This window comes from Talpa occidentalis, unplaced genomic scaffold (assembly GCF_014898055.3).
Source record: "Talpa occidentalis isolate TD23 unplaced genomic scaffold, MPIMG_talOcc4v2.1 talOcc4.3, whole genome shotgun sequence".
In the NCBI taxonomy this organism is placed as follows: Eukaryota; Metazoa; Chordata; class Mammalia; order Eulipotyphla; family Talpidae; genus Talpa; species Talpa occidentalis.
Genome location: NW_023603184.1, coordinates 136,475,486 through 136,721,975, shown reverse-complemented (window position 1 = coordinate 136,721,975; position 246,490 = coordinate 136,475,486). Strand labels below are relative to the sequence as shown.

The 246,490-nt window shown below is 52.8% G+C and overlaps 1 protein-coding gene and 1 long non-coding RNA gene across 8 annotated transcripts; one reads left to right on the top strand and one right to left on the bottom strand.

The window, feature by feature from the left end:
- Positions 1–17,909: 17,909 nt before the first annotated feature.
- Positions 17,910–217,210, top strand: TNS1 (tensin 1). Of its 7 annotated transcripts, none has more exons than XM_037524017.2 (33): positions 17,910–18,075; positions 36,908–37,022; positions 48,593–48,630; positions 107,181–107,222; positions 118,335–118,376; positions 119,199–119,249; positions 125,207–125,250; positions 127,628–127,799; positions 129,973–130,023; positions 131,384–131,506; positions 131,910–131,974; positions 133,485–133,568; positions 136,953–137,065; positions 137,649–137,709; positions 137,928–138,003; positions 139,189–139,318; positions 140,753–140,818; positions 141,945–142,061; positions 170,374–171,942; positions 182,855–183,048; positions 184,010–184,085; positions 187,488–187,580; positions 195,934–196,132; positions 200,609–201,750; positions 204,483–204,569; positions 205,292–205,423; positions 205,831–205,923; positions 206,640–206,717; positions 207,941–208,012; positions 208,656–208,824; positions 209,612–209,680; positions 210,066–210,098; positions 212,201–217,210. In XM_037524017.2, the coding sequence occupies exons 1-33, from the start codon at positions 17,980–17,982 to the stop codon at positions 212,343–212,345; spliced, it is 5,637 nt and encodes a 1,878-aa protein (XP_037379914.1). In that variant the 5' UTR covers positions 17,910–17,979; the 3' UTR covers positions 212,346–217,210. The 7 variants fall into 7 exon arrangements, with proteins under 7 accessions (XP_037379914.1, XP_054556048.1, XP_054556052.1 ...); XM_054700072.1 differs by lacking the exon at positions 17,910–18,075 and adding an exon at positions 25,105–25,263; XM_054700073.1 differs by lacking the exon at positions 187,488–187,580.
- On the bottom strand, positions 46,824–48,667 carry LOC129146658 (uncharacterized). The gene is made up of 3 exons (XR_008553650.1): positions 48,552–48,667; positions 47,412–47,584; positions 46,824–47,101 (listed from the first exon to the last, which is right to left on the bottom strand). It is a non-coding gene; the product is annotated as an uncharacterized LOC129146658 (long non-coding RNA).
- Positions 217,211–246,490: the final 29,280 nt, after the last annotated feature.

Here is a 246,490-nt window from a genome sequence, read left to right as displayed (position 1 = left end):
GAATAGGACAGGGTGGTGGCTTGAAGGCAGGGTGAGAAGGAGCAGAAGGGAGAGGTGGGAGAGGCCGGGCGTCTCAGAACAGTGGCAGCTGCAGGCTTCACCAGGTGCTCCTCTATTTCTACTTAGTGAAGTTTTTCCTGAACAGAAAAGGCACGAAGTTTTCACAAACTGACCACACCCGTGCGCCTTGTACCCGAGCACTCAGTCAAGAAAGAGAGCATTGCTCGTGTCCAGAAGTTTCCCTCCTTGTCCCCTCTGGGGTTAGTCACTACCCCACCTTCGGACAGTGTGGCCTTGGCAGTTTGAGAATGTGTAAATGTGGCACATCCCGTGTGTTTCTTTTGTGCTGATTTCTTTTGCTCACTGTTATGGTGGTGAATTTTATCCGCATTCCTGTGTGTGGTTGTAGACCGTTCCTTCTCGTTGCTGGGTAGTGTTCTGCTGCACGGAGACACACACTTTATTTATCAGTCCTGCTATTGATAGGTGTTTGGGCGCTTTCGTGTTTGGGGCTATGGTGAGGAGCGTTGCTATAAACACTTCTGTGCGGGCCTTTTGCTGATCTGTATGCTCATGTCTGTTGGGTAGATTCTTCCTCTTTTTTGATGGGTGTCTCTGGGAGATCCAGGCATCTCAAGACTTGGACACATCATTCAATAGAAGGGAGACTTTGGGCGGCTTGACAAGGGGACAGAGATCTCCTGGAGAAGGTGAGATCTTGAGTCCCCAAAATGCCCCTTGGCAATGACTCTCCTCATCTTGCCCCTTCCCTGCTACCCACGTGGGGTTCAGCTGCAGGAGAGAAAGGAGCTCTAGCTCCCGGGGTGGGAAAAGGGGTTGGTGAGGTCAACTGACCACCTCTGAGTTGGCCTGGATCCTTGGTGGGTAGGAGAATGTGAGGCTGAGGTTGGGGGAACGCCCTCTAACCATGCCTCTTTCCTGAAGGGCATGAAGCCAGCCACTGCCTCCTTGTTTGATGTATGAACTTGCCAAGGGCCCCTGGCACCAGGACAAAGCCTGGTGCCAAGGGCAGGCAAGCTAAGGCAGCCCCTGGAGGGGCAGCAGCCCGCAAGTGGGAAACAGAGCCTGCTATCTGCAGAGAGGCCACATGGTGGGGAGCATGGGGACCAGGCTATGCTGGAGGTCCTGGTCTCCTTGCTCGCTTTCCCAGCTCTGATACCTGAGCTGACTCCCTCCCACCAAGGACCCCAGCCTGGTGCTTATAGCCAGCCCCTCTCTTTCCCAGACTAGGGTCTCCAAACCCACCCCCAGAATTGGGGATGCAGGGGTCTCCACTTTCATGTTCCTTTCTGACCAAGAATATGAGAGCATTGGGGTGCGTTTGGTGAAAACTTTCATGAGTTTGTCTCCCCCGCGAAAAATGTGAGATGATGTTTTCAGGCCAGAGTCACGTTTCATGAACTTGGTATCCCAAGAGCTGAGCAAAGGCCATGTGGTATGTAGGTGTGCCATAGGGCTGCTGGTAGAGGGGTGAATGGTGAGGTAGGGGCAGCTAGAGAGCCCAGTCAATGAAGAGAGAACCCTGGTGCAGTCCAGCACAGGGGGTGGTGATGGCAGGTGTGGCCTGCTGCCCCAGTGGAGCTATTCTGCCTGGGAAGCCATGATCCTCTTTCCATCTTGGGGCCCTGCCTGGGGGTACCCAGTGGGTGGGTACAGGTATGGGGATGGGAGCCAGTGGAGGCCATCTGGGTCAAGCACAGCTATGACAGGCCATTTCGAGGTTAGAAGAGAGTGAATGTGAAGGGAGTTAAGCCCCTGTGATCGCCAGCACCGTCAGTGGCCGGCAGTCTCAAGAAAGCCTGAGGAAGTTGTCTTCTGGCCTTAGTGAAAGTTTCTGCTCCTGCCCACCTCCTCTGGGCTTTCTTGCTGGCACCCCTTTCTCAGGAACTTCAGGGGATCCTCATGAGACCCCATTTCACCCCACTCTTCCTGCAACAGTTGAAACTATAGGAGTCAAGAATGGCCTGGGAGATCTTAGACCCAATCTACAGAGCCTTTTGGTCAATGCCCCATGGGCCGTGCTGTCATGGGGTGCACACCAGGGTCACACCGGTGGAACTTTCTCAGTTCTCACATGGCTGCTCACCCCTCAGCCCATCTGCCTTTCCACCCATCTATCTCTTCATCTGTCCACCATCTTCTTTCCCTCATCCACCCTTCATCCCTGAATCCATCTTCTTCTCTCCTCCACTCACCCTTTGCCAAGCACCATGTCCACGTGCTTGGTCCTCCTGAGCAAATCTTCGAGAGGGAGACCGACTTTCCAGCATGTTATCCTGAGACCAGGCACTGAGTGCTGCTGGAAGGTCTGGATAGCAGTTACCTGACTCCAGAGCAGGGAGTGGACTACTCTGCCCGTAGTGATCTGGAAAGCTCTCCCAGAAAGAGGAGGTGACATTTTGAAGTGGGTCTTACAAGGTGAGCTCATTGACACCAAGGGGAGGAGAGAACAAGGCCATTTTAATCTGACCCCAGATGTGAAAGGGTGTGGTGTCCCCAGGAACTAGGGTTTAGAGTGGGATGGGAGAGGATCAGAAGCTGGATCAGAAACTGGAAAAGAGGTGGGTCAGCATGGAAAAGGGCCTTGAATACCAAGCTAAAAAATCTGGACTTTAGATTTGTCATGGGGGCCATAGAGAGCCTCTGGAAGGCCCAATTTGCATGGGACTCTGCATTTTAAACTACCTCTGGCACAGGGTGACAGGTGGGTGTGGGGTCTTTCTCATATGGCTGGGCCAAATTAGGGGTGTGTGTGTGTGTATATAAGGTCTGCCATAACAAAGCTGTTTTCCCTTCTTTGTCCTTGACTTCACCTCCACCATCCCCTAACCACTACCCTGCCATCCCTTAATCAACAGCCCCAGGACTTGGGTCTGGCAGGCCAGGGGTTAAGTGGCGAGCTCACCTGGAGGAGGTGTGGCTGGCTCTCTGCCATGTCCTTTGGCTTAGCTTCACCTGCTGCCTGGCCCAGACGTCACTCCCTATGGAGGTTGGGCAGGGGACAGGCCTGGCTTTGTTGGGACCCTGAAACACAGGCCATGCCCATTGGCCCTGCTGCCAAGGGTGTCAGAGTGAGGAATGGAGGGGGTGGGTTAGGGATGGAGATTCCTGGGACCTGGTACAGTGAGGAGCCAGGCTGCCGAGTTCTTAGCTGGCATCTCTGGCACACCTTAGTCACATGCCTGGGGGGTGGCTGGCCAGGATGGCAGGGAGTGGGTGGGATTGGAAAGTGCTCTAGGGTCACATTTCCTTCCTCTTCTGCTTCCTTTGGTCCAATAGTGAAGCCCATCCCTGCCCTGGGGAGGTGAGCGCCTGCGTGTAGGGTCAGGACTCTGGGGGCTAGAGCTGGCTCCTGATCTCTGTGTCTCATTTCCGCCTTCTCTCTCTCTTTATGTTTCTCATGCTCTGTTTTTTTCTGTGCCATCCTGCCCATTCCTCAGGAGTTTCAAGTCCCCTTTCTACTCTCTTTCCATCCCCCCAAAGGCATGAGGCAGGGCTGGATGGCCTTTCTCTCATAAGGAGGTGTAGTGGTGACACAGACGGCCTTTGGGATGAAGCTTCATTACCCTGGTGCTTTGCCACTGCAGGGCTGTGCACCCCTGAGCTTATCAACTAACCTCTCTGAGTCTCCGTTACCTCTGAAGCCCTTAAAAGCATTTAGAACAGTGTGGGGCTTATCGATGACTTTTAATTAAGGGTAGCAGTTATTGCTGTTGTTATGGTTATTGAGTGGTTGTGTTCGTGGAAACAAGATGGAATTAAATGTGTAAAGATTTTATTAGAGGAAATGCCTGAGTGGAAGGCAGGGAAGGCTGGGAGAGTCTTCACAGGGCAAAGTGAGTCTGACACACTTTGGGAGAGCAGCCTGTGTCCTAGCCTTTCCTGCACTGGGAGGAGAGCTCAGCGGTGCTGACAGAGGATGGAGGCACCACAGTTGGCCTGCCAAGAAGTCCTGTGCCTTAGAATCGCCGGGTCACTCAGTGGTATCAATAGAGGGGGCGGCCAGTGGGAGGCGTGGCCTCAGCAAGCAACTGGGATGGGTCTCACAGAGGGCTGCTGGGAACATTTTGGTCCTGGTCCCTGTAGCAGGATTGGCAGGTGTGTTCTTGTGGCCACTGCATAGCCTTGAGACTGGAGGGGGACAGGGGCCTTCGGTCCTGGGGGTCTGAGGTAGGTTGGGAGGGGCTGGAGCAGGGTGACCCAAGGACTTGAAGGAGGCCACAGCCTGGGTGTCAGGTTGTCTCGCTCCCTTCCAGACCTGGGCCTGCTTGGCCTGGCTGCGGGCCTCCTCCCTCCGCTGGCCTTCGCTCTAGGTCCTGGCTATTGTGTTATTATCTTTTGCCCAAGTCTGGTTAAAGGGTACAATCTTGCTCTGGGTAAAGGACTGACTCCATCCAGCCTCTGACATCCCTCGCTGTCCCCCTCTCTACGTTTCCTTTCTTCATGGGTGCTTCATTGTTGAGGGGGAGACAGAGATAGGTGTGCCTGGGTCAGTGAGGGTCCTCGGTAGGGGCATCAGGAATCTGTACTGTACTGAGCTCCTCTTCCCCGCTGAACAGAGCTGCCTGCTTCAAAGTTCATCCCGGGAAAGGATGGGCAGCCTGACACTATCCCTGACGCTAACCTTGGGTGTCCTCTGGGGCTGGCAGGAATGCGGGGCAGGGGTGTGGACAGCAGTTGCCAAACTGCGACACCATTAGGGGAATGAAGTTGGAGCAGGAGCAATTGTTTCTGGGCACCGAGCTGAGGGCATTGGTTTGAGGTCTCACTAGACCCTGTCTGGCCAAACTGTCCCCCGCCTCCACTGCCCCTAGCTCCCCCCGCCCCCGCCCCCACTGCAGCCAGCAGACTGCATTGAGCACCCAGGCGGCCTCCTGAGCCCCAGTCACTCAATATGCTAAGCAGGGCTAATTTATTCTTGTGCTTCTTAATGGAATTGCAGCAAGGCAAGAGGGGGCTCTGGAGAGGGTTTCTCTGTGGCTCTCCAGCTTCCTACTGCAAGACCCCTTGGCTCCCTCTGTCATTCAGGACTGTCCCTCCTAAGGCTTCATTTCAGAGACCAAGTCCAGCAGTGCAGGGAGCAGGGGCTGGAGGACAATGCAGCTGATGAGTCCTTGCTTAGGGCTTTCTAGCTGCGTGCCCTGGGTCAAGCTGCCTAGTATCTCTGAGCCTCAGCATCCTAACCTGCAAAATGGGGAGAGTAGACAGAGTTCACCTCACCAGGCTGCTGTGTATGTGCCGTGGTCTGGGGTCCAGACCTGGGAGGCAGCACTGTTCTAGTCGCCTACACCCTATTCTTGTTCATCCCTGGGTGTGGGGCATGCAGTGTGGCGGTAGGAGGTTGTTCTGGGAGCTCTGCTCTGAGGTTCAGGGATGTGGAGGTGAGGAATGCGGACAAATGAGGTTACAGGACCTTGGCAACAAAATGAGGGAGGGATTGTGGTGGAAAAGCACCTCTATGAGCCTTAGTTTTCTCATCTGGGAAATGGGTTTCTCATTGGCAAATGTTTGTGTAGCTCCTATACATACATGTAGACATGTGCTTCCTTCTCCCCCGGAAGGAGACTTTGAGGTCCTCTGATTGACCCCTTGCTTTGCTGGCCTGGCCAGGAGACTCACCTCTGGGCCCCTCTCAGAAGGTGGGGTGAGGAATGGGGGAGAGCCTTGCACTTGGGGCCTCTGACTTGGCGAGTGGGTCTGAGGTCACCTGGCAATAATAATAATGGATGCTCATAAAGAGAGCTTCATCTGAAGCTCACAGCAGCTCAGAGAAGTGAGGGGAGCTGGCATTGTTAGCCTGTTTCACAGATGGGGAGACTGAGGCTTAGGGAGGTGATTTGTTCACAGACTCACCACCATTTGTGCAGAGTTGAGATGTGGGCCAGGTCTTGGGCCTCTGGGCTCACTGCCCTTGGCTGCTCTCCCATCTCACTCATTGTTTTTCAGCTGAGTGGAGCCGATCCCTGCTCTGGGGGTGCACTGTGCTGACAAACGGCTCCGCTTGCTCCCAACCTTGTGTTACTGGATCAATCAGTCCACCTCTTCCCCTCCCCCAGGCAGTGTGGCAAATGGGTGTGTGTGTGTGCAGGTGTCTGAGGTGGCACCTTCTTTAGAGAGAGGGTGGGATTAGGCTTGGCGCCCCCTCATGCAGGCTAGGCCAAGGAAAGCAGCCTCCGTCCCCTCAGCCTCCTCCAGGAAGCTACTCTGGCCGCAGCTTTGTCCGTTCTGCCCTGAGCACACGATCCCTGTCCGAATCCCTGTTCTCCCTGAGCTCTCGGGAGCCTCTGTGGCTGTGAGAACAGCCCCCATCTTGCTTCCCAGACCCACTGACCAGACATTTCCAGCTCTGGGGTCCTCTCCCCCTCCTTTCTTCCCCCTGTTTATCTCCCCCCTCTGGGAGCCAGAGGTCCTTTGTGAAGCTCTTTGTGTAGAATTGAGCTCCCAAGGCCTGGCATGGGGACAAAAGGACACCCCTCTCCCCTCTCTATTGTCCCCTCTCTTCCCAGGAGGCCGTGTGTGTGTGTGTGTGTGTGTGTGTGTGTGTGTGTGTGTGTGTGTGTGTCCCAGTTGGTATCTTTTATCTGTCAGTTGGGGGGCAGGGAGGAGTCTTGAAAGGATTCAGGGATGCAGAACAGTCTTGGGGACCATGTCTGAGAGGTCCCAGTGTGGGGAAGGAGACACGGTGTTTTTAAGGGGAGGCCTTGGGGCCTGGAAGTAGCTGGGCTGGAGCCAGCTCATTGACTCTGGCCGCACGGGTGGATGCTGTCACCTCTCAGCCCCTTTCCTTTGCTTTCTGATTCTTGCTGTCATTGTCTCTCTTCTCCCTCCCCTGCCCTTGCTCTGCTCCTCCCAGCTCACTCTCTACTGCCTACCCCTGCTTTCCTTGCCACTAAGCCCCTCACTGAGAGATACCCCTCCCTGCCCCCTCCTGTACCAGTTCCAGGGTGCCCCTGCCACCCACTGCTGTCCAAACATTCTAGACTTTTCTTGATCTGTTCCCAATTGGTCCCTCTCTGCTTTGGGTGCACTATCTGTTGGGGGGGGCGTCTTTCTGGGGATGCTATTTCCTCAGCCTCAGCTCTGGTTCCCCTTTACCTTGGCCACCCGATGACCCCACAGTTTAGAATAACACCGGGGGGGGGCTGGCTACCTGCTGGAACCTGGTTAAAAATAGACCCATGCTTGGTGTACTTCAGGGCAGTCTGGGGCAGAGGCAGATCCACCCCCTAGGGCCCTCGTGGTCTCTTTGGGGGACATATTCTGGTGTTCCCCACCACCCTGTTGCCATCAGAAGCCTGGTTGGAGGGCTGTGGGCCCCTGTGACACCTGGGAGGGACTGTGGTGGGTGCCTGTGGTGGGTGACTCACAGGCAGAGAGAACAGAGGGGCTAGGATCTAACAGGGAGTCCCAGCTGGTAAGTGTCAATGGCCAGGACTTGACCCTATGTTCAGCCTCAGCTGGTTTGGTTGGGTACAGGTTGAGTTACGAGACAGAATTCTTATTCCCACTATGCTCTTTTCTTGCTTTGACTCATACTCTGTGAGTGGCAGCTTTCCTGACTGCAAGTTGGTGGGGCTTCCCCTCTCTGGGGGCTACTACCTGGCACATCTCCTCTGAAACAGTGGTTGACAGGGTTCCCTGGGGGACCCTCCACTAGCTCACCTCTCTTCATCCCGAACCCCTGGACCTTGGGTCTCTCCCTGGCCCTTTGGAACCCTCCGCATGTCTGGGTCTCCATCTCCTCTCTGGTCTCGGGGTCACCCCCTCCCCCCATCAGGGGCCCGAAAGGGTCTCAGAGAGGAGATCCTGCCAATGACACACATCCCTAATTTGGTCCAGCCACCCAAGAAAGACACATTTCCGACTCTGGCCCTCACCCATGCGTCACACTATGTGTCAAGCATAGTGTGAAATGCAAGGCTTCCTGCCTGAAGGAACCCTGGCTGGGTGCCTATGGGGTCTTCAACCTGGGCTCTGGGTTTTAAAAATTCCCAGGAGTTTTTTTCTTTATATTTGGTTGCCTCCTGTTCTTGTTGCATTGACCTAACTTGTTCTCTTATCTCTCTGAGAATATGAGTAACTGTTTATCTCAACTTTCTCTCCTCCCTGCATTTGCCCTGCTTCCTCCAGGTTGCTTTGTGTCTCTAATTGCTTCTCTGACATGCTTTCCTCAGATGTGGGAGCCTGGGCTTTGACTGGTTTCCAGTGGGACACTAAAAGGCAGGTGTTTGTGCTGGGGGCTGAGGATGGGCGTGGACTCACATGGAGCTTCTCTTGGGTTCCTGACTGGGCAGCCACACTGGGGAAACTGCTGTCAGTATCTTTGAGTCTCTCCTCCTGGACTTGTCAGATCCCCAGGAAAGTTCCACCTTTCTGCCTGGGAAGAGATACAGATCTGGCTTCTCATACTCAGTAAACACTCACTTAAGCCCCCTCTCTCCTGTTGAGACTCACACCCTCAGCTGGGCCTCAGTGGCCCCCAGGCCAGGACCCCTGTTTAACCTTTACACTTCCTGTCTCCTGCTGGGTGTCAGGGAGGGGATCTGGAAATCTCACTGTTTCTTCAATATCTAACCAACCCAGCTGGCTCACACCCACCCCATCCCCAAAGATATCTGACTTCATCCATCCAAGCCTTGGGGGCTCTGTGCTGAAGAGTCAGCTTCTGCCTGGCTTTCTTGCAGCCAGCTGACTGCCACATCCTCAGGCTCAGGGTTACCACTCATCCCTGCATTCTCCAGTTCCCAGAATTTTGATGCTGTTGTCAGGGGTGATGATGAAAATATTTAACAAGAGACCCTGGAGAGTGAACTGGGATGCTGCAGCAGGTCCTGAGGTCCAGGGGAGGAGCTCGAGCTTTACAGTGATAGGGTGGGGGTGATGGGTGTGGGGTGGGGGGGTGTTTACTCCCTGGAGACATTGGCAGCCAGTTGTGATGCAGAGCACCACTCTCTTCCCCTGGCTTTCATACTCCTGGCTCTGTATTTAATTAAAACAAAACCCCTTTGACTGTTGTTTTAGAGGAGTTTCAAGAGCAAGCCAAAGTGAATGCGTGTGTTCAATTGGCCACCTTCACCGGAAGTCACCACTTCACTTCTCTGCTTCCATCCTTTCTCACCTGCAGAGGAGCAGGATTGTCAGGAAGGTTAGGACTGGTGAGGAGGTCTGGAAGATGCAGCCTTTTTGGTTTCCATGCAAAATCTCCTCCACTATTTTCTTCTTAAGTCTGTCTTGTGTATGGCCTGGAGGGAAGGTGTGAAGCCAGTTTGAAACTGAATTGGAAGGGTAAGAGGCCAGGCATCATTAGGAAGTACTCCCCAGCATGTGGGCGGGGAAGCTAGAGATGGAGAGGGTCTGGAGAGGCTGTGGGGTTCCCTTCCAAAAGAACTGTAAGGCTAGGTGAGCCCTGGTTGACCTCGGCTGGGGTGATCTCAGTGGGCCTGGTTGCCTGACCTGCCCCTGTGGCTATACAATAATTGAGCTCCCTTTGGCCACTAACTTTCCTCTTTTCATCAAGTGAAAGTTCCTCTCTGTGGTAGGCAGGGCCCCCGCCTGTGGGGTTAAGAGAAAAAAGCCCCTAGGGGAAAGAGGAAGTCAGGAGTGGGACAGGCAGAGATATGAGTTTTGGGGTTTTGGAAAGAGACCCAAGGATGAGAAGAGTCTCTCTGGGGCCCAAGGCTGGAGGGAGAAAGTGGCTTCCTCCAGGGAGATTGGAGCGGGTGGGGGATGCTGGGGTGCTTGAGGAGGAGGAGAATGACGGAGGTGGTTCTAATCTCCAGGGCAACCCCACTCTAACATCTACTTCTAGTCAAGTAGGACATGGACAAATTTAGGCCACCTTCTTTGTACATGCGTTTGCATCAAGTTTGCGTGCCATTTGGGGTCCAAAATGGCCATTTTTCTGCTTCTGGGGAGCACTTAGCTCTGCCTTCCATTCTACCCTGTCTTGGTAGAAGGGGGTCTACAAGACCCCAGCCCTGGACCTGATCCCTTAGCACCCCTGCCTCGTCCTCTGGGGCATGGTGTCATGTATGTGTGTATTGCATGTCATTCCTATGTACAGGCCTGTCTGGCTCCTTCCTTTGGCTCCTTTGGCTCTTTAGGTTCCAAATGTGCCTGCTTTATTTTATTATTTATTTTTTTTTTTTACCAAGTCTCAGCCCTTTCTTACAAACTTGAGCAACAGTAATGGGTTCCATTAGCCCTTCTCTGTGAAGGCTCTGCCCTGTCCCCCAAGTAACTTCACAACTCCCACCACCCCACTTCCACCCACATCCACCCTGTGCACCCTGCTCCCAGGCTCCCAGGGGTCAGGGACTGGATGCTGAATGGAACCAGTCTGAGTGGCCCAGACAAGGCCTGGTTGAGGGAGGGGTTTCTGAGGGAGCAGCAGTTGATGTTGGGATGGGGAGTGACCTAGCCCAGGCATCTAAGGTGGCCATGGGTGGTACCAATGGGTTTGTTTTCTGCAAAAACATTCATACAGAGGGTACTGGACTGACTGAAGCTAGAGATTTGGGGACTGAGATCCGCCTGTTTTCCTGCCTATGTGAGCATGGATTTCTAATACTGACATCTTATGCTGAATCATGGAAAGTTGAAGACTCAACCTCATTTGGGGCTTAGAAGGGAGGAGTAGTATTGAGAAAAAGGGCCTCTCTGGCAGTGTGGGGCCTCACTGGAAGTTATGCCTGTTGTCTGACTTAAGTATTACCTGCTTTGGTCCAGATCCATCTCCTTATCTTGCTTTAGTAGGGGTTGTCGGTCAGGAATTTGCTCCTACGCTTCCTCTTCTATTCTCCACCTTTCTCCAACTTTCAACTCTTTTCTTGAGTTCCAGCCTCTTCTGGGCTCATGTGCTCCCAATCTACCTCTCTACTGGCCTGCTTCCAACATCTCCCTAACCATGCTATTTTGGCTTCTTCCTGCTGGGACTCCTGGCTCCTCTTCCTGGGGTGTCCATTCCTCAGAAGGTGGTATGGACTGTGTGTTCCAGACAGGGTGCTCTTGCTTGGGGTTCTGGTGGTGATTTTCTGTCCATTGGGGGTGGAGGAGGCAGTGTGCAGCCAGCAGACCCAGGAAGGGTTTCTGAGCAGGTGAGCTTGCTTTCATAGTCACTCCAGGGCACCCCTCCAAGTCATAAGTTCTGAGATGTTTGCCCAATAACTCCCAGGATGTCTTGATGAGTCAGTCCCAGTACCTGGCATTTTCACATTTAATTTAATCCTGCCAGTGACCCCTTGAGGTTAGAGGATCCTTGCCTCCCAACCTTCCTCCTAACAGGCTCAGCACAGGGAGATAATCTCTTATAGGTCACAGTGCCTGTAGGTATTAGGATGGGGATTTGGACCCTGTTCTCACTGACTTTGTACCTGGATCCTTCTCTTTGGGAGTGACAACGAGGACGATGGAGGTGACACTTCCTATACATTTTCTCCTGCTATGCTTTCAACTGCACTGGTAGGTAAGAAAAGCAAATGCAGCAGTACTCACTCCCCAGATGAGGACCCCTGCGCGCCCAGAGAGCCTGTGCCCCTAGCCTAGTCTGGGGTGTTGCTGCCTGTCTTTGGGTAGGACTCTTTGTTCCTCAGGGCCTCATGATTGTGTTCATTCTAGATTGGGGCTGGGGTCCCAAGGAAGGCCACATCTGTCACCTCCTTCTCTCCGATATGCCTGGGACTGGGCCTGTCCTACTCTGCCCTGAATCTATCAGACAGAGTGCAAATAGAACATCCCAGAAGCCAGGTCTGGGAGCCTTTGGGGTTGGTGGGGGAAAGTAGAAGCCACATTGTATCATTCATGTCAGGGAGAAGATAGAGGTCTATAGCCCCCCAGGAGAGCTTCCAAACTTGATGATTTGAGGGGATGCAGGGATTTTACCCACATCATGTCATCATGTGGGGTCCAGCCAGGGAGAGCACTGAGGCACCATCTATCCTGGTTTCTGTGGAATGGTGGACACATATCTGGGGTTGAGGTTCCCCAGGAACTTGTTCTGGGTGAGCTGTGTCCTTTTCCTAGGAATCGAATGCCCTGGGAGCCCTCCCCCGGGGAGGCTCTGGGGGGTCTATAGGAGTAGATAGCTTGGCCACTGAGGGTCTTGCTTCTCACTCTCCTCTGGGGCCCTTCAGGGCTCTAAGACTGTGGTGATGGGAGTCCCTGAGAGCCCTGGGTCCTGATTGCTTCTAGAGCCTGGGCGTGAGGCCATGTTACCTGGTTTCCTGACTTGGTCTTCCTACCTGTCTATCTCTTTCATTTATTCCTTGCCTCTCCTCCCTGCATCCAGATGTTGGCTGCTGGCCTTTTACTGTCATCTTTTCCAGTCTCCACCTTTCTCTGTCTCCTGTCTTCCTCCCCCACAACGCAGTGGCCTCCTGCCTTCTCTTCTCCCCTCCTTGTAGCCACAGTCTTTGACAGTTTCAGTCCCGCTGCCTTTCCCATCTTTGATGGTCTCCCTTGGAGGCTCTTTCTTCCCTCCTGTTCTCATCTCATCACGGGCTCTGACTCAGTGGCCTGGCTCTCCTGGTCCTCCTTCCTCCTTATAGTTCTCTGGCTGTCTCAGGGCACAGGCTGAGGGCCCTGCCTCCCCACCCAACCCACTCCACTCCCCAGGAGTTGATAGTGGTGCAGGAGAGGAGCCCAGTGAGGTGGCCTGACTGGAGAGGGATGAGGGGTGGGGAGGACACTGTCAGATGGAGAACAGGCGGAGATGGGCATCTGATTATCTGTCTGTATCTGCCTCCATTTTGCCTCTGTCTCCGATGTCTCTAGCTGTCTGCCAGTCACTGTCACGATCCTTGCCTTTCTGTTTCATCTTGGTTCTTACTTTATCCCAGCTCCCCTCCTCTGTGGCTCCTACACCCAACCACCCTGTCTGTCCAGTTTAGGGGGCAGACTAGTGGGCAGGCTGGCTTCCCAGGAAGGGGGGGGGCTGCATTGGAGGGTGGAGGGGTGGGGGAGATGGTAATTGTACTGGCTAGTTCTGATGCACTTGGGCTGCCAGGCTGGGCCCTCCCCTGTCGCCCCCTCCCCTCCACCTCTTTCCTCCCTCTCCCCCTGCACTCTCCATTCATCTCAGTCCTCTCCCAGTTCCATCAGAATCAATTAGACAGCCCTGCTTTAATCTCATTGCCTGAGCCTGGGCTCAGACCCAGTAGCCCAGCTCCTAGGTCTGCAGTCTCCAGCCTGGGCCCTGCCACGAAAACCCCAGGGGCAGAGGGATGACCAAGATGACCTCAGACCTTTCTCTTACCTCTCCACCCCCTGCCTGCCTAAGGGGGAAGTCCAGACCCAGGCTTGTGGATCAATACCCACCCTTACTCCAGGGCTGTCCCCACCCCTCCCCCACCCACCGTTTATCATGTCAGCTGCTGGGTGGTGATGGAAGTCATTTGGAAAGGGGCCCAGAGGACCCAGGATTCTCAGCCTGCAGAATAGAGGGGGTGGGGGCGGGGAAGGGTGGGGGTTTGAATAATGAGCTGCCAGTGTCTGAAGGCATTTATTGTGCAGAAGAGACAGCCAAGTTCTCCTTCCCAGGCCAGGCAGTCTGAAAGGAAATGGTGTGGAATTTGAGAGGTGTATGGAGGTTAGGTAACAGGAGGAACTTCCTGCCTGTCTGAGGCGGGTGGTTGGAGACCCTGGAGTAATGCTGAAGGGGAGAAAGATCTTGTGGGCTTTCCTCCCTGGGATAACCATAGAAGAAACATTTCTTGTCCTTCCTCTCTGCCTCCCTCTCTTTTTATCCTCATTGCCTCCTCTGTGGTGCTGTGCTATGGAAAAGCCATGAGCCAGGACTGGGAGGGGTGTGTGAGGGGTGTCCATGTGTCCTGGTACTGCTTGCTGCTCTCAAGCTGTGTGACCCCTGGCAAGGCACATTACTGCTCTGGGTCTTGGTGTTCTCATCTGGAAATTGCGTGTGTATTGGGGTGGAGTTCTCTTTCAAGTTTAAGTGGGATCCGTCCTGGATGCGGTGGTCAGAGGAGGTGGCACTGGAGCCCATATGACAGGGGATCCCAGCTCTGCAGGGACCTCTAGTCTGTTGCATGGAGAGAGAACTGGGGCTTGTGTGCCTGTTCGGTGACTTGTATGTGGTGGGCCAGTTTAACCAGGAGTGTCACTGGTGAAGTCAGTCCCTGGAGCCCCCCACTCCGAGGTAAGTCCTGAGTGAGAGCCCCCTGGAGGCCACAGAAGGAACCACAGTGGCTGGCAGGGTGATGAGAAAGCAGGGCCAGCTGAGCAGTCCCCATCTGGTGGAGAAAGGCTTGGGCGGTCCTCAGGGAGCTGCCTCTGCGCATCTCTCTCTGGGTGTGAAAGCGAGACCTCAGCCTCCGATCAGATGCCCAAGTGATTCTCCTCTAACAGGAGCAGCCTTTGTGCCCCCTCAGACAAAAACGCTGGGGGCACTGTGGCCCTGGGGCCAGAGACAGAGGAGGCTCTGTGTCTACCCTGAGCCTGGTGGGCCCCCCTCCCACGGTCTGTCCCCAGGGGGTGGTGGGGCATGAGCTGCCTTCTCCTTTTCCCAACACCTTTGCTGGCAACCTCTGGGAAGTTTCCTGTTTTCCTCCTGCTTCTCTGGGGGAAAGAGATCCTTCCTGGCCCTGACCCAGGGAAAACTTGGGGAGAAAGGCCGAGAGTAGGCCCCTCTACCCTAACGGCTTCTGGATTCTAGAATCTCCTCCCTAGTCTGCATTCAGAATCCAGGTCCTGTTTGCTGGTCTGGACCAGCTGAGGAGAGAGGGAAGAAGAGTGGGGTGTGTTCTTTTTTGGAGGGGTAGAGGAAGAACAGTGCTGGAAGACAGATCTGGGGTCTTTGGAGCCTGGAGAGGCCACTTTACTGGGCAGGAGGATGAGGGGTCCCCAGTGGATCGGTTAGCTCTTTGAGGATGGTGGCCAGGTTTTCACTGGGAGTGAGAGGGGAGGAAGGAGTTGGGGGAGTTGTCAGGCGCCCATGTGGGGGACTTTATTTTTTTATTTTTTATTTTTAAAGATTTATTTATTTATGCATACAAGAACCAGGGTACAGGCCAGAGGTGTGGAGGGGGAGGGAGTGAGAGGATTCACCAGAGACAGAGTGGGGAACAGAACAGGCAGACTGACTGAAATACACTGCTGAGGGGAGCAGCAGGCGAGACAGGAGAGGTCTGCTGCGCCATGTGGGTAGCTCGCTGGCCAGCCTGGGATTGAACTTGTGCTGCAGAGGCTGCTGATAGCATCACAGTGCTGTGCTTAACCCCTTGCGCCACCAGGGAGGCCCATGTGGGGGACTTTAGATAGGCTAGGGTCTGACATGAGGCCCCTTTCTTGGAGCAGGCCCTGCACAAGTTTCTCCAGCTCCCTTGCTCTTTCCATGCCTTAAGCCCTGTGCTGAGCATCAGAATCTGGCCCATTCCACAGAGCCTAGCGTCTCTGTCCTAAGGTGGGGGCCTGGAAGGAGCACTTGGAGGGAGGGTAGGTTGACAAGGCATGGATGAGGTACCAGATGCAGTATCTGGGGAGCTGAGTACTTGGAGACTGAGAGGAAGCTTGGGGTTGTCTCCCTCCTCACTACCACAGAAAGTGCAGGAATTTTGGCAAAAGAAACAGCTAAGGGGGTCTTTACTAAAACATTCCAGGAGGTTCTGGGGGTCCTGCAGTTGCTGTCTTCAGGATTTTGAACTCCTGGGGATGAAAACAGAACAGAGCACTTGTGATTTCCCATGAGGTGCCAATCCCCAGAAGACACATTTCTGCGCCCTGCAGGGTCGTGCACATGGGGCATGGGTCCAGTCCCCGCAGGACATCTCATGTCCTGAGATGATATCCACGGAAGCCCAGACCTCCAGGAGTTGAGACACTTGGCGTGAGGCTCCGTGTGGGGAGGTGGGGTCAGTGACAGGCCTGCCTTCATTGTCCCTGTCAGGACAGACCCTTCCCTTTCTCTCCAGAGGGTCACCAGCTTGAGGACACCTCTTGCTGCACAGTGGATGAAATGATGAGCTCCCCACTCTCCTGAGCCCTTCTCCTCTGCATCTCCCCTTTGGATTGGTGGATTCTAGCCATTGCTTCTTTCTCTTTCCTCCTGCCCTGCCCGCTCTCTCTTCCTCCCTCTGGGTTTGAGGAGTGTCTGCTTCCAAGAAGCCTTAAGAATCCTCTCAAGAAAAAGTTACTTTGTCCTTTCTGGGTGGGTCCACACCTCAACCCATCCTCTCTGAAGAACTTCCTCCTGTTTTAAAAAATTCAACAAGTGATTCCTTTCCATTAAACTTTGGTCCACTGGCTATGGATTAACCCCAATTCCTCATGTCTCTTGTCTTACCCATTTACTCTGGTGTGAGGATGGGGAGGCTGTAGTGATTGTTTGGGGCAGGGAGGCTCTCCCAAAGAGAAAGAAGGCCTCCCTGCAGGCCTGGAGCAGACTTCAGTGATGCCAGGCACTTTGCTGGGGATCACCAGCATGAACAGGGCAGGGCCTGCTGGGAATGGACTCACTTTGCCAGCATCACACCACCTCTCCACCTGCTTCCCATTCCTCCTCCAGCTTCCATCCAAAGCCATGGAGGTGGGGAGGTGGTGATGGCAGTCCCTTTGCACCTGTGTCTCTGTATTCTCACCCTCCCTGGAGGAAGGGGACAGGGAGACAGCCTGACTAGGAAAAATATCCTGAGATGGTACCCACAGAAGCCCAGGCCTGGGAAAGCGCGCAGTGGGGGTCGTGGGGGAGGGGCTCCTGGATGGAGCTCCTGGGGCCTGTTGCTGCAGAGGAGGCCCTGGCCGGGTCCTGCGGGATCACAGAGCTCCCCTCCCCTTTTCTTTCTGGGCTTGTCTGGCTGGCTGCCCTCCCAGTTTCTCTGCAGCAACAGAACCAGGGGCAAAGCTCATGGCTGCCTCTCCATGTCTGCATGGTCTGGCTTGTGGTCTCACTGCCTTTGTCTCTGCATCTCTATTTCTCTCTCCCTCTCTAGAGTCCAGCACCCCCCAGCCTCCCAGCTCCAGGGTCACAGTCTGGTGTCCCTATACAATATTAGGGAGCAAACCCCGGCCTCTTCACATCATCTGAGCACTGCTCAGTCAGAAAAGGGTCCCTAGCCTCCAGTGGCCCAAGATGGGAGGTGGCACATGGGGAGCCCTGAGCGGGAGCTTCAGCCCTACCCCAAGTCTGCCTCTCCCACTCTTGGCAATCTGAGCTGGTCTCGAGTCTGAGGCAGGGTCCCTTCCAACCTGCGAGGGTGGCTGCTCCCTCACAGCCCCCCACCCGCCCGGAATTAGCTGTAGAAAGGTCTAAGCTGGGGAGTCGGGGGGTGTGGCCAGGGTCAGAGGTTGGCGTTGAGTTGGGACAGAAGGCTCGGCTGTGTGGTGTCCCCAGGGCCTGCCCCCACAAACGGATGTTTCTGCATCAGGCCTGGAAGCCGGTGGCCGCTGTTTAAGTTAATCACTTGGTGCTCTGGGGAGCAATCTGGGACTCGGAGCGAGGGCTGGAGGGGATCCACACGCGCGCACACGCGCCCGCACACTCACTGCAGCCGGAGCACAATGCGGCCGCGCCCCTGCGGCCTCGCAGGTGGACGCCCGCGCCTGGCACCGACTCCGCCCGGTCCGGACCCGCCTCTCCAGCGCGGCCTGCCGAGCCCCCCGAAGTTGCCGGGGTGCCGCGCTCGCCCCCCAGCCCGCCCGGGACGCCGGCCGGCGGCTGTCACGCCGAGGGGAGGAGGGAAGGCGCCCCAGGACGTCCCCGAGGGGGGGCGCGCCCGGCCGCCGCCCGCAGGGACTTCCGGGGAGATGGAGCCACGTCGGGGCCGCGCCGCGGGGACCCCGCCGCGCTCCTCCCGCTAGAGGGTGGGGCTCTCGGGCTGCTCCTGCGGGCGGAGGACCCCGGGCACCCCGGGGCGGGACTCGCGCCCTCCTGCCTAACTCCTCCAACTCGGCGCCCAGAGCGGCCGGTTCTTCTCCCGCCTCGCCGGGGGCGCCCACCCGCGGGTCGACATGACGCGGCTGAGCTGGTGCTTCTCCTGCGTGATCCGGTGGGGCAAGTACCTCTTCTCCTGCCTCTTGCCCCTGCGCTTCTGCCTCCGCAGCCAGGTAAATAGCCATGTGCTCACCTGGCACCTGCCCCACCCCTCCCCGACTGGCGTCCCCTGGCCTCAGCCTTCGGGGTGTGCGTAATAGGACCCTCTCGCCCCCTCCCCGGGGGCCACGCTGCAAGCCACGGTCTGCCTGGCTGCCCTTAGGGTTTGTGGTCTCTGGGAAGCCCCATTCCTGTGGCACCGATCCACGAAGGGGGAGTGGCTGGCCCTCCCCCAGCACACACCTCGGCGCCGTGGATTTCGGTCACAGGTCATGGATAACCCAGGAGGCCGTGGAGATTTGGGCGCCGAGCAACGTTTCTGGGGTGTTCTGCATCCCTCCCAAGTTTCTGTGCGAAAGGTCTCCCCCTCCCTTCCATGGGCTCAGAGGACCCTGAGTTAAGACTGCCGAGTGGAATGGAGACAGGGCATGGAACAGCTGGTGGACTTCAGGAGGCATTTTCTCCACTCAGAAGGAGGGAGGGACCAGGGAAGTGGACAGGGAGAGGAGGGCCGGGACACTGGGATGGGGGCCCGGAGCTGGCTTATTGGAGGCGTGAGGGGTCTGGTGGGATATGTAGTGTGTGTGTGTGGGGGTGGGGGAGGCCAAGAGGAGGTTGTGATCTGGTTGAATATCTTTCTCCCTGGGATTTTTCCAGAGAGGCTCTTTGGTTGTGCCTTCAGGGAAGGGAGGAAGACAGAAGGGGGTGCTTTAGCTGGGCAGTAGATTAGGAAACTGCAAAAACTGCATGGAATCCCCGCCATAGAGGGGCAGAAAGAACCCGAAGAGCATCATCACCTGCGGAAGTCTCCAGTGAAAGGGATCGTTCCAGGAACTGGGGGTCCTGCAGTGCGGGGCTGGCCTTCTGATCCATTCCCCATTTCTTTGGAGAACCCCAAGAGGGACCCCTGCCACATGGGACGAGGGGGGCTCAGTACACCATAGTGGTTGAGAGTGCCAGCCATAGAACTAGTCTGCCTGGCTTTGAATTCTGGCTCTACTGTTACTAGCTGTGGATCTTGAGCACGTTACTTAATCTGCCTGTACCTCAGTTTTCCCATGTATAAAATGGGGATAATAAAATAGCTGTATCATTGGGTTATGGCGAGGATTGAATGAGATAATGCATTTAAAGTGTTTACCCAAGTGCCTACTCCATAGAAGGTGTCCAGTAAAAATAAGGGTTATTATCTGTAGTAGTATTATGCCTTTCCAGCGGGGACCTCTTCCTTGTTGACCTTCAGGCAGGCAAGACCCAGGGTGAGGGGATGGAGGGACTTTTCCCAGTATCCGAGTGGATGGGAAGAATCCGTCCACTCCATAAGGAGCTTGAATATTCAGTTCCTCATACGAGGTGCTGCCTCTCAGCCTCAGTTTCCCTCTCTGACACTCCGCAGTGGGGAAAGGTGCCAGCAGGCTCCCGCCCCAGGCACCCAAGGTGTGCTTTGAAATCATCTAGCGAAGTTCATTGTCTCTGGGGATTGGTTGGGACGTAGGCACTGCAGCTGTGGACCTCAGGCCGAGCCCCATCCGCATCCCAGTGGGTTCTGAGTTTGGATGCTGCAGAAACTGGGTTCTTGGATTTGGGAAAAGGCACCCTGCAGTGGGGAATGGCCAACCAGGACCAGGTCAGTCAGACCCCAGGCCGCTTGGCAATCAATCCCCCTCCTCACTTGCAGAGTAGAGGATCATCTAACATCCTGGGCCAGGACTTGAGCTGGGGTGGGGGTGAGGGCTGGATGAGCAGCTGTAGCTGCCTCCCTCCAGCCCCTGAGTCAGGCAGGAAATTAGAGCTGGGGAAGAGATCAAGATCACGACTTGAGCTCTGGGAAGGATTTTATTAAAAATTGTTGGAAGTGGGCCCAGAAATGTCCCCACCCAGGGTGCTGGTGGAGGGGAGGTAAGGGAAGTGAATGTGAATGATTCTCTTTCCTGGGTCAACTGGAGAAACTGAGGCTCAAACTGGATCTGATTGGAATCTCATCTTCCTACTCTAGATTTCTGGAGTACAAGGGGGAGTCCTCAATCTCATACTAGAGGGATGGTGGACTTGGCAGTAGGAGAGTTAAGGGGCAGGACCATAGGGTTCATGGGTGGGCTTTGCGGTGAGAGCCTCATGCTCCAGGCTGATGGGTCTCATGCCAGGGCTTGTGAGTGGCGCATGGATGGGACTTTGGCCTCCACTCTCCCTTGGCTGCAGCCTGTGCAGTGAGCATCCTGCACAATGATGCATGGGGTTTCTGTTTGGACTCTGAGCTTTTCAGAATGAAAGGCTGAGTGTGTATGGGGTGGGGGCAGAATGAGGTAGCATGGCTTAACTGAAAAGAGGACCTGTGGGCAACAGTGGCCAGACCTTGTCCTCACCTAGATCCCAGATCCTGGGCTTGCTAAGACTGAGGTTTTCTCTTGGCTCTTTTAGAGCAACGAGGGAGCCAGTCGGTCTTATCCTGCCCCATGTGGCAACACTGTCCTTGGCTTCTCTGCATATGCCTACCCCCTTATCCTCTACTGCACCCAAACCAGGGCTGGGGCAGCTGACCCTCTTCCTGGAAGTGTGGTGCAGTCCTTGGATAAGGCATGGGGAGACAGCTAATACATCACTGCAATGTGGGACTACCACCTCTTGTCCCTGGGTGACTGTATTGCTATAGGGGCAACAGGAAAATTCTCAATCCCTGAGAGCTGTGAAACCAAATACCATAGACAGCGTTCTCACACAGACTTGCTGTGTGACTCTGAGCAAGTTGCTTAACTTCTCTGTTCCTGAATTTATAAATTGAGAGCTTGCAGGAGGCTTAAATGCGATTCCACATTTAAGTACCTGGCTAGTTAATATTGATCTTTCCTGGGGCGGGGGATGGAATGACAGAGTTTGAGGGAGCCAGAAGGTAAAGATACTGTTGCTTTGGTGTCAGATTCCAGTGTCTATGTCTTACGTTTTGGGGATCTGCAGTGGGGTGATGGGGAGGACTCAATGCTAGCTCTGTACCCACCTATGTGATGTGAAATCCCCGGGACCCGCTGGGAGGAAGACCATGGTGTATGCAGCCCTGGTGGGTAAGGCGATGGACTGCAGGGTTGGGAGCAAGAAGCTGTGAGGATGATTATGGTCTTACAGTGACTGGACGGCAGGGTGCGTAGGAAAAAGTCTGGAACCTGGGAGCTCCTCCGGACTGCTCTGTGAGCTCAGGTAGGTCACACCTTGCCCCCTCTGCTGCTGTATTGTCATCTGTTAGACAAGGGGGCTAGATTAGGTGAGAGGTGCCCAGCAGGCCAGATCTTCTCGGTAGACACATTTACTCTGGCAGCTAGAATGACTAAAAAAAGGTCAACATTTCAAAATTTGCCTTGTTTTTAATATTTTATATAAAAGATTCTATATAGTAATATAAGTTTGGGGCTTCTCTCGACAGATCAAAGGATGTGATAGTGTGGGCTTTTGCCGCTGGTGAAAGTGTCTGGGGCCGAGGATGGGATATTCCCTTATTTTGGCTGCCCTCACCAGGTCTGCCCAGCCCCTTGCCTCCTCCTCTAACTGAACTGCTGTCAGGCCCAAAGGCTGTAACAGACCCCCAGACAGGCTGAGCTGCAAGGTCTTTGGATTCTGTGGCCAACATGACCCAGGGAAGGCTCTGAGCCCTGAGTAGAGAAGGCTAGGCAAGGGGAAGAACGTTCTGATGGCCGCATGTCAAAGGGCAGGAGGAGTGGGTTTGAGGGAGCTGGGGCCTTCCTGGAAAGTTTGTGGCAGACAGAAGGGGGAGCAGGAAGATACCTTGGAGAACATTTCGTAGGTGGGGAAACTGAGGCCCAGAGAGGGCAATGTTAACTCAGGCTTGCAAGGTCCATTTACTTCATTCCTGCCCTCACTTTTTCCCGCTGCTCAGCTCATCCTGCCTTGGGGCCCCGCAAACCCCACTGTTTTTTCAGTTGGCTGCTGCACCAGCGGGTGGTGAGCTGAAAGGGCCCTGCACGCAGAGGGGAGAGCACAGTTAATCACCAACCTGCTCCAGGAAGAGTGTGGGGGTGGGGGCCAGGCAGGGGCCTGGGCCTGGGGTGGCTGAGCACAGTGCCAATTAGGTTCTGAGTCTGCTGGGATCCCAGGGCAGAAACTCAGCCAACCCGCTGACGTGTCTGCTGTGTATGAGACTCTGGTCCAGGCCCTGGGCACAGATCCCAGGATGACCAAAACCAATCTGGCCTCAGGAGTCTGCAGCTTGAGAGAGGTCAGGGGTCAGAGTAACAGGAAGAGAGATGGGTTGCTAAGGGCAGGTGGGCATTATGGGCACATGCAAAGGTGTGCAAGAAAGATGTGCCCGCTGACCCTCTCATGGGGGCCAGAGCAGGAGAGAGGAAGTTTTGGGAAGTCGATAGTAGATGCTAAGAGAATAGGTTAGGATCCATTGATTGGCAGACTGGTTCATTCATTCTGCGTGTGTGACACCTGCTGCTTGCTAATCTCTGGGGATCCAAAAACCCAGGACAGGGCATCATCCAAGGAACTCTGCCTGCTTGTATGGGCAGTGGAGGGGACATCGGGCTGTGGAGGATGACGAGCGGGTAATAAGCCTGCAGTGGAGTCACTGCAAAGGTTAGCCAGCTCGGGTAGCAGAACTTAACATTCAACAGGGAAGATAGTGGCTGGTAGCAGGAAGCACTTCCCAAAAATGAGACGTTAAGCTATAGGCGAGACCTCCCACGGGCTTGGAAAGAGGCACCGGGCACTCTGGAGGGAGACCCCGGTGCAAGGGCCTTCTGCACCCATTTTTTAGACCCAGCTGAGGACACTGGGGAGGGAGATGACTTAGGGGCCATAGGGCCCCCTTGAGCTGTGTGGGAGCCCCGACAAGTGTCGCTGTGACTTGGTCTTCGGTCTTGTGTCCTGGCATTTCTGGGAAGCTACAAGGTGATTTCTCAGAACTCCCAAGATAGCTGCTGGGAGGCACATCTTCCAGTGACGTTGGCAGCAAGGGGCTGCTGGCGCAGCAGCGGGAGAGGGGGAGAGTGGGCACTGGTGTGTCAGGGCTTAGCTGACGGGCTGGCTGAGCCTTTGAAGTTGTGGGGAGGCTGGTAGGGCTCGTGATGGTGGCTAGAGGTGGGCTTGGGGCTCACAGAGAGGCCCCCGGCCCTGTGCTCCCGCCAGCCCAGCGGAGAGGGGTATGCGGGGCGGCCTCCATCTGTGCAGATTCCCAGCGGTGGCTGCAGGGCCACGGGGAACACGGGTTCATTTCAGTTTTGCTTCAGTTGTTGGTTGAGGCCCAGCAAGCTTGGGAGGGGTCATGGTGAGTCTGGCAGGGGATGCATGATAGGGCAGACCCTTCCCAGCCCCAGAGCTCTGCAGAAGGACTTGGAGAGCTGTGGAGAAGGGGCCCTGACCCCTTCCCGGTCTTATTCACCAGAACAGGCTCTTAACTCAGGCACCTGCTCCAGAAAGGATAGACTTAGACAGCTCTGTGTCCACCCCGACTGCCCAGAATCACCTGACAGTGGTGTTTGTCCCTTGTGCAGCGTGCAGTCTGCACGTCCTTGTGCGGCAGTCTGTCCCTAGATGACGGGTGGGTGTTTCCCGCTCATCCTGGGGTTCCTTAGGTCTTGACTGGACTGTGCACTGGGAGCTGGGCACCTGACTGGGCAGGGCCACCTGTGAGGAGAGGCTGAACGCTGGGACTGCATGGTGTGTGGTGCCCACAGAGAGCGGCAAAGGCGTGCTTTTGGGTGCGTGGTGGGAAATGCATACCCCTTTGTATGTGCGGCCCCGGGGCACGTACAGCACCTTTTCGTGTGTGTAGAATTGCAGGGAGAGGACTTTCTTGCCAAATTACTCAGTCTGAGAAAATGGTCTTGAGTGTCTACCCTGGGTGGGGCCCTGTCCTGGGTATTTGTGTGTTTATGTGAGTTGGACTGTGTGTCCTGGTGTGTGCGGCTACAGAAGGGGGTGGGGCTGAGCCTTCTTTTCCTCCCCTGGAAGGCTCCAAAAAAGCAGAGATGGTGATTCACCAGCCCCACCCACCCTCACTGGGTCCAGCCACAGCCAGAGCTGAAAGAGGAAAGTTTTTTTGGGGGGGATGAGGAGGTGGGGGGAGAATTGAGACCATGAGGGCTTGGCAAGGACTTTGCTAGAACCCCCTGCAGTGTGCCCTGGAAATCTGCTTGGATTTGGTAGCCCTCTTCTTCCCACCATCTAGACTCCAGATTCTTGTCCCTGGGCAAAGCTGGGGGAGAGAGAAGGGGGGGCCTGATCGGGCTGGGGGGTCATGGGGGGGAAGGGAACAGGGTGGAAAGATGGGAGGTGAAAACTGGGCCCAGGGAGGGGGCAGGGGAGGCGGAGGAGGAAGTGGGGAAATGCAAACCAAATGTTGGCCCAGGGTACAGTCAAGAAAAACAGACTCTCGCGGGAGCCTGGAGCGGGGCTCCCTTTAGGAAGGGCAGGAAGGGCTGGGACAGATGTTTGGAGAAAAGAAAGAAAGAAAAAAAAATAGGAAAAAATTGGAACAAAGTCTCTAGCCTGGGGGCAGGGCCATTCTCCCCAAGTCTCAGGCCTGGTTCCTCTTGTGTTTGGACCTGCCGATTGGTGTGTGCGCATGAGTGTGTTCCAGGGGGCATGTGTTGGGGAGGGGGGGTCGGAGGGTGTGTGGGTACTTGGAGATGGAAGGAGGGGCTGCAAACCCCCAGTAGGCAGACTATGCTGCCGTGTGTCTGTCTGTCCACCGGTGGTGGTGGTCTGGGGGTAGGAAGCCTGCTGGGAGGCGCTCAGACTCCAGGGTGGCCAGTGCTAGACTAGGAGGCAGGGGGAGCCTTGGTGGCTCTTGGAATCTGTGTCTGGGGTAGGGTGCAGGGTGGGGGGAGGTAAGTGACTTTTGGTGGGGGGGGGGCTCCTGTCTCTAGTAGTTGTTCTTTGTCCTGTCTCCTTCACGCACCCTGCAAAGCAGGGCTTTTGACCCCCAAAGCCACTAGCGAAGTCTGAGAGGGAGGAGACTGGAGGCAGGGACTGGGGAGTTGGGGGGAGGAGGAGAAGGAGGGAGGGTGAGCTGGAGGCAGGCAGGGCCAGATGCTGGCTGAGCTGAAGCAGCAGCAGACTCAGAACTCCCTTCTGCCCACTCTGTGGAGACGGTGAGCTCAGGGGGGCCCGTTTGCTCGCCCCGGGCGTGGCCCCAGGAACGGGACCCACCGAAGATGACGTGGATCTGTCTGTCCTGCATGCTCTGGGTAGGTCTGGCGGCTTGAACCAGGGGCTTGCCCTCCTGTCCCCTTCCACCTTATCTCAGCTGAGAGCCTGTGGAGGGAGTCTTGGACTTGAAGGGTGGCGGTGAGTGTGGGGGGGGTGTCTTTGGTCTTTTGCCTCTGATGGACAGGACAGGCCTACTTGAACAAGCTTCAGCCCGAGTGTCTCCCCCTCCGTGGGCCCAGGCCCCGTCTCCTGGTCAGTGCATCCCCCTCTGCACCAATCTTGCCCTCAGGAGCTGTAAGTAGGACACCGAGAGGATGTCTACCCCCACCCCCGCCTCGACACTGGGGTGAAGATTCTTCACCCTTCAGTTGCTCACCCAGAGAGAGTGAGGAGGGGACTGGGGGCCGGGCCAGGGATGGGATATTGACCTAGAAAATGGAATCTGGAAGAGCCTAGCTGGGGGGTTCTGCACCGATTCCATCATTTTGTCCTTTCTAGATGCAATTTCAGCTCCCACCCACTGGCGTCCCTCCCTCCACAGCCCTCCCATCCTTACTGAGACCTCCTCGCTGCCCGCCACCCCTGCCCACCTGGGGGAACAGAGCCATGGTCTCCCCTTTCTCTAGTCCTGGCTCCTGCTCAGGGAAGTGTGTTTTGGGGGTAGACGGGGTGCGGCCACATGGGAAGGGTTAAAAGTCTTGCAGTCCGGGCCAGAAGCTCCTGGGAAAGAAGGGACCTGGGGGAGGGCTGGCTGCTGCAGGAGGGTGGTGGGCAGGGGCGGGAGCCCCCTTCCTCGGAGGGCTCTGAGGCTATTTGGGCTGGGGGAAGGCATGCGCGGGGTCAGGAGGGCGAGGAAGTCATCCCTGGCCGAGGTTAATGTCGGTCTTCCAGAGAGTGATGGCTGTTTTGGGGGAGGGGGCTTCAGACTCGGGATCCAGATGTGGCCTTTCCTGCCCCCTTCACAGTGCCGGCCAGTCCTCTTGGGAGGGCCCTCTCGGCCCAGCAAGCCCAACTGAGGGCAGTTGCGGGAGATCAGACTCTGATCAAGTGTACTTTGGGCAAAAGGGGGTGCGTGGGGGAGGGGCTGGAATGAGGGGCTTCGGGTGGAGCGCTGGGCTGGGGCGCTGGAGTGGGTGTGAGTAATTAACTGTGGGTGCCTGCAGCGCCCCACACAGAGGATTCACTGCTGGTTCCCTGGGCCACTGTTAACATCCATCCAGTGGGAGCTTTGGCCATTTTATTTCTCCAGGTTTCCTCCAACAGGAAGTCCTGCTGAGGATAGAGGTGGGCACCGAGGGAGCCTGCAGAGGGAGGGAAGGCATTAGACTTCCAGGGATGATGTGCTGCTCTGGGTGAAGACAGGACGGTGGAAGCTGACAGTTCGTGAAATGTGCTTTGCCTCAGCCTCAGTTTCCCTTTGCATGAAATGCGGATAATGAAAGGGGGTTGCAGAAATGTGGGCCCAAGTGACTGGTACTGTAACTGACCCCCCTCCACCCCCAGGGTTGGGAGAGGGCACTTAGAACAAGGTTGGTTTGGATATGGTCCCTCTAAGCCCCACTCCTTCTTCCTTTTCCTGTCCTCTCTCCTAATGTGCCAGCCCCGTCCTTGTTCCTCCCCTGTCTTCTCCCCTAATGTGCCAGCCCCAAGCTCTGTGTTCCTCCCCAAGCTCTGTGGGACGGCCAAGCACTTTTCATGGGGATGGGAAGAGGTCAGTGGGAATGGACTGGGCAAAGGGCCGCTCTCTCTCCATCCAGCCCAGGCCTAGATGTCTAGCTCCAGAAGAGGCTGGATTCTGGGAGAGTGTGGACTGCGCCAAAGGCACGGTCCCCTCCACATCAGGGTTATTGTCCTCATCCCCCAGCTGCCCGAGGCAGTTGACTCAGTCCATGCCTCCCTCTGCGTGCGCCTCAGTGGAGCAGGGGTGCAGTTTGTGGCCCAGAGTGAGGGGACAATGCCACTGTTTATGGGAAGTGTGCACTCTTCAGGGAAAGGGCTTGGGGACCTTGCCAAGGGGACTGATCCTACCTTGAGGGACACTTGGTGGTGGAAAGTGTGTGGACTTGGAGAGCAGACAGGGCTAGACTCAAATCCTAGTTTCCATCATTTACTGGGTGGGCAGCTTAGTTCAAACAGTTCCTTTCTTTGGCCTCAGTTTCCTGTTCTGTAAAGTGGGGAGAATAATACTTTGCACCCCTGGGGTCAGGACAGGGATCATGTATGTCAAAAGACCAGGTACCAAGCACAGTAGGCACTCAGTAAATGCTGTTCCCTCCCCTACTCTGCAGCCTCGCCCTTGGCTCATTTAACCACCTGTATCCCAGATCTGAAGTGGGGGGCAGAATTTCGTAGGATGGGTGTGGCTGGACAGAACCTCCTCCCCACATCTGAAGCACTCCACTGCTCCGGGACTCTGGACAGCTATTCTGGTCTAAGCACTGGCTGGGCTTTTGGCCACAGAGAGGTAAACTGAGGCACAGGTCTGTGAGCACGTGCTTCCAGATTGTTGTCATATATCTGTAGTACATAGTTTTAATAAGCTCTAGGAGCAAAACTTTATTAGCCAAGGAGCACAGTTGTCTATTATGCATAACTTGATTTTCTCATCAGATGCTCCTGTTTGCTATTACATGTTCAAGTATGGTTTATTTAGAACATAATCACATGCCTAGGAATTGAGGCTTCTTGGTGTTGTACTTATGGAGTGAAAACTGCAGCTCTTGCTTCCTGAGGGGCACCCTCTATTCTCAGGCACTGGGAAGGGGCTTCTTAGGGTATGGCTCTAAAGAGCCACAGGCGGGGCTGGGGGCCAAGTGCAGCCCTGGCTCTGCCCTGAGTATGTCATGTGGCTTCAGGCTGGTTGCTGGACTTTTCTGGACCTCACAGAAGTTTGGATATTATTCTTTGAGGCCACTTCCAGCTGTAGGCAATGAAGTGTTCTCTTTCCTGGAGCCACTGCCCCTCCCAGGGCTAAGTACACACATTTTTGTCTGAAGGGTCCTTGTGAGCCCCCAGATTACTGGGTGTAGTTCCAGCCATGCAGGCCCTGTGTCTGACCCCATGGCCCAGAACTTGCTCTCCCTGGAGTTTTGTTCACCTGGAAGGGTTGGCCACCTAGGGCCTCCTGACCATGGGTTTGAAAGTTAGACTGGGATGCATGAGACTGTCCAGGATCTGAAAGATTCCATTTGCAAACTTTTTCAAAATAATGCTTGAGGTGTAAAATCAGGGAGAAATACTGCACCTTTTTTACACACTGTTCAGAGGAGGATGGTGTAGGCGGAGTGCAGCGCCTGAGTATGAGCCTAGCCTTGCCGTTTTGGTGGCTGTATGATCTTCAGCAGGTAGCTTCACAACTCTGTGCCTCAGTCTCCCTCCCTACCTACAGAATTGTTCAGTTTTACATGAACTAACACATGTATGCATTTAGAATAGCATCTCTCCCATAGTAGGAGCTCAAGAAATTGTAGCTCTTCTTATGTGATGGGACATTGTCAGGGCCTCGAGTGAATTGGAGTTGGATGTGCTGTGACAGTGGCATGCAGGCCCTGGGCATGCAGGCAGGTGGCACCACAGTGGTCAGACCTGGACCTCTGAGTCCACCTGCCCGTTACCATCTGGCTCTGCTGAGTGGTGGGTGAGATACTGAGCCTCACTGTCGTTCCCTGCATGTTTTTGTCCAACAACTTTATTTGAACCTCACTATGACTATGGCAGAGGGCACAGAAGGTGAAGAAGACTCATGGGGGTAAGAGGCAGGCTGATGGAGAGAGAGCCACCAGCTCAGAATGGGGCAGGCTGAGGGCTGCCAGAGATGGCCCAGGGCTTTGCAGGATCCCTGGAAACTGGAGAGGAGCTCAGTAAAACTGCTCTCTTCTTCTTCCCTCTTGGGGAGACCCAGGGCTCCCCATAGTCAAGGAGCTTTCTGTTCAGCTAGGTGATGTAACACCTGCATCTGAGGGTCCTGAATGGGGTGACCAGGTTCTCTTTCCCGAGGGTTGGTCAGTGGGAGTGGGCAGAGGGAACTGAGGCCAGGCAGCAGCTCCATTCACTTTGCTCCCTCAGATTTGCTTTGGTGAGATGCTGTGCTGGGACATACACAGGGAGGGAGGGGATATGTGTAGACCCAGGCCTCCTGGGGGGCTGGTCCAGTACACTAAAAGGAACCACAGCATGAATCACAGCCCACGTCTAGTGAGCACTTGCTCCGTGCCAGGTGCTGGTATGGTGCTGTACAGGCTTTGTCCCGGCTGATCCGCGCAACCACAGGTGGGAGTTACTGTTACTAGCCCATTTAATAGGTTAGTCAAGTGAGGCAGACAGAGGCCACTGAGCTAAAATGTGGTGGAGCAGTGACCAAACATAAGGCAGAATGCCATGAGGGGCACAGGACACTTGGGGTGCTCAGTTGAATCTAATCGTGAGGAAATGAATAAACAAATCCGGATGAAGGGATATTCTGCAAAACAATTGGCCCAGATTCTTAAAAAAACCTTAAGGCCATGAAAGAGAAACAAAAGGTGGGATGAAGTATCTGGATTAAAGATGAATGAGAGCCAGCAGTTAAATGTAATGCAGCATCTTGATTGGATCCTGAATCCAAAATAAAAACAAAGACCCAGCAGAATGCATGTTACTGAGGCCAGAAGGAAATAGTAGATGATCTTGTACTGATGTCGCGTTTCCCCAGTGTGGTGATGATATCGTGGTCATGTCGGGGCCACGGCAGAGAAAGAGCAAAGGTGGCAAAATGTTAGCAACTGGTGAGGGGCATGTGCATGTTCAGTTTTTTCTGGAGCTTTTAAACTTTTCTCTTTTTTTTGTTTAATTTTTAAAAAAGATTTATTTATTTATACAAGAATGGAGGTACAGGCCAGATGTGCGGGAGGGTGAGAGGATTCACCAGAGACAGAGCGGGGAACAGAACAGGCAGACTGACGAAACACACTGCTGAGGGGAGCAGCGGGCGAGACAGGAGAGGTCTGCCTTGCTATGTGGGATTCTTGCCTGCCCAGCCGGGATAGAACTGCCTGCGCCACCAGGGAGGCCCGCTTTTAAACTTTTCAAAAAAAAAAAAAAGTGTTGGGGACAGGGTGAGGGGGTTGGTATCTGGAAGGTCTCCAGAGAGAGTAAGGCTTGAATGAGCCTGTCAGGGATACCTAGACTTGACAAGCTGGGGAGCCTGAGGGAGGAAGACATTCTGGGGAGAAGGGAGGGCAGGGTAGAAGCTCAGAGGCTCGGAGGTGCCTGCAGGGCAGGTTCTGGAGTGGGGATGAGGTGGCAGGGGGTCTGGGCATGCACCTAGCCTACTTCCCATTGGCCGAGCCTACTTCCCATTGGCTGGAGGGAGTACGGGTTCTGTTGTGGTTGCCTGGAATGGAATGAGAGCATTTTGGGTTGAGTGGGGGTGACAGTGACCCCGGAGAACTGCACTCCCTAGTGGCTGTGGTGGGGAGGGGGCCCCAGAAGACTGTTGGAATAACCCTAGGCAGCTATGCCAAGGCCTCCAACATGGCAAAGGCGGCAGGTTAAAAAGCCAAGGAAGGCCACTCGTGTTCAGAGCAGAATTTAGAGTCTGGTAACTGGTTGGATCGGAGGGTGGAGGGCAGGGAGGAGTTGAGTGACTCAGAGTTTTCCAACTGGGGCGACCAAGAACGTGGTCAGGCCATAAACTGGCCGGGGGATTGGGGAGGGTATGCTTTGGTCTGATTGTGAAGGTGAGGTGGGGAAACTGCATTTATTTGAGGTGTCCAAGGGACTCCCACAGCCAGCCTGCAGCTCTGTGGGAGTAGGAATAAGCTCTGATGCCAACCAGAGCCTGGCCCCACAGCTTCCATGCGAGGAGACTTGGAGGGGTACAAGGTGAGGAGGCAGGGGGAGCCGACTGGCCTCTAGCTCTGTTCTGGGCCTGCAACTTGGAGACTTGCTGTCCCAAGACTTACTGGCTGGTGGGCTTCCGCCCTCTGGAAGCATCATCTAGGGCTCTGGGGAAGTTTCTTGGGGAGGGGACAGGCGTTTAGGAACAGGAGGACCCCTAGGGTTATCATCCCTTTTCATCATCTCCCCCATCCCACTCTGACCCCACAGGGCAGGGAGGAACCAACAAACAGACTTTCCCATCCCAGAGCCAAGGATTCGACCGAGGCTGTCCAAGTCAGATGCGCCACACCCCTCTGGCCGGGACAAGTAGCTGGCAGGCTGGCTTGGCTCAATGAAGGGTGGGAGGGAGAGGATGTCCCTGAGGGCCAGGAAAGCCCTCTAATGCTGGACGGGCTGGTCGCTGGACTGGAGCTCTGGGCTTGCAGGATGGGGAAGAATGACCCCTTCGCTTTTCTCTGACTCCGGTTCTCGAGGGAGGTGGGTGTTGGAGAGAGCAGGCAGCTCCTCCTGCGGCTGTGCCCCCTCTGAGCTCCCAGCCCCTTGGCCCATTAGGAACTGATCCAGGCAGGGAGAGCTGGGTGTGCTTTGCAAGGCTGTCTGCCATTCAAGGCTGTCTGCCACTTGTCAGGAAAATGACAATCCTTGTCATAACAAGCCGTTGCCCTTGACCAACACTGGGCTTCGCCATCCCCTCTGCCTGCGCCTGCAGAGCCACTTGTTTTTTTTTTTTAAAGATTTATTTATTTATTTATTTATTTATTTATTTATTTATACAAGCACTGGGTACAGTCAGAAGCACGGGAGGGTGAGAGAATTCACCAGAGCCAGAGGGGGGAACAGAACAGGCAGACTGACGAAGTACACTGCTGAGAGGAGCAGCAGGCAAGACAGGAGAGGAATGTCGTGCCATGTGGGACCCTCGCTGGCAGGCTGGGATCAACCAGCGCTGCAGAGGCTGCAGGCGGCTTCGCAGCTGGTGCTCAACCACTGCGCCCCCAGGGGAGGCCCCTTTGTAGGGTTTTAACATCTGATTGTTGATTGTTGAGAAGTTGTTGCTCCCTGTCAAGTCTGGCTGTGCTTCCTTGCAGCTTCTGCCTGCTGGATTTTGCTTTGCATACAGACTCGTTGCAGATGGCATGGGGCCTCACTTTCAGTGATGAGCTCCTTCAGGTCTTGAAGATAGACTTGACCTCCCCCACCCGAGACTTTCTCCACCATTGCCTGAGGAGACATTCAGGCCTGTGTGGGTGACCTGACAAGTGCACCAGTTACCCTGATGTAGAGTAGGGGAGGCCAGTGCAGCAGAGTTGATGTCACAGCTGGGGCCACTTGCCTGGGGGCTGACCAGACTGGTGTCCTCACTCCCATAGGGGTCCCCCAGCCTCCCATGGAGAGGTGATGTACATTAGACATCCTGCTCTCTGTAGCCACTCTCAAGTCTACTCCCCACGCCCTCAGACCCTTCATCTCAAAGTGTTCCATTGTCTCCCTATTCTTTCTACACCCAGACTGTCTGGTCCAAACCCCATTTTCATTTGGGGACTGCAAAACCAGAGAAGGCCATTGATGTTTTCAAAGCCAACAGTTGAGGGAGTAGAGCCTAACTCCCACTCCTCAGAGAGCCAGGGCAGGGTGGTAGAGGGGGCCAGGGGTCATGCTGGGGTGCTTGCTGGGCGCTGCTTAGAGAGATGGGGAGAGGCCAGAGAGCAGTCTGCCACCCTACCCCTGCTCCCCAAGACCATGGGGGAAGAGGTTCTGTAAACACAGATTTTATGAGGCTAGGCATTGAGGGCTGGCAAACCAGGGCTTAGGGGAGAAGCCTGGGCATCCACTTGTCAGTCTGGAAGTTTCTGCCTGCTCCCCATCTGTTCACTGAGCAGCCAGAACTTTATTTTTTTGTTCTGGTGACTCTGTTACAGGGCAGGGAGAGATACACCCCAGACCCCCCAAAACCTGCCTTCTCTAAATGGGTTTTGCCATCCATTGCATCAACACAAAACATGAGACTTTAATGGGAAGGAACTTTAATACAATTAGGGAACAATACAGAAAGGCAAAGAATCTAGTTTCTAAATCAAGCACCCAAAGTTACCCGTCCCCTCGTGGTTAAAAGTCCATCGAAGCAGGATTGGCCCAGAACAAGGCCTTGAAGCCTGCCACAGTTCTAAAGCACCTTCCAGTGGGGACCCACTGAAAAGGGTCAGAAACAATCAGACAAGCCCAGAAGGAAAAGAGCAAAATCAAAATTAAGATAAAAGCTGCCATTGTCACCTCCCCAAGGGTCTCACCCACATCTTTGTCACCCAGTCCACGACCAAAAGACAAGTGCAGTTTCTTCACATCTCTAGGCTCCATGTGCCTCCTCCAGGTCTCCTTCTGGCTCCATCCTGCTTCCTTCCTTCCTCAGTCTCCTCTGCAGCTGCTTCTCTCTCTGCTCAGCTCCACCCTCCATTTGGGTAGGTCAGGGAATCTCGAACCTCCCCCTTTCCTGGGGACCACCCTGTCACAACTCCACTGCCCCAAGTATGCTTAGGAAGGAGGTTTCCTTCCCTGGGCATTGGGTGAAGGTTGGATTTGGGGGAAGGTTAGGCTGGATTTGGGGCAGTGAAGAAGTCTGGGGGATAAGCTGGAATGGAGAGTTTGGGTTAACATAGTGGGTAGGAAAGGCAGGCTCGGGGGGTGCAGAGACTGAGGACCTGCTGTCCACTTCCTTAGGCAGCTCTGAAATTGAGCCCCAAGTTCTCTTCCTGTTCTTCCTTCCTCCCTGAGTCTGCTGTTGACATTGGGCTGGGTCCCTCCCCAGAATATCTGTGACAGAGATCACCACAAGGCTGCCAGCCAGGGGCTGAGATGGGACAAAGGGCGATGAGGCCTAGGGACGAAGGGCACCCACATAACCTTCCCTGTGGGGTGGAGGACCCGAGTGAAGGATAGAGCTGATCAGTGCCTGCGCCTACCCCCAGCTGGAACTGGAAGCACAGCTTCTGGAACCTGGCTCTCTGGAATGTCAGACCCGGGGCCCTGCTGCCCGGCCTAGCCACCAGGGGCCACTGCTGGGCTCCGGGCACCTCTACCACCTCCTGGGCCCTTGGCTCGCTGCACCTCTGCCCTGCTTCCTCGTAGCCCCTCCGGTCACCCCATCTTCTCCTTCTCTGCCTTTTGAATTTGAGACTATCTAAAGCTTCAGAAAAGTTGCACATACAGTGCAAAAATGTTTTCCCCTGAACTCTTTGAGAGTAAAGCCCCACTCTCCACCCCAAATATTTTTCACCCCAAATATGTTCTCCCATTTCATCCAACGCACGATCAACATGGGAAACTGACGCCGACACATGACTGGCTCCCCATTCCCGGACCCCAGTTGGTCGTCATATCCCTTTAGCCTCCTGTCAGGACGTCTTGGTCTTTCCTTGACCTTCCTGACTGGTCTCTTGTGAAGACGACGCGCCATTTATCCGCAGACTGCGCTTCAATGTGGGTTGGCCTGAAGTATGTCGTGATTAGAGTCCACTGCGCCTCTCTGGCTGGCAGGAATCCGCAGGAACGGTGTTCTGTTCTCAGCGCATCCCCTCCGCAGCCCAGCATTTCCATTTATCGCATTACTGGTGGTGCTGATGGGAGCCCTTGATTAAAGCAGAGTCTGCCAGGAGAAGTTACTTTTCCCCCTTTGTCATTTAAAAATACGATATGGAGGCGCTTTGAGACTGGTAAATATTCTGTTCCTTCTCGAACTTTCAATTTATTCCCTTATTTCACATGTCAGTGTGGGCTCATTAAGCCGGTACTATCATGATGTATTTTGAAGTACGGATCTTCCAAGATTTAGCCTTTGGGGGCCTTTTTAAGCTGGCGCCTGTGTCCTTTTGTCTGTCTGTCCCTCTTTGATTCTCCGGTTCCCTTTTTTAGTCTCTGTGAGTTTCTATCTAATCTCTCATTCTCTGTGTGTGCTTGTTGGTCTCGGTCTTTCTTTGTCTCTGTTTTTATCTTGCTTCTCTTTTTTTCCTCTGTCTGACTCTCAGTTGCTTTTTTCTGTATCTCTCCCCCCTCCTTGCTTCTTTGTCCCTCTGACTTTCTCTCATTTTGTCTGTTTTCTTCTCTGTGGCTCAGTCTTTTTTTCCCAGGACTCATCATGGCATGTCTTTGGTTAAGAGTCTCAGGCACACTGGGTTTGTGGGACACTGCCCTCCCTCCCTCCTCTATACACACAAGTTGCCCTTGCGCTACCCCCTATTCCAGAGCTGGGAGGCCCCCTGAAGCAGGGGCCAAGGTGGGGAACTCGGAAGGGCACAACCGTCTCCCCAGAACGGCATGGTCTGTGCTGTGTCTCTGTGGCCACGTGTGTGCGGAGAGGTGTCAGAAGACTCTGTGCTTGGAGGGGCGGGGGGAACAGCAGCGGCCTTCACCTGGGCCTTGCTGGCTCCTACTACTGCTGGAGCCTGCAAGTAAATCAGGTTAAAGCCCAGGGTGGGGACCTTGGCGAGGAATGGTGCCTGCGGGGAGGGGATAACTTCCTTGGGGAGTCCACTGAACCAGGAACTCGCAGCCTGTACACCTGGCCTACAGGTGGGAGGGTGGTCCTAAGCATTGTGGGTGCAGAACTTTGTGGCTTGGAGTGTGTCCCCCACGTGGGAAGGCTGTCAGAATATGACAGAGCCCAAGGTTGGGTGTGGTACCCAAACTTGAGCTATCAGGAGGGGGAAACTGAGGCACGAGGTACTAGTTGCTTGGTGACTCATGGTGGGGCTCATGGCAGATCAGATACCAGCAAGGCTTGGACTACCAGCCTATCTCTCATTTTGTGGATGCTGTGCTTGCAAAAAAACAATACAATCATGCATCTGTTAAGGATGGAATATGTTCTGAGAACTGCCTCCTTAGACAGCTTGGCTATATGAACATTTAAAGAGTAATTACACAAACCTACACGGTGTAGGTACTACACACCTAGGCTAGATGGGATAGCATAGTGGGTCACCATCGAGCATATAGTCCATCATTGACCGAAGTGTCATTAAGCAACCCTTGACTATATTTAACATATCAGTATTTTTCATAATGCAAAGGATAGCATATAAAAATAAAGATGGGGGGAATCTTTTGGGGTGAAGCAGGGGGTGCTAGTGAGGGTGAGAGAATTGAGGGACATGACATCCTGGGGATATGGGTAAAAACAGCAAGAACTATCAATAGCAGATAGATAAGAGAATTTGCTGCATTCAAATGATGGAATACTATGCAGTGATTAAAAGGAAGAAGCTACAGATCCATGCCAGCTTGTGAATAAATCTCACAAATTAGTGAGGCATGAAAGAGGCCAGACACAGAGCATGTCTGATTTGTCTTGAGGGTAGTGTATCCTCTATGATTCCATTTATATAAAGTGAAGAAATCTGACACAAGAAATCTTTGGTGACAGAAGTAACAGTGATATTTACCTCGGGGGATATTGCCTGGGACAGCCACTAGGAAGTTCTTCTGGAGAACTGTGCTGTGTGCCTTTCTAATAAGGTAAATAGAAAAAAAATGATTAAGCAACTAAGGGAAGGACTGTGATCTCCAGATGCTGGGGTCTCCAGTTGTCAGGGCTCCGTGTGCTCACCCCACCTAAGTCTAGGATTCTGGGTGGCAGCCACGGCTTTCTCTCCCTGGGCACCTTCTTCCAGAAGTGGGTGCAGGTCCTTCACATTGCAAGGGGCTCTCCCCTCTCCTTTCCCTGGCCATTACCTCCATCCCCCGCAGACCTCAACTCCTGATCCCCCAGCCTTCTGCCCAGGACTGATTACTGTGCCTCCCCTCCCATAGCCAGAAGACCTGGAGGCCCCCAAGACTCACCATTTCAAGGTGAAGACCTTCAAGAAGGTGAAGCCCTGTGGTATCTGCCGGCAGGTCATCACGCGGGAGGGCTGCACCTGCAAAGGTGAGACGGTGGTGGGGCCCTGGGGAGTGGGGTGTGTCTGCACAGTACTGAGATGGCCCAAGGCCTGGGTAAGCTGGGGCTTAGCTTTACGAACGTCCTTGGAGTCCTGACCTGGTGCCTGGTTCTCATCTGGGAGGGGATGCTGAACACACCGAATAGCAAGCATATGGGGTGTAGGGGTAGCACGTGGTCGGTGAGGGAAATGGCAGGTGGCTTGTATGTGGATGGTGTGACAAGGTTATGTGACTGGATGCAGATGGCATGTGAACGGCACATGGAATGTGTATGGATAATTCGTGGGGACATGTGGCTGGTGTGTGGCTGGCATGTGGAGGGCATGTGGATGGTGTGCAGATGTGTGGGTTGCGTGTAGATGGCATGTGAGTGGGTGTGACTGGCATGTGGAGGTGGTGTGCCTGGCACGTGGAAGTTATGTGAGTGGCGTGTGTCTGGCCCTGGCACTACTGCCAAGGCGCCAAGCCACAGGCCTCCCCTTGTGGCTGCTTAGAACTGAGGTTAAGAGGACTCAGGGCAGATGCAGGCTGCTGGCTGTGGGGCTTTTACTATCTGTTCTCACTTGGTCTCCAACAACCTGGGCTTTGGCTATCACCATTAGGGTGACTGACATCATCATCCACCCAACTGCTCTGCCAGGGGCTTCCCTCTCCTCACCTCCATCTGCCATTGATCACCGGGGTGCCCCCCCACAGATTAAATTGCTGAACCCTTTTGTAGTCCACTCAGCCTCTTGATATCTTCCACCTGGGTGGACTTCAGTCCCAGTCACCTCTCATTTCCTGCCCTGCCCTCTCCTACCACCCTCTGCACCAGCTTCCAGCCAGCCTCCGTGGAGAGCTGGTTGTGTTGGTTCCCGGGGAAAAGCTCAGCAGCCCTCACTACCCTCTAAACAATGACAGACCCCTTCCTGTGGCTGCAGAGCCTGGCGGGATCCATCTCTTGCCAGCTCTACCTCATCTCCCCCCAGCACCCCAAGTTCATACTCAGACCAGCTGCACCTCACAGACTTCCCAACTATGCCAAGTATGTCAGATATGCCACATGGGCTGGGCTTTTGCTTGCCCTGGAGCCTTTGCTCACGTGGTTCCACCTGGACTCTCCCCTTTTCAGTTTCAGCTGGGCGTTGCAGGTTAGAGAAGGATGGTGCGTGCCCGCGTGTGCGTGTGCATGTGTGTGTGTGTGTTGTTCCTGGTAAGGCCTTTTATGGGCAAAGGGTGGAGGAGTGTGGTCCTTAACTGAAGGCTGGGACACCCAGCCAGCTTTTAGGGAGCCAGTAGCAGCTTTCGCCATTCCCAAACCAGCCACACGGTGTCGCGCTCCTCCCAAGAATACTGGCTGGAACCGGTGGTGCTTTAGGGCTGGAAAGTCAGGAGGAGTTGCCAAGGGGGGCTTTTGCATTTTGTGTGAATCATCCCACCCTCACCCCACTAGCTGTGCTCCGTTGGTCCTGGATCTCACCCCAGTTCCTTTCACGTGTGGCTTCCCTTCACCCCGGTGACACCCTGGGCCCCTCTAAGTGTGGGCAGCAAGGGGATGGGGGTGGAAGGAAGTCCGGGACACGTGCTGTGTGACCATGGGCACATCTCTGGCCGAATAGTCGGTGATGCCCTAAATTCACCGGTCAGCATGGCTTGAGGGCCGGGGCTCAGGAGGGGATTTGACCCATGTGAATGGAAGTTTCCCAAGGTCAGCTGAGATGACCCTGGCTTCTCCCAGTTTGTTTCAGAACCTGGCCCTGCCAGTAGGAACCTGTGTGGGGGGCAGGTGGCCAGTGGGTGGCCAGGCTGGTTTGGTGGCTCTAGCTGAGTTGGTGAGAAGAGGGAAGACCTGGGTCACCCTCTGGAGGCACCACCAGGTGTCAGGACTGGGCCACGGAAGGCCTAAGGGCTAGGCCCAACAGGGAGGACACAGAAGACTCCTGGCTCTACAGGAAGCGTGGGCATCCTCTGTGAGAGGGTTAGGGTCACTAACCCTGCAGGCAGTGTTTGGGTCATGGGCTCATTGGTGGAAGATGCAGGAGTGGACCGACTCACTGTGCTTTGGAGCCAGGAAGTTGTGGTGACATGAGGTGGACAGACTGCCCTACCCACCCACCCATCAGCCATCTCTCCCTCCCTCTCTCCCTCCCTCCATCCACCCATCCTCCCTCTGCCCATTCACCCATACATCTAACCTCCACCCACTCATCCAGCATCCACTCACCCATCACCACCAGGTATGGCTGTACAGGTTGTTCCTTGCTGAGGGCCAGCTGTGGACTTCATTCTCCAAGCTCAACCCAAAAGGTTTGCTCTCCGCTTCTCCTCCAGTCTTCAGTCTTGGGCCACAACATGACCCTCTGGATTCACGCTGGAGATGATAGGTGGGGTGGGTGTAGGAAATGTCAAGGCTCTGAATTCACAGTCTCCACAGGCCTCAAGGCCACATCTGCTGGAGGCAGGAGCAGTGAGGATGCTTCCTAGATCGATCTTGATGGACGGGCACTTGTCCCTGTTGTCTCCCTGGGGCTGCTCTGCCCTATGGCTTGGATGGCCCGTCCGTCCACCCCTACTCTCCTGCATCCCACTGTTTAATATAACCAGGTAGAAGGGGATGGAGTGGGGAAGGGAGTCAAGGAACATGGGTCTAGTCCTGGTTTCAGGAAATTCAAAGACAAACAAAAGTGATGGGGGGTAACAGACAGCCAGGCAAGAGGCTGCCGGCCAGTCTTCTGCTCTGCCGAGCCTGCCTCCTCCTGTACACCGTGGGGTAACAATGCACCCTCTTCTGAATCTCTCCGAGGTTATGGTGAGGATCACTGAGGTTCTGTGTATGGCTGTGACTAAGTGTGTCAGTGTCAGGGACTAAGCTCCCTGTGAGGGGGACAGAGATGGATGAGACATGGGTGAAGAAGCCAGGGGGACCTGGGATCTTTCTAGTCCTGCCGTTCACAGGCTGTATGACCTCAGATAAGGCACTTCACTGTTCAGGCCTCTGTTTCCTCATCAATAGGTAAAGGGTTGGATGGAGAATGCTCACTGAGGCCCAGACAGTGGGAAGACCCAGAAAATTCCCTTGTTGGAGTCTGTAAAGGCTGATAGCCATCTCAGTGAAGGCTACTGCTTCACCTCCTTCATGCACCCATGCAGCCATCTGACAATCAAGGGCAGAACCCTTCTCTGGTGGAGGTGTGCCAGGTACCAGTGCCAAGACCTGGCCTCTGACCCGGGAAGGCAGATATGCCATCACCTAGCACATGGCAACAAAGCTGACGCAGAGGCGTGTGCGAAAGGCTGTCTCTGACTCAGCAGAAATGTTCCTTTCAGGCTGTAGCAGGGAAGGCATATGCAGGCTGGGTCTTGAGGGATATGTAGGAGTTCCTCAGTTTAAACAGCAGGTTTTCTTGTCCAAGGACCCTAGCATCCTGTAGGATGAAACCCACAGGGAGATAGAGGCTGCTCTTTGGCCTGGATCGGGAGCCAGGCTTAGACCACATCCCTCCAAAGCACCTCGATTGGACTGGGAGGTAGGTCATCTGCAGATTCCCTAGAGTGGGGTGCAGCCAGGTACCACAATTCAGCTCACATTGAGACAAGCCCATCCAGAAGCCTTTGCTGCTTAGATTTTGGGAAAACTTGTTTCAGGAGAGCTCTTCCTCCTCTGTTGTTTCACTGGGAACCCCAGCTTCTGCCGTGTCTGTAGACCTCCTTGGGGTCTTTAGAAGCAGCCTCTTAGAGTGTGAAGAGCTGAGTTTCTAGTCCTGACTTGCCACTGACTGACACTGTAGTCTTGGGTAAGACACTTCTCTTGACCTGCTTTCTCCTCTCAATGAGGGGTTGGACTAGATCAGAGGTTCTAAACTGTTCCAAGGGAGCTGTACATTACTTTTTGAAGTGCTTTAGGGCTCTAAGAGGGCAACTAAGGGGAGGCATAAGGGACTGGGGCTCTGGAACACTTCTAGTCAAAACAGCTCTAGTTTTAGGGGTTAAAAATATCAGAAAGCTGGAGGGGGTGGGGTTTGTATTTGGGTCAGTCATCCTGGGTTCAAATCCTAGGTCTCCCTCTTTCCTAGTGAGACCATAGGCAGATTACTTCCCTCTCTGTGCCTCAGTCACCTCATCTTTAAGATGGGATTCCCAGCTCACCCCCTTCCTGGGGTTTCTGCAGAGATTAAAGAAAATCCATAACTGCTCAGAGCTTGGCTTAGTGAGCACTCAAGAAATGTTCACCAGTGTCACTGAAACTCCACACAAGAGCCCATCAGATGAGGACTTTGCAAAAATCAAAGTTTGAAAACCATGAGAGCATCTAGGTTTCTTCTTGTTCAGAAGGTTTCAGAGCCACTTTGTAACTGTTCTCCTCTCCCTCCCCACCAGCCATTCTTGAGATGCCTCATCTTAGTCAGGGTTCTCCAGAGAAATAGAACTAACAGGATGGGGGTGAACGAACAGGGTGGGGGTGAACGAACAGGGTCGGGGGATGGATGGAAGAGTAGATGGATAGTTTATTTTAAGGAACTGGCTGCTGTGATTGTGGAGGCTTAGCAAGTTCAAAATCTACAGGTTAAGCCACAAAATGAAGAACGAGGGAAGAATTACAGGTCAAGTTCAACACTGATTTGTTGGCAGATTTCCTTCTTGCTTGGGGAAGTCAGTCTGTGTCCTATGGAGGACTTGAACTAACTGGATCAGGCCCGCTCACATTAGGGAAGGTAACGTGCTTCACTCAAAGTCTGCTGATTTCATGTTTATCTCATCCACTGAGCCCCCTCACAAAAACATCCAGAACAATGTCGAACAAGTATCTAGTACCATGGCCTACCCAGGTTGACACATAATACAAACCATCACACACCTCCAGGCCAAGCCATGGAGATGAGCGGGGCGGGGCGGGGCTGCGTGGCCTGGTGGGGCACCGGCTGGTCTCGGCCAGCAGGGGACGTTGAAGCCAGCCAGTCCTGCGGGTAGTTACCGCTGGGGTCAGGTGCACACCGAGACTATGTGCTCATTTTCCGACCCGAGGCCAGGAGGAAAAGGCCATTTAGATCCCAACAATGTCGGCTTCCTGTGTTCCCGAGAGGCAGGAAGCCACCCCAGGACAGAGTTCGGGCAGCCCAGGGAGGCGGGAGCTGGCCCCCGGCTGGGATTGGGGGTGCAGTTCTCCACCCCAGCAGGTGACCTATGGAATACGCTTCACTCCCAGGCTCTTTTGCTCCCTCTGGGGCCACAGGCCACACCGCTATGTGGGGGCAGTGTTGCCACCCTGGGAAGATGGGGCCCCTGGGCCCTCCATGGCGCTTTGCGTAGACTAGGTCACTCCCCTGGGGACTTCAGCTCGCAGGGTCACTGGCTTTAAGAGGTGATTGCTGGTGGGTCTGTGATTTCCAGCCTCTTGTGGGGACAAGTCACGGCCAGCTCAGGGCTGATACTGGGATGTGTGCTGGAGAACTCGGGCTCCTGACCGATCTCCAGGAGTAGGATGTGGGGTTTTCATGCCCTTATTCCCCCTCAGATGACAAATAGCACCTTGTGGATGATGCCCTGTCAGCTCCAGGCCAGGGATTTCCTCAGCAGTGTCTGGGGCATATTCAGGATTGGAACCTGGGTTACCCACTTTCTGGGTTAGAGGGGGGCGCGGGAGGTGATGGAGGAAATGGAGAATGGGCTGGGGTCAGGCTCTCAAAGCTGGAAGGTGGCCTGCAGACCATCTGTTCCAGCTGTTGGACATGCCAGGGCATTCAGGGTGAGGCAGACAAGTGAGTGTGAGATGGCAGGTGTGATAGGGACCCCAGTGAGCTGGGGAGACCTGCTTTCCCCAAAGGCATTTCAGCTAGGAAAAGAAGTCTGTGCATTTTAGACGGTGAAGCAGCTGAAGAGTTGAGGGCACAGCTCCTTCTCCCCTGGAGTCTGCTAGCTGACTGCCTCAGTTTCCAAGCAGGAGTCTGAGACCCAGAGACGGGGAGTGACTTGGTCACAGAGCGCGATGACAGCAGAGAGGACTGGAGCCCAGGCTCTCCTGACAAGGAAACGGGAGTTCTGTATAAAAACCACCGTGACAAATGGGGTGAAGATGCTGCTGAAAGCAGCTAACCCTTGCATGGAGCATGCTCTGTGCCAAGCCCAGAGAGACACTCATTTAATGCTCACAACAATCTTGCGAGGTCAATGCTGTTATTACTCCTGTTTTACAGATGAGGAGATGAAGGCTCAGAGTGGGTAAGTAACTTGCTCTAGATCACACAGCTATTGTGTGACCTGCATCTGCACTTTCAGCCAGTCTCCATGCAGCCGGGTGGGTAAGTAGGTAAACAGAGCAGAACTTGCAGGAAGGATCCTTATGCTCCCTTTCCCCGCCTCTCCCGCTCCCCACCTCTGCCCTCCCTTCCTAGGTTGCTCACTGATGGAGTTTGCCCTGAGGTAGCAGGGGGTCAGGACCTGCTCCCAGACTCTCTCCCTGCAGGGGCTAAAGAGTAGGGTCTGGGCCTCCCTGGTGGCGCAGCGGTTGAGCGCTGGGTTGCGAAGCTGCCCGCGGCCTCTGCGGTGCCGGTTCGATCCCCGGCTGCTCCCCGACCACCAGAGGAGGGTCCCACATGGCGCGCAGACCTCTCCTGCCACCTGCTGCTCCCCTCAGCAGTGTACTTCGGTCCTTCTGCCTGCTCTGCTCCCCGCTCTGGCTCTGGTGAACTCTCTCACCCTCCCGTGCTTCTGACTGTACCCAGTGCTTGTATAAACAAACAAACAAACAAACAAATAAATAAATAATACATGCCTCTTAAAAAAAAAAGAAAAAAAAGAAAATGCCACATACTTTAAAAAAAAAAAAAAGAGTAGGGTCTGCTTACCTGCTCTTGTGTCTGTTCCCTGGCCCCCCAACACTGGCTCCCACCCCAGGGGTTTGGCTGTAGACAATCCTTCCAGTTTGAAATTTACCCCATATTTATTGAGCCCCCTCCAGATGGCAGGTCCTGTGCTAGGGGAAGGGGCTGGGTGCAAAGCTGCCAATTTGAACAGATCCCTGCCCCCCACCTTTGCCTTAGCGAAGAGGTTGGATGTGGGGAGAGCAAATCACAAGGGATATCCAAGGTGATAAGTTTTTCCAAGGGGTGTGAGGATCCTGGGGGCACAGAGGAGGAAGGATCCATATTTCCAAGCCTGATAATCCAGGGAAGGACATTTTGAACTGGGCCTTGAAGAATGTATGAGTTCACCACTCTGGCCCAGCTTCTTACAGGCTCAAAGACCCTTCGGGGAGCTGATGGGATAGCAGCAGATCCCTTTGGGGGCAGCAGCTGGAAGTGGAGGCAAGACCAGGTCTTGCAGGAGGCTCCTAAGATGTGCTGAGGAGCTGGCCAGAACCTTCTCAGCAGGGTGTGCTGTGACCAGTCTGCACCTGGGAATAGCACATGACCTGGTGGACAGGAGCGGTTCAGGCTGGTGGGGGAGATTAGGGCCAGGAAGGATAATTGGTCTGAACTGGTGCAGTGAGGGGGAGAGGTGCTAGCAAAGGTTGGCATGGACGGCCTTTTTGGAGTTACTTCCTATGACATGATGACCAGTTGCCTGGCAGGGTAAGGATAGGGATGAAGGGGGTACAGAGAGAGGCATGCAGGGAGCGGGAGGGACCCAGCAGGAGGTCTGTGGTCTTAGCTCCTAGGATTAGCTTTGGCCTTGTGCTTTGTGAGGACCCTGTGCTCTGGACTTTGGTTATCTCTACCTGCATAACCGGCTACCCCCAAACTGAGCACTTTAAAACAAATACAACATTATTATCTCTCCTGGTCTTTGTGGGTCAGAGATTCACAAGTGACTGTGCTGGGATCTGGACTCCGGGGCACTCATGATGTTTTGCAGGGAAGCTGTCAGCTGCGGCTGCTACATCTGCAGCTTGACGGAGGTAGGGGGAGAAGGATCCACTTCCAAGGTGTCCCACTCATGTGCCAGCCAAGTTGGCTCTGGCTGGTGACAAGAGGCCTCAGCTGCTCACCACGTGGCTCCTCCATAGCGCTGAGTGACCTCATGCTGCGGAACTAGTGATCCAAGGGGCGCAAGCTGATGCCACCGGGCCTCAGAAGCCACACACCATCACTTCCATCATATCCCTCCAGGTGCACATGCCAGCCCTAGGTGTGGTGGGATGGTATTACAAGGATAAGCACTCCCAGGAGGTGAGAGGCACAGGGACCCCCCCCCCCCCGCCACCCCCCAATCCCACCCCCCTGTGGTGGCTGGCAGCGATAATTTGCCTTCCTGTAACATTTGAATGTGCCATTGACCCGGGAAGGAGAAGCCAGCAGAGTGGCAGGCCCAAGTTTCATATGACAGCAAGAGGGATGCAAGTGAGTGAGCAGGTAACACTACCCCATGGGAGAAGACCCGAGAAAGGCGACTAAGAAGTTCTAGTGTCCTTCCCTGACGAGAACTCCTAGGGCCTCGTAGGGCCTCCTTACACCTGAAGGTGCAAGACTCCACCAGCAGGGCCTTGGCCCTACCTACAAGGCTTAAACTCTGCCACTTGAGTTCAGTTTGCTGAGCTTTTGTCTTCTGGGTTGGAGGCTGGGGAGGTCTTCCTTTGCTCCCCTCTGTAGAGCTTTCAAGGACAAGCTCTCTGCATTCCTGCACGCAGGGAGCTCTGGACACGGCACAACGTACTGCAATCGCCCAGAGATTTCTCCATCTGCCCTCCAGTCAAGGGCATTTGTTGAGTGTCTGCCCACTGTGTGACAAGCCAAGTTGCCCTGTATGGTCATGCAGGCTGTTCACTGCCAAGGGTGCCCGCCTGAGAGAGAACTGGAATCAGCTCATGCTTTATGCACCAAGCTATGTACCCAGGTGCTGGGCTGCATCCTGGAGGAAGGGCACCTTCCCGCAGAGACACTATGCTAAGCTGTGTGCCCATGAGCTGGTTTGCCCAGAGGGTGGGAGTTTTTTTAGTTAGCACAAAGATTCTGTAATGGACCGTGGGCCTGGAACTGACACTTGTTGTAGCTGCTGGGGCTATGGTGTAATGTGTACAGGCATGCCCTCTGTCCTGGTGAGTCCAGTGTGGAGAGATATGCTATATGTAAACCAGCAGGAATTACCCCAGATGACTTCAGATTGTGAGCTGTGCTAAGGGAATTATGAGGGTGCTGCTGAGAAAAAATAATGGGGGAGCCTGTTCTCATTTGGGTGATTAGGGAAGGCCTCTCCGAGGAGATAGCTTTGAGTGGATTCAGAAATAGAACAATTAGGCTTGGTGAAAAATGAAGAGCTGGGGGTGAAGGTGAGCCATTTAGACAGCTGAAATAGCAAGAGCAAAGGCCCTGAGGTAGGAAAGAGAGCCATGAATTGTGGGAACTGTTAGAAGTATGGAACAGGGTACTGGAGGAAGACAGAATCCTGGCCCCCATTACACTTCTGGTGCCTGGGCTGGGCTGGGAAAACCAGAGTGGGCACTTAGAGATGCCTTTTTGGTTGAATATAAGATTTGGGGCGGGGAGGGTTATGGTTTAGAGTGGGGATGGTTAAATGGGGTGCACATAAACTCGAGGGTAGACCTTTAGTTAGGTTCAAACCAACCAACATTTGTTACTATGTACCAAGCATTTTAGAGAGAGAGAGAGAGAGAGAGACAGAAAGACAGAGAGAGGTTTCCTCCTTTGTGGGATCCTATAGCTATAGGAACTGAGGTCATGTTGGGAAGTGTGCTCCATGGAGATACCTGCAAGGAGGCAGGGGACAGTGAGAGCCTACAGAGGTGGATGGTGGGGCAGGACTTCTTCAAGGGCTGGTGTAGTGGCAGGATGGGCACGGAGCAGGTTTTCTATGATCCGGCTGATGGGTGGAGGAATTCTGGAGCCTCGGTGGCTTTCTCAGGCTTTTACTGAGCTTTTACATATAGTGCAGCAACCAGGCACAGGGCAGGCTGGGCTACATGGTGGGGTAGAGGGGGCAGGAGACTGCAGGCTTCCAAGCTCCTGGCAAGTCTTCACTCTGGGCTTCTCTGGCGTTCTCTCCCTCCTCTCCTGTTATTTCTCCTGCCTCTGCTGCTCCTGGCGAGTATCTCAACACTGCAGTCATGGCCCACAGAAGGAAACACCACAACTAGAACAATGTAACAATATGCAGGTGCCCCATCAGGCAGGGCAATCCCAGTGGCAGGAGGGCAGAAAATCCTGAAAATCATTTGGGATTTCATTAGCAGAGGAAGGATAAGTTAGTCTGGAGCCCCTGGTCTGGAGGGAGTGGCCTGGTAGGGAGTCCTCCTGGTTGGGGGGACCTTTCAGTCTCAGGCCTGAGACTCTCTCAATTATACATGCCTTGGGGGAGAAAAGAAGGTGGGTATGGCTAGGAGCAATGGTCAAGGTCAAATCCCAGACTCCACCCTGCCCTTCCCCCACCCTCACGGACAAACCAGAAGACTGAGTGTGGTGAGGTCCTGGGACTCTCCTAGCCTTCATGTGTGCCTCGGTCTCCTCTTCTGAGTTCTGCTGAGAATGAGGAGGCCTCATGCTGGACAGGGGGAATTCAAGATCCAGGAGATGGGGGAGCTGGCTGTGGCAGTCCAGTATTTGGGGTCAGGTGGCTCTGAGCAGCCAACAAGGCCAAGTCAGTGCAGAAGATGCACTTCCAAGACTCCTCATCCCATAGGGGGAAACTGGGGGAGAGACCACCAAGCCCCTGGGTGGAGTCTGAAGACCAAGGGCCTGCACCTGAGGTCCCTGGGGGTGGGGCCAGCATGGCTGGGACATTCCAGGCTCAGGAACTCCATAGGAAATTTGATTCCAGCTTCTGGTAGTGGGAGGGCCCAGCAAGTAAGTCGTGTGTGTGTGTGTGTGTGTGTGTGTGTGTGTGTGTGTGTGTGTGTGTGTGTGTAATCATGCACATAAAGTTTGTGAGTGTGTATTTGTAGTCGTGTGTGTGTGTTAAATCATGCATATAAAGTTTGTGTATTTGCCTACCTGTGTCCATACATGTCAGGCTGTACTCTGAGGGTCTCTCATGAAATTGTAGGAGTTTGGGTGCCCCCGAGTCAGCAGTTTCTCCTTGGGCGTCATTGTGCATGTGTGTGAGGCTGTGTGTGTGCAGGTATGGCTGCAAGTGGATATGGTGTGTGTGTGTGTGTGTGTGTGTGTCTGTGTGTGTGTGAGTGTGCGCGCGCGCTTGGGTCCTCTCCTGGATCATGAATTGGGTCTGTGTGGCGAGAGTGTGATCGTGGTTCGGGGCGCTGGCTGGCTGCCGGGTGTGTGTGTAAGGGGAGACGGCCCCCCCTCCCCTCCCCTGCGCCCGCCCCTGCTCCTCGGCGCGGCTGGCGTGGGGCCTGGGTCCGGCCACCTCTGCCCCTGGCGGGGATCCAGGGGGGAGGCGGTCCCCTCCCCTCCCCTGCGCCTCCCGCCTCCCCGCGCGCGCCCGGAGGGGCTCCAGCCTCCCGCGTTCCCGCCCGCGGGCCTCGGGGAGCAGCCCCCCCCCTCCCTCGGTCCCTCCTCCTTCCCCCTCCCGAGCACGGATTTCGGGCGGGGTGGGAGGAGATTTCTCCGGAGTTTCCATTTCATACCTCGCGGCTAAACTTTCTTTCTGTGTCTCGCCTCCTTGCAGTCTGCAGCTTCTCCTGTCATCGGAAATGCCAGGCCAAGGTAAGCGGCCGGGGGCGGCTGGCCCCGCGGGGGCCGAGGGCCGGGGCGGGCTTGGGGTCCCCAGACGGACTGGGGGCGCCGGCGGGCGGGGGCGGTGCCCGGGTCACTCCCTCCGCCTCTCTTTGTTTATGCAAAGCTGGGGGCCGGGAGCGGGCGCAGGTCAAGGTGAAGGCGAGGGCGGGGTGGGGCGCGAGGGGATCAGGTGGGGGCGCAGCCAGGCCCGGCGGCGCTGGGGGTGACCTGCGGGGCTGAGCTCCGAGAGGGGGGCCTGGGAAGGCATTTCCCTTAGTTCTCAGGGGGCGCGGTGGGGGCGGGGTTGGACCGTGAGGCCGAGGAGAGGGGTACAGTTCAGTCATCCTCGGAGGCGCGCAGCCCTCTTTAGCGGACTTTGGTCCACCTTGGGGAGCTCGGGATGGGGCCGCAGCCACGGGGTGGCCAGCGGGGAAGGGGCATGGGTTGGACGTGGGGTGAGGTGGAATAGGCGGTGGAGGTCAGGATCAGGCCGTGCCTGGAACTTTTGCGCCACCCTCACACTCCCTATTGGCCAGGTCCCTCTTGGGGCCTCAGTTTCCCCACCAGTGTTTCCTGGCTGGTCTTGGTGGAGAAGCAGACTGAGTTCAGAGGACCACAGGGAGGACTGAGTCCCAGGTGGCCAGGCTGGCTGGTCCCCTGCTGCATTTCACATGCCCGGACAGAGGAGTGATGGGTCAACTGGTAGGGGCTTCTCGGAGTCATGAGGGGGAGGGTGGGTGACACCAGGGTGGGTTATGATGGGTTTTGGGGGAAGGAAATTGTCCTCCGGGATGGGGTCAGCTCTCTGGGGGTGGAAATGCCCTGTCTTGCCTTTCATAGGCAGCCACCCTCTGCACCTTTCCCCATTATTGCTTAAGTCCTCACTCATCCGTCACCCGGACCTTAGCTGTTCGTGCTTGATCTTTCTGGATGGAGTTTAGTGAATGGAAGGAGGAGGGAGGAGACTTTAAAAAGGAGCAGTGAGCAATTGAGGTGGTATCTGGTGCATCTCTGCTCTGTTTATTAGCTGGATGACCTTGGGTAAGTCTTGTGACATCTCTGAGCCTCCATTTCACCTCGGGGGCATGAGCATTGGAAAGTGTTACTATGAGGATGAGATGGGGTCATGTGTGCTGGGCACGCTGCCTGACACATGGTGGTGGCCTAAAAACCCTTGACTATTGCAGGGGTTAGAGGGAGTGACCCCAGCACAATGGAAACCCCGAGTATTTGGGTTTTGAGAGTATTTTGACTCTCCCAAAACTTAACTGCTAATAGTCTGCTGTTGACCAGAAACCTTATGGATAACACCGTTGATTAACACATAGGTTGTGTGTTACATGTAATGGATTCCTACAATAAGGTTAGAGAAAAGCAAATGTTATTAAGAATACCATAAGGAAACTACAATGACAGTATTGTGCTCCATTTAGTGATATAAGTTTATGTAATCTGTTTACAAGAAAATCTGAGTATAACTGGATCCCGACAGTTCAAACTTGTGTTGCTCAAGGGTCAGCTGTAATTGATTGTTATCAATTTGTGGTTCCCTGGGCCAAGTGTTACTTTCTGAGGAGAGGGCCAAGTGCCTGCTGATGGAGCAGGCAGTTTTTTGGGGGGAATCCATTTCCTTCTGGGTGACCTTGCATGAACAAAGTACACAGCCTTGTTGGGGTCATCTCCCTGATTTGAGGTTGGAGCTGTCTCCCAGCAGAGGTGTGAAGGGCCTGCCTTGCAGTAGTCCTAATTATCCATCCGTTCCCTTCCATTGTCTTCTGCTTTTCCTGGCTCCCTCGATCTTTCCTTCTCTAGGTTGGGAGTGAGTTTCTTCTCTCTCCTTGCTCTCTTTACCCAGAACAGAGTTTTAGTTTTAGTTCCAGATTTCTTATACCTCCCTAGTCTATCCCCTTCCTGCACCTGTTACTCTTAATAACAATGAGCATTTGTACAGTGCTTTAGCCCTTAGAAAACCCTTCAATGCTTTATCTGATTTTGTTCTTTTTATTCCATCAGAGCATAAAACAGGCCGAAAGATTCTATTGTTTCACAGATAAGGAAACGAGGCACCGAAAGGTTGAATGATTTGGCCTGGGTTTCCCAGTGTCATTTCCTAGTGTCCTCTGTTCCGGAGCCTTTGTACTTCCCTCTGATTGATCCTTCTTTTCTACCTGCAGGCATTCCTTTATCCTCACCTGCCTGTCCCCTTTCCCTTCCGTGACTTGCAGCATCAGCTATGTTAGAGAGGATGCTGGTAAGGACAATGATGGATCCGGCTAGGGTGACCGGCAGGCCCGGAGAAGCTGAGATGTGTGACAGCAGATGACCCCTTGTTTTACAGCCCTTCCCTGTGTGGAGACAGAGGGATGCCAAAGACGAATTCTAGGGTGAGGTGGGGTCGCATACCCTGCCTGGCAATTTCCGCCTAGGCTGGGGAGCTCAGTGCACACAGGCTGCAGCAATATTCTTGCCTAACCAAGGAGGCCCCCTCTCAAAGGAGAAGGTTGACTGGCAGGGCAGTGGCCAGACAGACAGATTTTTTTTTTTAAAATAGGATTTTCCTCTATAGAAAATGGGACCCACTGGTAGTGTGAACTCCACCCAGCTGGCAGTTTCTCCCCAAAACCACAGCTCTTGCTACCGCCCTGCCTTTTCCTCTTACGTGGAAGGACAGGGAAAGCCCAGAGCACACAGTTGAGCTCTGTGGTCTGGATTTTATAACCCTAACAACTTGGAGGTCCTGTCCTCCATCCCCCTATCTCTAGACAGGATTCATTAAACAAATGTTTACTGGTTCTTCCCATGTGCCAGCCACTGGGAGACATACAATAAATAGGTTAATACTGCTTGAAAGGAGTAAGCTGGAGTAGTGGGTAGTGAATAGTAAGGCCAGAGTAGTGTAGGAACACTTCTCAAAGGAAGTATTTCCTGAGGTGAGACCCGGATGATGTTGCATGATAATCTGAGAGATGGAAAGAACCAGTGAAGTGAGATGAGCTTGTCACCCTTGAAAGAAGGCCACTGACTAGAGAGTAGTAGGTAGGTGAGCTTTTGAGCACTAAGACCTGGTCTGATGTCTACTTTGAGGACACTCTAAACTTTAGCAGGTACTGGGGCAGGAGCAGGGCCAAGAGGCTGCTGATGTTGCCCAGGTGAGAGAGGTGTGACATAGATCATTCTCTGGTAGGGAAGCGGATGAGCAGGGACCAGGTCTGGGATGCGTTCTGGGCTAGAGCCCAGAGCCTGGCTGGTGGATTGGATGTTGGGTGTGAGACAGAGAATGGATTCAAGGATGACTCCCAGGTTTTTGGCCAGAATAACTGGGTGCACGTGGTTCCATTTACAGAGATAAATGAAGTGTGTGAGAAACTAGGGAAGAAGTTTCTAGTGAAGATGGTGCCAGGATTTCTTCTTTGCTTCATCTCTTATTTCACAGTTCTTCTCCCACACATTGGAAATTTCTTGCTGATGTTGATGTCCTCCTGTACTCTCAAATTTAGCCCACTCTGGCCATCTTTCTAGCAAGAAGCTGCTTCTAGATGCCTGAACATGCCACTTCTAGACTTTCTGCAGCATGTACCCAGGGCTGAGAAGGGTTTTATTTATCCACAGCAATATGATGTAACACATTACTGCCAAATTTAGTAGCTTAAAGCAGCAACAGATCTCATATAGTTTCTGTGGGAGTGGCTTAGCCGGCTGGTTCTGACCTATGGTCTCCCATGGGGGCTGTGGGCACCTGAAGGCTGACTGGGTGTAGAGGAGCAGCTTCCAAGGTGGTTCATTTGTGTGGCTATCACGTGGGGGCTGACTGTCAGCAGGAAGTGTCAGTTTCTTTCCACACAGACTGGCTTCTGCAGAGGGCTGCTTGAGTATCTTCACAACATGGCGGCCGGCTTCCTCAGTGAGGGTGGTTCAAGAAAAGAGCCAGTGGAAGCCATAGGGTCTTTCACAGCCTTGTGTTGGAAGGCAAACACTGTTATTTCTACAGTATCCTCTTGGTTAAATGGGTTATCCCCATTCTGTGTGGGAGGGTCTATGTAAAGGCAAGAATTCCAAGAGGCAAGAATATATGGGAGCCATCTTAGATGCTAACTACCACAGATGTCTACAGAGAAGCTTACAGAGCATGCAGAGCTGACTGGTTCCTTGGAGGTCATGGAAATAGTAGGAAGGGCAGAGACAGGAATGAGACATACCTGGGTTTGAACTCTGGGTTGGAGAGAATTAAATGCACGCTGGCATCTGGTAGGCACTTTTCTCTTTTTCCTGGAACCATAGGCACACTGGAAAGGGCCCCAGATATTCTGTGCTCAGTTATTTTCCCCTTGGACCTGCTTGAGAGAAATGTTCAGTGCTGGTAGAGGAAGGGCCTCTGTGCCCATCTCATAGTAGATGTCTAATACATGTTTATTGCACAAAGGAGGGTTGAGAGACCTGGGCTTTCTGCTTCTAGAATAGTAGTTGGCTCACAGTAGGGGTTCCAGTGTAGGGGTAACAGTAGAATAAAGGAATGTTGAGATAAAAGAGGTTCTTATCTAGGGAAGATGGTGGAGGGGGCAGGGGAAGATGAGAGCAGGAATTAAGGATCAGCAAAGTCACCTTTTAATTGCTCTCTAAAAAGGTCTCCTACCTCTTGAAACAGATAATACTCCAAATAATAGTTCTAGTCATTTCCATTCCTAGCTGGGGCAAGAAAATGTATGCCATCAGGCACACCGATTACCCAGGTGGTATATACTCTATTGTGTCAGGATTTAGAACATTTTCAGCACCCTCAGAAGCATCCCTTATACTCTTCTTCAAGTCATTATCTCCTGAAGATAATGACTGTTCTTTCTTGTACCTTCCCAGAATAGTTTTGCTTGTTTTTGAACTTCATATAAATTGAACGGTATAGAATGTTTGCTTTTGCACCTTACTTATTTCACTCAGCATTAGGTCTGGGAGGCTCATCTGTGTTCTTGTGGGTTGCAGTGGTTCATTCTTTTTTATTGCTATGTTATATTCCAGTGTAAGTATCAGCCTTTTTTTTTTTTTAAAGATTTATTTATTTATTTATACAAGCACTGGGCACAGTCAGAAGTGCGGGAGGGTGAGAGAATTCACCGGCGCCAGAGCGGGGAGCAGAGCAGGCAGAAGGACCGAAGTACACTGCTGAGGGGAGCAGCGGGCAGCAGGAGAGGTCTGTGCGCCATGCGGGACCCTCCTCTGGTGGCCGGGGAGCATCTGGGGATCGAACCGGTGCTGCAGAGGCTGTGGGCACCTTCGCAACCCAGTGCTCAAACGCTGCACCACCGTGGAGGCCCAGTCAGCCAGTTTGTTTATACGTTCCACTGTTGATTTGGGCTGTGTCCAGGCATCCTGTGCCCAGATCTTTGCCCCTGGGACCTGCTTGAGAGAAAATGCTCAGAGCTGGTAGAAGAGGGGCTGAGGGCTGTGCATAATTCATTCATAGACCTGCTAAGAATGTTTAATCACCTGTATTCACAGAGAACTTGATAATTTACAAAGTGTTTTCACTTATCTGAGGGGGGGTATGACTCTTGGGAGCACCATGTTATAGATCTTAAATTGAGGCCCAGGGAGGGTAACCAGCTTGGCTAAGGGCATCTTGGCACAGTTCTGGGAGAAATGTGTGGAGAGAATGTTGGGGGGGTGGGGGAGATAGAGAGACAGACAGAACACGCTGGATCTGAGTGCTGGAAACTCACCATAGGTCTGGAAATCCCACTCTCCAGCCCTCCCCCTAAATCTCTTGAAGGAAGCAAATTCTAAGCCTCCCTTAGTCCCCACCCTTACCTGTCCTTATCTGTCTTCAATTGTTTCTCTCCTGTTGAGGATTTAAAATGAAGGGGCCAGGATTTGTCGAGTTTATTTTCGCACTTGTGTACACAGGCACATTTTCTTGTTTGGCTTTTCTCCTTTATTCTCTGGTAGGTGATTCCACCACCTCCATGCACATTTTATTTCTGCATGTTTCTATTTATTATTTTTAAGGAAACAACTTCAGACTAGTGGGTTAATGGAAAAGATAATATGGAGTTCCTGTGTAGCCCACTCTTTCCCCTAATCCCCAGATACATTTTTGAGAAATCCTTTCCTCACTCCTGATTTGCCTCTTGTTTTGAAATAGCAGTCCCAGCTGACAAGAGCGGCTCCCTCCAGCTAAATGAGAGGACCTGGCAGCTGCTGGGTGGGCAGATTGCCCACCGCCCCGTCTCTGGGCAGCCCCTTCTCATCTCCTATCCTCTCCAAGTCTCTCCTACCCTCTTGCCTTGGCACCCTCTCTCCAGCACCAGCTGGATAGAGGGAGGAGGAGGCTACAGCAATGATTTGGTCTCCTCCCCTGTATGAAAGGGGTTTAAATCCCATCCTTAAAGTTTGAAAGGAAAGGAAATCCCATAATTAACCCCCACCTTTCAGCCAGAGTACACATCACCTTTGCTGCTGTCGCATAAACACACCTGCAGCTTGTCTTCATTGTTTGGTGCGGCCATGTTGTGTTGGTAGCTTGTTGCTACCATGAGTTAACTGGGTTGGAGGACGCTGATGGCCCCAGGAAACACTGCACTGTGTCCAGTGGGGGTTTTTAAGCTTTTTGGCTTAAGTGAGTGTACATCCTGATGGGATTAATAATTTGCTATGTGACCTCAGGCAAGTTGCCTCTCTGAGCCCCACTTTACATCATCTGTAGCATGACAGAGTAGGACCCACCTTGTCTTGTGATAGCTGAGGAGGGTCACCCAACTCAGATGCCATGCTGAAAATTAAGTGGTCAAAAGTTGCTAATTACTGTTTTTTTATTTCCTCTGCCTTCTAACTCAAAAATGTGGAGAGAATCCAAGAACAAAGTTTGTTGAGGGTGTGGAGACGAGCCACTTAAATGTGTTATGCTTCTCTCTCTGCTAATGAAGAGGGAGGAAATGTTGCTGGGCATATAATGTATCTTTTACTTACTTTGTTGTTCTGGATACCTGAGGTAATTAGCAGAGATTGGAGACTTCCTGTACCTTGTCTGTGGTTTAAAAATGCTGGCTAATTTGTTTAGGGCATGACCTGGGCATTCGGATTTTTAGAAAGTGGTAACTAGCTGTGGGAGTGTAAAATGGTACAACCACTTCAGAAAACAGTTTGAAGGTTAAATATATATTTGCCATATGACCCAGCAATTCCACCCTCAAGATGTTTACCCAAGACAAATGAAAACTTGTCCACAAAACACTTAAATATTGGTAGCAGTGCTACTCACAGCTAACACCAAATGAAAACTCCCAAACACTCAGTAACAGGTGAGTGGATACACAAGTTGCTTTCCATGCATCTAGTGGGATACTAAGTAGTATGGGCACAGCCCTGTGGGTGAATCTCACAAAACATTGTGCTGAGTAGAGGAACCCAGATATGAGAGTACTTACTGGATGATTCCATTTTTATGAAATTCTAAAACAGGCAAAGCTCTTGTGACAAAAAGCAGATTAGTAGTTTTGGAAACTGGGAGTGGTGGGAAGATGATGGCAAAGGGCTGTGAATAAACTATTTTGGGGTAATAGGGATGTCCTATATGTTGGTTGTGGTGGTGGTCATTGTCGGGGCAGGAAGGCACTGTGCAGGTTCTTCATGATCCGAGCAGACAGGTGGGTAAAGGAGAAGTCCTGGAGCCCTCGGTGGCTTTCACAGGCTTTTATTGAGCTTTACATGTAGTGTGGCAAACAGGTACACAGCAGGTAGGGATGCCTGGGGGCCAGGAGGCCAATAGGCCTCCAAGCCCCTGGCAAGTCTTCACACTGGGCTTCTTTCTCTCTCCTGGCTTTCTTTCTCCCCTTCTGTCTCCGGCCTCTCTTCTGCTTCAGCTTCTCTTGGCGTCTATGTCAATACTCCTCCCATGGCCCACAGAAGTAAACAAGACAGCTTACAACAGTGTAACAACTGCAGGTGCCCCATCAGGCAGGGCAATCCAAATGGTGGGAGGGCAGAAAAGCCTGAAAACCGTTTACCCTGCAGTCATCCATATATACACATTTGTCAAAATCATTGGACTATATTCTTTAAAGGGATGCAATTTTTTGGTATGTAAATTATATCTCAATAAAGTTCATTTATTTTTAAAATATTCTTTTATTTATGCATATAAGGACTGGGGCACAGGCCAGAGGTACGGAGGGTGAGAGGATTCACCAGAGACAGAGTGGGGAATAGAACAGGTGAACTGAGAACTGACTGAAATACACTGCTGAGGGGAGCAGCTGGCGAGACAGGAGAAGGTCTGCTGCGCCATGTGGGTCATCTCCTTGGCTGGGGATCGAAGTTGTGCTGCAGTGGCTGTGGATAGCTTCACACTGCTGCATCTTAAACCCTGGTGGCAGAAGGGAGTCCCCTCAATAAAGTTGATGGAAATAAAAGCTTCCCAGGAGGCTCCTTTGCAACCACATTTGAGAGGTACTGGACTGTGGCCTCTGAAGTCCCATCTCTGTCCTCTGTCTTGCTCAGCTTCAGGTATAGTACTGTGTGCTTAGTAGTGCTTTCTGGGCGTCTCTTAACATTTTTTAAAAAAAGAAACCACTTTATTTTTTTAAAGATTTATTTATTTATGCATACAAGAACTGGGGTACAGGCCAGAGGTATGGGGAGTGAGAGGATTCACCAGAGACAGAGTGGGGAACAGAACAGGCAGATCTGAAATATACTGCTGAGGGGAGCAGCAGGCGAGACAGGAGAGGTCTGCTGCGCCATGTGGGTAGCTCCCTGGCCAGAGATTGAACTCGTGTTCAGTGCCTGCGGATAGCTTCATAGGTTGCATCTTAACCCCTTGCGCCACCAGGGAGGCCCTAAAATAACCGCTTTAATGAGACAATTCATATACTGTGATATGATATATGATAATTCATATACTGTGCTGTTCATTTAAAGTGTACAGTTAGTGAGTTTTTCTTTATTTGGTGTTGTGTGACTATCACGATAGTCGCTATTAAAACATTTTTACATTTTTATCACTTCAAAAAGAAATTCCATACATGTTGGTGATCACTCTTTTTAAACCCTCTGTCCCCTCTCCAAGCCCAGACTCAACCCTCAGCAATTACTCATCTACTTTCTGTCTCTACTGTTTTCCCTATTTGGGGCATGGGGATTTCATATGCACAGGCTAGTAGAATGGATAGTTTTTAGATTTGCTTTTTCCCATAGCATAATTTTTCAAGGCAGATCCCTTCGAGGGCCACCTGCTGTTCCATTGTCTGAGTATATCGTATTTTGTTTATCCATTGATTCATCAGTTGTTGGACACTTGGTTTGTTCCCACCTTTTGGTTATATTATGAATCATGCTGCCGTGAAATTTAGGTACAAGTTTTGTGTGGACGTGTTTTCACTGCTCTTGGGTACACAGCCTGGAGTGGATTTGCAGGATCATGTCGTAACTCAAGGTTAACTTCTTGAGGAATTGCTAAATTGTTTTGTAGTGTAATTTATATTAGTTTTCTTCATCTACCCTAACGACATACCACAAGTTCGATAACTTAAAATAACAGAAATTTGTCTTGTAGTTCTGGATGCTAGAAGTTCAAAATCAAGGTGTTGGGAGGACCATTCTCTGAAAACTGTAGGGAAATTCTTCCTTGCCTTTTCCTAGCTTCTGTGGTTTGCTGGCAACCTTTGGGTATTTTTTGACATACAGATGTATCACTTTATTCCCCAGTCTTCATGTGACATTTTCCCTGTTTATATATCAGCTTGCCTAGGTGTCTGACTCTGTGTTCAAATGTTTGTAAGGACACTAGTCATACTGATTAAGAGACCCACTGCTCAGGGTCTTTTTCATTTGATTATCTCTGTAGAGACTCTGGTTCCAATGAGGTCACATTCTGAGGTACTGTGAATTGGGACTTAAACACATGTTTTGGGGGGACACAATTTGACCCATAACAGAGCTTCACCATTTTACATTCTCACCAGCAATGTATGAAGGTTCTGATTTCTCCATTTCCTCCTCATTATCTAACTTTGTGATTATAGCCATGTGGGTGGATATGAAATGGTATCTCATTTCAGTTAGATTTCCTTGACGACTGATGATGTTGAATTATTTTTCATGTTTTTATTGGTCATTGTATATCTTCTTTGGAGAAATGTCTTTCTAGATTTTTTTTTTAAAGATTTATTTATTTATGCATACAAAGAGCTGGGATGTAGGCCAGAGGTGTAGGGGGGGTGAGAATATTCACCAGACTGGGAGCATAACAGGTGGATCCACTGAAATACACTGCTGAGGGGAGCAGTGGGCGAGACGGGAGCGGTCTGCCGCGCCATGTGGGTATTTCCCTGGCTGGGGATCCAACTCATGTCCCAGTGGCTGGAGATAGGTCGATAGCACTGAGTCTTTAACCCCTGCACCTCCAGGGAGGTCCTCTTTGATGCTATTTTGAATGGAATTGTTTTCTTAATTTGATTTTTAGATTCTTTTTTTTTTTTAAAGATTTATTTATTTATACAAGCACTGGGTACAGTCAGAAGCGCGGGAGGGTGAGAGAATTCACCAGAGCCAGAGCGGGGAGCAGAGCAGGCAGAAGGGCCGAGGTACACTGCTGAGGGGAGCAGCGGGCGGCAGGAGAGGTCTGCGCGCCATGTGGGACCCTCGCTGGCGGTCGGGGATCGAACCGGTGCTGCAGAGGCTGCGGGCAGCATCGCAGCCCAGCGCTCAACTGCTGCGCCACCGGGGAGGCCCTGATTTTTAGATTCTTAATTGACAGTTTATAGGAATACAGTGTTACTGGTCTTACGTGTCAATGGTTTATCCTGCAGCTTTGATGAACTCATTTATTGGTTCTGATAGTAGGTTTTTAAAATGGATTCCTTGCAGTTTCTGTATACAGGATCATGTCATTGTTAATAGAGACCATTCTCCTTCTTTCCAACCTGGATACCTTTTCTTTCTTTCCTTTTTGTTCCCTTCCTTTCCCCTCCCCCTCCCTGTTATTTCATTTTTGCCTAATTGTCCTGGCTAGAATCACCAGCTGACAGTTCAACTGCCAGTTGACTAAAAGTGGCAAGAGCAGAAGTCCTTATCTTGTTCTTGATCTTCGGGCAAAGCATGTAGTCTTTCACCAATAAGTGGTTTTTTCATAGATGCCTTTTGTCAGGTTTAGGACCTTTCCTTCCATTTCTGGTTTGAGTGTTTGTTAAATCATGAAATGATGCTAGATCTTGCCATTTGTTTTTCTGCATCTATTGAGATGATACTGTGTGTGTGTGTGTGTGTGTGTATGTGTGGTCTGTTTTTATTCAGTTGATATGGTATATTATATTGGTTGATTTTCAAATCTTAACCTGCATCCTGGGATAGAACCCATTTGGTCATGGTGTTATTCTTATTATATATTACTGGTTCTGTTTCTAGTATTTCTGTTGAGAGTTTTTTCATTTCTAGTCATAAGAAAGATTGGTCTTTTCTTTTTCTTCTTAGGACTCTGATTTTGCTACCAAGGTAACATTGGTCTCATTCAATGAGTTGGGAAGTGTCCACTGCTCTCCACTGTTTGGAAGAATTTTTGAAGAATTGATAATTGATTCTTTTTTAAATGTTTGATAGAATTTACACATAGCCACCTGGGCCTGGGATTTTCTTTGTGGGTAGTTTTTTGAGTGCTAGTTCAATCTCTCTGTGACAGGTCTACTCAGATTTTCTATTTCTTTTTGAATCAGTTTTGCCAAGTTGTCTTTTTCTAGGAATTTGTCTATTTCATCTTAGCGATGTAATTTATTGGCATATAATTATTCATAATTTCCTTCATAATACTTTTTATTTCTTTAAGGTTGGTAGTAATGTTCCTTCTTTAATTTCTGATTTCAGTTATTTGAGGTCTGCTCTTTTTTTTCTTGGTCAGGCTAGCTAAAAGTTTGTCACCTTTGCTGACCTTTTCAAAGAATCTGCTTTCTTTTTCTCTTACAGGAGTTTTTCATTGTAATTGCCTTTGTTTATAGTTACTGTTTTGAGTGACCTCTGCAGGGTGGCGACGTGACGCTCATCTCATTGAATCCTTGAAAAACCACACATAAAGCAAATGTAATTGGCCACGTTGACAGATGAGACAGTGGAGGTGGGACACTGTGCACTTGATGTGCTGCTCTCAAGGCAATGAACTTGGGGTTTTAGCTCCAGTTTGAGTGCCTGACTCCAAAGCCTGATGGCTTTTCATTATAGCAGGGAATGTCTCCTGATCATTTCCAGCCACTGGTCTCTTTGACTGAGGCTCATTTTCTGATTTCTAAGGGGAAGAGCCATGGGTGGTGGTTCCTTCCCACCTCCGGTTGGTGGGCCTCAGCCTGACCTGGTACACCTGCTCAGCCTATTTCCGCCACCCTCAACTTTGGTGCATCTCAGAGATCTGCATTATTAGCTAGCAACCTCAGTGATTGTGATCCTGGGGTCTCCTGACAAGCACCCCAGTAACCTCGTTTGCCCCTGAAAACTTCTTTCAGCTCCAAGTGACTGGTCCCTCTGGCCTGTGTTCTGCTTCCTCTGGGGTGGTTGTCAAGGATGAGAAAGGTCTTCTCTTCTGTGTTTTACGTAAATTTGGCTCTGAACCTCCCCCCTCCCAATACCTTCTTAATGTTCTCTCTGTGGTAATAAAGTGTAGGACCTTCGGGGTTAATGAGGAGCCTTGGCGTATGTAATAAGCAGTATGTTAGTGTGTGTGTGCGCGCACACACACAAACACACGCGCGCACATGCAGTCTCTCTCTCCCCATTGGCAGGGAGGGGGTGAGGCCAGGGGAGAAAGTGACACTGAGCTGTGACTGGTTTCTCATTTTCCTGGAATGTAGCTCCCAAAAGGTCTCATATTTTTCAGCATTTCTGACTCTGGGACTGTGTAAACATCACATGGGGGTTGCTGCATTTGAGAGAACTGAGGAGTTAGCAGGGGGGAGGGTGGGAACCCAGAGCAGAGAGAGATGGCAAGTGAGGGATGAAGAATGGGAACGAGTGAGGGAGAAAGGAGAGGGGGCCTGGGTCCCCTTGAGCCAGAGCACATGGTCGAATGTGCAGGAAGGAACAAAGGCCAGAGGCTTTCCACTAAGTACGAGGGATCTGGTGAGGGCTGGGGTCCAGCTAGCAAGGCAGAGGGGCCCTTGGTGATTAGGAGCCCCGCCAGTAGCTTGGAGGGGAGGGGTGACTCCTAGAAACCTGGCCCAAGTCAGCTTCCTGGGCTGCTTCTGGCTTTGAGCTTGGTGTGTGTGCAGTGCCCGCTGGGGCTGGCTCAGTGGGGCAGCTTGGGGGAGGGGACTTCCCTCTCCTGGGTGAGGCTGGTCTGGCGGTTGAGGCCACAGCCCTTGCCTCCTGGGGCTCCGAGATCCAGTCTTTACCTCTTGGCTCTCCCTGGGGGCTAAGGCCCAGCCTTAACCTTGTGAGCTGTGCAGGTCAGTGACCTAAAATTGTTGGCTGTCCTGAAGGGGGTGTGGTGGAGTTGGGGTCCCTCCAGCCTTTGGCTCTGGGGCTTTTAACTCTGTCATTTATGTGACCTGCATTTTATCAGACAAGCCACTCAGCCTCTGAAATCTGGGTTCCTTGCTGGTATGAATAGGATGACATTGATAGCAGCCGACCTTGCAAGGTTGGTGTGAGGATTAGGAAAAAATGTAGGTAAAATCCTGCTCGGCACAAGATAGGCTCTTTCTCAATAGATGAAAACTCTTATTCTGTTATTCTAAGATCCAGTGATAACAAACAGCTGATTGTCCCAGAAATCCACTAGTCAGGGCCTGGCCACCTCCACAGGCGTGACCATACCTCCCCCATTCCCCGCCCCATTGATTCCCCCACCTTTGGTCACCTTCCAGCCCCATGCCCTCCTCCCTGCCCTTGACCGCTCTGAGAATCCTGGCCTCTGACTGATGAATGACTTGGCCAGTTGCCCCCCATGGCTGGCAGGCAGTGGGGGGCCATCAAAAGAAGGGTATGTGTGTATCTTGGGGTAGGTACAATGAAGCACAAATTGAGTCACAGATTAAACCCCTGGCCTGTTTCTGCCTGCTGGGCTGGGGCACTCAAGTGAGGGTGTCCAGAGGTGTCTAGATTCAGCTTGGGTTTTGTTCAAGGAAGCAGGGACGGAAGGTCACTCCTGGGTCATAGGTGTTTGGAGGAGCAGCAGGAAGGCTCCAGTGCTCTCTCCTGCACTTGGAAAATCACACTGGCTTGAATCCACCATTAGTGCCCAGCTTATAAAGATTCTCTGTCCTTGCACAGATGGGCTCCATTTAACCTAATCCTCACAACAACACGGAAAGGTAGACATTAATATAATCCCTTAGGGCACAGAGGAGGAAACAGGTTGAGACAGTTGAGCAGTATGCTCACTGCCAAGAAGTTGGTGACTGGGGGATTGAACCCAGACTCAGGGAAGAACCCCCAGGTAGCTTGGTGAGAACTCTGACCCCCTGTCTAACATACTCACCATTATTGTTATTTGACAAGTTGCTTAGCCTCCTTGTGACTTGGACTCCTGATCTAGCCCTGCCCCATATTATTGTGAGAATTTGTTGAGTGAGTCCTTATAGAGTGCTTAGAGCAATAGAAAAATAACAATTATTGTTAGCATTATTCAATGAATGGGGAATCCTAGTCAGAGGCCACAGGCAGGATGGATGTAAGAAATTATTATGTAAGAATTATTGAACTTGCTTGAACCTCCAGGGAAACCATTAGCAGGCTCCCCACTGGATTGGACTATCCTGTGAAATGGCGAGCTCTCAGCAGCTGTCTTGTGTTGTGAGAAAGGAGCTGGGAGTGGGGACAAAGTCTCTTGTTCTAAGATTTGGGAGCTCGGGGTCAGAGTTGGATTGGTCTCCTGCCTCTGCTGCTAATAGCTGAGTTTCTTTGGACCATTTTCTAAAATGCCTGGATTCTCATCTATGAATTGGAGTCATAAAGACCTTCCTGCAGGACTGTGGTAGGTATTAAATTACTGAGATATGTAGGGAGAGTGTTTTTCAGCTCCTGGTGCACAGTGGCCAGTGACCTGTGACAGCTGTGGCTGTGGTGGCGGCATGGTGTTCTGGCGTTCTCCGGGTGATGACCCCACCAGAGCTGGAATACAGGGGTGTCTCCTTATCCTCGGCCACTGTGTGCTAGGCCGCCAAGCACCTCCCTCGTGTTGGAACCCCTCTCCTTAATTCTTTAACTGTTCTCTGGTTCTCATTCTGACTCTTAGTCTGTGTCTTCTTTGGGACCTACTCCCAATTTTTAAAAATTTTGAAGTGATTTAGATTCACAGAAAGTTCACATAGACTCTGTTCTACTTCCCCTGACACAGCACCACAGCACAAGTGATGGAAACCAGCAAATGAACACGGATCCGAGGCTGTTGACAGCTCTACAGGTCTTACTGGAATCATGCTGGTTCCTGCACTGCTGTCCCCTTTGGATCCAGGTTCTGGCTCCGGATCCCTCGTTGCATTTAATCGTCACATCATCTTAGTCTCTTCCAAGCTGGACCAGTTCTCAGTCTTTCTTTCACGACTTTGGTACTTGTGATGAGTACCGGCCAGTTCTTTTGTAGGCTGTCCCTCAGTTTGGGTTTATTGGATTTTTTATTTCCATCATCCTTTGACATTTATTGGTGAAATTCTAGAAAGAACTGTCTTTTTCCCTCATTTGTTTGTTTATTCAGTTATTTTACTTACGTCAATATACACTCTGGATAAGCACTTCCTTTTACATTCTCTAAATTCTTACTTTGTTGAGAAGAAACACTTCAAATTTATTTATTTTTGGTAAGTTTTTTATTTTTATTTATTTATTTGGATATCACTATTATCAAGACTGGCTAATATTTTTTTCCCCTGGAGTCCCAGATGCCTGCATCCACTTGCCCTTCCCATTGGATATTCACTTTAATGTTATTTTCTAGGTTAATGTTCCTCAATGTTATCATTAAATTTCTTGGATCAAATTGACCTGGGTATGGCCGTTGGGGTTCCTTTAAGTTGGCAGGACCCACAGCTTTATATGTATTTAAATTATTTAAGTCATTGGCTCCCACGACTGTGGGGGTGGGTAAGTCTGATATCTGGCAGAGACAAACTAGAAACTCAGGGAGGGATTGATGCTGCAATCTTGAGGTAAGATTTCTTCCTTTCCAGGTAACCTCAGTGTTTGCTCTTCAGGCCTTCAGCTGATTGGGCAGGGCTCACCCATATTAGTAAATGTTCTCCTTCACTTAAGGTCAACTGATTGTAGATACCAACCACATCTACAGAACACCTTCTCACAGCACCTGGATTCATGTATGATTAAGTCACTGGGCACTGCAGCCTAGTCAGTTGACATGGAACATTAATCATCACTTTCATTCTATAGAAACATGAAAGTCATTTAGCTTGGCTTTCCCTAGGTTGGCAGAAGGAGAAAACAGGGTCGCATCTGGCTGACTTGAGATGGAGATGCACAATTCTGGTCTACCCCTCTTCAGTTTCCAGATTTGACCTTTGACTTCTTGCCCTCTAAGAGCTTGGGCAAACCTCTCATTGTTCTCAGTTTACAGATGGGAAGGGGATAAGAAGAGGGCTTTTACATACTTGCCTTGGCATTTAATGCCCCCTCCACAGGGCTTGGCTTCAGTACCTTCCCAGGACTAGCACCTAGACTTCTGGGGACACACCTGGGGTGCCCATCCTTCCTGGGAGAGGTCAGATGTTCTTGGTAGCTGCCTTCCTCCCTCTGAGCTGATGAGCTTGAATAAGGGTAATCAGAGACCAAAGTGGGTTAACCACGGAGCCCAGGCAGGAATTGTGGCTGTGGTATATGTGTGCACGTGCATCTTTTGTGTACGTGTGTGTGTGTTTATGTGTGTGTGTATGCAGTATTCTGAGGTTGGTAGTGCAGGGAAAGCTTCTGGAATTTGAACCAACAAGGGGACCACAGTTGCTGAGTAAGGCTGTCTGTTGGGCAGAGTTTAGTGAGGTTCTGTAGGCTACTGGGATGAGAAGCCTCTGACTGCCCCTGAATTGGAGAAGGGCATGTGGAAACTAGGGAGAAAGGGGCTTTTATGCAAGAGGAAAACCCTAAATATGTCCCCAAAGCTCTCCCCTGCTCATGGGGTCTAGCACACCTCCTGCCTCGCCGTGGCACTGTCTTTCCTTCCGGGAGGGAAACAGCCATAATCACTATGGGTTTCCTTGGTCTTGGTCTTTTCACCTAGGAGAAAACAGGTTGATACTTCACTGGTGCTGTTAAGTTTTGAAGCGGTTCCTTCTGGTGGTGGTGGGGGCAGTGAGGAACACCAGGGAACTGAAGGAGCAGCCAGCACCCCTCCACTGCCACCTCAAGAATAGTAATGTTTGGGAGGGCTGAGCCTGCCTGCACTACCTGGGATGTGTCTGTAGGGGGCAGGATGGTGAACTGAGCTGCTGGGAACCTGGAAGGAAAATCCTGGAGTCTAGCCTACCTTGCACGGGCCTGGGGAGAAACAGCACAGGTCAGCTGTGCCCCCTATGACCACATCGGCTCTCAGGCCACTTCTGCACACACTGGCCCAGCCTCTGGGGTGGTGATGAGGTCAGGAGACAATACAGTATCGGCGAGCGTCCTTGGGTAGTGAATTTGACCGGTGCCAGCCTTGGTTTCTGCAGCTATAATTTGGGCATAGTGAAGATAACATTGAGCTGTGAAGAGTTTGGGAAACAGTGCGTATTGTGGGGGTCTGGGCCCATGAGTGGGGCAGCAAAACTGGCGCTCCTCCCACCCCCACTGACTGGATGAGTTAGTGGAGGGGCTGGTGGCTTCTCCAGGAGCCCTGCGCAGGGGTGGGAGAGGGGTGCTGCAGTGGTGGTCCTCTGCAGAGTCCTCTACTGCTCCCTGGCAGCTGCTCCTCCTGCTCTCCTCCCGTTCCCCCTCCTCTCTACCGCCCCTCACGTGAGGATGATAAACTCTCTGCCAGCTCCAAATAGGGCCTGACCTCAACGGCGAGGCATCTCCCCTTGCCCCCCACCCTGGCGGCATTCCTGGAGAGGATGCGTTTGGACTGCTGCCACTCACCCCCTCTGACCTCCCCGGCTCCCAGCCACCCCTTGGCCTGCCAGCTGCTGCCCACCCTGCCATGCAGCCCACCCTGCGGCTTTCTTCTGTCCAGTCTCATCAGAGCCTGAATGCCAGAGGGACCAGCTATGGACCTCAGATGGGTAGTTAATAATAATGATGGTAATAATAACAGTGGTTGCCTTTTATGCAGCACATAGCGCCCTGGGTCCCATGCTGAGCACTCTGCATGGGTCGGGTCTCTGAATCCTCGAAATAACCCCATGGGGAGTTGCTATTATTTTTCTTCCAGTTTTAGCAGGGACCGGGGAGGGTCAGGTAGGGGGAAACTTAGGCTCAGAGAGGTGGAGCTGCTTGCCCTGCCTGTCACAGCTGTGGGTGGAGTCAGAGCCTGATGCTTTTGATGTTCCAGCAGCTCCCCCCTCAGCAGCACTGGACTCCAGTCTGCCTGGTCTCAGCACCCTAAGTCCCCAGAGATTTAAGAGTGGGAGGCAAGAGTTGCTTGGGGCCTGAGCCTCCCTGCAGCATCTCAGTTGTCAGGGGAGGTGGGTGGGGATCTCCTGGGTGCTGAGAGTTTGTGGAGGGAAGGTTTGTGTTCCTCAGCGTGCTAGAGGATCAAGTGAGGAACCCAGGGTGGGGGCGGGGGCGGGGGTTGCAGGTAGCCCTTTCCCAGGAACTCCTTCACCTGTTTGTCTCTAGGGTGGTCTTGGATGGACAATGAAGGATTTCTTTATTAGCGATCCCCATGTGAACCTCCCATTTTGAGAAATTGCACCATTTTTCCACTTTCATTAAACACATTTTGGCTGCCACCGTTCAGACTTCCGAGAGGCAGGGGATAACCTGTATTCCCAGACTCGCTGGTAGAATTCCTGCCCAAAGCTCAGGAGTGCGGTGTTTGGAAATTGGGACCAGCGCTCACAGGCTTCCCGTCCTGTCTCCCAGTTCCCCTGGCGCCTGGCCTCCTGACGTGCTGCAGCCGGCCCCTTTCTGCCAGTTTCTGTCCAGGCGCCCAAGTCCACTGTGCAGCCTGGGTCCTGCCTTCCTGTCCTTCCTGCCTTCCCTTGGGTCACGGCGCTCCTTTCTCCTTCCCCACTCTGGTCTGTGCAGTTGCCTCCTGGACCTCGGGCCCTCGGGGCTGTTGCCTGCCTGTCTGGGAGGGTCAGTCAGCCTGGGTGTCAGATGAATGTGGGTTCAGGTCCTGATTCGTGCTTCTGTGCCACAGTTCCCCCACCTGTAAAACGGGCACGAGAATGCCTCCATCCGAGGGTTTCGAAGGAGGGAGGACCCGGATGTGGGATTATGCCAGTTTCCCTGTGGGGGACCGGGGCCGGCTGCTTCCCCCACTGCCGTCTTTCCCACCTCGCATAGCCATCGACACCCGCTTGCACTATGACTGCATTTTTTAAAAAATGACTTGCTTTTTTAAAAAAAAAAATTTACTCATTCTGAGTGATAGAATTTATGGACTTAATCTGTAATTATTTTAAATTCTATGCAAATATTAACATGGCTGACCTGTGTTTCCAACTGAGGTCATCTTGAATACTACTACACTTTTGGAAGCACCGATTAGGATATCATCAGACAAACTTCTCCCCCCCTTTAGATATTTTTTTATGAATCCTTTATTACGGGAGAGTTAAACACAGAAGGAGCAAGACTGGTATAATGCCCCTCTTTGTACCCAGAGCTCCCCATGGTCAGCTTCGTGCTGTTGTTTCTTTTGCCCCACCCCCTCCTTTTTTTTTGCAGTGTTTTTAAAGCAAATCCCAGACATTATATCATTTCAGTAATATCTTGCATTATGTAAATGCAAGTATAATGTAAATACTTCAGTATGTATCAGTGACAGATAAGGACTTTTTATTTTAACACTACCATAATAGTATTATCACAGTCAGCGCAATTAATACTTTCTTAAGAGCAGGTCTTACTAAGGCTGTGCTCATTTTTCTCTCATTATCTCAGAGTGTTGTTTCGGTGGTTCTGAGTCAGGCAGATGCACTTGGACACCGGGCTGGGACTGCGTCTCTTATTCTGGGGTAACGTTGCCTGTCTTCTCACCTTCAGCTGATGACCCATGATCACTTCATCTGGTGGGTGCCTATTTCTGATGGGCACCCTCCCATCTTTTCTCACATTGCTCCCTCCAGGTGGCCATCTGGGGTCCCTCTCCAGCTGGAGCCCAAAGTTCCTTCTGCTCTCAGCTTCCCCTCTGGCTGTGGCTAGTGCTTTCCCCGGGAAGGAGGTGGGGGGCGGGTGCTTTGGAAGCATGTGCGTGAGAGTGTGTGTGTGTGTGTGTGTGTGTGTGTGTGTGTAGACAGTGGGAGGAGAGCAGCCCCTTGGGGTGAAATCGGGCGGGGAGGGTTGGGTTGTCCCTGGATGTCCATGTAAGGCGGCCTGGTTTGCTCAGAGTGGGCGCCGAAGGGGCTGGCCATGGGGTCACGCGGCTCCAGGCTGGCCTGAAGGTGCCCAAGGCCTGGTGGGAACACACCCCTTCTTTCAGTCACACTCTCCTCTGGGGCCCTGTGCCCCTGCACTCTTTGCTTTCATTGTTAGCCAAGGTCCTGCCCTCTCTGAGCCTGACTGGCTGGGGTCAAGCTTGGGACCCTGCTCTGAACCTCCCCATCCCTTCTCTTGGGGGCTGGGAAAGTCTCGCCCCAGACTCCCCAGGGCCCAGCCTGTGTCCTTCCTCTGTTCCTTTTGCTTAAAAGGTCCCAGGCTTCAGCTCTGCCACCTGGCGGGTTGCCTCCTGGGAAATAGAAGGCTTGGGGATGTTTGGGACCTCCTGGCTTCCTCCCCAGCATCCTGGGCATCTTGGGGGAGGTCACAGCCCTTTTCTAGATCTCAATGTTCCATTGAGATATGCCCAGAACAACTCTTGACATCAGTGACTGAGTTGCCCAGAGGGGCACTTGAAATTTAGGTGCATGTGTGTGGGCACCGGGGCCAGAATAGAGGTGGGGCTGCGAGTCTGAGGTGAGGGCTGTCTGTGGTCACCGGGAGCCAGCGGGACTTGCCTGCTCCCCTGTCTGTGGGCTAGCATCCCTTGCACCCTGCTGCCTCTGCTTCAGGCTCCCTCCTCTGTCTGTCTTTGTTCTTTATCCTGTCTGGCTTTTCTCTGTGTCACTCCCTCTCTTTGCTGTGCCCTCAGACTTGGCATGCTCCTGTCATCCTTCAGGGTCCTGCTTTGTCCCCCAGCCCTTCATCCTGAGTCCACCCCCACTAAAATCCAGAGACCCTGCCTCTTGATGTCTGCATCTTCTAAGTTTCCTCCAAAGTTCTCTGAGACTGGGGGCACTCGGAGGGCTCATGTCTTCTGTCCCCTATTCCTGGGACACCCCTTCCATCTTGAAGCTGCTGCTGATGTTGCCAGCAACCCCCAAATGCTGCCACCTTTGTAGGGTTCTGCACCCGTGTGTGTGTTTCTTAGTGCCCCCCATTCCTGCACCTGTAATGAACATGAGCTTTTCCCCTGGAGAAGAATGAGCCCTGAATGAGAGACTGCCAGGAAGAGGGGCTGTTTGCAATCCTGGGTGGATCCCTGGCTTAGCAGTTGGAGGACTTGGGTTCAAATTCTGGGCTCTTCACTTCCTAGCTGTGGGGTGAAGTGAACTTTACTTCCTGGAACTCCTCCAGTGAACCTCCGTCCCCCCACCTGTGAAACAGTGGCCATAACCGTGATGTCACTGGGTCGTGGTGAGATCAGGGTGAGACATCCCCTGAGGTAGGGGCTCCTGCAGCTTCCCACCACCCTGGGCAGCGTCTGGCATGTGTTTGCCCAGCAGGGAGATCAACCTTAATTTAGTCCACTTCTCAGGATGAATCCAGACCTCCTTTCCTCTCTATCACTGCCTCTGCGGAGAAACAGGCCCACAGTGGGCCTGGGGTCCCTGCAGAGGGGAGAGGGGCAGATCCCTGCCAGGGTGTCTGTGTTGGTGGCGCCGGCTCCTGGGAATCCTCCAGGATGCACTGCGGGTGGGTGGAATCCAAAGGGTGAGACACTGAGGCCGGAACGTGCCGAGGATGCTTGAGGCTGCTTATCTCGGGCCAGGAATGTGCTGCAGTATTATTAGCCAACATCCTTCTCGCCTTTGGACTAAGCACCCGGGGGGCACGGCGGACACCTGTCCAGTTCTGCCTGCCTAGACAGCCCACGGTGCCTGTGCTGAACCTCCTGTGGCTGGAGCTTACGTGCGTGCCTGCGTGGAAGTGTGTGTGGTGTGTGTGCATGCATGGGGGTGTGCACGTGGAACTGTGCATCTGTGTGTGGGAGTGTTCCTTTATCTTGGTAGTGTGTGTGTGCAGAGAGTGAGCATGTATATTTGTACACATGTATATTTGTACACATTTGTACAAATGTATATTTGCCCTTGTGTGCAGATGTGAATATGTGCATGAGTTTGAGTGCACGTGTCTGCAGTGTGTGGCTGTGTGTGCATGTGTGCATGAGTGTGTGTATGTATGATTATGTGGCTGTGTCCCTGGTAGGGGGGCGGTGGGGCAGAAGCCCCAGGGATCTTAGGGAGCAGGAGAAAATGCTGGGGCAGGGGGATGTGATGGCAGGCTCTGTGCAGGTCAGGCAGGAGGGGCTGCTGGGGTTCTTGGTACATGGGGTCTTGATAAAGAACCCTGAGTCATTTGAGTTTAAGTCTTGCCTCCATCACTCACTAGCCTGTGACCTTGGGCCAGTGACTTAACCTCTCAAACCTGTTTGTGCACCTGTATGGTGATAGTAATCATACCTGCCTAATAGAATTATTAGGAGGAAAAAAAATTACAATGCTTAGAACATACTAAGGGCCCAGTAATGCTGACACATCCGTATAATCGTTATTATCATTGTCATCATGATTATGGACCCTCTGTCTGTCTGCATTTGACTGATCCCCCAGGCAGGATGGGGCACCCCCTGATCCTTGTGCTCAAGGCCCAGAGAGGGCACAGGGTTGGCTCAGAGGGAGCTGGGAGCAGGGCAGAGCCTTGAGGACCCATGCCCTGGCTCCTGGGAGCTCTTGTCGCCACACTGCCCCGCCTTGCTCATGTTTCTGGGGTGGCAGTGCCTTGCCAGGCTGGAGAGGTACGGGGAATGGCAGGCTTTCTCACAGGCAGCCCCGGACTTAGCTCTTCATAGTGCAGCCTCTTCCAGGACTGATGCTTCCTCTCTCTGCCTGACTGCGCTCCAGCAAGTCTTCGGATGTTAGCTCCCCGACCATCCCATGAATCCTGACTGTCAGATGGAGAGGAGAGGGACCCACGATGGGCAGCTCCGGAATCTTGACTTCCTTGCCTGTTCCTTCCCAGGAGAACTGGCCATCTGGCTCTTGACGTAGGCCCTTGGACCTGCTGGGCTCCCTGCTCCACTCTGCTCCCGACTCTGGCCAGCTGGGAGTGGAATTCCTAGGAAGTGCTGGGCCCGGTTAGAGCTTGGCCCCCACCTACCCTCCTTCTGCCCCTGCCAGCACATCCCACATCCTCTTCCTCCATTCTCCTAGGCTCTCTGGACCTCCCAGGTGCCAGGATGGCTGGCCCTCCCTGGGGTAGCAGGCCCAGGGTGTCGCCAGGAGTGTGGAGGTGGGAGTGGGCACTTTGGCGCCTGGCATGGAGGGTAGGATAGGTGAGCAGAAGCAGGTGGGGTCTGCCAGGATCCCTCATTCTGGGCAGACAATGAATGCCCTGGAATCCAGCCAGAGAAGATTGGGTTTTCACAACTACCACCAACTACCCGGAAGGAAAAAAATAAACCAACAACAAAACAACCACCATACTTCTTTTTTTTTTTTTTTTTTTGAATCTGCAGTTAATGGCCAATGGGCTGTACATTATTAAACAGGCAGCTGGCAATCTGCCAGGGTAGGGTGCTTGAGCCAAGACTCACAGCCTGAACACAGTGTTCCTAGGAAAACAGTCACCATGGGGTCTCTGGGGAGAAGCACCCAGAAGGAGGGGCTCCAGCTCTTGCCCCTCACCCTGGTCACTCTTCCCAGCCAGCCTCTGATCTGCTCGTCTCGCAGACAGCACAGTGTGCTGCATGGCTGTGTGGGTCCCTCACAACCTCCTCGTGGCATAAGGTGAGCCGGTGCCGTTCCCGGGGGACTAGCCTAATGCAGGGGCCTGAGCTCTGGCCTGGGAGCTGGACATCTGGTCTAAGGTTGACTTCCTTGAATTCCTCCCTTGATGACATTAGAAGTCCCTCCTTGTCCTCCCTGGACCTCAGATTCCACATCACCACAAGTAGAGGATGGGGCTGGTCAACTCTCATTAACATTTTGGGAACCGTAATTGTGTGGCCTTGGGAGAGGCTGTGCTGATTGTTTCCTAGAGTTTGGTAACCACCCCCCCCCCCGCCCACTTACCGTATCCCTGGCCCCATTGGTGAGACCAGGAGCCACGTTTCAAGCAGGATCTGCTGGGAGGGATGGCTACTGGCCCCTTTTCAAAATTTTTTAGACAGTACCTCCACCATCTTGAAGTCAACTAGAGTAAATGTTAAATGTCTAAGGGTGCAAGTGGGAGAATAAGCGGGGTCTTATGACCACCCTTTTGGTGAGGCCACCTCTGCAATAAGGTACAGGAATAAAAACGGTATGGGGGCCAGGCCACCCTGGGGACCTGCCTTCTGCACATCAGGCTGCTGCTAGCCTGTGTGTGTGTCTTTAGTTTGGAGACTGGGTCTTTAGAAGCCCTCTCTGAACCTCTTAAAGATATCAGACATCAAGAGAACCTCCAGGGCTTCCATATGATCCAGCAATTCCACTCCTAGGTATTTACCCAAAGGACACAGAAACATTAATTCCAAAGGGCACCTGCACCCCTATGTTTATAGCAGCACTATTTACAATAGCTAAGCTTTGGAAACAACCCAAATGCCCAAAAATAGATGATTGGATCAAGAAGATGAGGTGCATATACACAATAGAATATTACTCAGCAATCAAAAAGATAAACTTCAGCCATTTGCAGCAACATGGATGGAGCAGGAAGGGATCATGGTCAGCGAAATAAGCCAGAAAGAAAAAGAAAAATACCGGATGGTCTCACTCATAGCAGGAATCTAGAAAACCTAAATAAGGGACCAGGAAAAAGGCTAATTATAATAAAGTAAAAATCAAGATCAACAAGCAACTATAAACCAGAGACACACTGGGTGAAGGGGGGAAGAGGAGGGAGCAGGATCAAAACAAGGGGGGATGGGAATTGTCTGGGGACTATAACCAAGATGAAAATGCATACATTGTGCAACAATGAAAAATGATGTAAAAAATATATAAAATTAAAAAAATAATAAAATAAAATATAATTAAGACCAAAAAAAAAAAAAAAAAAGTACTTCCAGGATAGTGGAGTTCATGGGATTCGATCCTAACACCAACTGCTTATTTGCTGTCTTACTGCTACTGACTTTGGGCAAACGATTTGACTTCTCGTATCTGAGTTCCCTCAGCTGTATGAAGTGGGGCTAGACAGAGACACGTGCCAGGGCTGTGGGGTTGGAGGAAGACGTTGATGCTTGTGTGGGGCTTATGGTGGGACCAGGCACACTGTAAGTGCCCTTCAGCAGGTAGGATCTAAGCTGGCCCTCCCTGTTTGTCTTGACGTCTCAGTGGTGTTCGTGGTACTACTTGGTGCTATTGTTTATTCAGTGTGTCCTTCCCTAAAGCAGCGCTCCCTGACAGCAGGCTCTCTATGGAGGTCCGCTTCTGTTCCCACCCCTAGTGCTGGCACAGGCCTGACCCATGGCAGGAGCCCAGGAAGCATTTGTGGGATGAATGGGTGAAGGAATGAAGGAATGAAGGAATGAATAAAGGAATGAAGGCAAGTGAAAAAGGATTGAAACCAGCAAAACAAATGAGCACCTGGAATGTGGAAACCTCAGAAACTGAAAGAACTAGGCATGTCCAGTCCGTGAAGTGACTACTTTGGGAGATTCTGAGTGATCACGTCTGTGTTTTTTGTTTTTTGTATGAATCTTTTTTTTTTTTAAGATTTATTTTATTTATACAAGGACCGGGATACAGGCCAGATGTGCGGGACGGGGAGAGGATTCACCAGAGCCAGAGCAGGGAACAGAACAGGCAGACTGACGAAATACACCGCTGAGGGGAGCAGCATGTGGGTTGCTGCGAGGCTGGCGGGGATTGAACCAGCTCTGCAGAGGCTGCAGACAGCTTCACAGCACTGCGCTCAACCAACTGCACTACCAGGGAGACCCTGTTTTTTGTATAAATCTTTGAAGGGATTGTTCTCTGAAGCAGAGCCAGGTCACTGCAAGCAGGTATCCACTTGGTGGAAGCTGCCTTGGATGTAGGATGACTCTGAGGCTCGGTGAGCGCTTGCGGGTGCGGTGAGCATGTCAGGTTCAGGGAGAGCCCTGTGCTGTATGGAGGTTGACCAGCAAGGCCTGAGACCCCTGCTGACCTGCTGCTGCTGCTGCTGCCGCCGCCTCAGGAGAGTCATAGCAATTGTAGCTGATGCCTCTGAACTTCAGTTTCCCCATGTGTAAAATGGGATGATAATGGTTAATAATACCACAGTGTTGTTAGGGTTAAAAGGAATTGATATCCGCAGAGCGCTAAGAACAGGACCTGGCACATGGAAAACACTCAGTAAATTCAAGTGTTTGTTAAGCGGGGTTAAAGGCCAGGATATTTTGGAAGGAGAGAGGAATCTTGACTCTGGGGTGTGGGTGGGGATGGCTTCTTTGAAGGAGGAAGATATGGAAGGAGCATAAATATATGGAGCGCTGCTCTGTGCCAGACGCTACACTCAGTGCTCAGAGTGGCTAGTTCACTTTCCTGAGGTCACACAGCCAGTGACTGGGGTGGCCAGGCTTTCGATACGGTCTGTCGATACGGTCTGTGCAACTCCAAAGCCCAAACTCTTTCTTATCCTCTCCTGAGCCTTGGTGGGATGGGGCGAGGTTTCTCTCATTCTCATACCCTGAGAGGAATAACACCTTATTTTGAGGTAAAGCAAAGTGAGGGTGTTTATCTATAGGGTTCGAACCTGGTCCTCAGGAGGGAAGTCTCTAGCTTGCTCCAATCCTGAAAGCGCTGTATAATTTAAAAACTATGCGGAGGGGATGTGAGTAGAGTGAGGGATGGACATCTCCCCTGGTTGATGGGCATCTGAGGATGCCCACTTTGGGCAAATGTGTCTGGCCAGGGCCAATTCCCAACAGGGATGCTGGGTGGTAGCAGGGGTGAGTCTTGGGGGCCAGGATACCAGTTGGCCAGCAAGAGACCCGCCTGGGACAGCACGTGTGTGTCAAATGAGTATGGCGGCTCCCCCGCTCCAGGCCAGCAGCCATCGTGGCTGAAGATCAGCTCTCATGCCAGGGCAGATCGCCTGGCCAGCCTCTCTACAGGCCTGCCTTTGTCAGGATGCTGTCCTGCCCTTAACAGCTGCTCAACCCCCCGCTGTTTTGTCCTTCAGCCATTTAGAGATGAATAGGAAACGGTCCCAGGCTTCAAGGACCTCACAGATGAAGGGGTAGAGAGAAGAGGAGGTGTATTTGGATAGTGGAGTTTGCCCTGGCTCACTTGCCTAAGATAGTTTTTGAAATATTTGGTAGTGCATGTTGTATTCTTTATCATCTGGTATAAAAATTGGGGCCATTTTCCTTGACTATTCTTTGTGCTTGTATTCAGCAAATACTTGTTTGGTATCTATTGCTGTTCTCCCCTGGATGGTCTTTGATTTATAGAGTTCGGAAGAAAACTTGACATTTCTGATGGACTCTGAACAGTTGGGAGGAGTAAAGTGTAACTCTCACCTCTTTCAGTCTAGATTCTATACCTCTAAGAATGGAACCAACAGTGTGTGTTTTGGAGGCAGCCATATACTGTCAGCTGAATGGGATTTCTGTTTTCACTAAATCCTAGACCTTTCCCTGCATGAACTATCATTAAATTTTTATTTTATTTAATTTATTTATTTTTTAAGATTGATTTATTTATGCATACAAGAGCTGGAGCATAGGCCAGAGATGCGGTAGGTGAGAAGATTCACCAGAGACAGCGGGGAATGAAACAGGCAGTCTGACTGAAATACATTGTTGAGGGGAGCAGTGGGCAAGTCAGGAGAGGTCTGCTGTGCCATGTGGGTTGCTCCCTGGCTGGCTGGGGGTTGAACTTGTGCAGTAGAGACTGCGGATTGCTTCATAGTGCAGTGCTTAACCCCTTGCGCCACCAGGGAGGCCCCATTAATTAAGTTTTTAAAAATGACTTTGGAACCTAGGAGACATGTATAAAGTCAGGTTTACATTACCACCAACAGTGCACAAAAATTCCTTCCCCCCCACATGCTCACTAGCTCTTATTAATTTTTTGACTTTTTGATAATAGCCTTTCTAACCAGTGTGAGGTGAAGTCTTAATTGTAGGTTTGATTTGCATTGCCCTCATGATAAATGAGGTAGAGAATCTTTTCATGTGTCTCTCGGCCATTTGTATGTCTCTGGTGAAATGTTTGGATCCTCGCCCCATTTTTAAAGTGGGTTGTACAAAATAAATAAATTTGGTTATATGTTTCTTGTTGGATTAACCTCTTGTCTCATCTATGGTTTGCAAAGAGCTTCTGCCATTCAGGATGATACTTTTTTGTTTTAATGATGGTTTCTTTCACTTGTTTAGTTTGATGTAGTTTAATTTCTTCTTAGTCTCATTTTTTCCTTTTGCTGTTGGAGATGAGTCCTCTAAGGCACGACTAAGGCTGACATCGAGGAGCTTATCACCTACATTTTCTTCTGGGTATTTTATGCTTTCAGGTCTTGCATTCAAGCCTTTAATTCATTTTGAATTAATTTTAGTATATATGTAAGATAATGGCTTAGCTTTATTCTTTTGCATGTGACTGTCCAGTGTTCCCAGCACTGTTACAATGGAGAAAGGAAAATTTCTTCAATTATGTTTTTGATTCCTCTTTCTTAATCAGTTGTCTATACATGTGTGATTTTTTTCCCTGGACTCTTTCTTCTATTCCATGGGCCTGTGTGCTTGTTTTTAGTCCAATACCATACTGTTTTGATTACAATAGCTTTATAGTAGAGATTGAAGCCAGCGGGCAAGATTATTTTATTTTATTTTATTTTTTATTAGTTTTTTTTTAAATATTATTTATTTATTTATACAAGCACTGGGTACAGTCAGAAGTGTGGGAGGGTGAGAGAATTCACCAGAGCGGGGAGCAGAGCAGGCAGAAGGACCGAAGTACACTGCTGAGGGGAGCAGCGGGCGGCAGGAGAGGTCTGCGCGCCATGTGGGACCCTCCTCTGGTGGCCGGGGAGCAGCCGGGGATCGAACCGGTGCTGCAGAGGCTGCGGGCAGCTTCACAACCCAGCGCTCAACCGCTGCGCCACCGGGGAGGCCCTATTTTTGATCTTTCTTTTCAGGATTGTTTTTGCTGATGTTCAAGGTCTTTTGTGATTCCACACAAGTTTTAGGAATTTTTTTTAATTCTATTTCTGTGAAGAATGCCATTGGGATCTTAATAGAGCTGGTGTTGTATATATATGTTGCTTTAAGGAAAATGACCATTTTGACAATATTGATTCTTCTGATCCATGAGCATGGAATGGCTTTTCATTTTTTTGTGTCTTCTTCGGTTTCTTTCAACAGTGTCTTAGAGTTTCCAGTTTTCAGTGTGTAGTTTCATCACTTCCTTGATTAAATTTATTCCTAATGCTTAATTCACTTTGCTGCAATCATAAATGCTATTGTTTTCATCATTTCTCAATTGTGCAAGTTCATTTTGGTGTAGAAACCAATATTTTTGCATACTGATTTTGTAGCCTGCAACTTTTACTGTATTTGTTTATTATTTCTAAGTTTTTGGAGTTGATAAAGTTAATTTTGCATTTCAGTTCAGCTTAGCGTCTTTTTTCCTTCATGTACCTGGTAAGCCTCCATTCTAAGTCTTCACCTAAGTTACTGATAAGTATGTTGGACAAGCCAGGGCAGAGGACAGAAGCCCTTTGGCAAGTCAGAAAGTTGACATTGATCTATTAATCAACACCCCTTGGCTTGCCGGCTAGGAATCTCTCGGCTTTCTATCTTGTCTCCTAGCATTTCATCTCAGGTCCTGCCAACACCTCCCTAACATTCAGATAATTTAGGTCTGGGGGATTCCCAGACTGTCCAGCCTAGAAACCCTGGTAGTGGGGTTAAGGCGGTGACTGGCTATGTGAGGGAGGGCTGTGGGCTGTCTGAGAGCTTCCAGACTAAAGCCAGGGGTCATCACTGGGTGGACCAGAGCAAAATCCTGCCCTGGAGGCAGCTAAATCCCAGACTCCTTCCAGCTTTAACATGACGCTTTTCAGGAGAGTCAGTGATTTGTGTGCGGTGAACCGGCGCTGGCAGCAACTTTCTGAATGAAACATGTTCCCAGGTCTCTTCCAGGGTGCCTGGGAGGTTATCAGATGAGACAGTGGGACCCAGCAGGGACTGAGAGTGACCTCTGGTCACGGGTGTTGGTGGCCAAGCCGGGCTGGAACCTGTCCGACTCCCAATCTGTGCTTCTTGGTGCATCTTGGGGTGTTGGGCTTTTCTCCATGCTTCCCTGCCCTGGGGTCCTCAGCTCTCAGACTCCCATCTGAGCATGGGAAGCGGGAATGTGGCTGGTCTAGCTCTTCTCCCTCCCTAGGGGAGTGTGTTCTAAGGCACCTAGAGTGGTGCCCATTTCTGCTCTTGTAGAGATGATGACAGTGCATGCTAATGAGATGGGAATATATGCAGATGAGATGCAAATATGCTGAGAAGGGGTTTGGCCCTTGTTCCTGCCTCAGTCTGGCCTGAGCTTTGAGGGTGACAAATAGAAAAGGAAGCGAACAGTGACCTGGGCTGTGAAGTCCAGTGTCAGGAAGGAAGGGAGGGAGGGGGCTCTGTGGTCAGCAGGGTAGGGTGTGGTTTAGCCTTGGAGGGAGCCCTAGCCAGGAGGGGTCCCAGAGGGTGACCCTGAGATGAAAACTTCCTGGGGACCTCCCAAACTAAATTCTAGCTGCAGGAGGGTGTGGTCAGGGCCGGGTGTGTGTGTGTGGGGGAGGGTACAACCTTAATGCGCACTGTTGCTCATGGTGACCCCCGGGGGGCCTGGCCTCCAGCAGCTGTGTGTTGGGTCCAACAGGATTCTGAGGCTCAGGCCTTCTCCCGGTGGTAGTGGGCGTGTGGCCCTACATTCTCAGGGGTGGAGAGGGCGGAAGAGTCAGGGACAAGGACGTTCTAGCAACTGCCCCTGGACACCACCCCCTTCCTCCCATCCGAGGAAGACCTGGAAGTCAGCTCCTCCCTGCACGGTGTCTGTGGTCCTCTTGGCCCAGTGCAGAGGAGCTTCCCCTTAGTGATATAAAACCTTGGGAATCTGACCCCAAGAGAGTGAGGGTCACAGGACATGGTGCCCTCCAGGGGGAGTGCTGGGACCTGGAATTCCCACTTGTGTCATGCAGTGACACATCTTTGAGTCAGGAGAGCTGGACCAAGTTCTGTCTCTTTCATCTACTGCCCTGTGATTGGGCATATCACTTATCTGCCCCGAACCCATCCCTGAGATTGGGATAAGAGTCACGGCTGCATGGGAAAGGTCTGGAGCAATGTAGGCTCTTAAATATCCCGTAAAATGCCACGAAGGAACAGTGAACTCAGCACCTGGGCACAGAACTCCTGCTCCTACCCTGATAGGGCCGAGGCCAGGAATTGGGTTCAGCTCTCTTGGGCTTTGACCCATCTTTCTCTTGATATTCTTTGCCTTCCTTCCCTGTGTCTCTCTCCTCTGTGCCCCTTGGCATCACGTCTCCTTTCCCAATGGACGCGCCTAACTCAGCACCTGGCCCTGATGTGCGCCACTCCCTTTCCTTACCCCTCTCAATGGGCTCTCTGTTGCTCTCTGCTCCTGGCCCACCACCCCCCAGCTCACTGGCTCTCCTCCTTCTGGGGCTCTGTTTCTGACCCCTCTTTGTGCTGCGCTCTCCTCTGCTTCGCTGCCCTCTGTCCCTCCAGCTTCTCTCTCCCATTAACAAGCCTCTATTGACCGCTTACTAGATGCCAGGCACTGCCCTGCTCCTTTCTGGGTCGGGTCTCTCTTTGCCTCCTTGCTGTCCTCTCTTTCCCTCCCACCCGCTTTGGCCTCCTGCCTCCCTTCCCCCAGCCCCACCAGGCTCCAATACTGGTGTTATTCAGTTTTATGAGAAACCCCCAGGCCTGCCCCTGAACGGACCAACCACAACTGGAACCAGATGTGCTGCCCTGCACTTGGGGAGGGAGGGAAAATGGTGTGGGCTGGCGTAAGGCGGGAGGAGGTTGGGGGGATGGGAGATGGGAAACCCTAGGAATTCTGAGTTTTCATTGGTTGGGGGTGGGGAGGCGGAGGAGAGGAAGAGGGAGAGGAAAGGGTCTGAGCAACTTCTGCAGAAAGTTCTCAGTGTGTGTTTGTGCTTGTGCACGTGTGTGTGCGTGTGCGTGATGGGCGGTGGATGTTGGACTCTGGGACATTTCTTGAAAATACAGGGGAAGGATGCTCTTTTTCTTTGAAGTCTTCTAGCTTCCTCTCTGTGTGGTTTCTAGAGACTTGCTGAATTCATGGTTCTGTGCCCAGGTGCTGGAGCAGGAAGGCTGGAGAAGAGGGGGTGATCCTGGAGTGGGGCAGTGGAGCACATTACCTCCAAAGGCTCTGTGGGAGGGAAGAGGCTGTCTCTCAGAGTCCCCCGTTCTGCCCCCCCCAGTGTCAATCCAGTGGTCTCATGTCTTAGCTCAGATCAGTCTTTCCATCTGCAGCTATACAGCTTTGAAGATAAACGTCTGCATGCAATTATCTTGGTACAGCCTTGAACAGAAGAAAGCACCCAAAAGTGCCCCTTTACTTGCTTTTTGACCAGTTGTCCATCTCTGCATCTTTCCATTTCTCATTTGTTCATCCCACATTTATTGAGAATCTCCTATGTGTCAGCTACGTGCTAGGCACTGCACAGAGCAGAGGAAGGGGCGGAAAAGCTGGAACACATCGTTATTCAACTAAGGGAGACAGAGGAGCACGCAGTGTATGCTGCCGCATTAGTATAGGAGCAGGAGCCTTGGGTGTTAAGGGGAGGGGACAGTGTCCACCCAATGTGCAGTTGGAGAAAGCTCCGTGGAGGCTGTGGTGTTTGGAGTTGAGTCCTGATTGTTGAAGGGACAGGAGGGACAATGCCAGGAGGCCAGGGGGCCAGGGTCCCCATCACAGAGGGCCTTGAATGCCCTGCCTCAGAGCTGGGACTGGACATGGCAGGTAGCAGGGGACTAGGGACTGGGTGATGTCAGTCAGGATGATAGTGGGTGTAGGCTGAAAGAGATGGGGAAGATGTTCTGTGATCTGAGGGAGAGGAGGCTCCACCTTAATAGCATGCTCCTGGTTCTCGCCCCCCCCCCATACCTTTCCGAGGATTCTAGAATGCTGACAAGGATCCTCTCACTTCCCTAGAGTCTCCAAGGCTGAGCCATACCCTCACTCTGTGAGGAGTGACCTTGGGCCCCTGAGTTGGGCCAGTGTGGGCTGGGAATGGGGCTGATCTCCCCTCTGTAGTCTGTCAATCTGAGGTGTTTTCAGTGGGGCCACCTCGCTCCCATCTTCAGGTAGCACCCACACCCTCACTGATTGAGGCCTTGGTGAAGGCTGGTAGGTTCTGAGATGCTGGAATTTGGGAGTCTGGGAACCACCTGGGAAGGGCTGGTCATCTTTCTCTGGAGGGGCTGGGAATGGCGTCTCTACCTGGCCTCCCTCAGAAGGTGCTGGGAAGGTGTCTTCCTCTTACCCCCATCCTCACTGATGAGCGGAGGTGGAAGGGGAGCATCCCTCTAAAGTGAAGGCTTTTTTTACCCATCATGTTTTTTCCAGGTACCCCAAGTCTTTCCTGAGAACTTTTGTTCCTCCTGGGCCTCCTCTGCTACTTTACTTTTAGAACTTTGGATCCAAACTTATTGTGGGGAAACTGAGGCTGGGAGCTTCATATCACTGGCCCAGAACTTTTTAGGAAGGTGGTCTGGAGGGGGAGGAGTCTTTCAATCCCGGGAGGGCTGAGTGGTGGGAATCACCATCTTGTGTGGTCTCAGACAAGTCAGCTAATGCTTTGTGGTCACTTTCTTCAGCTAAAATGCCAAGATTAAATGGCACCCCAAGATTAAGTGAGAGATAATATTCTTTAAGTGTCTGGATGCATACGCATGCAGCAAATGACTTTTCCCCCAAAATAATCCTGTAGGCTCTTTACTTGAATCAATTATGTGATTTTCCAACTTTTCAGATTGTATTCCCTGCCTCCAAGATTTTTAGTTATAAAATATTTCATACATATCATAGAAAAATTGAAAAGTTCATGTGATAAATTCTCTAGATTCTGCAACAAACCCTGGAGAATTTACCTCATCTCACTACTGTCCAATCATCAACCCATTTTATTTTTCGATGCATTTCGAACAGAGTTTGAAGCTTGTGTTTTATTAACTAGGGTTCAGCTTAAATCAGTTTTGAATATCCAGTCCCAAATGTCCTAACTTAGCCCCAAAACAAAGCAAGGGGTTGTTATTCCACATTTGACAGGTAAAGAGAAGACACCTTCACAGTCAGATTCTAGGTCTCCAGGCCCAGAATGAGTTGGAAATAGCAGAAAGCAGAGTGTTTTCTGTAAAAGTTAGGAGCCATTGTTTATTATTATATTGTTGTTGTTATTTCTGCAAACATCCTTCCCCACCCACAGTCCCCTTTCTTTGCAGCTGTGTCTCTTCCATGGCATCCTGGACCTCTTGGGGTCCTGCCCCTTTTCTCTACGCCTGTCCCCAGATCCCCTGAGGTCCCCAGGGAGACTGCTGGGCCAGCGGCTGCAGGGGTGGAGTGGCCATACTAGTCTAGGAGCCTGGTGGGAGCCTGGCGAGAGAGCGCCGCAGGGGTTAAAGGAGGCGGAGGAGCTGATGGCTGGCGGCGGCTCCGGGAAGGAGGCGGTGCGAGCTCACCGCCAGGGGAGGGAGCCGACAGCAGCGAACTCGGTCTGTTGCTCCCAGCAGTGGCCCTGGGACCCGCTCTGCTCCCTGTGCCTGCTCCCACCTGGACACAAAGCTCACTCACGCCCTCCTCTTGGCAACCAGCTTCTTGCCAGCTACAGCTGCTGCCTTGTCACTGCCCACTGCTCCTGTCCCTTGTGCCCAGACACCCACCCTACCCAGTGGCTCCTCAACCGGAAAGGTGAGTGTGTGGTGTGTGTGTGTGTGTGTGTTTGTGTGTCAGGACCACAGATGGGACATACATTAGGGCAGGGGCATCAGCTTGCCTGATGCTAGGTCTCTGGGCTAGGCTAGCCCCTTGGAGGCCAACCTGTCGGGGTGCCCTGGCTCCCAATGTGTCTGTAGTTCTGACAGGGATGTCTGGGGTGCGGCCATCCCTGCTGGAAGAGACAACCCCATCGGAGTTTTATTTGCTGGGGAAGTTGCTGGTGTTAGTGTTGGAGACTGAAGCCAGCAGGAGCAAATGGGCAGGGACTCATCAACCAAGGAAGCGGGGAGCTTGGCGATATTAAGTGACCGGACTTCCTTCTACCTGCTGTCCACCGCAGGGCTCCTGGGGGAGGGCACCACCAAACGTGCGGGCATGGGCATTTTCCTCTTTATTTCCCTGCCCGCCATTCACGCCAGCTGCTGCTGGACACATTTCTCCTTGGTTTGATCCCTTATCTCCCGGAGGGCCAGCCAGAGCTGCTTGGAAGGACCAGGAGGCCTGGAGTGGTTGGAGTTAAAAGCACCCCCCTTCGAGCTATCCCACTCAGCTTGGGTCCGTGCTCCCTGGCCCGTGGGCACAACCTGGCATGAGTGCCCCCTGTCGCCCTCCCCCATCAGGCCGCCCTTACTGCTTCCTCACCCCTCTGGGCAGAAATAGCTAATCCAGGTGGTTAATGAACAGACACACGCAGCTGCCTTCCACCCCGACTCCTTCCTCTCCCCCTACCCCTTCTCCTCCCCTGACCCTCTGATGCCCTCCCTGCACTCCTGCCCGAGCTGGAGAAGTCATTGGGACCTAAGCCCAGGGACTGTCCCCCACCCCCAACTCAGGACCAGGGCTGCCTGTCCAGATGTTCTCAGGCTGGCCGCTGTCCTAAGAGGAAGCTGGGAGGGGGCTGAACGAGGGGTGGGCAGGAGCTCCGCTGCCCTCCAAGCTAGGATCCCTGCAGGAGCGTGGGATGGAGTTATGGCACAGAATGGACACTGGAGAGGGGAGGAGCTGGTTTGGGGAGCTCAGAAGAGGCAGTTGTGGGGTGAGGCTAGGAGGAGGGAATTGGAAATTAGGATTCCAGGGTCTTTGGGGACAGGCCTTCTCTTCTGGGAGCCGCAGTGCCCTGCCGTGTGGCAGAGCCAAGCCAGGAGGCTATGGGGGTGTGGGGGAGCACTCTCCTTCAGGCTTTGACGGGCCTTTCCTGAAGCTGCCTGGGTGGGGTGGGGACCATTGTGGCTCAGACTTGGCCTTAAGTTGCTTCTACCCTTGCCAGTTGGCGGCAAGTTCTGTCTCCCCCACCCTGTCTCTCCCCCAGGACCTCAAAACTTACTGCAGCTGAGCTGCCCTCTGCCCCGACCTCTCTGGTCCAGAGCTGTGGGAGGGAGGACCTGGCTCAGGCTCTGGAGGGGACCTGGGTGGGGCAGCTTAAAAGGGGGTGAGAGCTGGGAATCCCAGCTTGGGTTGGCCTCAACTCTGCTGCCCATGGAGGGCAGGGACCTGGGAGGGCCTATCAGGATCCCCAGAATAGGGCGCCTGGACTTTGATACCGTCCTGAGAACAAGATGGTGGAGAAGGCAACCTGGGAACACCTCCTTCCATGTCTCTGGCCTTGAACTCTCTGGCTTTTCCTTCCCGATCGCTCATTCCATACTTCTTCTTCCCACCTTTGTCCCTTAAAGCCCAAGTCAGCTTGCCCTGGGGGCTGCAGTGTCCAGAACTGCAAACACGGGGGCTGGTGACCAGGTGGGTGGCAGAGGAGTTGACCATCTAATGGTCACTGACGGACAGCGGGCAAAGCCTGGGAGCCTCGGTGTCTCTTTCTGCTGAGGCAGAAGCAGGAAGCCAAGGTGGCAGGATGGATTTGTGTTGGGTGAAGGATTCTTGGCTCGGGCTTCCTGACAAACCTGGCAGGACAGCGGGAGAATGGGCTGCCTTGTAAGGTAGTGAGCTTTCCGTCCTCGGGGGAGTTCACACAGAGACTGGACAACCGCTTGGAAGGATTCCTGAGCTGGGATGTGGTTAGAGAGATGACCCTGAAGGTCTCTTGGGATCCCGAGGTCCTGGGATTCTTGGAGTTGGGGAATTCTCTGACACCCGGAGCGGAGGAGCAGGAAGGCAGTGGCCTCTGGCTGGGGCGTGGGCACAGGCGAGGATCCCGTGAGGGCTGCCTCCTCCCCGTCGGTGTTTGGGGAACAGAGAACCCGAGGTTTGTACCCTTTGCTCAGCCGCCTACAAGGTCTACCCAGCTGCTTCCTGCAAAGATTCTGAGTTTCTTCCAATTCCTCTTGTCCCACCCTGCTCCTTGCCCTGCTGGTTAACCCTGCAGGGACCAGAGCAGACCTGTGGGCGGCGTGGAGCGGAGGGATCAGAAACACCACAGACCTTGACCCCTCCTCCCAACACTGGAGCCCGGGCCTCCGGATGAGGCGCAGCGGTAGGAGAGAGGAGTGAGTGCTTTGAGCCAGCCCCTACCTTGCCCCCCCACCTCCCAGAGGGGCACCCCACCTAGCCGTAGATGGCAGACTCTGAACAGTGCCAAGACCTGAGATGCTGAGAAACGCAGGGCCAGGGCTCTTCTGAGCCTCAGTTTCCAAATTTGTTAACTAATACGGGGTTGTTAGGGCAGCTTGAAGTGGCTTGTGTAATCGGCAGTGGCCAAGGCGTTGTTCTCAAGGGCCTCTCCAGAGGCGCCTGGGAGGAGCACCACTCCAAACCTGTCCCCGGGGGTGTGGCGTGAGCAGCAGAGGGGAGGAGGGTGAGGGTGCGGCTGAAGATTTCTGAACATCAAAGCCTGGGAGGCTTGGCCTACCTGAGGTAGGGCCAAGGTGGTGTTCTGGGGTGGGCTCCGGACCCACCTGGGCTTCCCCATCCTGACTGCTCCCCTGCCCCCACAGCTCCTCCTCTCTGGATGCCCAGGACTGTCTTGTCTTCCTCCTTGGAGAGAGGGAAGTTTGTAGGAGTCAAGAGTCTACCCCCTGCCTCTGAGTCTATCCCCCGCCTTCCATCAGGGCTACTCCTGGCTTTGTCTGCCTTTGAAGAAGAGCCCTTTGCTGTGTCTAATTCGGTTCCTCGTCTCCAAGTAGGGACTGGAGGGGACTGCATAGTTGGGACGCGCTTGCCTCTGGTCCCACAGAGACCCATTGAGAGAGGGCGGGTTGTCGGGGCTGGGGGGCGCAAGAGGGTGAGATGCTGAGGGTGCCCTGGCCATGAACCTAGGGGAGCCAGCGTCAGAATTGGGGTCTGGTCCCTTGGCTTATTTTGGGGGCCACAAATCTCTTTCACTCCAGAAAGGGAAACTGAAGCCCAATTGAGGCATGTGCATTGTGGGGGGTTGGGGGGGCAGAAAAACTGCCCCCAGTTCCTGGACTCTGAAAAAACCAAATCACATATGGGTGTGGTGTGATTGGGGGGTTGGGGAGAGGCTTTTGGCCCTATCACCCCCAAGCCATGGCTCTGTGGCTGGCTGGCTGGCTCTTAGCTTTCATAGCTGTTAGGCATGCTAATGGCCGCCACCAGCGAGCTGGAACAAGGGTTGTGGGGGTGGCAGGGCGGCCAGCCTGGCGGGCCATGCCCACCTCCTTGAGTGCCCCCTCCATTATGCATAGTCACACCTGGCCCTCCTCTCCTTCCTCTCTCAAATGGCCCGAAGCACTTTCCCATCCCAGGGGTGGGGTGCACAGGAGGTGCAGCCAGATCCCTGACCTGCTCTGCCCAGGGTGGTCGTGACTTTGGCCATTTTCCTTCTTGCCCACATCTTGCATCTTGGGGAACCTTACTGGTCATGGATGGGGGTGGAGTGGTCATGGGCCAGAGCCAATCCTGGTGCTGCCTCCTCCAGGGCTAGTCCTGGGCTCTGTAATCCCTGCCTTTTTAGGGCTGGAAGCCTGGAGCTCAGGACTGGGTGTTCCTGGGAGCAGGAGGGACTGGTCCAGAGGGCGGGGTGGGGAGCTGGTAGGGACCGTGGGGTTGTAGGAGCACTCAGTGGAATCCTCATTCATCTGCCACTGTGGGGAGGGGGTGCCCGTGCTAGGTTCCATTCCCCAGGAGCCTTCCTAGGCTGCTCCAGCAGAGAATAAGGGACCCCTCGGGTTTCCAGGCCTTGCTAGCTTCCTTTGTGCTACCTGTCTGCCGGTGGATTGTGAGCTTCTTGGGGGCAGGCCTGTGGTCTTTGCTGTGGAGTACTGCTCAGTGCTAGGCCCACTGAGGAAGGGCAGAGGGGTGGTGCTTTCAGCAGGGCCTGCGAGGATTTGCTAGAGCTGGAAACAGGACTGCATTGACCAAGGGGTCGAGAGCTAGGCAGAAAACTTGGACTCTGGAGCCAGATTGGTGGGGCCCAACTCAGGACCACCCTGCCTACAAGTGGCCTTGGGGAATGACTGAACCTCTCTGAGCCTCAGTTTCCTCTTCTGTAAAGTAGCATAATAATATACCTGCTTTTTGGTGTGGTTATGAGGATCAAGAGAGCTTATTTAAAACATGGTGAAGAATGCCTGGCATACAGTAGGCATATAGTACATTCAAGAGTTGTTACTATTGCGGTAGTGGTCTTCGGGAGCCCAGCCCTCGGTGGACCTTATTCTCTTTTGCTGTGGTTGTTCCATCTCTAAGACTGGGAGGATTTGGGACCAGAATGTGGAGTAGATGATGGCATCCTTTTCCCTCAGGGTGTCCTAGTGTCAGAGCTAGGGAAGAGAGCTTCCCTTTACCCTTTTCTCTCTCTCTCTGGGATTTGGGGTAAGGCAGGAATTAAGGCCTCCAGAGACCTTGTCAGCCCGAGGAGCCGAGACAGATCTTTGTTTATGGAGGACTCTGAGAAAGTTGCCATCGGGGTAAACAAGAGGCATTATTATAAACCAGCCCGAGGTCCCCTTTTGGATCGCGTCCATCCCTTGATGGACTCTCATCCCTTGATGAGAGTCACTGAATTGGAGACTCCAGGTCTAGCAAAGACCTGGCCTGGGCTCCGGGCAGGCATCTCCTGGTTATGGACTAAACTGTGGGGGTGTCTCAAATAATTGCTACGAGTTGTATTGTCTTATATCCCATAAGTGTCAGTGAAGTCTAATCTGCATCCCTCTTGCTGCAACTTTAGTTTAGTCCCTTGTTGGTAAGGGTGGGGGAAGAGCCATGCCCTGCCCTTCCTGCACGCCGTAGAACTGGAGCTCTGAACTAAGGTATGGCTCCTGGCCACGCTTGCTTTCCATCCCAGGCCTCTGCCCTCGCTGGGGTCCTCTGCTTTCCGGTGCCCCTGACATTTCTCATTAGCAGGGTCAGCCTTTAAGGCCTGCTAAACCGCATTCTCCACCTAGCTCTGCTTCCCACCCAGGGAGGCTGAGCTTGCTCCAGGTCGGAGGTGAGCTCCATTTCCGGACCCCTGGCCCGCCCAGTTGCAGCTGCAAAAGGCATTAAGCTTTTTTATTTTGGAGAGAATGGGCTTGGGTTGATGATGATGACAGCTGGGGAAGGTTCCTGAGCTCAGCCCGACCTGTCTTGTTTCCCCTTCTTAGCCCTGGCTCACCTCTGCCCCACTGTTAGGTCATTGATCATCTGAAGATGGGGCTCCTCTTGACCTTGATCAGACCTGAGCAGCCATAATGGGTTATGGGGAGCAGTGTGGGTTCAGTGTTGGGATTGGTGCTGGGGTGAAGGGGTGGGCAGAGGGGTTTAAAGGATGTGTAAGAGGGGTCTCCACTCTGGGGTCTTCCGGCCCAGGGCAGTAGGAGAGCCACCCCGGAGTCTGGATGCGTCCTTTCCCCGGCTGGGCTTCAGTATCCTCACCTGACAGAGAAGGGCCTGGACTGGAGAGGTACTGGGCTGCAGGAGTCTGTGAATCCATCTCTCCATTGGAGCCTCCCTCATTCCAGGCTTCAAACTTCACCTTGAATTGACCTTGCTTCCCTTCCAGCCCTGCCCCCACCTCTGGCAGTGGCTGGCAGGAAGTCCTGCTGATTAGGGCCCTAATCACTGGCTGAGACTCCCAGAAACAGCCGAGCTGGTTGAGTAGAGAGGTAGAGAGGGGCTGCCAGGACAGGCAGAGGGGCGGGGACAGGGAGAATCCCTCCTCCAGGGACATGAGCTGGGATGTTGGGTTAAGATTAGGGGACATTTGATGTCTGCTAGTGATTGGGGTTGGTTTCTTGGGCCAGGCCGAGTGCCTGTGCACTCGCTGGGAGGCTGTGTGACTGCGGAGTGCCCAGCTGGGCACTCTGGAGCACTGATGGTTCACTTAAAAGCCTTTTTGGGCATCAACCCTTTGCTAGGCAAGGAGCCAAGTGTATGGGACTGGAAAGACCAGGGAGTCATGGCCTAGTGGGAGACAAAGGAGAGTAGACAGAGGGTTTCTGCTAAGTGCAGAGGGGTGTCAACCAGTTCCTGCAGCTGGCGGAGTAGGGGACGCTTCAGAGAAGAGGTGCCTGGAGATGGGGTGGAAGGTTGCAAAGGACTTCTGCAGGAGGGAAAGGCACAGGGCGAGCATGTCCTGGGCACAGCAGCTCACAGGTCAGGATGGAGAAAAGCAAGACTCAGGTGTTAGATAGTGTCAGAAAGCCTTGGCTGTCCTCCCAGCTCTGCTGCTTACGAGCTGTGTGACCTTGGGCCAGACTCAGTGTCTGCAGCTGTAAAATGGGGTTAATATTCCCACGTCAGAGCGTTATGGCAGGGGTGCAATGAGATCCTGTTTGCGAAGTGCTCAGGTCAGTACCTGACACAGGGCAGGCCCACAGGAAGGGTGTGGGGGAAGGGTGATTGGGGGAGAGCCTGGAGGGGTTGCTGGGGGTCTGGCTATGGGGATTTTCTGAGCCAGGTTAAAGAGGGGAGCAGCAGTGGGCATTCACGTAGGAGAAATGGATGAGACTTCTCTGTGGGAAGGGGATTCGGGCTGCTGTGAAGCCTGTGCTGGTTCAGGGAAACCTGGGACAGGCCTTGAGCCAAGGTTTTTGGAGTCCCGTGTTCAGAGCTGGGAATCCTCTTGAGTCACTTCTGTCTGGGCTCATTTCCCACGTGCTAACCTCCCTTCTGGAACAGGAGGCCAGTGAGGCTCTGAAATCTCCTTCCTGGGAGATCTTTCAGTCCAGAAGAGAGGCCTCCTTGGCAAGCTTCATGCAGGAAACTGGAAGGACGGACTGCAGTAGGCGGGGGGAGGCTAGGTGTCAGGGGTGAGGCTAGACCGTAGAAGCTTGTATTTAAAGGAATCAACGGTATCCTTTTGGGGGCATTCTTCACCATCTGCTTGGCACACAGTCGCTTGCACTGTTTATTGAATGAATGAATGAACAGGAGAGTCCTGTGCTCTGCGTGGAGGAATCAGCCTGCTTGGAGGCAGCAGGTGTCCAGCCTGACCATAAATGACCTGGTGAGCTTCTGAACAGGGGCCGCCTGTCCAGAGCCGAGAGGAATGTTGGGTGTTGTTGAAGGCAGGGCGCCTGGCCCACTGCAGATGCTTCGTGACTGTGTGTGGACCAGGGAGTGGGGATTTTTGGAGCTTGAACTTCCTGGAGGGAGATCCTACCCCCAGGCCGTGTGGTGTGGGGGTCAAGATCACAGACCCTGAAGTCACACTGTCTGGGTTTGAATCCTGACTCCAACTCTCACATAGTTGGTTAACTTACCTAGCATGCCAGGACTTCAGTTTACTCATCTGTGGATAGCGGTAAACAAACAGAACTGGGTCCAGCATGTAGGACGGCCGTGTGACCCTGGTTATTATTACCGGTGGTGGTTGTTATTATTACCCTTGTGCTTATACTGTCGTTGGGGCAGGGGCTTCTTGGCAGGGGTGCGTGCAGCTGCCCAGGCTGGTAGGAGAGCACAAGGCATAGATGAAGAACTGTGGGTGCCTCCTGAGCTGTCTCTGACACCCCCCACGGGGCAGCCCCTTGTGGCCAGCTGAGCTGGGCTGAGCCGAGCTGGGTGTGGAAGTGGAGGCAGCGCCCAGGCCTGGATTCCAGTCTGGAGCCCCGGGAGAGGAGGGAAGAGTAGGGGCGAGTGTCGGGCAAGGGGCACGGGGAGGAGGAGGAGGTGAGCGGAGAGGAGACCTGGACGCTCCCAAGTCCCCAGCTGGGACCCCAGGAATTCTTCCCATTCTCTTCTGCCCCAGTGCCTTGCAGGGCGTGTGGTTTGTCTCCTGGCCTCCCAGGCAGATGCTCCGTACTGTTAGAAAAGGATCACTCCACCCTAAACCCCTGTCTGGCTGCAACTCCTTCCTTCCATCTTCATCTTGCCTTTAGATTTCTTATGGCCCATGTTGCAGGAGAAGCTGCTGCTTTGGAGGGAGTGAGGGTAGACCTGGGGGCCTGCCCTGACTCGGCCAGCACACGGGCAAGTGGCTGTGCAGTGTGGTGGAGGGGCTGGGAGGGCAGGGGGAAGGGGCCAGGCAGCCTGTTTCTACTCCTCCTTTGGCTTTGTGTGTCCTTGGGCAAGTCACTTCCGCTCTCTGGGCTTCAGTTTCTTCACGTGTGAGATGAGAAATTGGAGTTAGCAGAGTTCTCTCTACCAGTGCTGAAATTCTGCCGATGGTGCATCTTTCTGACAGGAGAGGGGTGGTGGGAAGAGCTGTCCAGCATGAATGAGGCTGGCGGGTCTTGGGGGGGCACCCTGTGGGTCTTCAGCCTTTTGCTGGGAAGCCAGCGAGGTACCAGGAGGTCCCTTCCAGCCCCTGGAGTTGGCAGGTCCATTGCCCCATGACCACGTCTCCAGGCAGAGAGGAAGGGACAGCTGTGCAGCCCGGAGTCTCCCAGGGGCTGTCCCATGAGTCAGGTGGGGGCGTGCTGGCAGTATTTGAGCCAGCCAAGCGAGGGAGGGTCCCCTCAGATCTGCCAGGTCCTCCTTGGCCGCTTTCAGGGAATAGTGGGAGTAAGTGATGTCCTGGGGGCTGGGGTTGAGAAGAGTGAGTAACAGTTGTGAGTAATGGCTCAGTGTCTCTGCTGGGTAGGTGGCTCCTACACAGGGCTGCTGTCTGGGGCTCCGGAAACGCTCCCTGGGCCCAGCCACTGAGTCATGGCAGCCTGTCTGCCTTAGGAGCTGGGGGTCCAGTTTGGCACCCTGTGCTCTTGCTCCTTTTAACTCTCTACACACCCTCCCCTACCCCCCATCTATACTGCCATACCCTGAGCCCCATATCTGCTCTTTCTTGTCTTCCAAGCACCCAGCACACCGGCTTGTCTGAGGGAGTACAACTTTTGTCTCTGGCTGTCCTGGGTTTGAGACGCAACTCGGCTGCTCATAGCTGTGTGACCTTGGCAACTTGGTTTTTCTTGCTGAGTTTCAGTGGCCTCGTGAAAATGGGGCTGTTTCCCGCTGTGTATGTCATTGAAAGGGTTAAATGTGATTCCATGTCCAAAGCACACAGTATGTCTGAGGTATTCAGAGAATATGCTTATCTCACAAGCCCTCTGCTTTGCCCCTCCCACCACCTCCACCCCTAAAAATTCCTGCTCCCATGTTTCGTGCCGTAGCTCTCAGGATGTTTATCCTCTATTACATCCTCCCGTTGCGCTTGCACGTGCCCTCCTGTTCTCACGCTGCCCACCCAGCCTCCATCAGCGTGCCTTACCCCCCTGTCTGCTCTTCCAGAAGGATGGGCAAGACTCAGGTGCAGCGTGGAGCCCAAGGGGAATCTGTGGCTGGCCCAGTCGCCGTGGGTGGGCAGGCGAAAGAACCGCCTCAGAAATCTGGGCTTCTCCCATGCTTCCTGCCTCTGCTGGCCTCCCCTCCCCTGGTCTGTCCACATCTGCAGTTTCCCTCTCTGGCTTCCTCAGATCAGCTGAGCTCTGGGCCACGCAGTCCGCCCCACCAGTGGGTGTGTGCCTTGTGGCTGTGTTGCTGTCTGCGGCCTGCTGGGGTGGGGCCCAGAGCACCAGGGGGTGGCTTTGTGTCTGGACCTGGCAGTGGAGTGAGTGCTTGTGCCTTGGGGTGTCTGAGCTGTGTGTGAGTACCTCGCCAGTGTCTCTGGGTCACTGGGTCTCCATCTGATGCGAACTCTCTCTCCTGTCATTTAAAATTTGCCCGTGTTTTCCCAGTCAGACAGAACCAGGTCTTCCGCTGCCCTTCCCTTCACCACCCCCTTCCTTCCAGACCCGCTTTCAGATGCATGCATCTCCGATGTGGGGGGGCAAGGAAAATTTGCAGGGAGTGGATATGCGTCAGATGCCGTTGAACAATGCTGGTGACAGCCAGGCCTCCTCTGGCCTTCAGTGCTGGCCTTGCTTCAAGTCTCTGCTGCCAGCTAATTGGGGCTGAGAGGGGGCTTCCTGCGGCTTGACCACACATGGATTTAAAGGAGCAAATAGAGCTGGGCTGTCCTCCCTGGGGACCTCCTGCGTCTGGGGCTCCTGGTGCAGTCCTTTGGAACAGATGGGGTTCCAGAACACTGGCCCTTTGACATGTGCTAATTAGCGGAACTATTATGCTAGATCCTCCTGTGGCTGCATCTGTGGCCTAGGAGTTTTCTATAGGATTACAGAAGCTTAGGCCATGTGAGAGTTCAAAAGTGCCTGGGTATTTGGATGGGAATCTTGTGCATTGTATGATACTGTTCCCACCTCTAACTTAAGGTAGATGGGACCTTAGAAGTTACCTACCTCCTCTCATCTGTCCTTGGCCTCAGTTTCTTTTCTGTATGCCTGGCCTAAGACTAGAGCTTATCTAGCAGAATGGAGCCTGGCACACAGCATGCACTGTGCAATTCACTGCTGTCTAAGTGAAGGTGCCAAGGCTCAGAGAGGAATAGTGATTGCATCTGACTAAAACAGGGAGCTCATGTTTACCAAGCTGTGCTGTGTTCCAGGTGTTTCTGCTCATGTGGTCTCAGCCAGCTTTACCACCCTGTTTCACCCTGCCACCTCACTGCTGGAGCCGTCAGCTTTGCCCAGCCACTCCGCAAAGCAGGTCTCCTTACACCCATTTTATAGAAGAGGTAACAGACTTGGGAGGTTAAACTAGGTCTCACTCGGCAGTCTGTAGCAAGCCAGTGTGTGAACCCTCGCCTGATTACCTAGCCAGAGCTTTTTCTCTCACCCTCTATTTGGGAACTCATGGCCTCTTGGTGTGCTCAGGAATTTGGAAATAAGGACCCACAAACAGAAGGTGTTGTGATCTTTCAGAATTGGAACTGCTCCCAGTTAGCGGGTTTTGTTTAGGTTCAGAGCTGTCTGGTGTCAGGCATGACCAAAATCACCGAAAAGGGTGCAGGAAATATAAAGGTCACAGATGGGCTTTGAGGAATTTTCTCCGGAGTCACGTGGGCTTGGGTTTGATCTTCATCCTGCCCTTTCTTGTGGCTGGCTTTAAATCTATAAAAAAGGTGCTAGATAGACATCAGTAGGACTTTCTGCTACTCAGCAGCACAGAGTAGTGATGCAGGCAGCTTGAGGAGCCTGAAGAGTCAACAATTTAAGGTGTTTTATTCAAAGACTAGAGGCCTTTTTTACATTTAGATGTTTTTCAAGTTGGAGTGCATCAGACAATGGCAGTGCACATTTTGGGGGGTGCATTTTCCCCATAAAAGTTATTATCAGAGTGATGGTGCTTCAGATAATCAGTGGAATCTCTAGATTAGGAAACAGGGCAGTGCTCACCTGCTCACCCAGGCTCCACAAGGGTGTGGAAGGGCCAGAGGTGTTGGGTCAGGGGCTCTAACACAAGAGGAGATGGTGGCCCAATTGAAGAAGGCCAGGGACCCCTCCGATGTTTATGCAGGTTTGAGTGTGGCCCTCAGCCCTGGAATTCCCAGTTTGGGGCCATGCTCAGCCCTGTCCTCTCCTCTGTATACCTGCTCACCCCCCAGACTCTTCTGATGTGCCCCTTCTGCTGGCAGGGTGCAGTGCTCTTGGGTGCCTTAGCTTCCCCCTTGCTCTGAGATATATTTTCCCATGCACCCTCCCTGCCTTACTGTTCTTGCAAGGCTTAGGGCCAAAGACTTTTGTCCTTTAAAATTCTCATTTAGGGATAGAAACCCTCAGTGGGGAGTGAGGGGTGGGGTGGGCATTCCCCCTCTGGGTGTAATTTCTGGAAAAACAAATGGACTTGAATCCCAGTGAAATAATAGACCTCTTCATACCTCCCATTATAGCAGTTACTGGGCTATTTTATAATTCTCTGTTTACATGCCTGTCTCCTCTACTGGGCCACAACTGCCCCTCCAGGCAGGGCCATTATTATCCATCTGTCTCCCAAGCTGGGAACCTGGCACCAAAGGGCCCTCAGTCAGTGTTGTGGAAGGAATGCATGGTCTTACTTCCTCTGCCCTCACCTCCCCCTGCCCCAGTTCCACCAGAAGCTTGACCACAGACCACAGCTTTTTCCTTGACCAGATTCTTCTAGGAACTTCCTAGAAGCCCTGTTTTCTATGCTGGAGGCCATGTCACCAAACCTCCTGTTTCAGAACAAATGATCCCTCTTTAGGGACGAGAAGAGGTGGGGTTGTCCCTGCTCTTTGGGTTTCCAGAGCAGGCATTTCACTGGCCCAGTCAACACCTCCACGGAGGACAGAGGCCTTGTTTGTACTGACTCCTCTAGAGGGGACCCCTTAGTGGTGTCCGGCTTCTTCATCTCCTTGCACCCCCTTGGAGCTCCCATGGTCACCTCTTTCTTTGCGCCTGGCCCTTGCTCGAGCAGCTTCTCACTTTGGAGACAGCTAGACTCTGGGCCTCAGCCCTACTACTCGTCCATTCCCTTTCACTGGCTCTGGGGTCATGGGGTGACTCCAGGGCACTGGACATTTGCCCTCATCCCCACCCTCCAGGCCATGCACGGTGTGTCTGTGGATGGCCTCTCCGGCTGGCTTTCTCTGTTTTGGCCGTGTGCGCCTTGAGTCCAGCCACTGCTCTCCTCTCTGTTCTCCTGCCCCTTCCATCGCCCCCTCCCACCCACCCGGGAGTCCATGCCCTCCATGAAACTCTCCTCGTGCCCCCTACTGGGCAGGGTGTTGTGGTCCTGGGCGGAGTCACGGCTTTGGGTGCCTCTGAGTAGGGGGCTGGTTCCATTATGGTTGTGTGACCTTGAGCTAACGAAGCCTGTGACTTCTTGGTGGCTCATTTCCTATCTGTGAAATGGACGATAACCCCTGCCTCAGAGTGCACGATAGGGAGCAAAAATGAATCTGAAAGTGGTTTTCTCTGGAGGGAACAGGGCTTTGAGCTATAAGTGAGGAATGGGGCTGGAGGGAACCAGGTCTCACTGGGCTATGCAGACCATATTAGGGCATTTGGACTTTATTCTGTGGAGCCGGGAGCCATGGAAGGACTTTAGGCAGAGGAGTGACAAGACTGGGTGTGCATTTTAGAAATACTTCCCTGCTGAGTGGAGGCTAGAACAGAAGGGCTTCACCCCCGCGTGAGATCTATTAGGAGGCTGTCGCAGTCATCTCTGTGATTAAGGGGGTTGGGGTGTGGGGTGTCTGGGAGAGGTATTTGGGTGGAGGAACTGTCCCAGCTTGGTGGGACGGGGGACTGGCGGGGTCAAGGAGGACACTCAGGTTTCTGGCTTACGCTCTAGGAGATGGCCTAGCTGGGGAACCCAGGGGTGGGCAGAATGGAGGCAGGGGCTGTGGGTCCAGGATGCTGACCAGTGTCAAGCCCTGGGACCAGATGTACTTTCTTGCCCCTCTGGTGCTTCCTCATGGGCAGCGAGCCCCACCCTTCACCTTGTGGCTAACACCCGGCCCCTGTGGGTCCCTGGACCTGTCATACAGTACGGTACAGGCGTTCAGCACAGATTTGCTGAACTCAGGCTCTGATTCCCGTGCTTGCTAGGGCTTGCTTGTAGAAAATCTGGACTAGCGTGCAACCTGCAGGGTCCCTGATTTTGGATGTTGGTGAGTGTGACCTCTGAGCTGGGCCTCTGGGGACTCAACTTGGATTCCAGGGGAGGGAGGCAAGTCATCCAAGAAGATGTCTTCAACCAGCTTGACCTCTAGCATGGGCTGACGGGGCCAGTGCGAAGAGCGGCTGGGCTGTCTACCCAGGCGGGTCCATTTGGCCATCTCAGGCCATCCTCCAGGCCTGCTCAGAAGGAGACCAGTTTGAGTGGATGCGTCCCGCCAGTCCCACAATACGGTGTGCTAAGCCCACCCACCCTCTTTGCTGTGGCCACGACCTTCTGTCTGAAGGACGCTCTGATATGCCACAGGACTGAAGAGGGGTGGTCATAGCCAGCATCCCCCAACCCTTGTGTAGGATAGGGCTTTGAGGGTGAGGGCTCCTCTGTGTATAACTGGAGGTCAGAGTTCAGGGAGGTGTTGCAGAAGGAGAAACTTCTCTACCTGGAGAGCCTCGTCTGGAGTATGTTTGAGGGCCTAGAGGCTGGCAGTGGGCTGAAAGGGGCGGGGGCTGTGGGCCCAAGGACAGGAACCTGAGATAAGAGGGAGAATGGGGGAGAAATTGGAGCTGCTGAAGCTTGGGGGGTGGGTTGACTAAGGCAGTGGTCCAAGAGGTATGATCCAGGAGATTTTTAGAGAAGGGGGTGGGGCCTGGGGTCCTGGGAGTAGGGCCTGGGCCTCCCCTGTGTCTTGTCTGCCAGGTTCTGAGTCAGAGCCTGTGCCGGGTTTGGGGAAAGAGCCAGGCCATTTATCTCCCCCACTGGCCCCTGGCTGTAGAGGGGGACTCTAGGCTGGGACATGTCCCCCCCCTCCCCAGCTCAATATGTCCCTGGGAACAGGCCCCTTCTTGCCTCCAGGAACTCCATGCACTTCCTTTCCTGGTCCTGAGCACAGCTCTATATAAGGGAAGGAAACAGCCGGGCAGACTGGGAGCAAGCTCTGGTGAGGACAAGTGGTCTGGAGGGAGGGCACAGGCCTGGGAGGAAATGGAGCCAGGGCAGCAGCCACCTTCTCCCCAGGACCCCCCACCCCCAGACTAGTGTCTTTGAGCCGTGCTGGGACTCTGCCCCTTGGGCCCTTGGCCCAGTGAGGCAGACTCTGTCCTTGCCTATCCTTAAAACCATGGCCTGGCATTTTGTAGCTGCCCGGCTGTTGCTCACCCTCAGGTCCTGAGGTGGTGGGGGTGCATCTCCACCTGGCTCCCAAGGCCACCGGGGTCTATTCGGCTAGGACTCCCAGCTACCCTTAGAGGCTCACAGAGGCCACTGGGCCTTCATGGTAACACGAACTCCAAGCTGCTGGACTGCCCACAGATGAGGGGCATCTGGCTGTTTCCTCAGGCCTGGGTATGAAGGTTGGATCCCTTGGGGGTCATTGTTTGTATTGTTCTTGACCCCTCTGATGTTACCTCACGACAGACTGACCACAGGTTCTCCTGGCAGGGCCCAGAGGGTGAGCAGCAGGCCAAGCTATGGGCAGGATTGCTTGTTCTGTGCACGGCAGGAAGGGAAGTCGGGGTGGGGGGGAACTGACCTGCGGGTGGGGGTGTAGTGCCCTCCTATGCTCTGGCTGGGGGACGAGAAGTAGAAACTGGAGGGGGTTGTCTGTAGACATGTGTTTTTTGGGCTTGAGGATGAGACCCTGAAGGTTTTAGGGTACCTGATGGCCTGTGGTCTCTGGGCTTCAGGCTTCCCCACCATCTCCTTCCCTTCATCATTATTAGCATTATTATTGTTCATGTCCTGTGTGCCCTCAGTCCCCCACTTGCACCTCCCACGGGTCCTTCCTTACTCAGGTACCTTCTGTGGCTCCCCGGTGCCAGCAGTCACAAATCTCAATTCCTCTGCTGGATGTTCATTGCCCGTGGTCTAGTTGGGAAGAGGCTTCTTTCCTTCGTCTCCTTCAATATCCTCCTCGGCGCCCCTCTTCCTTCCCTTGACCACACCGTGTCGCAGTCAGCAGCATTCCCGCCTCCCTGCTTTGGTCTCATGCTCGTTTCCACCTGAAATGCCCGTTCACCATCTCCACCCTTTAAAACCTCATCCAGGTGTGTTCTGGGCTCTGAGCAAGGTAGCGAGGCTTCCTGAGGAAAAAAGCCGTGTGCTCTGCCCCCATGGGGAGAGGGTGTCTTACCTGCTTACAGGTAATAGACACATGAAGGCCTGGCATCCTCCAGGCCTGGCTCCTCTGCCCTCCTTTCCTGACCCTGTTGGGGCCCCCGAATTTTCTCTGTGCTCAGGGTCCTTGTCGCTATCTCTGCCACTCTGTGCACCTCATCCAGCAGTGGAGGCAGCATGGCCCCTGGGAGAGGCAAGGGCTGGAGTCAGGCAGCCAGTGGCAGTCTGGGTGCTGTCAGTTGGGAGATGTTGCTGTCGGAACTAAAGCATTGCTGAGGGGACGGCCTGAAATTTTGTAAGATGAGCTAATTAGCCACCTCAGTACTCACTAGGAGTTAAGGGATAATATATACCAGGATTTAAGCTCAGTGAGCAGGCAAAAAAATTTGGCATCTACCACTTCTGTTTCTGCCATTGCTACTACCAGCTGCTTGACTTCGGGCAAGTTACTTACTTTCTCTGAGCCTCAAAAACTTGTCAAGCAGACGAAATAAAACCATGTACATAAAGCACCCCGCACTCTAAGTGTTCTGCAAACCCCGCTTCCCTTCCGTGTACCTTTGGGTGTCATTCAAGGTGGGTGCCTGGAGTTATTAGGACAGGGAAGTGAAGTGGGTGTCAAGGACTCCTCAGGAAACGGCCCAGGTGTCCATCAGCGGGTGGATGGGTAAACACCGTGTGTGCTCATAGCACGGATTAGTATTCAGCCTTAAAAAGAAATGCAGCTCGCATGCAAGCTCCCACATGAATGAACTGAAACATTATGCTATGTAGTAGTTATCGTCTGCTTGGGCTGCCCTAGCTAAGTCCCACAGGCTGGGTGGTTTAAACATTACACATTTAAGGGAAGGGGGAGAAGAGGGGTCAAACGGGAGAGGGGATGAGCACAAGGGATTATGGTGATGGATCACAGGCGATGTGGTAGTAGGAGAACTCAGGGACTGCACCTGAGGGGAGAAACCAAATGCTGTCCAAAAATTAACAGTGATGTAAGAATATAAATAAATTTATTAATTAAACACAATGAAAAATAATAGACATTCATTTTCTCATAGTTCTGAAGGTTGGAGGGCCAAGATCCAGGTGTCTGCAACTTGGGTTCCTTAAAGGCCTCTCTCCTTGGCTTGCAGGCGGCCGCCTTCTTGCTGTGTCCTCGTGTGGTCCTCTCTGTCCCCCTTCCTTCCCCCCATCTCTTCCAATAGGGCCATCACAGTCTCGTTTTAATTTAATTCTATCTTTAAAGGCCCTAGCTGTAAATAGTCATATTCAGAGGCACGGGGAGGGGGTTAGGACTTCAACATGAATTTTGGGGCATATAATTCAACCTGTAACATTAAGTGAAATAAGCCAGATGCAAAAGGGCAAATACTGTATGATTTCTCTTCTGCAAGAAAGAGAACAGACCAATTCATAGAGACAGAAAGTAGATTAGAGGTTGGTGGGGAGAGGAATGGGGAGTTATTGTTTAGTGGGTTTGGGGTTTCTGTTTTGAATGATAAAGTAGTTCTGGAAGTGGGTAGTAGCATTGGATATACAACATTGTGAATGTTCTTTTTTTTTTTAAAAAAAAGATTTCTTTATTTATGCATACAAGAACTGGGGTACAGGCCAGAGGTTCGGTGGGGGAGGGTGAAAGGATTCACCAGAGACAGAGTGGGGAGCAGAACAGGCAGACTGACTGAAATACACTGCTGAGGGAAGCAGTGGGCGAGACAGGAGAGGTCTGCTGCACCATGTGGGTAGCTGCCTGGCCAGGGATTGAACTCATGTTGCAGAAGCTGTGGACAGCTTCACAGAGCTGTGCTTAATCCCTTGTGCCACTGGGGATGCCCATTGTTAATGTTCTTTTTGCCATTGAATGATACTCTTAGAAATGGTTAAAGTGGTTAATTTTAGTTACATACATTTTACTACAATAATAATAAAAAAAGGACTAGCAAGAAATAGGAAATCAAAAGCTCAGGATTGTATGTTATGCTGGATTCAGCGACTCAAGTGGCTTCAGTTTGGGCTGGAGTGAGGCTGTCCTGTCCAACCCCGGGGACCAGGTGGACACAGGCAGGGGACCCCACCTGGTGGGCCTAGCAAGTCTGGAGTTTAACCAAGGCTGGCACCCAAGGATGGGGACCCACTTAGGGTCCCGGTCCTGACACTTGATGGGACAGGTGACCGGGCTGTTAGGAGGGTGCTGGGTTTCTCTTGTCGCTCAGTGCAGTGGCTGGAGACCACACTGCAAGCTTCCCCTCTTAGTTCGCCTCTGCTTAGCCTGTTGACCCTGAGCAAGTGTCTTGACTTCTCCAACCCTCCTTTTCTTCATCTGTAAAATGGGATCAATATCACTGACTCTTAGGGGTTGGAGGATCTCTGGAGATAGGCGGAGGGCAGAATTGGCACTCCCCACAAGTAGGTGCTTACTGAGTTTCTACCACTAGCATTGTGGGCGCTTCCCTTGCTCAGACCTTGAGTTTCTTTAATTCTTTCCATAATTGTTCGGTGTGCACCTGCCGTGTGCTGAGACTAGCATGAAGAATGGGGGCGGGGTGCTCCCTGCCCTCTTGGCACCTGCTTTCTTAAGGGGAGCAGAGATTCTAGACAAGGAACCAAACACAACTACACATACAGTTTGTAGTTAGGTATGGGAAGGAAGAGATAATGGGTATAAGGAGAGAATCTCGTGTGTGTGTGTGTGTGTGTGTGTGTGTGTATGTGTGTGTGTGTGGTTTGTTTGTGTGTATGTGTGAGAGAAAGAGAGTGAGAAACTTAAGGGAATCCAGGAGGGCCTCTCTGGGGTGGTGGCATTTAAGCCAAAGCCGGAAAGCATAGGGGTGAGACCCAACTATGCAGACGTTGGGCTGTGAGCACCCCAGGCACAAGGAACAACCTCTGCAGTGCCCCTGGGAAGGAGTGGAGCTCAGTGTGGGAAGGGCAGAGAGGAGCCCAGCCCCTGTGTGGCTTTGGGTCCTGGCCAAGAAGGATGGGCACCGAGTGACAGTGCAGGGAGCTCCCCAACTGGGCTGGTCTCTTTCTGGCACTTAGACCCTCGTATCCTAGGGGAGTCTGCACACCCTGTTGTTGGCATTGTGCCCAGGGATCTTTGAAGTTCGGAGAGTGCTAGTGGGTGGGAGGCTGATGAATGCCAGGCTTCGGCTCTGGCCTGGCCTGGTAACACTCACCTCCCAGCTGCGCCCCTGCTATCTGCCTCACAGGCCTGGAGCCAGGCTATTGGGGTGCAGTGGCCTTGGGCAAATTGTAACCCTTTCTGTGCCTTAGTTTTTTCATCTGTAAAATGGGGACAATAAACACTGTCTACCCCATATAGTACACTTTTTAAAATTGTGGTAACATGGGTTTAAAACCGTTTATAAGGGTTTCAGGAGTATAACCTTGTAACTGACATCCATGCATACCACCCGATAGTCACTTAAAATCTAGCTTCCACCACCCCATAAAATTGACCCCCTTTACCCAATTAACCCCCGCCTCTCCCCCAACTTCCCTCTGTAACCACCACTGTTCTCATAAACTAAGAGGTGTTTTTATTTATTTATTTATTTATCAAAAAAAAAAAAAGATTTATTTATTTATTTATACAAGCACTGGGTACAGTCAGAAGTGCGGGAGAATGAGAGAATTCACCAGAGCTAGAGTGGGGAACAGAACAGGCAGACTGACGAAATACACTGCTGAGGGGAGCAGCGGGCGCGGCAGGAGAGGTCTGCACACCATGTGGGACCCTCGCCTGGCGGCCAGGGATCTAACCAGCGTTGCAGAGGCTGTGGGCAGCTTCACAGCCCAGCGCTTAACCGCTGTGCCACCAGGGGAGGCCCGAGGTGTTCTTATTTAAAGTTTGTTTTGTTTCTTTATCTTACACATGAGTGAAATCACACACTATTTGTCTTTTTCCATCTGACTTATTTCACTTAGCATAATAGTTATTAGCATATTATTATATTAGCATGATAGTTATTAGCATAATAGTTATATTATATTAGCATAATAGTTTCCTCCATGTTGCAGGTGCCAGGATCTCATCTTTTTATAGCAAGGTAGACCAATGGGTCTTAAATTAGGATGCAGTGGGTCTAGGAAAGGACTTAGGGCAGTAATAGACTCACAGCCGTCGTCTGCAAGCATCCTGTGCCTGCATTGTCACTGGTCCGTGGGCAGCAGAGAGGGCAGGGGCACGTCTGGAGCTGAACTGCTGGGTTTGCATCTTGGTTCCTCCGTTGCGCAGCTTCTTAGCTGCTCTGTGCCTCAATCTCCTCATCCACAAAAGGGGGGCAATAATTTCAGTGCTCAGGATTGTTTGAGACTCAAATGACTTAGTTTATGCAAAGTTTACATAAAGAACAGTGCCTGGCATAGAGCAAGTGTGATGAAAGTATTTGCTGCTTCTGCTTCTTTTATTGTTGTTATGTTTTCCAGAGTGGAAAGACTGAGCATTTAGGCTTGTTTGGTTCCTAGTGTCTAGATGAGTTCTTGGAGATACACCAGGGGAGGCAGTTTACCTGAGTCTGGCCTCCTGGGGTTGAGTCCTGGAATCCTTTGCTGCCAGTCCTGGGGAGCAGGTGGATGGCAGGGGTGGCCCCAAGAGTGCCTGAAGACACCCCAGAGGCCACCCCTTTGCAGATGGAGGGTTCCTAGATTGAGTCCCTTAGGGGCAGTGGGCGAGGACATTGCTGACACCAGGAGTGCACGGCCATAGGGCACGGGCCACAGAGTGGCAGGGGGCCCTGGCTCTCCTTGGCACATTCCAGGCTCCTGAGAGGGTGGCCAGGGGCCAGGGTGCCGGAGGGAAGGAGAGAGCCTTTTAAGGAAACATTTCTCTGCTTAAAAAAAAGAGAGAGACAAGAAGCTCTGAAACACAACAAAGTTGGTGGGCTGGCCAGCTGGCCAGCCTGGAATGTGCAGCTGTGGGTGGCGGGTGGAGGAGGCCGCTGGGGGGCAGCAGGCCACGAGGGCACCCAGGCATCAGCCCCTCTGGCTGGGGTCCACAACTCTCCTCAGATCTAATACCTAGGGGCTGTCTCTGCCTCAGGAGGGGACAAGGAAGGGATCTGGGGTCGGGACGTTTGGGCCCAATTCTTTCCACTGCCTTAGGTGGTTCTGGGGGAGCAGCCCTCCCCTTGTCTCTGGGGACACCTGCACTGCCTCATGTGCGTCTAGAACCTGCTCCCTCCCTTCTTCAGTCACCCTCAGTCCACCCCCAGTCCACCCTCAGTCATGGTGGGGAACCTAGGGGGGCTGGAGGAACTGATGCAGCTGGGCAGTGGGGTGGCTAGCTGACAGCACCCCCCTGCTCTTGCCGCCTGCGCCCACATCCAGGTTCCCACTTCTGCCTCAGGCCCAGCTCCGAAGGAAGGAGCAGGGCAGAGTGCTGTCCTGTGGGTTGCACCCACTCCCACACAGGACCTAGGGGCCAGGAGTGCTAGTGCTGAGGAGAGCACCCTGAGGGTCTGGCTGTGGGCTTTAGAGGAGGGTTTGGAGCTGTGCAGGGCTGGAGGAGATGGGCAGGAGGCCACGGCTAGATGGGGTGCTCTGAGGGTGCCTGGCAGGGACAGCAGCGTCCCCTATGGTGAGACGTTGTTGAGCTGTCAGGGCCGGTAGGGGACCCTGCAGGCTCAGCCACCTCTGGGGCCTTCTCTTCCCTCCTGATCAGTTCTGGTGCTCTTCACCCCACCCCGGGGCTTCTCCCCACAGAGACATCTAAAATAGTTGTTCATGACCCATGCATGTGCGTATCAAGAACCCTAAACTTTGGGATCACCTTCCGCTTCCTCATTCTTCGCAAAGTGGGGTTTGATAATCCTGGCTACCTGTCAGCTGTGTGTCCCCGGGCAAGTTGGCCAACCTATCTGTGCCCCTGCACCTCAGCCAGAGTATGCTAGTTCTTACCTTACTGGGTTGTTGACAGGATTCAATGAGTTAAAAGGTAAAAGGTCCGTAATGACGCCTGTGGCATAAAACACATGCAGGAAGTGTTGGGTATTGTCTTCTTTTTTTGTGGCCTTACCTGTGATTCTCCCAACAGCATGTTGTGTGGACAGTAGGTGCTTTATCCCCTTGTGGGAGAAGGCTTGGGGCAGGAGCCTAGAGCCTGACTGGGTCAGGGATTGCTGGCTCCCAGCCTCGCCTTCTCTTCTTGAGTTGGGGCACCCCTCACGCAGGTGTCGTCCCCTCTGGGCTGGTGTGTGGAGCCTGGGGACCCTTGGGGTCAGGTGGAGGACGTGGCTGTGGGTGGCCTCTGTGACAGCTGCCCCAGTCTGGCTGCAGGCTATTGCTGCCACAGCTCCACTGAGGGGTGGGGATGGCCAGGACAGGGGTGGGGGCTGCCCACTGTCCCAGGAGGCAGCCGCACCCTCTTTGGCCATCGCTTTGGTCATCTGTGGCTTGTGCTCAGACACCCTCGTGCTTGGGGAGAGCCTGCCCTTCTCCCCTCTGTGGGCCCCCGGCCTGGTGCTCAGGTGGGGAATTGGAGCCAAGAGTGAGGTATGAGCTCCAAGAAAAACGTGTCCTGGCTAGAAAAAAGGAGCACATTGAGTCTCTGATAAAGGCCCTGCTAATTGTCGGGGTAGTGGTTTGGCTCCCCTGCCTGGTGGGGTGGAGGGAGGACCTTATCTCAGCACCCGGAGCGATCCAGCCCTCCCTCCTCTGTGTCTGGAGGCCCAGGTTGCCCTCCATGTCCCCCCCACCAGCCCTCTCCTGGGAGGTGAAGATGAGGGTGATGACTAAAGCACCCGTGGAGGGTGCTGTTGTCTTTCAAGGCCTTGGGCTTTATTAGGGCCGCTGCCTCCTGGCTTTGGAAGGGCTGGCAGCGGCCTTCACAGGCCTGTTTCCCCACTGGGTCTGGGAAACTCAGCCAGCTGTCTGCAGCGCTGACCTTTGGGTGAGATACCTTGGCTTGGGGGAGAACAGAGGAGGTGACTGAGGTGACTTTTCCTTTTCTAGAGATCTTAAACACTTAAAAAAAAAAAAAAACCAAACAGACAAACACAAGACAAATCTGACTGTATTGTAGAAAATTTTGGAAATGAGCAAAGAAAAAAAAAATCGTTATCTGTGCTACCCGGCCCACTGTTAGTAAATCCTGGTGTATGGATTCCCAGGTCTTTCAGTGTCTACGTTTGTTTTTATGGAATTTAAGATGTGATGTATGTTTCATTTTTGCCTTCTGTGCCCTCCTTCAGCATTAGTGCCTGAGCATTTTTCCGCGTTGCTACATAGTCTTCCAGTGAACTCTCAGGAGGAGGGGGTCAGCATTTGAATTGAGAAGGGGAGTCTGGCATGGCGGTGTGACTGGAATGGTCTGTGGGGATGGAAGATGCTAACCTTGCCCTTTCTCTGTTCCTCCCACAGGTGGCTGCCCCCTGCATTCCTCCATCCAGCCATGAACTGGTGGTGAGTGACAGTCATTCCCTGTGCTGCCAACCACCCCCCCCCCCCCCCCCCGCCCCGGCTCAGCTCCCAGCTGCAACTTACTGTTGACCCAGGCATGCTGGGAGCCTCCACCGTCCTGGGCAATTAGGTTAAGGAGAGGACGGGCCACGTCCAGAGGCTGAAGCCGGACTGGGAGGAAATGAGTCATGAGGTCCCTTCTGATGAGATGCAGGGCCTTCTTTCCAATCTTGAGACTTCAGTCCTTGGAAAAACCCATAAAAGGGCATCTCACATGTCTCTAGGCCTGGCCAGGTGCCTGGTGTCCTGGGGCTCACAGGAGCAGGGACGGCATCTCTCTTCTCCTGCCTGGTCCAAGGTCAGGTACCCCTTGACTGGAGGTGGGGTGGGAGTGGGGGATGGTGGCCTGACCCTTGGAGTTTACCTACCTGGGCAGTTGCTCACATTTGGGTGGCCTGTTCCACCTCCGAGCTCCTTGGCTGGCTGCTTCTCTGCTCTCTCACCCTGTCCTCCAGGGCCCCCTTTCTCCTCCATTCAGCTTCCAGAAGGGCATGGACAGGGGCAGGGCCCCTGCTCTAGACTGACCCCAGCTGGGTGGATCTGGAATGCTGGGAACTTTTCCTCCCTGCCCTTGCACTACCTTCTTACCCCTGGAGACAAGCAGGGCCTGGAGGCTGGAGGGAAAGGGGTCTGCCTGGTGTGCATATATGTGGTGGGTATCATGGGGGGGTCCCTGGGGAAACCAGTGGACACCTGATAGAGTTGAGAGTCTAGGGAGAAGGCAAGGGTGTCATGGGTGAGGTAGTTGCAGCACCTGCATGACTGTGTGGTGCCCTGTGCCCAGCCTGGGTCCTGGGTCAGTCCTACCCTCTTTCTGGACCTTAGTTTCCCTTTCTACAGAGTGGTGTAGAACTAGGTGCTACAGAGGCCTTCTCAGTGCTGATGGTCTCCCCTCTGTTCAAGGGCATTGATGGGGTGAAATCAAGTGTGCAAAGTGCCATGACCCTTAGACTCAAGGTGTCTGCCGCCAGCCAGGCCGACCTCTGTTCCCCAAGGCCCTGCCCAGCTGTGCCACTCCAGGTGTGGAGTGTCGTTTGCATGGCGTACAGTGGAAGATCATCTGACAGCAGTGGAGAGTGATGGGGATGGGGTCGGAGAGCAGGCCGGAGTGGGAACTGCCAGTGAGAAATCTCTGGGATTTTGGAGAGACCTGGTGACTGCAGGCAGTGAGGGCTGAGCCTAGGTCTCATCATTCCAACCCGACTGCTACCTTGCTGTGGAGAACAGAATGTTCTTGGCTGGTCTGGTGGGACTGGGGGGCGTCCAGGTTTTAGGGATCTCCATCCAGGCAGATGCCAGCCAGGAGCCTCGTGAGCTTTGTTTACATGAGGAGTGGGCAGGGGTTGGGACGAAAGGGAAATGGTTGGCATTTTCACTGAGGGGATTGCTGTTAGTCCCAAAGGTGCTCTTGCCTGAGTGAGGTACTGCAATCCATGTATCTAAGATGTGCTTCACCTGTGCCAGGGTCTTATTCTTCACAGAGATTGTGGGACTGATAGTGACACCAGGTACTGCTTCCGGGTCAGAACCTGGTCCCCCAGCAGTGGTCAAGAGCCAGGGAGTCAGGCCTCCTCCCTCTGGGTCCCAGCTTCCCAGCTGTCAGGTGCAGGGCACATTGCTTAGCCTCTCTAGGCCTCAGTTTCCCCTTTGAGAAGGGGAGCTTCTCAAAGTAACAGAACCTACCCTATAGGTTGTTAAGAGAATAAAAGAAACAAGTCACTTTATTAGATTCATTAGCAGTCAGAACACCCCAGTGGCCTTCTGCCTCACTTTTTAATGCAGGGTTCTGCCGTTTGCCTACCTAACCCTGTAGCACCGTTCCCTCTCTGCCTTCATCTCCTCCTGGAAGCTCTCTTCCTCCATCACTCTCCTCCAGCCTCCTGACTTTCTTGCTAGTCCTTGACTGTACCAGGCAGATGCTGCCTCAGGGCCTTTGCACTCCCTGTACCTTCTGCCTGGAATGTTCTTCCTATAGATTCCTGGGAAGTTCTCCCCTCCCCCTGCCCCCTGGTCTTTGCTCAGTGTCAGTATTTCCCTCTCTCCATCAGCCTATTCTCGCTTCCCTATATCACCTAGACTCACTGAACAGTTTGTTTAAGGGGTTCCCCTAGTCCAACATGCAAACTCTACGAAGTCAAGAGACTTTTATCTGTTCTGTGCATTCATGGTCACCCTCACTGTCTGTCTCATAGTAGGTGCTCAATGATCACATAGTAGGTGCTCAAAAAATGCATGTTTACTGGTGCAGATTAGGTGCTCACTGTACGGGACTGATGTTCTTGTTCCCTGCTTGTGACGGGCAGCAGGGTCTCTTAGGGTGCTGGCCTCCAGCTGGGAGCCGTGTCTCTGTCCCCGGGGAGTGGGAAAGTGGCCTAGGGAAAACCGGGAGAAAGTTTGGCTCCCCCAGAGAGCACTCAGCACCTGTTTCCTCGCGGCAGGCCAGGCTGGTGCCTTGAGCAGGTTCACAAGAGGGAGGAAAGGGCGGGTTGGATTTTTCCTTCCTTTTCTATTTGCTGCCTGCCCTTCAGCCTGCGCAGGGCTGGTCCCTGTCCCTCTGCCCCCTCCCTCTTGCTCATGCCATGTATCTGTTGATTGTGTTTCTCCCATGTCTCAGTTTGGCTCTGCTCTCCGTCCGGCCTTCTCTCCTATCTTGCTCAAATCCTAGCCCCTTGGGATTGGTACCTCTCATCCCCGGGCACAGGATGTCTGCCCAGCCCGTGGGCCTGCTGGCCAAACACATTTTCAGCCTGTGCCAGGCCAGCCAGGACAAAGTGGCTTAATCTTCAACTTGTGTTTTTGTCTTACTCAACAGATGTTGCCCAGGGCCTGTGCCAGGAGGACCCTAGGGTCACCTCCCTCCTGTGGGGTCCACTGGTGGGGGCAGGAGGGAAGGGGAATAGGGCTTGTTTGTTGCAGACACTCCTGATCCTTGGAAAGAGCTGAAGCAGCTTTTCTCAACTTCTGAAAAATAATAGTCAAAAGGAATTTCCCGAGGGTGATAGCCAAGTGGAGTGGCAACCGAGGTCGGCTGAGTGTTGAGCCCTCTGCTCGAGTGGCCTGGCCCCCAGGCGCCCTGGGCTAGGGAGAAACATGGGCAAGCCTCTTTTCCTAGCATAGGCCAGCCCCACGCCAGGTGCTGAAAGTGTCCTTGTGGAAGGAATGGAGGTGGGGCATCTGCTGGGGAATGGTAATACCAGGCTGGTCCCACCCATCAGAGCAAGAGCGAAAAGTTAACTCTTGCGGGAAACTTTGCTGAGCTTTGTTCTGAAGCTTGGCAAAAATCAACTTATTTATTCTTTGCAGCCACATTTATTCAATGTGGTGAGGGAGGTGACTCCAGCATCACAGATGAAGAACCGAGGCTTAAGGCCATCGAGCTGTTCAGAGGGGAAGCTGGCATTTCCAGTTGCCTGTCACCAGAGTCTATCCCCTTAACTATCTATAATGACACATGTCCCTCGCATTTGCAGCTGCTGGGCCATCGGGAGCCTCTGTGAATTGTTTGGTGGTCTGGGTGGGTGTGAGCCCATCCTGGGTGGGTGGGGTTGTGCAGAGGAGCAAACTGGGATTAGAAAAACTCGGCGATGGTTTGAGGTCACATAACAGTGGTGGGGTCTGCCCAAGAGTGGAGATTTGGACTTTTGCTTCCCCCGCCCCCAGAAGAACTGCTGCTGATGTAAATACCTGATATTTCTGGGTGGATTTCCCCTGGATTTGTTCTAAACAGTGCCAGCTACAAGTCCACTTCCCTAGCTTCTCTGACGGGGGGCCTGAGATTTAGAGGAGCGTCTTCCATCTATCTGTCCTCCATTCATCCTACCAACAAACATTTCCCAAGCACCTGCCTGCCTGGTGCCAGCTCCTGTTTTAATGCTAGAGCTGCAGGGTTCTTTTTAGCCATAGTGCCAGGCTTTCTTAAAGGCAGGAGGTGATGGAGAAGCACAGTCACAGGACTGAGAGGGCTGTAGACACCATCTAGTCTGATCCTGCTCTTTTTCAGGTGGGGAAATTCGGACCCAGATATTTTTTTTTACTCTTGTTTTTATTGTGGTAAAATACATATAATCTAAAATTTACCATCTTAGCCATTTTTGAGTGCCCAGTCAGTGGTATTAAGTGCTTTCCTCTCCTTGTGCACCCTTGCTGAGTCTTGTAAAACAGAGCTCTGTGCTCATTAAGCAGTAACTCCCCCAGTCCCCACGAACCACCAGTCTACTTCCTGCCTCTAAGATTTGGCTAAGTGCTTCACGTAAGTGAACTCATAGACTATTTCCCCCTTTAATGACTGGTTTTACTCACTTAGCCTAATGTCTTCAAGTTTCATCCAAATGCCCTTTTTAAGGCTAAATAGTATTCCATTGTGTGTATTCCGCCTTTTGCTTATCTACTTCATCTGTCCATAGACCCTGGCTTGCTTCCATGTTTCAGCTGTTGTGAATAATGCTGCTCTGAGCACGGGTGTATCCTATCTCTTTGAATCTCTGCTTTCAGTTCTTTTGGGCCTAGACCCAAAGCAGAATTGCTGGATTATATGGTCATTTTATTTTTCATTTGTTTTTGCGAAACCCCCATACTGTTTTCTATGGGTACCATTTTACATTCCCACCAAGTTTCTCGTTTCTCACATCCATGCCAACCCTTGTTATTTCCTGTGTTTTTGATCATAGCCGTCCTAATGGGCATGAAGTGGTGGCCCTGAGGTTTTTAAATGTCTTTCCCGAGGTGCCCAGTGTCGGCAGGCACCCAGCTTCCCCTTGCGAGGAGAGAGGGTTGTGGTGTTGACAGGGGTGGAGGGGCGTGTGCACCCTCAGCCCAGCCCTGCCCTCCTGCTCTCGGCCCAGGAGAGCCACTGGTCGTCACTTAGTGAGTTTGGACTCCAGGCCTGGCGAGTTCCATCCCAGGTCACTGAGCAGGCTGAGGGCAGTTACCTTTGAGGGATCCTGGAGAACAGAGCCACGTCAGGAGAGAGGAGCCCAGAGAGCTGGTTTCCAGAGGCGGAACTGAGCCCTGCGTGCTTGCACTCCGTAGAAGATTCCCCTCCCCTCAGGAGGCCAGAAACCCCAATTTATACATCATCTAGGGCTGTTTAGTTCAGAGAAGGAAAACGTGGGGCAGGTGCAGAATGGGGTGGGGAGGGGAGTTGGTGGAGGGCAAATTGCCTTCTTTTTTGTTGCTTTCCAAAGTAGACTCTGTTTGGTGGCGATTCCTAGAGAAAGGAGATTTCAGGTGTAAAGAAGAGCTTTCTAGCTCCTAAAATAGCCCCGGAGGCCATCTGCGCAGCCGAGGTCTGTCACGGGAACACACACTCACCATTGCTTACTAGGTGTAAGGTGGAGTGCTAATGGGGGGGGCCTTGGGGTGGAAGTCCTCGGGGCTCACTGAGGCCCAGTCTTTAGGTTGGGCCGTGAAGGGACATGGTCCCTGCAGATCACAGCATCTAAATACCTCCCCTGTGACTCCCACTGGGAGAGCCCAAATTGGATGACTGTCCCTGCCTCTGGGGCCCATGTTCATGCGCAAGCGGGAGAAACTAGTTAGTGCCCCATTCAGGGGTTCTGACCAGAGGTAACCTTGGAGTCCGGGGAAGGAAGCAGTTTGTGTTGTGATGGTTGAGGAGGTCACCCTCCTGTTCCAAGTCCAGTTTAAGATTTGTCAAATGGTGGAGGGGAGGGGAGGGGGAGGGAGGGTGTTCTGGACGGTGGCAGAGCTGACCTGGAGAGGAGGTAGGGCCTGGTGCAGATTCCTCAGCCAGGCAGGGGGCTGGGGCAAATCCACTGTGTAAATATTTTTGGCCAGTCTGTCCTTGCTGGAGGGTGAGGGGCCAAGTAATCTTGCCTCCCCTGGGTTTCCTGGCTGGGGGTGCTGGTGGGAACAGGATACACAGGGGAATGGAGGTGGGGATCAGCCTGGTATGCATGGTGGGCAGTGAGGAGATGTGAGCAGAGGCTGCAGATGTGGGGAGTGGGAAGCAGTGGCTCCTCAGGAGGAGGAAGGGTCAGAGAGGGGAGGAGTCCAAAAGCCAGGTTGAGGAACTTGAACTTGAGCCAAGCTCTAAGGGCCATTATGGGTCCTGGAGTGGGGAAGTGACCCAGGCAGGGCTTGAGAGCCAGGACCCTGCCATCTGTGGGGTGGCTCCTTGGTGAGGGGGCTGCCAAAAGGAGAGAGGGTAGGGCTGGTACAGGTAGGGTGGACCAGGTGAGGCTGGTGCAGGTGCTGAGTCTGGCAAGGGGAGTACTTGGGCAAGGGTGGCTGGAGGGGCCTGGAGGAAGAGCCACGGGAATCGTGGACTCCCGGTTCCCCGGCTGAAGGAAGGTGAAAAACATGTGGTGGGGAGTGTGACAGGAGGGGCCGAGACTTGTATGAGCCTGGGTGAGGGTGTCTGCAGCTGCCCAGCCTCAATCAGTGACTGGGTGCTGGGTCCCTCGGGGTGAATTGTCCTGAGGACAGGAGTGGGCTTGCCTAGGCCCCTCCTGGGGGTTGAGGTGCAGGTGAAGCCTGGCATAGCATTCCATGTAATCACATCCAGCCTGCTGTTTTGCTCTGATGGCCTCCCCTTGCCTGGGATTAACTTCAGCCAAACACTCAGGGACTCAGGCTATTGGCTTCCCCTCTACTCTGGCCCAGCCCCGCCTGCTTGGTGCCTTCCCAGCAGCCACTGGCCCTCCTAGCTCCCCCTTCCTGGCATGAAGGGAAGTAACACAGGGGAGGGGAGAACACAGACTTGGAGCTACAGAACTCAGTTCATATTGAGCTGGCCACCACCTTCCCCAGGAAACTCAGTTTCCTTATTTGCCAAAAGTGGTTTAAAATGCTAGTGCTGCTGCAGTTGTTTTTGTTATTATTGTTAATGCCACCACCCCACCCCTGGCTAACGGGTCTGTTCAGTGAGATCTGTCTATACCTACTGGGCCTTCCCCGCCTGCCATGCCCCCTCTGAGTGCCTGTAAATGGGGGTTCCTTGTCCTTCCCTTTTACTTTCAGCCCCCTCCCTTCTTCAGCTTAGAGTTCTATTTTTGGAACAAGTGAGCCTGGAATAACTTTTCCTCATTCCTAGGGCAGAGGACATCCCAGCCCCCACCGGCCCTACCCACCAGCTCCCTTCCCTTCCTGATAGGAGGTCCTGCCCATGACCTCACAGTTTGCCAAGGCAGTAGCTGTGACATCACAGGGTCTTTTTGGACTGAAAAAAAAAAAAAAAAAAGGCCCAGATTCCAGGCCTCCCAGGGGGCAAGAGTGGGGAGAGCTGGAGGGGTAGAAGGGGGGAGGGTGTGAGGAATTTCTGGACGGAATGTTCCTCTGGAGGCTGAGTCCACATTCTGCGCCAGCCCCCTCCCCCCACCCCCAGCCTGGACTTGGGCACCTCCCCCCACACTATGGCCTGCTGCCTTTTCCTTCCTCCAAAACAGCAGCCCACAGACATTTTTCCCAGCCCACCCTCCCTGCAGGCTACCAATGCACCCTACTGCACGAACCTCCAGGTGCCCCCCTCAGCCTCCTGGGGTGCACAGTTTGGGGGGGATAAATGCATGCATAGAGAAGTCATGTGTGTCTGTGTTTTGGGGAAAAAATCGAGGAAAGGGTGTGCAGCTTCCCTTACCCACCCTGTGGCTCGCAACCCTCACTTTCAGAAAGTTCTTTCTGGTGTGTGAGCTCAGTCCCTCCCAAGGCAGCCCGTTTCCTCTTCTTCCTGTGGAAGTGTGTGGAAGGAGCCTCCTTTTGCTGGGACCTGGGACCTTGAGTCTTTGAGTCTCAGAAAGCTTTTCCCAACCGGAGGGCAGTTGGTTAAGAGTAAGAGGCAGGGGATGAGGCCAACTCCAGGGAGAGGAGAGAAGAGGGAACGTGAGGGGAATATATGGAGCAAGGGTCAGATACCAGCGCTCACACCTGCTGGCTGTGGGCAAAGTACTGGCTTTCTCAGACCCGCAGTTTCCTCAACTGTAAAATGGGGTCCTACTTACCCCACAGGGTGCTTTTGAGGGTTGGTGAACACAAAAGTGCCCGATCCCGTCACCAGGGAATCGCTCATGGGTCATCAGTGCTGTTGCACCCACATTGTGCAAGGTGAGAGGAGGGATGGCCAGGGTGGCAGTTAAGGGTGCCCTGTGGGCACAGGCTTTGTCCTTGGGATTGCTGGGGCGCACTTTCTGCAACCTGAGAGTGAGCGCCTCACTGCACTTTCTGCCCTACGTGCCTCACCCCAGTGCCTGCTCTGCCGGGATTTGAGTCTAAGAGCAGAGTATTCACCAATGGCCTCAGCTGTCCAGCTGCACTGGACCCACCCAGTAATGCCCTCCATTCCCGGTTGCACTTGGAGTTGTCCTGCTTGCCTGTAAGGCAAGGTCTAGATACCTCTTGGCTGGGCTGTGAGTTGGTTGCCCTCAGTTTGGAAAGCCTGGGGTCCTTAAATTTCAAATTTTGTCCTGAGATTGCTTAGCAGGGGAGCCAGAGTGGAGGGAGCTATTCCTGTCTGGAGTCTCTGCTCTGCGCTTCTACAGCTGAGCCTGAGGGGAAAGGAAGTGAGTAACCACTGGGGGGCACCCAGTGACCCTTACCTGTGAGCTGGCTGGGGTGGGGGTGGTGGGGGTGATGTGAGCCGGTGACAGACTTGGCTACTTGCCAACCCCAGTCCTGCCCCGACCCTCACCATGAGAGGCTGGGTGAGTGCTACCTCCCTGCACCTCAGTTTTCTCATCTGTGAAGTGGGGAGGGACATGATGTCTAAAGTCAGAGCTGATGTTGTGAGGAGGGTGTCTGTTGTGTGGTGGGTATAGAAAAGTCCTGGCCAAAACCTAAGTGGAGGTCAGGGGCCTTGATTCCAGAGTCCCAGGGGTGCCAGCTGCATTGCCCACGCTGAACATAGGCAGGGTCCAGGGAAGATAGCGAGGGACCCGCTCTTGATTTATTCATTCAGTAGGCATTTGCTGAGGGCCTCCAGCATGCCAGCCACAGTTCTAGGCTCTGGGGGTTATGGGAACTTACATTTCAGTGAGAAAGACAGACGCTAACTGTGATAAATAAAATATACAGTGTGTTAGAGAGCGATGAGTTCTAAGAAGACAAATAACCCAATGAAGGGGGTAAAGAGGCTGTGTGTCTTCATGCCGATGGTGGGCTGATAGCTGAGCCTGTGATCCCTGCTGGCCTTTGGGATTCTGGGGCTGCTGTTTTAGAAGCTCATTCCCTATTGCCCCACCCTCTCTGCAGGGCCTGGGCCAGGGGCAGCCCCAGGGAGACCCTGCCTTCAGTTGCCAGTCCCTTGCCTTGGGTGTCCCCCGCAGCCCCGGTGCTGGCAGCTCTGGGGAAACAGAAACCCTCCTTCCCGGGAGGACTGTGGTGGAGGAAGGGTGGGGGCAAGGCATGCATGCTGGGCCCTGTTTGCAAACACTGCAGGAAAATGCTGGGTGTTTCGGGTGGGAGGGGCTTTTGGAAATTTTTAGCTTCTCAGAAAGCATTTTGAGCAGTAAGTTGAAGGCATCTGACGGCTGGCAGGCTTAGGCTGTGGCCTGCTTCCAGCTGGCAAGGGGGAAGGGCGGGGGCAGAGGGGATGGTGTGCAGATGATTGCTGGCAGGGGGAGAGTTTCTCTTGCACTGCTGAGGCCTGTGGTTTCTAATATTGACTCAACTCCTCAGTCTGCATCTTGCCAGACCCGGGAGGGATGGGGTAGGGTGGGCCGTGCGAGGCCTGGGAGAGTGCGGGGTGGAGAGGATAAATACTAACAACAGCTAACATTTATGGAGAGCTTTCTGAGTGCCAGGCCCCGGCCTAAGTGCCTTCTGTGCTTTATCTCATTTGATTCTCACCAAAGAGCACCAGGCTGCCCTATGGAAGCAGCTGCAAGGACGAAGTGGCCACCTCAGGTCACAGAGCAGCAGAGTGGGGTGGCGGCTGTGGCTTGCTGCCAGTGCTTGGACCACTGCTTGGACCACTGCTTCGCCAAGGTGTCCCTCGAACCAGGAAACCTGTTAGAAATGCACATTCCTGCTTGCCCCTCAGGTCTGCTGGATCAGAGCCCTGGGGGAGGGCTGGCCACCTGTGTGTCCTCAGGTGACTGGCACACTCAATCCCAAGCCCTTGCAGGCAGGCTTTCTGAGGAGGCTTTACTGGGGTGGGGGGTGGGAGTGTCTCTTCAAGATGGGAATAAGGTGGGGGCAGCACTTGGTCTCCTCTTCTTCCCATTTCTGTCCTCTCTGACCTTTCTAGGGAGACTGATTAAGCAGACTGTGTTGAGAGATCGGGGTTCAGATCTTGGTTCTGCTGTGTAGACTCTGAAGTAGAAGGCCCCTGTGACCTGCCCTCCAGCAGTTCTACTCCTCCCCCAGGAGACTGGGTTAGCCCAGAGAGGAGGCAGCTGGGTCTTCTGCCCATCCTGACATCTCCATGGACCCCATCCCCTCCACGGAGGAGGGGTGCTTGTAGGAAAAGTGGGGAGGCCATTCTTCCAGTAAAGGCCTGGGCATGGGAGTCAGCAAGGAGTCTAGAGGGGGCAGGCCGGGATGGAGCAGGGCATCTGGGGCATGGACCTTGAAATGTTCCAGGTGGCAGGGCCAGGGCCTGACAGCCTGCTGAGAACTGGGCCCTGGCAGGCCCCTCATCTCTGCTGTGTTTCACACCAAGAATATAGTGCACAGAAGCGTAAGATGGGCTTCCAGTCCTGTGGTCCCATTCATGGACGACCGCTCATTTAACTTCTCTGTCAAGTGGCCTCAAGGGTGGCAGTGGTGCCTACCTTCCTGAGTTCTGGCTGGGAGTAAATGAGACTTGCAGGTGACAATGCTGGGCCCTGGGAACAAGAGAAGCTGTTCTTGTCCCTTGTTCCCTTTTGAAGGGCGGTGGCTGTCTGAGTCAGAGGACTTGGTGAGCTTTGTCCAGCTGAGTGGTTCCAGGACCACTGGCCCAGCATCTGCAAGGGCCTGGCAGTCCAGTCTGAGCCTGGGGTTGGTGTCCTTGTCCTGCCCTCAGGAGACATCTGCCGAGCAGGCCACCAGCCCTAGGGAGACAGCCAAGGGGGGATGTTGGCCCTGAGGCCTCACACTGTTTTCTCCCTTTGTCCACAGCCCATCAACACCGAGAGTACAACAAAGAATGTAGTGGACACGGTGAGTGGCAGCAGGCAGGTTGGGTGGGCAGTCTGGGCAAGAGTAGGGAGGCCCAAAACCCACGGCGGATTGTGGGGGACAATGAGCAGATAGATGTGTTTGGGAGCCTCCTTTGGGAGTAGATTTGGGGGAGCTGGGCAGGAGACATGGAATATGCGTGATATTGGGAGGCAGGAATCTGACCATCCTTCTGAGTTTGGAAATGGACTGCTAGGGAACTAAGCTGGCAGGGAGGGAGAGGCAGAGTGGGTGCCGAGAGGGAGAAGCTGGTGGTTAAATGTGGGCTTCTTTATTAAATATGTAGAATGTGAGATAGCCAGGCAGATCCTTCTCAACTGATCATTCTGCCTTAGCAGAGAGACAGATGGTTTCCTCAAGGCTGTATGGAGGAGGGAGGGAACAAAGTGGGGGAGCCCAGTGTGGGGTAACCGAGGTTAGCAGAAGAGAAGTGTCTCCTGGCAGTGGCTGCATGAATAATAGCTTGGGAGCATGAGGACTTGGGGTCAAGTCTGAACTCCTCCAAGCTTCTCATTATGTACAGGTAAGACATAAGTCTGTGCCTCGATTTTCTTATCTGTAAAATGGGATTAGTAGTGTCTCCCATGCGAAGAGTATGAGACGAGAGTTCGGCTAGCTCCCAGAGGCCTTTAGTGGATAAAGAAATGCTCATCAACCAAGTCCCCACCCAGACCCTTCTGCCAATCCTTTGTTCCCCCCACCCCTCCCACCACGCACACACACAAACCCAGCAGGTCAAAGACCTGGCGCCTTCTGATTCGTTTCTGTGACTCCCTTCTCTGACTGCCTTTTCTCTGTCTCCAGGGGGAAGGAACCTTCCGGGGTGGAAACACGCGGAAAAGCCTTGAGGAAGACGTACGTATGGGGACAGAAGGGAGAAGGTGCCGCTGAGCCCCTGGTGCCCAGCGGAGCAGGGAGGAGGGTGGCCCCAGACGTGTCTGGGGAGAAGGCACTGGGATGGTGAGCAGGCCCCTCTTGCTTAGTCCTTGGGCCTCAGTCTTGGTTTTGGCCTGCAGTGAAGCTGGATCCAGAGCTCACTTGCCCATCACTTTGCCAGACCTCAGTGCTCAGGGTGGGGAGGAGGGAGGGACATGCTCGTGAGGCCTGGCTTGTGGTGAGCCTTGGCGGACGGGTAGCCTGCAGCCTGAGGGACTAAGGGCAGAGTTGAAGAGGGACTCCTGGGCTCTAAGCTCATCAGTGCTGGGAGGGATTACAGGCTTTGCTTCTGTGGAGAGAGACTTTGGAAGTGGCAGAATCCTCTATGTGGCTTAAATGCCAGTGGTTTTGGTGGGGTGGGGGGAGGCAGGAAGGTAGGCCCCTTGGGATCCTCCTGCCTTTGACATTTTGGTGGGGGACAATGGGCAAGATCCTTAAATGGAAGAACCCCAGAGCAGGGCAGAGGGGACTCTCCCGGAACCCTGTTCTGAGCAGTGCTTGTGCCGACACTGCAGACAGACGCCCCACAAAGTTGGGCCTTTTCCTTTCTTCCCTGCCTTCTCTGATAACTTGCCCCTCTGCTGGCCTCCCCATCCTTACCCACCCTGATCTGCAGAGGAATAGGGAGTGGTTTTGGCGGTTGGCACAGGGGGGGAGCTGTTGATGGCATGGGGCCCTATCATCTGACAGCTGCCTGACCCACAGTGGGGGGCAGGGTGGGCCTGGAGAGAGGTGCGGCGGGAGCAGGAGGCGGCTCCCACAGGCAGCCACACTTCTGTGGGTGCCCACGGCCACGACTCTGTTGCACTGGTGCAGCCCCACACGGCCAGCCTGCCCGGCAAAGGGGTGCTGGCCACTCGGGCCTCATCAGAGCAGGAACATGCCTCTCAAGTTAGTGGGGAAGACTCTGGTGAAGGTAGGCATGGGTCTGAGGGGCAGGGAGTACGTGTGTTGGGGAGGGCTCCTTGTCTGAGTTTGCGGTGTTTCTGGGACTGGGGTGCAGGGAGAAATGAATTTTTTGGGTGTACCCGCTATTGAGGATTCACTGGCTTAATGCACACACACTGGCTAACTCATGATTGTTAGCCATTGTTATTACTGTGTGTTTTACATTGTAACTTTTAGTTTACATTTATTTTTATTACTGTTAGTTTGATGAAGGGCAGGGAGCTGGCATGTGCTATGGTTCCACTTTACAGATGAGGAAGTCGAGGCTTGGAGTGACTCAGTGACTCCCTAAGCACCTTCTCCATCGCTTCTTCGACTGCTGCTTGAATCTGGTATCACGCAGGACTCCCAACCCTTGGCCCAGGGACAGGGTGTTGGTGTGGGAACCAAGCCTTTTACCCAGTGATGTGGGCACACTCATAAGCCAAGTCCTAGGGCTGCTGTTTTCTCCAACCCCACCAGAGCCCGAGAGAATCCTGCAAGGTGAAACTGCAGCAAGAGAGAGTGAAGTTAGACACCAGGAAGAACTTATTGACCCATCGGTGTGTAGAGCCTTGGGTCTGGGGAAGGAAGGCGTGCCTGTCTCCTTGGAGGAAGTTTACTTGGTCTGGATGTCAGGAGTGGTGAGGGTGGTGTCGTGCTGCCCAGGGGAAAAGGGAGGAGATGAATTAGGGTCAAGTTAGTCTAGTTGAAGGAATGCATGAAAAACTAAACAAGTGAGCAAATTCTGGAATGATGGCAAAGGAGAGAAGACCTAATCTTGAAGGTTCCCAGACCCTGTCCCAGGCTGAGTGACCCCAAGGTGATGGGTTGGTCTCCTGCCCAGTCTTCGGGCTCCCTTACAGTCTGCACCCGTTTTCGAGGAGACATGCTTGCAACTCCGGGCCTGCTGCTGTGATAATAGACCTGTTTGTTGAGCTGTTTTCCTGTCTCTGGCCTATGGCCGAGGACTCACAGGGCAGGAATGGCTGTTTTCCTCCGACGGGGCCAGTGTGTAGTGGAGCTGGTGGATGGTGTGCTGTGTCGCACTTTGTTTTGGAAAAATCCAGCCTGGTGGGCAGGAAGGGGAGAGGAAGGGGTGTGGCTCGAGAGGGCTGGTGTGGGGGCACTGGAGGTGGCCAAAGCCCCCAGAGAAGACAGAGGAATGGGGCTGGGCCCCTGACGTAGATTGGTCTCCGATCTCTGGCTGCCTGACATGGCCCATGGGGTTGACTTACAGTCCCTCCCCTCAACTGCATCCCCTGGGGATTTGGGCTCAGGAAATGGCTTTTCTTTTTGGTCCAGAGCTGTTGTGTTTGGTTTGTGGACCTCAAAGGAAGGCAGGATTCTTCCCACATAGTCTTTGCTCCAAACCAACCCCACCCAAGTCCTGGGGTTCGAGTTCTTCACTACATGGCCTGTAGAAGGCAGCAAATAAAGGCCGCAGGGCCACAGGCCTTGAGCCGAGAAGGCAGCCCCGGCTTTCAGTGAGGACAGGGCAAAAAGAGTTGGCTGGTTCTGCAGCAGGAGGGTGAGGGTTAGAGACCAGGCGGAACTTCCCGACAGTAAGAGAAGTGAGACTCTGTTTTGGAAGGCTGTGGAATTTCCTTTCATATGTCCTTCCAGCAAAGGAGAGACTGCGCTTTGTGATGATGATAGGGAGGAGTTCTTGATGCCTAGGGAGTTGAATCAAAAATTATATGATTGATCTGTGTCTTGGGCGGGGCAGGGAGGAAGTTCAAAGTCATGTGACTAGAAGACTTTGAGAAACCCCAGAGAGGACAAGAATGGTATCACAGACCAACAGAGCTTATTTTTCTTTTTAAAATACAGTCTTTGTAGTGCTCTTTATAAAACTCTCTGGTAGTTCTCTCTGGGGGCTCCATGTGGTACAGGTAAATCGGGGTCCCATTTTATGCAGGGGGTGGGTGGGACTTAGGGGCCACCTCTCACATAGGATGACAGCTCTCTGAGGTCAGGACCGTCACCTGCTCTGGTCCCTGGTGCTGGGACAATGCCTGGCACCTTGGTGCAGGTGCACTGAATGAGCACACTGGGTAGCACAGGTGACCCCATCTCTCAGCCTGCTCTCCGCCCTCTTGGAAGAGGCGTCTGTGCTGGGACCTGCTGCAGGAGACACTGTCTCCAGCCTCGGTGGGAGGTCCCTCGTGCTTTCTGAAGCGCTAGGTGTTGTTTGCTCACACGCCACTCTGCCATCTCCCTGTGGCTCTGTGTCCCCGCATCCGACATGTGGCCCGTGCACATCTGCTCTCAGCCAGTGGGTGTCACATGCCCCCAAGCTTTGGAGAAAACAGGAAGCCCTGTCAGTTAGAGAGCACCCCAGTGATTCATCGGGGGATGACCGTTCAGCTGTCCGTCCACGTCCTCTGTGTGGGGTCACTGTCCAGCACGACTTCCTCCCCTGCCTCCCTGTCGCTGGCCGGCGCAGTGGACTGGAGCGGGCTTGGACTTTGTCATATCACCTCTGGAGGTGGCCTGGCCAGACTGTTGGGGCCAAGTTTTTATTTATCTTCCCTGGCTCTTTTGGGGTGGGGAGGCCGAGGAATGTGGAGTGTTGTAATGATGGGTGGGGGGTGGGAGAACTGGGAGCCAGCTCATCCTTCTCCTTGCTGTGTCCGAGGAGGCTCCCGACTCCCCTTGGCACCCAGTGCCCTTACCCAGCCCATCTCAATATCCCATTGTCTCCTTGCGGCTCCTTGGGCCAGGACCCAGGGTCCTGGCCACACCTAAAGCCTTGGCTGCAGTTGTGGCTTCCAGTTGTTCGAAGCAGCTATGGAAGCTTCCTCCAGAAGTGGCTGTAGATGAGCAACAGATGAAACCCAAGGGGCTATTTATAGCAGGGTGGCCCTGGGGCCTGGAGCAGGGCCTCTGGCCTGGGGAGGTTCAGTGACTCCTCATCAGGGACCAGCGTAATGGAGATGGATGAAGTGCTGGGTTTCTGCGTTCCTCTGGGTGGGGAGTTTTGGAACGGCTGGCTTTGGGGCTTGAAAACCTCTCCTTGTCCCCACCCCTACCCCCACCCCGCCCCATGCCTGACTCATGCAAACCCAAGACCTCAGGGCCAGGAGAGCTGTGGAGACAGAGGAACTTTCCTCCGACAGCCAACCCAGCTTGGCTGTTTCCCCCTGCCGCTGAGGCTGAGCTCGGAGCTGGGTGGCAGCCCAGACCGAGGGGACTCTGGGCACAGCCTTCTCAGGGGCGCCTGGATGGAGAGTCCTTCTCCCCCTCCGTCTCGTAGGTGCTTCAGGGCCTGGAGAGGGCTGAAGGGGACTCCTCTTCTTGAGGCCCCAGTGGTCAAGCCTGAAGTTTGAGGGTGAGTCTTGCTGGTCATCAGATCTTGGGGGTGAGTCCCTGTGTGACTCAGTTTCTCCTCTCCTTGGTAGATTGTGGTTCTGTCCCTCTAAAAGGAGGTTGCAGCTGGGTGATTGGGAGAGGCCAGTTTCTGGGAGGCACAGGGATACTTGGAAGGTGCCCTGGACCTGGGACTCGACTCGGTCAGGGAATGGAAGTTGGCATCTGACTCTGCATCGTGAGGTGCTGAAGTGATGGGTGGCAGCTGGTGGACGAAGTGGTGCAGGCTTTTGATTTTCTATAAAGGGAATGTTTGGCTGTTCCTCTAACTAGTCTTTTTTTTTTTTTTTAAAGATTTTTTATTTAGGGCCTCCCCTGGTGGCGCAGCGGTTGAGCGCTGGGCTGCGAGGCTGCCCACAGCCTCTGCAGCGTTCGTTCGTTCCCTGTCCACCGGCGAGGGTCCCACCAAAAAAAAAAAAAAAAAGATTTTTTATTTACTTATACAAGAACTGGGGTACAGGCCAGAGGCGTGGGAGGGTGGGAAGATTCACCAGAGACAGAGTGGGCAGCAGAACAGGCAGATGGACCAAAGACACTGCTGAGGGGAGCAGCGGGCAAGGCAGGAGAGGTTTCTCCCTGGCTGGCCGGAACTCGAACCCATGCTGCAGAGGCTGCGGACAGCTCCACAGCGAGGTGCTCTCAACCTGCTGCACCACCGGGGAGGCCCTAACTAGTCTTTTAATTGTCCTTGATACAATAATAGCAAGAACCTGTAAGGACCTTATGTGCATAATTTCTTTCAATCTTCCAACAGCCCCGTGAGAAATCACCCCTTGTACATGTGACATGGCAGTAGCATCTCAGCGTGTTGAGTGACACGGAACTGCTGGAGGGAGGCTGTGGGGCTCTGACCCTGTGCCATCTTGCCACCCTGCCATCTTTCGACACCACCTTGGGTCCCAAGGCCTAGTTTTGTCCCAGTTGGCAGCCCTAGATGGGAGAGGGGAGGGCGGGTAAGAGAGTGGTTGGGCCAGAGGTGGCTCCTGGGGGGCCTGATTTGCTGCCTGCCACTGGTCTTGGTTGCTCCCCGGCGTGCCTGTTGCCCTCATCTCAGAATTTCTGATCAAATGACTGGGCGTTGCTGCTGTCAAGGAGAGGAGTGTGGGGTCTTGGTGGTTTAGGAGAAAGGCTGAGAGCGGGACAGAAGGGTGCCGTCATCCTTGTCCGTCCTTCTTTCTTTCATGCTTGCAGCCAGTATTCTCCACTGGTGGTTACGATTGCATTGCGCCTGTGAATCAAGATGAAATGGTTTTCATCAATTTGGTAACTGTTATTGAGTACATACCCGAGCAGGTGGCCCCAGTCCAGAGGTGGTGCATTTGTGAGCATCTGGGGTTTCTTCTTTGCCCGAGGAAGGAAGGAGTGTCCCTCTGGGGTTGGCACGAGGTACACTCACGTGGAATTGGCATTGACTGCTTTAGGCTTTGGGTGACTGTGTTGCTGGGGTATTAGGGTATCTGTGCTGGAATGTTGGCAGAGAAAGGAAAAAAGAATCTATGTTTGCCCACAGCCTGACCACTCCCATGCCAGCTCTCCGCCTGTCTCCTCCATAACACTGCTTCTCTTCTCTTCCCCAGGGCTCCACCAGTGTCACCCCAAGTGTCCAGCTCCAGCCCATCAGGTATGCCTGGCTCATGGGGGGCAGGAGGTGGGGGGCTGGCTCTGAAAGTTATAGTCACTTAGGGAGCACGGGTGGACCCGAAAGCTGCAGTGAGAGGTGTAGGTAGCTGCCACTTGCACATAGTCGTGTTTTGAGTTCTAGCTTGAAGCCAGGTCTGGAGTCTTAATTTCCTTACATGATCTCAGCTAGTCCTTGCCAGGACCCTGCAAGGTAAGTATTTTATTCCAACTTGGCAGATGAGGGCACTGAGTCTCAGAGAGGTGGGGTGAAGGGGTAAAGGTCACGCAGCTACCAGGAGGCAGCGCCGGTGTGGCCTTCAGGTGTGGCTAGCGTCAAAGCCTGTGCTGGATCCTGTCCTTTCCATGGATAGGGAGAGGGGTTGGAGGGTCGCTCATCAAAGGAAAGTTCTCGCTCTGGCTGGGAGTGGTGACTTAGGGCAGGGGGTTCACGGGGGCTCCCTGTCTTGCTGATCCGGAGTCTTTCTTTCCTGCATCTGCGTTTTCAGTTCTCTGGCTTGGGCCTTTCCCCCCCTGCTTCGCTTTCTCCCCCCCAAGCTTCCTCAGATGAGTGAGAATCTGGCCTTGGGGAGAGGAGCCCCAGTCAGAGAGGGCCAGGTGTAGCTGAAGCACCTGGCTAGTTGTGGCCCAGCTGTCAGCTGCCCACAGACTTCAGTGACCCTTTAAAGGAACCCCCAGCTTCCTCCCCAGCTGAGAACCCTCTGAGGTGGGTGGGCACAGAGTGCGATGCCAAGATTGTCCAGGTGGTGGCGCTGTTCTGCCTCCGCCCTGGGAACCAGGCTGTGGTCTGGAGCAGCAGAGCGCCAAGGGCTCCCGACTCAAGCCTGTCACCGCCATGTCCCCCTCGCTCCCCTTCCCGAACTCAGGGAGAGCCTGGAAAGAGGAGCTGGATTTGCAGGTTTTTCTGACATTTCAGTCTCTTCCCTGGAATCAGGAGGAAGAGGGGTTTTGGAGGTTGGGGAGGTGGGGATGGTCCCAGTTCAGCTGGGGGCTCCCTGCCCTCCTATCCATTTTCTTGGGGTGTAAGTATGTGTTGTCCAAGCCTGGTCACCACCTACAGAACTGTCCTGGGGTTTTCAGCACCCTGAGGGTGAAATTCCACCCACCCCAGAGACTGCAGTGAGAAGCTTATCCAGGACCTGGAATGGTTGAGGCTGGGGGGTCAGGTTCACACTGGGCTCCTTGCCCCCTCTTCCCTGTGCCACTCAGTCCTTGTCTTTGCCACCACGGAGATGCTGTGCTTCACCCTTGGTTTCCCCATCTCCAGGCCCCATTTGAAATTAGGCTCAGAGTTAGCGCTGGTGGAGATCTGGCTTCTGCCCTGCTTCTTGACACGTGGGGGCTGGACTGTGGCCCCTGTTGCTGAAGTTCCCTGTGGTGTGAGACACCTGGACAGTGGCCATGGGGTACGAAGGCGTGGGTTGGGGAGAGCTCTCAGGCTCTCAGGTGTGCTTTGCACATCTCCTTTCTGTCAGCTCCTCAGTGAGCTTTGCAGACTCTCTTCTTGCAGGAAAAGCTGGGGTAACACATGAGCTCCTTTGCCCCCTCTTCAGTGCTCACCCAGGGAGCTCCCTGCCTCTCGGAGGAGCAGAGGAGCATAGGTAATGCTGGGATGTCTGAGGGCTTAGCGCCCTCTGCTTTCTGGGCCCTTGGAGGTCAGGGAGGCCACTGCCAAGAAGCAGTTCTAGCCTGCTGCTGTGGGAGCTGCCAGAGGTGGGGAGAGAGCCAGGGAACAAAGGGCAGGAGTCGGCCTGCCTCCGGGAGGGCTGGAATGTGCACAGCCCTGTGGTCTGGTTTACCTTGAGCCCAGGTGATCTGTCACCTGAGCTGCCCCTTTCCCTGAGAGGCCTCCCCGCCCACTCTGCAGCCTTGGAGCAGGAAGGACAGCAGAAGGCTGCTCAGGGATGCTGGAGAGCACCCAGCTGTGGCTCTCCTTCCTCTTTCAGAGCAGTCTGAGCTCCTTTGGGAGACTTCTGCTTGCCGGGTGGCTGCAGCGTATTGGGAGACAGAACAGAATCCCTGGCTCCAGGCTGGCTCTGGCCCTGGCTCTGACCTCTGGGAATGGGGGTGAAAACAGTGCCAACAGGATTCACGTATACCTCGAATTGGTATCATCACTGGTTCTGAGATCCTTGCCAAGCCCTGCCTGGCTCTGTTCTCTCTGGTGCTCCCAGGTGGGCCTTGCTGCCTGCACTGGCTTTGTCAGGAAACCTCTGCCTCACCTCTGAGTCGCGGAGCAGCCAAGCTCCCTAGGATGGACATGGGGGCCACATATTGAGTGTAGGGGGTGCAGATACCTAGAACTTGCCTTGGGGGGCTGCATTCTGATCTGGAGTCTCCTCTCCCCTCTGTCTCCCCAGAAACATGAGTGTGAGCCAGACCATGGAGGACAGCTGTGAGCTGGACCTGGTATATGTCACAGAGAGGATCATAGCCGTCTCCTTCCCCAGCACAGCCAATGAGGAGAACTTCCGGATCAACCTCCGCGAGGTGGCCCAGATGCTCAAGTCTAAACATGGCGGTAACTACCTGGTAAGAACAGGACCTCTTGCTGCCCAGTGTTCTTTCTGCTCGCCACCAACTCACTGTCAGTGTCTCTGCCCACCTGCCCCTGGGCCAACGCCTCCTCTTCCTATACCTGCCTTTGGCCTTGGGCATCGCTCAAGGCCTGAGTCTTCACTTTCTTCTAGCCTATCTCTACTATCAGGAGCATGTCTGCAGCTGGAATGCAGCACCTGGAACCAAGCCACGTCCGTGTGTGCTAATGCATGTGTGTGCATGCATGCACTTATGTGTATGTGTGTGTGGATCTGGAGAAGAGATGAACAAAAGTGCCTGTCACTGAGTGCTCACTGTGAGCCAGGCCCTCTTCTCGCTGCTTGCCTTGTATTTAACCTTCATGACAACCCTAGGAAACAGGCTTCACTGGAGCACAGAGAGGTGGGATGTGAGGTCACAGGTCAAGAAGCGGCAGAGCTGGCACACTGCAGGTGTCTCTGGGAAGTCTTAGGGTAGAGCTGTGGCAGCGTATGTTGTAAGGCACCTTGCGTTGCTGGCATGGGGCTTGTACCTGGAGCACCTTGTACTCAGGAGAATCACCTTGCAGATGTGGATAAGGTGGCTGGCAGTGGTCTCCTCTAGTTTCAGGAAGGCTGGCCTGAGCAATAGGACCTGTCCTGCCCCAGAGAAGGGCTCAGATCCACTACAGGGGGTGACATGGACCCTCAGACTAGACAGTCTCCTTGAGGGGCTTTCCAGAATGTTTGTACAGAGTCGGGTATAGGAAGCTTCATTTGGTCCCCAGGCCTGCTTTAACAGACTCCATAAACTGGGTGACTTAAAATAATTTATTAATAAATGAGTAATTTATTTTGCACGATTGTTGAAACTAGAAGTCCAAATCGAGGTGTAGGGAGGCTGTCCTCTCTCTGAATTCTGTAAGGGATGGTCCTGGTCTCTTCCTGTCTTCTGATGATTCCTGGTGGCTCCCAGCCATCCGTGGTGAACCTGGGCTTGAGCTGTGTTGCTCCGTTCTCTGCCTCCTCATCCCCTGACCTTCTTTTCTGTGTCTCATGTGTCCTCTCCTCTTCTTATAAGGACACCAGCCTTTGGATTTAAGGCCCATCAAATCCAGAGTGATCTCATCTCGAGAGCCTTAATTACTTACATCAGCAAAGGCCCATATTTCCAAATAAGGTCACGTTCTGAAGTTCCGGGCAGATGTGGATTATTGCAGGACACTCTTCCTCCCACCATGGAGGCTTGACATCAGTGGTGTTGAGTGTTGTTAGGAGCCTGTCTTCAAACATCAGCGCATCCTGGGTTCAAGTGCTGGCTCTGCTCTTGCTGTCTGAACTTGACCGTTCAGCCTTGCTGAGCCACCCCATCTGTAATATGGGTCTAATAACATTCTTGCTTCTTTCGGTTGTTGAGAGAATTAAGCTTCTGGATGTAAAGTCCTTATCATGGCTAGAGAGTGGTAGCATTGTTAACACAACAGAGTGTATTCCTTTATGGGCTTCTAGAGAGGACTAGAAGCTATCAAAGATCCTTCCCTAGTTTAGGAGTCCAGGTCTTTGTGCAATGCCCACTGCCTGCCCCCTGTCTCCTACCCCACCTCCATTCTGACTGTGGGGTGTTGTTCTCCTTGGGAAAAAGCATAGTGGTCTTTGAGTTGCCATGTCAGTGAGGAGTCAGATATTCGGGGTCTCCCGTGGAATGTGGTTAGGTGTTGCAGGGCATCTGCTGGGAGAGGGATGTGCAGGGTCTGAGAGGGCCCCCCAGGGTGGTTTGTACCCTCTGATGGAGGGTGTCTGACCACTGAGCAGCTTCATCTTCATGGGATGAAGTTCTGAGGTCAACATGTAAAGCAGAAACCAGAGGTGATAAGCACTTGCCTGTGAATGCCCTGAGCTGTGAGGGGCCCCCTGCCTGGTGGCATGTGGGATCCAAAGTTTCTTTCCCTTCTTATCTGTGGTCCCCAGAGTCCTGGGGGTGGCCAAGTGTCTGCATGCTTCTCTCTCTCTTTATCTTAAGAACCTGAATTCCTGTTGGCCAGTGTCTGATGGATGCTTATGCATTCGAGTATGGGGAGAACTTCCAGCATTTGAGAAAGACAGCGAGGGAGAGCATGAGGAAGGTGGGGAAGGAGGGAGGTGGGGGCCAGGGAAGACGTTTGCTCACGATTTCTTCCTCTTCCTTGCAGCTTTTCAACCTCTCTGAGCGAAGACCCGACATCACGAAGCTCCATGCCAAGGTGAGCCCCTGGCCCTTTGGGGTGGGGGCTTCTCCACCGCCAGTCTCCCAAGGGTGCCCCCCTTGGGAGAGACAGGTTCCCACATGAGAATCTTGGGAGAAAGTGCTGTGACAGTTAGAAAAACTGATTAAAAGTTATGCTGCATCTTTTACTTGAAAAATGGACAATACTGCAGTAGTTCCCCGTTTTCCTTGGGGGTACATTCAAGACCCTCAGTGGATACCTGAAATCATGAGAGTTCCAAACCTTATTTTTTCTATATATAAGCTGCTGACGTCAATAACTAATAATAAAATAGGCAACTTATAGCAAAATGTATCAATTATAACAATATACTGTAATAAAAGTTATGTCAATGTGGCCTCTCACCTTCACTTTCAAAATATCTTATGCACGTAATGGTTTCAGACCTCCGTGGAGGGCCAGTCGCTGAAACCTATAAAATCGAAACCCTGGAGAAGGGGGGCTCTGTGTTTATTACCGTTTGTGATACAGATTCCAGAAAGCAAAGCTTGATGCAGGGTCTGCCCCTGGGGTGCACACAGGCCCTCTGGGGTGAGGCTGGGGCTGACATTTTTGTAGTGCTAGTGGAAAGGATTCTGCTGGGAAGTGCTGGTTTGGCCATGTGGTCATTCCTGCCGCCCCTTTGACCTCTTGCGGGCGGCTGTGCAGGGTCTGCCTAGCGTCCACGCCTCCTGCACACTGGCCCCTGCTGCTCTGTGGCCCTGGGCACAGGCGACTTAGCCGTTTGTGCCTCTGAAAGTGGATGGGCTGGGTTATATGTGCTCTCTGGCCCCTTCCAAGATAATATCTTATACTTTAATGTTCTGTGAGTTTAGAAAAGTTTTGAGGAATCTGAAGATGCTGTTCAGTCTGCTCGGTTTCCCTCAGACTCCTCTTGGTCAGCTTGAAAAATTGACGGCATGGACAAGAGCCGCAGGCGGCGGGGCGCCTCTCTTTCTTCCTTCCCTCAACCTGAGCCAGGCCTCAGCTTGTCTATGGGGGGGAAGCCAGGGGCCTTCTGGGGAGGCAGCACTTTGAGTCATGGGGAAGGGACTTTGGGGTGTTGACACCAAGCCCGTGTCTTGCACACACATGAGGACGCTGAGGCTGGGAGAGGAGCCTGATTTACCTGAGGCCCCACAGTGACAGCGTCAGAGCTGAGACGGGCCCTGGTGTCCTGCCCTGGGCCATATCCTCTGCCATCACACCTCCCTTCCAGTTGGGCTGAGAGATGGCAGGAACTGAGGCCGGCTGCTGATGGCGCAGCCCGGGTGCTGGCACGTGGGTCGTGTGCCGCCTTGTTGCCTGCTTGGCTCTTTGGGGATTCCCCCACTTTTCACACATGACTTGACCACAGGTACTGGAATTTGGCTGGCCTGACCTCCACACCCCAGCCCTGGAGAAGATCTGCAGTGTCTGCAAGGCCATGGACACTTGGCTCAATGCAGACCCCCACAATGTTGTCGTTCTGCACAATAAGGTCAGAGCGGGGGCTGCAGTGTGTGTGTGTGTGTGTGTGTGTGTGTGTGTGTGTGTGTGTACACGTGCATGATCATACCCTTGGAGGAGGCGTCATATCTGCCTCTGTCATTGCATTGTGTGAATGTGCAGGTCTGTCTGTGTTTATTCTCCTTTCTAGGGGTTAATAATTCTGTTCTGGGGGCAACCCTAAGAAATGAGGGATACCAGCTTGTGGGTTCCTCAAGTGTGGTAGGTGATCAGCTGTGTTTCTCCCATCCCCCTGCATACTCCTTCCTTCTGTGCTCCCATAAAACTACATCCTCTCTTCAGTCCCTCCCTTCTTTTCTCCAAGGCTTCTGGCTGGGCTCTGGGCCATAGACCCACCTTAGAAATAAAGGCTTTGTGTCTTGGGACTCTTACAGGGAAACCGAGGCAGGATAGGTGTTGTCATCGCGGCCTACATGCACTACAGCAACATTTCTGCAAGGTAAGAGGACCCCTGAATGTCCCATGCTCTGAGTAGTGACAGCTGAACACCCCTCCCCATCACCACCACCCATGGGCTCTCCCTTCCTTGGAGTGGGAGCAAAGGGACAGAGGTTCTGAGGACAAGATGGAGCCCACAGAAAGAAGGTGCCTGTCTGCAGCTCAGCGGCAGGAGCCTGTGGATAGAGGGCAGAAGAGAAGAGAGTCCGTCCCTCTTATCAGTAGTGGGGGGGCACCCTTGGGAGACTGGCTCATTTGGGACACCCCATCCAGCCAGCTGCTTGGGGTCACTTCTTGCCAAACTGCTATTTACCTGGATAAACAGGGCGAAATTCAGAAAGAAATGTTGGGTTCGATCTGGTCCAGCAGGATCGTCTAGAAGTTATCCTTGTTGGTCTGCAGCCTGTGGCCAGCAGGGCTGGTGCTCTGCCCACTTAGGTGTTTTGGAGCGAGGATAGGACACAGCCAGCGGAGGAAGCCCATTCTGATTCATTTTGCAGAGAGACAGAGGAGTCCTTCATTCCCTGCTCATTGCACAGTGTTTACTGAGCAGCCGCAGCAGCAGGCTCTGTTCTGGGTGCTGGGGAGCGGCAGTGGGCACAGCCAGGCCACTGTCCTCGTGGGGGTTAATAAGCAAACTCACTGGGAATAGCAGGTGATAAGTGCTGCGTGAGACCAGAGCCAGTGGTGGGCGGGGGGTGGGGTGGGGGGGGTGGGGGTGGGGGTGGGGCAGGGGATTGGGTCAGAGGAGACCTCTCAAGGAGCTGATGGTGAGCAGAGACCAGAATTACATGGGCTGTGCAGCAGGGAGGCTGTTTGAAGAACTGAGCCATATAAAGTGAGGTGGGGGGATCTCCAGGTAAAGAGAGGACGAAGGACAAGGGAATGTGAGGGGCTGGTGTGTTTGGAGCCCAGAGGGGAAATGAGGAGTAGGAAATGATTCCGGGGAGGGCAGATCCTGGGGCCCTGTGGATCTTGAGTGCTTTGGGGCTGTTATGGGCGTGGTGGGGCATAGCTGGAAGCCCAGGATGAGCTCTGCATAGCCTCTTTATTGTAACACGCCGTCTCTGGGCCCTCTGAGGAGGGTAGGGCGTTCTGTGGAGGGCTTGCCTGTAGGACAGTAGTTTTATGTCTAAGACACCAACCCAGCCTGGTCTTTATTTGCTCCGTGGTGAGCGCTTCCTTGTCTTTGCCGTGTGCCCACCTGTGTCAAGCTCTTTCTAAGTGACTTGGTCACCCTGATGACCTTCAAGGAAGGTGTGATTATTACAAGTGGTTTGGAAACTTTACCTAGCTTGCCAAGACGTGGGAATAGTGATAGGCTGGAGATGGACCTCAGGCTGTCTGGCTCCAAGACCCCCATGCAGAGTTGTGGCCACAGGTGGAGGGACACCAGGATTCTGTCTCTGCACAGGGTCTCTGCAGCGAGTCTTGGGGAGCAGGGGCGAGGGGACTAGGGACTCTTGGATGTGGGGGTTGGCTTCTCTGACCATTTGTTTTTTTCCCTGCAGTGCTGACCAGGCTCTGGACAGGTTTGCAATGAAGCGGTTCTATGAAGATAAGATTGTGCCCATTGGCCAGCCGTCCCAGAGAAGGTGGGTCTCTGTGCTTGTGGCCTGTGTGCGTGCATGCATGCACGTGTGCTGGCACTTGCTGTACGTGGGGACTAGCCTCGTGTGCCCATGTGAGATGGAACAGCCCTGCCTAGGTAGGGGTGTACCAAGCATGCATGTTCAGGTGCTAGCTGGAGTTATATGAGCTTGGGGACACTGGAGACAGCTGTGTGTACCCTCAGATGGGCATGGCAGTTGGCTTCTGAGGTTTGTGCTGGGGAGACCATCAGTGAGGGAGGCTTCTATCTGGGTGCCAGAGGGTGGTTTGTCTGGGAAGGCAGAGCAGTTCTTGGTCAGGTAGAAGCATTGCTTCAGCTATCACATGAGTCTATAGGAGGCTGAAGTCACGGCTGCCTTCCCCTGCGAGGTCAAAGGTGCTCACTAGGCCGGTCACCTTCTGCTGGGAGAGCTTTAAAAATTGGACTGATGTCTTCTAACCACATGGTTTCATTAGCAGCCACCATAGCCCAGGCAGGAAGCAGGGCAGAAATGCATTCATTCATTCATTCATTCAGCAAATTTTAGGCACTCTGCTTCATTCCAAGCACTGGAGACACCTAGTTGAACAGGATGAAATCCTTCACTTTTGTGAGCTAATACTCTATTGGGAAAGATGGCCATCAGCAAGTACATGTGCAGATGAGACATTCAGATAGCCATCAGAGCTGAGAGAGGAGAGGAGAGAGAGCTGGGGCACCAGAGATGGTGGGAGGAGACAGACTGTTTTAATGAGGGCTGCCTCGGGGACTACCTCTCAGAGGAGGTGGATTCAGGCCCAAGCGTGATCAATGACGAGCTCCCCTATGAGCATGGAGGGTGTCCCCATTTATAGATGAGGCGTCTGAGCCTGGGGAGGGGACTCGGCATGGCCAGAGTCCTCAGGGAGGAGTGACAGAGCTGGGATGCACATGGAAGTTTTGTGGCTTGGCCAGGGCTCTGCCTGGGTGGTCATGTCCTGAGGGCTGCCCTGGATTCTGCTTTGTGGGCATATGCTGTTTAGTGACCTCTGAACCACAGGAGGCCACAGGTAGTGTCAGGGCCGGGTGGGTTTGGGGGAGGCTGTAGGTGAGTGGGAGCCAGCAGCAGGGAAGTCCAGCCCCAGGGTGGTGACCTAGAGCGGGTCTCAGCCCAGCCCCGTGTGGCTGGAGCTGCAAGTGACCTGTCTGGTATGTCACACCTGTCTACACCTTGGGGGCCATGGTGCTGAATCTCTCAGGCACAATCTCATGGAGCGTACCCTCTGGTGAATACCCAAGCCAAGGGGGAAAACCAAACAACATGAGGGGCTAGAGAGCAAAAGAATGAAAGAGAGGGGCTGATGCAAATGGACCTACCTTTCTGAGCAGGTGTGGTCTGAGCAGGGAGAAAGAAACATGAAGGTTGGGGGCGAGGGAGCCAGGCAGAGGGAGCAGCAAGTATAGAGACCTGAAGACCAAAGTGTCTCTGGGTTTTTCTGCCCCTCAGAACACTGACTGGGACACAGGGTCCTCTAGGTGCAGGTCCTGGATTTTTCTAGCCTCCCCGTGCTGGGGGCCCCCTGCTAGCACCCCATCACCCCATCTTGCTTGCCTTTCTGGAATTTTGCTGGAACTGCTGGTGGCTGCTTCCACCATTGTAGTGGGAGCCCAAGTAGACATGAGCGAGTCCTGGGGCACACAACACCTGGTGGTCAGTCTCTGGGGTCAGCAATCAGAAATGGGGTGCATTTATGTGCAGAAAATTCTGGCGAGGCCACCAGACACAGCAGCTGTGAGTCAGTGAGAGTCTTCTCACTGAAGAAAGAACTCAAGTTTTCCCTCCTCCATCCCTGGCTTGTGGATAAAGCCCATGTATAGAGGGGCATGATCATGTCTGATGGCACCATGTGGCTTGGAGACAGTGGGCAGAGCAGTCGCTACTCAAAGTTCAAAGCCTTGGGAATGGGGAACAGCATTATTCAGAGATTCCGCAGTGCCCAGCCCTTGGAATGTGTGTGCACTTGACCTGTGCCTGCCTTGCAGCTCATATCTGCCATCACATCTGCTTATGGGAGGGTCATTCTGTTTGTGGCCAAATGTGAAAGTGCAACTGTGGCATTTACTCAGCCTTTGCTGCCACTTTCCCGCCTCTTTTCAGTGTTGCTTAATGGGAATGGAGCCTTTGGAGCAGAGGAGGGCAGGGAGAGAGAATGGGAGGCTCCTTGCTTACAGCTCCCCCATTCACTGTCACCCCGCCCGTGGACTCATTGTCCCCAGCACACAGACACATCCTGTTGGCACGATCAAGAAACCCGATAGGAACCCGCCATTCCGGGTTTCCGGTTTGAGTAATGGGGCTGGGGGCTGGGCAGGGGCCTGAATAGGAGCTGGTGCTGCCCATCAGATTATCTCGCTTGGGTTGTCCGAGGTGGACCCACCCCGGCTCAGGGACAGTGGCCCCTAGGCCTGGAGGTGGGCCAAGACACAGGAGGGGAACATTGTCATGGTCATGGTCCCTCCTATCCCCAAGAGCCACATTGGCTCCTGCTGAGGCTTGGTGTGTCCTGATTGGCCCAGCTGGCCCAGATTGATGTCTTCGGGCAATCGGAGAAGGGGAAACGCCAGCCAATGTGCTGAGAGGCGACGGTCCTCTTATTCTAGCAGATGATCTGGAAGTCAGACTTCTTTCCTTTTCTGCCCATCAACTCTCAGCTTGTGTATTTTTGTTGTGTGTCTCTGCCCCTTTTTCTGGACCTAATTTCCTCTCCTAGAAGGAGTGGAGCTGGGTTAATCCTTCATTTTTCCAACAAGATCTTTCCTAAAAGAACCAGGGGCTGTTGCCCCTAGAGAAAGAAACATGTAGCGGAAGTTAGGTATCTTCCAATGTCTAGTGAATTGATACAGAGAGGCTTTTATGCCCTTCAGTGTGATGCCCAAAAATCCAAGGATTAAGCTCTGTTTGCTGGACAGTGTCTGGTGGGCCTGTGGGTAGAAGTCTAAGCTTGATTTGGGCTTGGTGTAAGAGCTGGTTCGTGGTTGAACAGCCTGCCTCCTGCAGTTGCGAGCCACTAGGACCTTCATGTGTGGGAGGAATTTCGGTCCAGCTGGAGATTCCTGGGCTGGGGGTGAAGCAGGACAGATGGGTTCATGTTGGCCACCAGGGGGCGCTGGTAACTGCTAAGTGGGAGGTTTGACTGGCTCGGTCCTGGCACACTCAGCAGTACCTGCTTGACTGCTCACCACCCGCACTGTGGAGCAGGACTGTGCTGGGGTGCAGACCCCAACCACTGAGACATCTGAGTGGGGGGGACAAACAGGGTCTGGGCAGCGCCACCTAGGACGTTGCTTTGGGGGTAAAGAGACCCAGTACCCACCTCCGTCCCTGAAGCCACCCCTCTCCCTCCTCCAGGTATGTACATTACTTCAGCGGCCTGCTCTCCGGTTCCATCAAAATGAACAACAAGCCCCTGTTCCTGCACCATGTGATCATGCACGGCATCCCCAACTTCGAGTCTAAAGGAGGTACCTGCCCCAGCTTCTCCCCGGCCCCACCCCTCTCTGTTTCTCATCTCCTTTCTTTCTCTGCTTCTCTTTTCTGCATTATTTCTTACTGAGGTGTAGGTTCATGGCTCTTCCCATGAATGTTGCCACACCCACACCTACCTCCAAAGCACCCTCCATCCTAGTCTTCAGGGACCCTGCGTCTCCTCTTAAGATGCAGCCTTGGGGGTAGAAATGTGGACTCTGTGTGTAAATCCAGAGCCAGAGGCTTGGAGTCTCAGCTGCCACCCTTCCTATTTCTTAGTGTTCTGTCTATTCATTTGCAAAGTGACTTTGAACCTGGCATTGCTTGCTAGCAGATGATGTCAGATGTGGCAATGTCTTTATAAGCTTAAAAATGCCTTTCAGATGAAAAGTTAGCAATGCGTCCTCTTTCTCTATTTTCAACTTCCTCTTTTCTTTTTGTTCCCTCTTTTCCACCTTCCCCTTCCCTCTTCTCCCCCTGCCCCCAGTCCTTCCTTCCATTCTCCTTCCCCTTTCCTCCTCTCCCCCCACCTCCTCCCACTGCTCTGCCATCTCAGCTGACAGCAGCCCTCTCTTACAGGGTGTCGGCCATTTCTCCGGATCTACCAGGCCATGCAACCTGTTTATACATCTGGCATCTAGTAGGTATTCTGTGGCAATAAGAGACCAGGGATGCCCGAGGCCCAAGGCCTGGGCCAGGGGCAGAGAGATGGGTTGCTGCCTAGCACTGCTTCCAGGGTGGGGCTGTGGGGTTGGCCAGTGAGCTTTCCTGGTAGCAGTGGCAGAGAGGTAGCAGGAGAAAGTTCCCTGCCTGCCAGCTCAGCGGCCCTCTCTTCTTCTGCCCACCTGTCTCTCCTAGCAATGTCCAAGGAGATAGCCAGACCAGCATCTGCATCACCATCGAGCCTGGGCTGCTCCTGAAGGGTGACATCTTGGTGAGTGTGTTACAGGGCAGGGAGAGGGGCACCCCAGAGCCCCCAAACCTGCCTTCCCTAAATAGGCTCTACCATCTGTTGCGTCAAGACAAAACATATAAGACCTTTAATGGAAAGGAAACTTTAATACAATTATTGAATAATACAGAAAAAACAGAGAATATAGTTTCTAAATCAAGCACCCAGAGTTACCCATCCCCTCCTGGGTGAAAGTCCACCCAAACGGGATTGGCCCAGAGCAAGGCCCCAAAGCCTGCCACCAGTCTAAAGCATCTTCCAGTGGGGACCCACAGAAAAAGGTCAGAAACAACCCAACAAGTCTGGAAGGAAAAGAGAAAAATCAAAACCAAGATAAAAGCTGCCTTTGTCACCTCCCCACGGGTCTCTCACCCAGTCCAGGACCAACAGGCAGGTGTAGTTTCTTCACGTGTCTCTCTGCTTCATGTGCCTCCTGCAGGTCTCCTCCTGGCTCTCCACCCTGCTTCCTTCCTTCCTCAGCCTCCAGCTTCTTCTCTTCCCTCCTCAGCTCCACCCTCCTTTGGGTGGGGCAGGGAACCTAGAACTTCCCCTTTTCCTGGGCACCACCCTGTTACAAGTGCTACCCTCTGTCTCAAGACCCCCTTCTCTGTTTCTTTTTTCCTCCCCTTCTCCCTTCCTTCCCCCTCTGCCTCTCCGGACCAGGCAGTAACTTCTGATGGGCTTGAGGCCCTCAGGGCCCCTGCAGGCCTTCTAGACTCTGACGGTCCTGGTCCGTGTCCCTGCCTTGGTGTTGGACATCCCCTCCCCTGGACTTGGGTCTTGTTCTGGAACATCTCCAGGGAAGTATCTTTCAGTCTGAGCTGATACCTCCTGGCTTCCTGTTGGTGGCAAGGACTCCTTCAATTCTAACTTCAGTCCTTCCTCCTGTCAATTATATTCACTGCTACTTTTTCCATTCTGACCCACACGCAGTCCTCTTTTTGGGGAGGATAGTTTTGTTCCCCAGGACAAGCCTGGCCTCCAGTTCTCTGCTATTGTCGAAGTTGCCCCAGAAAGCTCTAAGATCCTGTTTGGTGTTGTTGGTCTCTCCCTCACTCAGTTTGGGGTGAGCCTTGGACACCCAGTCAGTGGCGATACTAAGGTGGCTCCTTGGGACCTGATTCCCCACCCCCATGCCCCTGATGGGCTCGCTCTCTTCCCCACCAGCTGAAGTGCTACCACAAGAAGTTCCGCAGCCCCGCTCGAGATGTCATCTTCCGTGTGCAGTTCCACACCTGCACCATCCATGATCTGGGGGTCGTCTTTGGGAAGGAGGACCTCGATGATGCCTTCAAAGGTGGGTTCACTGGGTGCACCTGGCAAGGAATAATATTCCACAGAGTAGAGGAGCAATAATGAAGGGGCTATGGCAGCAGTAAAGGGGAAACCTCTCTCCTAGTGATGTGGGGGTGGTGGTCAGGTATCTCTCTTTGCTGCTTTTCTTTATCTATTTGAGGCTTTATTTATATTACCTTTAGATCCATGGCATATCTGCAACCATCCATTCATCTGTCCATCATTCATCTACCTATTCACCTACCACTCATCCATTCATCCATCCATCTGTCCATCCATCCGCCCACCCATTTGTCCAGCCATCTATCCATCCATTCATCCATTTACCCATCCATGTACTCATTCATCCAGCCATTCACCTGCCCATCCAAATTCCCCCATTTATGCATCAGTCCATTCCTCTACTCTCTCATCCATCCATCCATCCATCCCATCCATCCATCCATCCACCCATCCATCCTTCCAGCATCACTTGTATGTCTACATCTTCAGGGGTGTGCTAGACCCTGGAAATACAAAGAAAAGGAAGTCAGGCCCTATCCTCGGGGAGCTCACAGTCTTGTCAAAGAAAGTATCACAAACTGATACTATAAGGTGATGCCAACACGATGGAGACAGGCACAGACATAACGGGTGCCCCAGGGAGCAGACACCATAACTGCTGTAGCTTCTCTTCCGACAAGCAGTGGATGGTGAACTGTGTCCAGAATGGACTCAGGCAGAGAGTGGGGCTGAAGTTTGGAGGAGGGACAGGATCCTTCAGTGTAGTGTGGCTTATGCCCGAGAGGGATGTTTCTGTGGTAAGCTTTTTCCCCCAGGAGAGCGAAAGCAGAAGAAGTTGTTTTGATTACAGAAAAGAATGCTAACGTTATCAGTCTTAACAGAGGCAAATAAAGGAGTAGCTGACAAAATAAAGGTGGGGTTCGGAAGAGGGCAAAGGAGGGGCACAAATTTCATTCTCTTACATGGAGGGAATCAAGAGAGACCTTTGAACATGGACACATCAAAAAATAGTCTTAACTATAGTACTTAACGTTTCACAGATAATCAGTAATAATAATAACAGGTTTTAGAAGAAGGGAAATGTGAGTATCATAAGTAAACCTGGTTATTAATTTTCATAGTGGTGAATTAATAGAGTTTTTAAAATTGGTATATCTAAAAATGGTGGCATTAAAAACTGGCTGCTATTTAGAGTCTTAGAGGTAACTATAAGTAGAACAAGAAATAGAAACAGTTGCCTCAGACAATAGGATGGTGGCTAAGGTGACGAGGAACCTTATTTCATGCTACATGTTTTGTATTATATGTATTATACTGTCAACCATTCATAGTTGTAGCACTTTAATTTTTTCTAGAAGAAAACTTCTTCTAGAAGTTGGAGTCCATTTTGGGAACTGATTGCCTATCTTTGTTTTTCCTTCTCCTTTTCTAGATGATCGATTTCCAGAATACGGCAAAGTGGAATTTGTGTTTTCTTATGGACCAGAGAAAATTCAAGGTATAAGCAAGTTAAAGTGCATTTATCCACTCCCTTTCCATTTTGACATGTCCCCACCCCCTTCACCACCCACCACTCGTCTGTTCTGTGACTGCCAACTCACCTGTGATTGGGGACCCAGTGGTAAAGGGTCTGTGTAGCATAGTGGACCCCAGCTAGACAGGAAGCAGCAAGTTAATCTCTGGATAGTAAAAATGAAAAAGCAGACAGAAAGGCGCTGGGTTGGATAAACTGTTTTGGTCCCATTAGGTCATTATCCTGTTATATTCCGAGATTGGGGGCCATGGTGGATGGAGGGAGTGGCCAGGGACACTCCAAGGTGCTGATGGATGATAAGTATTTATGAGAACTGAGGTGATTCAATCTGGAGACCAGAAAGCCAATTTTAATAATAGCCTTTAGACTGGTTATATGTGGAGACCAGTTGTGCACCATCTTATTTTTTGAGAACAGGATGGGAGAACATGAAGTCAGGTCACAGCCAGAAAGACTCTGGATGGGCTAAATAAAGGACAGCCAGGCGGGAAGGTAACTCCCCTAGAAGACTTGACTTGTAGCTTCTGCTCTCTTCATCTGGGGTCTCTCTGGCTGCAGAGGAGAGACTCTGCCTCACCCCTCAGGTTTCTTCCTAGAGTGAAGAGCATTTAAGTTGTGTGTGGGGGGGGGGAGCAGGGGAATGGCTGGGATGACCTTCCGTCCTCTCAGTGTCAAGGCTGTGATTTTCCTGCCTTCCCTGACCCCATGTAGCTGCCCACAAGCCTCTCCCACACTCCCCCAAACTTCAGGACCGAATTCCGTGGTCTCTTGGCACTGCTGCTGGGACCTGTGGGACACATCCATTTAGAGGGCCCCCCAGCTTTCTCCCATGCAGGCGGGGGTCTTCATTCCTAGTGCCTTGTCCTGATTTAGCCCTCTGACCTGGTATGAACCTTTCCAAGAATGTAAGAAACCAGACTCCTGGGTTCTCCATCCAGCAGAAGCCACTGGTCCCACCTCTCCATGTGCAAGAAAATGAGAAGTCCCTTAGGGAGCATCCCTGGGAAGCTCGCTGGCCTTCCCTGTTTTTCCAGCTGCTGATCTCTTTTTCCCTTCTCTTTGCTGTCCTCTTGCCCTCCCTGCTGCCTAGGCATGGAGCATCTGGAGAATGGGCCGAGCGTGTCCGTGGACTACAACACCTCTGACCCTCTCATCCGCTGGGATTCCTACGACAACTTCAGTGGGCATCGAGATGATGGCGTGGACGGTAGGTGGGACCCTTGGCCCAGACCCACTAGACCACACGGCCGTGCCCACTGGGCCGTGACTCTCTCCCAGGCTGCGATGCTGTACCCAGTTCAGCGAGGGAGAATGGAGGTCCAGAGCCCTGCTGGCTGATCACAGTCAGTGCGGGAGATAAGGCAACATATAAATGTGTTAAATAATGAAGACAGAACTAAAGAATGCAGCAAAGCAGCCATGTTGGTGTGCTGTTGGTGCCAGGCCAGTCTCACGCACAGCGAGTACTCTGAGATGGGCAGGGAGCATTCTTGAGAGCTGGAGCGGCCTGGAGGGCTCCGGGGAGAAGGTGGCCTAGATTGGAGCTTGAGATTCTCTCTGTGCTGCAAACACCACGTTTGTTAGATTTCTTTTAAACCCACTGGTGAATTTCTGCAGGCTTGTGCCTGAGATCCCCAGGGTCAGAGCACTAAGAATGTAGACACAGCCGCCAGGGCCTATGAGCTTTCATCAACAGCCAACAAAAATGTTTGAGAACTGGGAACAAACGGATAGGCTCCAACATTTGAAAAGAAAACTGTGGAATTGAAATTAATACGTGTTTAATTTAGCTTCAAAACCTAACATTATGTCAAACGGTCAGGCTGCAACTTAGCTCAGTTCTTGCGAGTTATATATGGCTTATACTTGTTTCTGTGATTCATTTGAATATGTGTGATAGGAGGTGGGGTGGGGCCTTACAAAAGTGAGTGAGACCAGAGCCCAGGAAGGTTTGAGATGCCCTGTCTGGAGTTTGGCTGTAGGCTTATTTTCTTGATTTCTAGGACCACGGAATATGGGAACTGGAAGGATCCTTAGGATTGGCTCCCCACCCACTTGGCCGCCTCCCCAGTCAGTTTTCACTTGGGGTAATGGAGACCCTCTGGAGAAGGATCTCCTATTTACCACAAGGCCTGGGAAGTGTCCTCTCAAGGACACCAACTCCCAGCCTCTAAGCTTCTCCCAGCTAAAACTGGCCCTGGGGTGGGACCGTGTCAACCTAGGGACCCTAAGTCATGAGGCCAAGCTGGGCTAGCTCTGGAGAGCCAGGCCTGCCTGCCCTCACCTCCTCTTTGCTCTGTACCCTCGCCTCCCTCTCCAAGACTTAGGATTTGTTGACTCATTCTGAAAGTCTTGGAGGCCTTTTCTGACCTTAGTGACCCTGGCATGAGTGATGGATTTTAGAGGGAGTGGGACAAGGAGGGCAGTTAGCCTAGAATTTCGGGCTTGATGGGGGTATGTTGACATGCAACATTGTGAAGTTGATGGCTTGTCCCCCGCCCACCTTAGGTCCCTTTCTTCTCTCAGGGCCCAGACATCCCTCCCCACCCCACTGAGGCTGCCTACCCAAAGCAGGCTCCCTCCCCCTGCTCTGGCCCCAGCGCCTGTTCTGGGTGGCTGAAGAGAAGGCAGAGGCTGGGAAGAGTTCATTCCGAGATACCAGTGCTGCCAGCTTAATTGTTCATCGTTCTGGGGATGTTTGCATTTTTAACAAGAACACTTGGCAATTTGAAGGAATTTTCAATGAATAGTAAAGTGCCAGGCAAACAAAAGTTAAAAGAAAAGAGAAAGGAGGCGTGGCTGCGGGAAGGACAGGGCTGGGGATACAGAGGGCTGTGAAGGAAGGAAGGGGGACAGACAGATGGAGCAGAAGCGGACAGGGAACAGTGAGAGGCGGGGAGGGGAGGAAGGAGGGGGCCAGGGAAGCCCCTGGGCTCTGCTGCCCTACCCCTGCCCTCCCCTCTGCTCTGATGCTCCTGCAGGGAAGGGGATGGAACCGGAGGGACCTTTGGCCAGTTAAAGGTCAACTGGTCCTGCAGGGACAGAGGGGCTCCTGTCTGGAGGACAGCTGAGTGCTGGCCCTAAGCCTGCAGGGTAGGAAGGGAGGTTGTGCAACTGGGATGGTCCCCAGGGGAGACCCTGCCTGGCCCACTGTGTCCTCTCTGATGATGCTGGGCTGCATTCCTCACTGGGGCAGGGAAACAAGCCAAGCTCACCCTGGGGCAGGAACAGTGACCATTGTTCCAATCCTGCTTCTCCTCTTGGGGGCATTTCTGGAAGGTTCTAGATTCTGGGGCCCAGAGCAAAAAGCATTTTCCTTTGATTTACTCTTTGGTCAGATAGGGACGCAGGGGCCTGATGTCTTCCCAGTTGTGGGCAAGGCCCAGTGTGTGTCTCCGTTTCCTCATGTGCTTGCTCGCCTAATTCTTAGGAGAAAACTCAAGCAGAGCCTGGGAGGGATGCTGGCTATTTGTGGGAGTGGTCCTGGGGTTGGGGCTTGGCTCCCGGTCGCTGCGGTGCCCCAGGAGGCTCTGCCTGCCCTTCAAGGAGGTCACTGCCCTCAGCACTATAGGGCAGGAGGTGCGCTTACGTGCTTGAGAGCCTGCACGCGCCCCTCTGCAGCTGAAAGCCCTCCGCAAACTGGTTAGCCTTTCTGTGCTCTCCTCTCCTCATTGACAAACCTGCAGGTGTTGAGCCCCTTTGTCCCTGGATAAATGCAGCAGTTTTCATGAGAGGCAGTTAGTATGAAGTTTAAAAAGTAGCCCCTGGGCCCAGACTACCCAGGTTCCCATCCTTTGATTATCTGCCATCCTCAGGGGGCCTTTTTCTCAGTACTAAAGTGGGGACCCAGTAGCCAAATCATTTTGAGCACCTTTGGGGAGCAGCGAGGAGGCTGCCTGCTGTCTCTGGCATGTCCATGGGGACTGTGCCCAGCAGCTCAGTCCTGAGAACAAGGATGAGGGTCAAGGCCCTTTGGCTTTGGAAGCCAGCTCTCACTTTGCTATGCATGTGACAGTCACTGTCCATCATTGCTCACAGCCACCCTTTGGGGGACCATCACTGTGTCTGGATAGGGAGACTGGCCACAGAGGAGTTAAGTAACCAGCCCACGGTTGCCTGGTTAGAAGGAGTAGATCCAGCTGTGGAAGCCCAGCGCTCACCGCTATCATGGCCTGGCTTGGAGGATATCCCCACGGCCTATTCTGGGCATCTGTGGCAATGCCCAGGTACCTGCTGAACTTAGGCCAGTGTCTGTCCCCCGAGCCCCCACCTGTCACCACTGGACACCAGGTTGCACCTGCACTGCCTCTTGTGATGAGGGAGGGGCCAGGCTCAGTGGTGGAGTACCCAGAGGCCATAGCACTGGCCCCAGCTGGGCACTTAGAGGAATTTACTCCCTCCTCTCCCCTCTCAGGAGGGTGTGGGGCTGCTCTGGCCTCTGGAAATAGATAGAGGCGGGTGTGCCCGAGGTGAAATGGGACCCTTTCTGGGTGTTGCTGTTTCTATTTCAGGCCTTTGGGACAGGGGACAGGAGAGGCCAATCCCTTTGGAGCCCACCCATGTCTCCGAGGGGCAGCAAGGACACTGAGCCATGTGCTCAGGCCAGAGGTCATTTCTAGCCTGGTCCTCCTGAGTGGCCGGGGCCCCACCTGGCTCACCCCCTGCTGCAGTGAAGGGAGCCAGCGCTGGCTCAGGGCCCCCACTCTTTCCCAGGAGACCTTGACTCAGTCTCCCTCTCAGGATCTGCACTGTGCTTTAATCCCTTCCTGAACTCCAGGCTCAGATTCAGGTGTGTGGCATGTGATGCTTAGAAGCACTTCCACCCCTTAGGGCACCACCAAGCAGTCTCGGCTGCAACACAGGGCAGAGGAATCCCCGTGGGCACTTCCGGTCCCTGTAGGCCGACCTTCTGAGCTGGCTGGCCCAGGGCAACAACAGGGCCCCTTTAGTGTCTTCCTCTCCAGTGAGGAAACTGAAGCTGGAGGAGGATCTTGCCACGGGCAGGCGGGCAGTCCCCGCCTTGTGGGACCCACCTTTGCATGCTCTCCTGGACCTCCCGAAGTGCCACCCAACGGTGGAGAGACGCTGCCCTCGCCTGGCTGTGAGATAAGAGGTAGAGTTGGTGTTTGCATCTAGGGGTTTGACTCCAAATTGCTTTCCATCTCCCTTGGAGTGCAGCTTATTCAGGGCCTGCTCCCCCTCATTCAAGTGGCTCTGACAGGGTGATTGTCCAGGTCCTCAGACCCTCAGATGACAGGGAGCTCATGGCCACACAGGCGGTCCCATGTCACTTTGGGAGGTCCAGGAAGTGGCACCAGAACCAGAGGGAAAGTGTGCCTATGCATGCGGGCAGGTGCAGGGACTCTGGGGGGCATTCTCTCTCCCCTGGACTGAGGTGAAGAATCTAATGGAAACTCAGTATTAGGCCTTGGCTGACCATAGGGGGCTGCTTGGGGCCGGGAGCTGAGGCGTGCCAGCTGTCCCAGGGGCCCCTTCCTCTGCGAGCCGCCCCCACTGCTGGCCCTGACAGATCTGGCATCTCAGTCTGCTTGGGCAGCCACAGCAGGATCCACATGCTGTTGACTTAACAGACGTTGCTTGCCATTCTGGAGGCCAGAAGTCAGAGATGAAGTGGTGGGAAGGGTTGGTTTCTCCTGAACCCTTCTCTTCACCATGCATGTGGCCACCTTTGTATGTGGTCTTTCTGTGTTTGTGTCCGAACCTCCTCTGCTGATGAGGAGAGTCAGAAAGTGTGGAGGCCCACCAGGGACCCCTGTCAGCTTAGCCTCTTTAAAGGCCATATTTCTACATACAGTCACATTCAGGTGTCCTGAGGGAAAGGACCTGAGGGTCAGCCCTTTGAAGTGGGAGGGTTAGGACTTCAAACATGAATGTTGAGGGGGACACACTTAAATCCGTGACACCTAGCAAGGTGTGTTTTTTTCTGGGTGTGTTTGGATGCCTGAAACCTTGGTCCTGAGTGGGGAGCATGGGACGGTCGGGGGGTGGGCAGAGGGGAATGTGGTCCTCCCCCAGCCTCCTCCTTGCAGGAAGTCTCTGTCTTCCTCCAGTTTGGTCTGGAGCCTGCCTGCTCAGCGCTCTGGCTGACACCGCGCTTTTCTCAGCCTCCAGAAGCCCCATTAGCTCTTTGGCCTGAGTTCTGAAGCCCCATGCCCAGCTCCCAGTCCCCGTGGGTGGGAGCGGGCTGGGTTTTTGCCTATGCTGCACAGAGACCTCTCTGCCTCCCCCGGAGTGCTCTCAGGCGGCCTTCTCGGAAGCAAGTCTCAGATCAAGGGGTGCGGGCTGCCTTCCGTTCCTCCCTGCCCACCCTCCCCTGACCTCGTTGGAGGCTACGTTGTTTAGAGCAGATTGGGGAATGGAGCTAGGGCTGGGGAGATGGCAGCTTGTCCAGGGCCAAAAGAAGAATGGAGAAAAGGTCAAGCTCACTGGCCTGGCTGAAGATGGCAGGTGCTGGGGGAGGGGGTGGTCCTCCAGCCACCCCACCTCGGGCTTTCTCAGGAATGATGCCCGTCAGCCCTCTGTTGTTCTGTGGGCAGTCCCACCAGGATCGGGACTGGTGACAAGGGGACTCAACTTTGTGCCCAAGCTCCTCAGTCTACAGGATCTGTAAAGAGAGGCAGTGTCCTTCCTCGGGGGAGTGTTTCTGGGACTGGGGGGGTCCCCACCCTCCTCAGCTTCTTTTGTCTGAGTTGGTAGAGCCTCCATGGTGGTCTGTGGTGACCTCTTATGGGCTGGGTTAGTCTCAGGAGTCTCTGATTTTTTCTTTTAAGTGCGAGGAAAGAGGCAGGGAGAAAGACATTACAAAACGACAGAGAACAAGAAGGAGGGATAGGACAGACTTGGAGAGACAGATGACAGACATTTGCCTAAGAGGCAGGGAATTTGGGCTCTGGTGTCTTTTTTTGTCTTCAGAAGAATGTTTTTACTTGATTTCCCATTTTTTGGTCTGTATGTCTTTATTTTTTCCCACCACCATCCTTTATTACCCTCCTGTAACCCTCACTCCCAACCCCTTTTAAACCTCGCAAACCTCTCTCAGTTTATTAACGTCGGCTAGTTTTTGTGTGTTTTGTCTAGTCATCTGCTATGTAAATGTCCAATATTTGTCTTTGTCATTCTGACTTGCTTTACTGCACATAATTCCCTTGAAACTCCTTCCATTTTGACAGTTCTTTTTTTTTTTAAGATTTATTTATTTATTTATACAAGCACTGGGTACAGTCAGAAGCGCAGGAGGGTGAGAAATTCACCAGAGCCAGAGCGTGGAGCAGAGCAGGCAGAAGGACCGAAGTACACTGCTGAGGGGAGCAGCGGGCGGCAGAAGGGGTCTGCGCACCATGCGGGACCCTCGCCTGGTGGTCGGGAATTGAACCGGTGCTGCAGAGGCTGCGGGCAGCTTCGCAACCCGGCGCTCAACCACTGCACCACCGGGGAGGCTCCATTTTGACAGTTCTTTTAAAAAAGATTTATTTATTTATGCATACAAGAACTGGGGTGCAGGCCAGAGATGTGGGGGGTGAGAGGATTCACCAGAGATAGAGAGGGAAGCACAACAGGCAGATCTACTGAAATACACTGCTGAGGGGAGCAGTGGACGAGACAGGAGAGGTCTGCTGGGCAATGTGGGTCAGCTCCCTGGCCGGAGATCGAACTCGTGCTGCAGTGGCTGTGGATAGCTTCATAGTGCTGTGTCTAAACCCCTTGCACCAACAAGGAGGCCCCAACTCCTCCCATTTTTCTGTACATGGCAATGTTTTGTCTTTCCTTACCACTGATAATATTCTGTAGAGTGGCTATGCCACATCTTGTTCTAGTCTTTTGTCAGTGGGCTCTTAGCCTGTTTCCACGTGCTAGCTAGTATAAATAGTGCTGTGGTAAACATTGCAGAGTATATAGTTTTTTGAGTTGATGATTTCACATTTTTTGGATCAATGCCAACAAGTGGGATTACTAGGTCATCGGCTGTTTCCATGTTCAGGTTTTTTTTTTTTTTTTTTTTTTAAAGATTTGTTTATTTTTACACAAGAGCTGGGGTACAGGCCAGAAATGTGGGAGGGTGAGAGGATTCACCAGAGATACAGCAGGGAGCAGAGCAGGCAAACGACCGAAATACACTGCTGAGGGGAGCAGTGAGTGCGACAGGAGAGGTCTGCCGCACCATGTGGGAATCTCCCTGGCCAGCCCCCATGTTCAGATTTTTAAGGTAAATCCATCACTCCTCTTTTTTTTTTTTTTTTAAAGATTTATTTATACAAGAACCGGGGTATAGGTCAGATGTGCGGGAGGGTGAGAGGATTCACCAGAGACAGAGCTGGGAGCAGAACAGGCAGACTGACCAAAATACACTGCTGAGGGCAGCAGCGGGTGAGACAGGTGAGGTCTGCCCCGCCATGTGGGTATCTCCGTGGCCGGCAGGGATAGAACCGGCGCTGCAGTGGCTGTGGACAGCTTCACAGCGCTGTGCTCAACCGCCTGTGCCACCAGGGAGGCCCCGTCACTTCTTTTTTAAGCTCCTCTTTATTTCCTGTAAAATTTGGGAATTGGAATACTCATTCTTCCATTTCTTTGAGCTCAATCACTCTTTTTGCAGACCTGCAGCGGACCTGCTGGTATATACCATGCCATGGCCTAGATGGTAGCCAGCCTTGTGTGCCTGCCCTGTGCCAGGTGCCACTGACTCTGGTTTTGTGACTGTTAGTATGAACAAGCAGGACTTATAGGATGTCAGTGAAAGTCCCTTTATTGTCTACCCCTGCCCTTTGAACCCGCCCTAAGTCTCCTCTGACATCAAACGATATGTGAATCCAGGCCTTTTGTGGTCACTCCTAGATAATAAAAGATCTTCTGGTTATAAGTATGCCAAGTGTGACTGAGCTTGCTGCTTCATCCAGAGTTAGTATCCCTCCTTGTGAGCTCCTACCTGCAGGCACCACTGTGAGGTTGTACAGGCACACTGTGTAGAGACAGGCATGGATGATATGACCTCTGAGCCTGCCAGCGGGAGATTACAGAGGCTGTTTCTCTCCTGCAGCACTTTCATGGATGTTTTGTTCTCTCCTCCCCCCACAACTGTCCATAAGCCTTTCGCTTGCTGTGGCTGCGGCGCTTCAGAACTCACGACCTGTCCTCAGCCTCACTCCCTCTAGCCTCTTCCTGCTAAAATTGATTCAGCCCTGAATGTGGCCCTCTATGACAGGGTCTGAGGCAACCCCAGACTGGTTCTCTCTCCCCAAGGTTCACAGAAGCCCTTTCAGCCAAGCCTGGGGTTGATTGAGATGGCCAGACAGTTCCTCTTTGCATTCCCGGCCTGCCTCTTGCCCCGTCAGACTCCAGACCTGAGCAGGCCTCCTCTCTCTTGATCTCCGTGTTGAGCTGAGCTGATTCATTGAAATCCCTAGCGAGTGGCACTGGCAGTGAAACAACACCCTCTGCAGAGTTCCTCATAGAGTCTCCCACTTCCTGATCCTTTGCTTCTTCATATAGATGTGTGCGAGGGTACACTTTAGAGCCCCCAGTTTTGAGCCATCTCTCTCTGTCTTAAAAAAAGACCTAATAGCTAACATTGTGTTTTCCTATTAGGGCCTCCCTGGTGGCACAGGGGTTAAGGTCTTAGCACTAACAAGCTGTTGCCAGCCACTGCAGCCTGAGTTGGATCCCCGGCAGGGAGCTGACCCACATGGCACAGCAGACCTCTCCTGTCTCACCTGCTGCTCCCCTCAGCAGTGTATTTCAGTACATCCGCCTGTTCTGTTCCCCATTGTGTCTCTGGTGAATCCTCTCACCCCACCCCCGTACCTTTGGCCTGTACCCCAGTTCTTGTATGCATAAATAGAAATAAATCTTAAAAAATATTTTCCTGTGTAATGAAATATGATGATAAAATTTAATCCCTATTAATATATAAGTTAATATAACTTAATTGTTAAATTTAATACCATAGCTTCACCTGTTTAACATGTCTATAATTTAGTACCACGCTCTAACCAACTGAGCTAAGCAGCCACTAAAGTGCATATAGTCTGATGGGCTTTAGTGTGCTTAGGATTGTACAGACCTCACTATGATCATTTAGAACATTTTCACCACGCCGCAAAACAACCTCATACTTATTAGCAATCATGCCTCATTTTTTTCCCCACCCCCACCTAATGTACTTTCTCTTTCTGTGTAGATTTGTTCATTCTGGACATTCTGGACGTTTCTTGAAGTGGAAGTATGCAGGATGTGGGTTCTCGTGGCTTTCTTTCACTTGGCATAATCTTTTCAGGGTGCATCTATGTTGCAGCATATATCAGCACTTTGTTCATTTTTATTGCCAAGTAATCTTCCACTGTACAACCCAGCGCCTTTCGTCTATGCGTACATCAGTTGATGCCTCTTTGCATTGTGTCCACCTTTGGGGTATGATTTAAGAACACTGCTGTGGACATCATGCACAAGTTCATGCGTGGACTTGTGTTTTCATTTTTCTCAGCAGACACCCAGGAGTGGAATTGCTGGGCCCTGTGGCAATTCTAAGTTTAATCGTTTGAGGAACTGCCAGAGTTTTACCAAAGTGGCTGCACCGTTTTACATTCCTACCAGCCAGTGTCCGAGGACTGCATCTCCTCACATTCACATCCTTACCAGCCTTGTTATTTTCTGTCCTTGGGATTCTAGTCATCCCAGTGGGTGTGAAGTGGTATCTGGGTGTGGTTTTGATTTGCATTTTTCTAACAATTAGTGATGCTGAACATATTTTCAAGTTAATTGTCCTTTATATGTTTCCTTTGGACAAAGGTCTTCACAACCATTGTGCCTTGCACATATTTGTCATTGAGTTATGAGTTCTTGACATTCTGGGAATAGGTCCCTTATCAGATACATGATTTGCAAATATTCTCCCCCATTCTGTGGTTTCTATTTCCACTTTCCTGATGTCAGTCATCTCTATTGCAAGCCCTGCAGAGTGATTTTGTGCCTGACTTTTGGAATCTGACCTTCCTTTTCCTGAGGCTGCGGTCACAGCTGAATCCTCAGTATTTCCATATTAACATCTGGCTAGTGTTCCCTTTTATAAATGGGGAAGTTGAGGTGATAACGGAGAGGTTGGAGACCTTGATTAAGGGAATATCCTGGATAAATGGTGAAGGCAGGCTTCCAAGGCAGGGAGTCTAGGGCTGGAGTCTCTTCATTTTATGAACATTATCTAAAGGATTATTCATTTACCTGTAGCCTGAACTGTGCTTGGTCTGATCTCTTTCCAGTCCTGGAACAGGTGTCTGGGCTGACCTGCCCTGTTACACTGAGAGGGAGGCTGCATTTCAGATCCCTGCAAGGCAGAGCAGCACAGAAGCCCCCAGGGCACTGCCTCCCCACACAGCCTGCCTCCCTCCATCTTCCTGGAGTCATGCCAGGTGGTGGGCTGGAGAGGAGACCCTTGGGGTATGGGAGCAAGGCAGTCAGGCAGTGGGAAAGCACCCCCATGCTCATGCTGGGAGGACACTTGGGTCCCATGGGGAAGATCTGTCCAGACAGATTTGCTTCTGAATTTTTGGGTAAGATAGGGACGGAACCAGTAAGAGAAGGGAGTGCCATATTGCAGGTGGTGCCAAATAATTCATGAAACCAGTTCAAGGATTGGGATTGAGGCCTCTGCCTCTTGTCTCTGAGGCTTTAGGGGTAAGTTGTGAAGCACATGTGCTGAGAACCTGGAGTTTAGCACCAAAGTGATTTTTGATGGGAAATCGGGGAAGCCCTTCTGGTCTCTAATGTTAGGGTGGGGGTGGGGGGGAGGGAAAGGCAGGAGGGAGATATTCAAAGCTGCTACTGAAAGCTGTCCCTGTTCAAGCTGTCATATAGGACAAAGGGCTAGCCTGCAGCAGGCGGGGTTTGAGTTAGCACACGGTAGGACTCCCCGCCTCAGAGAGTGGATCAGATGAGGGGCCTGTGTCCTTGTCCTCTTGGCTCCCTGGGCAGAGACCTCCAGAAACAGGGGAGGTGTGTCTTAGGGTGTGATGGTCTCCAGAGAGAGTAACAGAGGCCTGAATGGTATGACTTCTTGAAGGGGGACCTGGGGACCTTCTCTACCAGGAGGGGAGTTCTCTCTGGACCTTCTAGAACCATCTGAGAATTTAGATGCAAGATTGTCCTGACATTGTGAATAAAGGAAATGGTACTCTTGACCCAGCCTTTGGGGGCACTTGATGAATGCTGGTCCTGGGGCAGGGTGGGGCGGGGCTGGACCCCATGCCCTTGGACCCTTAGCTGGCCCTGCTCTGCAAGACAGCTGGCAGGCTTGAGAAGCAGTATCTGGCGTGGAACATCCAGTAAACCAACACCTGCCTGAGTGAATGCGCCTTTGGTCGCTGTAATCTTTGCCATCAGATGGCAGCTGGCCGGCCAGAGCTGCTCAGAGCGGACACACAGCTCTTGGCCAGTGGCCTGCGTGCCACCGGCTGCCCTCTTGTGCTCAGATATCAAGCTGGAGGCAGGGGAAAAGGAGTGTGTGCAGTCGTCCTGCTAGACCACCCTCCCTTCCTCCTCTCCTGCCAGACCTGTGCACCGTGCACAAGATACGGACCCTTTCTATGGCCAAGAAAAGAAATTCAAGCGTTCTTTCTTACCCAACTAAAGCTACCTTTGTCCCCTCCCACCCTCTCTCCCTCTTTCCTTTTCTCCCCAAATAGCAGATCACCTACTGCATGGCTGGTGGTTCTGTGCAGGCCCTGGTGCTATACGAAGTTGAGCCCTGGAGACAAGGCATGAGGGTTAGGTGAGGGCAGACCAGCGCACATCCACTCTGACCCACTGCCTGATGGAGAAATATCTTGACTAAGGGTCATGGCTCCCCAGGAGAGATGTGTCTGGGACTGGTGATCATGGGAGTGGGGCATTGCAGAAGGGACTACATTGGTACTGGGCCTGGGAGGGTAGACGGCATTGGAAACAGAATCAACTTCAAGTCTAAAATGGTCAAACAGCACTGCTCAGTCTGGGGAGTAGAGGGAAGGAGGAGCAATCTGATCACAGAGTCCTCCCTGGCACAGCCACTCTGGCCCTGTGGTGTGGGTGGGAGCTAGTGGAATGGTAGAGTTGGTGACAGTGGGAATGCTGGAGTAAGGGAGGGAGCACCCCATACCATACACACAATATGCAAATGAGAGAGCTTGTGAAAGGTGGTAAATACTCTGGAAACAACTAGAACAGAGGAAAGATGATGGGGGAGTGTGTGTGTGTGTGTGTGTGTGTGGGAAGGGGTGTGTCTAGTTGTGAGTTGAAGTTTTAAACAAGGATGGTGAACCTAGGGCACAGGGAATAAGGGACACATGAGCAAAGAGTTGAAGAAATGAGGGAGTCAGCTGAGCAGATACCTGAGGAAGAACATTCTAGGCACCTGAACAGCATGTGCAAAGGTCCTGAAGCAGGAGTCCACCTTGGGAAGCAGTAAAGGGGCCAGCATGGCTGCACTAGGCGATTTGGGCAGAGTAGTGAGATCACTTAGGGTGAGGTAGCCATTGGGAGGATTTGGCTTGTACCCTGAGCTCTTTCATCTATTGACATTGTGTGGTGTCTTCTCCATAATGGTACATAAAGAACCTTTTTTTTGAGCTTATAATATTGCACTGAACCTGTATACTTTATATAGGTATATAACCTTTATATAACCTATTTAACTTGCATGTTATTTAACTATATTTAGGCAACATGGGCACTTAGGCTGCTTCCAGTCTTTTGCTGTTTACAAAAATGTGGCAGAGAAAATGTTTTACACACACCATGTTCATCTCTGCAAGTCTACCCATAGGATAAATTCCTGGAAATGGAGTTGCCAGGTGGAGGAATAGATGCATTTATAACTTTGATAATCTCTGTAGTGCCAAATTGGCCTCCATCAGGTTTGCATTCATCGACATTCCTAGTCACAATTTGGTTGGAAACAGGGGAAATCTCCCTCCTTTCTGTGTACACTCACCCTCCATATGTGAGATATTATTAGCTGCCCATTATTTCCTTTACTCCTCCCTTCATGATGCTGCTGCGAGCTTTGTTGCATAGTTCACATTTGACAGATGAGAATGGCACAGAGAGGTTGGGTGCTTACCAGTGTTTACACAGCAGGTAGAGGGAGAGTGGATTCTGATGCCTGCCACTTCTTACTGTGGTCTCCCAAGGGCAGAATCCTGAGGAGCCCCGTCTTCCTGCCCCATGAACTTGGGCGTGTGGACGCAGCAGCCTGGGCTTTGAGAGCCCGAGAGCTGAAACAGAATGTCTGCCTGCCTGGCTCTGTCCACCGCTGTCCTGCATGTTGGTGGGTGGGCAGCAGGGTGGGACGAGGCCAGCTTCAGGGAACTGGAGCCACAGTGGATGAGCTGGCGAACTCTGGCCTTGCCCCTGGTCCCCCTCCGCCACCAACGCCAATGGGGAGACCTGGGAGGCTGTGATCTAACTAATTCTGCTCTGTGAGGGGGAGCTCCCGCCCCTGTCTGCTAGATCAGCCCCCTCCGGGGATTAGGTTTCTGCATTTCTCTGATGAAAATAAGTCCGCCTCTTTATTGCTCCGCCTGGCCCTCGGAACTTCTGCAGCCTGGCGTGTATTTACAGACTTCCTGTAAATCACTGTTTCTGTCCTAGCCCCCAGGGGCTCTGTGGCTGCTGCAGAAATAGACTCAGATGAGAAGTTTGGCTCCTCGAGCCACCCAGGCAGGACCAAGCAAGAGAGGAGAATTGTGTGCAAGGACTCTGGAATCCAAACCGCCCCTGGTTGAACATCTCTTACTTGGATGCCAGAATGTCTAGAACTACTAGAATTCAGGGTGTACTGTGCCATTGCACAAAGGGGTACCTGAGGCCCATCCAAGGTCAGTCCATGGTACCTTGGCACTTCGACTCCCAGTGTGTGGCTGTTGCTGCCAGACAGCTCCATCTCCAGGTCTCTCTGTTGTGCAGCAACTGGTTAGGGACAGGGCAGCAGAGCTGGAGAGGAAGGTGGGTATCAGCTGCAGCAGGAGGGGTGCAGGTCTGACTCACTGGAGAACTGACTTGCCTTGGGAGAGCTACAGGAAGGGGAACAGATGGCGGGACTGGATTTTCATGAAGTTGAGAGAGCCCTTCCACACCACGCTTCTGTTTAGGTGGGAGAGGGACTGTGCTATGTAGACGTGGGTGAACAAGGCAGCTTCTGGAGAGCGCTGACCAGGCCCAGCAGGTTCTGTGCACAAAGGGGACTTGGAATCTTGCTCCAAATTCCCCTTTCCCTGCCCCTCCCTTTCTCTGCTCTAGTAGTATTTTCCCCTCAGATCTCTCTTGAAGGGGTGTGAGGTGACCTGCCCCAGAGGCAGACCTGCAGGACTGTTCACCCACCGCCCTGGGCAGGAGCCTGTTCAACCTCCGGGTAACTTATCAAAGGCACGGGCACGGCCTCCTTTGTTCTGGGAAGCAGCTGCAGAGCTGTGGGTGGGCGGGGGCCAGGAGCTCTGACTGCCCTTCTCATCCCCCACCCAGTCTTTACGTCTTTAGAGTTAGTCGATGCCCTGGCTGCTTGTTGGAGAATTTCACCTTGTGTTGCTTTGATTGCTTAAAAAACATTTTTTTGTTAGCACTAAAGTGTGCTTTGATGTTCTCCTCCTTCTCCAGGGGCAGTGAGATCAGATTTTGATATGAAAGCTCAAAGCTTCTCAGATCTTCCCTTATTCCTTCCTGCCTCCCTGCCCCCTCCCACACACTGCTTGAGATCCCTGGGGCACCAGGCAGGCACTCCTCATGAGATACAGAAGCGGTGCCCTGGCTCCTGTCACCTGTCCAGACCTGTACCCCATGGTGTTACAGCTTCTGTGGGTCAGTAGGTCACCTCCGGGGTGTCCCTCTGCTGCAGACACTGCCTACTTCTGGCTCCCACCTGCTCACACATATGAACTGGCACCCAGTGGCCCAGAACATCTGGGGCGATGTCTACATGAGCCTCCTTCTAATCTTCACTGCACACCCCACAGCAGGGATGGCAGCTGTAGCTGTAAAACTGCATGGCCAGTTTGGGGACCAGTACTTGGGGTCAGGTATGGGGATGGACCCTAAGTGAAGAGATGGGTTCATTTGTGTGAATTCATTCATAGGCTAGTTCTGAGGCAATTTCCTGTGAGCTTGCAGAAGTACTTTGGGCCCGGAAGCATCATTTGTATAAATGCATCGAATTCCCAGGGACCGCACCCACCGGGCTGGTGGGCTTGGGAGGTGGCTCTGAACCCGCGTTGTGATGTTATTGCCACTCTCCTCTGCCTCCTTGTAGCTCCTGCAGGCTCTAGGGCCCCAGCCTTCTCCTTTGCTCCTCTTTTCCCTCTGCGAAGAGGAAAGAAAGGACTTGAGCACCAGAGGCAGAGTGGCAGACTCTTGCCACAGTCTCTAAGCCTCGGTCTCTTTATCAGGAAGTCGGGTGTGATGGTAGCTGCTTTGAAAGGCGCTTGTGGAAGCAAACGAGAGAACATCCACCAGAGCGCAGGCACACAGTTGACAACTTACCCGCCCCATTCTCTTCTGCTGTCTTGTTCTTCCTGGCTCCCCAAGCCCCACGGTTTCTCTCCCCATTCTCATGGCATCCTTCCCACGTGAGGACAGCTACTGAGATGGTACCCGTGTCCCAGGAGGCAATAAGAGTGGGGGGAAGTGAGGAGGTGAGTGCATGTCCCCTGACTGCTGTCTAACTCTGACCTCTTCCTGGGAGTTGACCATTCCCTTCCTGAGTAATCCACTGGCACTCGGCCCCTGCCCCGCTCTCGGGGTACTGAGCTCTGAGCCAGGCCCTTGGGAGCCAGACCCAGGAAGGATGGGCTACCTGGGGGGTGGGGGCCACCCACAGCCTACCTTGCCCCTACTGGGAGCTTCCGGTCAGCCTGCTTTCCCTCTCCACTGGCTGGCGGGCAGCAAGCAGGTCCTGCAGAGGCCGGTGACCTGTTTCCAGCCCTGGGCAGGCCTCTTCCAGTGCTTACCCTCCCTTCATCCCCCTGAAGTTTTAGAGGTCAAAGCTCATCTTGTTCTTCTCACTATTTTACCACTTTGGAAACTGAGACCAGGTAAAGGAAATGGCTTGTCCAGGCTTGAGTGGCATATTGTCCAGCTGGGACTGGACAGGAGTTGCAAGTCTTACTCCTGAGCTTTGTCTCTCACCCTACCTGTCTGCCCTCCACCTGGCTTCTCATCTGGGCGCTCTTGACATGTGGGCTGGTAACTGCATGTTGCAGGGGCTGGCTTGTGCCCTGCAGGATGCTTAGCAGCATCTCTGCCCACCAGAAGCAAGAGTGTTCTGGATATTTGGAGACATCGCCACGTGTCCCCCAAGGGTGCACATTGCCCCCGGTGATGACCACTGGCCCTGCTGTGTCCTCCGCCCGTGTCTCTGGGACCTCACCTCTCCCACTTGAAGATCACTGGGACCACTCTGCTCCTGCTTGGTTCTAGCATTGGACTGCTTAGCGACCAAAGCACTCCTCCATTTTGATCCTTAAGAGAAAGAGCAAAAACCAGATCTGGACGGGCTTCCCCACCTGCCAATGATAAGAAAGAGCCTGGCAGGAAAGGGGCTGAATGAGGTGGCGGGGGGCTGGGTTCCCTTCCTCCCCAGAGAAGCCCCCTTGAATGATGGGACTTCCTCGCTTTCTGGCCCCAAGCTGGGGGCCTGCTGGCGGGAGGATAGGCCATTTGTTTGACATGTATTCGGGAAGCGTTTCCTCCGTTGTGGAGTTGTCCTCAACGATTCCACTTTCTTTGCGGGCTAAACCTGGAGATGTTTGAGGTTCTTATGTGACAGGCATCCCCCTCATGATGTCAGCCCATATCTGGCAGTGGGTGTTCCTCTTTTTGGGAGCCAGGGGCCCTGAGTGGTGATCTCCGCTCCAGCCATCTGTGATACTGGGAAACTTCCTCTTCTTGGATCTGGGGGGACCAAGTCAGGGTGGTTGGGCTGGGCCTGATGAACTCAGCTGACCTTGGGGTTGACCGTGTTTGGACCAGGCGACATCCTGGGCCGGCTCTCCACAGCTGGCTTCCACCAGGCAAATCTGGGGTCTCAAACTGCACTAACCATGTGAGGGGCCCCAGAAGGTCACCATGTCCACTCTCCTGCCCCTAGATCTGGTATTTCATGAAACCACCCTCTCAAGGCTGTCAGGAGGGGTTGGGGGGGCACCCAGCTACCTTGGATACCAAATTAAATACTTTAACCTCAAGTTTGGTTTAACCCACCCCTTAGTGGGAGAGATTTTTGCCCTAGCTGCCTTGCTCCAGCTCTTTTCTGCAGTTTTTTTTTTTTTTTTAAGATTTATTTATTTATTTTATACAAGCACTGGGTACAGTCAGAAGCTCAGGAGGGTGAGAGACTTCATGAGAGCCAGAGCGGGAACAGAACAGGCAGACTGACGAAATACACTGCTGAGGGGAGCAGTGGGTGGCAGGAGAGGTCTGTGGTGTCATGTGGGACCCTCGCCGGTGGCCGGGTATCGAACCGGCGCTGCAGAGGCTGACGGACAGCTTCACAACCCAGCGCTCAACCGCTGTGCCACCGGGGAGGCCCCTCTGCAGTTTGTTTTAAGGGGAATTTTTTAAAAGTATTTTTTAAAAAGTATTTGTTGTTGTTCTTCTTTCAAATAGAAAGCATGATAAAACCGAGTGTACCTTTTTCAACCAGTCCCTGCCTATACCCTAGGAAGTCTTTTCCTATTTATGTGAAAGCGGCTAAGTCCTCCTCTCCCTCCTCATGGACCTTCCCACTGGCACCATCTCTGCAGGTGGGAGGACTGGTGGCATTTCAGGGTATACTGTTGGCAGTATCCAATGCCTGGAGAACCCTGTGTGTGTTAACCAAACATTGCTTCCTTGGAGTCTGGGCCATTCTGTGACACTCTTTGCTTTGCTGGTGGCTTGATGCCATGATTTGTGAGCAGAGAAAGGCAGGCCAGGGGATGTGTGCTGAAGCTTAAGCGCTGTGCAGGCTCTGTCTGGGGGCAGTGAGATTGGGTCACGGAGGACCCGGGCCTGGGAGGAGGAGGGGTGGATGTGCTGGTGGTGGGGTGTGTGTGTGTGGGGGGGTGTTCCTGTGCTTATCTTACATGCAGACATCTTAGGTATATCTGTCTTCATGCGTTTTAGGGAAAAAAAGTATATGCCTTACACACCAGATTTATCATAGTGGATTTTGATGCTTAGAACTAGTTGAAATTAAGTCAGATTTATTTAAAAAAATTTTAAATTTCAAATTAACATCAATAGGATTCAGACATGCAGGTAAACATGAAGATGTATGTATGTAAAACACAGACTAGCACCTTTGGAAGGGCAGGATAGGGATAAGTGGGTGCACTGAGTGACCTTAATCCTTTCAAGACCCTGGAGTTCACGGGCTGGTTCTAGAAGGCTCTATAGAGGCAGGAGGATAATGGCAATGTTGGTCTGAATTGTGGCCATGACCATCCTGCCTTGGGAAAGTCACAAGTCCTCTTATGCTCAGTTTGGAGCCTGAGACCTGGAACCTTCTTGTCTCCTCCCTGTTCCTGATGGTTTGGGGGAACCTCCCTCAGCTCATCAGTGAAGATGCAATTAAGACAGAGACTAGCGTATAGGGCCCAGCTGCCATTTTTGTTCTTTTCGTTCTTTACCCTCTGAACGAAGCTTCCAGAGTGAGAGGCTGGCAATGGGGACAGGCAAAGAAAGAGGAGTCTGCCCAGAGAGGGAGAAGCAGGTGGCCTGTCCCAGCCAGAAAAGGTCTGGGCACCCGGTGGGGTGGCTACAGAAGCTTCTTGGGGCTGCACACCAACAGGGCCCCTCACAAGGATGTGCTGGAGCTGTCGCTGAAGCTCCTGCTGGTCTGCTGCCTACCCAGGCCACTCTGCCAACTCAGGGAATTGTGTTGGGATTTTCATTGGTGTGCAAATAAGAGGTGGGCATTGGTGTGCTGCCATGAGTTAGGACTTCTGGTACGTTTTAGGGCACACAGAATGGTGGTAGCAACTTGTGGATGTGCAAAGTGAGTGCTTCAGACCTGGGTGCTTGGGAGTGAGGTTGGACATCTCTTCATGCTTTGAAAAGCCATTCTCCCCACCATTAATGATTGTTACAGATGGGAGCAAACTGCATACCACTAGCCTGTCAATTGGAGGCATCTCACGTGGCCTGATGGTCAACATCCAGGACCAGATGCCCACTGGTCTCCCCAAAGACAGGCCTCAAAAATTGTCAAAGTTTCTGGGTCAGGATTCTAGCCCCGTGAACACCATCTCTTTGGGGGTCCTGTCTCCCTCCCTGAGAACTGCCTGGGTGACAACCCAGTCTCTCTACTCTGGCCCTGTGGTCACCTCTGGGAAGTTTGGGAACTGTGAGTTTTTTCCCCTTTCCTAAGCCAGAGAAGTGTGCTGGCTCCTGGACTCTGCTCTGTCGGGGGGGAAAGGAGGGGGAGAGAGGAAAAAAAGATTTCCACCTTATTGTTCAGCAGCTGGAAAATTATTGTCATCTGTTCTGCCTTTCATTTGTGAGAATGGAAAAAAAATGTGGAAAAATTGGGGGAAATAAATCTCAATACCCTCATAGGAACTCTCTCGCTTCCCTCTCTCTCCCCTCCTGTCCCTGCTTTGCTCCCAGGTTCTCTGTTCCCACTTCTCTGGGTTACTGGATTTGGGATTATGCTGAGTGAGGCTGTTCTGTGGCTATGCTGGGCTGCACTGGGGCTGGAACTGGGTTGAGCTGGGTTGGAACTGGGTTGAGCTGGGCTGGAACTGGGTTGAGCTGGGCTGGAACTGGGTTGAGCTGGGCTGGAACTGGGTTGGACTGGGGTTGGCACTGGGTGGAGCTGGGTTGGAACTGGGTTGAGCTGGGGGTGGAACTGGGTTGAGCTGGGTTGGAACTGGGTTGAGCTGGGGCTGGAACTGGGTTGAGCTGGGTTGGAACTGGGTTGGACTGGGCTGGAACTGGGTTGGACCGGGCTGGACTGGTTTGGGGCTCGGGCTGTGCTGGGCTGGCCCCTTCTCACTGCGTGGAGGGCTTGGGAAGCCACTGTGATGTCATTCAAGAACTGCATAGCTACAGGATGATAAGTGAAGCCCTGGGGACCCAGCTGGCTGGAATTACAGACAGAGTTTTATCCCACTGGCTTCCTACAAGCCAGAATGAGGTAGAGCGAACAGAGAGGGGGAGTGAGAGCTCCTGCGAGCGAGCCAGGGAGGGAGTGGTGAGTGTGCTGGGCAGGCGGGCAGGCTGGCCACTCGCTCCTCCCACCCCTGACAGTCCCAGTGAGCCTGAGGAGGACACAGGCAGCGCGGGGAGCTGCAGCCATGTAGGAATTACTTGAAACTTGAGGCACAAGGAGCAGAGATCAAATCAGAGCGGTTCTTTCCCCACCCCTTTCTCCCTCTCTGTCCAAAGGGTAAGTGTCTGCTGGGCATGTGTTTTGCCTGTGTGTGTCCTTGTGCGGCTCTCTGCTGGACCCGGGGGGGAGTGGGGGCCGTGGGGGACTTCTGAGCCTGGGGGCCGGGATCTGCTCTGGACCGGGGCCAGGGATGGGCTCGTGGCTCATCGGGGCTGTGGTCCCCTGCCCTGCCTTTGGGGGTGGCTGCCGGGAACCTGCCTGTCCCCCTTCAGAACTTGCTGCCCTGGGACTTGTAAGCCCTGCCGCAGTCTGAGGGGCTCCTCAGTTTGGAAGGGGGCAGTGTGTCTGTGCTGCTGTTACTCTTTTGGGGTAACAGTTCCTGGTGGACGAGAAAAGGGTGAGCAGAGGGAATGCCATGGAGGCAGGCGCAGCCCCGAAACATTCCCTGTGGGATGTTTATTTCAGACACCCCCCACACCCGGCCCCCATCTGTGCCCTGGGACTTGTGGCGGTGTTGACCATTCCTCCTGCCGGCTCCCATTGCTGGCTGGCGCCCAGCTCTGGCAGGGCTCTTGGCGGCTCAATCACCCCCCTGTCCGGGTTGTGTCCAGGCGGGCGCTCTGGCCTGGCAGGGAAGGACTTGGGTTGCTGTGGGCCCGGGAGCTATTTTTACTGTCCCGAATGTGCCTGTGCTATCTGGTGCCCGGATAGGCCGAGGGCGGGGAGTAGGAGTGCCAGGCCCTGGTTATAGTGCTGGCGTGGGAGCTGGAGGCCAGGCTGGAGCCAGGAGGCTGGCCCTGCGAGTTCATATTTGCCCGGCAGGCAGGCGTGGGCTGTCAGGACTGACACTCACCCTCCAGGCTTGGGCCCCTCGGGTCTGAGTCTGTAATGAAGTTCGTGATCACGTTGCCTGACCCTGCCCCTTCTCCCGGGAGGAATGCAAGTAAGATGGTATCTGTGTAAAGTGCCCAGGGTCCTTCCCCAGGAGGGCCTGGGGACACATCCATCACATATCCTGCCATCATCACTTGGCAGAAGCCCCGTGTATTATTGTACGGGGAGGTTGCTGGTATGCAGCGAGAGTTGCAGAATCTCCGGCCCTCCAGGCTCCTCCAGCCATCTTCACCTTGAAGCACCATTAGGGGGAGGAACATTGAACTTGGAGGCAGGGAGATGTGCCTCAGTGCTGGGTGACTGTGGCCTGCTGCCTGCTGAGCTTCCTTGTCCCATAAAGCGAGGACCATGAATTAACTATTCCCGAAGGTCCTTCAGCTCAAAAAAAAGACCATGGCTTTTAAAAAGCTCTCTTGGCTCAGCCAGCATCCCACATTTCCTGTCCCTCTGGGGTCTTAATTCTGCTGCTTCTGAGGGTCCCTGGCAGGAGCAGCCGGTGGGAGGAGGCTCTCTTTTCTGTTTCAGTGTGAAGACTGACTTTCTCCATCTTCAAGCTCGCAGGCTGAAATTCAGATGGGGCTCCATTTGGATGTTGGCCCTCTTCCTTGGCTTTGGCAGAATTGCTGAGGAAAGTGGCCAAGGGGTGGGACACTTGCTGCCCAGCTTCCCTGGGCCCACAGAGGCAGATTTGTGGGTTACACTGGTGAGGTCACTTGTATAGGGGTCAGAGCCACTTGTGAAAAGATTGACAGCAGCCCCAAGAAGAATTTTCTCTCTCCATTTTGACAACACAGTGGTTTCCTCTAAGTACTATTATGCAGGAAGAAAGACAGGTATGTCTGCCACCTGGGCTCATCCGGACCCGTGTCTGGCAGTATGGAATCAGTGTGAACCTAAGTTCCTAGGGCTGCACCTGCCCTCTACCTTCTCAGAGGCTGTGTCTCTTCTGTGTGGTTCCCCTGCAGAAATTCAGAGACTCCTCAATTCTGCTGATTCTCATGCTCTTCAGAGCCCCCGAAGAAGCCCATGCCCATTCAGAGAGATTCTAGAACTTTCTGCAAGATGTGATGAGCAGAGGGCTGTCTCAGCCCTGGCTGGCTGTGGGATAGGAGGCCAATGTGGGGTAGGCCGGGACTGTCACAGACTGGACCATAGGTGGTCTCGTCCACCGTTGCCAAGGTGGACCCCAGGTCATGCGTCATGCTTGAACATTCAGGCTGAGGGTCTCCACGGTCTCCCTCACATTCCCCTCCCCTAGCAGGTTGGAACTCAGTGGCCTGTTCAGTTCTAGGCCTCTTCTTGGATTCTTCCAGTTCGAAGGTTTCCTTTCTGTGTGTTTTCTTGTTACTCTTGGCGTTTCTCCTAGAAGCCCCAAGTGATAGAGAGGGATCCCCAGGAGCAGCACCCCACTTTTTAATTTAAAGTTCATAGATGGATGTTGGGGTATCTATCAACACCCTGGAATTATGTGCAAAATTTGTGTTCATATATTTTTGTTATTTTTTTGATAGTAGTTTAGGCTGATACCTAAAGGGATCCTTGGCCCAAGACATTGATGTCTCCTAGACTGGAGTGTGGCTGGACTGGGGTTGCCATCGGGGAGACTTTGGCTGAGTCCATTTATAGGGACTTCCTCTGGGCCCAGCCTGGGCTGCCAACTATGTAGAACACTCTTCCCCTATCTTGTGAGATTTTGGTTACAGTGCCTCTGTTTTCTCTTTCCTTTATAAGGAGCTTAGGGCCCATCCCAAATACCTGATTTCCTACTTCTTGAGTGACAGTAAAGGAAGAGTGTTTCAGTGGCTGATAGGACCTTACAAAGCTATCTGAGCTGTTCAGGTAATGCAAGAAGGAACATGTAACATGCGCCAGGCACTGCCCTCTGGAGGGCCATCCCGCATAGCCACACGGGCTATGCATTGAACTCTTAGGAGGCACTGTTCACATAGACCACCATGAGAACGGTACTGTCTGAGACAAACCAGAACATCAGTAATGACCATCCAGGGATGACGGTCTTATAGTAGACGTCTACAAAGGCCATTGGGAACCTGGAAAAAGAGTTTGGAGGACTGCAGGAAAGAGGTAAGGTAACAGAGTCTGCCCAGAAGCTCAAACTGAATCTGAAGGAGAGATTTACTAGTGAAGTTAAGAGTTACAGGGACAGTGTACGGAAGGAAGGGCATTTTAGGAGCGGGAACAGTATATGCAAGGCAGAGGAAAGAACATGTAAATAGTGAGAGTAGAATGGGGGATTTGGGGAGGACACTGAAGGTGAGGCTTCAGAAGGCAGGCAGGGGCCAGATTTAAGGTCTGGTATGTCCAGCAAGGGAGATTGGACTTTATTCTGGGTAACAAAAGCTGCTGAAATGGAGAGAGGAGAATTTAGTGTGCCTAGATGTGCCAGGCCTAGCTCAAGGTACTTAGCTCTTGAATCTTATCATTCAGCAAATCTGCAAGTAAACATCCAGATCTTCACCTGGCAGGCTTGGAGGTCAGGCTCTGTGTGGTTAAGTGCTTGACGAAAGTTGATGTGGCCATCAAGATGGGGACCATCCTGCTGAGTAAAGGGTGTGCCTGTGCAGGGATAGCTAGGGAGTCCCGCTGCCCTTCTGCTTCCTCTTCAGAACCTGGTACCCACTCCCATTCTCTGGCTCCCACATTTTGCTCCTTCACAGAGCTGGCCCCAGTGTGGCTTCCACCATGGTGGTGGTTCTGTGGCTAAAGGGCTGACATGTCTGGAACTTGCTTTCCTAACTGCCTCCTGGCCAGGCCTCAGTACTTGTCAGAGCTCACCTACCTCCCAGATGCATGTGACCTTGGTGCCCCTACTAGTGGTTAATGAGCTGAGGTTCCCTTCAGGCCTGTTGGGACCCCTGTCTCTGCCGCACTGCCCGTGTCCAGGGTGGGCACTGTGCCCTCTTTCTGCTGGAACAGCATCGATCTTCCACATTGGTTGGTCATCACTGCTCTGGGTAATGTATTTTAATGAATTGTGAGTCTGCTGGACGTGGCCCCAAAGGACTTTTTATCATGGAGGGCCCAGTCCTGAAACCTTAATAAATCATCCGCTATTCACAGTGGGCCACGATTGAACAGGGCAGGGTCTCTCCTCATTGAGTCCTTGACTTCTTTCTTTGGGATAACTGGACTGTCCCTTTCCATTCTTCATGGTTGGAGTGTCTGTTTGACTCCTAATGAGTAAAATCTACCCACTTGACATTAGTAAGGGAAGCGGGATCCTTAATCTCAGAGCTGGCAACCTGGGGCAGGAGTTCTCAAGATACTCAGCCCATGTATGCACCTGAACCCCTGGAATGCTTGTTCTCACCCCCACCTCAGACCCTCAGTAAAAATCTTGGGGAGGGGAGGGCTCTGGAATTTACGTTTTTAACAATCCCCAGAGGAGATAAATTAAAATTAGAAAATAACTATCCTAAATGCATATAACCTAAGCTCCCATATTTATTTCTTTTGTTCTTTTTTAAATGTATGGGATGGAAGCATCTTTCCTTGCCTGCACCCAGGCCTGGGCAGTGCCACTCACACCTCCACAGTTTGTGGTGGGCTTCATCCAGGTCAGCTGGAATTGTGCTCAGAGCTTTCCAAAAACATGACTCGCACATCTGGATTACGGCAGCCCTGGAATAAGGGCCTCTGGGTGCAATTAGCTCAGCCTTCAGGGTGGAGTCTGTGCCTTGGAGCAGCTGCTTGGGAAGTGCAAGGAGCCATTTTCAAACAAAGCAAGTGGGACCTTGAATTGATGGTGGACTTCTCCATTTCCCTAGAGGAATGGGCCCACGAGCGAGGATGGCCAGGCTACCCTGGGCTGCCTGGACCTAGTGTTTCTCCTGAGGTTTATCCTCCTCCATTGTCACCTGTGCTCACCAGGCGGGTTCTTACTCTGTCCTCTGCTCCCTCGCAGTGGGTGTCCAGTTTCCTCTCATCTGAGATGATTTCGCCTCAACTGGCCACACTGGGAGAGCCTGTCCTCGTGTGGAGGACATGTGGGTTAGCTGGGACATGTGGATCTGGTGGCCCTGAGCTTCAGAGCCTGAGGGCCATCTGCCCTCATCCCTTCCACGTCCTTTCTCCTCTCTACTCTCTGTTTCATTCCTCCTTGATCTGCCCGCATCTCTCTCTTTTGACCTTCCTGCCTTAATAGATTGAAACCGACAATGTGTTCCGGCTTCTTGTGGTCCTGGTAAATAGCTCTTAATGTGGCCGGGGTGGATGGGGAGGAGGGGGTGACGAGCATGTGTGTATTGGGCCGGAAGCAGGGGCACTTACCTTCATCTCTGATGGGAGGGGCAGGGACGGTGCCCCACAGCTCATACTACTATTCTGGGGTTGCAGCACAGCCGCCCCGGAGCTTGGATAGACTGGGAGAGTCCTGGGTGGCTTCAGTTTCTCCCTTGATACAAAAACCCCGGTGACCAGGCACAGAACGGCCAGAGCCTGTGAGCAGACTGTGGTGATCCGGAGGCACTGCCTCCTTCTTTGAGGGTAGCAATAGACTTTTGCATTTGCACTAAACATACAGGACTTAATTACACAACTTACACTTCTTCGATCTTCTCCCTTAGCTTTAGTGGCCTGGCAGTTATTGTTCCTGAGGTTGTTGCTGCAAACAGTAGCCCACGTGGGGGTCAATTACCTGCAGAATCAGTTTAATATTGACATTTTCAAAATCAATGAAGAGTGGGGCCTGGCCAGAAGGGCCAAGATAGCAGGTAGCGGTAATCAGTGTGAATCCTCTCTCCCGGCCTCTGGGGACGCTTTCTTAGAAGGCCTTCTTGCCAAAGGCTCTCCTGTTATGGACACAGGAGACGCTGGAGTAGGTCTGGAAGAATGCTCTCAGATCTGCGCTGGGTGGTAATCACTGCCTTCTAAGGATAAGTGGGGGAGCCACTGGACACTCCACTCTTGGCTTTGTTGTTCCCCCATTTCCCAGATCATGCTAGCATAGACTTGGGGTGATGAGGGTGCAGGGGATGGAGGGGGTCACTAGCACAGGGGGACACTCAGGCATGTTATGGTGCAGAGCAGGGCCAGGACCCAGGGATGGACCACCTTCTTCCAAGGCCAGAGGCTTTTCAGACACCAAGAGGGAAAGCAGTCCTTCGGACTCCCACTGACTGGTCCGAGGGGCCCATCCTCATGGGATCCACCCCCAGAAATCTGAGTAGATGAGAGGCTACTGTTTTCAGTACTTTCCTCCTCTAGAAGCAGGCTGTTGGGGTCTCTTTTTTTATGGAGGCACACAACACGAGGGGCAACCTTTCATCTGACAACTGGAAGCTCTTTAGGGACGAGGACAGGCAGCCAAGCCTCAGCTACACCTTAGCAGCCTGTGGGGGCCAGGCACAGGGGGAGGCTGCTGGAGATGCAGAGCTAGCTCAGCCAGAACCCCTGTCCGGTTCGAGCAGCTCTGTCCACTCCCGTGAGCCCTGGCTGTGACCACTGTCACTTGGGGCTGCTGGGTGCAGTCCCAGAGCCCTCGGGGAAACTTGGGGCAGAGAGATGGTTCTGGAGAGTGGCGTGAATGGCCAGAGCACCCAGTACCCAGGGGCATGTGGACGCCCTGCCGGGCATCTCTGCACGCTCTCGGTGACGTCACTTGCTTGGCCTGTGGTTTGTGTGTGTGTTGATCAGGATGTTCCTGTTTTGTGGTTGTCTGATCACTTGTTTTTGGCCGTGGGCTTCTGTATGAGTGTTTATTTTTAGAGGCTGCCACTTTTGGCCTGAGGGCTGATTCTTGGGTTTGGTAGGAGCTTGTATTTTCTGAAATGCTTGTGGCTTTAAATTTTAAGTATTTGTTTTAGGGTACTGCTGTCTTTTATGTGTTGATTCCACTGTGTGTATGTGTTTGTGTCTGGGTATGTGTCATAGGAGAGTATAAAAATAATAAAATTTGTGTAGAATGTAGAATAAAATTTGTGTAGAGAGTAATAAAAATTGTCTGGTCTCTAAAGTTCAGATGGAGTCCTAATTTTAAATTAGTTTTGATTTTAATTTAGGTTTATTTTAGTTAAATTCATTCTGATTTAAACCTGGGCTTTACCAGCTATGATGTATCTGCAGATAAATGATCTTATTCCCAGAACCTCAGCTTCTTGAACGTGTAATGCTCCCTGAGACCCAGGATTAGCATCGTGTTTATAAAGTGCCTGCAGTATGTTTGGCACATAGTAGGTATTCCCTGGCACGTATTCGCTACTATAATTGACATTTGCATGTTTCTTCCCATACCCCTGCTTCTGCCGGAGCCACCCATCTGGCGTGCTCAGCAGCCACACTCATGTGGGTATTGGACTTGGGTGAATTCTGGTTGGCGTGTGTGTCTCTGCATGTCTTTGTGTCTGGTTTTCTCTGTGTGAGTGAGTGTGACTGTGGTGTCTGGGCTGGAGTCTGTGCAGTGTTTGGGGGGGGGGACTTTTTCTCTTGCCAATTGGGGTTCTGCCTTGGAGTGAGGTGACCGTGTGTGTGAGTGCACTCGAGTGTGTGTGTGTGCGTGCGCCTTGGGGCTGCCGCCAGCCTGCTGACTGTACAGGGTGTGAAATCACTGAGTTCCTCAGGGCGGGGGAAGTTCTTCATTCTTGAGTCAGCCCTTTGGCCTTCAGCCACCCAGTGCTCACTTTTTCCTTTCAGAGAAAGTACTGCTCATGGGGTCCCCAGGGCTGCCTGCAGACAAAATGACACAGGGACTCCTCTCCCTGATTTAAAAAAAAAATTACTTTTTTTTATTGAATTCCAACTTGAGTGGAGACAGTACGTGATCTTGAGTATCCAGGATGATTTCTGTGTGTGCAAACACTCACGCTGTCTATTACCCTGGTGGTAATTCTGCCTTTGTATTCTGGATCCCTAAGATACTACCCCACCCCCACTTCCTGGACCCCCTTTTCAGAGCCCTCGTGGGCCCCCCAGCATTCAGAGGGAAAGCCTGTCCTCTTTGACATGGGATCCCATCCTGGCCCAGCCCTCCCAGGTCCTTAGAAGCCAGTGAAAGGCCAGAGCCAGGGTCCCCAGGACCCTCCCCAATCCTGGTCTTCACTGCCCCGTTCCTGAAGCTGGGTATCAGAGAGGCTCTAAAAACCCACGGTGGGGGGTGCATTGTTCTTCCTCCTTTCTGCCTCCTTAGCTCTATCTCGGGTGGTGAGAAGAGTTTTAAGAGCCAGGGAATGGGTGCTCTTGGCTCCTTTCCTGAGAATGGATGTCCCTGCCTCCCACTGACATCTGCTGTCTGCTGTCTCCCCTGTGACTTTGTCTCTCGCAGAGGTGGTGGGACACACCCAGGGGCCACTGGACGGGAGCCTGTATGCCAAGGTGAAGAAGAAGGACGGCCTGCTGGGCAGCACCGGGGCCGTGGATGCCGCGCGGCCCGCTCTGTCGGCCACCCCCAACCACGTGGAGCACACCCTCTCTGTGAGCAGTGACTCCGGCAACTCCACAGCCTCCACCAAGACAGACAAGACAGATGAGACAGCCCCCGGCCCCTCCAGTGCCGCTGTTGTCCTGAGCCCCGAGGAGAAGCGTGAGCTGGACCGCCTGCTCAGTGGCTTCGGCTTAGACCGAGAGAAGCAAGGCGCCATGTACCACGCCCAGCATCTCCGGTCCCGCCCGGTGGGGGGCCCTGCGGCGCCGCCCTCTGGCCGCCATGTGGTCCCAGCCCAGGTTCACGTCAATGGCGGGGCCTTGGCATCTGAGCGGGAGACAGACATCCTGGACGATGAGCTGCCCAACCAGGATGGGCACAGTGTGGGCAGCATGGGCACCCTGTCCTCCCTGGATGGCGTCACCAACATCAGTGAAGCGGGCTACCCAGAGGCCCTGTCCCCACTGACCAATGGACTGGACAAGTCCTACCCTGTGGAGCCAATGGTCAATGGTGGGAGCTACCCCTATGAGTCTGCCAGCCGAGGGGTGCCCGCCCGTGCTGGCCACTCAGCCCCCATGCGACCCTCATACTCTGCACAGGAGGGTTTAGCTGGCTATCAGAGAGAGAGCCCCCACCCGGCCTGGTCACAGCCAGTGGCCAGCACCCACTATGGCCATGACCCCAGCAGTATGTTCCGTTCACAGTCCTTCCCAGATACGGAACCCCAGCTGCCCGCAGCTCCAGCCCGTGGGGGAAGCAGTCGAGAGGCTGTGCAGAGGGGCCTGAATTCCTGGCAGCAGCAGCAGCAGCAGCAGCAGCAGCAGCCTCGCCCTCCTCCTCGCCAGCAGGAAAGAGCTCAACTGGAGAGTCTTGGGCCCAGCAGACCTAGCCCTCAGCCACTGGCAGAGACCCCCATCCCTGGCCTCCCAGAGTTCCCGAGGGCAGCCTCCCAGCAGGAGATCGAGCAGTCCATTGAAACGCTCAACATGCTGATGCTGGACCTGGAGCCGGCCTCCACTGCTGCCCCTCTGCACAAGTCGCAGAGTCTCCCAGGAGCCTGGCCAGGGGCTTCACCCCTCTCCTCCCACCCCCTCTCTGGCTCCTCCCATCCACTGACCCAGTCGAGATCTGGCTACATCCCCAGTGGGCATTCCTTGGGAAGCCCTGAGCTGGCCCCACGGGCCTCCCTGGAGTCTGTCACTCTTGGCAGATCTTACTCACCTTACGATTATCAGCCGTGTCCAGCTGGGCCCAGCCAGAGTTTCTATCCAAAGAGCCCAGCCTCCTCCTCGTCTGCCTTCCTTGCAAACACCCATAGCCCTCCAGGGCCTCAGCAGCCCCCAGCCTCTCTCCCTGGCCTCACTGCTCAGCAACAGCTCTCACCGAAGGAGGTGACTTCAGATCCATCCCGAACTCCAGAAGAGGAACCATTGAACCTGGAGGGGCTGGTGGCCCACCGGGTGGCAGGTGAGAGCCTCTGGAGCCATCAGTGGATATTCCCTCCATCCTCCCTCACCCCTTCCCTCTTTGGTCTTGCCTGGTATTGCCAGGGGAGGTCAAGGCACAGCCTTTGTGCCTTGGCAGGTGCCGCTCTGGCCTGGGCAAGAGACTGCCAGGAGCCCACGAACCTTCATACCTTCTGCACTCATTGTCTGTTTGGTTCTAAGAAAGGCATTGAGATTCAAAGATCAGTGTCTTTCAGTTCCTGCCCTTAAGAGGCTTATGGTCTAGTGAGGGCTTAGGTACACAGACAAATTAATTCTAACAGAGTGCAGTGTGTGCTACCACAGAGGTGGGGGCCAAAGTCCTGGAGCCCGGAGAAAGCAAACCTAGGACTTGATTTATACCTAGGGCTATCAGGGAAAGCTTCATGGAGGTGGTGACTTTGGGGATGGTATACAGATTTTCCAGGGCACAGAGGAGGCTCTGTCTGCATCCGCCTGAAGTACTCTCTCCTTAGATTTCAGTTCTTTGGGGAAGGTATGGTGAGGTAGGAAGGAATACTCTGTAGATAGAACTTCCCTCCAGCCTTCCCAGAGGCACAACAAAGCCTGAGTGGGTGTCTGAAGCCCCTGGGCTCTTATTGCTTGTTCAACCTGGGGGCCCCTATTAGGCTATTTCTGTTTTGGGGGAGACCTAGATCCCCCTTTTTTGTTCAGCTGTTCTGTTAGTCCTTGCTTAGGACCAGCTTGTATGGGAAGCTGACACTGAGACATGAAGTTCCATTTCCCAACAGCGAGAGAGCTGTTCTTTGTGTGGAGAGGAGAGAGTGGGGCAACTTGAAGAACTTATTGGAGAGATAAATGCAAGAAGAGGCAGCGTCCAGGGCCATGTTGAGGGGTCAGCAGGGCTCCCTTCTTCCTCACTGTCCTCAGCCTGTGACTATTCCTGGGGAACAACCCAGGCAGAAAATGCTGTGGGGTTGGCTCTGTTGTAGATAGAGGTGAAGCCCAGGCATGGGCCAGTCAGAGACTTGGGCCGGGGTGGGGGAGGGGGCTAGTGGTTTCTGCCAGGCCCCTCAGCTGACAGGATAGTGGGAGCTCAGGGAGGAGAAGAGGAGCTTGGGCAGCTGACTCTGCCCTTTTCCTAAATTTAGGGGCAGCTGAGTCACCATGCCAGCTGTAGGGAAGGAGGGAGACACCCTCCCTGGTGATGGAAGGTGGGTTTGTGGAAGTAGCCGGGGGCAGGCCAGCTGGCCATTGGGCTAGATCCAGGACATGGGTGTGGGGCCTGGATGCTCAGATCCTGTACTTCAGAGCAGAGCAAAGTCCCCAGCTAAACTCTGGGTAACTTAATGTTGGCCCTAATGGAAGTATTTACACCATGGGAATTGGCTTCACCTCCTCTGGAGAACTGATCTCATAGCCCATTTTTGGCCTAATAGTCAAATCACAGATGAGTAGTTCTGTAACCCCAGGGGTGAAATGCTTCATGGGGCACACCAGCCGGGATGCTCTCTTCTACTTTCACCCACACCTGGAACCCTGATAGGGATCCTTCAGCTTCTTTTGTTGGCAGAGACCCATTTCCTCTTGGTTTTGCTGAGGGGCAGGAATGGGGCCCTCTCAATATTTTATAGAGTTGAGACAGTAGCCTGGAGAACAGTGATACTCTAGTTGCATGGGAAGCAGGATTTTAGGGGATTTTCTCTGGGGGAGTAGAATGTACTCCTTCCCCTATCAGAGTCCCACTGTCTAGCTCTCCAGGAGCTTCCTTAAGAAAAAGCCATACCTGAACAGCCCTGGGAGGATGTCAATCTTGTAGTGGATCTCCCCTTAGTCTTTTATTTCCTACTAGCTTTTGAGGTCTTGACTGTCCACCTCCATATCCTGCAGTTGTTCATGCTTTGACTGTCAAGGGAAGGGAGTGGTGGTGTTGGCATAGTGTCTCTATACCTGAGTCTTGCTATCTTCTCCACCAATTGTGAGTGACTCATCAGGAGAAAGGCTGAGATACTTAGAGGGGACAGTTGATCTGACTCCCAGGGTTACAAAGGGGCCTTGCCCTATCACAAACAGTATTTTTTATGTCAGTAGGTCCTGCTTATACAGTTTCCTCAGGAGTCCTGTAAGGTTTGTATAGGTAAAGGCACTCAGGCAGGATCCATGTGTAGAATGGTCTGGGAGCTAGGGAGGATGGATTTTCAGCACCACCTCTTTCTGATTGTTCTACATTCTTGTGCAATAAGCTTCAACATGAGTAACCGAGGAAGCTCAGATCTGAGGGATAACCTCTCATTGCCATGAACTTGCTTTGTTTTCTCTTGGCTTTTCTCCCTCAGATCTGCCTTTTCCTCCTATGTGTCCTCCACATTTAAATACTGTGTCCCTGGGTCATTCCATTTTGATCCAAGCACTCCTTATATTTTATTCATGGCAGCTTAGATTGCAGAGAATGTGGGGATGGTTTTCCCAACCTGATAAAGGGTGAGCATTAGAAACCTGTAGCACACCTCACACTTTCTAATGAAACATTAGAAGCATTCCCATTACACCAGGGAAAATTAAGAATACCTGTTATCACCACCATCATTAACTTTGTATTAGATGTCCTAGCCAGTGCAATAAGACAAGAAAAGAAATAAGAGTCAGAGTTGGTTGAGTCCAATCAAGTTATCTTGTGATCCTGATTCTGTGACTCGATTGATCTCAGGTAACTGAGGTAATTGTAGAGGTAGAAATTTCAGTGCATGTTGGAAATCAGATGTAGATCTTATCCATAAGTTCTAGAGGAAGGGGAAAGTGAAATGGAACTTTAAAATGAAGTCATTTGTAATAAGAGACATATGGAGAAAGTTCCGTGGGCATGAAGAGAAAGGAGAGATAATTATCAACTAAAGAGGTTGGAAGGAAAAGTTGGATAGGATTTTCAAAGGGGGTGGGGTTATTAGAGACTAAGAATTCATAGTGAAGACAAGAAAGCATCAAGAATGTTTTAAGTACAAGTTAGAGTGAAAGTCTATAGGCTGCATGAGAGTTAAGGTAGCATGAGGTCTGCCTCTGTTTGGTCCTAAATACCAGAGTAAGGATCTTGCACTTACCCGGTGGCAGTGTGGTAAAGCTTTGATGTATTTTAATCAGGGGAGCATGCCAGCATCAGGGCTACAATTTAGGAAGATGTGTCTGGTAGGGGTGGACAGGCAAAATGCAAAGTGGGAGAGACCTGGAACTGGACGATGTAGGCGCTTGTTAGATAGTCTACGTGAGAGGAGTTCAAATTAGGGTACTGACCTTGGAAATGATAAAAGAAGAGATGGATGTCAAGGATGTTGTCAAGGGGAGCAGAACCATTATATTTACATGCTGGTTGGATATAGTGGGTGAGAGAGGGAGAGGAAGACATCAAAGATGATTCTGAATATTTGTGAATAGAAAAAGAATGATGGTTCCATTAACAAGCTAGGAGTTAGGAGGGACATTTTTGGTGTGAGGTCTGGACCTCAGTGTTGGTTGTGTTGAGTTTGAGGTGACAGTGGGGTTTCCAGGTTGAGATTCACAGAAGGCAGTTGAACTGATGTGTGAACTGTAGATTTTGGAGTCATTTCACAAAGGTTACAGCTCTGGGCATGGGTGGATCTTTATGTCAGAGGACATGTAGTGAAAAGGATTTAGGACAAAATGGCCATGAGGGGGATGAAAATGGCCAGAGGACTGAGTGAATGTTCATGGCAGTGAAAGGGGCTGGGATAATGGGTCATCACAAAAGTCAAGATAGGAAGTGGTTTCCAGAAAGGAGAGAGGGAGCAATGTCACTGTGTCGAGATCATGAGGAAGAGGTTGAGAAAAATGCATCGGGACTTGCCAGTTAGGTGCCACCAATGATTTTCAGTACTGATTGTGACAGAGACTGGTCTGTGAGGGGCCAGGGGGTGACTAGAGAGGGGTGCAGACAGCATATTGCCTACTCTTTTGAGTAGTTTTGTGATGAAAAGGAAGAGGATGGTAGCTAAAGAGGGTAGCAAGATGTTGAGAAATTGTTTTGTATGTAAAGGTATTGGGGACTTTTTAAAATGTAAGAACCATGAGGGTATTTTTCGAGGAGAAAGGAAGGCGAGAGGTTGAATATGCTGGGAAGAGAGAAGAAAGCGAGCAAGAAAGAAATGGAAAGAATAGGATCTCTAAGGAGGTACGGTGAGATGGTCTTTTGAACCCAGATGGATACCTGATGCTCAACCAGGAGGTGAGTTACCTCTTCATGATATTAGAATAAAGGATGGACACAGATACAGAGAGACGCTGGTGGCAAGCTTTGGGAGCTTAAATGATCAAGTCAGTTTTTACATTTCATCATGGAAAAAGATGAAATCAAGGTCCAGTCAGTCTTTCATTTACCATGAGCAACTCATCTGTGCCACAAGCTAATCCAGGCTCTAGGAAAATGGTAATAAAAAAGTGGTAGAAATCCTAGTCTTCTCGTTGGAGATGGACAATAGACAAATATATATATAATACATCAGGTGGGTACTAAGTGCCATAGAGGTGAAAAATAGAGCAGTGAAGCGGCAGTAAGGAAAGAGGGTGGTGCACTTTATGTAAGGTGATTAAAGAAGGCTTCACCTGTCTGATGCCAGGCGGAATAGCAAGTACAAAGGCCCGAGGTGGCAGTGTGTCTGATAAGGGGAATGTAGTGGGACGTGAAGTCACAGAGGAGATGGCGCCAGCTTGCTCTGGGCGTTGCAGGTGATTGCAAGGACTTTGGCTTTTACTCTGCATAGTGTGAGAAGCCTTAGAAAGGCTCGGGTAGAAGAGTGACATCATCTGACTTGTTCTAAAAGAAGCAGTGTGGCCAGGATGGAAGGAGGGTGACTAGAGCTAGGAGGCTGCTTGTATTGATTAGGGCGGTAACTGTGTGATGGGAAGACGTGTTCATATTGTAGATGTGTCAGGAGTGGGGCCATCAAGATTTACAGATGGACTCGATGTGGGATGTGAGAGCATGAGAAAAGTCAAGGACAATTCCGAGGTTTTGGACTCAAGCTGCTAAAGGGTGGAGTTGTTGCTCTTTACTGAACCGGGTAAGTGTATGAGAAGAACCAGCTTGGAGGGAATATCAGAAGTGAGATTTTGTTCTTGCTGAATTTGAGATGCTCACAAACCACCAGGCGGTTGGATGTATGAGTCAAAAGTTCCAGAAGGGGCTGCCAGCCTGTGGATGCATGGATAGAGTGGCCCTGGTGGTGCCTTTAAGGGGGTCAGCACAGATAGAGAGGAGGTCCCAGGATCAGGTCCAGGAGCCTCCCCCATTTAGAGGTTGGAGACACGAGATGGGGTGCAGCCAGGAAACTGGAATGGAGTGGCTTGCAGAGAGAGGAAAGCTGAAAGGGAGTGCTCCCTGGAAGCCAGGGTGGGGTGCTGCTGGCCACTGTGCTGCCCTTTGGGGGAGTCAACAAGGATGAATAGAAGGATAGCAGCAGGCTCTATTGTGTGTCATGGCAGGCTCGTTGTAAGGCCTCTTGGTGGTGCCCGGCAGCTTTGGGCAACAGAAAAAAGGCGTGGGAGCTCCCTGGGAAGAGATGGCGAAGGCAGGTGTGATGGAAGAAGCAAGGGATGCAAGGACGCTAGGGTGCGTGACCCTTGGCCCCAGGCTGGAGGGTCATGGCTAGATCCAGGAAGAGGCAGGTGACCACGAGGAGAGAGGCCTTAGGATGGAGCCTGTTGATGGTGAGGGTCAGCTGAAGGGTGGGACTCCTGGTCCTAGGCTGGCACCTTCTTGCTCCACTATGCGGTTAGCAAAGAGAGAGATGGCGTGTCCTGCCAGACAGCAGGAGGCCCACCTGCTCTGGGACCTCTTGGGTCTTTCTCTTCCTCCTCGACCTCGTCCCCACCTCCAGCTGTGGCCAGGTCCTGAACTCAGAACACCAACTAATGTTGATTTTCTTTTTGTTTTTGTTCTGTTTCGTCTTGTTTAATGCCCCGTCCCTTGGCTTATCCGTGTGTCCCGTGTCCATCTGTCCCTGCCGCGTGGGCGTGGTGCCTTCCCTGCTTGGTGTCCTGCCCTCCGCCTGGCCTCCCCTGCCTGCTTGCCTTCCCTCCCTGCCGGCTCCCCTGGGGTGGGGGTGGCAGCGTACAATGCCAGGCTGCAGGCAATGAGGCAAAGAGTGAGCTTCCGGCGCCCTCCTCTCCACCGGCTCCGATCTTCCTCCCTGTCCGTGTGTACCATGCCACATGGTTGGTTCCTGTCCTCCCCTGCCCCCTAGTTAGCCCATTGGGCCTCATTTTAGCTCCTAGTTTCTTCCCTGCCTCCTTCACGTGCCATTCCTTCCAAACCTTGCCCAGCCCCCGCCCTTCCCTCTTCATCCCTGCCCCCTTCTGTCGCTCATCCCATCTCTGCCTTATTCTCCATGCCTCTCCTCCTCTTCTCACTGCCCTCCATCTCCCTTCTTGCCCCGTCTCCCTCCTCGCCATCTCCACACCCTCTCCCTCCGCTCTGCATGAGTGAGCTCCCCCTCAGCGCATGGGCACGGGCTGATGCTTCTAGCCTGCGCCTTAACCGGCAGGGACAGGGTGTGGGGTGACTAGACTAACCTTCAGGCATCCTGTGGACACGTGGGCCTTTGCAGCAAGGGTGCTCAGTGGGGGCCTGGGACAGCCCAGCTCCCTGGCCATTCTGGCCAGACCACCCAGGGCACAGGCCCAGGGCCTCTGCAGGGGCCAGGCTGTGCTTTGCATGGGCCCCTAGGCAGAAGGCAGAGCGGTGCCCCAGCACCTGCTGCTCTGTCCACTCTCGAGTACGGCACTCTGGGGGGACAGCAGGCCTCTGACGGCATCCTAAATCCCTGATCCTAGGATCCAGGCCAAGGGTCAGAAGTCCTGGGAATGGTGCTGGCTCTGCCCACCTCCGTGACAAGTCTCACAATACTCAGCTCAGTTTCCCAATCTGAAAAATGGAGGGGCTGGACCCTGCCTTGAATATTTGGTGGCTTGACATGCCCCAGTGGGGTGGACCCTTCTGTCACCGAAGCGCATGTTGCTGTGATGGAGGACTCATGTCTACCCCCAGTAGGACCTTAGGCTCTTTCCCTGGGGAGGGACTCACCTCTCGTGCCTAGCCCCTTGGGGGAGGCCTTGCTCTGGAAGAAGACTTATACTCAGGCTTGCCCACCTGGCCTTGAGCCGTTGGGGAACAGGCCTAGGGGTGATGGGAGCTGTGGACTCCCAGGGCCATATCTGGCCCTGGTCCATGAATGCCCCCACCCACCTCCCCTCGTCTCCCTCTACCCTTTCCTTGGCCCAGTGGTGTGGAGTGCAGTGTTTGGCAGGGCCTAGGGGTGTGGGCAGTTCTGGGTGCTGGGCCTGTCCCTGAGGGGAGCTGGCATGGCTTGTCCTAGGGCTGCTAGTGTGATTGCCGCGTGGCTTTCTGGTGCCCTGGCCCAGCAGGTGGCCTCCCGGATCCCCTGGCTAACGGAGCCCCAGGCATGCTGTCGGACACCCAGCCCTGCCACCTGGAGCTGAGGAATCCAGTCTTTTGGAAATCGGAAGGCTGGAAAGAAGAGCTGGGTCTGTGGGGGTGGAAGCAGCTAGTCTGGCGGGTATAGGGGTGGCATGTGGTGAAACTGGACACCAAGACAACTATCCTGGGGACCCAGGACCCATGGACAGCCATGTTGTGATGAAGTATATGTATTGATGTGTGTTGGGGCTATAGGGGTGTGTGTGTGTGTGTGTGTGTGTGTGTGTGTGTGTGTGTGTGGGGAAGGGGAGCAGGATTCATTGCTTCAGACCCAGCCCACTTTAGGGGAGCCTTGGCACCAGCTGTTCCCCCAAGCACAGCGCCATCCTGGGATATGGAGTGAGGACCCTCAGGAATGGGACTGTGCCAGTCCCTGCTCTTCAGGTCTCGTGGCCCGTGTGGGGGCCCTGGCTGAGGGGACTGCCCTCCTCTGGTGGGGAAGCTCAGGGCCACAGGGCTTCTGAATGTAGTGCGTTACTCACCTTAAAGGTCATTTTCTTGCCATAATGGCCTCCTCCCTCTCCTCATTCTACTGGGCCTGGAAGCCTGTACTCACCAGCTTTGCTGGACGACCTTCCAGAGTCCCTCGGCTGCCTTCTCCTTCATGAGCTTCTTCCTGCGGGAATAGGGGTGACTGTAGGGGCTCGGGGGCAACTCTGAACCACCCTTCCTGATGGATTAAGGCTGTGTGTGTCTGTGTGTGTGCACGCACGCTTGCCCACATTTAGGGAGCAGGACACTCAGTGTGCTCCCGAGAGAGTGTGGGGCCTGAGAAAGCCCTAGGGTTGAGGGTGGAGAAGGGGAGATGGGCGGGGGCAGGGGGGGCAAGCCTGTTTTTATTGTGGGCCCATCTCTGGGACATGAGGGAGGGGTATCTCTCTCTGACACTATCAGCTTGTGTCCAGACGTCCCAACTTGGCCCGTTAACAATGGGGCTCTCTTCTCTCCCCTCTGCTTTGCCCCGGCTCCCTCCCATAGAGAAAGACAAGAGCGAGAACATGGCTCTCCAGGCACTCCAGGGCAGATCTAGGCCTGCCAAGGGGGACAACAGTGAGACACTGTTCAAGGAATGTGACAGGCCCTGGCTGGCCATTGGTGTAGTGGGGTGCTCTGCAGGGGGCGTTGTCCCCATGGGAGTGGAATGTGGGGTTGTCCCCCTCTGCTCTGCAGCGCCTTAGCTCTTCGGGGGTCACTCTGTCCCTCCCCTGCCCTGGGCCAGAGTGTCCTCCTACATGGTGGTGGTGGTGGAGGGGGCGTGTGATGGCTGTCTGACCGCTGTGTGCTGAGGCCTGAGTTTTTGGGAAGTCCCTCCAGCAGTCCAGCCTTTTCTCTGGACACCTGGACGTGGAGGGTCTTCACTGCCCCTCTGGGAGACTCATGCCCTTGAATTGAAAACACCCACTTTTCAAAAGCAAACATCAAATCCCCAAATGGGGAAACCAGCCCCCTTGCAAAGGCACAAGAATCTGCCAGAAAGGGTGGGCGAACCAGAACTGAGACCAGCCCTAATGCATTTCTTTTAACCTTGGAGCTGAACTTAGTTCCAACCCCCAAGAGCCTTTCCTGAATGGGCCTTCTTTGTCACGATTATTATTAGAAAATCAATGGCTGTGTCTGTCTCTCCAATGTCTTTGCCAGGAACGAAACCCATGGTAGCTCTGGACTAAGCTGTCCACAGTCTGGGGGGAGGGCGCTCGATGGTGGTGGGACAGTGTGGCCCGGGGCAGGGGCACCCACAGGTGTCAAGGGGGTGCAGGCCTTTTGTCTAAGGCTGGGAACCCAGCATCGCTGTGGGGTCCAGTGTTAGCCCAATCCTTCAAGATAATATATTTTCAGAGCTGAGCCCCAGCTTCCATGGGGTGAGTGCTCATGGCAGCAGCCTCTGGTTAGGACTCTGCCACCCTCTTTTCTGTTTGGAAAATAAGGGCCCTTCAAGGTGAGGCGCTTCCTCGGTTTAAGTAAAGCAGTTTGTGAGTCCAGCTCACTGTCCCGGCCTGGCTTTATTCTCTTGGTTGAGAAGGCAGGCAGGCCGCCTGTGAATTACAATTAGCTCCTGCTAGAGACTCAGTCCACCTCCTCCTGCATTCGTCTGTGCCTTCCCGTCCTGCTGCTCTGCAGACGGGCCCCGAATTATGGGGGAGAAGAGAGCTAGCTGTGTGAGCATGAGTGTGTGTCCAGCCCTGGACTTGGCAGCTGCCAGCCCACTGTTTGTGAGCAAGAAGCCTTCCTAGCATCTGCTTCTCATGGCAGCCTGAGTGGCCGAGCCAGGAGATAGCCGGTGGTGCCCAGAGGATGCAGAGCCCACCATGGAGGGTAGACGATGATTCAGTCTGAATGAAGGTGACTTTGGAGCGGCTCTGGCACGTTCCCAGGGACCAGCAGTGCGTGTGTGTGCACGGGCGTGCATGTGTGTGCACGTGTGTCATGGGATGGGGTCCTCAGATGTGATGCTGTGCGGCTGGTGGTCCTGCCTCTCTAGGTAGGTCCCAGCCTCTCCCCTCACCCTAGCTGCCCTCGGGTGGTGGTGAAGACGGGGTGAGTCTCTCCTCCCTTCGAGCTGGTGGAGGAGCCCAGCCTCAGACTGGGACTTGACCTCTGGAGTGGGGGAAAGCGTTTTCTAGGATTCTGGAGCCGGCTCGGCGAGGCAATGCATTCTGTGCCCCAGCCCAGCTGTGGGAAAAGGGAGTGGGAAGGAAGGAGGGTGAGGTTAGCAGCATCCTCAGCCCGTGGAATGGAAAGGAGGGACGGAAAAGCAGATGGCGCCCATGACTTCAGGCTTTTTGCCTGCTGCTCTGCTGGGAGGGGCCGGGTGGGGCCCTGGGCCATGTTTGAGGCAAGAAAATGTTAAGAGAAAGTTGACAATTTTAAGAGGGACGTTGGTAAGAGGCTTCAGAGGTGCCCTGGATAGGACCTGAGGAACCCCAGAGAAGGGCAGCTATATTCTGGGGGCCCGCTGGGGTTGGGGAGTGCCGAGCAAGACTTAGTTATTTCTTTGTTTCTGCTCGGGAGCACCACTTGCAAGATGATGCATTATTTGCTTTTTCCAAAGTTCTCCCCCAAGGCCTGATGTTGCTTGTTGGTTGATGTAGTCGCCTTGGAGACTGTCTCTCCACCCTCTACCTTCCCTCGTTTGCCTGGAAGCCCTGGCCCTCTGCCTCCAGGGCTTGGAAGGAGTTGACATCTGTTTCTTGTATCAGTCCTTTGTGCTCTGGGCCCCAACTCTGTGCTGAGTAGACCCAAGGCCAGCCCCACCTAGGTGGCTCCACCCAGCAGAAGAGCCTGGGGTATGGGCAGAGAGGGACCCAGTGTGGGGTGTCTTGGGGAGACAGGCCCAGCTGCAGCTTGGCCCCTGGGCTGAGACGCACCACCCCCTCTGGGGCACTTGTGCCCAGTATGCTCATGGTCCTCTTTGCCCTGCCATTCCTCCCAGGGGTGCAGGCTCGTGAGAAGCCTGCAGAGCCCACGGCCCCTCTCCGGAAGCGGGCAGCCAGCGATGGACAGTATGAGAACCAGTCTCCAGAACCCACATCTCCCCGGAGCCCTGGGATGCGCTCCCCTGTCCAGTGCGTCTCCCCAGAGCTTGCTCTCACCATTGCTCTCAATCCTGGAGGGCGCCCCAAGGAGGTGAGTGCATCTGCGCATGGGCTGCGTCTGGGGCATGGGGGGTCTCGAGCCCGCCTGAACCCTCCAGGAAACTGATGGTCACCTGCTGACCCTGAACTGGCAGTGACCTCAGTAATTTTTCCTTGCTGCACCCTCTCCTTCCATCTCTTCTCTGGTGGGTGGAATCTGGAGCCCATTTCCTTCTCGAAATAGCTTTTATGCACCCTCTTCTTACATTAAGACAAAGTTCCTTCTTGACCGACCCCTAGAGAGTCCATTAGGGAGATAAGGTCCTGGGTCTGCCTTAGGTGGCCACAGTCTCTAAAACTGCAGACTGATCATACACACTGACAAAAGTGATTTTGAGGACTTTCGGGATAAAGAGTTTTTTTTTTTTTTTTTTTTTTTGAGATCTGATTTCAATGCACAAATGTTTGCCCAAATACAGACATTTCCATGGTTTGAGGTAATAGGTCTTAAACTTCTGTAAGCATAACTATCACCAGGCAGTTTGTTCAAAATGTTCGACTCCCACCTCCACCTCCAGAGATCCCAGAGTGTTGGCTCTGGGATGGGACCCGGGGCCCTGCATTTTGAAAATGCGCCCTGTAAGATTCTGAGGCAGGTGACCCTGTCCAACAAAATGCAGGCCAGTGAGGCATTCTGGGCAGCAGTGGTTTTTGGACAACATTTCTCTCCTGCCTCTGATAGAACCTGAGTCCTCTACCCCCAGCCCATTCTTGCTGGCCCTGAAGTATTTTCAGGGCAGGTGCTCTTAATCCTGTCCTTGCTGGACTATAGCCTTGCAAATAGCCTTTCCCTACTCTCAGCTATCAGGAGTTGTTGGGGCTGTGAACAGCCAGGTCTGTGTTATCTGAGATGGGGTGGATGGCCAGGCTGGTGAGGGCTGTATGGGTTAGTCTGCTGGGAACCCTACTTTCCAGTGAGTCTCTCCATTTTGCTGCCGGTTTTCCTCCTACAGCCCCATCTGCACAGCTACAAGGAGGCCTTCGAGGAGATGGAGGGGACCTCCCCGACCAGCCCGCCACCCACTGGGGGTAAGAACTAACCCCTAAGTCTGCCCCCCCAACCCCCCTCAAGCCCTTTCTCTCAACGGTAGCTGGATAAGCATCCCAGGTTGGGGGGAGGAGGCGCTGGCAAAGTTGATGGGGGCCAGAATCTGCTCCTTATCCTTGTGGCTCATTTCATGCCCCCTTCTCTCCCCCAGGGCATCTCCTCTTTTCCACTGCCCACATGCCCACACCTAAGGGTGCAGAATCCACCTGATGGGCTGGGGGTCCCTGGGCTCCTACTGTGTGGAGTTCTCCTGGTTGAGAATCTCCGTACCCTACATGCAGATCATCCCCAGCCAAAGTGACTCTGACTTGCTGGTGTGTCTCTGAGACAGCCCTGGACCTTCTTGTGTGTGACCCCCATTTCTGCCACCCTAGGTACCTCTTCCTTTTCAGGCAGGCTGTTTAGTTCCACCCAGGTAAAAAAGGTCCCCAAGGAGCATTTAGTCAGTAACCCTCCCTCCACCCCCTGCCTGGAAGGGGAGAGAAGACTTGAGCCCAGGAGCCCATGAGAGGGGCAGTGTCCCCCGCTGGAAGAGACTTGAAGAGGACCTAGGGGTGGCGGTAGTTGGGGGGGGCAGTGCTGCACATTGCTGGACTCTGAAGGGCTCGGGCCCGTGAGAGCCCAGGCCAGCAGAGGGAGAGGCTGGAGATGCTCTGGGATCAGTGGCTGCCCAGGCCCATGCTGTCTTCTGCTCCTGAGAGAGAAGGGGAGGGAGAGGATGAGGACAGAAGAGCTGGGGCCGGCCAAGGCACCCAGGTGGCGGGCTGTCCTGTGGACAGGAGGAATGTGGCACCTGCACCTGCCCCTGTGCCAGCGGAAGTTGGGGGCACGCGGGAGGTCCGAGTGTGAGTGGAGGTCACGCTCTCTCCAAAGCAGCGCTGTCCAGTGGAAATGTAATACGAGCCACTGCTGTGATTTAGACTTCTCTGGTAGGTTAAAAAAAATTGCAAAACAACAGGAACTTGGAGAAATTAGCTTTAGTGGTCTTTTTTCTTCAATCCAAAATACGCAAACTGTTATTTCAATAAACAAGTCAAGGCAATAGATGAACTATCTTACAGTCTTTTTAAAAAAAAATGTAAGAAGAGGCTGTTGAAACAAATTTTAGTGAGTTTTATTTGGTCTCAGAGATCTAAAATATCACCATTTTAATGTGTCATCCGTATAATAGTGAGATCGCTTGCTCTCTTGTTTCATACTAAGTCTTTGACATGCGGGATGTTTTCCACGGACACCTGCCTTGGCTCGCACTGGCCACACCACAGGTGCTCACGGCCTTGTGTGCTGGCAGCTGCCATATTGGGCAGTGCAAACCCAGGAGTCTGCTTGAGACGGCACATGAGCCTTAGAGACTCACGGACTCGTGTCCTCGGTCGAAACCCTCCACCTTCACACCTGTTCCCTTTGCTGTTGGTCCAAACAGCCAGAATCTTGGCCAGTGTCCTGTTTGGAATGAGTCATCTGGACTGAGCTGCAGTGGGGTTTGGCCTCGCGTGCCTGTCCTCATTCTTCCCTCCATGCCCTTGGCCGGCCCTGGTGCCCAGGGAGAGTAAGTCAGAGGTCTCATCAACTCACGGCACGGGGTTGGGAGAGGACAGAGGCAGAGAAATGCAAGGAATTCTTCTCAGGAAGCAAGAGCCTTGTCTGGCTTCAGGGCCACCCACTCTTCAGCTGAAGGGCCAGATGCCTGGGGAACGGGGAGGTGGTGGTGTGTGGGGGGCATGTGTGGTCAGGGAGCTGGGGGTGAGTGAGTGAGGGACCAGGAGGAGCCTCCCAGTGCTCCTGTCCCCTTCTCTCTGTGGCCCCCCGTGCTCTGCTGCCCCTGCCAGGCAGACCAACGCTGTGGCTGAGGTGCTGTGTGGATTCTATCCCCAGTGGGCTCAGGCTCATCCTTCTTCAGCTACGTTCAGATATATCTGTGTGACAAATAAGTAAATAAGTGCTTGATATGTGTCTGTTGCACGATGTGGTGTGTGTGTGTGTGTTGGCGTGTGTGTGTGTGTGTGCAGAGAGGGGGACGGACAGGCAAGCCGAGGCGGCCACCAGTATCTGGATGTGTGTGTTTATACACTCCGTCCCCTCTGCTGTATCTGTCTGTTGGGCATCTCAGGATGGAGTCGGGGTTGGAGTGCAAGGGTGGGCCACCCGTCTGGCACCTGTGAGGGCTCTGGTCTCACTACACCTGGGTGCACACCTGCATGTGTCCAGCAAGTATATGTGCTGCTCGCTTTGAGAGGTTGTATATTTTTGTCACTTTCCTGTAGTTCTCACTGTCTTTTGGAAAAAGGAGGGCTGACCAGGCAGGGTCCAGAGCTGCTGTGTGGGTCCTGGGCATCTGAGGCCACTCAGTGTGTTGTGACCACAGACGTGAAGCAGGCAGCCTTGGCACTGACTGATCCCTGTGGTCACGTGTCCTCAGGGGCTGTGCCTCTGCAGTCTCCTGAGAGCTGTCACAGGAGACAGCTCATTTCTCTACTTTTGGGAGGTGTGTTAGGAGATGTGGCAGCTGCCACTGAGAAATCTCGTGACTGGGCAGAACTACCAGCTTGCAGATATGCTGGGCATCTGGTCACGTCCTTGGCTGCTGGGAAAAAGCCTGACAGTCCTTTCTGACCTTGTGTGTTACATGACACTCCCAGGTGTGTCACTCCCAGACATGACACTACCAGGCGGGTGGCTCAGAGGTCTGGGAGTTGGTGCTCTTGGCCATAGATTGTGGTGACTGGGCTTTTCCCAATCTGGAGCACTGAGGTTGAGGGGATACTGAGAACCCCACACTGGGAAATTCTCTTTTTCTGGGACTTGCAAGGGACATACTTGACTGGGGACTGATGACCTTTGGCGTGGGCCACTGTGGGGTCTCAGATTGGCCCATGGGTCCCGTCATGATCTTCCCCTCCCACTGTCTTTCATAGCATGTGCTGTCCTGACACCCCGTATTCCTTTGTTCTTCCTAAGACCATCTTGGTGCATGGTTTGAAAATGAGAATGTGTGGGTAGGAGGGAGCGGGGGGCTAAAAAGGAGGAAGAAAGAGGGCCCAGTCTAGAGAAAGTCAGAGGTAGCTAAAGACAACTGCATGCAATATGAAGTGAAGAAACTTAGGGCCTAGGGATGGAAGCTCCTTTCCCCAGGCAGACGGCCAGGGCCAGGACAAGGCACTGTTGCCGACTCCCTTTAGCATTTAAATGCTGTACTGTGGAGGAGCACACAAAGAGGAAGGCCTTGGAGCCAACACTGCACCCCTCTGGGGCAGGGCTGGCTCCCCTCCACCAACTTCCTGCCCACCTCTCACTTATGGGGTGCCCTCCTTTTTGCCCCTCCTTCCCTGCAGCTTCCCCACCCTAGGCTCACTCCCAGTATTTCCCTTTTCTTTCTGGCACAGTGCGCTCCCCTCCAGGTCTGGCCAAGACGCCCCTGTCTGCTCTGGGCCTGAAACCCCACAACCCTGCGGACATCCTATTGCACCCCACGGGCGGTAAGAGACCATGGTTGGCAAGGAGGTGGTGGGGAGGCCAGAGGGAAAAGAGGGGGCCTGTGGTCCTGGGCAAGGCCTTAGGATTGGATCAAAAAAAGGTGGCGTGTTCTGGGGACTCCCGAGAAATGAGGTGGGCAGCTTGGCTATGTGCCCACACTGAGGCCAGGCCTGAGTGGGAGCTCTCTGCAGAGCTTGAGGGGCTCAGATCCCTTTGCAGCCTTCCCATGGACTTCTGAGGTCCAGGCCACTCCCAGTGTCCTCTGACTTGGGGATTTGGCATTCTAGCCTGTGTCTTTGGAGGTGGTCAGCTCGGTTAGAAACCTGGCGGCCAAATCCTCTGTGTTCAAGCACTTGTGTCCATGTGCGCACACATGTGGAAACACACACTCACGAACACATGCAGATACACTGCGTGTACCCACCCCGCATATAGACACATATGCACACACTCACATGCAGACACATACGTGCACACACAGCACATGCAGAGACATGCCCCTTCCCACACTTCTTGTCCTACTTCCCACCTCCTCCTTGTGTGGAAGGAGAGAGTAGGAGCCCTGGGCCCTTAGTGGCCATTTCAAGTAGACAGAGCCTAGACACTCCCTAGAGGGTTTCAGGCCTGGGATTAGGCTACTGGCCAACGTTGCTTCTCTTTCTTAGTTACCAGAAGACTGATCCTGCCAGGTAGGAGGGCACATGCATGGTGTGTGACCCACAGACACGGCCGGGCACAGCCTCCCACTCAGGATGTGTCTGCATGGCCAGGGCCACTGAGTCACCGGGGAGAAGAGGGGTTGCACCTGCCTCTTGCCAGGCCAGCACACTTCTGCTTGAGATGTGACTGAGCAAGGCCTGGCGCAGGGGCTGTGAGGGCCCACTGGGAGCCCTGCGTGTGGGCACTGCTGCTCTTGAGAATGAGGTCTCGAACTCTGCTCCCTGGCGTCTTTCTGCCTCACTCGGCCTTTCCTGGAGCCCCAGGGCCCTGTCTGGGATGGACCACTCCCTCCAGGGCTCCTCTGGAAAATCATCTCTGGCTGGGCCACACCCAGCTTTCTCAGCTCCTTCTTCTCAGCAAATTTCTTCCTGTTGATTATTTCTGTTAATCAGTCTTTCTCTCTCCTTTTTGCTCTTCCTTACCTGCCTCTCTTTCCTGCCTCTCCTTTCTCCCCACCTCTCTTCTCGTCTGTCCTCAGAGGAGGATGAGGGGAAGGTGGTAATGGAGTGCTTGGAAGGTAAGTGTGGCTTTGCCATGTGGCTCCTTCTGCTGTCTGGGGCTGGGGGGCTTTTCACATGGAGCTTGGGTTGGCTGGCTCGGGGGCAGCTCTCACTGGGTCTCAGGTGATCAGGGATGTAGCTTCTGGGTTCCTCCCTGGCACTGCCTGAGTCCTGACCCAAGGCCCTCAGCTGCTGGAGGCGGGTCAGGTACTTCGTGTCTAGATGCCACCAGTAACCAGGTGACACAGGTGATGCCGCCTTGTTGACAAAATGCTCCTCCTGCCCTTTCCTCCCTTCAGCAGCCCTTCCTCCAGCCTGCCTGGGGGTACAGTGAGCCCCTTTAGAGGACTAGGGGGCTCACATGCAGGGAGGGGGCTCGTCGGTCCATTTCCTGGGGCGGCTCCAAGGGTTCGCTCAGGGCAGCCTCGGCGCTACTGCTATCTTGGGTGGAATATGTCTTTGTCGTGGAGCTGCCTCGTTCATCCCTGGCCTTTGTCTACTACCTGCCGGTAGTACCTGCCTGGATGTGAGGGCCAGACGTGTCTTCAACATCACAAATGTCTCTGGGGGAGAATCGCCTGGGGTCAGAACTACTCTCTGAGACACGCGTTGCCCTCTTGCACATCACACACAGTGCAAGTCTATCTTCCAGGGATCTCACGTGCCTTTGGAGATTTCAGAAAAGCTCAGATCCAGCCCCACACAAATGCATCACGACACCATGCACATAATCAAGGAGTGAATGTGTGTGTGTCCCAGCTGACCTCCTGATTTAGATGCGCTCCACACATTAAATGAGAAGCATTAATGGAGAAGCAGAGAGGGATGAGCTCTGGTTGAAGGCCTTCGACTCATTAGGAGGAGAGTTCAAGTGGTGGCTCAGAGTGACAGTGAAAGGACAAGGGTGTCTGTGTGTGGTTCTGGGCATCGGGTGTGGGTCTGGGCCAGTTGAGCACCAAGGCCGCTTCCAGCTCTGAGCTGCTAGCTGTCCTGCCTTTCCTACCTGGGCCTTTGTTCCTTACAGACTGTCTGATTTTCTTAGTCCTCCTTCCTACTTTCCTTTGCGTTCACAGGCCTGACCTGTGCTCTCTGAAGCCGCCATTGCTCAGGTTGAAGCTAGCGCTTCCTGTGAGGCTTGGCCCACTTCTGGCCAGTAGGGTCTGGGCGATAGCTGCAGGCTGCCTGGGGGTTACAGAGGGAGGCAGCCCCAACAACAAACCCCAGAACTGGATGAACTGCAGCCCGTGTCTGGCTGCTGCAGCTCCGCAGCCTCATCTCCAGGCTGCAGGCTGACGGCCAGTTCCCGGCAGGGCAGGAGCTCATGCTCATGGCTTCAGGTGCGGCCCGTGCACTTGGCTCTCAGCCCTCCTGGTAGTGGCCGACTTCAGCAGCCTAGTGGAATCTCAGATATTCCAGTGGGTGAGCTGAGGCGTAGATTATCCCACAGGCTCTTGCTATAGCATTTTCCACTTTTGGGGAGCATTTTTGGACAGAACTAAAGTGAGATCTGCCTATTGCACCTCACGGATGGCCCTCCTGCCAGACTCTGAGTCCTCCCACCCTCCTTCTGTCCCAAGTCCCCAGAGTTTGGAGGGGAAGGTTCTTCAAAATCAGCTCATCTACTCCCATCATTTTCACATATGTGGGGCTGGGGGCCATGTTGTGGAGTAGGGGTGGGTGTGTCTGCCCTAGGTCACAGGAGGCAGCAGGCCAAGACTAGACTTGCTGGTCTTCTGTCTCCTGGTCACGTGGTCATCTCAGAGCCCTCCTCCTGCCTCCAGGCACGGTGCCCTGGGATTCCAGCGTGGGGTTTGGAATTGCTCCCTTGGTCTGAGGAGCCGGGCAGGCGAGGGTCAGGGAGCAAGGCTGTGGGTAGCCAGGGCCACTTTCCCTGACTCTTGTACCACCTCCTTCCCAGGCTGGACTAAAGCACATTCTTTTCGGACCCTCTGAAATCCTGCTTGATTTCCCTGCTGATACCTTGATGGGAAATTCAGGAAAAAATGCCTGGGTAGAAAAATGACCCGAGGCAGAATTGTTCAGCTAGGGGAAAAGGAATCTTTCAGAGATGTCTGCTTGTTCAAGGCACTGCTTGGGATTCAGCCATTCCTTCATTGATACATTTGTTCAATAAATACTTTTGTGCCAGGCACTGTGCCAGGCTCTGCGGGTAGAATGACAAGTAATGTAAAAGACGGTTCCTAATCTCATGGAGCATATGAATGAACAAGAGCCAGAGTTAAATGATCACTCCAAGCTGCAGGTGGAAATAAGTATTCTGAAGAGAAGGGATACACAGCTTCATGAGGTCTTATGGCAAAGAACCTGACCTTGACTGAAAAGTGAGATGTGAGGGTGAATGACATTAACTTGGTGGATGGGGTTGGCAGCACAGTGTTCCATGTGGAGGAAAGGGGCATGTGCAAAGGCCCTGGGGTGGCAGGGAACAGCATGTTGTTTCAAGGATTGCACAGTCAGCGAAGCTGAGAGCAAGGAGATCTGGAGACTAGAGCAGGAGGGTGTGAGGTAGAGTGAGGTTAAACAGGCAGGGGCGGGGCCATGTGGGGTCATTGCTGTAGCTTCTTGTTTAATGATCACAGAAGACCTGGGAGGGCGGTTGTAGGAACCTCGTTTACCAGTGATGTTTAAGGAGGGTAAACGACTTTTGGTCAGTGGGACATGGCTGAGCCTGTGCTGGTTAGCATGTAGAGGTTTTTCCTTTTCCATATAAGCAGTCACTTTACGGAGTGTGGGGCCTGGATACTCTTCTCCATGAAGGAAGGAGAACATGAAAACGGACAGCAGTAAGACGTGAGGTTAACATCAGGATGTCTTCCCGTGGTGAAACAGAGAAAGAAATTATTAGGGCTTCTTACTGGAGCAACGGGAACAGGGAATACTGAGGCTGGGTTGTGTTTGTCCAGGTGACTAGGGAAGGACAAATTATACATAAATTAAGACAGTGAATTAGAAGTAGCCCATCTAGGGGTCTGCTTGCTCTGAGGTGCTTGGTGTTGGGTATGCTGTGGCCTCTGGGATTTTAGGACAGTGCTGTACAATGCAAATATATGAAGCATGTACTGTGAGGCAGGCCCTGTGCTGGGCACTGAGTGTGTAAAGATGTATGGGACAGCTGGATGAGGAGATGCCAGTGGAGATTTCAGAATAAGGTAGAAGTGCTGAGCAAGGATGTGAGCAGGAAGTCATGGGAGGACTTTGTGATCCAATCAAAAGTTTGATATTTTAGCTTTTTTTGGGGGGGTTACTTAAATTTTATTTATCTTTTTGTTAGCTTATCTGTCTGCTTGTTGATTTATTTGAGATAACATTGGTTTACAATGCTGTGTAAGTTTTAAAGTACAGGTTCATACCTCAACAGTGTATGCTCATGCCGCGCATACCAGCAAAGGTACATTCTAACTTTGAGGCCTCTGGATCTGGGACCCTGGGTCGCTTTACTTCTCTCTCTCCCCCATGCCCATGTCTTCATTTCACTTGGGATCGGTGGACCCCTTCTATCCAGGCAAAAATCCTTTTTCTGGGAGGCAGGAAATGCACTTCAGGGGTGGAGAAATTGCTGGCCATGCCTGGTGCCTGGTGGGGCCACCTTCCTCTTGTGCTTCCAGCTGCTCTCAGATGCCAGCAGCCACTTGGAATGGGTTTGGGCTCCTGGAATGTTCTACATGAAGCACCCTCCCCGGCCCCACCTCTCCTGCCCTTCCCAACTCCCATTGGGTGTAGCTGCCCCAGGATTGGAGGAGAGAGGAAAACAGCAGGAGAGGGAGTGGGGGCAAGGGTGGAAGGAGCAGGAGCAGGCATGGCTGGGGCGCAGGCGGCAACGCAGGGACTGCATGTGAGCCCTGGAACTGGCGAGAAAGAATTAGAAGGAACTTGCCCATTTCTTTTGATCCTGGCTGGGCAGGTGGGTATGGAGCCCAAAAAGATTCAGTGATCCCTCCAGTAAGTCAAAGGGGAAGCCCTGAGTTCTGTGTTGTCCTGCAGTGGGGAGGAGAGAGCAAGCTGAGGAATCTTCAGGCCGGAGCAGTTAGTGGGGGGGTCAGCCTTGTTTATGACCAGCAGGCCGGGTGGGAGGCAGCACCTGTGGTCCCAGGCTTGGCGCTGTCCGACCCTGGGGCAGGATGGTGTGACCACCTTGTCTGGGTGTCAGGGCTGGTAGACAGGGTCCGTGTACGTTCTTGCTGGGTGGGGTGCAGGGTAGTATGAGTCATGGGCTCAGTGTATGGGTCAGTGTCCTGGCGTCATTCTCGGGGGTGAGGGGCATCCCAGGAGAGTGTAATGGACTAGGCCAATGTCTGGCAAAAGGTCTGAGATGCAAGAGTTGGTGAGGCACACCTGGGAGCTTCCTAGCGGGAGGGGGAACCAGAAAGAACCAGGAGAGAGCTGGAGGGGAGGGCCCTGGGCTGGGGCGATGGTCTTGAGTAGAGAGATGCAGCCACTGGCACCTTGACCTTCTCTCCTTCCTTCCTCCCTCCCGTCTCCTGCCACTTCATCCTAATAGGGCCAAAGCCTTTCAGAGCCCTAGGGCAGGGGGCTGGGTGGTGCAGGGGTCAAAGCCTCCTCCAGGAATGTAGAACAGGCTGAGAGTGCACAGGAGGCCACCGGGTGGGACAAGATGCCCATGTGGGATTTAACTTGAACTTTGGGAGCCAGCCAGGACTCTGGAAATGGGGAAAATGAATGTGCGCCTCTCCGGGCTTAGTTAGGATGCTGCCATGTCTGGATGGGGCTGGAGGGTAAAGGTCACACATTCACTAGATTTCAGGACAAGCACATCCCAGGGGCTTACCCCGTGCCAGGTGCAGGATGCTGAGGGGTGACTGGGGGAAGATGGGTTCTCCTGCCATCTCTGGTGGGGGGGGGAGGGGAGAGAAAGGGTGCTGAGCACTTGGGTCCCCAGGGAGTTTTCAGAGAGTGTGACCCAACACAATCAAGGGTGGGAGGGTGGGTGCTGGCCTTGACACCCCATTACCAATTTTGTGGGTGTAAGTCCCTTCTGATGGTCCTTCTGCCAAACTGGGTTATCCTGGGCACAGAGCTGGCCCTCCACATCTAAAGACACACTGAAATTACCAGCTCCCCAACTTCCAGCTGGCTGTAGGTGCAGTGGCAGGAGAGCAGGTTCTGGGATGGCCCACCTGGGTCCTCTCCTGGCTGCCACTTGCTGTGGTGTGCAAGAGCAAGGACTTAACATTCTCCAAATCCTGCTTTCCCCATTTAATTGGGTTATTTTTAGTGTTGTGGAGTTTTACTTCTCTGGCTGTTGGGTGGGAGTTTGGGTAGCCCCCAGCTCTGGGTATCCTGAGAGGCTGACGCTCCTCTCTAGGCTACCCAGTTCTGTGAATCAGGTGACTGTGCTGCTGGTATCCTCTGCCACCAATTGCTGTGTGTTCTGGGAAGATGGCTGCACCTCTCTGGGCTGGGGAGATGGGTTAGATCAGGGGGTCTGCACACTGTGCCCAAGTCCGGGCTGCAGCCTGCTCTCGTAAAAGCAAGTTTTATTGTAATGCAGTCAGGCTCTTTCATTTATGTATGACCCAGGGTGGCTTTTGCAAAATAACAGCACTGATAGTTATGTCAGTGACCCTCTGACCCCCAAGCCTGGGACACTTGCTGTCATATTCTTTACTGAAAAGAAGTGTGCCTGCCCTGGGTCAGAGGCTCTCAGCGGCATGTCCTTGCTCCAGCAGGGCCTCAGACAGAGGGAAAAGAGTCCCTGCTTTTGGAGACAGCATGGCTTGGGGCTGCTGTGAGGTGGGCGGGGGCCTGGGCTTATTGGGGGTTTTTAGAAGAGGCTTTCCTGGCTGCCTAAATGGTCTCCCGCTTTGGGAGTTCAGGTGGCTGGTGCTACATCCCTGGCACCTGCTACCTGGGGCATAGCCAGCCCCCTGCAGTTCAGGCAGGCCCAGGCTGTCCCTTTGCTGGCATCCTGCCCCACCCCCGCCCACCCTCACTGCATTGGTTGGAGGGAACTCTCTGGAAACCAGAAGGCAAACTGGGAGCCACTGTTGTAATTGTTTGCACCCAGCCCCCACTGAGAAGGGCCCTGTTCTGAGGGATCATCCTCTTCCTGTGTCCAGAGGCCTCTGGGCCTGGGTGCTCAGGAGGCCATGCTTTGCAATGAGGGCCCATAGCAGCCTGGAACAGCCCTGGTGACGTGAGGCTCCTTCCAAAGTAAGGTTTTTTTTGGGGCTGAGGAGCCTCAGTGACCAGCACTGGCCTGGCCAGCAAAGGCTCTGGGGGCCTGACCTCCCCAGGGCTGGTTCTTCAACTTCTCAGGCTGGTTTCAGAGGATGCCCTAATTGTGGACAGAGTGTCTCCTGGGAAGACAGGGATGGTGCCAGGCTTAGAGGTGGCAGGGATGTGGCCCATCCCTGACCGTGTCCCTGGAGAAGCCCAGATGCCCTTCTGCTTCTTCCTGACTCATGTTGGGTCACAGGGCTGGGCAGCTGCCGAGGCCGTGGGAGAAGCTGCACAGGATGGACTGGGAGGCAGGAGACCTGGTTCCCACTGTGGCTGAGCCCCTCCTCTCTCCTGGGGCTCTTCTGAGCTCCCAACCTGCAGATGTCAGCCATGGGAGGAATGCTGAGTGTGTCCGGCAAGGTGGGAGAGTGGGTCTTGGCATGGAGGGGCCCGTGTGACTCACCAGGACAGGCCTGTTGCTGGGTGTGAGGGGAGAGGGGGACGTGTGCACCCTGCTGCTGTCCTGAGACACAGGCAGACTGGGGCTGGCCCTCAGGGTCCACGAAGACCCCAGACTCCACAGCTACCCAGGAGGACCTGGTGGTGGAGTAGCAGGGTGGTCAGAGAAAAGCAGGGAAAGGAACGTTGTCTCTGGACGGGCGCCCTAGCTCTGAAGGAGGATTCTGTGATGTCCTTGTTCAGAGGCAGAGCTGGGGTTCATTTCTGGAGGCTTCTCTGAGTGAAGCCATAGCTACAGGCTGAGTAGGGGGCACTCATAGCTCCCCCAGATGCTGGCAGGCATGGGCAGGGCCCACTTGGCTGTCCTTTTGGGACTGTCTCCACAGGCTGGAGACAGTGGAGTCTGGCAGGGTGGGTGGGGGCCATCCTGCATCCCGTGGATCTGAGCTCCATCTCTGCCCCCTGCTCCTTCCAGAACCCCGGAGCTATGTTGAGTCGGTGGTGCGGACAGCAGTAGCAGGGCCCCGAACTCAGGACCCTGGAGCCAAGAGCTTTAGTGCTCCCGCTGCCCAGGCCTACAGCCATGAGACACCGCTGAGGAACGGGACCCTGGGCAGCTCCTTTGCCTCCCCCAGCCCTCTCTCCACCAGCAGCCCCATTCTCAGCGCTGACAGGTAAGTGGAGCTGGAGAGTATGGGGTGGGATGTGTGAGGATCCAGCTCAATCAGGGTGCATGCGGCCTCTGGTATCTGCCGTGGACCTGAATGGGCCGAGATCATATCCAGCACCCAACTCGTGGGACACATTGGGAGAACACCCTGGAGCCCTGCCCCCGTGGGGAGCATGAGCACAAATGAATACCCTGATTCCCCCGTCCAGAACGGGGCGGGAAGGAGTGGTGTGGGCCGGGCCAGGGGGAGGGGGTCCATAGGTGAAGCAGGCATGGTCCTCCCTCCAGTTTAAAATCCAACAGCAGCAATCACTGTGGTGCGTGGCTCCTGTCTTGCAAGCACATTGTTGAATACTTGCTATGGTGGTTTTATTAATCCCTTTGCAGCCCTCGCAGGTAAATACTATTACTCTTCTTACTTTTCAGAAGAAGAAACTGAGGTGCAGAGAGGCCAAATTTTATGTTCAATATCTTGCAACTAAACAGTAGCAGAACAGGATTCAGACCCCAGGTGTCTGGTGCAGAACTCAGGGCTCTGTCCTCCCCCCAGACTTGCACTGTGGTGCCCAAAGGTCACAGAATGGGCATCTGAGGGGCCCAGAGCAGGTGTGAGAGCTCAGCAGAAGGGGCTGTTACAGTTAGAGATTCAGGGAGAACTTCTGGGGGCTTTTAGGTATTTGTGGAGAGGTCAGAGGATAAGCAAGATGTTGAAGGGTGGGGAGGTGAGGAAGGGGGGGCATTCTGGAACAGCAGCATAATGAGGACAGAGGGCTGGGGGGTGTTGGAGATGTGGGGCAGGGACACCAGCTGCAGGTGAGGCGTGTCACCTAGGTTGAGGACAGATGTCTTTTTTTTTTCTGTCAACTTTTTTTTCTTTTATTGATTTTTAAATTTTTTACATTGTTCATTTTTGTACAGTATTTGATTTTTTCCCCTCAGGTGTAGTCCCTGTAAATAACCCACCCCACATCACCTGTGAACCATACCATAGTCCCTGTGCCTGTCCCACACCTGTTTTGATCCCTCTCTCTCCTCCTCCCCTGCTATATGCCTCAGATCTATAATTGCTTGCTAATTTTGTCCTTTTTTTCTTAACTTTTTGTTTGGTTTCTGTATATTCCTCCCGTAAGTGACATCATCTGGCATTTTTCTTTTTTCCTTCTGACTTATTTCACTGAACATTATCCCTTCCAGTTCCATCCATGTTGCTGCAAATAGCATGAGTTTATCTTTTTTTGAGTGCTGAGTAGTATTCCATTGTCTATATATATCACATCGTCATGCAGTCATCGGTTTTTGGACATTTAGGTTGTTTCCATATCTTGGCTATTATAAATAGTGCTTCCGTAAACATTGGAATGCAAATTTCCTTTTGAGTTAATGTTTTTGTTCCCTTTGGGTAGATTCTAGGAGTGGAATGGCTGGGTCATATGGTAGATCCATTCTTAATAATTTGTGTGTCCTCCACACAGCTTTCCATAGTTGTTGGAGCAGTTTGCACTCCCACCAGCAGTGTAAGAGGGTTCATTTTTCTCCATATTCTCACCAGCATTTGTTGTTGCCAGTTTTTAAAATATGTGCCATTCTTACTGGTGTGAGGTGGTATCTCATTGAGGTTTTGATTTGCATTTCTCTGATGATAAGCGATGTTGAGCACTTTTTCATGTGTCTGTTGGCCATTTGCATTTCGTCTTTGGAGAAGTGTCTTTTTAGCTCTTTTGCCCACTTTTTGACTGGGTTGTTTACTTTGTTTTTGTTGTCTAAGCGCTTGGTAGATCTTTGATAGAAGTCCCTTACCAGCTGTGTGGAGTGCAAATATTTTCTCCCCATCTGTAGGGTAGTTCTTCGTTTTGCTTATTGTCTCTTTTGCTGTACAGAAGCTTTTCGGTTAGATGTAGTCCCAGCTGTTTATCTTTTCCTTCATTTTCTTTGCTTCAGGGGATGAGTCCTCAAAGATGTTTCTGAGGTGTGCGTCATGGAGTGTCTTGCCTATGTTTTCTTCTACATGTTTTATGGTTTCAGATCTTTTACATTCAAATCTTTTATCCATTTTGAGTTGTTTTTTGTGTGCGCTGTGAGGTCGTTGTCTAGTTTCATTCTTTGCATGTCGTGGAAGGACAGATGTCTTCGTGGGTGGGCCAGTGGCGTTCTGGGTGGGACAGAGAGGAGAGCTCACAAGTGGGCAGGGGAACTCTAATGAGGGAGGACCCCATGTTTGGGGTGCAGTGAGAAGCTGTTCAGCTGGGAGGGGTGAGTTTAGGCCTTATAACAGGGAGAGTGGTCGAGATGACATATGACAGTGAGATCAGCCCTGGCAGGGTAGAGCGTGCCAGGCACAGGAGGAACGAACTCACCCCCAGAAGGGAGATCCTCCTCTCCCCACCCAACTCTCCTCCCTGTCCTGGGAATCCCATGGAGCCCGGCAACTCGCCAGTCACCCCTTCCATACCCACAGGCCAGGTCCTGTGGGGTGAGTTTGCTGCCTACCGTGTACCAGCCCAGTGCATCACACCGCATCTCAGGTCAGGGTGGGGCTCTGGGTAAGCAGAGGGCAGCTTTCTTCTGAATTCTAGGGTTCTGAAACCTCATGTACCCCCAGTCAGCCTCGTCCCCTCCCCGTCTCCTGGCAGGGCAGGCACTCTGTTTCTCTGGAGGTCTGAGTCAGAGGAGATTTTTCCCAATTGCTCAGCCCCCGTCACTGATGCTCAGGGAGCCATGACATTAGGAAGTTTTCAGTTTCTTTCTTTCTTTTTTTTTTTAAGATTTTTATTTATACAAGAACTGGGGTACAGGTCAGAGGTGTGGGAGGGTGAGAGAATTCACCAGAGCCAGAGCCGGGAGCAGAACAGGCAGATGACCAAAGACACTGCTGAGGGGAGCAGTGGGTGAAGCAGGAAAGGTCTGCTGCGCCATGAGGGTATCTCCCTGGCCGGCTGGGAATCGAACCCATGCCGCAGAGGCCGCAGACAGCTTAGCCTCCCGGGTGGCACAAACGGTTGAGTGCTGCGCTGGGAAGTTTTCAGTTTCTCATTCAAATTCCTCCTGCTGTTGTGTTGCTCTTGTCAGGACTCAGGAAGCTAGTGCTTCTCCTTTGGGATTAATTTTCTTGAACTCTATTCCAGTGTCCCCCACCCACCCTGCTCACTGACACGTCCTCCATTCCTCACAAGCCAGGGTTATTAACACCAGGAGGCGGCCTCTGGCCCCATCTGGGATTCAAGGCAGACTTTGTCCTGGCGTCTGACCTTCTCCCTGCCCTCCCAGACCTCCCTGCTGCTACTCCCTGCAGCCCTTCAGCAACCCAGAAAGCCCGGCCCAGTCTCAGCTCAGTGTGGCCGCTGTGCACACGGTGCCTGGGAGCCCTCAGGCTCTGGCTGGACCCTATACCGCCCATCACCTGGGATCCAGCTTCTCCATCCTGGGCTTGGGACTCCTAGTTTGGAGCTCCTATCATCATGTGAGGATCCCTCTTGCTCCCCAGGGAGCAAGGTACAGAGTCCTGGTACAGAGTCTGTCTGCTACCTCCCTGCAGCCGCTGCTTTCCAGGCTCCCTGTCAGTCTTTGTCTCCTGCCATATCATGGAGGGATAAAAGCCTGGGCCTGGACGGAATCGGGGTCAGCTAACCCAGGGCCTCCATTTTCCACATGGTTTCCTGACGCACAGGCCATTGCTCTGTGCTACCACATAGACTTGAACTTGACCCCAGAGGGGAGCCTTTGGTGTGGCTGTTCTCCCAGGTATAGCCCCTTCTAAACTGAATTTCATCAGAGTCTTAGGGTTGGGACCCACCTCTGAACTCACCTAGTCTAACTTCCTAATGGAGGCTATTCCTGCCTCAATATTCAGGTGGCAAGGCTGGTGGGTCCCTGTTTAAATGCTCGTGGTAACGGGAGTCTCATTACTGTGCAAGGCGGCTCACTCCATTAGTTGCAGTTCCAATGGCTGACAAGCAAGCCTTACTCTGAGCTGAAATCTCCTTTGTGAGACTTCCTGTCTTTGCTCTTTGGAGCTCACAGGAGTGAAAGCCTAATTTTAGTGCTGTCAGTGTTTAATGATGACAACACACCTGGGGAAACTGAGTCAAGGTGGGGCTAGTCCCAGGAGGCACAGGAGCCAGAGGGTTTGACCCCCCTCTCCAGTGTTCAGTGTCTGTGATGCTGGAGGTGACAGGAAGGCAGACACCTTCAGTTTCCTCGGGGAAGCTCCTGCCTTTGACTGGTGGCCAGGAGTCCCATGGTGTGGTGGGGAACACACAGTATTTGGAATCCAGCACAACTGAGAAGGAACCCTGCTCTTGTATGAACTGTGCTTACTGTGTTTGGTGAACCTACTGCTTACCTGCTCTGAGCCTCAGTTTCTTCTTGTGATGGTTCCATGGGGTGGTGCACATAAGCCCTGGCACCCCTTTCATGGGAGTGGGGCTCTGAGGGTGCCATCTGCTGACATCTCAACCTGCTCTCTCTCTCTCTCTTTCTCCAGCACTTCAGTGGGGAGTTTCCCATCCGGGGAGAGCAGTGACCAGGGCCCCCGGACGCCCACCCAGCCTTTGCTGGATTCTGGCTTCCGCGCTGGCAGCCTGGGACAGCCCAGCCCTTCGGCCCAGAGAAACTACCAGAGCTCTTCTCCTCTCCCGACTGTGGGCAGCAGCTACAGCAGCCCCGACTACTCCCTGCAGCCCTTCAGCAACCCGGAAAGCCAGGCCCCGTCTCAACTCAGTGTGGCTGCCATGCACACGGTGCCTGGGAGCCCTCAGGCGCGCCACAGGACAGTGGGCACCAACACTCCCCCTAGTCCTGGCTTTGGCCGGCGGGCTGTAAACCCTGGCATGGCTGCCCCTGGCAGCCCCAGTTTGAGCCACCGCCAGGCGATGGGTCCTGGAACTGGTTTCCATGGTAATGTGGTCTCCAGTCCCCAGAGCAGTGCAGCGACCACTCCAGGCAGTCCCAGCTTGGGCCGGCACCCTGGGGCCCACCAGGCCTCAGGCCTCCATGGCAACATGGTGACCACTCCAGGGAGCCCAAGTCTGGGCCGACATCCGGCCGGGGCCCACCAGGCCTCTGGTCCCCACGGCAATGTGGTGCCCACTCCAGGGAGCCCAAGTCTGGGCCGGCACCCTGGGGCCCACCAAAGCAACCTGGCCTCCAATCTCCACGGCAACGCAATAGCCAGCCCCGGAAGCCCGAGTCTGGGCCGCCACCTGGGAGGGTCTGGAGCTGTGCTTCCTGGCAGTCCCAGCTTGGACCGGCACGTGGCCTATGGCGGCTACTCCACCCCTGAGGACCGGAGACCCACGCTGTCCCGGCAGAGCAGTGCCTCTGGCTATCAGGCTCCTTCCACGCCCTCCTTCCCCGTGTCCCCTGCCTACTACCCTGGCCTGAGCAGCCCTGCCACCTCCCCCTCGCCCGATTCAGCGGCCTTCCGGCAAGGGAGTCCGACACCAGCCTTGCCAGAGAAGCGGAGGATGTCCATGGGAGATCGAGCAGGCAGCCTCCCCAACTACGCCACCATCAACGGGAAGGTGTCCTCTTCGCCTGTGGCCAGCGGCATGTCGAGTCCCAGCGGAGGCAGCACCGTCTCCTTCTCCCACACCCTGCCTGACTTCTCCAAGTACTCCATGCCAGGTGGGCCTCTCCCTCCCCTTCCCCTCCTGCTGCTGGTGGATTACGTCCACAAGTTAAGATGGCTGTTCTTGCCTCCGATCTGACATCTCCTTGGCAGACACTCACGGGGATCACTGGTTTTGGGCCTCAGCTTCCTTGTATGTGTTGGAGATGTCCTCAGGGTTGGTGCTCTGTGGTTGTGGTAGCTGTGGGGGCAGCAGTGAGGATGTTCAGGCCAGAGGCCGTGACGAGGATGAACAGAATAATGGTGCCTCACTGTTAGGATTACCATCTCTGGCAGAGCCCCCTCCGCTTGGTGAGCCCTGGTTGTGTGCCAAGCTCCCAGCTAAGTACTGTTTCATGTATCCTCGTGGTCACTGGGCAGAGTAGATGTTTTTAGCTCTATTTCACATGTGAGCTAAGACTTGGAGAGGCCCCGTCATTTGTATAGGGCCATGCAGTTAATAAATGGCAGAGCCAGGCTCCCTATCCAGTGCCATCGAGTGGTTGTACCCTGTTTCCATATCTTGAGGGTTATTGCAGTTTGGCATCATCTTGAAAAACAGGCATTCCAAACCAGGATCTCCACCCCTTTAGCCGGCACTTTGTTTCCACTTTTTGATCCTTGCTGTGCACACATCACTAGTAATAGACCTGGAAGCCAGATGCGATAAGGACCAAGGTCAAGGGCTGGGCATTTGCACAGGAATGTAGTTTCTGCCGACCCAGCTTCACTGAAGCTCGTGCACATTTGCACACTAAACTCTTCATTCGGCATCAGCACTTGTCATCTTTGCCTCCACTTACAGGGCTCAGTGTCTGCACACACAGGTGACTGGCAGCTTCTCAACCACTCCTGGAACTTGATTGTGCAGACGGGCTGGGTGCTGTGATTCCCTGGAGATGCATTTGGAATGTTCCAGACAGCCTGGGGGGAGGGGCCAGCTGCCCAGATTCTCAGAGTCTCAGTGTCACTCCCGGGTCCTGCCCTGAGCCTGCCAAGCTGGGATACCTACAGCGCCCCCTGCTCACCCCTGCTTCCTGCTGCCCACCAGAGACATCTGGTTCCCAGTCCCTCTCCTTGGATGCAGAACTTGTAATAGTTGGGACATTTCCTGTTTCCCACCATCTTCCCTGCTTAAAATAGCCTTTGGAGTCAACACAGGAAGGCACATGGTGCTGCAGCCGCCTCTGACAGCTCATCAGACAGACCCAGCAGCAGCAGTGGTGGGGGCCTGGGCTGCAGAGCAGAGGAAGCTGCTTGCAGCCATGGAGCATGGCCCTGCTGCCTAGCCCAGAGACCATCCTCTTGCACAGCTGGCAGCAAAGGGCACAGACTGCTCCTCGCTGTCCTCCATAGACATATCCCAGCAGCCTAGCCGAGTGAATGACAAGCTGAAATTGAGCCCCGGACCAGCAGCCCAGCCCATGTCTCTGGCCTGTGCCCTTAACTTCACAGAGTCGTCCAGACTCTGCTCCAGCCTCCCTGCAGAAAGGAGAGGACTCGCAGAATTGCAATATTGCCTTTCCTTTCTACCCCACCCCTTTTCTTGTTCTCATGCAAAAAGATGAAGAAAGAGGTTGGCGAGTGAAGGCTGTTCAGGGTGATCCCTAGGCAGGAAGCTGGGCCTAGTCCACTGAACTGCCGCTGCGGCTCCTCACTCAGCCAGCCCCAAGCAGGCCTTGCTGTAGGCCGGCTGTGTGTGAGCCCGCAGGGCGCTCTCTGCTCTGCACTTCACTTTCCTTGGTGGTGAAGCTAAGCGCTTGGACTTGTAGCCTTCTGAGCGCTTCCACAACCTGATGTCTAGGAAAGCATCCTTGGCCTGCAAAGGGCCTGGGAGGGGAATTACCTGCCAGAGAAGTGGGGTACAGGACACACGGCAGATAGCCTCTATATTCTTTTTGTTTTTTCCTTAGAAAGCAAATATTAAGGTTGGTGAGAAGTGAGCAGAAGCATGTCTTTCTGCCCTTATCCTCATCCTATAATAATTATATATATCATGTATTGTTATGATAAAGTTGGGACATGAGCCTGTGGAGAAAGGGGCCAGAAGATGGGATGTCACAGCCTGAGGGAGAAGCTGCAGGAAAGGTTTAGTCTGCATCTCTTGGAGAAAGGGACCTTCTAGCTTGGCTCAGCATGCCAGGCCCTTCAACAGGAGAGCTGCTCTGTGGTCTCCAACGGTCACCAGCGGGCCGAGTGTTGGCTCTTCAAGGACCCTTCTAGCCATGCTCAGATGCTGTTGGAGGGGCTGACTTTCTGGGTTGGTGTCCTAGGGCAGCCATAGTAGAGATCCACAAACTTGATGGCTTAAGGCAATAGGAATTTGTTCTCTCACAGTTGTGGAGACTAGAAGTCTGAAATCAAGGCTTTGGCAGGGTTGGCTCCTTCTGGAGACCCTGAGGGAGAGCTGTATCAGACCTTTCTCTTAGCTTCCCTGGTGGCCTGGGGTCCGTGGGGCCCCTCGATGGGTGAAAGCATCACTCCAAGCCCTGCTTCATCTTCATGTGATGTGCTCTCTCCAAGTGTCTGTCTCTTTCCCCCTTCTTCTAAGGACACCAATCATATTGGGTGAGGGCCCACCCTAATCCCACATGCTCATTCATCTTAATTTGATCATCTCTGCAAAGACCCTATTTCAGATAAGGTCTCCCATTCGCAGGTATGGGGCAGGGGGTTAGGACTCTAACTTGCCCTTTTTTGGAGGTTGCAATTCATTCTGTAACACTTTTTTTTTCCTCTCCTCCTTTAGACAACAGCCCTGAGACGCGGGCTAAAGTGAAGTTTGTCCAGGACACTTCCAAGTATTGGTACAAACCTGAGATCTCCAGGGAGCAGGGTGAGTGCAGGCAGCACCAAGACCCTGTGGTCCCTCAGGTCCCAACTGGCTGCTGCCCAGTGGGGCTTGGCTGTACAAGGGCCGCAGCAGACTCATTCCCATTTGCAAGGGTCACAGAGAAAGGCCTGGGATCCAGGCCAGACAGTATAAAGAAGCATCTCCCCCGGGGAACTGTGAGTGGGGAGCAGAAGCTGTGTTTGGAGATAGTCCTTGGAAGGGTCTTTGAGTCAGCAAAGTCTTGATTCTGGACAAAGGCAAAGGCCAGTCAAGATAATAGTGAACCTGAGCTCTCCATGGGCATGACATGGGAGATTTTTGTTTATGTGACAGAAAAAGCAAAATTGGGAGTGTGGGGGTTGGGTGGAGGCCAGCCTGAGGCTCTCGAGGATTGTCTGTGTGGGTGAAGGACAGGGTATGAGCAACGATGGCTCCCGAGGCCATCTGACTGCTGCCTGGTTCTGTAACTGCAGTCTCACTGGACACAGCAGTGGCGGAGTGCGGCTGCTGTGACAGACCACACGCCAGCAAAGCCAGAAATGTTGAGCCTGGCTCTTCGTAGAGAGGTTCCCAACTCTAGCACAGGAGGACCCTCGGAATCTTGCATTCTAACTTCATAGACAATCTCCTCTCCTCTCAGAAAGAATGAGGCTCTAGGCCCTGAGACTGAAGTAGAGCCCATGCCGGACATTGATTTCCTTCTCTCTCCTACCCCTTCACTCCAGCCATCGCCCTCCTTAAGGACCAGGAGCCAGGGGCCTTCATCATCCGTGACAGCCACTCCTTCCGGGGAGCCTACGGGCTGGCCATGAAGGTGTCTTCTCCCCCTCCCACCATCATGCAGCAGAATAAAAAAGGTAACCTCACCTCTTCCAGCTGTCTCTGCGGCCCTGGCATTGGGCAGTCTCTCCAACCCTGAGATGACAGCAGGGCCTGGGGCTGGGCAGGTCTACATTCTCCTGGGAGCTGACCCCTGTTAAATCACACTCTGCAGCAGAGCCTGTCTTGGGTTCGGTGATGGCTGGGGTCAGGGGACAGGAAAGCAAGATTTCTGTGACTCTGATTGAGTTGCCTTGAAGGTCAGGAGAAGAGAGGCGGAGTCTCCCTTCCCCACTCTGGCCGTGTTATCTCCATGACACTTGCTCCCATCCCCATGGTAACCTGAATCCTGGAGAGTGAAGCTCCTGGGAGGGGGAGGGTAAGGGCATGTGGAGGGGAAATGCCATGGCAAGTGACTGGTCTCAGTTTTTCTCTTTGTTCTCAGGCGACATGACTCATGAACTGGTGAGGCATTTCCTGATAGAGACGGGCCCCAGAGGTGTCAAACTCAAGGGGTGCCCCAACGAGCCAAACTTTGGTGAGTTGCCTCCCACCTCCTGCACTGCCTGTGTCTACCCTCTACCTGCAGTCTCAGCCTGTCCCACTCCCCCGAACCCCATGCACGTTCTCTCAGGCCCTTTTTCAGAGCCACAGCAGAGAAAATGAACAGCCTCCTCACTTCCCCCAAATTCCCTCCTGTATTTGTCCTGCTCCACTGAGACACAGTGTTGTTATCATCTTAATAACAGTGGCTGCCTTTTCTGTGCATCTACTGTGTGAAAGCCGCTGACTAGGGACTTGTATTTCTTCTGGTCTCGTGACAGTCATGCTTGGTAGGTGCTGTAGGTCCCCACTTCACATGTGAGGAAACTGAGGGTCATAGAAGTTAGACTGACCCAAGAACACAGAGTAGTGTTGATGATCCATTAGATCCCTCCATCCTCTAATACTTTTGCTGCACTGTCTGGAGAGGGACCCCAGCAGCTGAAGGACTTAGGGGAGAGATTGGGTGGAACCTTCTATAAGAGAAAGTTGTTAGGCAAACTTATGATTCTAAGAATTGCCTCCCTTGGATCTTGCTAACAGAGAGGGAGTAGACTCAGCTGGTGGGACTCAGCTGGTGTTGGTGGGATGGTGTGAGGTTATAAAGAAGAAGAAGGTCATCAATATGGGGTGGGTGGGAGGGCTCCCTCACTACGGGCCTGAGATACTCTCCTGGGAACATTGCTCTGACACGCTGTGTTCCCCCTGCAGGATCGCTGTCGGCCCTGGTCTACCAGCACTCCATCATCCCGCTGGCCCTGCCCTGTAAGCTGGTCATTCCAAACCGAGGTAGGAACCTGAGACTCCTTCCCTCCGAACATACCCTTAAAGCTGGCCTCCTTTGAGTTTGCACCTTGCCAGCTTGCTGCTCTAGAACATGGGCTGGGGGAGGACATGGGTCTATTTGCCAATTCTGGGGAAACTTGAAACCACGCTCCCCTTTCCCTTTTTTTCCCTTTTAAAACAGAAGGAAAAATTCATTAAAAAACTAAACTTTGGGAGCACACATAATCGACTTGCCACATTGTCAAGTACCCATGGCCCGCGGGAGGGGACTATGCTGAGCCTGAGCTTGAGGTCTCAGAACTGGGACCCGGGATGCCTTCCTCCAGTCTGATCTGTTCAGTAATAGGATATTCAAAAGTACTGCTGGGACTTTCGTCCAGTCTCTTCCCACACCTGGGGTTATGCCCGCACATAAAACCTCCAATATTATTTGATAATTTCTAGGTATGCAGTTCAACTCATTGAATTATTAATGATAATTGGCCAACATTATTAGCTTAAAAGTTCAAATACAACTTAAATAGCTTTAGTAATTTAATTTAGATGCTAATTAAATGATAATCTTACAGCTAATTACCAAGTAGTTCACAATTACAAAGTTGGTTGATATTTAAATTTCAACCAGTGGTTCTCAAGATCTGGCCTCCTGCATACATCAGCACCCCCGGAACTTATTAAAGAGGCAAATATTCTCAAGCTCCACCTAGTCAGAGACTCCGGAGTAGAGTCACTCCAAAGTGAGAAATGCTGGTGTATAGACAATACTCAGGTCTTATTAAAGTTGAAGTTACTGTTGTGCTACTTAAAGGGATTAAAGAATTAGGGCACTTATTGAGTGACACAGAGACACAATATAAAACAGAGACCACAGCAGGATCAGTTGTCACTTGAAGTCTTGCTTCGTGCAGGCCCTGGGCTGACACTGTACTGGAACATCTCAAAAGCCCAGTGAAGTGGGCACTGTCCATCATCATCCATGTTCTCTGCATGCTTGGCAAGTGCTGGGGTGAGGGCCTAAGCTCTCTTCGACTCTGAAGCACTTAGCCAGTATGTTGAATACTTTGGTTATCATGGAGCATTCACACTGGACACACTGCCTGGGCCTGCTGGGAAAAGCAGTGTCCGTTGCACAAAGTATATGCAGAATTCTCCCCAGGCCTGGCCATTTTGTGCTCCAGTGCAATGCTAGATTTTTAGTTACCAGCTGAATGAAATTTTTGTCTCAGATCCCACAGAAGATTCCAAAGATGGTGCAGGCTCTGCCAACTCAACCACTGATCTGCTGAAGCAAGGGGCAGGTGAGTGGTTCTGGATGCTGGATTCTGCTGCAGCCTTTCCTCCTCCCTGCCCTGTCTTCTCCTGAAGCCGCAGGCCGAACATCTCTCCCAGATCCACATGTGGCTGTGTAGCCCCTGTGACCTGGGGCTGCCATGCAGTTCATCTGCTGTCTTCTCCCTGAAGAGGGACCCTGGGTGGAGACAGTATAGTGGGGAGGAGGCAGAATGGACTATGGTGAAAAATTATGGGGGTCTTGGTGGTGGGTGTGGTATGGTAACATACACTTGAGGGTGTGAGCCTGTACTTTTAAATCATGCACAATGTTGAAAACCAGTGTCTCAATTTAAAAAAAAATCAGGGGCTCCTCCATGTTGGCCTAGGGGTTAAGTCTCAGCACTACCACCACTGTGGCATGAGTTTGCTCCCTGGCCAGGGAGCTCACCCACGTATGCTGCAGGAGTCCTCTCCTGTCTTGCCCACTGCTCCCCTTAGCAATGTGTTTTAATAGATCAGCCTGTTCTGCTCCCCACTCTGTCTCTGGTAAATCCACTCACCTCTTGCACCTATGGCCTGTACCCCAGTTCTTCAATGCAGAAAAACAATGTGACCTGGGGTCTCATCCCTACCCACACCCCCATGACACCTTGTGTGGGTTTCTTCCAGCCTGCAACGTGCTCTTCATCAACTCTGTGGATATGGAGTCACTCACTGGCCCACAGGCCATTTCTAAAGCTACTTCGGAGACACTGGCTGCTGACCCCACACCGGCTGCCACCATTGTCCACTTCAAAGTTTCCGCCCAAGGAATTACATTGACTGACAACCAGAGAAAGTAAGATTCTTCTACCTGCTTCTGTGTTGGGCTCTTCTTATGTGACCGATCTCTCCATGGCCTTACCTACTCACCATGACCGTTGATTCATTTCCTGTACCTCTCTCTCTCCAGCCATTTATTTTTCTCTCTTCCATATTCCATGTGTGCATCTGTCCATCCATCTGTCTGTTCATTCACTCACCCATCCTTTTATCCACCCACTTAGCAGTTGATTCACCCCTTCCTCCCATCTGTCCACCCATCTATCTTCATCCATCCATCCTTTCACACACCTCCTTAATAAGTGACTTAACCTTGCTCCCATCTCTTCACCCATGTATCATCTATCCATCCCTCCCCTCCGTACGCATCCTCCCCTACCTATTTATTCCTTTACCCATTTATGTTTCCACTCACCTTTCCATTCACATATCCATCCCTCCTTCTACAAATATGCCTGCAGGGGATATACAGCTGGAAGCAAAGCTGGTGCAAAGTGATTTCTAGAGCAGAGTCTTCCTCTGTCTCTCCCCCAGGACGCCACCCCTGCCCTCATTTCTCATTCCTCGAGTCCCGTTTCTTTCTTCTTCCTAGCCTCTGGCACTGGGGAGATGTTTCTGTGACGCATCTGTCTGCCCCGTGCAATGCTTTTGTCCCCAATGTGAGCAGCCTGGGCCATCTTGCTCGTCAGGTTGAGGCTGTGAGGCCCATGACGGCCACAGACAGTTGCCTGACTTGCAGGTAAAAGGTGGGGCAGCGGCCACATCAGCACTCACTCTCTGTTTATGTGATGTCTGTGTCACAGGCTTTTCTTCAGACGACACTACCCCCTCAGCACTGTCACCTTCTGTGACCTGGATCCGCAGGAGAGAAAGTAAGTGTCTTGGAGACTCCTTTCCAGTCAGCTCTAGAACACCAAAGAGTGAGCGTGTGTATGTGTGTGTTCTTGATTTACCTTGGAGTCTGCCTGTGTCAGTGGGAATATGAGTAAGGAGTTGGGCATCTTTCTGAGTTTTTTCCACTGAATTTGTAGCCTCTCCTAGGGACGCAAATGCCTGTGTCTGTCCTCTCTGCTGTGACCCCGAGCCTGACCCTGTGTCTCCTCTCCCCCTGGAAAGTTCTGGGAGAGGCAGGTGACAGTGTTCTCTCCACCTTGATGCTTCTGCATGGCCTTCAGAGACCCCATGGAAGGCTGGGCGCTCTTGGGCCTCTGCCAGGGCAGAAGTGCAGTGGTGTAACTGTGCGCTTTCTCTCCACAGGTGGATGAAGACAGAGGGAAGCGCCCCTGCTAAGTAAGTGTGGTTCTCCCCCAGCCAGCTGGCTGGCTTTTGGGGTGGGAGAACAGGGGCAGGTTGAGAATCTGGGTCAGTGGGTAGGCAAGGGCCTTTGTGCCCAGGTCGCTCAGCTTTGGGGAAAGCCGCGGCAAGCGGCCAGTGGTCGAGCTGCCAATCTTTTTGCCTTCTCTGAGGGGTCAAGCTGCAGGGTTTGGGGAAAGTTTTATTGGAGGCCGTGGGGCAGGGGTGCTTTAAACAACCTTTTCTAGTCCCCTCCTGGCTCCTTGATTCCTGTTCTTTCTTTTTTTTGATTATTCTGTGAATCTTGTGGCTGAACCAGACCTCCCTCCTTATCATTCTGAATTCTGGAAATGGCCCTGGGACCTTTGGGTGGATTCTCCCACCCATTCAGCATTTCCTAAGGCCTCTGGGGAGCTTAACCCTGGGAGATTCAGAAGGATGAGGGGACTGATTCTGCCCTCAGGAGGCCTGACATTGGCATAGTGGATGAAACACGTATATAAATAGCACGGACGTGCTTTGGTGGTTTTCAAGCTGTGTTCCATGGAACCCTGGGACCCTCAGATTGCAACTGAGTGTTGAGAAGGGAGGAAAAACCATGTTACTGTTAGCGGTTATTATCAGCCTGAATCAGTTGAAAGGCTGACCCAGGAGGGTATATCTGGCCATATCAAAGCTTGCTCTGAGCTGACCTCAGTTCCCCGCCCGGGTCACAGCATCACTAAGGTCCCCGGATCCTTTTGTGCTCTCACCACTGGGCCCTGCAAGAGGACAGGGTGGAAAGACCCCAGGCCTGAAATCATCTCATTCAGAAGTTCGTTCTGTGTCAAATTTCCTGCTGATGTGGTCTTGCTGGGCCAGGGAACAGAGGCCAGGGGACAGGGATCCCACTCAACCAGGCAGGGGCCTCACACCCCACATTTATGGGCATTTGCTCTTCCCGTCCTTGGGGGCAGAGAAGCGACTTGGCTGTTGCTAAGCTGGAGCCATGACAGAAGTGAGCACCAGGGGCTGGCAGTCCTGGCAGGTCCCACTGGCAGAAGTGGGCAGCCAGGGTGGACACACCCTTGGTTGGGAGCTATGAGCCACTGTTTCACTCTGCCCTTATTGCCCTCCACTGCACCGAGGGGCCCAAGCAGGCTGGGGAAGGGGATTCTGGAGGCTGATCCCTGGGCCCAGGCTTTTCCACCGGGGCAGACCATTGCCCCAGACCTCTGGCTCTGGCCTGATTGTTGCCAGCTCTGAAACAAAGTTGGGGAGAGCAAGGCTGTAGGAAACTGTGTGTGGGTGTGTGTGTTTGTGTGGGTGTGTGTGTGCACGCGTGCCTGCAAGCCAGACCCAACTTTGCTAATTTTAGATGTTGTGGTCCAGTCCGAGTGAGAGGGGTTTCATTGGAATCTCCAGCTGTCCCGATTTCCCCATCTCGCTCTAATTAGCAATGTGCTGGCTGGGAGGGGACCTGCGCTCACATTCTGTTCTCTGCTCTCATATTTTTAACTCTTGTTTTGCACAGAGAGAATGCCAGGTCACTCCAGTCTTGAAGCAGGGAGGGGGTTTAGGGGAAGGGAGAGGTGTGGGGTCTCCTCCTTTTAAGCCCAGGAGAAGTGTGTGTGTGTGTGTCTGAGCCTTGGAGGGGGGTGACCCCTTGTCATTTTGTCTTTCATGGTGTCTGGGGAGACCAAGCCCTTTGACAGGCGTTCAGCACTTTATTCCTTTGCTCATGTGTTGTATGTAAGAACAGTCGGGTAGGGGTGTGGCCGGGAGGGACTGAGAGAAGCTCGCCTAGGAATGTCTCCTTTTTATTTTTGGGCCCATCCCCATCTCTTACTGTCCAGTCTTGTCTTTTCACCCCCAGCCTCTCCTCCCCCCTCGCATTTCCATGGCAGCTTTCTGCCTACTCTCAAAGTGACAGTGTCATCTCCAGGACTTGTCTGTGGATCAGGATTCCACCCCCCATTCGCCATACTCAGAGAGACACAGAGGTGGGGGCGCGTTGAGGTTGGCCTGAAGATAAGTTTGCTCACTTGGGCGGCTGTTCAAGGCCTGGGGTTCGCTGCCCTGCCTCCCCTCATACCTGTCACCCTCTCCTCCCCCTGCAGGCTCTTCGGCTTCGTGGCCAGGAAGCAGGGCAGCACCACGGACAATGCCTGCCACCTCTTCGCTGAGCTTGACCCCAACCAGCCCGCCTCCGCCATCGTCAACTTCGTCTCCAAGGTCATGCTGAGCGCGGGCCAGAAGAGATGAGCCCTCTAGCCCGTGGCCGGGGCAGTGGGGAGAGGACCCCGTGAATTCTGACCACTCTTGAATCCAGAAGGAGGACTTTGGGCCAATTTTGGAGAAGGAGAGAAGAAAGTGCAACGTGGGGAGGGGGACGTGAATTGCAGAGGGGAGGGGAAAAGAAAGACAAAGAAAGAAAAAGCTGGAGGAGAATATCTCGGATTCCCCTGATCAGGTGGATGCTGCGAAACTCCCAAAGCCTCCCAAACCCGCCAGGTCTGCCCAGCTCCTCCTGCCCCTCCAAGAGGATGGAGCTCCTCAAAGGAGACAGAACCAGCCTCCTTGGGGACCCATATTTGGGGGGGTGAATGGAAAAGCTCTGTCTCTCGAGCCCAACTATTTTGCAAAGAGAAATCAGGTTGAGAGACTCTTTTTCTGGCCAGCTCTAGGGTAGATAGTCAACCCCAAAGAGTCTGCGTGGACATCATGTGGTGGGACTTCTGCTTCTGAAAGTATCTCAACCCGAGGCGCCTAAGGTCTTTTTGCTCTGCCTCTGATGGGTATTTGTGTGTGGGTCAATATGGGGTATACATAGGTCTGCACCCACACCTCACATGCTAACTTCTGTTTGCTTCTCAGCTAGAATGATAAACAAGTATGCTTGTCCATGTCCCATGTGTTTGCACGTACATGTGCAAACTCTCCACAGATTAGAATTGGGGGTGATAGGGCAGCAGGAGGGGATATAAATGCTTTTCCCCAGGGGCACCCATGGTTATGGGTGACCAGCTCTCTCTTGGTCTCTGTGCCTGTACACTAGCACCCCTCGGTGCCACCAGCCCCTTCTCCTTGACCAAGACCTCAGCAGGAGTGGGGCCAGCTCCCCCACAATAGTTCCTCTGTCCTCTACCACCAGCATGCTTGAGTATTGGTTTGAGAACATGTGCCCATAGCTTTGGGGAAGAGATCTTCAGGAAGAGTGGCCGCTGAGCTCCTGGCATCTTCCCTGAGGTTTGAGGCCCAACAACTAGGTGGCGAGTGACTCCTGCCAGCTCCCAGCCTCAGCGCATTAGACCAGCCTTATCTCCGATATCTCTGCATGCTGCCTTTTGGGGGGCTGGGATGGGGCTGGAGACTGCTCTGCCCTGCCCCACATTGGGGCACATCCTGGGGAACTACTTCCAAAATCCCTGCCCAGTGAGGTTCAGGGGAGAAGTCTGCAGTCTTGTGCTCCCCTCTGCATGCATTTTGGGGTCTGACTTTTTTCTTGGGCTACCCAGAGCCATATTAGCAGACCTCTGGGGGCTGCTGCATATACATGACACAGCCTACCTGCAATGCCAAAACCCGTCTGTTTCTCCTCTGCCTTGGTTTCCCCAGCAGAGCCAAGCTGCCCAGAAGCAGAGGGCAGAAAGCATGCATTATTAGACTAGAGGGCTGAGACTCCATTTGGGCAATTGGGAAGATCTGCGACCATCACCCGAGAACTCTTAAGCTGGAATGGAAAATGCACCAGGACTCCATTCTTGAGTGGCCTCTGAAGCCTACAGGGCTCCCCTATAGAGAGGCATTGTATTGATATATAAATATATATAATATATATGTGAGACATACTGACAGAATCTGTAAGCTAATAAAATATAAGAAAAGGTTACAAAAAAAGAATAGGTAAATTGACCAGAAGTATTTATTGTTTTCCCACATTTGCTTTGCTGCCTCCCAGGGCATAAACCAATTCCTGTCCCTTTCCTTACGTCTGAGCAAAGCCTGAAATGTAGAGCGCCTTCATGCTTGGAACAACCAGGGGGCCTTGCCCTGGCCTCTGTGTGGGGCTCAGCGGGGGTGGGGGGTGCTTGTGTTCCATTCTGTTGCCCCCTGACTTTCTGGCAAGCCCAGGGCTGGCAGCTCCAAGAGATGAAAGGGGAGCTGCCCCTTCCCCGCAGGCTCCAGTGAGGGGGAGCCTGTGGGGACCTGGGTGTGTGTGTGGCAGACATGGGTGACGTGTGTTCTTGTGTAATTTTTCTCCTCCAAGAAGCTGCATCTGTGTGGACATTGTATTTCAGGGAGTTGGAAAGGAGAGTTTCTGAGGGAGGTTGGGAGTCAGTCCCTGCTTCCTGAAGAGTGAAGCCTTGTTCTTGGTCCCACCAAAGTATTCTTCCTTCTGAGGCCTTCAAGCCTGATACACCTCTCTCCTCATGCCTTACTCACCCCAACTGTCTCCTGGATTAAGGAGATAGTCCCCATCCCCTTCCTTTGTAAATATCAAAGTCTCCCTCTGGACAGCCACCCGGGATTCTGCTCCTGGTCCAGACGTCCTCATCTCACTGGAGGTGGACTCCATGGCCGCCCTGCCCAGGTCTGAGGTCGCCTTCACCTGAACTTTCCACCGCCAGGTGCGGCTGGCGGCTCCGCTCTGGCCTGGGCCCGGTGTGACCCTGCTGGGGCCCTGGGGATGCTTGGAAACTGTCCACTCCTTCCCCAGCCACCTTCTGGAAGGGGCTATTTCCTAGAGCTTGGCCTTTCTGGAAGGATGATGAGGATGGGCCCCCACAGTGGCCCCACTTTGGGTCTAACACTGGTTGGGACCACACTTGCCTCCTGTGTCTCCCAGGTTAGGCCCGTGCACGTGTGCCCCACGCCCTGCACGCGCGCGCACACACACACGCAGAGCACTGCAGTATATTCTTGCCAAAGATTCCTTTGAAAGAAAGCACTTTTAATAATTGTTATTGTTGTGTAAATGTTTATCCTTTTTCTCTCCTCCCCTTCTGTCAACCTTTTTTGCTGTTGTTTATTGTTGAAGCTGTTTGTCCGCCAGGAGAGTGCTGTCTGATCTTGGAAATAGACCCTGAGTGGGGGAGTGCAGTTGGCAAGAAAGGGTGGGCCAGCCTGGGCCAACCCCTAGGCAGCGCAGCCCCCAGCTCCAGGCTTCACCTGCCTCTTTTGTCCAGTTGGCCTTCTGAGGCAGGCCCCAGCCTCGCCTTAGCCGCCTGGATGGTATCTGGAGGGAGGAGAGCAGGAGAGTGACCATCTCTGATTCACCCAGTGAGAGCCACGTGGCTCTTCCCAGGTGGAACAAGAGGAAAGCACTGGGCATAGGAACAATGGCGAGGCGGCCTCGGGGAAGCAGGAAGGAAGTGAGCTGTTTGATCAACCTCCAGGGGTGACTGGAATGACCCCGCCCTGTGGTTGCCATGGCCTGGCTCCCTCAACTACGCAGGTGTTTGAGGGACAGAGACAGCTTGTCCTAGGTTGGGGAAAGGCTTTCTGATCTCCATCTTCCAGTCTCTCCAGCAGCTCTGAAATCATGTGGCCTGCTAGGGTTGCTCCTGCCCTGGGCTTTGAGGAACCCCTGGGTGTGTTAGTGGCAGGCAGGATAGCCAGTGGCTGTGTGACTGTAAGAGGGACAGTGTGGTCCTTCCATGAAGGGGCCCCCAGGAGGTGAGGGCTTTCTGCCCGCTCGGCTGGCTGCTGGCAGGGGCGTGGACTGTCAAGTGGGACAGATCCTGTGCTCTTGCTGTTCATCCTCCATCCTTGCCTTCCTGGTCTTTTCCCATTCTCTGTTTTCTTCCAGCTTTAGAACATAGGGAGGTCTAGTACTCTTGAGGACTTCCTCTGCCCCTACATGCCCCCACACTCAGGTCCTTAGAGAGGCGAGGGGTGGGCGGCAGAGCCCCTGCGTCACTCACTGTTCACCTAGGCCCAGGCCCCAGGGCCCTGAGTCTGGAGCCCCCTGGCCAGTGGTAATAGGATGTGTGTGTGTGCGCGCATGTGCAACAAGTGTGGGTCTATGAGTGCGTTTGCCTGTCTCTGAGGAATCTGGGGTTGGGGTTGGAGGTGGCAGGCAATGGGATATCAACTTCAGTATCCCCCAGCAGCGAAAGGCAGCAGGAGGTGGTGAGGTCCCCATTGGTGGAGTCTCAGTGTTGGGGATGGTGGGGATGGATCGGCCACAGGGGTGGGGATCCTCTGTCCTTGGTGTCCCAGATGCCCCTTCCTTTCCACACCTGGGTTCCTCCCAGTAGCAAGCTCACTGTCGAGGGATGTCCCAAGTTTGTTTCTAATCAGTGTTAAAACAGTTTGAGACTCTCCTGTGCGTGTGTTGGTTTGCGTGTGTGAGAGCGAGCACCTCTGTGCGTGCGAGCTGTTGGTCCCCGTTTTTTCTCCCCTCTGATGTTACATTCAAAACAAATGTTAAGAAACTTCATATGCCTCCCAGGCCCTCTGCAGGAAAAACAGAATAACCCAGCATCTCCCCACCCCCTGGCTGTGTATTTATATAGATGGAAATATACTTCCTATTTTGTATCCATGCCTATAACCGCCGCCACCTTGTATAAACCTTGAACTTGCTACTTATCCAGGAGATGAATGTATTGTGCACTGATGCGCCCCACTCCTGTACAGCTGCTTCGTTTCTTTGTGATCCATTGTATGGCTTTATAAATGATAAAGTGAAAGAAAAATCCATGCTTCTCTAGCTGTGTTGCTTGCTAAGGGCCTCTGCCAGGTCTCTGGTGGGCAGAGGGTATCTCCCCAGCTCCTGGTTCATGCCAGGCTTCAGGGATACCTCTGGTGGATGTCACCCCGAGTCCTTCCAGCAGCTTCCTCACCATCCGGCTTGCCATCTTGGTGACCATGTTATCTCACCTGGACTCTTAGCTGGAAGAGAAACTCAAACTGTAAGTATAAAGGGGAAAAATGAATCTTTTGACTCGTGATCAAGAAGCCATAGCCGGAGCCAGGGCTCACGCAGCGGAATCAGGAATTTGTCTCCATCACTAGGTTCTGAGTTGGTGACATTCTCAGATGCTCTGCTTCTACGGTGGCACCGACAGTGCCCCAGGATATGGCCACTGGGTGCGCCAGGCCTAACAGCATGGCAGCCCCTTCAGGAAGAAAGTTCTTACCTTTTTTGTTTTTTTTTAAAGATTGATTGATTTGTTTGTTTGTTTGTTTATGTGTTTATTTATTTATTTATACAAGCACTGAGTACAGTCAGAAGCGCGGGAGGGTGAGAGAATTCACCAGAGCCAGAGCGGGGAGCAGAGCAGGCAGAAGGACCGAAGTACACTGCTGAGGGGAGCAGCGGGCGGCAGGAGAGGTTCTGCGCGCCATGTGGGACCCTCCTCAGATGGCAGGGGAGCAGCCGGGGATCAAACCGGTGCTGCAGAGGCTGCGGGCAGCTTCGCAACCCAGCGCTCAACCGCTGCGCCACCGGGGAGGCCCCTTACCTTTTTTGTTTTCAACAAAAACCTGGGGCAAATGTTCACTGGCTGTAAGACACCCTGCTTGGATCATGTAGTTAATTCTGGATGTGGGTCACATGATGGCCTCCAGGCCTTCTGGACAGGAGATGGAGAATGCAGCAGGCTGGTCCCTGAAGGGGTGAGGTTTACAAGGCAGGAGGAGTCCAGCATGGTCTCTGGACCAGGACGTGGTCCGTGTGCAGCTCAGCCAGGCCCATGGTTCTGGGTTGATTCTTAGGGACTCAGCAAGTTTGGGCTCATACCCACTGGACATACCTACGCAGTGCAGGGTTCTCTGGGGGATCCAAAACACTGATGGGACACAGTTTTAGTACCCCACTGTGCATGCAGCTAGCTGGGAGTGCGGCTCAGGTGAGCCGAATGGAGCGAGCACGTGGTTCTGCAGGCGCTGTTCTCAGACCTCCCTCTAAACCGCTACTGGGGACCCTGAAGAGCTTTCTTCGCTTACATGGGTTTCATCCGTTCATATTTACCACAATATAAAACAGATCATTTGAAAAATATTTACCTACTGCCATAACATTATTAAGTGCTGCTATATGTTAACATCAATAGGATTTTAGTGAAAAATAATGATGTATTCTAAAACAAGAGTGGCAGAGAAGGGTGACATAGTTTTGCATTTTTTAAAATAGCTGAATTCTCTCTGCTTCTGTGAAATCACACATGTGCACCTCTGGAAAAGCCTACTGTGCACTCGAGAAAATGAGTGAGAAACACAAGTCACAGCTTAGTTATTATGAAAATAGTTTTGAAAGGGGTTCCTGAAAATAGGAAAGTAGTTCCTGAAAAGGGTCAGGAACCCCTGGGGTCCCCAGTTCTACTTTGAGAACTGATGTTCTGTGGATCCACAGATGTAGGGTGTTTAGACTCCTCCTGTGGTGGATTAAAAGGCATGACACACTTACTGTGTGCTAGGCATTGTTGTGTCTGGTCTTCCCAGCAGTGCATGAGGTAGGTGTCATTCTAGCCAAGTGACAAATATGGGAACTGAGCCTGTGACAGGCCACATAGCTTCTCACCCGCAGGACTGGTGCTCGTGACTGCTGGTGACACCTGGCACTCAGCAAACCTTCTAGTTGCCTGAGGCTGGTGAGCATATGTGTGTAATTCCTCACACACATGGACCAGTGAGATGAAGGTGGTCCTCGTCCCCACTTTACAGATGAGGAAACTGAGGTTCAGAGAGGCTAAGGGATGGCTCAAAACGACAAGAGCTATAAAGTGGTAGGGCAAGGCATGAACCCAGGCCTGACCTCCCAGTCCATGCTCTTCCTAGCTCATGTTTCTCCCTCGGCTCCAGGTGTGTTCTAGAAGGAAAAGACAGACTGGTGAGTGATGGGGCAGCAGGAGACCAAACTCAAGCACTGGTCAGAGGGGCCAGGGGCCTGGGTAGTCGGGCTGGCTTCCCTGGGGAGTGGACAAGGGCTCCTGGTGTGCGATGGGGGAGGTCACCCTCAGATGCCACCCAGATGTGTAGTGATGTGGATACTTCAGGCTGGGCCTGAGAGAGACATACCAGGGCCTGGGAGCTGAGCTGCTGGGCTTTGAGGGGACTAAACAGCCAGGCAGGGGCCTTGCTGATAAGGAGGGAATGGACTGGGGCTGCACTGTGAAGCTTTGGACTAGGGGGGCTGAAAAGTCGAGACACATCTTATTCCACCCTAGACCCAAGGGATCTTTTCCTGTCTGCACAGTGCATTCCACGCACCGTTAGCAGGCGGGTCACTGAGAGCGTCCTAGAAAGGCAGAACCTCTGACCCACCCAAACCGGCAGGTCAGAACCTATGTGTCAGCAACACTTTCCTGCCACCACCCCCCTCACCCCCGCCCAAGAACCTGCTCCGCTCACTGGAGTGGGAGCAGGGGGCACATATCCATATATCCCAGCTGGGAGCAGAGCCCGGGGCTGCTTAGCGTGGCTCCTGCTGGTAGGCTTAGGTGCAGCCCTGGCGTCGTTTGCCCCTGAAGACCAGCTACTGGGCCTGGGGTTGGGTGCCCACCTTGCAGCCTGGGTCTCTGGTTCTATTGGGTATGTGCGTGGTGAGCAGAGTCCAACCTCAGAAGAAGCAAGAACATGGGTGGTGAAGGCAGGAGGAGCAGAAGGGAGGGGTTGGGGCCAAGGCCAGGATTCTCTCACAGGTTCTCAAGTGCGGATGAGAAGTTTCAAAGCTGGGGTCCGGCCTGAGGTAGGCATATGCAGGGGTGCACATGCACCAGGTTTGGTGGAGGTGGGATGGGAGGCCAAGAGGAAATGCTGAGCAGCAAGAAGTGTCCTGGGCCGGCCCTTCCCCAGGCCCTCCCTCTGGAGGTGGGTCAGCTGCTGTCTTCTCGCCTCGGGAGCAGAGCCCACCAGTGGTTTAACAGATCTCCAGCCTGGAACAGACCTCGCGGACCTCACGGTCCCTCCTCCTGCGCCCTGGAGGGGGGAGTTGTGGGTGCATCTCGGGCCACTGGACCTATCAGCTGAGGAGGAAGGTGGGGCCTGAAAAAGTCAACCCTGGAGGCTCCAAAATTTCTCTTCATGGGGAGTGAAATCAAATCCTGCCTTCCTCCTTCGAAGAACCGGATTTTCCTCATTAGTTGGTGAAAATGACTAATTAGTGCTTAGCTGTTTCTAAGGAATCCACAATGGGGAATGGAAATGGCTGTTCTAACAGCACTGCACACATGCACATGTGTGTGAGCCCCAGCCTCGGGCTGTGTTGTGTGTCCATGTAGGTGTCTCATTCCCTCCTTCTTCTCACCCCAATCCTGCTGTTCCTCTGATTCATTCCTGGGGGATCAGGTCACCATAGGGCAGGGTTTCACCCACAGTGAGTTCCCAGGGGTGCTCGTCAGCAAAGGGCCGTGAGTGAAGGTGGGGAGGAGCACTCTTGTGTCTCCCCCAGCAGACCCCCTGGGCCCCATGCACGCCAGACACGGAGGGCGAGGAAGGGCCAGCAGCTGAGCGTGGAGGACCCGGGAGAGCCCAGCTTGGAGACGAGGCTTGGGAGTTTGGGGTGCTGGCTGGCTCATGTTCTATGTGTCATGGGAGCTGGAACAGCATCATTCCCTAGGTCCACACCATCACCAGTGGGGGCCACCGGGTGGTCTGAGGAGGGGGCGTTGTGGGTAACAGAAAGGGTTGGTTTGGGAGGGGTAAGCACACTGTCCCTGCAGGTTATAGAGCCAGGGGCCTGGGGCTGCAGCAGCCTTTTCTCCCTCCACCCTTGGCTGGGTTGCGGGACAGCGTAGGAGAGCCTCCCCTGAACCTGACCCAAGGGTGCAGGTGTGGCTGGGCTGAGAGTGCCTGCCTCAGGACCAGCCACGACTGCATTTGATCTGGGCTTGGCTGGCACCTTGGGAAATCATTTTTCCCCTCTGCCAAATGGGACGGCACCCCTCTCCCAGGTTGCATGAGGATTGAGAGCTCTAGCATGAGCATGGCCCTAGTGCTGGGGACCCACATGGGACAGGCCTGGCCTCTCCTTTTCTTGGGCCTCTCGCCTCCTCGGCACCGTCTGTTCAGGCCTCTGGAGAGAGTTGGCAGCAGAAAGGAGCTGTAGTGGAAAACCGAACGATATTGATCTCTCTGGCTCCGGTCTCCATACCACAGCGCTCGGGGATGGTGGTACAGCCGCCTCCGTGGCTCCAGCATTTATGGGGTTGGAAAGATCATCTTTGGCCATCAAGACAGGATGTCCGGGTCCCTCCTCTCAGTCTCTGCCCCATTCCAGGGTTGGGAAACCAGGGGGTGCCCATCCCCACCCCAGAGCCTGCATTGCTGAACAAACTCTGACCTGGCACACCCTGGCCCCTCCTAGGGGCTGTCAGGAGCAGGGATTGTGAAGAGGCCAGAAGCCAGCAGGGAGAGATGGGGAAAACCTCCAGCCATGAAGCTTTACAGCTGGCACAGACCTGGGAGCTACCTTGGGGTAAGTCAACTAATGAGTCAATCAATCCACCAGATATTTATTGAGCACCTACTATGTTCAGACTCTGTGCGTGGCACTGAGCAGTACGTGGTTGTTTGTTACTTTTGTAGTATTCAGTTCTAAGGGCAGTGGGGAAAGAAAAGCTGGGAAGCATACAAAGAATATATGTCTATCTATCGATAGATTGATCTATCTATCTATCTATGCAATGTGAACAGTGCCCTGGAGGAGAGGAAAATTGTGCTGCAAAAGCTTCTAAGTGAATCTACCTGGGGAGAGCAGACAGGTGTCCCTCAGAAAGTGATATTTTCCTAATATGTAGGATCCAGAGGATGAATAGGAGATGATTGGGCAAAAAGTAGGAGAAAGGATGTTACAGGCAGTGGGAACAGAATGTGCCAAGGTCCAGGCAGAAAAGTGTGGCATGCTTGAACCTCATGTACCTCCTCTGGATAGCATGTTTTCCAGTTGCAGTTTGACATTTGAAGACCAGGTAAACTAATGTTCACGTGCACAGGCTGGGGTGTCAGACTCCCGGGTTCAAGGTTCAAGTTCTGGCTCCATCCCTTGGGCATGTGTCTTGTCCTTAGGCGTGTTCCTTGACATCTGTCAGTGAGGGATAGTAATAGTGGTACCTAACTCAGGAGTTGTAGGAACTGAGTCCATACCTGAAAAAAAAAAAATGCTTGGAACAGCTTCTGACAAATAGTAGGTGCTCAATAAATGTAGTGGTGCTTATTATTTATTTGATCATTTCTTCTCTCCCTCCCTAGACTGTAAATTGCCTGAAAAGCAGGAACCCAGGTAGGTATTTGAGGCCCCAGCACGAGGTCTGGCATGTGGGAGGCCCTTTATCACTGTTTGTGGAAGGAGTGAGTTAACTGCAATGTCAAGGTAGCAGAGGGAGTTTGAGGGAGCAGGGAGTTTGGCTCACTAGAGTAGGTGAGTTGGGCAGGGTGTTTTTATCACTTGATCGCTTCGGGGTTTTATAGGAACAGCCAAAGTGTTTGAAGGCTCTTAATCAAGGGAATGGTGGGATGAAGTTGGCATTTTGCAAAGAGGACGGCTGTTTTAACATTTGTTGAAACACAACTCTGTATTAGATGTTGTATTAGGTATTTAATGCTATTTCATTGATTTATTTATAAAATAAGTAGAGATACAGCTAAGAAAACTAAAGCTGAGAAAGAGTAAGTAATTTGCCCATGATCTCATAGCTGGAAAATGCTACAGACTCAAGATCTGTTAGGCTCTATTTCACTTAGGATGTTGGTTCAGCTTCTGTAACAGTCGCTCCAAATCACCAAACACTTAAATGTGATGGAATTTTATTTTTCTCTCAAGTAAAGTCTCTATAGCTTCTATTATAGTTTTCCACATGAAGTTTTCAGGAATCCCAAACCCTTCCATTTTGTTGCTCTGCCATCCTCAATATGTGGCTCGCTATGGTTGCTCCAGCTCCTGCCATTGCAACTGCATTCCAGTCAGTGGATATGCCCCTTTCTATAAAGATACAATACACTGTTTACATGGTATCCATTGTCTCTGCTCAGATTACACCAGTCACAACTATCACATAACCTCAAGTAGCTGCTGGGGAATGTGACTTCCGTGCTGTACAGCCACCATACTTCTGGGGACTCAGTAATAAAGGAAGCAGAGGAGAGTGGCATGGGAGCAACTTTTTGTTTCTGATTCAACTTCAATGTCAGGAGTAAGGAGAGCTCCTTTGTGGCTCCTTTCTGGGGTCACTCTCAAAAGATGCTTAGCAGGTAAAATGGAAAAGGAAAACCTCAAAAATTTAATATAGAGGTGATAGAAGTAGAAGAGTTGAGAATGACTGCACACTGATAGTGTGCTGAATTGAGAAATATTGCTTTGAGCAGAAGGTCAATTGTTTGGAATTGGACATGTTGAGGGAAAGCATGATGGGAATTCCAGGTCTAGATGCTCACCTGGCTGTTAGAAGTGAAGGGTGGGGCCTCCCCTGGTGGCGCAGCGGTTGAGTGCTGGGTTGCAAGGCTGCCTGCAGCCTCTGCAGGGCCGGTTCAATCCCCGGCCACCGGCGAGGGTCCCACAAAAAAAAAAAAAAAAAAAAAGAAGTGAAGGGTGGAGCTTAGAGGTTAACACCTGGTAGTTTCCACCTGGGAGCCCCCTCTTAGTGAGACATACACTTAATGGGACAGTGACATACACAGGAGGCTCCCAGGAGCCATGTCTGCGTGTTGGGGTACCCTGTCCACAGCCTCCCAAGTGTATAGCTGGCTGCTCCAGGGGCGTGTGTTTGGCTAATTTTGGGACAGTCCAAATTTCTTTCTCCTGGAGAAAAGAGACCAGAAAGGTCTGGGGTGCCAGCGGCTTACTATATCCCCACAGAGGTGACTAGCTGGGAGAAGGAAGTCCCTGTATCCTAGCACAGGGGACCGGGATGGGGCCCCTGCAGGGCAGAGGTCCCTGTGCTCCTTCTGAGAGCAGCCTACCTCCCAGGACACACAGACCAGAGGATGACAACACAGGTGACCCCAGGGACAGAGGACTTGGGGTACAGACGACCCTGTCTTAATGCCTTGTTGCTGCCTAAGCTCCAAGCAGTGGACACAATTTAGAGCCCCCCGCCTCAGTCGAGGTTGTCACAGGAAGAGGGTTGCGGGTTGAGCCACATGCTGTCCTAAAGGCACTGGAGAGAGGAGGGTCACGGAGGGGAATGTAGGGTGCAGGGAAGAGCAGAGAGAAGCGGGTCCATGAAGAAGGCAGAGTCCTCAGAAAGGAAGGAGGAGGACCTGGAAGGACTGGTGTCTTCACAGGCAAGGGCAGTGGCAGCAGAAGGTGGAAATGGCTGGACAAGAGGCCAGGCCCCCCCTAGGATTCAGAGGAGTGAGTCGTGGGAGAAGGTCATTGAATTTGTCCAGGAGGAGGCCATCCTATTTTTCCCTTCAGAACAGCACAAAAGCAGGGGGTGGGGGTGCAGAGAGTGGAGGAAATGGCTCAGCCTGTGTCTGGCTCAAGAAGGCACCCCTATGTTTATAGCAGCACTGTTTACAATAGCTAAGCTTTGGAAACAGCCCAAATGCCCAAAAATAGATGACTGGATCAAGAAGATGGGGTCCATATACACCATGGAATATTACTCAGCATTCAAAAAGATAAACACATGCAATTTGCAGCAACATGGATGGCGCTGGAAGGGATCATGCTCAGCGAAATAAACCAGAAAGAAAAAGAAAATTACCGGATGGTCTCACTCATAGCAGGAATCTAGAAAACTTAAATAAGGGACCAGGAAAATGAATAACTATAAGAAAGTGAAAATCAAAATCAACAAAAAACTATGAACCAGAGACACTCTATGGGGGGTGGGGGGCAGGCAGGAGGGATTGGGGTCAAAATAAGGGGTTGCAATTGTATGGGGACTATAAAAATAAAATTTATTTTAAAAAAAAGAAGACAAAAGGGCCTCCCCGGTGGCGCAGCGGTTGGGCGCTGGGCTATGAAGCTGCCAGCAGCCTCTGCAGCGCCGGTTCAATCCCCAGCTGCAGGGCAAGGGTCCCACATGGCACGCAGACCTCTCCTGCCGTGCCCGCTGCTCCCCTCAGCAGTGTACTTCGTCAGTCTGCCTGTTCTGCTCCCCACTCTGGCTCTGGTGAATTCTCTCACCCTCCTGCACTTCTGACTGTACCCAGTGCATGTACAAATAAATAAATAAATCTTAAAAAAATAAAAAAAGAAGACAAGGAACTCTTAAAAAAAAAGAAAAAAGAAGGTTCACCGTGTGGGGAGCAGTGGTGACTGGGGGAGTGAGCGGGAAGCGGGAGAGGCGCAAGTGAAGGCGGCTCTTCCGAAACCTTGGCACCTACCCGTCCCCATTCACGTGTCTTCCTGAGCTTGGCTTCCTGCTGTCTGTGGATCTGCTGGCCTAGGTTTCACCTGCATAAAGTTGGGTTGGGGAGGGGGTGGTGGCGAGAGAGGCAGAGAAGGTGATTTGTCCTGGAAACCTGAAGCCCCCTTGGGGTGCCCCTTGGGGTGTGCTTTCAGAAGCTGCTGTCTGATACCTAAGCCCGATCTTTCCTGCCGCAGTATCTGCAGGTGTCAACCGGGGAAGGAGACACCGTCTCTGAATGACGCTCCTTCAGGTGGCTCAAGCCGGTGGAACTCTATCCCAGGTGGAGATAAAGGGGGGTGAAAAGCAGGTGAGCGCAGGCTTTGTGTGGCTGGCGTTACATTTCAGCCGCCTCCCGTGCTTCCTCTTCTCCACTTCCTGCTCCAGGGGCTCACACACCCCAGCCTCCAATGACCCCAAATCCTGGACTGGCGCAGAACAGACTGTCTACCAGGCAGCAGGGTGCAAAGGCAGACCCAGCTGGCCGGGGAGGGTGTCGGCGGGCGCTCACCTGGACTGTGTTTGGGGCAGGGGAAGAGGCTCCTCTGCGCTGTCCGGTTGAGCTGGTTGAGCTCCTTCTCCTTTTTCTCTCTAGCTGCTCTTTTCTCCTTCTTCTGTCCCCTGTCCCTTCATTTCCCATCACGCTGCTCTTTTTCTGTCTCCCAGGCTGCGCCCTGTCCTCATCCAATGGTGCCCTTGGTAGACAGAAAGCCAATGCCGGCAGTGGTCGTTTGTGGGAGGCGGAGACCAAGGCAATGTCCCTTCCCAGGGATCTTGGAGGGCGGATGGGGTGGCTTTGGAAAGTCCAGGCAGAACTGGGCTTCTGTGATCCTCTGGTTTTCTCCTCGGTGTCCCGCTGTGTCTACACCACCCGGCTTCCCAGGGCAGTCGTCACGGGCCTCAGGCTCCCTCCAGTGGCCGACTGGGCACTGCAGGCACTCGTGGCCCCTCCTGGAAGAGGTCACTGTGGGCAGCAGGCTGAGCCAAATTCCAAGGGCCTGGGAGACACGGTTAATTGAGAGCTGGGAACTGAGAGTAATTGGGCACTTAGACGCAAACTGTTTATTAAAAGCTCCAGGGGAGTGGCAGGGACAGAGACCTGGCGGCCTCTGTTTCCATCAATCAATCACCCCTCTTGGTACACTGGAGCTGGTCCAGAGCTCCACAGTGACCTACGGAAGGGGCGGGGATGGGACACAGGTGCCAGCAGTGGCAGAAGCCAGTGAGGCCCTGGCTTCAGGGTGTAGCTCAGTGGAAGGGGCACGGGACTCACAGCCAGGAGCTCTGGGCACACTGCCGGTGAAGCGGAGTCGGGGGGAGACCTGGCCAAGGGGATTCCCCTCAAAAACCTCCATGTTCTCTTCTTTGGCCTGGCCCTTTGCTGACGTCTCTGGATATCTTCTCACAGCCCTGCACGACTCTCCTGTGTTCTCATTTCCTGGGTCTGCAAAGTCGAGCTGTCCAGTGGCAAGGGGATGGCTGGAAAGAAGTGAATGGGTGTCTCCTCCTGGCCAGTGTGGGAGCCTTTGCAGAGGAAGAGCCAGAGCGCTGATAAACCAGTGGGAGAATAAAGACCGACGGCCTCCCCGGTGGCGCAGCGGTTGCGCGCTGGGTTGCGAAGCTGCCTGCAGCCTCTGCAGCACCGGTTCGATCCCCAGCCACTGGCGAGGGTCCCACATGGCGCGCAGACCTCTCCTGCCACCTGCTGCTCCCCTCAGCAATGTACCGCGTCAGTTTGCATGCTCTGCTCCCTGCTCTGGCTCTGGAGGATTCTCTGACCTTCCCGCGCTTCTGACTGTACCCAGTGCTTGTATAAATAAATAAATAAATAAATGTTAAAAAAAGAAAAGAAAGACCGAAAACATATCCCTCTTTCTTCTGCACAGGGGTCGTGGAGGCAGAGCGTAAGGTGCAGGGACTGGTGGTCAAGGTATTTGCCCATTGCCTGAGGTTCCAGCCTGGGCCAATGGGGCAACACCAGCCAGGGCCCAGAGAAGGCGACCGTTCAGTTCATACGAACTGGCACAGGGCTGGATCCAGGTCTATCACTGCTAAAGGCGAGGGCTCTGCAGATGGGCTGCAGGCAGGAGGGGCTGTGGGCAGGGTCCTGAGGAGGCAGGAGTCCTTTTGAGTTGAGCAAAGAGCAAGATGGGAAGGAGGACAGGCCTCAGCGGGGAGCAGACTCAAGCTCCTGATAGCTGGTGACCCAGTTGCATCTCAGGGAGCCTGTTGCAAGCTAGACAAGGGAGCAAGCTAGAATGGGTCACTTGAAGCCCAGGTGGTGCAATGATCCAGTGACAGAGACGCCTAGGACTGTCACTAAGGGACTGACAGTCTCCAGGATGCAGAAGAACCCTAGGCCTGACCACCTGGGATGCGGGAAGCAGGAGTGCAGGGGGCAGTGTTGACACCTTCCTTCGAGAGGTCGTGATGGTGGTGGGGGGAACCTGAGGTCAACAAGGGCCTCCTGCCAGCCAGAGATGAAAGCCCTGAGTCAGCACGCATGGGAGAGAGACCACATGTGGACTCTGGAGGGGCTGGGGGTCTCCTGGGCTGATGAAGAGAGAACCTCAGGGGAAAGCCAGGATGGACGAGCCACTCAGGGATGGCTCATGCCCGAGGACCTCACAGTTTAGCGTCTGACTCAGCCCAACATCCAGCTGTGGCCAGCATCTCCCCTTCCTTTAGAAGAGGGCCAGAGTGTCCTGACTCCTTCCCCAGGGCTCAGGTCCTGGGAAGGGGTTGGTTCCAGGGGAAGACGGTGATGCGAAAGGGGATGTCGCCCCCTTGTGGCCTGTGGTGGTGGGACCTGGGAACCCGGGCTGGAAGCTGAGGACCAGCGCGGCAGCAGCCCTTGCTCCCATTGAGGGGACACTCACAGCTCCTCCTCCGTGTTAGGCTCCCTTTGTGATGATGCCCAGGAGCAGTGGTTTTCAAGACTCACGGCAGTGCGTGGTTTGCTCCGGAGATTCCTTGGGGCGCTAAGGGGCCCGGGAGCAGGAGGAGGGCAGCAAGGGCCCGTGCTGGTCCTAGCACGAGCCAAGAGCAGCCTGAGGATGCAGGGGTGAGCAGTGCCTGGTCCGGGCACGCCACGGTCTGTGCGCAGCTCTCCAGGAGGCAGCCATCTCCGGGTGGAGGCACAGATGTTAGGGCAGAGTCGTTTCTCTGATGGAGGTATTTCTGCGTAGCGCTGTGAGCTTGCCCTCACCTCCCCCAGTTTTCCTTTTGTCAGGAGCGACTCCTTGGGTAGCAGCGTACAGGAGGAGAAATGGTGCAGCCACCTCTCTCTGCTTGTCCTCTGACCCCTTAGAGCCAGCATGCCACCCCACTAGAGATCTAGCTACCCCACTTCTGGGCATTTTCCAGAAGAAATGGAAACTCTAATTCAAGGAGATATATGCTCACCCCAGCAGGGTCATTGCAGTATTATTCTCACTAGCCAAGAGTTAGAAAGGACCTAAACTTATGCCCAGTGATGGATGAATGAATAAAGCAGGTGTGGGATTCTGCACAGTTATTAAAAAAAAACAGATAGGGGGCCTCCCAGGTGGCACAAGGTAAATGCAACCTATGAACCTGTCCACAGCTTTTGCAGCACAAGTTCGGTCCCTGGCCAGGGAGCTACCCACATGGCACAGCAGACCTCTCCTGACTAGCCCGCTGCTCCCCTCAGCAGTGTATTTCAGTCAGTCTGCCTGTTCTGTTCCCCACGTTGTCTCTGGTGAATCCTCTCACCCCTCACACCTCTGGCCTGTACCCCAGTTCTAGCATAAATAAATAAATTTAAAAAATTTAAAAAATTAAAAAAAAAAGATAATCCTGCCATTTGCAACAACACGGATGGACCTAGAGGGTGTTATGCTAAAAGTGAAATAAGTCAGATGAGAAAGACAAACACCATATGGTCTCACTGATACAAAAAAGAAACACATCAAATGAATCAACAAAATGAAAACAAACTCAGGCTATCAGGATAAAGTAGCGGTCACTAGAGGGAGGCGGAAGGAGGGCAGGTAAATTGGGTATCAGAGGCCAGTTGTGTGGTGATGGTGAAAACTAGATTTTGGTGGTGAAGACAGTGTAAAATATGCAGATGCAGGTGAAGAAAACTGTAGTGATGGTTTGAACCCACCTCTATCTGCTTCTAAAGGCTTTCCCAGACAGGGGCAGATGGGCTGAAGCAGGAGGTGCTGTGGAGAGCACCTGAATCCTGGATAATGTCACAAGCCAGGGTGGCTTCAGTTAAAAAAAAAGAGTTTCATGTCCCAGACTCCTCTCTGGTGAGCTGGGGGCCTTGCTGGGCAGGGGCTGAGGTTGTCTCTGGAATGGGAGGGTCTAGCTTTGAGTGACATGTGAGCAAGTTCTGGTGGTCATAGAGCTAAAGTTCCAATCTCCAATTAGCTTCCTGATTTTGGCCCATCTGCTGCTTGTTTCTGATCTCAGGAGTTGAAAGAGGACTTGACTGGTCCTTTCGAGCTGGAGAACACTGCTCCGTCCCCTCCCCCCGCCAGATGGTTTTGCCTGGTCAGGTGACGTTTGTTACAACTGATGCCATGGGGAGGGATGCTCCTGGCATCTAGTAGGTAGAGGCCAGGGATGCTAAAGGATCTGAAATACACAAGACAGCCCCTTACAGCCAGCATTATCCAGCCCAACGTGTCATTAGAATGAAAGTGTCTAGTTCAGCCTGGGGAGGTTGGGGGAGGTTGTGTGACTTGGGAGTTCAGAAGGATTCTAGAAGCCAGTAATGTCTATGTGGGCTTTGAAATTGAAGATTTCCATGCAGATGAAGATTGTCAACATGGGGCCTGTGAGAGAGAACCTGGCCAGGGACATTGAGGGGAGGCCCCTTGTAGGGTGAAGAAAATGTCAGGCTTTTCTGCCCTCCCGCCATCAGGACAGATGATGGATCCTTGCGGTCCTGAATGCATGCCTGATGGCGGGCACCTGGAGTAGGGTGTGGGCATAGGTAGATGGGATTCACCTGGGCTAAGACTGGGCTTTTAAGGTTGGCGTCACGGGGACGCCAGCAGAAGCCAAGAAGCCGAGAACGAACAGAAGCCGGGAGAGAAGCAGAGAAGGCCAGAGAGCCCACATAGAGTGAAGACTTGCTGGGGGCTGGGAGGCCTGCCAGCCTCCCGGCCCCCCAGCACCCCTGCCTGCTGTGTACCGGGTAAATCCCAATAAAAGCCTGCAAAAACCACTGAGGACTCTGACTCCTCCTTTACCGGGTCTGCTGGTTCAGAAAACCTGCACTGTGGTCCTTCCTGACCTTACAGGCCTGTGAGAGAGAACCTGGCCAGGGACATTGAGGTGAGGCCCCTACTCACCCCTGTGCAGTGGATGGGTGGGGTTGGGTAGAGGGATATTGGCTGTAAGTGTGTGTGTGGGCAGGGGGAGGGGCAGGCATGACGGGCCTTGCATACCTTGCTATGGAGTGTGTTTTTATAAAATATGGAAAAGCATAAAATACAAACTGAAAAGTACACAAAACACTATATATAAATCAAGAAATAGAGCGCAGCAAATGCTAAGTTATATCGTGTTGTTTCTAGATTCTGGCCTCCATGAATCAAGCTTTATAAACATTTTCATACCTGGCTCTTAGTCATTTGTATAGTCATGGGTAGGCTATGTTCAACTTCAGTTGATATTGTCAAGTGATTTTCCAAAATTCTATTGGAGATTTATGCTCTACCACAGTGTAAAGGAATTCTCCATTACTCTTCTTCTTTGTCAATACTTAGTTTTGGCAGTTTCGTAAATTTGAGCTCTTCTGGAGTATGTGTAATGGCAGTATTTCATTATGTTTTTTAAAAGTTGGATTGGGCCTCCCTGGTGGCAAGAGATTAAGTCTCAGCACTACAAAGCTATCGCCAGCCATTGCTGCACAAGTTTGATCCCCAGCCAGGGAGCTACCCACATGGTGCAGCAGACCTCTCCTGTCTCCCTGCTGCTCCCCTCAGCAGTGTATTTCAGCCAATCTGACTGTTCTGCTCCCCACTCTGTCTCTGGTGAATCCTCTCACCCCCCATACCTCTCGCCTGTACTCAAGTTCTTGTGTGCATAAATAAACAAATCTTTAGGGGCTCTATGGTGGCGCAAGGGGTTAAGTATTACATTGTGAAGTAATCCACAGCCTCTGCAGCATGATTTCGATCCCCAGCCAGCCAGAGAGCAACCCACAAGGCGAAGCAGACCTCTCCTGTCTCGCCTACTGCTCCCCTCAGCAGTGTATTTCGGTCAGTCTGCCTGTTCTGTTTCCCACTCTGTCTGGTGAATCCTCTCACCCCCCGTATCTCTGGCCTGTACCTCAGCTCTTGTATGCATAAATAAATCTTTTAAAAAAATAAATCTTTAAAAAAAGTTGGGTTTATTGATACATAATTTTCTTAGAGTAAAATTCACCATTTGAGGTCTCCGTGTCTCTTGAATTTTTATCAATGCATATAATTTTGTAATAAAAATGTGCATTTCCATCACCCCCCAAAGTTTCATTGCTCTTTGTAGTCAGCCCTCCTTTTCATCCCAGGACTCAGCAACCATGGATCTGTTTTCTGTCATTATAGTTTTGCCTTTTCCAGAACACCATGTTGTTGGAATCATAAAGTAGGTGACCTTTTGAGTTTGGCTTCTTTCCTTAGCAATATATTTTTAAGATTCCTCTGACTTGTTCGGGGGTGAGCAGATGGGTAATCTCAAAGACAAGATGAATCTATAGGAAAAGTCAAATGGAAATGTGAGACACGGGAAAACACAGAGACAAAAATGCGGAATGCATTTATTGGCCCTCTCTCATTTCCTTCCGTGTTACCAGTATCAGCATAAACTGTATACAGAAGAGCAACGTGAATAAGAAAACAAGGGGTGGGTTCCAAGGTAATTTGTGTGACTTGAATACAATTGCCTCTTTTCTGAGTTCAGAGCAAGCCCTGAGTGGAAGGCGTGGCCTCTTTCCTGACTGACAGTGGCCTGTGTGGCCAGGGATGTACCCTGCCTGTTTGCCTCGTGCTCACTTTGAGTCCCGCTGAATCCCCATCATGGGGCATCCGCTGGATTCTGTGCTCAGGTGGCATTGCCAATAGCTGTATATGTGGGGTGGTAAGGGAGAGTGTACAAGCTTACTGCTGTATCTCCTCTGCTGGTGGGTGTGCTATCACACTTGACTTGCAATACAAAGTTCAGAGACAAACTCAATAAGAACTTCTCGACATTCAGAGCGGAACATTAAGACGAAGGTGCACCCCATGGTGCACAGGGTTAAGTCTCAGCACGATGAAGCTATCCACAGCCATAAGAGTTTGATCCCCAGTCAGGGAGCTACCCACATGGTGCAGTAGACCTCTCCTGTCTCGCTCGCTGCTTCCCTCTGAGGTGTATTTCAGTGGATCCGCCTGTTCTGCTCCCCACTCTGGTGAATCCTCTCACTTCCCCCCCCACCCCTGGCCTGCAACCCAGTTCTGGTATGCATAAATAAAAATACAATTTTTTTTTAAAGATTTATACATACAAGAGCTGGGGTACAGGCCAGAGATGTGGGAGGGTGAGAGAATTCACCAGAGACAGAGTGGGGAACAGAACAGGCAGACCGAGTGAAATGCACTGCTGAGGGGAGCAGTGGGCGAGTCAGGAGAGGTCTGCCGCGCCATGTGGGTTGCTCCCTGGCCAGCCGGGGATCAAACTCGTGCTGCAGAGGCCATGGAGGCTGCGGATTGCTTCATAGTGCGGTGCTGAACCCCTTGTGCCACCCAGGAGACCCTAAACTTAAGTCTTAAAAAATAAAAATGTATCTTGATTTCCTCATTTTGTAAGTTGAGGATCAGGGCCCGTCTCTCTCACCTATTTTCTCCCCTTTCACATTAGACATTTTTCACGTGTGCTGTTCCATCCTATATTTGTTAGGGCAATGCAATCACATGTCCTTAACCATGGGTGATTTGGTCACTTTGTGAACGTCACAGAGGAGGCTATCACCTAGATGGTGTCTTACCCAGGCTGCAGGGTACTGCCCGTTGGGCCAGCATCCCACATGCCACAGTCCCCTGTTGACCAAAGTCCTGAGTGCATGACTGGACTAGATGTTGAAACAATTGTGCCTCAAACACAATACGAGTTTGCTGTCCGCGGTGAATAAGATGGGAACTGGATAGGGCAGCATGTTCATCCATGAAGCCTGATGGAAGCTTAATGTATTGAAGGACAAATTAATGTGGCATCCATGGTAAAAACCGGCTTCTCAGCAGCTGGGAAGATGCAGCGAGGACACGGGTGCTCGCAGGTGCAGACGGCTCTGTGGGCAGAGGCACATCCCCCTACAGGAGCCGCTTGGCTTCACTTGGCCGTGAAATAGTTTGGGAAATGTATTCTACCCAGGCCCCAGGAGGAGGAGGGAACAACCCTACTTTTTTTTTTTTTTAATAGTATAAAATAATTTTATTTTCTAGGTTTCTGTATGATGGCAGAATTAGTATCAACCATTTAAACATCAGTATAAAGTATATCTGAAGGCAAAAACACATATTTCAGTGAACTCTTTTTTTATAATAAATTTTATTTTTATATTCCCCATACAATTGCAACCCCCTTATTTTGACCCCAATCCCTCCCCTCCCCACCACCTACCCCCCATAGAGTGTCTCTGGTTCATAGTTTTTTGTTGATTTTGATTTTCACTTTCTTATAGTTACTCATTTTTCTGGCCCCTTATTTAGGTTTTCTAAATTCCTGCTATGAGTGAGACCATCCGGTATTTTTCTGTCGGTCCGTCCAGCAGGCCGACGAGGTTCAGGAACATGGCGGAGGGGCTGGGGATGAAAAACGCGTCTACTCACATGGATGGCTGCAGGAACTCACACTTTATTACTGAGGGGGCAGGGATATATCTATATCTATATCTATATCTATATCTATATCTATATCTATATCTATATCTATATCTATATCTATATCTATATCTATATCTATATCTATATAAATATATATATATCTATATATGAAAGTCTGCGCATGCGCTTTGGTCTGCGCATGCGCTTTACGTGGCTTGCGCATGTGCTTCGGTCTGCGCATGTGCTTTGGTTATTGACGCTCCCCCGTTTTTACTTTCTGCGCATGCGCTTTCCATGGACCTTGCACCTTTCTGTTAAGATTGCATTAGATTTGTAGTTTTTTCAGTTGGCGGAAGCGAACACTACCTCAGGTCCCTCTGTCAGCCAGAAAGCAGCATTGCCAAGGCGGTATTGCCAAAGTTAAGTTTTGCTTCTGTTGTTGACATTTTTCTTTTTCTTTCTGGCTTATTTCGCTGAGCATGATCCCTTCCAGCGCCATCCATGTTGCTGCAAATGGCATGTGTTTCTCTTTTTTGAATGCTGAGTAATATTCCATGGTATATATGTACCACATCTTCTTGATCCAGTCATCTATTTTTGGGCATTTGGGAACAACCCTACTTTGGGTTAATAACTGGCGGTCTTTGTCAAGGTGTAGTCTTCATACCGCTATCCCCTGCCTTTCCAAAACCTGCACTTAAGCCACCTCGTTTTTACAAACTACGACCCTGAGGACCTGTTACTGTAAAGGCAGACGTGGAATTTCACTTTTACGACAAACACTGACAAGCGAAAAGACGCTCAGCATTTGCTTTGTGGCTGGGGTGTTCTGGAGGCGGCCACAGCAGCTCTGGCCAGGCCCAAGGTGAGGCTGGAGAGCGGTCCGGGGCCCGCCCTGGCCCCCGCGGAGCTGGTGCAATTGCAGGAGGAAGGGATGGCAGTGCAATGAGAACGCAGCAGCAAAGGCCTGGGGTGAAGTCGCCCGGAACCGAAGCAAAGCACCTGTGCGAGATTTCCCCGTGACTAGCAGCTGTGCATGTGGAAATCACGACTTTAACTTTGAAAGGGCATGCAGGTTTCCAGTGCCTCCAGAGACCGTGGGGTGGGAAATGCAGGCGACCAAGCAGGCGAGTGTCTTGCTGTATTTCAAGGCTTGCATCAGCCACAGTGCACAGGGGACATGAGCCTGGCCTTGGGCTGGAGGTGGGCGCGTACCAAGACATCTTCTCTGTTAGCCACATGCCCGCTTGTGAATGCAGGCGGTGATGGGATGTTGGCAGATGATTGGCTTCCTCTTTCTCCTGCACCCCGGGCTCCTGAGCCTCCCAGCACCCCAGTCTCCCACGGCTCAGTCTGACACCCTGTGCACCTCCAGCATGCTCCTCTTCCCGAAGTTGGTAAGTGAAACTCCAAGGCACGTGTGTTATTTCTGCTTTCACAGACTGTGTGTGGATCACATCATTCCCACTATGTGGGAGTGTTATTTTAGGCCGTATGTGTTATTTGGTATACTTGAATTGGTTATTTTTGGGTCTGGGAATGCTCAGAAATTTTTCTATACAAATTGATGGTGATTGCGCCTTTATCTTTTGCTGTTTCAGTTTAAGAACATTTTCACGGGAACTCTACTTTTGGGTAGCAAGGGAAACCTGTATTCTCTTAGTGATTTTTAAAATAAGTTGATTCTAAATACTGATGATTCAAATCCAGGGTGTCTGAACACAGATGTGGTCTTAGGATTTTGGTGCAGAGCAAAATCCACTCTGGCTGGTTTGAGACGGACTGCATTAAATAGATTTCAGCAGAGCTGGAAAAACAGACTGCAGGTTAGGATTCAGGAGCCACTTCAGAAAATAGTCCCCAAGAGAACTGTGACACTTCACAGTGGGGGCTGCCCTCTCCAGACCCACTCTGGCCACTCCCCCTTCTTATGAAGGGCCTGGAGGAAGCCACTGGAGCCACTGGCTCTAGAACCATCTGACAGCACGCAGAACAGCTGCCCTGAGCCCAGCCTGGACTCTTGTAGCGTGTGGCTGACCTAGGACTTCTGTTGATGCTGCCACAGAAAAACCTGCATATAAAGCCAGAAATAGCTGTAATCCCCCCATCCCTACTTTCAAACACCCTGAGGGTATCTGATAGAATGTACATCACACCTAAAAGTCTAGCTGCAAGGGCATCTGGGAAATGTAGTTCTTTTTAGCCTTTTCTCTACAGAAAAGCACTCTAGGCAGAGGTTGGAATGGTGACTGAGCAACAATGTACCACGTCGATCAAGCTATCCCTTGATTAATTGTAATCTCTACCCATACTTGAATTCACAGCCCTTGATAGTAACAGCATTTCCCTTTTAAATATAATGCATTCACCTCATATAAAAACCAAAATAACCCCATTCATATCTCCCCAAGGCCGATGAAAGACCCAAAGTCCTGTTTGCTATTTCAGCCATCAGTGGGTGCCGTGTTCCCAATCTTGTTCAGTGACAACACTCCTTGGTCTTCTGTAGCTCATGGACTAAATTATAAATGCGACCACCAACACACATTCTATACAGGGTATAGATGTATAGGAATGGTAAGGAAATGGTAAAAACAGTAAATTTAGTTCTCTTTGTTTTTTAATAATGAAGAAAGTAAGCAACCTGGATGGCTGTTATTGTCCTTGTTTCTGTGGCTGGCCATGGGCTTGTCATTGTCATCTGGGTGTTCCCCTGGTGAAGTGGCACAAAACTTTGTTCTTGAGAGTTCTCAGTTTTTGATGGCCTTGCCTCTGCTGGGTTGCTATACTGTTCCATTCATTCTGCCACTGAACATGACCCTCTCTGAAGACTCCAGAGGAATCCATAAGTTCTTGACATACTTTCCCCTGCTACCATGTACAACAACCTTATTCCTTGTGTCTTGGCCTGTTGATTTAATGGCATACAAAGATCTAGGACACCAGCTCCTATTCCTCTGTTTAGTGGATTCGTTTTGAGGCTTCTAGGGGAAGCATCCCTCCCTTGGCCACTTAGATCTTTATGCCAGCTGAGTTCAGATGATGGAAGAAATACCTGTAAGCGATCATTATGATTAATAGTGAAGGGCACCTCTCCTGTTTCTATCCTTTAGTTCCTGCAGACACAGGAATACACTTTCTAGCTGTAAGAGCAACAGCACAAGATCTTTGTCCATAGTTCTGAGCACATACTGCATTCTGCAAAATATACCCACTGTTATAAGTTGTCGATACCAAGTTGAAGCTGTAATTAAACCTTTGACACATTAGTTCCTGTTCTATTACTCCAGTAATAGGAGGAAGGATTATCCAGATGGGTCCTTAAAGAAGGAAGCAGGAAGGTTGGAATAAGAGGAGGGGAAGTGAGTGAGGACGAAGCAGAGGTCAGAGATGATCTGCAGATGGAAGATCCAAGACCCTGGTCTCCAGCAGCTAGAAAGGCAGGGGGCTACTTTCTTCTAGAGCCTGCAGAAGGAACACCATCTTGCCCATGCCTTGATTTTACCTAGGGTGATTCATTTCAGACTTCAGATGATGAATTTGTCTCATTTTAAGTCATGAAGTTTGTAGTAATTTGTTAGGAAGCGAATACAGTAATCCCTATTTATTACTGACGTACTTCATCATCAATGTCCTCTGGGGCTCTCTATTAGAGATATTTTTTGTGTGTGAAGGAAATATCCGTACATTTATTGAATTACAAACACTTAAATTGGAAATAGGGCCAGAATTTGGCTAAACATCTTTCCAGAACCTCTGGAGAAAATCGCATATTTGAATCACCTCTTAATATGGTGAATCATATTGATGGTTTTTCTAGCAATGAATTAACCTGGTATTCCAAAAATAGTATAATTTGATCAAGTTTTAAATTTTTTGATGCTGAAGTAAATATTTTTGAGGTATAAGTAACTCTATAAACAGAATCCACTTCAAGTGCGTACTGTTCTGTCCTCTGCTTATGGCCAGTCAACCGTGACCATAATCCAGATAGGGTGCTTATCCATCAGCCACCAAGAAGTCCTCCTACCCATTCTAGTGTGTCCCTTCCTCTGCTCCCAGGCCCAGCAACTAACCACTCAATCCCCATATGTGACTTTGAACTTTCTAGAATTTAATATGAACAGAATAACGTCACATGTGCTTTTTTAAATTTTGTCTTTAGTTTGTGAACAATGATTTCAATTTTCATTTAGGCTTTTGTGTTTATCAATAGTTTGTTCCTCTTTATTGCTAAATAGTATTCCTTTGTATGGATCTATCATGCATGGCTTAAAGATTAAATGTTGGATTATTTATCATTAGGTGATTGTGTTGCTGTGTGAATGTCACTGAGTGTCACACAAACCTAGATGTGCAGCCTACTCACACCTCAACCATCCCCAGGCATCACCATCATATAATCCATTCACTGTTGACTGAAACCTCTTGATGTGGCCAACTGCACTGTCTGTGGTTGACTGTACTGCAGTTCTGTTTACTGATGCGCTTAAATGATGGCTATTTAGGTTGTTTCCAGCCTTTGGGCTGTTCAAGTTGAAGCTGCTGTGAGCATTTATGTCCAAGTCTTATTTGTAACACTAGGAGGGGGCCGATGAGACATGTGGTAGGCGTATGTTTAGCGTGTTAAGAAACTGTCAGAGAGTTTCTGGGAGTGGTTGTATCACTTTACATTCCCATCAGCCCTGTTGCTCCACAGCCTCACCAACATTTGGTATTGTCAGTCTTTTTAAATATGAGCATCCCTGTGTGTGTGTATTAAAAATCTTGTCATGTGCTTTTAGGTTTCTCTGGCTCTTTTACTATTACTAATTTCTTATTTAACTGACTTGTGGTTAGAGAAATGTTCCAGATGGTTTCAATTATTTAAATTTAGTGACACTTGTTTTCCTGCCCAGACCATCCATGGTCAGTCTTGGTGAGTGCACAGGGCATACTTGAAATGCACATGTGCTCTGGGGCCTTTGGGGATAGTGCTCAGGTCAACAAGGGTGATACTGTTATTCAGACTCTTGAATTATATATTTACTTTTACAGACCTTTACTCATGTTTTTGTCTAATTACCCTACTGATTGTTTTGGGTGGAGTGTTAAAATCTCCTGTTACTACTGTGCAATTGTCTCCTTTCAATTCTCTACACTTCTGCTTCATGTATTTTGAGGCTCTGTCAGTAGGTGTTACTCATTGTGATAACGATGCCTTCTTGGTGAGTTGAGCCTTTGTCATTATAAAATACCCATCTTTATTTTCAGTGATATTCAATTTTGAAATCTATTTTGTCAGATAGTCGAGAAATGACTCCAGTTCCCTTATGATTATGCATGGTGAAACTTTTCCCATTGATTTAATTTAATTTATTATTTTTTAAAGATTTATTTATTTATTTATACAAGCACTGGGTACAGTCAGAAGTGCGGGAGGGTGAGAGAATTCACTAGAGCCAGAGCGGGGAGCAGAGCAGGCAGATTGACGAAGTACACTGCCGAGGGGAGTAGCGGGCGCGGCAGGAGAGGTCTGCACGCCATGTGGGACCCTCGCCGGTGGCTGGGGATCAAACCTGTGCTGCAGAGGCTGTGGGCAGCTTTACAACCCAGTGCTCAACCACTGCGCCACCGGGGAGGCCCCCCATTGATTTAATTTTAATGCAGCTTTATATTTGAAGTGTTCTAAGTTATGTTTTTTTTTTTTTTCCTTCTTTCAATCTGTTCTTTGGCCTCCCTGGTGTTGCAATGGTTAAGATGCAGCCTATAAAGCAATCCACAGCCACTGCAGCGCTATTTCGATTCCTGGCCAGCCAGGGAGCAACCCACATGGCACAGCAGACCTTTCCTGACTAGCCCGCTGCTCCCCTCAGCAGTGTATTTCAGTCAATCTGCCTGTTCTGTTCGCCGCTCTGTCCCTGGTGAATTCTCTCACCCCCACACCTCTGGCCTATACCCCAGTTCTTGTATGTATAAAAAAGAAAAAAAAAATCCATTTTTGTATCCTCTGCATTTCTACTGGAATGTTCAGCCTATGTCTTATGTATTTGGGCTGCTATTATAAAATACCATTGATGGAATAGTATATAAACATCAGAAATTTATCCCTCACAATTCTGGAAGCTGGGAGGTTCGGGATGAAGGTGTTGGCATAGGTATGTTCTAGTGAGGGCTCCCGGTTCCTGACCAGCACTTTCTCCTTGTGGGGAAGAAGCAAATGGGCTCAGTGGGGCTTCTTTACAAGGGCATTAATCCTACAATTGCCTTTCAAATACTGCTTTTTAATACCATTCCATTGGACATTAGGATTTCACCATTTGAATTTTGTGGGGGGAGAGGGAGCCGACATTTGCATTTTAATATAACTATTAATATATTTGAACTTAGGGCTATCGCCTTAATATATTTTCTATTTGTCTTACCTTATTTTTGTTTCTCTGCTCTCCTTGTCTGTTTTCTTCCAGATCACTTGAATATTTTTTGAATTCATTTTATCTATTGATATTTTACTTACACCTGCTTGTTTTTGTTCTTAGTCATTTCTCTAAGAATTACAATAGATCTTTAATTTTTCTCAGTCGATTTAAGATTATAATTGTCTAGTTTACATAAAATTTAGGAAGCTTAGGGCCTCCCCGGTGGCGCAGCAGTTGAGCGCTGGGTTGCGAAGCTGCCCACGGCCTCTGCAGCACTGGTTCGATCCCCGGCTGCTCCCCAGCCACCGGAGGAGGGTCCCACATGGCGCGCAGACCTCTCCTGCCACCCGCTGCTCCCCTCAGCAGTGTACTTCGGTCCTTCTGCCTGCTCTGGTCCCCGCTCTGGCTCTGGTAAATTCTCTCACCCTCCCATGCTTCTGACTGTACCCAGTGCATGTATAAACAAAACAAACAAACAAACAAATAAATAAAAACATGCCTTTATTTAAAAAAAAATAAAAAAATAAAAAAAATTTAGGAAGCTTGCAACTGTGTAGATTGAGAACCTCCTCCATCTTTATGTTATAGTTGCTGCATATATTCCCTCTTCATACATTGTAAGCTACAGAGGAGAATTTCATAAATTTTCTGTATTCATATTCACATGAAAGAAGTGAATATAAAAAAAAGACTGTTCTCTTCATGAAGACATTCTCAAATCCTGATGCTTTTTATTTGTTCCTAAACATGGGGCTTTTTTTCTGGTAGGATTCCTTGTCAGCCAGAAGACCTGATGTTAGCATTTCTTGTCTTGCAGGTCTTTTGTCAACAAAATCTTTTGCTTTTATCTGAAAATGTATTTTGCTTTCAATTTCCATTGTGTCTGTATACCACATCTTCTAGAGCCATTCATACATCGACAGACACTTGGCTTGTTTCCACAAGTTGGCTGTTGTGAATAGTGCTGCAAACAACAGAGAGGGCATATATCTTTTTGAATCAGTGTTTTCATATTCTTTGGATAAACACCCAGAGGGAGAATTGCTGGATCCTATGGTACTTCTATTTAAAATTTTTTTTAGTAACTCCCATACTGTTTCCTATAGTGTCTGCTCCAATTTACATTCCTACCAATAGTGCACAAGAGTTTCCTTTCTTTACATCCGCATCAGCACTTATTATTTCTTGGCTTTTGGACAAGTGACATATCTAACCAGTATGAGGTGAAATCTCACTATGGTTTTGATTTGCATTTGGTATTTCATTTTTAATGTGTTCATGATATTTGCTAGTTTTTCATTTTAGATTTTGACCTATAGCTCCATAAGTGAGATTGATTGGGAATTTTTTTTTTGTATATTCAGTTCTTCTTGTTTTATACATATTTCATAAAAAGTATTTTGAAAATTTCCTTCTTTTCTTAATGTCCTGAAACAGATTAAACAACATGGTGGTCATTTGCTGCTTAAAACTTGGATGCAATGTCTCTGTAACACTCTAGGTTGTGACTCTTTGGAGGGGAGGGCAATTATTTTACTATGTTATTTCTTCTTTGGACATTGGTTTATTTTGACTTTCTATCACTTCTTCCCTAAGTTATGATAAATTACCAATTTTTCAAAAATTATTCATCTTTCTAAGTTTGAGATCTGTTTGCAGACTTTTCCCTTTACTTTGGGGGGTGTCAAACAATAGTTCGGGATGCAGGCCTGGAATGGCTCCCATGACCACCAGGGGGCAGTGTTTTCCCACGTGTGAGCAGAACCGCTGCCCAGGGAGGGTGAGGGGTGGGCTCAGGAGAGGGTGGTGGAGGTGTGTACGTGCAGGAGGGCACGTGCAGGTTGTGCAGGCCAGAGCCTGTGTGCGTGCACAGACACCTGTGCCCAGGTGTGTTCTCAGGTGCCCGACCGTGGGCAAATTGCTCCTATCATCTGGACCTCACTTTTCTCAGCTGTCCAATGCAGGGGTCTTTCTGTGGATAGTCTGTATTCCTTTGTCTTGCAGCACCTTTGGGTCATCTCATTGCTATCTCATTTATAGGAGTTAAGGGTTCCAGGTCATTGATTTGCAGTGGGGGCCAGGGTGGGAGGAGAGACAGAGGAACAGAGCGATTTTGTCTTCTCCTTGCCAAACCAATGCTTTAGTTGATTAAAAAAAAAAAAAAAAGTCCTTTCATTTTAATAAAAGTCTTATTTCAAAACAATCTGAGCTTTTAATCCCTGTGCAAAAGCACCCTGTCCTTAGACGGTCCTCTACTCATCAGCAGGAATCTGGGTAGCCCACTCCTGGGGCTTCCCAACCACGCACCCCTCACCCAGAGGAGAGATGAAGCTGTGGGGTCAGCCTTTCCAGTCCTCGCTGGTCATGTTGGTGCTGCTTCTCAGATTCTCATCTGTAAGGTGGGGGTAGTGATAGGAATGCAAGGCTAGGTGTTGGTATTATTGCTATTACATATTGGATGGGCCAAATCTTTCCATGGCTCTATGACCTTGACCCTTCTCTTCAGGGGGAGGTTTGTTTCTTCATTAGCAACAGGGAGTAAAAGTGCTCATTTTGTTTGTGAAATGACTCAGTGCTTGCTCAGCTAAATCAATTCCAGGCTCCTTTCCCCACTGGTGTTACTTCCTGATCAAAACTTACTCTGCCCTGTCACTCTGACCTCTGTACCTTGCAGGGAGAAGTCAGCTGACCCCACATGGCAGAGACCTCCCTATGACATCTTTGGAGGCCGTATCACCCACTTTTGTGTTTTTCTGTTCTCCCTGTATTTTTCCCTGCTCTGCCCCCTCAGGGAGCCCCTGGCTTGGGAGGCTGGCTCATCAGGGTGGAGGCCAGAAATTGCTTACAGATGCCAGTTTTTTTCTGGCTTTTCTGCCCCCTGGAAGTGCAAATTCTTTGAGAGGTGAGTCCCCAAGATCCAGTCCTCCCCCAGGAACCCCCCCACCCCGGCCGTGCCTAGGTGGGCAGGAGCCTGACTGGGCTGTGTGACATGTCTGGGGCTGGGTCTCTCTGGCACCAGCCAGCTAGCGAGCAGCAGAGCCCCTGGGCCCTTGGGTATCCGGTGGCCTAGGATTGGGGTCTTGGCACTAACAATGGGGACCAGCTACCAGTGACTACACATGCTTCCCCTCCCACCACACTGGTGGAGAGGGGTCGGGCAGGCATCCATTAATGACAGGTGGGATGAAAGCTCAGAGACAGATTGAACGTGATTCAAAGAAAATGTAAAAAATGACATTTCCCACACACCTGAGATTGTGGAGACATTTTCTAGTCGCTATTTCTGAATTCCCTTAACTCCCACACACAGTCTTCTCCTCAGTGGATGCTCACAAAGCCCCTTCCCTGACCTGCCCATCTACCTGTCAAGGTCTCCCCTGTTTACAGCTAAGAAAGCAGTGGGCTTGCTAGGAGACCCCAGGGCCGAGTCCCTGGACAGAGGGCACCTCACGATGGTGCCACAGTCCAGCATCACACGCGCTGGTCTAGGGAGAGGTTTGCTGGAGTGCATGGCACACCTGCCCCCGCTCGCTCATCCTCACTTGCTGGGCACGCTACGAAAAAGAGCACGTTTACTCACTTGTCCTCACAGCGGCCCTCTGAAGTCAGTACTGCATTGCGTCCATCTTGCACATGAGAAAAGTGAGGCTTGGAGAGAGGTCAAGCCTATCACCCAAGGAAGAGAAGCAGCCAGGACAGGCAGAGCGGGATTCCAGCTCGGGGAAGACCCTCCCCCGGGGCTCCTGGTGCCAGTGAGCGCGGCAGACTGAGTCAACCAGTCAAATCAGGGCCCTCTCTCCCTGCTCCCCTAGGGGCCCACTGGCCTGTGGGAAAAGCGAAGGTCCCTTGTTCATCTCTGCTGGACCCTCTGGCGGCTCCCGATGCTGATGCTGAGTCTGGGCTGGGAGGCAGGAGCCCTATTGCTTTTTCTACCACAGATGGACAGAGACGTTCTTTTCCCCTTTCTTTCCCTAATGCCATTTTGTTAAAGCAGAAAATCCTTGAGGGGTGAAGTCACATTTTCCATACTCCCTAAAGCTGGGGCGAGCGGATGAGTATCATTGTAACCGAAGGAGGCTGGGGACAAAGGAAGCTTGTAATTTTGTAAACAGAGGCCTGGGAGAGGGCTGCTTGCGATGGATTTCCAGGCCAGCCAGAAGAGGAGAGGCAGAATTTGGAGAAACCCCAAGCTCAGGCAATTGCAGGACGGGTCAGCGTGGAGGCCCGGCACCCAGGCAGAGGCCCCCCAGGGTCAGTGGAGGGGGGTGTTTCTGATTCTCTCCTCCTGTCACTCACCACCCTGCCTGTGATTTCTGGTAAACTCAAGTGGATTTGCTGAAGTGGCAAGAAGGCTGGACTTGGAGTGAGGAGCCTGGGGTGTCCACATGGGTGACTTCCCCTCGGTTTCCTCGTCTGCAGAGTGGGATGGTGAGGAGGCTGCCCCCGAGAGTCTCCTCAGCCTGGTGACGGGGCCATACTTCTCTCTGGCCTGCCTGGAGGGCTCCCCATTCCACACTGTCTTTGAGCCAGACCACAGGGGCTGGGGTTCTGCCAACGGTGCTGCCTTTGATCAGGGGGCCCTCAAGGCCTCCCCTTACCTGGATTCAGAAGGATGGTAAGAGCTGGCCTTGGGTTATGGGCTAAAGGACTTCCCCTGTTTCTTATTCAATGCAGCAAACTTAGGAGCAAGTACAGCGCAGATCACTTCCATTTTATGAGCGCAAGAGCAAGAGGCACAGAGCGGCGATGGGGGAGCCCAGTGCTGCACACACAGTACCTCTGTGCAGAGCCCGCGTGTGGGAGAGCCACCTGGAGCCCCAAGGCTCAGGGGCCTCCTCAACATTGGCTTTGAACTTGTGACCCTGGTCGCAAAATTCTTACTAATGTCCTGGAACACGGCTTTAGAAACCGTGGACAAGAGGAACTCTGAGGTGTGCAGATGCTTGCCCCTGTATGAGACAGCGTGAAAGAGACTCCATGAGGGGGTGGGAGAGAGGAGGAGGGGGTGACAGACAGGGAAAGAGAGGGAGGGAGAGCACCTCAGTTCTGACCCTGGCAAGAGTGGGTCGGACGCCCCTGGCGGGCATTTAGACCCACAAGCTGAGGATGGGGCCCCGGCCCAGGTGGAGGAATTCTCCAGGGCCAGGGTAAATCTCCCTCTCCCTCCTGATTGTGGTGAGCAGCCTGGCCTGGGCGGGGCCCCGAAGGGGAGCCTGGGAAATCTCTGCCCCCGCCTGGGGTCTAGCTCCGGGACTGTGAGGCTCAGGGGAGGAAGAAGCAGCACCAGAACTGAAGGATGTGGGTGTTGTTGGCCTCACAGCCAGTGTGCCCTGAGGGCCTCTGACCCCTGGCCCCTGACCCTGGCCCAGAACAGACCTCTGCCCAGAGCCCTAAGGTCCGGTTCAGGAGCAGGTGCTAGAGGTGGGTGGGACTTTTCTCTCTGCCTGTGGATTGGCGTCCCCACTGCATCCCACATTGTCCTCCGTGGGCTTTTCTGTCTTCTCCCCATTTCTCTGTGGACTTGGTGAGCGCCACATGTGAGTGAATGAGAGGAAGCCCAGTGCCCAGCTGGGACCTGACTTGAGAGGTGCTGAAATGGGCCCTCCCCACACCTCCTCTCTGTGCCCCATAATAGCGCCTGGTCACAGGTAGGATCGGAGAGTGTTACTGTGAAGAGACAGGGAGCTTCAGGCACCCAGGCGGGGAGGGTGAGGGCTGACCGGGGCTGGCATACACAATCTGCCTCTAGCAGGCCCCAGTGCTGTGGGGGGTCCCTACCCCCTGCATGGAAATGCTGGCCCTGCCACCGAAGATCTGAAAAACCCACTGCCTCAGCTTCCTCCGCACAAAGTGGGGTGAATGAAGCACCTTCCCAGAGTGTCAGA

Excerpts from the sequence above, each read along its gene's own strand:
- TNS1 (XM_037524017.2), top strand. The coding sequence starts at position 17,980 with ATGACGCGGCTGAGCTGGTGCTTCTCCTGCGTGATCCGGTGGGGCAAG. Across the intron at positions 48,631-107,180 it reads ATCGGAAATGCCAGGCCAAG|GTGGCTGCCCCCTGCATTCC; the intron begins GTAAGCGGCCGG and ends TTCCTCCCACAG. Across the intron at positions 205,424-205,830 it reads CATGCAGCAGAATAAAAAAG|GCGACATGACTCATGAACTG; the intron begins GTAACCTCACCT and ends CTTTGTTCTCAG.